We start from the raw sequence: 288,358 nt of genomic DNA, 5'->3' as shown, positions 1-288,358 counted from the left end.
TATGTCATAGCTAAAAAAACCATGCTATTGCAGTATTATTTTATCTCACTGCTAAACTCGTACATATTGTACTTTGTAGTCTGTCTTATGATTGTAGCAATTCATATCTCTTGCATGAGAAATAAGACTGTTCAATAAACCCTTTTATTAAAAAGCCTGTCTCTCTATCTCTGTGCAACTCTGTAGAAACGAAGCATGCACGATTGACTAAGTGAAACTGTTATCTATTTTTTCCACGATTCTGAGACTGTTCCGATTCTGAAAGGAAACAAAGTTGTCATGTTTATGCGGTTGTCAGAGACTAATCCCTTCTTGTATATTTAAGAAGTTTCTAGTGACCTCTGAGTTAGCTGGCACACACAAGTAATTAAGTTTAATATACTCGATAGAGACATATTGACCTTAGTCCTATGTCAAATCTATAGTGTATGTTATTCCAATGTGCAGGGTCTATCAGGGATATAGGACCTACACTACATGGCGCCCAACGGTTTGGTAAGGCACTAATTTAACGCTAGATACTGAAGTAACTCAGTCGTGCTTTTCTCAGAGACCCTCTACTCATAAAACTCCATAAGCCGTCTGGAGTGGGTAGGGATAATATCCGCCATAGCTGAGTAGGACGAAAGTCCTATGTATTAGCTGTTTGGTTTTGTTCAAGGTTGTAGGATACAGTGTTCCAAAATATTGTGCACCTTATCTTTGTTTCCTTGAAACTTGCTCTGCAACTTTCATTAAACAATGTCGGAGAACGACGATGTTATCGTCAACAACAGTCAAGCTGCGGCTGACCTTACAGGTCTTAATGAAGATGACGTGGGTGTTATACACATCCCACCAAATTTAAGGAGAGTCATCACTCTAAAACTTATAAAACATGGTCTGACACCAAGAGGTGGTAGAGCAGTTTTCGTGATAGAGGCACATGAATCTCACCAGACAGAGGTATTCAATTCATGGATAGTATTCCCAGAATCAAATCCAGTAACACATGTGTTTCACTTCTACAGAGAAGATGAACCATCTGAGGAATATATTCCTTTCGAGGATATTGAAATTCCACTCACATACCAGGAGCATCAGCTCTGGTTTAAAAGCGCCTTAAAACATTACAATCACATTACCAGGCTCGGTCCACTAGGTAGACCAGGAGCAACGTGGCCGATTTTAGCCGGCTATACACCTCATCCTGACATTGAAACTATGTCAGACGTAGATTTACTTGCTCAACTCAAAGAGTTAATCAAGATATATAGACAATTGGTTCAATATGTCATGCAAACTTTCACAGTCCAACAACCATTAACAATTCAAAATCCAGCCCCTCATCAGGGGAATACATTAAAAATTACTCCACAGACTTTACACTCAGTCATGGGTAAATTACCCGCAAAACGTAAACAAATTCCATTCTGGTTAGCTCAAAAAATTACTCAAATCGAAGCAGTATTTCCTAATACTACCCCTTTTGAAAAACACAGAATTTTAACAATTTGTTTACCAATGGGGATCACACCACATCTGGAAGACTGCACCTCTTGGGGCACAGTCTTTGCTGCTATCTACACAAAAACACATGGTGTTCCGTCAATGGCGGTAATACCTGATGTCCTGAAACAGATTCAAAACGAATACGGCACAGAGCCTGCTCTGAATTTAGGTATGATGTTACTTAAAAATTTCGACCAGGTGTCAGCAATAATATTATCTAACATTAAAGGAGAAGCAGCATCAGTGGCGATCCGCCAGAAACTAAGGGAATTTGATGTAACAGAACAACCTCAAGAACTAGCCACAATAATTGAAAAATCCTATGAGGAATTAGGCAGAGACAGTCTGGGAGGGAAACCAGTAAAACCACAACTGTCTGAAAGTCCTGATAAGGTCTTTCCTAAAAACACTCCTACCTCTTCTAAAAAGAAGAGGGAAAATAGTAAACAGAATTCCAAAGAGAAGCGTTCTCAATCCCAAGGAAGGTCTCCTCCACAGAAGGAGCCCTATGAAAGGAGGTACAACCTCAGGAATAGGGATAATTTGAGAAAACATGACAGATATCAAGCTAATGATACACGTCCCTCTTGTACCTTTCAGTTATCGTCACAGACATCCGAAAGAAGAGGGCGGTCAGAAAACAAGGAAGAACGCGTGAAGTTCAAAGACGATCAACACGTTCAGAAAAATAAAGCAAAACCTCAAATCTCCAAGAAAAAGGTAGCAGGTTTGAAGATCAGACATGCCGAGAATACTGAGAACCCAACTCAAGAACGTAAATGGGCCCAGACCATGCTTGACAGTGCAGCAGAAGTTACAATAGCTCGCCAGAACCTGAAGGGACTTCTGGAGACAGAGGACTTGAATGAAGACATACAAGTTGAGACTGGAGACACCAGGGTTAGTTCTCCACATAGGTTATATGAAATAACACTCCGGATGGAGGGAGACATACCAAGAAAAGTGAAAGCACTCTTTTGGGAGCATCTTTCAAAGGGTTATGATGTACTTCTAGCAGAACAGGACTGGCCACCAGAATTTTACAGGGAGTGCCCACATGGCGAGGACATCATTATGCCTGCCTTCTCCAACCATGTTCCAGTTCATTTACAATATACATTAGCCAGGAAATGGGCAGTAGCCCAAGCCCCAGCACTGTATAAAAATCATGTAGGATGGGATGAGGACTCACCTCACCATAAAATCCAGTTAAAAAATCAACTGACTGCACTAAGGCAGTACCCAGTTAAGCAAGAAGCTAAAAAACAGGTCAGGGAGATTTTAGATCAACTTGAATATCAGGGGATGATTGAAACATGCACCTCATCAATGAAGAGTCCTTTGTTTCCTGTCTCCAAACCAGACAATACATATCGTCTAGTTTTGGATTACAGACACTTAAATTCTTGTTGCAAATCATTTGCAGTGCAAAATGCACATGGTATAGCATTAATGAATAACATTGTGCGTAAAAAATATAAAACCACATTAGACATTTCAAATTGTTTCTTTTGTCAAAATATTGTACCAGAAAGCAGATATTTGACCGCTTTTTCAATAATGGGGATCCAGCGTCAATTTTGTCGACTGCCCCAGGGATTCAAAAACAGCCCGGGGTTATTCTGAGCAAGGGTAACAGAGTTACTACAAACTTATGATGACGAGGCATTGTCATATGTCGAAGATATATATCTGACAGACGATGACCTGGATAGGCACTTGAACAGGTTGAGCACCATAATATTGGGCTTCGCCTCAGACGGTTAAAAATTAAACTTTAAAAAATCAAGAATTGCCCACCTCAACATCCTTTTCCTAGGATATGAACTATCAAGTGAAGGCAAAAACCTGGCAGCCAACTTTTTAGAAAAGTGTGCGCTGCTCCAACCACCAAAAACGCTGAGAAATTTACAGTCGATTCTAGGTTTCCTGAATTTTGGAAGAACTTACATTTTAAATTACGCAGAAAGGGTTAAACCTCTCTACGAATTAATCAAACCTGATTTTAAAATAACACATTGGACACAAAAACAAACAGAAATTTTGCATTCACTCCAAACAGATATGTTAGCAACGAAATACTTGCAAACATGCGTAAACGTACACAACTTAGTGATCCAAATAATTCCGGGTCAATGCGGATTCACCTACTTAATTTTTAACGAAGGTGAAAAAGTACCAATTGCATACAAATCCCACTTGTATACACAAGCAGAAATGAAATTCACTTCTACAGAAAAAATTCTGACAGCAGTTCAAACCGCTGAAGCAAAAAAAAGAGCCCTAGCACAGGGGAAACGCATTATGGTTGTGACTCCTGTACCAGCCCTAGAGGCAGTTACAAAGGCTAGCTTTCCAAATGCAAAAGCTTTACATCCAAGATGGATACAATGGGTTAATTCTCTTGCTGCAACTGATGTTGAATACGTTTTTGATCCATATTTAAAAACACAAGCATTCCTGCAATATGAACACAAATGTCCTCTGCCTACTGAAATTCTCCCTCTTGACCAGTACGAATTTATAATTTATACTGACGGATCTGCACAGCCCGCTACGGGGAGTAAACAAGCTTACAGTGCAGCGTGTGCTATCGTTAAAGGTCGCATGCGAGATGGCAAATTCAGACCAATGGTCACAAAAACCCAATCTCTAGGAGATTGTACAGCTCTGCGAGCTGAACTACAAGCATTTAAGATGGCACTTGAAAATACTGATCGCGAATTCCCCACACTGATAGTGTGCGATTCTTTTTACTGTGTTCAATCTTACAATTAATATTTACAGAATTGGATTCAAAATGGTTTCAAAGCTGCAAAGGGTGGTACAACCAAGCACACATTGCTTTGGGAACAAGTAGTTCAGTTGCGAAACGGACTACAAAACACTCACGTGATACACACGCTGAGTCACCAACGTGATGGCGTTCACGTTGAAGGGAATTTATTGGCTGATGAAGCCGCGAAAGGGGCTGTGCAAACGACTTCCGTAGCTGCAATCACTCGATCAAAAACAAAAATAGACAGCGAAATAATGCTGGCTGTCAATGCATCAAGCAAAGTCAGCGGTGCGGCATTACCTAAAAAGTTTCCACTCAAATACTCATATATAATTGATGCGAATGGCGTTCCGTTTGCTCGAATCCCTGGAGTGGGGGAAAGAGTGATTCCAAACAGGGAACGTAGAGCAGCTTTGATTTACGAAGCGCATCTGGGAGAGGGTCTGATACATCAGGGGATCTCAAAGACAATTTTAGAGCTAAAAGAGATGTACTGGTGGCCAGGGATGAATACTCTCATTCACATCTTCATTAATAACTGTATATCGTGCAATAGAGATCGCACTACAGAACGCCACCAGACACCTGACTACAATGTAGCCAGCCCAGTTCAGACACCATTGTTAGATAGCATCAGACTAACGATATACATGCGTCCTCATGGATGAATGCAATCCCAGAAACACTAAGTCTAGGTTCCTATGGATGTGGCCTCAGCACTCGGCTGACGCTCGAACTATTATAAAAGATTTACGAGTCTTTATCTGCACATACGCAATAGGCACACTACATTCTGATCAGGGTCCTGCATTAAGCTCTAGGGCTTACAAAGAAGCCATGGCCAGTCTGGGTGTAGCATTGCGGTATTCTTCTCCATTCCATCCTGAGGGAAATTCTGTTGTGGAAAGAAAAAACCGGGACATAAAGCAGTCTATAACAGCTAGGGTATTTGGTTCGGGTGCTGGGTGGGTCAACTATTTATATGGGGTCCAGCGCGCAATAAACAACTTGCCAAGAAGTTCTCTTGGGGGTGTCACTCCATATGAGGTCCTGTTTGGGACTAGAATGTTGGTTCCAGACTTAGATATGAAAGGCACAGTGGTGGAAAACAAACAATTTGATATCAAAGATCGTTTGGCTGTTTTACAGGACTTAAATGAACTAAGAACGCAACAAAGCAACGTGGTCCTGAAGCCAACCACCACTGAGAAACATCCTGCCGTCCCAGCAAGGCCTGTCTGGATCCCAAAGCTTGATGATCTAGTCAGAGAAAAGATCACGGATAAGAAGGAATTTGGGCCTTCATACAGACAACCAGTACCTGTCCTAGCAATCCACGGATCAAGAACAGTACTTTTGGCGCCCCTTGCTGGTAAAAAGGAGAAAAGATTTGTGTCCTTCGACCAGATCAAACCACACTATGTGGCCGATACTGAACAGTAGGCCAAGTGGACTCCGCCAATGTAGGAGACGCACTCCTCTAGCTACAATCCAAGAGGTTCAAACTGAGAGTCTCATCACATTTGAAGATTCAAAAAATGAAATAGAGGACTATGCAACAATGCTATGGACCTTGTACCTCTTGAGACCCAAATAACAGTTCGTCCAGATACACCTGTTTACAACGAAGTAACAAGTGATCAACTGCTTCCAGCAATTTCCTCAAATACGGATGCAATTCCAACCATTGACAGAACTGCTTCTGGCTATTTCATGAACTTTGATACGTTTTCTGAGGATCCCAGTGAGCCTGAAACAACGCCAGTTCAAAGAACTTTAAAAAAAAGCAACAGACTTTTTTCATCTACTGGAAAAAACTTATCTGGTTTCACCATGGATTGAAGTAAGGATTGTTTTGGGAATATTCTTCATTCTACTTTGGTTAGCTCTGGTAATAACTCTGGGTATGCTAATTATTGGAAGATATATTCAAATGGACACAGCAAGTAAAAGAGTGAACTTACTTCTCCAGCCACACAAATCATCTCATCGTGAAGCAAGAGATTTGTCAACAGTGAACATCACAGCGATTCCTATACCTGATGGTATAGTTTGGACAAAACCGAATATGACATATTGGGCCAGTCGGACCTTTTGAAGATTCCACATTTATTTAAAATTTAATTAAGTGACTTTATTACCTCCAGTACCTTTTCTGATGATTGGGACTTCGAGACTGTTAATACTATGATGTCTGATCTAGAGATGTCAACTGCATTCACTAATAATGAATATTTACAAGGTTCATCAGACTATGAACAACTGTATTATAACCACTATGGTCATCATTTCTTGCATAAATCTGCAACACCTAGAAATATATTTATGTATAACCAATTGGAACATTGTCCTACGCCACCAAAGGGTAGCTCAAAAACATTTGCAATGAAATTTCCATATTTTTCAGGGTTTAATATCTCGAATGCAGAGACACTTTACTTTAAGAATGTCAACAAGACAGGAATGAAAAATATGTTAACGAATACCAAACAGAGCTGTAACAAAGCTGTAACCCTGTCTAGACAGTTGGGCATTTATTGCCCAACTGTCTAGACAGGGTTACAGCTTTTGGAAAGACAACATTGAGATGAAAAGTGTCTGGGGTACTAAAGATTGGCAAGTACAGGGAATAGAAGCTTTGTTTAGAGCCTGTATCGTCCCTGAGCAAATTATGTTTTTGAACGACACTGTCCAACAAACATCATGCCTTGGAATAGCCAAGATAAAAGACATGAACACTCCGTTTATACCTGCACCTCCAAGTGAAAGCACTACACAGGGAGAGGTAGACATACATACTATTTTGAATAATAACAGATCAGATCCTGAATGGAAAAAATTGTTGATCTGGCCCATAGACACAAACAACTGTCAAGATAGATTCCTGAACAAAACACAAGGTTTTACCTTTCATAGGCCAGATCCACGTTATCTCCAAAGACAGCATCCGGGGGTAGTAACAACTTACAGTGTAGGGAAACTTTGCCTTGATTGGCTACAGAAAGCTACACTAGAGGATGTAAAACAACACTTAACTTTACTTCAAGAAAGCGCAGACCTAAGGTAATTCTTGCTAGGACCCAGAAAACCGCGTCAAAAACGTTTCATATATGCCGGTATCTACGCTGCTTATAATGAAGCATGGAAGGTCACCCAAGCAGAGGGCTGCAGAACAAATATGAGAAATTGATCGTATTAATTTAGAGAAATCTCTCTCTGTAGTAGACAATGGGTTAACAACTCTGTCGTCCAGGATATATTCTTTGGACAGCATTGTATCCTCTGTCATAGACATCATGCAACAAGACTTGGTCATGTTGTAATATGGTCAGTCACAGCTACGTTCTATAATGCTATTAGGCTGGGCGCTTCAAAACCTGCGTTCTGGCTATGTGCCTTGGCGTTTAATCAATACTACGTCATTGTTTGCAGAATTCAATCTCACTGATAGACAGATCAAACTGGCACAAAGGGGAGCAGACTATACGGTGCTGAGCATTGAATAACTGGAGAAATTACCATTCACAGTGGCAGAAAAACCAGCTACTGAGTGGATCATACATGGTAAGATTACTCTGCCTGTTACGACTTTCCATTTTCAGTATTGCCTAAAAAATATACCAGCAGGCAAATATGAAAGGTTGGGAAAAGAATACATCAAGACATCCTGGGATTTACCTTACACACACAGATGTTGGAGTGGGGGACGTGAAGTGTTTCTTAGCGGTGAAAACTGTGACAAGCACTAAGCAGTTCTCTCCTTTGTCAAGGTATTAATTTACACGGGGCCTGTGACGGTTCCACTACAAACGTATCCTGCCACCTGCACGGTTCACCGGCAGCAGTGATTAATCCAATCTTTGGTCAACTTTCAAATGGGAGTTACCTTATGTTGAATGATCACAGCTGCTGTGGCATGCTGCCAGGTATCCCATATCTAGTAACGGTTACATCCAGGGTCACTTGCTGTATGCAGGTCTTTTTTTCCCCAAATAGACATAGTCAGGGAGTCGCCTTTATGGCCTTCACTGAATATTTCTTCTATACGAGTTGATACTCTAAGCAGAATGAAAGCCATTCTTTTACAAAAAACTGTGCCTTTGACTTCTGCCAAAGAAACCTATGATCTCCAAGTCGCAAGGACTTCTGTAGAGATACATACCCTTTTGTATACAAACTGCCCTGTGCATTTATCAGAAATGTTAGGTCGTATCTTAAACATGTCTGATACGAGCGGTATTGTACATGTATTTAAGAACGTGTGTGCAGGACTGTTAGCACCTTTTCAAGCAGTCCTCAGAATTTTTCCAAACTTCGTGCACTCTGTGTTTGGCGGACTGCCGCTCCTTTTAGCACTGGTTGCAGGGATACTATTTTTGCTCTTACTGCTACAATATGGCAAGCCAAATCACTAGCGATACCCATTTCACCATGGAAAGAACTCTATTGGAGATGAAGTGTCGTGAGCTCATCGTCCAAATTCTGGGTTTACCTCGTCTACGAGAATGAAACACCACTTGGTTTCTGTCATTTAGACCAATCTGGCATGATTGCATCTTACCTGTTCTACGCTGCATGCTATGCGGTGAAGAATGCGTGCTGGACATTTGTCTGACACTCCCATCAGTCATGCCTAAGGATATCGATACTCTGCTGGACCCGATAACGGTCCATGCTATGTGTTGTCCCCAGTGGCTACCAATCCTAATGGCGGCATTCATTGAGATCTCACAGACGCAACATGCTACTGCTAGGTACGAGAGGAAACACCAGGCACGCAGGTAGCATCCAATCCGGACATTGCTGATGCTTCCCATGCTGAAGGCGATAGTTCGCATCTATGTGCTGTTGATCTTCTACAGAAGGTATTCCAACTCTCACCCACAACGGTAGACGACTTGTTGTCTACAGTATCAGAACATTTTATGTTTTCTCCATCCCCACACACTGACTTTTGTTTCAAGCACACAGTGTTCCGGAGAGACTGAATTTGGCCTTCATTCTTTTTCAAACGTGATACTGACTTTTTCTATGATTATATTTTTTTTTTCCTTCCCGTCCTAAAATTTTATTTTTCATTTTTTGGCACAGTAATCTGCTTATAGTAGAACTATTCATAGAGAACAGAATACTTTGATAACAATTCCAGGGACAGTATGCCACCTTGTCATGAATAACATTTTGACTTGTGTAACCTGATATGAAACGGTTTCGGCCCCTTTTTTCTTCTGTATTTACGAGCCATTTCATCACATATGTACAACACTTTATGCATAGCAATGGTTTTGTAATGTATTTTTAGGACATATATTTTAGATAAGTTTTTAGCTTATTTTAGCAAACCCATGCAATACTCTGTTTTAAGATATGTTTAGAACGTTTAGGATTTAGTAACGTTGTTCATACGAAACTGTTGTGTGCAGATTTAGATTCCGTATATAGGTTTCCCGATTTATGCCCTTATATAGGTACAATTCACATTGCCCTTATTTGGACATAGTAGTCCGGCCCTTATTTAGACATTGTCCGTACAAACCAAATACAGGCATGGCTACCTACATCCGTCCATCCACGTCACAACGAATTCTTGGAAAATCAGACCCGTAAGCCTTTAGGAATTTCCATCAGCTTGAATATTGATTTCTCCAATAACTCATTAAGTATGCATGAACATCTATTCCTTAGGGGTTCATTCATGACGTTCCTCTGCCCGACTTTTATGTCAATACTGGCATTCCTAGACACCTTCAAGGTATAAATATACCAGCACTTGCCCTGGCAAATTTCGGTTCCCGGAGGATTCGATGCAACCCAGGCTAAGCGGTTCGCCACAGCAAGTTCGGAAGGAGATGGAGTTCCACCCTGATACACTCACCTGACGCTGCCATCCTCCTCGCAGAGAATCCAGCTCCAGTGCTCTCTGACTTCCCTTGCGGGGGGTTAGACTATCGAGTCCAGAAAAGAGATTCCAACCTCTCTCATTCTAAGGTATGGAGCTGACTAAGAACTTAGAGAAACTTTTGGCAAATCTTGGCTAAACTAAAATATAGCTACCTATACTTTAGAAATGGCACCTACTTCAAACCTCGTACTGCACTTAGGTTAGGTACACTAGGGTAGAACCATTTAGAAGCATCAGATGAGTATCACATTTTAGCTTATGTTATTTATGTATGTATTTTGATTAATAGCTACAAACCATGCTATTGCAGTATTATTTTACCTTACTGCTAACCTCGTACATATTGTACTTTGCAGTCTGTCTTACGATTGTAGCAATTCATATCTCTTGAAGGAGAAATAAGACTGTTCAGTAAACCCTTTATTGAAACGCACGTCTCACTATTTCTGTGCAACTCTGTAGAAACGAAGCATGCACGATTGACTGAGTGAAACTGTTATCTATTGTTTCCACGATTTTGAGACTGTTCCGATTCTGAAAGGAAACAAAGTTGTCATGTTTATGCGGTTGTCAGAGACTAATCCCTTCTTGTATATTCGAGAAGTTTCTAGTGACCTCTGAGTTAGCTGGCACACACAAGTAATTAAGTTTAATATACTCGATAGAGACATACTGACCTTAGTCCTATGTCAAATCTATAGTGTATGTTATTCCAATGCACAGAGCCTATCAGGGATATAGGAACTACATTACAGGGCTTGACAACAACAATATTGTTTTTGCAAAACAGTGTCAGATCACTCTCTCCCACTACACATAATAGTCTGCAACCCCTCGTACTCTGTTTGGAAGCAAAACTGGGGATGGTATATTAATTATTTTGTAGAAAATTAAGCAAGGGTGGACAATACTAGGACACTGATTGTATTGGACTCCTACTCCTTCTCTCTCCCGATGATACTGCTTCCTGCACGCTGAGTCAACCGTCACTGTTGCCGTTGCTACCGTTGCTGTGAGCCGCAGCCCTCACTTCGCGGGTCTCCCGCATCAACTGCGCCGAGCAGAACCAAGCACAGCCTGCCGAGCTCAGCCCACCACCCACCTCCATCCCGCCGAGCCCCGCAGCTGCAACCGCATCACCCACGGGAAACGGGCAGCTGGGTCGGGCGTCACCTGCGCCGAGCCAAGCACAGCCCACCGCCCGCCGATCCTTGGTGTATCTGCCTCACAGCATCCGCACCCGCAGCACCTGTGGATAGCGTGCAGCGGCGGAAGCGGGGAAGCGGGGGAAGCGACCAAGCGGCAAAGCAGGAAAGATCCGGCGAGGCGGGGGGGGCCAGGGGGAGCTCAGCTTCCCTGGACCGGAATTGGACCCCGCCTGGGACAGGTGCAATCAGCCTTAATCCTCCTCAATCCTCCTTAATTCCCCACGCCAGCGCCAGTTCAGGCCCGGTGTTAGCGAATAAAAAAAAGAGCAATCATAATTACAACACCAGACGGAGGCCTGGTGCAACTTGAGTTTCCAGGCACGAGTTTCCCAGCACCAGACCTGCATCAGACCTTCAGAAACAGAGGCCTGGAGCAACGTGAGCAGCGCAAGGCAACAGGCAAGTGGCAAGTGAACAAGTGATTGGTGACAAGAGGGAGTACCTTTGAGCGCGAGAGCGGTCGCCCTTAGTGGCAGCCGCAGAGTGTAGTGCCATGTTGGCCACGACAAAGGACCACGAGAAAAGATGTAAACCAGAATCAACTTACCGTCACGGCTCAGGATGCAATGAAGTTTCTCATATAGGGAACTATGAACCAAAGGCACAAAACAATCTACAAGTTCTCTTGCATCCACCAACGATCAACTCGGAGCACATTCCAGGGGATAAAGTCACTGAAAAGAGCTTAAGTCACGCACCGCAACATGCTCTCACCAAAAATAACAACAAACTGGAGCTCATTCCCCACTATATCTCAAGGGGACTCCACGACATTCTCAACAGAAGTGTGTTACTCAAACTATTCAACGCCCTTCCCTCCCTGAGCCACATCAACTCAAGCAACCTAGAAAGCATAGAGTTCAAACAAAACCCATACCCCGGGGGTCAAGAAATCACCCCAGTTACATCTTTTGACTACTCCTTCATAGGGCAGATCTGGCAGCAGAAGGACTCATTTGCAAAATGGGGTATTGAGTTAAAAAAGGTCACCCCTCCCCCCTATCCAAGCCCGCTGCAACCGCCAAACCACCCAGAGTGCCTATTAAAGGGAGCCAAAGGCCACAGCAAGGAAAATCACCATTACCATTGCTCACCCAAAGACAATCAAGCCTCTGGGTTCTCGACAGTCGAACATAGACGGTACTACCCTTGCAGCATTATGAAGACTTCCACTAACAGCCCCCAAATCATATCGGGGTAGTAACATCTGCTCCTCGAACGTGCATGGCCTTAGCACGAAATTAGAAGAACCAGATTTCATGGAATTCATCATCAAGTATAACATCCTTCTCTTCCAAGAAACATGGCAGAGAAATCCATCACCGATTATAGGTTACAAATAATTTTTTAAGCGATCAACAATACATGGGAGAGCAAAAGGTGGCCTTTCTACTTTTATCTCTACAGACATTCCATGGTAGGCCTCAGCAATAGACCTTGAATCTTCCTGGATGCTATGTTCTAAATTCGAGTATATGTCCACCAACAGCTTGCTAATATTGAATGTCTACATTCATCCAGCCTCCAATCAAAAGAGGTGAAGAATTGAGAAATTAACATCTACATTACTAACACTCAAACTCGCTTACCCAGAGGCCAATATCATACTATAGGGAGATTTTAACATGAATCTACTTCACGACACCAAAGAAAGTACAGCAGGCAATTTATCAGCCCCAAACCGAAGCGACACACATGGCAAGAGATGCTCGGTCCGTCTAGAGGAACTCTCAATGTGCAAGCTTAACGGACGAGGCCAGACTGATCGCCCCGCAGCTTTCACAAGGGTAACTCAAAAAACAAGATCTACTATAGATTACACATTTGCGGATAAGGAACTTATTTCCCACATCTTGAACTTTCAAATAATTGACAGGGCAGAAAGCGATCACCTACCGCAAACCTTCACGCTGCATAGAAACACGGCAACACCAGTTGAAAATAACAAAATGTCCCAATTAACCCAAAGCTCCAATCTTAAGCGGCTAATCTGGAAATGTGAACGCATCAAGGATATCATGTGCACATGTATCAGTCTCTCAAAGAGCATCAAATTAGAATCATCGTGCCCAAGGGCCTGGGAGTCTTTTATTTACGAACTACATAACAAATTCCAGAACCCGACTAATGGCCGCAAAATCGAAAGACAAACAGGGGCAGCTTAGTTTACCAACAACCTGCGGAAACAAAAGCAATGTTTGAATAAATATCGAAGACAATTAAGAAACAGGAGCCCAGAAACCTTCCAGGAAATTCTGTCATTAATATCTAAAACAAGAAAAGACTTAAAACGGGACATCAGGGGGGGGCAAGAAAATGTACAACGAACACACCTGGGTGAAACTCCTCCACGCCAGCAAACAAAGAGATTCAAAACTCTTCTGGGAAACCATCAAACAGCTAATAAATGGCAGACACCAACACCACAACTCGGATATAATGGAGGACACCTGGAGAGCCCACATCAAACTTTTATACAATGAAACTCCATCCCCAGGCACTCCAACCCAAGGAATACTAACAGGGAAGGGGAATTCCAGTGCAGGCCCTATCAATGACATCTCAAGTCTAGATACATCTGATTTCTCCCCGCAGATATCACAAGAGCAAGTCCTTAAAACTATCAACAAGTTAAGAACGGAGGAAGCACCAGGGCCTAATGGCCTGCCAAACGCCCTGTTTCACCACGATCCACCATTCTGGTCTGGTCTCCTGACCCCTCTTTTCACCCATGCCCTGGTGTCCAGTACACTTCCCGACTGTTGGTGAGGTAGCATCCTAAATCCAATCTACAAGTCGGGTGCATGCTCAGATCCAACCAACTATAGGCTAATAGCATTAATCGATGTGGAGGCAAAAATGTACGCTTCGAACCTGTTGATAGACCTAGAGGACTGGGTTCGCCGGACAAACCTTATTCCCACTACGCAAACTGGATTCAGGGCAGGGATGGGCACACTCACAAATATCTCTGCAGTCACGCTCTTAGCCAACAAAGCCATATCAAATTCCAACACCTTGTATGCATGCTTCATAGACCTCAAAGCTGTGTTCGATAAGATATTGACAGCCAAACTATGGGCTAAGATGCAAAGCTGGGGGGTACAAACCAAACTTTTGGCGGCCATCATCAACCTGTACTCAGATACGTGGGTCCAAATAAGGAAAGGAGATGGGTGCAGCATTACTAGTAAGATTGCAACACCCAATGGGCTAAAACGGGTGTGTATTGGCCCCCTGCTTATTCAACATTTACACCGCATACCTAGACAAGCATCTCCAACTTGTTCAGTCTGACCCCTCAAAATTGGGCAAAATTCCAGCACCAAGTTTTCAATACGCGGATGATATTGTTCTATTAGCACAAATCCCAGTAGGTCTGCAATGACTAATCTCCAAACTAGGAGCTTACATCACCTCAGTTCAACTCACAATCAATCATAAAAAAACAAAGGTGATGTGCTTCTCTAAACACCATTCAACAAGTAAAAAAAGTAAATTAATCTGGAAATTAAATGAGAAACCATTGATCAGGGTGGCTTCGTAAAAATACTTAGGCTTCCAACTGGATTACCACCTCAACTTTAAACAACATCTGGACCAAGGCCACACGAAAGCCAAACAACTGCTCTTTGCATTTAAAAGCCTACAGCAAAAGCTTTCAGGTTGCTCAACAGGGCACTTTCTCAAAATAATCACAGTTAAACTTCTACCTTCCATCTCATACGGCTCAGAAATATTGAATACCAAAGATGTTACAGCACTAAACACAGCACAATCCATCCTTTTCAAGTGCTTGTTTTCAATTCCCCAACACATCTCCCAAGCCCAAATCCGACTGGAATATGGATTAAAAAACCAGCAACCAGCCAGACAAGGCGCACTAGTCAAATACTACTGGAGGATGAGAGCTGCCAAAGAGAACACTTTAGCACACCGCTGTTGGGTGGAGATTGAAACCCAAACTAGGCTAAAAACTCCATTAAAACAGTGCTAAAACATTTGCTCCTGGCACTACAGTTAGAGGAGGCATGGCTAACCATCACAACGTTTTCAGGATTCAAAACAGCCGCGAACAACGCGATCAAACGAACATCATTATTAATCGATAAAACAGCTATTAAAAAAAAGCACATTTGGGCAGTGATACAATCATACCAGACTCTAAAACCCCAACACTACCTGTCTGAACACTTCTCATATCATAACAAGCATTGGCATAGCCAATAGGTCTCGCCTTTGGGACCTTATAAGTGTTTAGCCATGCAACAGTTGCATAACTAAATACTTACGAGGTCCCAAAAGGGAGACCTATTGGCTATGCCAAGCGGCCGTGCGGCCGCGAAAGTGAAAGTAATCGCGGTCAAGCACGGTGCGCACGCCCGCGCACATGCACTGTAGCTCTAGGTTGGCCTGGTAGCACTTTTTGGAGCCCTCTCAATAAGTCTCGCCAGACCAGCGCATGCGCTGGGTCAGGCGAGACCTAAAAAGCACTACTTGACGTTGCTGAGGCTGGGGACATACCCCACGAAGAACCTGACCCCCAAATGGAAACACATATGGTCAACTAAAGAATGTCGGCTATGTGGACGAGTCATTATTGCACATCCTATGTATCTTCCCCGCACTATTTGAAATCAGGAAAGCTGTCTTGCGGGAGGCACTAAGAAAAGCAGAAATAAGGACATGCAGAGTGGCAGTTATAAAATGCCTCGGAGGGACATCTATTCAACTGTCCTGCAGAGCCATAAACGGTTGGAAAACGGCAGCAAAAGAACTGGACAAAAATAGCAAATTAAGACAAGCAGCTTGAAAATAATTGTCTACAGCTATTTAATTGCACTGATTACATAATCGTTTTAATGTATTAGCTGCTAATTGCCCAGGACAGCTTCATCACGTTACAAACCTTTGAAAAAATGAGGCAAAATAACTTTTTAAATCCTTAATTATTTATTGCCAGTCGACACGATTTAGCTTCCTTTTCCTTTTGTCTTTTCATTCTCCCACAACTCGTGTTTCTTTTTACATTCCAGTTTTTAAATGTTGATCCACGGTCTTATGAATCATGGTGGTACGCCCACCCTTTTATGATTTTAATGAAATCAAATAAAAGTATTTTTTGATTGATTGATTTATACTAGGACACTGTGGGGAACACTTAATGAAGTGGTGAGAGGAATGTGTCTTTAGATATGCAGTGTCAGACCAGTGTTAAACAGGGGCAGGCAACTATCGGAAGATATGATGAGGGCCAAAGAAAGGCATATGACCACAGACAAGTCATACATTGATGATTTACTCGCCAGTAGAAAACAACATTCTGAAACGCTGGACAGATTAAGGTGCCTGAACGATAGGGAATATAGAAACAGATTATATGTAGAGAAAGACAAAGCCAGCAAATTGCTAGCACAACTAACCAGGTCAGAAACAGACAGCTGCCCAGTGACAGCTCTGACATGACTGGATGGCGAAGGTAAATATGCTCAGACATGAGTGACATTTTTGAAGAATATTCAAATCAGATATATACTTCTGGACTCGTTCAATCGGGATGCAAAATGAAGAACGTCCTGCCGCAGGCCCAACTCCCTCGCCTCAAGCTTTAAGACTTGGATATGTTTGATGCACCCCTGATGACTCCTGACATAAAAAATGCCATGCTTTCCCTGAATTCCAACCTAACACCAGGCACAGGTGGCCTAAGAGGACAATTGTACACCACATATAAGAACCTGTTCACTCCTAGACTGCTAGACCTATAAGAAGACTCAATGACAAAGGGCAGTCTACCCGAGTCCACTAAAGAGGCGTTGCTAGAGGTCCTTCCTATACACTAGACATTAGGTGTGACCTCATATCACCCGCTCTCTATGCTCAGCATGGACAACAAAATCCGGAGTAAGATTGTGGTCTCCAAAGAGTTTAGACTCTTGCCGACCTTTCGGGATTTGGGTATAAACTAAATATATCCCTTAACTTAAAATGGTTGCTTCACATAAGAAGGTGGGAGTAGGTGGCAGTGTCTCTGTTGTTGCATCAATAGACAGAGAGAAAGTATTCAAAACCTATTGGCCGGAACTTCATCTATACCACCCTGACCTACATGCAATATGGGGTGCAATTCTTGAAATGGCCTTTCCTACTGTACAGCAACCCAACAGTAAGGGATCGAACAGGCGCAGTTGTCTGAGATACCAGCCTCTGGAAAGGGATAGTAGGCAAGGATGTCTTCTGTCACCCCTAATCTTCGTGTGTGCAATGGAGCCCTTGGTGTGGCACTTTCAAAAAGTGCTAGAAGGCAAAGGGATTAGAATGTATGAGGAGACACCCAAACATTTACTGTATGCAGACAATATACTCCTGTTCCTCTCAGATCCAGACAGTGAGTTGAAAGCTGCATGACAGGTTTGGTAGGATTTTTGGACTTTGCATAAACAGGGCCAAGTCCTGTCTTTTTCCATTGGTGGATGTGATGGACGCTGATACCGGTCAGGAGAATGGAAGGGGTATTAGCTGGGACTCATATACTTTTGAATATCTGGGTGTCAGAATATTGTCAAGAATTCCTGTCATACATGGGAAACACGCCCTTATGTAAACAGGAGAGCTGTTACATAACTCAAGGGAAACACGCCCTTATGTAAACAGGAGAGCTGTTACATAACTCAAGGGAAACACGCCCTTATGTAAACAGGAGAGCTGTTACATAACTCAAGGGAAACACGCCCTTATGTAAACAGGAGAGCTGTTACATAACTCAAGGGAAACACGCCCTTATGTAAACAGGAGAGCTGTTACATAACTCAAGGAAAACACGCCCTATAAAGGGAGGAACCGGGAGGTACAAGGCTGTCGGATATTGTGTTTACACCGACGTACCTGCTTCGTGAAGAGCAGTGTTCCGGAGTGGTGCTCCAGTAAGGCAAGAACGGAGGTAGGTCGAGTCGTTACTCCCTGGGCCGTGTCTTGCCCCATCGTCACCTGTGAAGGACCCGGAAGCTCTACCGGTCAACCATTGAGCTTCGCTTTTTGACTCGGCTGAGTCCAAGCGCAGTGGCGCTTTTGCTGGTTGGAGTCGTAACTCCCAGCCCGACCAGAGACACAGGGACTGCCAGCTGTAACGCACACCAGGAGGTGTTTGCCGCGTTACAGACTCGGAAGTCCACAGGATCGATCGAGCGGCTGCTCTCGGTTCAGTCTTCTTGCTTGTGATTGGGGTATCGGTGACGCATCACCAGGAGGTGACTCCGCGTCCCGGTGCAGTCTGAGGAAGAGGTTGAGCGGCTGCTCCCTTCAGGTAGAGACCCCGGCTGGGTGTTTCCCTGACTCCTCGATTCTCCCCAACACTCTTCGTGCCCCTCACAGCCTACCGATTGGCATTGTCGGCCATTTCATTTCTGCCCTCTGTTGGCATACGCCGGGATCGGCGTATATGCAGAGGACGGTTAGGACCATCCGTGCTGTGGGCTGGTAACGTACTTAGCCTGGAGGATTCCAGTGACTATAACTTTTGTTTGTTCTTTGTATTTTATTTGCCTTCATTAAAAGAACTAACCCTTCACAAGTGGTTGCGTCCTCATTGTCGTGTCTGTTAAACGATCCTGAGACGTTCAGGGCGTTACAAATATATAGGTCCGAAATAATGTCCTACATGATAAATCAATGCAAAATTTCCATTTTCTGGCCCCAACCACTGATACTGCTAATAGGCTGGGTTGTCATGACAAAATAGTACTCACGAAATTCCAACATTACTTTGCTAATATCCCTATGATTCTACTTATTAAAAGAGTTAATTTATTAGTCAGCATAATGTGGGGTAAGGGAAGGAGAACAGTCGCCCCGTAACAACTGATGATTCCGTTGGTGGAAAGCAGGGGCGTAACTTGGTCAGAAAGATTGGGAGTATGTGAGCTTTAGATTTTCCAACAATGGCACTGGCATATAATGTTAAAATACATTATACGACAAGCAGGGCGCATGAGAGGAGCTAAAGGGGCAATGGAAAGGGAGACAAATGCAGTTTGGTAGGGGTACTAGACACATTATTTTGTGAAGTAACCAACAATGTTGAAGACTTTTAAAACAGAGAGGGAAAAGTGTGTGTGCATTTTTGTCTGTGTGTAGGTAAAATTTGCTGTTGAAATCAGACAGACACCTCACCATACCTGCCTGAAATCACCTCTACCCAACTATTTAGCAGAAAATACATTTATTAGGGGGCTGCAGCACCCCAAAACACCCCACTGAAGCTACGCCCGTGGTGGAAAGAAAATGTTCGTTTCTGACTTAGAAATCTACTACCCGGCGACACCATTTTAGTGGATAGCCAAATGGATGGCACAGTCTAGACTGCCAAAATCTATCACCCTCATAAACATACATACCCATCTCACTCTCCATGGCGGTTTGGAGGACACTTTACAGAAAAAGGAAACTGCGATTGTTGGTAAGACTTGCAAGAGACTGTTACTCTGTGTGTGTTTGAAAAAAAAAGCTGGACAGACCAATATAACAGAAGAAGATTGGGCAGATGGCGACGAGAATAGCTTAGATCGAGAGAAGCATAGCTAATTTTGGCAAGCTATATAAGGCTGGGAAAATGAAGTCATTTAGGGACTTTATAGAAGGATACGGGCTATCAACGTGAGAATTCATCATTTACAATAGGTTAAAGCATGATATATGCCAGAACTGGAACACTGAGTCAGATGAACGCCCAACAGATAAGGCAGAGCAATTGCTGCTCACACTAGGAATGGAATGAAAGCAGTAACTGAAATAGATAAAATGCTTCGGATAGGAATTGAACTGACCACACCAAACCCAGAAGGGAAACACAATTGAATAAGACATTCACAGAAAAAGAATGACAAAGAATCAAATCTTTCCCAAAGATGGCATCTAGGGACAGCAGATTTAGTCAGTCAGTCAGCTATTATTCTTTATTCGGCTGAAACACCATATAATTAATACATCACATAACAAAACATAACCACCAATGTATGAGGGCCAGTATGGTACCAAGGATTACTCCCACTGTGCCATTGCCAGCATGTTACCAGGAATGATCAACACTGTGCCAGGGCCACCATGTTGCCAGGGATTGCCACCATTGTACCAGGCCGATCATGCTGCCAGAGATTACTACCATTGTGCTAGCATTTTACTAGGAATTATTTTTGTTGTGGCAGGGCCATCATACTTCCAGGAATTACCAACATTTTGCCAAGACCAAGATGTTGCCTGGGAATATCTCCATTGTTCCAGGGCCCTCACGTTGGCAGGGATTCTCCGCATTGTGCCAGGGCGAGTACTTTATCAGGAATTACCACTATTATCGCAGGGCCAGCATGTTGCTAGGGATTACCACCATAGTGCCAGGACCAGCATTTTACTAGGAATTATCTTTGTTGTGGCATGGCCACCATGCTTCCAGGAATTACCAAAACATTGTGTCAAGACCAAGATGTTGCCTGGGAATATCACCATTGTTCCAGGGCCATCACGTTGACGGGGATTCTCCGCATTGTGCCAAGGTGAGTACTTTATCAGGAATTACCACTATTATCGCAGGGCCAGCATGTTGCTAGGGATTACCACCATAGTGCCAGGACCAGCATTTTACCAGCAATTATTACCTATGTAATAGGGCCAGCAGCCTTTATTTTGTTTAAATTTGTTTATTGATTTTAGTGTTTAACAGATTTTTCAAACAGGCATGCACACAGGACAAATTTCAAGGTATAACTTTACATTTAGCATTAGCTTGTGAATATTGTAATTGTTAATTGGCAGTTCTTGTGCTACCTGCATGATGTACGGAATTGTGCCATGTAACCGGGGAATTAAGGGGAAAGGGTGTATGAGGTGATGAATAGGGTATGTGTGCTATTGACGCTTGTGCCGTACAGTGTTCCCGACTACTTGTGATCGTGCCACCTTGTCTTCAATTCGTGAGTAATAGGGTTTGCCCGTGTGTTGTCGGTGATGCCTTACATGACAGGAGGATTGCGATATATTCTGGGTGCGCACACGGGGCATGCAGTCTGTAAGGTTTCTTCACGTTTCGTGGTCTTCGGTATGTAATGCTGTTTACTGTGTGGTCTGTTCGCTGTGGGCTCTTATGTTTCGCCCGTGCCTTGGGAGGGATCAGTTGTGCTTGTGTTTGCTTGCCAGGATGTGCGCAGCTCTGCTAGGATGGTGTATTATGCTGCCACCATTGGCAGTTTTTGCAGGCCTAGTGTGTCTTCTCGATGAAGTGCTACGCTTTCCGCCTGGGCCCAGCATACTAGTGATTGGAACCAGGCTTTCTTTTTTTTTTAGTTCAAAATGTTTTATCACATTTTCATAATAATGAACATATACAGACAATACAGAAAAAATTGGCCATAAGCGAAAATGCCTATATAAAATAAGAGATTTCAAAAGCAATAATAAATTATAATAGGTAAAGATGTGCAAATAATCAAGTAAAGGAGGGAAGATAAACGAAAAAGGAAGGGAAGGGAGGGAGCCATGAATAATTACAATGTCAACTATGAGAAAATAGAGCTACATTCATCATATAGGAATTAATTATAATGACTGTAAAACGGTATATCAAGTATAAATATACAATTATAGAGATAAATATACATCTATAGGTAACCAAAAAGAGCGAAACAAATTAGAGTTATGATTAATCCCATTCAGGGATAATTGAGCACCTCTTCTTGTAAAAATGACCCATGACCACCCAGCATGAACCGATAATGACGAAATATCCTTCCAGCAAAATGTAATGGACTTTAAAGCAGCTGATATTAGGAAATTAAACAGTTTACCTTCTAATTCAGTTAAGTTATGCAAAAGACCAACAGATTTACATATTAACATTTTGTAAGAAATAACATCATGGATATGAAATATTTGTTGTACAATATCCCAAACATCAGACCAAAATTTAAAAATTAATGGACAATCAAAAAGCATATGTTGTAATGATCCAGGAAGTAATTTATAATGCCAACAAATGTCGTCTTGCAGCAGTTTAGCACGAAATAAACGTACTGGGGTCCATAAACAATTGAATAAAATATAAGAATTGGTTTGGTAAAGCGAAACAGGCATCCAGCCTGAAATACTATTAAGCCAAATAATCTTCCAAGTATCGTTGGACAAAGAGAGTGAAAGCTCAGCATTCCAAAATGTTGAAATTATATTTAAATTGTTTCCTATAGAATTAGATAATTTTTTATATGAAATAGAAACAGTATGTGATGCTGTAGAGATAGTTCGAATATATATTGCTAAATCTGCTTTAACATTAAACGGAATACCATGAGGGAAGGAATCTAAAATTGAATTACATAAAGACTCAAATTTAATAAAATCAGATTGAGGTAAACTAAATTTCGTTTGTAAAGCTTCAAAAGAAATAAAAACATTGTCGAAATAAATATCGTAAAGATAAAAGATACCAGCTTTAATCCAAGAATTCCCCAAATTTACATTTCTATTCAGTTTAATAACATTACTATGCCATAATGACAAATCTGCAGTATAAACCATAGGGGATAAAAAATTTGAATCCAGGTAACTAAAAATGGGTTTAGTGGATTTGATAATAACCGATTTTTGCAAATATTTTGACCTGTTAGACATTGTTAGCAAGGTGGTCAATGGGAAAGGATCCACAAGAGAATGCTCTATATGAAGCCAAGTAGGATGGTTATTTAAAGAGGAAGGAGTAAACCATATGGAACTTTGTTTCAGTATAAATGCTTTGTGATAGAGAAAAAAGTCAGGCAAGCCAAATCCAGCATTGCATTTGGGTATTTTTAATTTTTTATAACCAATACGAGTTGATTTATTGTTCCAGAGAAATTTGGAGAGAAGTCTATCAATATCTTTATAGAATTGTAATGGAAATTGAATAGGAATCATAGCAAGTGTATAACATTTTTTAGGAGCAATAGTCATTTTAATGGAGTCCATTCTACCCCACCAAGAGAGGTGAAGTGAAGACTATTTAGACGTTTTATCTTTGATATAATTCAGAATAAAGTTACTATTTAATGTTAATGTTGCTTTTATGGAGGCCGAAAATAAAATCCCAAGATATTTTAATTTATCTTTTTGCCAAATAATATCGGTCATGGGTAACAGATCAGGAGTACAAAAGATGTTTAAGGGGAAAAATTCAGTTTTATTAATGTTAAGTTTATAACCAGAAACCATGGAGTATTTTGCAATAATTTCTAATAAGGAAGGCATTGAGGATATAGGATCACTAATAAATAACAACACATCATCAGCATAAGCTAAGGTTTTGATATTAACATCCTTAATCTTAATACCTTTAATATTAACACATTTTCTTATATGAGTATGGAAAGGTTCAATTCCAATTAGAAAAAAAAGTGGAGAGAGGGGACATCCTTGTCTTGTGCCTCTAAAAAGAGAAAACTGATTAGACACTTGGCCATTGATAAATAAACGAGCAGTAGGGGCATAATACAGAGCAGAAATCATACGTATAAACGAAGTACCAAAATTAAATGATAATAAGGTTTGAAATCAAAATTGCCAATGGATTTTATCGAAAGCTTTCTCTGCATCCAAAGCCAAAATTCCTGCGGGGGAAATTAAAGTGGAACTCTGTTCAATAACGTGTAATAAGGTTCTTGTGTTATTTGTAGAATATCTACTCTTCATAAAACCGGATTGATCAAGATGTATAATAGAATCTAATACAGGGGCCAATCTAGAAGCAAGTATTTTAGCATACAATTTACAGTCTTGATTAATTAAAGAAATAGGACGATAATTTGAAACAAGAGTGGGGTCTTTATCTGGTTTGGGAAGTACAATAATTAAAGCATCAGTAAAAGAACCTGAGATCGTTCCTGAAGAACCAAAAAAAGTAAAAAGTTGAAATAAATAAGGCAGAAGTTGGGACTGGAACTCTTTATAAAATTCAGCTGGGATACCATCTGGGCCAGGGGACTTATTTTTTTTAATGGATTTTATGGCAGTTAAGATTTCATCTGCAGTAATGGGTAAATCTAGCCCAAGCCTATCCGATTGGGAAATTTTGGGTAAATCACATGTATTTAAAAAAGAGTCCAGTAAGGAGGGATCATGAATATCAGGCTTATTATATAAAGTAGAGTAAAAATCCCAAAATTCCTTAACAATATCATTATGAGATATTGCAATTTTACCATTAGGGCCATGAATTGAGGTAATTTGCGTTCTATCTTTTTTTATACGTAAATAATTAGCTAAAAGTTTCCCAGATCTGTTGGCATTAAAACGGAATTTAGCCTTAGAATTAGAAATTTGGATGCCAGCTCTTGTACTAAGGATTGAGTTAAATTCATATCTAAGTTTTTGTAGCTTGACTTTGAATTGGGGATCATTTGACGAAATAAAAAGCCTTTCAAATTTCGCAATTTGTTTTTCCAAACTTCTGATATGTGCATTGAATGTTTTATTTTCGTAGGCCATAATAGAAATAGTTACACCCCTAATGTAAGCTTTAAAGGCGTCCCATCTACTGACCATAGAAGTGGATCCTTCAGGGTTGAGTAAAAAATAATCTTGAATGGCATTTAAGATTTTAGGCTTATTATGTTCGTTAAGAACAATTCCAGTATTCATACGCCATCTAGTTTGGTTTGTAAAAGTTGAAGTTAAATTCAAAACAAAAGAAATCAAGGCATGATCTGAGACGTCAATATTACCAATCTTAGGAGTCTTTACAGATTGGACTAGTTGCGTGGAGATTAAGAAATAATCAATTCTAGAATGCGAATTATGTGGATTAGAGAAAAATGTAAAGCATTTCTCTGTAGGACAATGAAAACGCCAAATGTCAACTAACTTGGTGGTATGAATAAATGATTTAAAAGCATGAAAAACCTTAGGAGGGCGAAATTTAGTACTAGATATCCTATCCAATAATGGGTCAGCAATAACATTAAAGTCACCTCCAACAATTAAAGGAACTTTACCCAACTTTAGAACCTCAGTGGTAATATTAGACCAAAAAAGAGGGTCATCTGCAGTAGGACCATAAACATTGAGTAAAAATATGACTGAATCATGAATTTTAATTTTAGCTATAATATATCTTCCATCCGCATCCGAAATTTTACTTAAGACTTGGCAATGCAATTTTTTTGCAACGAAAATAGCCACACCATTTTTTTTTTACCAATAGCAGGTGATGAAACAATAGTATCTACCCATTTCTTCTTCATATAATTTAAGATTTTGTCATCTATATGAGTCTCTTGAACAAAACAAATATCTGCCTTACAACTACCTAAATAATCTAAAATTTTTGTACGATTAACTGGATGACGTAAACCTTTAACATTTAGTGAAACAACTTTAATATTGTGGATATTAGCCATAATGAAGAGTGAAAAAATAAAAAAAAATCAAGAAGAGGAGAAAAAGAATAAGAACAATAATAAGAGAAAATAGTAGCTCCAGAACTAGTAAAAGGACAGGGAAATTTTTTAAAAAGGAGAGAACGACAAACAGGGTACAAAAATATCAAGGATGAAATGCACATACGCTTTACAAGCATGACCAAGCCGTTGATGCCCAATGTAGTAATAAACCATTAATCTGTCAGAAAATACGTAAATTAGCTATAATCAAGTATTAGAGTCATGAGTATCCATGGAATGCTGTGAGCGCTGATCCAAAAACTGACGCAAGTCATCAGGAAAAGATTTTGAAAGATTGTCCTTCCAGATACGCATTGTTGAAGGGTCAAAAAGACCATATTTGAACCCAAGACTTCGCCGTTGAGGGCGAAGAGCAGGAAATTCCTTGCGAATTGAGACTGTTTCCTTAGCCAAGTCTTGATGAATAAAAATTTTATTCCCATTGACCATCAAGGAAGGAATCTCTCGTGCTGCCTTCCGAATCAAAACCAACTGATGATGCCTGAGGACTTTGAAAATCATTTGACGAGGTTTGGTATGTTGAGGATTGCGATGTGAAGGAATTCTATGAGCCTTGTCAATCTCAAATTTTTCTGGAAATTTAATTTGTAGAAGGCCAGGAATCAGATTTTCCAAATACGATCTACAGTTACCACCCTCTACATCCTCTGGTAAATTAAAAATGCGTAAGTTGTATTGTCTGTTACGATTTTCCATCTCTAGAAGTCGGGCAGACAAAGGTGATATTTTCGCTACAAGTGGAGTCAAAGTCGCAAGCTTAGCCTTATTATCTTGTATTTTAATTGCATTATCAGAGATTTTCATTGACAGACTCGCCATTTCCTTTCGAACATTTTTAATCTCTGAGGCAATAGAATCTGTGTTGACACGAAGCGCTTGAATTTCCTCTAAAATTAAGGATAATGAAGGTTCTGCTGACTCTACCGCCTTTGATTTAATTGGCGGAGGTGAAACCTGCTGCTTCCTTTTAGGATGAATATTTTTATTATCCATGTTGTATAATAATAAAAAATAAAATAAAATAAAGAGTTTTGCAAAAATAACAGCAAAAGAGCAAGAAAAAAGAAGAAAAAATAGCTACAGCAGTGAGAAAATCCTTATTAGAGCTGGTGCAGCAGCTATAATGGGCTATGGGAGTGGCTAGGCCCAAGCCAGGCCCTTTCCTGAAGAATTGCTCCGCCCCCTGACAGACAAAGCTGGGAATACCTGAAGGCAGAGCTGGAAGCAGAGGCTGGATACGAAGAAACGCTTCCAACACCATCCAAAACCCCAAGAAAATCACAGCATTCCACAGGTATGGACCCTACAAGCCAAGCGACCTCATTTGCACCGCAAAACTGACAGGAATCGTCGTTTTAAATCGAAAAACGAGCGAAAAAGCGCCAGAGCTGGCTATGCGGCGGCCATCTTGTATCGCGCGCTCGCGCGTCTCCGGAACCAGGCTTTCTTAACAGGTGGTTCTGGAGATTTCCAGTGTCTAGTGATTAAGCGTTTCGCTACTATCAACCCGAGGTCTATGAATCTTGATGTTGCATTGTCTGTTTTTGAATTGTTGGAACAGCCCCAAGAGGCAGACCTCCCAGACCTGCTCCACGGTGCAGCTCATGCATTGCGTTAACTGTGCTGTTACCATGTCCCAGTATGTGGTGAGGGCAGTGCAGGTCCATAACATATGTAGCAGGTCTCCATCTGTCAGCCCGCATCTAGGGCAGGGGGAGTCGGTTCAGACAAAACACTTGTTGATCTTGGCATGCGTCATATAGGCCCTTTGTACTATGAAGTATTGTATTAGGCGGAACCTAGCATTCCTCGGAACGTTTTTTGGTCCCCTGAGTATGGCTGCCCACTCGGTGTCGGTGCTTTGTCTCTGTAAGTCAGTGTCCCAGTGGTGTCTTAGTGGTGCCAGTGTGTGTGCCGCTTGAGTCCTAAGTCAGTCCGCAAGACATTTTGTGAGGTGGTAGATCACACTCTGCTACTAGGGTGTCAAAGGGTATGAGCTGACGGTCATAGTATAGGTCTCCTAGGGTTTATATGTCTGCTTCTTCCCATGAAATAAGTTCTGTGGTGGTGATCGCTGTCTGGGTGCTCCGAGTATTGGTAAAGAAGGTGCGTACAGGACTGTAGTTTTTGTGAGTCGCAGGTTTCGACGAAAGCATTTGGTTGGTGCTGCTCCACTCCTGTTGGGGTGGAACAGTGTTATGATTTGGGGATGTGTGTACCCCGCTGGTGTATAGTAGTGTCAGCTAAGTACATTTAGCTGATCCAGCGGATCACCCACTGCGACTGTGCCACCAGGTATTAGTGCTCCATGTTGGGCACAGCAGTCCTCCTTCTCCTGCGGGTAGATAAAGTTTGGCAAGAGCCACCCCGTTACGCGAACCATGCCATATGAAATGCCGCATATCTTCTTCGAGCGAGCAGAAGACTGAGGGCTTAATATATAAGGGTAAGTTCCTGAAGTGATAAAGCAGTTGTGGGAGTACCACCCTTTTCAGGAGCGAAATTCGAGGGCCAGCAGCATGTTATGCAGGATTACCACCATTGTGCTAGTGACAACACCATACCAGGAATTACCCGTATATTTGATAGGGTTACCGCCAATGCGCCAGGACCAGCAGTTTGCCAGGGGTTATGACTATTGCGGGAACGCCAGCATGGTGCCAGGGATTGTCCAAACGGTGGCAGTACCAATATTTTACCAGTGATTATCACCATTATGGTAGGGCCATCATGTTACCAAGTATTATCACATTGAGCCAGACAAGCATTTTACCCAATATTACTACTATTGTTTCCAAGCCAGCATGTTGCAAGGGATTAGCACTATTGTGCCAGGGTCAGAGGACTGTCAGGGATTGGTACTAGTGTGCTAATGCCTGCATGTTGGCAGGGAATATCACCATGGTGCTATGAGCAGCAGATTACAAAGAATTATCACAAATGTGCCAAGTTTAGCAAGATAGTGGGCAAAATATCCCCCCTAACAAACACACAAATATGGACATTGTACCCAAAATATCAAGAGACAGTAATATTGTGGTTAAATTACTGGGATTTCAAAAGTATCATGGGACAAAATATTGTTTTCATGTTTATAAAAATATCAATGTTTAAAGTATTACATACTTAAATAATGTATACAATTTGATTTTTATATAATTTTGTATTCAAATGTGTAAATGAATATGTGTTAAATTGTTTTTATGTATAAATGTATTTATAATTTTTTAGGGAGTGTGTGGATAATGTAATGTTTATATTTTTTGTATATGTATTCTGTTAGTAATCAAGCAATTTTGGGGGGGGATTTAATTGCTCATTGAATGCATATAAACAATTATTAGTTAATACTTTTGTTACAAGTTGTGGAGTTCCTTCAGTGATTGGGTTAGTAGCGCTGTATAATAATTTGTGTGATCAACTTAATAATAATTACATAATTCTTGAAATATGTTTATTTTTTTTAATGTATTTTAAAAAAAGCACATTTATATTGGACCTCAGATAATTTACATAACTATTGGGTGTAGATGATGATTTACTTAATAATATATTGTGTTATATCTTTTAATTTTTCATTGCAAATTTTAATATTAATTGGGTTCTGAACTGGTATCCTGGTCTGACAGGGACTCGTTAGAACACATTTCGCCATTACAACAGGTAAGCCATTCACTCTCCGTCTGCCTATAGGTGTTAACTTACTATGTTCATTTTACTTCAGACTTTTAACAGTCTCTGAGGACGGGTGTTTAAATAGTTTTGCCTTCTGGGTACCGGGTGCAAACTGTCATTATGGTGCATATTTAGACAAAACCACTGTCAGTTCTAGGCTTTGTAATCAGAGTTTGCAATAGTCAACTTTTGCAACCCCCTGATCTTTTCCTTCTTTTTTTCTCCCTCCAAGTCGGTGGTGCCCTGAACAAACAAATACAAAAAATACCCTGATAAGTGTATGTTAAAGGAAGAAAAATTTATATATATATTTCTTCTACTATAATAGAGTGGTTCATTTATTTATCTCTCTGGTGTCTTTTGACTTCTCACAGGTCTGTATTGACAAAGCATCATAGTAACAAACACAAATGACTCTCCACTGTGTTACTTGTCCGTTTTTCCCAGATACATTCCTCCACCTTCTGTTTTTTGGATATTGGGTTTTTTATTATGCCCTAGAGCACTCCACTAAACTGGTAAATAATAAAGGAGAAAAAACACTTACCTAACTGGATTATTGTGGCTACTTTCCCTTCTGACACATTCATTTATATGGAAAGTGGTCTTCAATCAGTGAAAGCCCTTTCAATGGTTTCCTCTGAGGTTTTGTACCTCCTGCCCATTACCCCCAAACACCCAATATTCTTCTTCTTTTGGAAGTCTGACCTCCAGACAGCATTCCTTTGTTCTTGTGATCTTCTCCTGGCACTGCCACAGCCCTCCTGGACTGTGGCAGGCTTAGGCTTGACCGAAGTGGTGGTGCCTGCAGGTGACACCCACCACTCTTCGATCCAGTTCTCGGCATCCTCCAGGTCCTCGGGATGAGTTGTATGTCTCCTCCTGGCTACAGAAATTGACCCTCTCTTCCTCGCCTCTGGTACTGCTTCTTGCTTTCCTTGATGATTCAACAGTTGTCTCCTTCCTCTGTGTCCTGATCTTTCCCTAAATCTCACGTTCTCCTGACCTGCCTTGGGAAAAGTCCCTTTTATTTCTCCTTCATATTGGTCCTTTTCTGATTGTTCTTTCTGCCTCTCTGCTCAATATTCTTCCTAGTCGTTATTTCAATTTCCTTTCTTACTTTGTCCTTCTTTGGCATGTTGCGGGATCCCTTTGTCAGGTAAGTGAACACAGTTTTGATGTCGCCTTCTCCTTAAATATAGCAGGTACCTAATTCCTCAATATCTCTGAAGCTCTGGTACCACCATCTGAGACGAATCCACCTAGAGGGCGAATACAGTTCTGGTTTTCTCATACTTCTTTCCCTTTTTTCCAGGTTCCGCCAATGGCTCTAGCCGGAAACCGATACCCTGCGCATGGACTTAGGGACATAAGGTCTTGGAGGGCCTGATCTCTTGTACCCTGAAAGTTCTCCAGGCCACATGGACTTGTCCAAAAACCTTCAAGCCATAGCGCCAGTCATTAATACCATTGAGCTGAGTTACATACTGCCAATAAAGGGCTTTTATGTGTAAATCAAATGGTCGCTTTGCAAATTACTACAATCAGCTCTAGTAGGGCAACGGACACTCCCCCTGCTGCAATCAGTTGTAATCTTCCTCAACAGAATCATATGACAGGAATAGGAGTAATAGAAAATACAACTCCCGTAAATTCCTTTCCCATAGAACTTCCAGAGAAGTTTGAGCGAGATTCCTTATGTTTCAACCTTTTTCGCACACTGTCAATTGCACTATTTAACATAACCACAATCCTTTGTTTCAATCCCACATTCTCCCCTTATAGTTTAACCCACTGTCTGTATATAACTCAGAACAGTGGAGTGAGTTAATTGGAAAGGAAAATGGGGGAATTGGGCAAAAGAGAGAGAGACAGAAAGACACTCGTTCCAGCAGGCTGAATGCTTGAAAGACCTGGACTGGACTCTCTGAGTTACTGGATGACCCAGCATCAAAGTAGCAAGTTAAGGAGCACGTCTTATCTGTCAAGGAAGAAAGACAGAATCCAGTATGTACAGGGTGATAAAAGGTTTCTCAGATAATAGAGATTTATCATGAAGCACAGGAACTGTTACCCTTTGAACCGAGGAAGCAGAAGCTCTTCCTCTTCAATGAGAGTAATTTACATAATTCCTGGAAAGCCCATGTCACATGGAAGAATATGCCCGCTAATAATGAAAGAGGATGAGTTGAAATCTCAATATTTGAAGGAAACATTGACAAAGGTTTTATAAGGCTTTCTACATTGCTAGCAGGGGGGGGGGGGTAGGCACAATTTTCTTTATACTGAAATTGAATGGGGAATTCTGACTGTGTATTGACTATCAAGATCTTAGTGCTATCAACTGCCGAAACAAGTACCCTATCGCCCTCATCTCAGCGGTCCTGGACCAGTTTGAAATCTCCAAAGATCGGATCAGTATGGATGCTTCTAAATAAGAGCTGTCCTTGAACGGCCTTCCCCAGGCTCAATTAAAAAAGTACAGTGGTTTCTCAAATATGCCATCTTTATGCAGACTATTCATACAGGATTTTTCAATCCTAATGCTGGCCAAGTAAGGAAAACCATTTCTTTGGGAAAAAGAACATGTTTTTCAGAGGTTGAAGATTGCATTCACTGCAGATTGTGACAGACATCCTAACATTATGTTAGAATTCATAGTCAAGATAGATGCCTCTTCATTTGCCATTGGAGTAGTTTTGTCCAACAGAGATATGGGCAAACTCGAGGATTGTATTTTATGGCCTACGTCAGGATTCTCTCAGAAACAGAACAATATGATCTATGATTGAGAACGAATGCTTATAAAGGCGGCTTTACTTGGAAGGAGCACATTACCAAATCACAATATTGACTGATCACAAGAACCTAGCCCACTTAACATCCATGAAATGTGCAAATGCTTGGCATATTAGATGGTCATTATCCTTCTCTAGGTGTAACTACTCAATCACCTGTTGAACGGGTAACAGTAAAGGCATATGCTCTTTCACATCAGACTGAAGTCCCAGACGTTCCCGTTGCTCCTTTAAACATCCTGTCTGCTACAACAGTGAAAGTTAATGAACTTAATTCCACGCCGAAGTTACCTGAAGCGGTGGAACTAGCTGGGATCTTTTTAGAGTACATCTTCTGTTTACATGGACTTTCTGACACCGTTATATCACACTGGCACATCCATTTTACAGCTTTATTCTTGAATTAAATATTGAACAAAGTAGGTGTAGAAACTGGCTCTTTATATAGTGGACCAAAATTAGGTACACTGTGTAAAGTGTCCAGGCAAACCCCAATTTGCTGACAGAGGCACAAATGATCATCTAAATGCTCTCTTTGGTGGAAGTATGGGCTAGCAGGTATGCTTATTAGAGGGTAGTGCTAAGCATTTATTGCACACACAAAGGCAGTAAGTGAGAAACACACTCAATAATGAAATCCGACACCAATTTATAAAGTTTCAGTTTCAGTTTCATAAAGCTTTATTTCGGTTAAAAACCATAAAAGCACAAATATATAATACAGAAACATATTGATAAAAATTCATAGGGAATACTAGACCATAGTACATTAGATAAAATAGTTACAAAATACTAAAAGAATCAAGTAATGAAACAATCAATGGCCAAAAGTAAGAACAGTAGATCAATAAATAAAACATCATAATACTACACAAGATTTGCCTTAATTATTACATTTCTTATAAACCACATAGAGAGGAGGAATCTTGAAGTGGCAAAGACAAACACAGGGGTCGTATCATGTTTTAATAATCTAAAAACCTCCCTGTAATCCCTAAGACCTCTCAATTTACAAAGGGAGATAATCCATTTACATCGTGCCCTGATATAAGAGGGACAAAAAAGCAAAACGTGCAAGTCTGTCTCCTCTACATGCTCACAACCAGGGCAGGGGCACCACCTAGAAGAAGAGGGCATCCATTTATTTGACAGAGCCCGCACCGGTAGAGAACCGTATCTAAATTGAAGATTACGTTTTTTTGCTAACGGGGGCTGGATGTCATCCAAAAAATTTTCAAAAACATAATGGTCCTTCACCTCCAAAAATTTAAGAGACAACCTGCCCAGGTTGGGGTCCAGATCACGAAGATTCAGGTGGTGCTGTTTTAGAATACCCCCCAACGCCCTCTTACTAATCAGAGGACAGGAAGTTTCAGGCGAAGTCCACATATCTTCCCTGTGTATATCATGGCAGAGTTGTTTAACATGTTTAAGCCACAGAATTTTACCCGGTCCCCTAATAGACAGTAGATCGACCAGCTCTTCCTTATAGCTTGACAACTCAGGAGTAGACCAGAGTCTCCTCCAGTAAAGCAGAGGTCGATGGGAAATAGTCTCCTGGATGGGGAGCAGTCCCAAATCCAGTCTTAAGGGGATCAAAGGAGTACTCTTAGGGAGGTTTAAAAGACGTCTAATGAAATTATTTTCAATGACGGACATGGAGCTCGCGTTAGCATGGCCCCAGAGCTCTACGCCGTATAATGCCGCTCCCCTAGCCTGAGCCCTGTAGATTTCAACTGGGGGACCCAAAGGTTTATAGGAGCATTCATTAAAAACCTTTAAGATTCCACCTGATGTTTGAATCAGCTTGAGATTAGCCTTGACCATATGGGAGTCCCACTCCATCCTATCATTCAGGGTGACTCCCAAATAATCGAATGTAGAAACTTTCTCAAGAGAACATCCCTCCAGATGTGGGTGGGGGTAGGTTGATGGTTTGGAATTAAAAACCATAAATTTGGTTTTAGAAAGGTTTATCTCCCAATTTCTAGAGGAGCAGAAAGAACAAAAGGCCTCCAAAGTTCGCTGGACACCCATTGGAGATTTTGAAAGTAAAAGGGTGTTATCAGCGAACATTAGGGCCGGAATTCTGCGTGCTGCTAGAGTCGGAGAATCAAGATCCTTTACCCCCAAAAGATGTGAGATCAAACCATTGATAAATAGGGTAAATAAGGTACGGGCCAATACACACCCCTGCCTAACACCCCTATCTACCGGGAAGGGCGCAGAGAGCTCGCCATTCAAACCATAGCGAACCCTTGCAAATGTTCCAGAATGGAGACGCTTGAAGAGGTCACAAAGGTATGAGGGAGCACCCATCTCAAGTAAAATTAGCCAGAGCTTATCCCTCTGTACCAGATCAAAAGCGGATCGAAGATCCACAAAGATCAGGTAGAGAGAGCCCCTCCCCAAAAACACCGTTTTCCAGTACACCAACTGCAGCCTAAACAGCTGATCAATTGTGGAGACCCTAGGGCGAAAGCCTGCTTGAAGGGGCGATAGAATATGAAATTCTTCCATCCAACCTTCAAGCCTAGTTAATAGAATTCGCGCAAAGATCTTCTGGAGAACATCGATGAGGCTAATAGGCCGATAATTTGCAGGGTCTAAGGGAGAGGCTTTTTTGTGGATGGGGATGATTTCTGCGCCCTTCCATGTATAAGGGATATCCATACCAAAAAGAATTGCATTATAATATGTCAGTAGGTATGGTACCCAAACCAATGGTTCACTTTTAAATAGATCCCCCGGGATCCTATCTAAACCAGGGGCCTTACCAGAGGAGAGACTCATTAGAGCAGCCTGAATTTCAAAAGAAGTACAGAGTAGCGAATCGGGCACCCCTACTTCAATAGGGACTTGGGGAGATATGTTTGTTATAAATGGTGATAATTCAACCACACTGTCACTTGTCCGGACACTATAAAGAGGCCTGAAGTGTCTCAGCCAAACCTCCTCACTGAGACCAGATGTTATGGCTAAAGATCCCTCACACCTACCACACCTGACTAAGTTCTAGAAAGACCTGGAATCATGGCTGTCCAGGGCGTCCTTTATACTAACCCACCTGGCAGCCTCCCAATCTTTTTTGGATTCAGATGTGACAGATTTATACAAGGATCTAGCTCCTCTAATACTATGAGGAGTTCCATTTTTCACCTCCCACAAGAGTGCCCGTTTAGCATCCCTACATCTAGAATTGTACCAATTGGCTTGTTTCCTCACCCCATTTGGCTTAGAATTTACCGTGTCATAAAAAAAAGTAGCGGCCAGGGAAAAAAGTTTGGTGTGGATAATCTCTAGATCTTCGAAGTATGATAAATCCTGTCTGCCCTCCATGAGAACAGAGACTTCGACTAGGTGAGTAGCCACATGTGAATATAGTGCCGCAATTTTATTTGGGGTAGACAGAAACTTGGCCCACCTAATGCGACGTCCACCAGCCACCGCTATTAGATTAGGTACTGCAGATTGAACCGATGTCCCTGAGGCTTGTGCTGGATCCAAGTGATGCAAAAGTTCCAAACTAAGGAGATTATGATCACTATCAGCCCTGACCACTATGGTAAGAGATTTAAGATGGGACCAAATCTCCACAGTTACCAAGATGTAATCAATGGTTGTGCTTTTACCCAATCTGTTAAAGGTATGCATCCCAGGGGTATCTGGAGCAAGTCTGCCATTACAGGCTCGAAGGGAATGGGATACTACGAGCCTGTTAATTTCAATAGCCAAAGGTGTGAGACGCAGAGCAGGGTACATAAGACAATCTTGGATATTCCAGATTAAATCTACCTCAGAGGTAATAGAGGGTATGCCAACCAGGGGTTCAAAGTGGCAGTTAAAGTCACCCTCGATGATCTTGTAAGTAATTTTGGAAAACAAAATGAAAAGATCGTTTAGGGCATTAAGAATAGTGAGTCCCAGTTGTAAAGGGGTGGGGCGTAGATAGATATTAATTACCAGTATCGAAGTACCATCCCCAAACTTCAGAATAGTACAAAGAATGTCCGAGGAATGCGAATCGATAACACTAACTGTCCACCCCATTTATAAAAAGAACACTTTTTTATATGACTTTATATACCAAGATTATTGGAATCAGGTGAGTACTTTTCGAGTTATTAATTTTTATACATTTCAAAAGCTGACAGTGCAATTTCTGGAGCGGTATGTTATCCTATGGGGGAAAACATATTGCATTCGGGCACTTGTCAGCGACTTACTGGACCCTTCTTCTGGACTTAAGGTGAGTATCAGGCAAGGTCGAAAGCCACACCAACAGGTCACCTGGGGAGGCTCTGGGGCATCCAGGTGCAGAGGTATGTTTTGGCGTCAGGTGCCCTGTTCACTTCAATAGGGAACAGTCCGATAAGAAAGAGGGTACAAGCTCGGACTGGGGGGCCAGTCCGAGTGAACCCACAGAGGGGCTCGAACCTTGAGATACTTGGGCACATAGCAACACCATTGGCCCGCTTCTCCTCGTGCTTTGGGGCTTGGGTGCAGTGGTGTCTTTTGGCGTCGGTCCAAGTGCTGGAATCACTCACGGTTGGAGGAGATCTGCAGAACGAGGCTACAGTAGGTGACTGGAAGTCCAGTCTGGCCAGACCCAAAGTTGGGCTTGACTCTCGTGGGTCTAAGGACCCCGTGGGCACCATTACCTCCTTGGGTGGCAGTGGTCAGCAAGTTGCTCTTTGGCTTGAATTTGAAAAAAAAGGGAAAACAGGGCAGGTCGGCCACTCTCGGTGTGGGTTTCACTGTCTCTGAAGTTCCTCGATGTGCAGGCCAGTTTTCCTCGGCGTTGGTGTCTGTTCTGGACCCAACAAGCCTTGGTTGCTGCAAGGGTTCAGGTATCCCAGGTATTGGTGCTGTGAGGCTCCGGTCGGTCCTGGTGTTCCCATAGTTGGAGGGATGATGTTTCTGACCTGTGGGAACATGGCAACCTCTTTCTGGGTGCCTGCAGTGTCGGTAATCACAGTAAGTGGCAGAATGGTGAACTTGGCCTTGCTTCTTTGATGCCTGCGGCTGCAGGGGAGTAGCTCCTCTACTCCAAGGGAGTTTCTCTGGTGATTGGCAAAGCACTGGCATCCCTCCAGGTTTCTTGGAGTCTGCAGAGTGGCAGGACGAGTCGGTTGCTCTACGAGAGTTGGGTGCAGTAGGCAGGCTGGGAGGGATGGTCCCAAGTCAGTCGTGCTCCTCTGTACTCGGTTCAGCAGTCTTTTTGTCCACTCCTTCTTTGTGTACTTCAAAATCTAAAGTCCTGGCATCATGGTTGCCACCAAAATACTGTATTTAGGGGCATTACAGGCAATGGGCTTCCAACCCATAGGGTGACTACACCCTCTATATGACCACTTCATGTGGGAAGTGGGCATGACCCTGACTCAGAGGACCTAATTCCACCAAAAACCAAGATGGTGCAGTTTTCCTAGTCATGTTCACTTCAGGTAGCCCACCTTACTGGTGGTACTTGCCTGAGAGTGAACACACCTCCTGGCTAGCTATTTGTCCCACCTATCCTGGTGCCAAATAGGTCCTTGGCAGGGAGTGGTATTTCCCCTACCTGAGGAAAGCCAGGGTCACATATCAAAGGCAGTAGAGGCCTTTGAAGCCTCTGACCTTGATATGCTGATTTACTAGCCATCCTTCGTGGAGGGGTGATAACACCTCCTGCCAGAGTAGGCATTGTTTCGGACCTCAGAGAGCATGGGCTCTCACATCCAGAGTGTCAGAAACACGTCAGTGGTGGCAGGCTGAACAGGACCAGTTAGACAATACACTAGTGATCGGTAGGTTTTCATGGGGGGGGGGGGGGGGGGGGAGTACCTCTAAGGAACCCTCTGTGTGCATGTATTAAATAATCCATCACTAGAATCAATGTGGGTTTATTAATACAAGGTGTTGAATACCAAACACCTTAGGTTTCAGTGAAGCCGTTATGTAGCTAGGAAACTCATTTTGACCAGTGCCCAGTAAATACCTTAAGATGGCTTCCGTGTTCACTTGTACTGTGAGTAATTGAACTGGCCAGCACAGGGACATATCTGCTCATGCAGATATATACTCACATGTAATATAATGCACCCTGTTTTAGGGATGGAAGGGCTGCTATAGGGGTGTCTTACAAATATTACATGCAGTGTTAGGGCATATGGCACACATGGTTGTACCATGACGTGTTTTCACCTTTTAGAGCACTGTGTCAAGCAGCCTGCAGTAGCAGCCTGCATGAGTTTGGGGCTGGGTCCCTTAGAGTGGCACAAGATATGCTGCAGCTCTTAGGGACCCTCTTTAGTACCTATGCCCTGGGTACCAGCAGTACCACTTACTAGGGCCTAACAGAGGTGCTAAAGGCCAAGTCAATTGGGGATCCATTGACCAGCTACTTTGTTTTGGGGAAGTAACACAGGCACTGGGCAGCTGGTTAGCAGGTAAACCCAGTGCAGTCTAGTCAGAGTTGCATCAAACACCAGGCAAAAAGTGGGGGGACTACTGCAACAAAAACCCAGTTTACTACAGTAGTCAACACATTTTAAGTCCACCACCTGTCATCTGATGATGGATGGACAGATCAAACGCCTAAATCATCCTATTGAACAGTACTTGAGGTGTGTTCTTAAGAATCATCTGAATGTGTGGGGTAAATTGGTTGTTTTTGCCATGTTTGCCCACACCTATTTGCATGGCTGTTTGGGAAGACCTCCTTTTTACTATAGCTAAGGTTAACATCTATATTTGTTCCTTCAGTCACTTACCTTTTGAAATGCATTTAAACTATTCAAAGAGTGGCTTTCAACATCTGATACAGGTCAAAATACAACATGAACATTTTGCGGACTTCCACTGAAAGACTGGAGTGACTTTTCAAAAAGAGGACAAGGTGTGGCAGTCAACCAAGCACCTAACAATTCCTGGTTCTGATCCCAAGTTTACTCCCAGATTTGTCTGTCCATTCGATATTGTGAGTGAAATAGGGACCTCTGTATCCCATGGAGCACTACACTCACATAGGCACATCCACTATGTTATGTTTCCTTGCTCAAGAAGGCCTCCACCAGTGCTCCTTGCACTCCTGCCCTTTGTTAATAGATGGTTACCCAGAATACGAAATTGAGGCTACAATTGACTCCAGATTATACAGCGGAAGGTTAAAGTACTTTATTGTGTGGAAGGGCTATTATGGTTTGAGAGATCATGGGAATCTGCAGATCATATTCACACTTCCAGATTAGTAAATGAATTGTACAAAGGTTTTCCCACAAAATCGGGCTTAGTAGCTTTTCCCAATGTTAGGGGGCGGGTTTTTGTCAGAATTCGTAAGCCTCCATCACATTGAGTCACCCACAGGGTTGGAAAAGCCTGGAGATTCTGTCGAACAGGTCTTTGGAAATTGGGCTGACACGAACACAGTTCCAAGACACATCCTCACGTCCTGGGTAGTCCAATTACTTCGGGTGGAGGATTCTGTACTTAGGCCTCTTTCAACATAGAGCAGATGCCTGGCAATATGTTGCTTAGTTGCTATGGTTTCCCACTTCATTGTAGTTCACACCCAAACTCGTCCTTGCACCTTTGTTATTTTCTCGATTTCAAATTCCCCATAGTCAAGGTTTCCCCTTAGTCCATTCCTTAGTCCTTTTCTTGAGATGTTTGCCTCCGGGTATGTTCCTCCTGCCTTACGTTTTGCTCCTCAGCTGGTGACATGAGCATCCTTTAGTGCCATCAACTGTTTTCGTATTTATTTGCAAAAAGAAAATGCCGTAGTGTAATTTTATTTTTAAAACTGAAAAAGAAAATGCCCCCCACTCCATGGGTGTCCTCTCCCATGAGAGTGAAGCATTTATCTGTTTTCACTGCCCCTTACTACCAGGGTTTTCCTGATTGTGACGGGTATTGGACACCAACCTCTAATTCCGCCTTTCTAAATTAGGTGGGTAGGATTAGAGGTCTGCCTCTGATGGCCCGTCCTCCACAGATGCCGTCGGAAGGGTTTAGTCGCGGCAGGGACGGAGTATTCTCCACCCTGATTAAACCAAAAATCCACCCGCATCTAAATTCAGCGTTCCATTATGTTAGCAGTAGGCATACTTCATCGCAATTGCAATGGAGTATGCTTACCACCAACATATAAAAATCAAGATCTTAGTTGTACGTTATGTTTGAACTAATTTAAATCATTTTAGACCTTTAAACTAAGATAAAAATATAATTTATTTAAATGTAAGTGTATTATTAAATGTAAAAGAAATAGCATTTATTGTTTATTATACTTTTTGTATTTTATTTACTTAATATATATATTTATAATTGTAAAATGTAAGAATTTATTTAAATTGTGTTACATTATTTCCTACAGGGTGTTAGTATTATATTATGCCTCCCATGTTTTCTTTAGGAGCTTCAGCACCAGTGATTGGCATTGTTTGATGCTTGACTCACTCAAAGGTTGCTCAGGCGTACATTTAACCCTGTTTTGTCACTGTGAGGGCTGTAGTAGAATTGGAAGTGTATTTTGTGAATATCAATTATCTTTAGACATTATGGAACTTACAAATGATATAAATGTGGAAGGTACAGTTTCAATTGCATATATTATCAATAGGGTAAGACTATTTTAAACTGCAATACTTACATTTTATTTGCCTTTTTCAGAAGTTAAATGTTATCTATTGCCATGTTTGGATATTTTCACTACATTTAATGAGGCGTGTTGCAATTTTCTTTTGTAGGCGTCTGCATTGGTAGTATAATATGTATACATAACTATTTATGAATATCTGTATCAATGTACTTCATGTGTTTATTTTACTTTTAAATAATTGTAACGTTTTTCTGCTTAGTGAGATGGGGGTAGAGTGAGGCTCTCCTTTTACCTCAGGCAGCAGTGTAGCAGTTTGGTTGCTGCGTCATCTATTTATACCTATCGTTATTTAGTTGGCATTTTCTGTTTGTTACCTCTTCTGCTTTTGAATTTCATTGGTCAATGTTTTAATTTTTAATGTATTTTTGTGGCTTAACCTTTTATGGTACTACATTAATTAATATAAAATATTAACTTTAATGTAATATAAGCATACGTTTATTATTATGACTTTATGGAATAAAACATTTTGGGTGCATTTTTATTTGTTCATAACTTTTTTGTAAAAAAATTTACCATGTATTATATTGATGATTTTGTTGAGATTATTTTGGCTATTTTGTTTTCAACCTCACATTGTTTCAAATTTCTACACTTTTCACAATATTTTTTATTTCTAGGTTTTTGCAGTTGATATTTTTTTAGCAATAGTGTACATAGCTGCATATGTTGCAACAATATGTTTGCTCCACAATATTTTTCTGGTTAATATTGTGACATACAATCCAGACTGTGTGCAAGAGAATGATGTCCCAAACCGCAGACCACATGGCTCAAACCATTCTATAACTGTCAGAAATAGATGTCGGTGAAGGACCCCCATGATGTGTGCCTTTAGTGTGTGTGCTTGGGACATAACACCAAGTTGTACGAAGAATGTGCCCTCAAGCACAAGAAGGCAATCCAGAACGGTGAAGCGAAGCTGTATGTTGCCGAACACTGAAAAAATCAATAGGTCTCTCATAAGTCCTGCTCCAAGCTGAGGGTGTGGACCTGTTTCCGTTCTCAAGACCGCTCTTGCAATAGGTCTTCTTCGCTGTCGATGTCATTCAGTAAGTCAAAGTTCAAGTCAATACCATCCCATCACTCTCTTCCCAAAGAGAAGTTGGGAGGGTACACAGGTGCCAATAGATCTCACTCCGGATCTCCTATCACAGAGCCTATTCCACAGCTGGTTTCGCTGTGTGCCGAAGTTCCCAGGGGATCAGCAACACCTACAGCAGGTTGTGCCCTTTAAGGTTCCCTCTGGCATGCATTCGGGCTCCAGGGATCCGCAGAAAACATTAGTCAGATTACGGCTGGTGCTGGTGGATTTGTCCTCTGAGCCTCTAGAACCCGTTTCAGGTTCTGCACAGATGCTGGTGACTCCAAGACCTGCACCCTGAACAAGCCTTATCTGAGTCCTTACTTTCATTTAATGAAGGCCTGACGTACACCCTTCTGAAAATTTGAGCTAAGACTGCCTTGCTCTGGCCCATCAGTGAACAACAGCCTACTCCTGACAGTTTGGTGGTCCAGGCTTTCACCAGCAAAGCAAATCCTAATTCATTCCCCATAGCTCCTCCAGACAGTGACTCGAAAAGGATTGAGGCAGTCGGGAAGCAAATGTTCTCTTCAGCCAATGTTACATTGAGGTCAGTCAATGCAGACTGCCTATTTACCATTATATGCATGCACTCTTGGACATGGCCTGCCAGATCTTGCCGGTAGTCCTGGAAGAGTTCAGGACCTCCCTGGCTCAAACTATTCAAGATGACCAGAATGTAGCCAAATACCTAATTTTGACTGGCCCGGAGGCTCCTGTTTGCTTTGGGGGAGCAGTCAGCACTAGTGTGGTGCTCCACTGCCACATGTGGATGCAAACCACACGATTTTCTAGAGTCTTGCAGATATCTCTCATAGATATGCCATTTGATGGATATCTCTTAAAGGATGATTCTGCCCTCAAATACTTTAAGAAAAGCAGGAACACAAAGTGTTCCTTGGGCCTTTTTTTGTATCCATGCCAGACAGTCCCCTCATCCGTTTCGACCCTTTCATGGCTACTCCAAAGCACTGGTGTATAAACAATTCCAAGCCCCATTACCACTACAACAGTCACCCCCAGTCCTTTTGTGATCGGGGACCGGAATTAAGCCGGCATAGATAATTTCACCAGGGATCACGCTCTTAGCAGTTTCCCTCCCCTGCGGCATCTGCCACCAAGCTGCATTATTTTGCTCTTAGATGCACACAACACCCTGCGCAAGGCAGGATCATACATTTCCTCCCTGGGTGGCAGTCCATCATGTCCAACCAATGGGTCCTCCAGATCATCCAGTAGAGTTATGACCTCCTGTTTCTTTCCAATCCCCCACCGCTTTGTTCCACATCCGAGCTACTTTCAGAGGAAGCTCTATCCAGCTTGCTGCAAGAGGTGCAAGCTCCACTGTTCAAAGGTGCCAATGAGAGGGTGTTGGCCTTGGAAGTAGGAACTGGTTGTTACATCTGCTTTTTCCTTGTGCCAAAGAAGTATTGAGGACTTCACCCTATTTCTCCCTTGGAATTCCCTGCTACAGAAGGATAAATTCAAAATGCTTAGACCGGACAAACTTTTGTCTGACCTGGATCCAGGGGAGTGGTGGTAGCCTTGGACTTACAAGAGTCATACTTTCATGTACCGGTCCTGCAGTCCTACACACACTGCCTGTGGTTCAAGGGTGACCAGGAACATTTTCAGTTTGCTGTGCATCCTCCGGCATTACCAATGCTCCTGGAGTATTCACGAAAGTGATTGCGGTGATTGCAGCGCATCTTCAGATGATGTGGATACAGGTTTCCCCTACCTCAACAACTGGCTCTTGAAGTCATGCTCACCACAGTTGGTTGTAGACCTCTTCCAGACCACAGCTAACCTTATGACCTTGTTGGGTTGTGTATCAATGTGCGAAAGTCACCTAACTCCTTTGCAAAAACTACCTTTTATTGGAGCTATCTTTGGACATAGTGCTGCTCAAGGCCTACCCTCCTCCATGACGAGTCCAGGACATTTGAGGTAAAATCCTGATGTTTCAGCCTCATCCTGGATCTTGGTGAGAGCAGCTCTGAGGCTTCTTGGTCTTACGGATACTGCTTCCCCACTTTGCCAGGTGGCATATATGTTCTCTGTAGTGAGATCTGAAGTCTCAGTGGGCCTGGCACCAAGGAAATCTACTGGATATCATACAGGTTTCGGATCAGGCTGCACAGGATCAGCAGTGGTGCCTGCTGAACCGCAACCCAACCTGCCTTCCTCATTAACATCACTTCGGCCTGTCACATTAGTGAGCTTCAGGTTCTTTGTGTGTAGTGCCCTTCATCAATTTTTCCCCCAGACAAACTGATGTCTGTCTTTTTGCTGAAAAGTCATGACACCGTTTCACTCCAGTCCACCAACCCTCCCAATGTTCTTTGCTCCACCTTACTCCTTGAAAGAGGAGGAAAGTTTGCATCGGTAGAACCCCAATGAGCCTTAAGCTTTTATATCGATTTCAGTAAGGTCGGGTGGACACTCAGCTTTTTGTGGGGTTCTCTGGAGTAAAGAAATGTAAAGCTGTGCAGAAAAGGATTTTGTCAAGGTGGATGGTCCTCTTCATTGGAGTCTGCTATGCATTGATCAAGAAGATACATCCAGAAGGACTGAGGGTTCATTCCACCAGGGCCAAGGCTGCTACCACTGCATTGGCACACAGAGTGCCTGTGCTTGACCTCTGCCATGAGTGTTAGATCAAACATTCACAAAGCACTATTGCCTTGACAGCCAGGTCCGATGAGAAAGGCATTCCACCCGTTCAGTCCTGCAGGAATTTTGGTATGAGTCCACTCCACAAACCCTCCACCTTTGAGAAATATCTATTATAAAGAAGAGGAAACTGTGGTTAGAAGTATCCATCATAAGAACAAATTGCTAACCTTCAGTAATGCTCTTTTTGGTGGATACTGTATCTAACCACAGAGTCCTTGCTGCCCTCCTGCCTCCCCATTCTCTGGAATGGCCTCCTCTTTATCATCTAGATAGGTCCCAAATTAGAGATCTGAATGCTGATACAGATCATTAGTTTGTGCTCCTTATCTGGAAAGCGTAAAGAGTCAAGCAAGCAACTGAAGTCTGACGACTGACGGCATACGCTTATAAGCGGCTCCATTCCATCACTTCCAGGGTGGAATGAAGCCAATGCGAAGGCACACACACAACTTGTGGCACACAGGAGCACTACTGTAGAAGCTTCCACATTCACTCTGCCGCCTGGGGGATATTTTAAAAGCAAGGAATTTCTGGTTAGATAGAGTATCCACCAGAAAGAGTGTTACAAAAGCTAAGTAATTTGTTCTTTCAGCCCACACAGCAACAAGCTTTGTGCTATGTGCCAAATGCATGGATGTCATTTAGGGTTCGACTGGGGTTGTGGCTGAGACCCCTGGCTTGCCCCTTGTGAACCCTAGTACTTCATTTGCGACCCCTGGCCTTGGAGGTGGAATGGCAATAAGTGAGCTTGAGTGAGTAAGAGTGAGTGTGGTATGACTGAATGAGAAACTATGAGTTAGTGCAGAGTAAGAGTGATTGAGCATGCATGTGAGCAAGTGAATGAATGCAAGAGAGTAAGTGAGAATGAATAAGTGAGTGTCGGTAAGAATGAATGAGTGAAAAGTAGTGTGAGTGAGTGAATGTAACTGAGTGTAAGTCAGAATGTGGTGTTATGCTGCACGTTTGCTATCAGCCCTGGTATACTGAAGGTAATTCTTGTCTTATAGAGGCACCCAGGGCACAATATTGGTGGTAGTATATTGTAGGTAATCCTTAGCATAATGAGCACCCATGGTAAAATATATATACTCGAATACTAGAGGTAATTCTGGGCGGTGGGGCACCCACGGCAAAATGCTGCCCTGGACATACATAGAAAATGTTTGGCATAAGGATCACCCTTGGTATGTGGACAGCATTAACAGCAACATTCTGGCAGTGGCATATTGTATGTATGCATGTGGGGGCATCTATGATTAAATGCTGGCCCGGGAACAATCAAGGTAAATTTTAACATATGGCGCATCCATAGCACATTATCAAAAAATGGGATCAAGTCCTGGGAAGGGTTAAGTAACAGGTTTCGCTGGCTTGTCATGTCATGAAATAAATTGAATATCTAATATGTTTTCTTTCTGCTAGAGACTTCAAGCCGCAGATTCCTCACCTTTTGAATATTCGCCAAGCATCAGACTTGATCCCGAAATGTTTCTATAGTACCTCTGCATGCCGGAAGGTGGTGTTTTGCGGTTTTCCCCACTGACGTCACTCCACTTCAGAAATGACGTGTGGGTCTATGTAAGCGCCACTCCCGCGTACTGAGGGGTGTTCCTTTCTTTCCGTGCCTCCAGATGCGCATCTGGATATCTGTAAGACCTGGCACCTTGGCGTGAGTTTCCCTTCCACTTTTTGATGGTGTGCCTCGATTGTTTTGCTGGTGTTGTCCGCTCAGGGCACTGCGCCACGGCTAATCCGTGCCGCAGTGCAAGTGCTCCCTAGGTAAAGTGTACCTGTAATTGATGTCCATGATTGGTTTATTGGATTCACTGTCAGTCCCCAGTAAAGTGCACCAGGGGTGCCAGGGCTTGTGAATGCCAATGCTGCTGGTGGGCTTGCAGCGCTGGTTGCGCCACCCACGGAAGCGGCCTTGTAAAGTGTGTCTAGGGTCTGCCACCGCAGACCCTGTGCGCGGTCCGGGACCGTCGCGCTGACTGCGCAAGTGCCCCCACTTGCCAGTCCCTAAACCTTCCCTTACCTACATATTAGCCACCCCTCTGGTAGGCCCAAGGGCAGGGTGCATTGTAGGCATAAGGTAAGACATGCCCTGGTGTGTGTGGCATGTCTTAGTGGTGAATTACAGCCCTTGTCGTTTTTCACTATTGAAGGCTACCTGCTCTCCATAGGCCAGAATGGGCTGCTGGGATCACGCCAACGCTGTGACCCCAGTGGACTCAGAGAGCATGGTAGAGTGTCCAGTTTGGTATGCCTGAACTCAGGATGATAAAATACTTCTTGTAGTCAAGTTTATTTTAATATCCTGGGTTTGTAAATACTACTTTTAGAAAGTTAGTATTTACTGACCTGACCATCTCAGTCCGCCTCTGCTGTGTGTATGTGTTCTGCCGGGCAACAGTAAGGAGCAGGGTTGGGGAATCCCCAGAGACAGGTTGGCTGCCAGGTGGTGGGTAGAGAGATTACACCTGGATGGGTGGGAGGAGTACACCTTGACTCTTGAATAGACCTGTGCTCTGCCACCACAAAGCCGGCGCCACCCCCTGTGGGGCGGCTGATGTCTCTGCCCTGCTGCTGAAAGGAAAGAGCAGGGTCACCATAACAAAGTGCTCCAGAACTGGACTGAGCCAGGCCTAGGCCCCCTGGCGCTAAAGAACAAAAGAATCATGGTATAAAAGTAGGAGCCTGGCTCCTAAGAAATCAGAATCCTGTTTACCACAAAGAACCTCTGCCCGACTAGAAGGAGAAGAAGACGCCGGAGGAGCTGGCCTGCTGCTTGCCTTGCTGAGAGAGGAGAGGAAGAGACTTACTGAAAAGACTTTGCTACTTTGTGCTTGAACATTCTCCAAGGGCTTGATCTGAGCTTGCCCCCTGAACTGAACCCCAGGAACAGTGGGTTCTTTGTGCTTCTTGCTCGTCCTCCAATTCGAGCCGTGTGTGCATCCCGCTGGAAAAGAGACTGCGCCCCTCATCGCCCCTCCTAGGGCCGTGACACCCAGAAGCTCGCCTGCCTCAATCCCGTGAGAGCCCCGCTCCGTCCCGAGCCGCTCTCTGTCCCCGGGCCAGGCCGCCTGCATCCCTGTCACCGCCTGCTACTGGAGCGCGCTGAACGCGCTATCACCCCTCCTGCCGGAAGCCGTCCGACGACTGTGATCTACGCCGGGTCACCCAGCTGCACTGACCGTGCCCTGTGGCCCCGCTTCGCTATCCTCGGACATCTCAGGCCGCGCCGCCCCCGCTGTGGAGACCCTCCTGCACCGCCGTGCTAAAGGGTCGCGGGCCGCGCCTGCCTACTTGCCCACACCTGCTGATTGAGGACCCAAGAACACTCCCAAGCTGAGAGTCGCACCGACCTGTGCCGACTCTCCACATCACGAAAGAAGTTCCAGTATCGGGCTCGGGGCCCGCAACGCCTTATTTCCCCGTTCGCAGGAACCGATCTCTGTGAGTACTGGAACTACAAGTAAAGAGACTACGAACTATCCATTTGAAGCTACGAACCAAGAACATTTGCCTGCTGTATAACCTGGTGGCCTAGCGAAAACGTTATTGGTCTTGTGATAAGTCTGTTGAGATATATATACCTTATTTTTACATAAAGAATCGTATTTTTATATATATCCAAGTCTGGTGTCCGTTTCTGGGGGGATTGATGTATTTACTGTGTGTACGATTGTAAGTGCTTAACCAACAACGCCTGAGGAATCGCCTTGGCTGCTCACGCCACGCACCTAGAGGGTGAGCAAGGGTCATTCGCGAGGGGTTATCCTGCGCCCTGACGTGGAGGAGAGGGTTCCTGCTTGACACAAGGGCAACCTTGCGCCAACCAGAGATCCCCGACTCTAACATTGTTGGCAGCGGTTGGGATTTCGGATTTGCACTTGTAATTTGCATACAGTGAATTATTAATCACCAGATAGTGAGAGCAGACCAAATAACGCAGCCACAGGTTTGTAATTGTTGAACTTTGTTGAGACATCTGCCATTACTGCAACCATGCCTGGCTCGCTCTCTGCTGGAAGAGCGCTCTCCGTGATTTCTGGAATGGATGAGGTGGATTGGGAGAGACTGGAAGGCTACACGATGGAGCAATTGAAAGGCTACAGTGTAAAATTCAGAGTCCCCCATGCTGGATGCAAGAGGAAGCCCCAGTACACCAAGGCGTTGAGAGCCTGGAAGGAGTCACGAGACCTACGGAATGGGGGGGACATCGTTCCACCCGACAACCTTGAGGAGCCCAGCAGAGTCCGGTCGCCAGAGGAGCTGGCAGACAGGGCAGCCGACAGGGCGCATGCAATGGAGATGGCAAAGTTGGCAGGACAAATGGAAATGGAAAAGCAGAAGTTGGCCCTGGAGGCACAACAACGCCAAATGGATCACGATATCAGATTGAAGGAGTTGGAGCTGAAGGCGAAAAGTTTGGACACCGCTCCTTCTGGTGGCAGCACTCCACCAGTGCAGGTAGAGTCCAAGGTGTACATCCCCAAAGATGTAGTAAAGGAGTATTTTAGAAAGGATGACATAGGGCAGTGGTTTAGGGCCTACGAGGTGGCCATGTCCTCACACCGGGTCCCTGAGAAAGACTGGGGAGCGGGGTTGTGGGGAAGGTTCCTTGCTGAAGGGCGTGACACACTGTTAGATTTACCCTTAGATCTCCAAACCTCATACCCCCATATGAAGGAAGCTTTAATGACCAGGTATGGGTTAACTCCGGAGCTATATAGACAGCGGTTCAGGGAGACGAAGAAGATCCCTGAGAGTACGTATGTGGAGTATGTGACCTTTTTCTGCAGAGCGCTGGATGGTTGGGTGAAGGGTAGCAAAGTGAATGATTATCAAGGGCTGCTTGATTTAATTGCATGGGAGCACTTGTCCAGTCAATGTTTTCCTGAGCTACGCCAGCACCTGATAGATAGCAAGCTGTCCAACCCGAGGAAGCTTGCTGAGGAGGCGGACCGCTGGCTCAGCACCAGGGTCCACAAGGGTCAAGTGGGAGACTCCGCCAAAGGTGGGCAGGGTCCCCAGCAGAAGAGTGGGGGGGACAAGGGTAAGCAGAAGGGGTTCCAAAAAGGCCCCCAAAGTAATTCCCAAGGGAACCAGCAGAAGGGTTCTCAGCCTCCCCCAACCCCGCAGCAGAACGGGGCCCCGACAGGTAGACCTGTTCCAAAGGGGCCCTTCAATTGTTATAAGTGTGGTGATCCGGGTCACATTGCCTCTGATCCTAAGTGTCGCCTGTTTGGTAAGACCGCACCCACTGGTGCTCCCCCCCGGCAAGTAGCTAGTGTTAACTTTGGGGAGGAAGTAGCAGTCCAGGAGGGTGGGGGTCCCGGGCAGATGACCCTAGTCTCGCTAGGAGACAGTGAGATGGTCCCTGTAACCTACCTGCCCTCTAACACTAAGAAATATGGGCAGGTGGTGACCATCAATGGAAGGAAGGTTGAGGCTCTTAGAGATACAGGAGCCAGCGTGACCTCGGTGAGGCAACACCTGGTGTCTCAAGAGCAGATTGTACCCCATGCCTACTGTAGGGTTGTCAATGCTGACAACGTAGAGAGTCGTTGTCCAATGGCTCAAGTTCCCTTTGAGTGGGGGGAGGTCTCTGGTACTCTACAAGTCGCTGTGAGAACTGACATGCCTGTAGGCTGTCTGCTAGGGAACGACCTAGAGAGTTCCCCTTGGGAAAAGGTGGAGAAGACCACGCATCTGAGGATGGTGGGTCTACCCGACTGGGCGTGCGTGACCACCCGGTCCATGGCAGCCAGTAGGGGTGTTGAGAGGGTCCTGGAGCCTGAGGGAGAGGTCCAGGAACCGGCCTTAGGGAGAAGGCGCAGGAGGCGCGGGAAACCGGCCCCCGAAGTTCCCACGGCCCAGGAGGAAGTAGACCCTGAGGGGGATACTCTGGAGCCTACCGGGGAACAGATTGCCGAACTGGGAGATCTGCCTGAGCTGACCCATTGGCAGCAAGAAGGAGGTCCCTCCAGGGAGGAATTCTGCAGGGAGCAGAAAGAATGCCCTTCTCTCATGGGTATGCGGCAACAGGCTGCAGACCAGGCCAATGGTGTTCAGGCCAAAACACACTACGTGTACTGGGAGAGTGACCTCCTGTATTCCGAGCCTAAGGCTGCTGAACCTGGGTCAGCCCGTGTGCTGGTGGTACCCCAGAAGTTCAGAACCTTCCTACTGGGGCTGGCTCATGATGTGCCTTTAGCAGGACATTTGGGGATGGACAAGACCTATGACAGGCTTGTCACCCACTTTTACTGGCCCCAAATGCATAAGAATTCAGATTCCTACTGCAGAACCTGTCAGACTTGCCAGGCAAGTGGTAAGAGCGGAGGGAAGCACAAGGCTCCTCTGCAACCTTTCCCTGTGGTCGGTACGCCATTCCAACGAGTGGGTATTGATATTGTGGGGCCTCTGGACCCCAAGACAGCCCTGGGCAACAGGTTCATCCTGGTCTTGGTGGACCATGCCACCCGGTACCCTGAAGCCATCCCTCTGAGGACAGTGACGGCCCCCGTGGTGGGACGGGCACTGATGGGAATTTTCTCCCGAGTGGGATTCCCTCTAGAGGTGGTGAGCGACAGGGGGACCAATTTCATATCCACATATATGAAATCCCTGTGGAAGGAGTGTGGGGTAACGTACAAGTTCACCACTCCTTACCATCCCCAAGGAAATGGGTTGGTTGAGAGATTCAACCGAACCCTCAAAGGCATGATCATGGGCCTGGACGGTCCGATGAGGCGTAAGTGGGACGTCCTCTTGCCATGCCTGCTCTTCGCTTACCGAGAGGTGCCACAGAAGTCTCTAGGATTCAGCCCCTTTGAGCTTCTGTATGGTCACCCGGTAAGAGGACCTCTGAGTTTGGTAAAGGAAGGCTGGGAGCAATCTCCCAGGAAACCTCCCCAGAATGTATATAGTTACATGCTGGCCTTCCGAAACCAGACTCGGCGTTTCAGGCAACTTGCTGAGGCAAATCTGGAAGCCAGCCAGGAGGAGATGAAGCGGTGGTACGACCGGAATGCCACTCTGGTAGAGCTTCAACCTGGACAAAAGGTGTGGGTCTTGGCCCCAGTGGAGCCGTGTGCACTTCAGGATAAGTGGACAGGTCCATTCGAGGTTGTGGAGCGCAAAAGTCCTATCACCTACTTGGTGGACATGCAGACTCCCAGGAACCCTTTGAGGGTCCTACATGTTAACCGCCTTAAGCCCCACTTAGAGAGGACCGAAGTGGGCATGCTGCTGGCCACTGATGATGGAATGGAAGAGGAGACCGAGCCTCTTCCTGACCTCTTAGTGGCCTCTGAGAAAGATGGGTCAGTGGATGGAGTTAACCTCTCACCCACCCTGACGCCCGAACAACAGGAAGATTGCCGCCACTTGCTGGGACAATTTTCCGACCGATTCTCCCTGGTTCCTGGTGTCACAGATTGGTGCGTCCATGATGTGGACACAGGAGACAGCTTACCTGTGAAGCACAAGGCTTACAGGGTGACTGACAGGGTCAGAGCTTGCATTAAGGAGGAGGTCTCCAAAATGCTTGCGCTAGGGGTGGTTGAGTCCTCCAGCAGTCCTTGGTCCAGCCCCGTGGTCTTGGTCCCAAAGGCTGCTGCGCCGGGAGCCACACCTGAACTCCGGTTCTGTGTGGACTACAGAGGACTCAATTCAGTCACGAAGACTGACGCGCACCCCATCCCCAGAGCTGATGAGCTCATTGATCGGCTGGGGGCTGCCCGGTTCCTCAGTTCGTTTGATTTAACGTCTGGGTACTGGCAGATCGCCTTGACCGATGGGGCCAAAGAGAGGTCAGCATTCTCTACACCAGATGGGCACTTCCAGTTCCGAGTCATGCCATTTGGGATGAAGAATGCCCCTGCCACCTTTCAGAGGTTGGTCAACCAGGTACTGGTTGGGCTGGATGCGTTCAGTGCCGCCTACCTGGATGACATCGCAGTGTTCAGTGCCACCTGGCCTGAACACCTGCGCCACCTCTGGGAAGTGTTGATGGCGCTGCGCCGAGCAGGCCTCACGATCAAGGCAAGCAAGTGCCAGATCGGGCAGGGTTCCGTGGTGTACTTGGGACACCAAGTGGGGAGTGGCAAGGTGGCACCCTTGCAACCCAAAATTGAGACCATCCTGGCTTGGGAACCCCCCAAGACGCAGACCGCAGTGAGGGCCTTCCTGGGGCTCACTGGGTACTACAGGAGGTTTGTCAAGGGCTATGGAACGATCGTTGCCCCCTTGACAGAGCTGACTTCGAAGAAGCAGCCCAGGAACGTGATTTGGACTGACACCTGTCAGAAAGCTTTCGACACCTTGAAGACTGCCATGTGCACGGCGCCCGTGCTCTTGGCCCCTGACTTCTCCAAGGAATTCCTAGTCCAGACAGACGCTTCAGAGCATGGTGTGGGGGCTGTTCTTTCACAGATGACTGAGGAGGGCTGGGACCAACCCGTAGCCTTCATCAGTAGGAGGTTACTTCCACGGGAAAGTAGGTGGAGTGCAATTGAGCGAGAAGCGTTTGCTGTGGTCTGGGCGCTGAAGAAGCTAAGACCCTACTTGTTTGGGTCTCACTTCCGGGTTCAGACGGACCACAGGCCCCTCAGATGGTTGATGCAAATGAGGGGTGAAAACCCGAAGCTGTTGAGGTGGTCCATCTCCCTACAGGGTATGGACTTTACGGTGGAACACCGTCCTGGTACAGATCACGCCAACGCTGACGGTCTGTCCAGGTATTTCCGCCTTAGTGACGAGGAACCCCCTGGGCAAGGGTAGTTCTCCCCACATTTCAGCTGGAGGGGACACGTGTTAGACCTGGCACCTTGGCGTGAGTTTCCCTTCCACTTTTTGATGGTGTGCCTCGATTGTTTTGCTGGTGTTGTCCGCTCAGGGCACTGCGCCACGGCTAATCCGTGCCGCAGTGCAAGTGCTCCCTAGGTAAAGTGTACCTGTAATTGATGTCCATGATTGGTTTATTGGATTCACTGTCAGTCCCCAGTAAAGTGCACCAGGGGTGCCAGGGCTTGTGAATGCCAATGCTGCTGGTGGGCTTGCAGCGCTGGTTGCGCCACCCACGGAAGCGGCCTTGTAAAGTGTGTCTAGGGTCTGCCACCGCAGACCCTGTGCGCGGTCCGGGACCGTCGCGCTGACTGCGCAAGTGCCCCCACTTGCCAGTCCCTAAACCTTCCCTTACCTACATATTAGCCACCCCTCTGGTAGGCCCAAGGGCAGGGTGCATTGTAGGCATAAGGTAAGACATGCCCTGGTGTGTGTGGCATGTCTTAGTGGTGAATTACAGCCCTTGTCGTTTTTCACTATTGAAGGCTACCTGCTCTCCATAGGCCAGAATGGGCTGCTGGGATCACGCCAACGCTGTGACCCCAGTGGACTCAGAGAGCATGGTAGAGTGTCCAGTTTGGTATGCCTGAACTCAGGATGATAAAATACTTCTTGTAGTCAAGTTTATTTTAATATCCTGGGTTTGTAAATACTACTTTTAGAAAGTTAGTATTTACTGACCTGACCATCTCAGTCCGCCTCTGCTGTGTGTATGTGTTCTGCCGGGCAACAGTAAGGAGCAGGGTTGGGGAATCCCCAGAGACAGGTTGGCTGCCAGGTGGTGGGTAGAGAGATTACACCTGGATGGGTGGGAGGAGTACACCTTGACTCTTGAATAGACCTGTGCTCTGCCACCACAAAGCCGGCGCCACCCCCTGTGGGGCGGCTGATGTCTCTGCCCTGCTGCTGAAAGGAAAGAGCAGGGTCACCATAACAAAGTGCTCCAGAACTGGACTGAGCCAGGCCTAGGCCCCCTGGCGCTAAAGAACAAAAGAATCATGGTATAAAAGTAGGAGCCTGGCTCCTAAGAAATCAGAATCCTGTTTACCACAAAGAACCTCTGCCCGACTAGAAGGAGAAGAAGACGCCGGAGGAGCTGGCCTGCTGCTTGCCTTGCTGAGAGAGGAGAGGAAGAGACTTACTGAAAAGACTTTGCTACTTTGTGCTTGAACATTCTCCAAGGGCTTGATCTGAGCTTGCCCCCTGAACTGAACCCCAGGAACAGTGGGTTCTTTGTGCTTCTTGCTCGTCCTCCAATTCGAGCCGTGTGTGCATCCCGCTGGAAAAGAGACTGCGCCCCTCATCGCCCCTCCTAGGGCCGTGACACCCAGAAGCTCGCCTGCCTCAATCCCGTGAGAGCCCCGCTCCGTCCCGAGCCGCTCTCTGTCCCCGGGCCAGGCCGCCTGCATCCCTGTCACCGCCTGCTACTGGAGCGCGCTGAACGCGCTATCACCCCTCCTGCCGGAAGCCGTCCGACGACTGTGATCTACGCCGGGTCACCCAGCTGCACTGACCGTGCCCTGTGGCCCCGCTTCGCTATCCTCGGACATCTCAGGCCGCGCCGCCCCCGCTGTGGAGACCCTCCTGCACCGCCGTGCTAAAGGGTCGCGGGCCGCGCCTGCCTACTTGCCCACACCTGCTGATTGAGGACCCAAGAACACTCCCAAGCTGAGAGTCGCACCGACCTGTGCCGACTCTCCACATCACGAAAGAAGTTCCAGTATCGGGCTCGGGGCCCGCAACGCCTTATTTCCCCGTTCGCAGGAACCGATCTCTGTGAGTACTGGAACTACAAGTAAAGAGACTACGAACTATCCATTTGAAGCTACGAACCAAGAACATTTGCCTGCTGTATAACCTGGTGGCCTAGCGAAAACGTTATTGGTCTTGTGATAAGTCTGTTGAGATATATATACCTTATTTTTACATAAAGAATCGTATTTTTATATATATCCAAGTCTGGTGTCCGTTTCTGGGGGGATTGATGTATTTACTGTGTGTACGATTGTAAGTGCTTAACCAACAACGCCTGAGGAATCGCCTTGGCTGCTCACGCCACGCACCTAGAGGGTGAGCAAGGGTCATTCGCGAGGGGTTATCCTGCGCCCTGACGTGGAGGAGAGGGTTCCTGCTTGACACAAGGGCAACCTTGCGCCAACCAGAGATCCCCGACTCTAACAATATCCCTCTCATCTCTCAGGCAGATTTACCTTGTTTTTTCATTTACATTTTTGCATATGCAAGAGATGCAACCCCCTAAAACAACAGGATTTCTAGGCATGAGCATTTGTCCTCTGATCAGGCTGCCACTTAGGGAGGATCTTCTGTTATAGCAGCAGGGCAGGGTTCTGCACTTGACCTGGGCAATCTACACCTCCATGTACGGATACTGAGCGATGGCAGTTGACTGTGTTCTATCTAACACCACAGGTTGTGGATGTCATCCTTGCTGCCAGGTGAATGTCTACCAAGTCTGTTTATGCCAGGTGCTGGGAACAAAGCCCTTCAGGGACTGTTGCAAACAGATGTCTGTGACGGACCCCATCAGGTGTACCTGTGGTACCTGGGGTCGAGCCACTGCTCCAAGGTCTGGAGAGACCCATCAACGAACCCGAAGGCCATCAGGGAATGCAAGGTAAAACTCTATTTTGCCGGCAGACGGCACTCATGTCCCTTAGAGAAGCAGCAATTACTCTTCGTTTCAGATTAATTCAACTAAAATTTTTACACAGGGCATATCTAACCGGGGTCACTCTGGCTAAGATAGGCGCCAGATTAGACGAGATATGTCTCCGAGGCTGCCAGCACACGGCCACCTTTTACCACACAATCTGGGAATGTCCAGAGGTGCAGAGCTTATGGGAGGGAGCCACGACCCATTTTCAGAATGCATTAGGTAAGGATGTTACCCTCACACCGCGCCTGGGTCTTCTTAATATATGGGAGCCGACTGACCTCACGGAAGTGGAACAACAACTAACTACACTGGGTTACACCCTTGTTAAGCGTGAGATTGCGAAGGGATGGGGGGCGGTGCTTGCACCTACTTCTAGACTGTGGGTGAAAGAACTAGATAAATGCATGATTGCTGAAACAGAAGTATTCAAATCACGAGGGTGTCCGAAGAAGTGGGATAGGAAATGGGGCATATGGAATGCTTATCGGGACAACCTATGTATATCTCCAACGGTGGAGCTAGAAATGCAAAGAAGGGACGAATGTGATGATGTGATATAATGTTTGTAACTGTTTTCTACCCGCTTACGACACAGCAGCACTGTATAATCACTTGAACTGTCAACTTGATAATGTATGTGACTTTTATGTTGGAATAATAAAAAGATTTATTTAAAAAAAAAAAAAAACTCTATTTTGCCAGGTATAAGAAGACTCTACAACGGGACCGTTTCAAGTTGTGCTCCATGTCCAAAGTTTGCTCTTGGTCCCGTTCTTGGAGCCGTCTGAGCCACTTCAGAGGTTGGTCTTAATCATGCTCCAAGTCCTCAGGGAAGTGTAAAAAACACAAGAAGTCAAAGCAGTATTTCGCTCCCACAAGCTATTTGCATTCGCCTGAACAGGCGCAGGGATTGCGTCACCGTTCTCAATCTCGCCCCTGAAGTTGTCCGATTACAGAGTCGATTTCGCAGCTGTTTCCAGCACAACCTGAGATTCCTGGGCCTTCAACCATGCCACTTAAGATTGAAGAGTTCAGTGCAGCCGATTGTTGGGATGATACTCCCTCCCTTTGGGATTTGGTGGCACAAGTCCTCTCTGCCGTACCTTCTCAGGCAACCAAGATGGTCATGATGTTTCCAAGTTTGTGATTCGTTGTAGCTTGGACACCACCGATTCCATCAGGCAGGCCACAGGCACCAGTGTTGCCATTCATTGTGATTGACTGGGTTCTCGGATGATGTTCAGTCCACCTTGATAGATATACCCTCTTATGGAACTCGCCTATTCAGGGAAAGAGCTGATTCTGCTCATGAGCGCTTTAAGGATATCTCTGCTCATGAGCGCTTTAAGGATATCAAGGCTACCAGTCGCCTTCTGGGCCTTTCCAGGCAGCATTGCCAACCGCAAGACTTCTACCTTTCCATTTGAGGCTTTCAACGAGGCCCTTTCAACCCACCCATCCAGTCCCCACATGGGAACCCAGTGGTTTATCCATAGTGGCCGTGATGCTTACCACCACAGCAAGCAATGTGAGCGACCCACCAAACCCACCACCTCGCCCCTGAAGCCCAACTGCCAAACCTCTTTAGAATGCCTCTGCAGGGACACAGCCACTTAGTGGAAGGCAGAAATCCACTGATTCTTACTGGGCTGGCAGGCGATCACATGGGAATGGTGGGTTTTACGGATTGTTTGTACAAGGTACAATTTGCCATCTCTCTTTTCTCTGTCACAGCTTCCACTGTTCTCTCAGCGACTGATGGAGGCTACCTCTCCACTTAACAGTAGGAAGTGCAAGCCAATGTATCTGTCAAGAGGGTGCTGATGCCAGAAGTAGGGAGTGGTTGGGATTCTTGTAACTTTCTGGGGCTTAAGAAAGATGGAGTTCTTTGGCCTATTCTAGATCTGGGCCCTCTCATCGCCTTAGTCCAGGAGGAGAAATTCAAAATGCTCACCGTGGCCCAGGTATTTCCTGCCCTCTACAGTGGAGACTGGATGGTAGTGTTGGAGCAGCAGGACACCGATTTCCATATTCCTGTCCTGCCGACCCATGAGTGCTACCTACTGTTTGTGATGGGAGAGGAACCTTATTTAGTTCACTGTGCTCCCCAATAGTGTCACCAGCACCCCTTGAGGGTTCACAAAAGTTATGGCGGGATGGCAGCTCATCTTTGGAGGTCAGTGGGGCCAGTCTTCCCCTTCCTTGATGACTGGCTGTTGAAGCAGGCTAACTGCAGGCAGTCATCAGCCACCTCCAGACTATGGTCAACCTCCTGTCATCTTTGGGGTTAACTATAAACATGCCGAAATCACACCTAACTCCTTCTTAGATACTCCCCTTCATCGTATCCATTCTGTTTCATGCCTTTCCCCCAGGAAAGAGAGTCTAGGTCATTCAGAATGTGATCCTGATCTTTCAGTCTTGGTCCTGGATTTCAGTGAGGGCGGCTCTGACACTGGTTGGACTGATTACTTCCTGCAGCCTGCTGGTCGAGCACACTAGATGGCATATGCAGACTATGCAGTGGGATCTGTGGTCCCAGCATCAAAGGGACCTCTCAAACTACGTTCCCATTTTAGAGGAAACAGCAAAAGATCTGCAGTGGTTACAGGACTACTATTGGATCAGCAACAGGCCTATCTCTGTCCTCCTCCCAGAGTTCACAGTGGTGACCAATGCATCACTTCTGGGCTAGGGCTGCCATCTGGGAGAGGTGGAGATAATGGACGACACCACTGCCACAAATGGTACAGCAAGGAAACGTAGCAGGGTGGGGTAATGGACTCTCTGCCAGGAGGCCTTGCACCTCTGGAAATGGCTGGACTAACAGGGAATTTTCCTGTGGTGAACAACATGGCAGGCTCTTTGAATGCCAAGGCGGACAAACTCAGCTGTTGACACCTAACGGATCATGAACAGCAGCTTCACCCAGAGGTGGCACAAGGTCTCTTCTGTGAATGGGGTGAACCTTGGCTCAATCTTTTTTGTCAGCGCTTCTGTGCGCTGGAGTTTTCAAGGCATCTCTCGCTCAGAGATGCATAGCACCTCGAGTGGAACTCAGGACTCTTGTATGTCTTCTGCCGATACCACTCCTGCCCCAAGTTCTCAAGAAGATGAGGACGGGCCGGGCCCAAATCATCCTAGTGGCTCCAGACTGGGCATAATGAGTATGGTTGGTATCCAAAACTCCTGGTCTTGAGCCTGTCCTTTAATCAGGCTGCTCTTCCCGGAGGACCTACTGTCTCAGCAACAGGGCAGGGTTCTGCACCCGGGCCTTCACAATCTCCACCTTTGTGCTTGAAGATTGAGCAGCGACAGCTGACCACCTTCGACCTTCCTCCGGAGGTGGTTGATGCCATCTTGGCTGCTAGGCATCCCTCAAAGAAGACTGTATACGTCTGTTGTTCAGACAAATTTGTGGCTTGGTGCTGCACACACCAGTTTGAACCCCTCCAGGCCAAGTTATCTCATGTTCTGTTGTTTGTTCTGTCTCTTGCCAGGCAAGTTTTTGCTTTGGGTGCAATTAAGGGTTATCTTTCAGCCATTTCGGGCTTCCTATGGTAGCCAGATACGCCCCTTATTGTTTAAGTCACCAGCTCTGATGTTGTTTTTGAAAGGGCTACAACATGTTTCCCCACTTCTCCCTTTGTCATGAACCAATGGGCCCTTAATCTAGTCCTGACTTATTTGATGGGCACTCCATTCAAGCCACTTCACAGCTGCCCCTTACGGCTCTTCAATATTAAGACTGTGTTCCTCATTGCCATCACTTCAGTGTGTGAGCTTCAGGCTTGTGTGTCAATCCCACCATACACTACCTTCTTTCCAGACAAACTGGGACTTGGGCATTCTTCCTGCCAAACATTGTGATGTCGTTCCATGTTTGTCAAACCATCACCCTGCCGGTGTGCTATACTCTGCCTCAGCCCTCTAAGGAGGAGAAGAGACGTTATCACAGACTCAAAGAGAGAGCTGAGCTTTTAAATAGATCATACCAGAGACCACCAGGTGGCCGATCAGTTCTTTGTGGGCTTCTCTGAAGTGAAAATAGGCAAGGCAGTGCAGAAGAGAACCATTTCCTGCTGGATTGGGCTCTGCATTAATATCTGCTACGGACTGGCCAAAAAGCAGCCTCTTGAAGGACTGTGTGCTCATTGTACCAGGGCCAAAGCTCCTACCACTGCATTGACATGTGAAGTCCCAGTCCTAGAGATTTGCCGGGCTTTCAACATGGGCGTCTCACCATAAGTTCACAAAGCATTATTGCCTGGACTGCCAGGTTCACCAGGAGGGGCATTTTGCCTGCTCGGTCAAGCAGGACTTTCTGGTTTGAGTCCATTGACATACCTGCCTCTGAATAGGTATTGCTTTGGCATCTGTTCAATAAGTGAGTAATCAATGGCTAGAACTCTCTATCAGAAGAACAACTTACTGACCTTCTGTAAAGCTCTTTCTGGTAGACTCTATCTAACCACAGATACCTCACCTCCCATGCTTTCCATTCTGTGATTGGACTCTATCCACTAATAAGATCCAAAGTCTAGGAATATACACACTGTCTACCAATTTGCTTTTAGTGCTCTGTTCCTGGGGGCGCAGGCAGTCTCGAAAGCAGCTGACGTCAGCGCATGAGAGTGGCGCCTATATAGGCTATGTACGTCAATTCCGGAGAGGAACTGCATCTATGCAAAGCCGCAAGGTGCCACCTTCCTGTACAGAAGGTACTTCTGATAAGTTTCTGGATCCAGTTTGATGCCTGAGAAATATTCAGAAGGTGAAGAATCTGTAGCCTGAGAGTCTCTAGCAGAAAGAGTGTTACCAAAAGTAAGTTGCTTGTTCTTCGAGGCTTAGCAAACTGATGTGAAAATTGTACTTTTAATTAGCAAAGTTTGACCCCATTTTTAAAAATAAATACACGGGGCATAACCTCCCAAACACCCCTATAAAAGGATCTGACTCACTCACTTCACTCACTGGCTACAATTCAGGGCAGTATTACACATGAGTGCTTTCAAAGATCTTGCACCCTATTTATAGGTGGTACCTAAAAGAGATATTGGTCTGTGTTGTGTTGTTATATTAATCATGCAGTTATTATGGAACTTCAATGATGTCAATTATGTTGATGTCATTAGGGTAAGGGTCATGTAACGACTTTGTGCAAAGATTCAGGGTGAAAGATCATGATGTCACTTCCTGTAATGTTATTAAGTTCAAAGGGTGTGAGATGACACTGCTGCTAACCATGGCATTTTGATGAATTGACTTCCATGGCTGAATGCCTATTTTCCTCTTCCTCAACAATAGTTTGCACTTCAATTCTCCGCAGCTCCCACAAGTGCTGGAGACTTGCAGTAACAACAGGCTCTAGCAGAAAAAGAGGAAAACAAATCGGAGAAGGATAACCACAAAAAGAAGCATGGCATTGCAAACAGTAACTGATTTTAAGGCACAAGGACCAGGACCGTGGTCTATGAAGAACAAAGTGCTCTTCATTGTCATGTACATTCCTCCAAATGGAAACTAATTAAATCTGGTGTACATTAGATGTCATTATCTGCTAGATGAATATAACTGATAAGATTCTTTCAATTTTTTATGTATGTGTATACAAATTGTATATGGACTAATGATTTAGGTCCCTAGTGTAATAATGGTTTTAACATTATTCATGTTATCTTATGCACTTGGTATTTGTTTATATTCTTAATTTATGAATGTATTTCTGATTGTTGCTTTCCTGTTTATTTTATAGATGTTGTGAAATGTTTTTTATTTGTAAGGAAGATAATTATCTATTGTAGTCCTGAAGAAGGTGAATTTTATAAATTCTCCACTGAAACGCACCGACAAAATATTTCTGACATTATCTACTGCCACTGGCCATTTCCACATGAGAATTAAGTTTCATAAATGCTCAGAGACCGTTAAAGTTGTAGTGTACATGTTAAAAGACACATTGGTCTGAATCAATTGCTCATTTTTCATTCATTTCATATATATATCCTCCATATTCCTTTCTTTCCACGGTTCAATCCTTGGAACCAAAAAAGGCACGAACTCCAATTTATCAGTGCAATTCTTTAGTCTATTTTTGAGTGCATAGCCGCCATGACGCGTTTCAAACCTCCAAGGGTTCTTGATCACATGACACACTACGTTGTTTTTCCCCCGTTTTTTAAGTGACAAGTGGATTTTTTCTTTCTTTCTCAATCATAGTGAAACTGGAAAACAGACTACCCATTTGTTTTCCACATCTGCCTTAACAATTTTCACCTATATTTCCAGTTAATCACTCTGTTTACAACATATAAATATGCATAAATGCAGATCATTATATAAACATTGACATTGTTATTTTGATACTAGTATTAACACTAAGTGCTGTTTAGTACCATTTTGAGCTTTATACATTGTTGCTGCATAGAGCTTATTCAAATTTGCACATAATGCTTACAAATCATGATTAAAAAGTCAAACATCAACACCCTTGTATAAAATGTAGACTTAGTTGCTAAAATAGTATAAATACTTATTTTCTTTTAAAATGAAGTTCTTTCAATATATCAATAATTCATGATTTCATTATCAATGTGCAAAATACGCTATTATATGTAAACATTTCCAATTTCTGTAAACAGTTGATTTCATTTGGTAGGGGAATATCATATATGTGCAAAATGTAAGAAAAGTGCTAGTGCATTTATCTCCACCCTTAACTTGTGCTTATGTGTAACTTGTCGAAAGTGTGTTGTTCACACGAGCCCATGTTTTACAACAACACAAAAAGGGAAATGAGTCAAGGGGGATTTCTGAGGTTCAGCTTATTAAAATCATAGTGCTTAAAAGATGAGTTCCTATGTGTTTCATTTAGGTACCTATTTAAATTTTTAATTACCATCAACTGTCAGTATTGCGATTAAAGCCAGGTATGTAAGTCCTCTGTGGTATTAAGTCCATGAGGGCTTTTACTATCCAGTTCTAAAATGTACTTTGTTTTAAGTCGCCTTAACATGGCCTCCCTGTTCCCTCCTCTTCTTGGGGGAGGCACTCTGTCTATTGCATAATACTTTAAGTGGTCCAAACTACTAGATTGGACCTCCTAAAAGTGGCGGGCCACCGGATAGGTGATATCTTTGTTAGTGATGGCCCGCATGTGCTGGAGTATTCTCTTGTGAACCTGCAATTTTGTGCTTCCCACATACCACAGTCCACAAGAGCACTCCAGCACATACACGGCGAACTCTGATTTGCAGGTCAGAAATGTATTTATGACCATGGGCTTATCTTTAAAATCTGTTAAAAACGACGTTCTACTTTCCCCGTATTTGCAAGCCTTACATGCAAGCCTTACATGCTACACAGCGGACAAACCCTTTTCGGTTAGCCAGCCAATTGGTACACATGGTAACCTCTGGACTGCTGCTAACTAAGTAGTCTCCTGTGCTTTGTGCCTTCCTGTATGTTATCAGGGGAGTAGCTGGCATTTGATCCCCTATAATTGGATCACTTTGCACTAAATGCCAGTTATCCTTGACTATTTTTCTCAGGCTGTCCTTCTGTTTATTGTTTGTAAGTATTAAACGAGGACTGCTTTCTGTGATTGAGCTTTTCATTCGTTTGATCTTACTAGCTGATGGTTTGAAGAGTAAATCTTCCCGTGTTTTGGCTCTAGTTTGTCTTATAGCATCATCAACCATTTTCTCTTTGTATCCTCTTGATAGGAAACGAGTTTTACACTCATTAAACTTTTCAGTTTTAAAAGACATTGGAATCTTTTAAAAATGGACCCAGATTTAGCAACAGCAATTGGTGAAAATCCTGGAATAACTTTTAGGAAGGCACGTTCCATACAAGATTCCTTATGTCATTCCATGATACATTCTGAAAAACCAAGGAGTACTCTAAAAGGCTTTTACAGATGTAATCAGTGCAAGGCCTGTAAATTTAGCAGTAGATGTAAGTCAATTAAACTACCTGCTGACCAACAACCATTTTTGATTGACAAGCATCTTACATGCAATTCTGAGTATGTAATATATGCTCTTCTTTGACCATGTAAACTTGCCTACATAGGCAGCACAATCCATAGGGCGAAGAAGCGTATATTGGAACATATGCGTGCCATTCGGAATTATGACAAGCATTATCCGGTGGCACGTCATTTTAAAACAAATCATACCCAGAACTGCAATTTATTGAAATTTGTTGTACTTGATACCATCCCCAAATGTGAGAGAGGGGGGGATTGGGTCATGGAGTCCAAAATGATAATCAAATACAATACCGTCTATCTGAACGGATTGAATATGGATGAGGAAATGGCTGTACATTTAGGGTGATGATATTTTTCTGCATATTTAACCTCTTCTCTTTTGTATAGGCTGATGCCTTTTTTAAATGTTGTGTGTTGTAAAATTGTGGTTTTAATCAAAGCTTTGTTTTTGTTTGCTTCAGACGGATATTGTTTGAAAGAGCAGAGGAGCTGTTATATCTTTGATTTGGACAGTGTATTTAGGTGGCTTTTTGGCAATGTCGTCTCTGTCCAATATGAAGAACGTGTCTGGGATGCCCACTGGGGCTTTTTGTCAGGATTTGAGGGCCAGGGCGCCTACGAAGTTGCGCGGAGAAATCCAGCGGAACTACATGTCCCAGCAACCCCAGACCAGGGGGAGGGGCGACTGACTTTATTAACACGAACAACGCGTTAGGACATTGTTCGTGATTCTGAATCCTGTGCGCAGCCGTCAGCGTCCGAACGGCAGTGCATTCGAGCAGCTCTTCCGGGTTTGGGAGAGAGCTCCGTGAGCTGAGGATCTTTCCTGGGACGGCCGGAGTCAGAGGAGGGCGTCGCAGGGCTGGTCTTTTGGCAGCGTTTCGTACCGCAGGGCAGAGCAGGCGAGGTGATCCAGGTGCTTCCTTCTCGTGCACCTTAACCCCGCAGCGCGCGCTGCCCGATGCGGACACCAGCACTATCGTGTGGGATAACACGGCAGCCCAGACAGTAGCAGGGGCTTGTGTTTACTTTTGACATAACGTTGTTTTCTTGTTTTTGCTGAAGTACTGTTCACGGCCATCTGGCAGCCATGTGGGTGGAGCAGGCCACGGACTTTGTTTGTTGACTTTGATTCATCGGCCCTCTGGCAGCCAATGTGGTGGAGCCGGGCCCCACGTTAGGGGAGTTCGAGATTTTTCCAAGAAGGAGGAGTACCGTATGTACTATACTATTATAAATGCTATACGAGTCCTTCACTGCCAAGCAGAAGAACCTTGACTGAAAGGGTTCTCTCGTTTTCTTTTCTTTGTTGGGAACTTTTCTTCCTTCTGCAGTTTCTGATTACATGTGAGTGGGGGATAGGAGTGGGTACGTATGTGGACATGGGAGAAAGGAGGTATTTGACATGACGGGTGAGGTTGGCCCGAGTTAACTCTCTTGTACTTGTTGGTTTTGGCATAGGTCCAGGTGCCGCAGTCTCCGAGAGACAACTTGTGTATACTAGAGGAACGATTGACAGGGATACGCCTTGGCAGGTAGGAGGAGGAACTAGTGAGACCACCTGAGAGTAGACAGGGTCTGAGAAGTTATTAATTGCATGTATTTTGTTTTCCAGGTGTCCCTTCCCACGCTGCCCCTACCCTATCCTTCCCTCGCCTGATCGCCGCAACACTCTGTAGATTTAGAATCAGAGTTTGGGGAGGTCGGGAGGGGGACCCCTTTGAGCATCGCCCTGATCCTGAGGAGAACCGGAAGACCGTGACACTTTTATTGTATGAGTCTAGGTTATGGTTGTGACCTCTAGTATACGCTTTGTCCATACACAGGAACAGAAATATTGGATGAGCTCAGGCATCAAATGGTTGTGAAATTGTAATGCCCACATGGGCTGAATTGGTTGCACTGGGCGTCAATAGAATGGTTTGTATATGTGTGTCAATAACTTTACTGTTCAGTTTCTTATGCACAAGATCGATCGGCATGGGTGCGAGAAGCACCGCTATGCTCACTGGGGCTTAACTGTTGTGTTAAAAGAGTTTGATAACATCTATGATTAAATAACTTTATTGACAAACTGCTGCTTTTATTTCGACATAAGCGCGATGGAGCGTGAGTTATTTCTTTCTCCATACGCTATTCGCAGTTGATATGTATAACAGTTGGTGCACATTGATAATGCAAACTTACGTTCTCTAAACTGTGAAAACGAATGTATAAAAAAATCTGTATTGACAACAACAACATATACAAAACGCCACTCATGTGCTAAAATAACAATCATTGTATGCTTTAGAAGGAGACATTATAATGCAATGAATTTACTAATGCCACGATTGAGTCCTTGTAAATAATACAGACTTTGACTGCTTTCATTTGTCGATATGTATCAAACAATGCAAAGTATTTTCTTTATGTTAATGAAACACACATTCTGCCTCTTTAAATGCAGCAGGAAGTAAGCATTTGCCTAAGCCGTGACCTAGGAGTGCGTTAACTCCGAAACGCGTTGGGTGTTATTTTGTTGCCGTGTGTGAATAAACAAAGGCTGGATTGAAATAGAGTGTCAGCTCTGTGATTGATCGTCTCAGGAATACTGGTACTGAGGATTATTAGCAGTGTTCTGTTGGATATTTGAGGCTCGCTACCTCGCCGTACACTCCTCACGTCCAAGAGGCGGGAGCTAACGCGACTTTGTTGGGTGGAATATATATATATATATATATATATATATATATATATATATATATATATATATATATATATATGTTTCTAGCCCTTTGGCATTCAAATGTCCTTCTTTTCTTATTAGGGATTGTATCGTGTGAGTGGAAGTGACAATCACAACATGGTATGTCCAGTTGCGATTTTGATTTTTTGATCCTAGGTTGAGGGGAGATGACAGTGGTCTGGTTTAGATAACCAAGCCCCCTTGATCTGAGGGGCTCCTCTCTATTATTTGGTCATATAAAACATGGCCCAAGCCTTTGTGACCTTGGTACCGAACGCATCAGCTCATCAATACCACTGAAACCTAGGCAATCAATGCTATTTGTCAGTTGCAATCACAGCTTGTTGACCAGCAGAGAAGTAACATGCTAAGCTCCCACATCTATCCCGCCAACATTATCAGCCCCAACCAGTCTCCCTCCTGTCCAGTCCCCTCTACAGATGGCTGGAGTGCCCAGGACATATGCTGATATGCCCCTGCTATGGAAGAGGTAATGATTGAGGAGGCACAGGTTGGGGTTGGTAAGGAGTTGGCAATACATACTCGGAAGTCAGCAATGCCTGAACAGTGACAGTTTGTTTGGACACTGATAACTATCAATTCTGCATGTTGTGTTTGCTGTCTGTCAATTGTTGGGGGATTTATGTCGTCCATTTTGGGATTTCTCACCCTTTCCCGGACTGTGCCTTCAATTGCATTGTGTTTCCTTATTTCGCCTTTTCTCTCATCCGTGTAAGTGCATATCATGGTTCACCGCTCTATGCTTGCCCATTGTGTCTCCAAAATCCTGTATATCTTCCACATTGCATTTCTTTTGCCCTATTTTATGTCGCTTCATCCCATTTTCATGAACACTTGTTTGACCAGATACCGGTGGACGTCTGTTTCTCTGGTCCATGTTGTGATTGTCCTTTATTAGTGGTGGCTGATTGTGCCACTGATCTACATTGGTTCATGGCAGACATCATGTCGTGTTTAATGTGACACTGTTAAGTTTTATGACTGTTTTCTTATGCGCCAGCAGCACCATGGGGCATAGGGGAAAAGAGTGAATTTGGAGTGTGCATTTGAGAAGTAGGGGAAAAATCAAGTACTCTCGCAGCCTCATAAGTCACAGTCTAGTTTCTGTGAGACCACAGGGCATGAGGTTTGAAGGGGTTGTGTGTCCTTCAGACCTGGATGCTGGGTCTGGCCGCGGGGTCTCGTTCTCATCATGTACAGAGGTTCACTAGCCCTTCTTTAGCTAGCCCCCCTTCCACCTTCTGGTTGCTTGCAGGACTCTTGCTCAGCTGAGCCACTCTAAGTAAATTGCACACACATACATACCTTTAAAATATCGTGCCACGTTAAGGACTGTGACCTAAAACGCCATATTTTACCAGTCTGAGGGTTGATCTTATGCCCCTTCAGTGGAGCCTTATAGATTCAGCTGGCTGCACAGTCCCCGTTTAAAATGCTCAGAGTTTCTCATCCTAGCATTTGGTCTCTGTTCCAGGAAAGTCATATATAAGAGCAAGATTTCAACATTTCCTGAACCTGTAATGGTCTTGGGACTGTCTCAGATCAGTGTTCATCTTGTTCCCTGCATCTGAACCTCCTACCCCAAGGTTTTTTGTCTCTTCACTTTTTTGAACCTTGCTGTAGTGACCATGTAGTCCGTTTCCAATCTCAAGTTACATGTTGGTCTATGGTGTAGAAACAGCTTGCTAAAGAATTTAGTGCCCCATTCCGGACATGGTTTGTGAATCACGTGCACATTTTTGAAGGTATTTTTTTCTGTTCCAGTGTCAACCAACAAAAGGTTGTTAATGTGATATGATTTAATCATTTCATATGGAAAACTAGCTGAACTGTGAGGTTTTGCACAATCAAAATGTGTTTCGTTGACTTACCGGGTAGGCACAACTTCATTCAGTTGGAGTTGTGCAAGTGGTACAGCCCAAAGGCTTATGCCAAAACCAACTTGTGCTGAAAGGTGAACTTTTGTGTGATTTTAATGTGCTGCTCGGCAGACGGCACGATCACAAAGAACCGATCCAATCGGCATCTATTCAAATACGTTTCAAGTCAATGGATAAAGTCTTTACCCTAGGACCCTCGTCTTAATTGGGGGGCTACACTCCTCACACAGGATCTGATCTGGGCCTAAGAATTGTTTTTCCCTTTTGCATTTCAAACACCCTATGGTTAATTTGGATACCCGCAAGCCTGTGTTGCATTTTCAATCACACTTAGCACGTCCAGTGGTTGGATTCTTGTGGACTTTTGGCAGTACTGACTTATCGGCCCCCAGGAGCCGGCTGGCCCGGAATGCGAGGTCTTCCACCAGTCTTCGACCAGTGGCTTTTAGGTTGCTCTTTACCCTGTCCTGAAGAAGACCCCCACTTAAGGAGTTAATTGGCCTACCTTCCCCTTGGGGTTGAAACGTCGACACATACCAATTACGATTCTTGTCTTATCTTTGTTCCAAGACATAGGTGCAAAGGAAGACATTGTAAATCAGTAGTACAAGGAAATTCCGGACAGGCCTCCCTTGTATGAATTTGTATATATTGATTTTATGTATAACCTTTGCTTCACTTGATCTTTCTCACGAGCACTCTCTTCAATCACTCTCTTATCCACTTTTGAGCAACTTTATTATAAAATTATAAAAGTAAAAAATGTATCAATGATCAAACTTATGATAAAATTCAAAAACAGTTTCACACTTTCTGAGTGTCTGTTTTCTATGTATTGGGTACTATCAATTTTAAAATAATCCCGTTGTGACCAGTTGTTTCTGTACTATTTCATACCCAGGTCCTTCTGCTTTTTTCTGGGTTTCCCCATTGTTTAGTATTCATATGTAGTGGAAGGCATGCATTCTGGTTACTATAGCCAAACCAATATATATACAATGATCAAGCAGTGTGTTGTCCTGAATGTTTAAGTTCGTATTTGCATAAGGAGGAGGTAGGTTTTATGTGAAAAAGTGGTTTTATTCAGGCGGTGAGTGGTATAGGCAGGGATCGTTGGCACTTGTAGAGTGACAAGTAAAGTTGAAGTTTTGTAGGACTCTGTTATCACCGTTGGTGACAGTGATTAGTAATTTGTAGGTTGTCTGCCACTGGGAATTATACAATACTAAGTGGCCAGACCACTGAGGAATGCAGCTGGGTGAAGGGTGTCATCACCACCTTTTTACTGATGGTGATGGGGATGCTCTTTCAATAAACTTTCCACCCGAATTGAACAAAGAGGATGAGACAGTGTTTGGTTTACCTACAACTACCTCCATGTGCGAAGCAAGAATCCCTACATCTCCACGGTGTCGTGGTGCCGTTCCAGCATCTTTACCCTTGACCTCATATGGTCCTGTGCTGAGCCTCCATGACGGAGTGTAAACCAGCGTGTGGAACATTTTGGGCATCTTTATTCTGCTGTATGTTGTCCTCAGACCTCTTCAGGACCACCAGCAGACTCTAACCCTGCTGCATTTAGAGGTAGGGCCCACTCATTGCAGCTGGCTGACGTTAGGTAGAAATTCTGCTTTCCCACTACACCATTCCCCTGCCACCTAATATGATGCATGTGAGGCCGAGCACTTTTAATGGTGCAGGAGGTCTGCAGCGGTCTTACATTACCCATGGGTAGCAGTGAGGCATGCTACAGGGATCGCCAAGAGATTCTGGCTGGCAGTAGAAGTGTGCTTCATTGGGTTCATGGCACATGTCACACAGGTGTCTGATATGAAACTGACTTTGAAGAGATAAAAGCCAGGGCATGCCGCTTGGACTGGTTGTGTGTCATTCAGACCTGGATGCTGGGTCTTGCCACGGAGTCTCGTTATCATAATCTACAGAGGTTCACTAGCCCTTCTTTAGCCAGCCCCCCTTCCACCTTCTGGTTGCTTGCAGGACTCTTGCCCAGCTGAGCCACTCTAACTAAATTGCACACACATACATACATACCTGGCACATATAGAACTAAATAAACAATCCCACCAAAGATTTACTCAAATTACCATATCACAGTGCCAGCATCGTAGAGCGCAATATGAGGCACTCCTAGGTGGCTCTGAGTTTGTCATGAACCCTCCATTATTGGGTGAGTCTTTCTTTGTCTGGGCCATGCCAATTATTGGCATTGCGTAGAAAGTTTTGCCTTGAGCCTCGCTGTACAGCTTCCATCACCTTTGTCAGCACTGTGTCACCATCAGTGGCTTCTTCTATCTCACGCAGACTTAAAGCTCTTGGGCAAGCCCCTAGGGACACCATGCAGATGTACTCCTCTGTCAGCCCTGTCTCTTCTTCTGCCTCTCCTGTAGCTTGTGGTGGGTGACATGACAGGAAGTCTGCCAGGTTTTTTGACCCTGGTCGGTAAACCCCTTTGAATCGGTAGTGCTGAAGCTGGATAGCCCAGTGTTTGAGTGAAGACATATCCAAAGAACTCTATTGAGGATTGGAAAAAATAGCATTTTTCTTTGTGAATGGTGACGCTGTGTTCCCACAGGCATTTCAGAGTGGCTCGCAGGCGCCTGTGATGTCCCTCTGCAGTTGCTGAATAGATTAGAATATCATCTCTCACATTCAGGATGCCTTGCAACCTTGATAGTGTCTCTCTTATGGCATCCTGAAACACTTTAGCCACTATGGAAATGCCGAAGTTAAGTCGTTTGTATCTATGAACCCCTAAGTGTGTGGAAAACATCATTATGTATCAGGTTTCCTCAGATAGTTGCAGTTGGTGGGAACCTGCGTTGAGATCTAATTTTGAGAACCACCTGGCTCCGTTTAGGTCAGAAATAATATTGTCCGTTGTGGGAATGATGAGCCACTCTCGTTTTATGGCCTTATTCGGGAAAAGCATGTCAATGCACAGATGCACTTTTCCAGGCTTTTTTGGCTTTTCAGCTATAACCCTGGGAGACACCCAGGGCGTTGGTTTGGATACCTTCTTTATTACTCCCATGCTTTCGAGTTTATCTAATTCTTGCTCAACCAGTGGCCTCAATTGGAACGGCACACGTCGGTGGTGGAGGGCTACTGGCTTGACTGATTTGAGCCCGGCGGGGCTTGCAGGCATCCTAGGCCACTGAATAGTTTGTGGAATTGGCTTAACAGTTCATCGACTTGATAGGCTTTGACGTTTCGGGCGAATTACACTAGCCCCACATCCTCTGCGGTGTGACTTCCTAGTAAGGTGTCAGTTTCGCTGTCCAACACATGGAACGTTGTCATGACCTTTTGATCATTGAATCGTATGCATACTGTCATGCGTCCTTTGAGGGGTAGCGGGTACTGTCCTCCATATGTGAACATTTTGGTGTGGGACAGGGATAATGCGGGCTTCGGTCGAAGGCATCGATATTGCTGCATGCCCATCACATTTACTGACACCCCTGTGTCTATGAGGGATTTGACTCCCGATCCAGCAATTTCTACCACACATGTGGGCTGCGGCCTCCTATGTTTCTTCAGGTCGCCTGTGAATGAGATGAGTAAGACTTTTTTTTGTAGTTTTATATAGCATGAACTCAACCCGGGGGTATTAGAGCGTTTTACATGAGCACCAGTTGCATTCAAATGGAAACATTATGTTTTTTGGCCACGGGTAGATTGAGTGATTTGCCCAGAATCCCAGGATGCTTCAGCCTCACACCAGACTTGAACCTGGTTCCCCAGCTTCAAAGTTGGCCGCCCTAGCTGTTAAGCTACTTCCCCTCTGTCCTCTGACAGCGAGTCTTCTAGCCAGTGCCTGCTCTGCTCCGGGTGCCAAGCAGCTCCTTGTGGCTCTGGGCCCGTAGCAACAGCTACCTCACTGCTCTATACGGGTTCTTTCTCCCACGGGTACCTCTTCCTTTTTGATCACCTCGATACTCTGTTGCAAAGTGGTTGATCTTGCCACAGTTTTAGCAGGTGCGTCCTCGGGCTTCTAAGGGGTGTTTGTCGTGGCCACAGTATTTGCAGTGGGTCCCTGGTGGTGGGGGAGCTGGCGATCTGGGCCTGTTTGTCTTCCCTCTCATGTACACTGTGTCAGCGTGTTCAAGCTTCATGTTGGGGGCTTTTCTGGTGTCTGATTTATTGCTATGTTCATTTTGGTGGCCCTGGCCGCGAACAGGTCATGACATTTGGCTATGATGAGGATGTCATCTAGGCTAATGTTTGGTTGTCTAAGGATCAGGCCTTGGAATGTCTTGTTCTGGTACCCCTGGATGATCTGCGCTCTTATCTCTTTTGGCTGGTTGTTTGTTGTGCACATGCTGGCTAATTCCCAGAGGGGTTCATAAAATGCGTGGATGGATTAACCCTCTCTCTTATGAGCTTGGCGGAGTTTAAATATTTAGAAATCCAGATTTAGTTCTGGATCAAAATGCACGTTAAGGACCCTCACCGCAGCATCATTGTCGTTCGCTGGGCCAGTATTGGGGAGGTGTTCAAATAAAGCATATATTTCTTCTGCCACATAGTGCAGCAACAGGGGGCGTTTGACTGCTCCATTATTTTCTCGGTTGGCGAAGAAGTAATTGTCCAGCCTCCCCACCAATGTTTTCTATCGGGTCGCAGCCATGGCAGGATCAACTAGCTCGCTGAAGGCTTGCAACACACCTACCAGTGAGTGCTGTTGTGGTATTTGCCCTTGTTGTGGTCCTTGTGGGGGCGCTGCATTGGGATCATCTGCCAATGTTGTGTCAGAAAGTTGGGTGGCGCTCCACTCCCTAAGGCACTTTGGGTTACATAGATGCACACGCTAGACATTGCAGCTGGGTTTAGGCCAGTGTTTGCTTCCCATTTTCAGACTGTGTAGTCTGGCCAGTGAATTCTTCCCATCCAACATATGTCAGGTGCAAAGAGTGTGATGGACTGGGTCAAATGGTGTGCTACTTTTGGGTATTTTCCTTTAATTCGCCTTTATATTCTGATATTTCTTGTTTGCTCCTGTTCAGAATGGGGCCACTACCATACTCTGGCCCCTCAGCAGCTGCAGTGGTGTGGGGTGACTGGGAGCGCTGGGCCAGTGTACATTGCAGGCCCTCCTACACCTCATCTGGGCCGCTGATCACGTTGCTGGAGGCATTGCCGGGGAAGTGAGGTGTTCAGGCCTCACGCAGTCTGCCACAGCAGTCATGGTGTGGCCGCGCTCCTCAGGGCAAGTCTACACTGTGGCGTGCGGTAGTCAGTGCCAGCATGCGGGTATCAGCGCCGACTGCTGGAGTCCTACAAGCGGGAGGGGAGCACAGCGCCGGTCACCATGCGACTACCGCACCCTGGGGAAGGTGGAGTCGCGTACTTGGCAGTGCTCAGCTGCGGAGGGGGTTGAGGAGGCACCCCTGCCTACTGTTCGTCGACCTCGAAGGGGGAGCACACGTAGTGAGTCCTCGTCGCCATTGTGCGGGGATAACCTAATCACACTCCTGGCTAATGTCGCATGGTGCCTTCGCAGTTAGAATAATCACACCCACACAGTGTAACGGTATGGGCGAAGACCCCGAGTGGTCTACGACCCCTTTATTATATAGCCTCTAACCACTCCTTGGCAGAGGATAGAGAACCTGTACCTTCGGGGTAGTGAGCTACCACAGAGGCAAATGATGGGTAGTGCGCGCTACAACGGTTGGTTGAGATGAAAGTTCAATGTTTATAAAATTTAAATAAAGTTTTTGTGGTGCTCCTAGGGTGACGTATCGGTCACTAAGCGTCGTATGAGATGAAAGCAAAGCTGCACAATCATTGATGAGTGTGTCCCCCTGGGCACTCCGGTGATCTCCGCGGGGAGATGTAATTGTAAAATAAATTTTAATCAGGTGGCATGTGTTTTTTTAAATCAAGGAATTTTATTCATTGCGATTCAAAGTATTCGTTTGTTCCTTTATTTCTTCAAGGATTTCGAATTTCATGAACATCTTTTGAATTTCAAGGGTTTATTGTCCTGTCCAATGCATTTCGGGTTATATTAACCCTTCGTCAGGGACAAGTCTGTAAATGTAAGTATATAATGAGGAGGTAAGCAAATATCATGTTTTAAAGAACAAAATAATTAATTAAAGTGTTAGCTATGATCTCGTCATAATAGCAACATGATCTAGATAAGAGTCGGGTTGTATTTTGGGGAGGATAGTGTGGTTCTGGACAGAAAACTATTGGATCAAAAAAATGGACTCTTTGAAACCATATGGTCTTAATGACAGTATGGAATATCAATGTTATCTATAATACAGTCAAAACATTTGCATCACCTGTGAATATCTTGATATTGTACTGATTTATTTGAAAGCTGTTAATTCATATAGATTTACTCTTAATAATGAATTGTGTATCCCATTCTTAATCATGCACTTAGTTCTAAACTCACATTTCGATATTACACCGATCTATCCGAATACTGCCAATTTATATAGATTCATGTTTTGAATTGTTTATCCAATCCCCACTTTTCTTGTTCTACCCCTTCCCCCTTTTCCCTTCCCCTTTTTTGTCCAATAATCCTTCATCATTGTTGTTTTTTCCCTCACTAATTGCTGCTAAACACCCCACTAACACAAATTGCATTAACACATCTCACTCGTGTTGAAATCCAACATGGCCACTAAGCGCACCCGTTGAAACATCAGGGTAGCGTTGTACTCATCGCTAGCGTTTCGCTCACGTCAGCAAACTAATACACAAGTCCATTATTTATTACTAGCACTTACCAACGCCGTTAACTACACCGACGCACCGAGAAGCTGACACCCGCTAACACGAATATCAAGTAAGTGATTATCCCATCGCCTTGATTTAGTTTTCTGCTGGAAAGCATTTTTCCGGATTAATAATACCCCCCACAGACATTTGTTACGAACTCCATAAGCACGGCGTATGTAAGTTGCCGCATCAACTTATTAGATTGACCAATACCAACAACACTGCCTCACGACAACGCATATGGAAACCCATGTTCACCTGACCACGCGCACTTTGAAAAAACATCGATGTCACCGTATTATCCATTTAAAACATCGGCATGATACTAATACACCATTTTTTATCGAGAACCACACTATCCTCCCCAAAATACAACCCGACTCTTATCTAGATCATTTTGCTATTATGACGAGATCATAGTTGACACTTTAATTAATTATTTTGTTCTTTAAAACAAGATATTTGCTTACCTCCTCATTATATAATTGCATTTACAGACTTGTCCCTGACGAAGGGTTAATATAACCCGAAATGCATTGGACAGGACAATAAACCCTTGAAATTCAAAAGATGTTCATGAAATTCGAAATCCTTGAAGAAATAAAGGAACAAACGAATACTTTGAATCGCAATGAATAAAATTCCTTGATTTACAAAAACACATGCCGCCTGATTAAAATTTGTTTTACAATTACATCTCCCCGCGGAGATCACCGGAGTGCCCAGGGGGACACACTCATCAATGATTGTGCAGCTTTGCTTTCTACCACAGAGGCATACATGTCAACCTCCTAATTCAGGTGGGAGACTACCGATTTCAAGGCTAGTCTCCCGCCTCCCGATTCCTGTATGCCAAAAAACTCGATTCCTCTGCGAGCTTCAGTTGGTATTGTGTTTGTGCTGCCGGTAACCTGCTCATACAGGCAAATGTACAGCACGTGCATCACGCTCCTTCTGCCTGCCATAGCACTTTCTCCGTGCTTCTGACAGGTAAGAGAAAAAAACGTACATTTGCGTTTTTAATATCCGATCGTGCAGCAGCAGACTTGTAAAGGGGGACTTGGGGGGCAGCGGACCGCAGGGAAGTCTGCACCCCAGGGGTGTTTGGGGAAGCGGAGCAGTCAGACGACTGCTAGGGGGTTTGGGCTGGTTTGGGCTACAGATGTAGCCCATTGGGGATTTGGACTTCCTTGGGGCTAGTAAGGCTGGCCTGGGATATAAAACCGGGCTTTTTGTGGTGCCAGCCACCATTTTAGTGGCAACACGGTGGTAGGCAAGTAGGGAATTTTGAATTTCCTGAGTTGGTCAATTTGTGTTGGTGAGGCTAGGGTTACGGTTACCTGCTGGGTATGGCGATGTCCCGCGACAAGATGGTGTCCCAGGCTATGGCATTGTTGGCGGCGGCGGGTCGGCTGGACCTGCTGGCCGAGGGAGCGTCGGTACACGGGGGACGCCCTGCTAGGAAGGCGTCTGAGGGGGTGGCAGCGGCGGTTTTGGCATGCTCACTGCCCCGCCAGGCCCTGGAACGCGGGGGCAGTCAGGTGAGCAAGCGGGGCCGCCCACGACAGCGTAAGGCGGCCCCAGTGCGGGATGAGGGTGGCCAGGGTAAATCTGCGCATGGGGCCTCCCCATTGCAACCGGAGGCCCAACACTCTGGAGAGAGGGGCGGGGCAGCCACTACGAAGCACGCAGCCTCTAGGGATGCGGCCGCAATGATGGTTGGGGGCGGGGTGGATTTGAGCGCGGTTCGCATGTCTACTGGCGGGTCCCGGGGGGCGTCCAATGCTGCGGGAACCCAAGGGGGCATTGGGGAAATGAGCGGTTGGTGCATCGGCGGGCTTGCCACGTGGGCCTCCACCTTGCAGCACGAGTCACAGAGGTGCAAGCAAGGGGGTGGGGCTGCCCAGAGAGGGAGAGTTAAGAGCGCAGAGCCTCCAGCAGCGCTTGGGACCCAGCCGGCAGTGCGCAAGTGGGCACATTCCATGGATAATACCTGGAAAGAGGGAGAGGCATCTGTGCAGGCTGCGGAGGGTGCCAAGGGTCGGGGGGAGATTTGGGTTCCAAGGGAGCAAAGGGGGCTGACGTGGGTGAGGGGCAGGTGGACTTCAGTGAGGTATACGCTGAGTGGCTGTTGGAGCAAGAGGCCCAGGAATGTGAGGGGAGGGGCAGGAGGGGGGATGAGTTGGGGGCATCCAGCTCCAGCTGGAATGTGATAGATTGGGATATAGGTTCTTGGCTGGATAGAGCCCTGGTCTGGGTTCAGTCCTTGTGGCGCGGGAAGGAGCAGGAAGAGAGGGTGGTTGAGTTGCAAGGCAAAAAAGGGGGTAGCGGGGAGGACAGGGAGTGGGGGTGCCCGGGAAGAGCACCCAAGGGGTATTTTGCTCTGAGCTGGCAGCAGCGGAGCTGTGCTGGAGTGAGGACAAGGGAGACGATTTGGGTTGGGTTGGGCTGGTGAAGAGCTCTTGGCACCTCGGGCCAGTGGTAAGGGCAAGGGGCTGGGGGATAGACCCCTGTTGAAGGTATACAGCAGGGTGGCTCGGGCAGGGGGAGGTGGAGTGTAGGAGAGTAGGGTCTGCAATCCTATGATCACCCAGATTTTTTTGCTTTTGCTTCATTGGTTTATGACTTTCCCCGGCTGTGGGCCTGCCAATCAGACCCACAGCCTAGCTGTTCTCTCTCGAAATTAAACACATGTACATTAGGTGCATCCACCAATTGGAACTGGGCCGCCTTGTCAGTCCCTGTCTCAGCATACCACAGGTATCCAGGGCATCGGTGTACCCAGGGCCTACCAGGGGCTGCAGCATGTATTATGCCACCCCTGGAATGGCCGCCCAAATCTGACACAACTGGCTGCACGACAGCTGGGGCAACGTGGTGTAATCACCCGTTGCTGTAGGTGTAGTATTCCTACACCTAACCCTAAAATGGACACATGGATTCCTATCAGTCACTCCTATGGCAGGCCTTATCAATCCTGAAGGCAGAGTGCAGGGAACCATGTGGGACGGTGCTCTGGCGCGAGCTGAGCCCGTCGACGGCTTGCGGAACCAAGTCCTAATAGCCGTTCCATGGTGACGCGGGCCAACTACTTTTAAATGCATTATAATCCTCGCGGTTATTTGCTAACTTTGGCATCGCATCACCTACACATGTCGAGTAAGGTGTCATACGAATTGGAATACGAACCCCTCGCCAGTTCTGGCGACGGGGTTAGCATTCCCCCCTTTTAGAGGGGCACGACATGGAAGTAACCTTGAACCCCGGTTAAAGTTGACTCAAGCCTCAGCATCACAAAATGGATGCTGCCCCCAGACACAAGTCTGACCTCCTGCTGCTGGGAGACCTTCCAGCGAGGGGAGCTTGGACAAAGGGTTTCCTGTCGAGGGCGGTGTTAGCACCATCCCAGACAGGGTTTGTGTATCCCAGGTAGGCAGGGCTGAAAGGAAGGTGATTGCCAGTGGCACCCCGGTGCTCACTGTGCATAGCCCGGCTCAAACCAGTTTCGGGGGCACACCAGCCCCTGAGCTGGGGCGAAGCCGGACAAAGGATAGGGGTGTAACCACCCCCCTCCTGGCTCCACCCATAGGTAGAACCTAGTCACGGGCCAGTCCCTTTTCTTAGAATAAAGGTAGGAGCGAGTCCCCTTCCCAAATTGGATAATCAGATAATCGGATAATTCTGAATCTTGAACTACTTTCCACGAAAGGAACTCTCGACTATTTCTGAAGACTCTCCCTTGTGGCTAAGGAGTAGCCACCCTGCACCAGCAGGCACCACCTAAGCGCTTGCGGTTTGCTGTAAGTCTCTCCTACGGATCAAGACTGCCCAGCTCGACGAGACCCGAGTTCCCTGCCATCTCTGACCTTTTACCTACCTCATCAGCCCAGCTGAGAGTCGTAGGTGCGACGAGACCTGCGGGACCGGCTATCTTCAGAACCTGCACGACGCTTAACTAGCACGCCCACCGAGGGACCCTCGAGTGAGTGCACCTAGGGTTTGAGAAGCCCTAACCCTGAGCAGCTCCAGCATCGAAGTCTGCCTCCCCAGCATCCACGAGATCTGCGTGTGGGCCCTTCCGCTCCTTGCTGTTCACCGCGTTGTCCGACCACTTGCCGACCGGCTTGTGGCCCTCTTCACGACGCACCAAGATTTTCATCACCGGTCTGGTTGCTCCAGACTGGCTCTTGCTCCCCTTCAACAGAGGAGTACCACGGACCCTCCTGGTCCACTCCAGACGCCATCGTGACTCCCCCGCTTGGGTTGCCACTGCCAAGACCCGCTGCCCCATTCCTGGGCCCAGCATCATCGACAGCAGACACCTTCGTGGGACAGCTCGCCCTCCATCCTGGTCGCCGCCGCGCCTCCTGGTCCGAGAAACAGCCGAGTCCGACGTCATCCACTCACCTGGTCGAGGTGACTTCAGCCGGTACCCTCCTGGTACCCACACGATCGCTGGCTAGCGGTTGAGAACTGATTCCCCTCTGCTTTCAGGTTTCCTTCATCACCGATCCAGGCTTGGATCTTGCTGAACATCGTCACTGGTCGCCTGCCAGCAACTTCTTCTTTCAGGCTCCTGAGACTACAACGAGGACTCCCGACATCTTGCCGAACTTCACGCAGCCGCAGCCTCTGGGCTAGGTAACCCGAGCATTTCGGTGCTCCATCGCAGGTTCGCTCTACAAGTGTCCAGTTCCTTTTTCGTTTAGTCCCACTGATCGGAATACTCCGGAATCAGTACCTCCAGACTCTAACCATTCGCATTTCACTGTTAGTGTAGATGGTTTCTCGTGCCCCTCGGGCGTTTGTGTAAATTGTGCAACTGAAGTATTCTCCTAAGAGTTTTGTAGTGTGCTTAGCTCCCTGACTCATAAAGAGCCAGGGTAGTCTTGTTATAAATAAATATCCTTTTATTTTCATAACAACTTGTGTGGTGTCCTTTCACTTGGTGTTCAAGGGGTATATGTGATGGTAAACAGCTGGCTTAACACGCCCTCTAGAGTTTAGCCTAAGACTGCTCGTATCCACGCTACTAGGATAGCTGGTCTATAAGGTTGACTTACAACCAATCATCAATAAGGGTGGTTTGGAATGATACACAGTGATCACTAGAATAGTGAGCACTACATATCAGGCCAACTTCTCACATTGGTGAGCAGCGGTTGGGATTTGAGCTTGCTGTTGTTTTACCACACACGTATCCTAAGAATATCGCAGTGAAAGATCACATAAGTACCCAGGTACATATAATTTAACTTAGAATACTTCGAGTTCTACTGAACCCGCTGTTGTAGTGTAACAGGGCTTAGCACACCCTGACTACAACTCTTAGCAAGGGATCAGTAGGTAAACCCATAGTGTAGGTAGGTGCAACACTTACACCTCACTAGAAAAGCATGTCGGTCCACGGAGAGTCTGCAGGGACTCCCTTAGTGGTCAGTGACCCTCCACAGGTCGTGTCACGATATGCAACTCTTAGCTTCAAGGAGATGAGACAACTGTGTGCCTCCCGGAAGCTAAACCAGGGTTCTAACCCTACCATCGCAATACTGATAGGTCTCTTAGAGGCGTACGATGCTAGGAGGTCCTCTAACACAGGTCCCCCCAGTGCTGATGGGAACATGCCTCCCTTAGAGGGAACCCTCGGTGACCCAGACCTCGACCTCCACACAGAGGAGGAGGACGAGGACGAGTTATCAGGAGACGAGGCAGACAAAGGTCCAGTGGTAGTCGGCAGGCTTACAAGGACCAACTTAAGCAGGCATGAGAATGGAACTGGGGGAGCCCCGGGCCCACGCTCAAGCAGGCCTAACCTTGGGAACGGACGAGCTAGGTCTCTCTCCAGAGGCTCTGGCAGATCGGTTCATACACGTGTCTCTCAGGCATCTTCTCAGAGAGGAATGACGTCCCCTCAGAGAAGGGAGCATGAAGCGAAGATGAGGGAAGTCAATCTGAGGATCGAGCGGGAAGAACTTGCCCTCGCCAAAGAAAGACTTGCCCTGGCCCGAGAGCAGAAATTAAGTGGGTTAGATCCCACTGGTGGCAGCATTCTCAATAGAGAGAAAGACAGGGGTATAGACACTAGACACCTGAGTAAAATAGTGCCCCCCCTTTAAACAAGGGGACGACATCCACAAGTGGATAACTGCCTTGGAGAGGGCCTGCACTGTCCAGTGCGTCCCCCCAAGTCAGTGGGCAGCTATACTGTGGCTTTCCTTTGAAGGTAAAGGAAGGGACAAGCTCCTCACTACAAGAGCTGAGGATGCTAACAACTACCAAGTCCTGAAGAACACACTGATTGATGGGTTCGGCTTAACCACGGAACAGTACCGGGTGCTGTTCCGGGACACCCAGAAAATTCAGTCTCAGGATTGGGCTGACTTTGTCGATTGTGCCACTAAGGCTTTGGAAGGCTGGTTGCTAGGTAGCAAGGTTACTGATTACACAGGATTGTACAATCTTATCATGCGAGAACAGATTTTAAACAACTGTCAGAACCAATTGTTGCATCAGCACCTTGTCGACTCGGATCTGACCTCTCCCCAAGAATTGGGAAAGAAGGCAGACAGATGGGTCAGAACAAGGGTCAAGCAGAACCAGAATCAGAACCAGGGTGGTCAGAAGAAAGCAGACCAGAAGGGTAGTAACAAGAATGAACAAAATGATCAGAAGTCTTCGACAGGTCCCCAACAAACCAAAGAGGGTGGGGGTCAGGCTTCACAGAAGAAGAAGGCTCAAGAAGGCCAGTCAAAAAGGTGGTGCCAATACTGTAAAAGTAAGACTCACTGGTTTAGTGAGTGCACCAAGAAAGGAGGGCAAACTCCTACCACTGCAGCCCCTAAGGCACCTGCACCCCCTAGTACAGTCAGCAGTGGTAGTGCGCCTCCCAAGGCATTAGTTGGGTTAACCTTGGGAACCGAGGAGAGTGACGACTTAGTCGGCACACTCACTCAGGCCGTCCTTGTCTGTACAGGGGATATGGATATGTCCCCTGATGCCAGTCCCAATACTTTGGGCAAATACAGACAGACACCTTTGATTAATGGAAAAGTGGCTCAGGCCTACAGGGACACTTGTGCCAGTGTCACCATGGTGACGCCTAACTTTGTGGACCCTGGACAGATCATGCTAGGTACCAGTTACCTAGTGACCAATGCCAGCAACGTCACTACCAATCACAGTATGGCAGTTGTTGATTTCTCCTGGGGAGGGGTAAGTGGCCCGAAAAAGGTTGTGGTTAGTTCAGACCTCCCCGTAGAATGTCTGTTGGGCAATGATTTGGAAACGTCACAATGGTCAGAAGTGGAGCAGAGGACTCACATGGAGATGTTAGGCTTGCCAGCACATGTCCTTGCTGTGACCAGGTCACAGGCCAAAAGATGCCCCACTGAACAGGTGCTGGATCCTGGAAGAACGGACCAGACACCTTCCAAGAAAAGGAGCAGTAAGGGTAAGGCTTCGCCTTCCCCCTTGCCCCAGGTCGTGGATCAAGTCTCCGAGGAGGCTGACCTTAAAGAACTGAGGGAAGCTGAGCCGCAAGAGCTTGAACCTGGTCAGGTTGAGTTTCTGGGCTCAGGGGGACCCTCCAGGGAAGACCTGGGGAAGGCACAGTTAGACTGCCCCTCACTTGAACCCCTCAGACAGCAGGCTGCTGCTGAGGCTGCAGGGAACGCCACAGGTACCCACAAAGTGTACTGGGACGATGGACTCCTGTACTCCGAGGCAAGAGATTCCAAACCTGGCGCGACCAGGAGGCTGGTCATCCCCTTGTCTCTGAGAGGTTTCCTTCTTACCTTGGCCCACGAGATTCCCCTTGCAGGTCACTTAGGCCAGAATAAGACTTGGGACAGAATTGTTCCACACTTTCACTGGCCCCGCATGTCCGAAGATACGAAGGAGTTTTGCCGCTCCTGTGTCACTTGCCAAGCCAGTGGTAAGTCAGGTGGCACGACAAAGGCCCCCCTCATACCACTACCGGTGGTGGGGGTACCCTTTGAACGAGTGGGGATCGACATTGTCGGACCAATGGAACCCCAGACAGCATCAGGGCACAAGTTTATACTGGTGGTGGTGGTGGACCACGCCACCAGGTATCCTGAAGCTATTCCACTTAGGACCACTACAGCACCTGTGGTGGCACGGGCCCTACTTGGAGTGTTCTCCAGAGTGGGCTTCCCTAAGGAGGTCGTCTCAGACAGAGGTGCAAACTTCATGTCGGGATATCTGACTGCTATGTGGAAGGAGTGTGGTGTCAACTACAAGTTCACCACACCCTATCACCCACAATGCAATGGGCTTGTTGAGAGATTCAACAGGACCCTAAAAGGGATGATTCACGGACTACCTGAAAAGCTTCGGCGGAGATGGGATGTCCTGATACCCTGCCTCTTGTTCGCCTACAGAGAAGTCCCGCAGAAGGGGGTTGGCTACAGCCCTTTTGAGCTTCTGTTCGGACATCCTGTAAGGGGACCCCTTTGTTTGGTAAAGGAAGGATGGGAGAGACCTCTCAGAAAGCCGGCATCAAACATTGTGGACTATGTGCTCGGTCTCCGCTCGCGGATGGCAGAGTACATGGAAAAGGCGTCTAAAAACCTTGAGGCGAGCCAAGAATTACAGAAAGCTTGGCACGACCAAAAGGCTGTCCTGACTGTGTACCAGCCTGGACAGAAGGTGTGGGTGCTGGAGCCAGTGGCCCCGGCAGCACTCAAAGACAAATGGTCTGGGCCCCACACGATCATTGAGCAAAAGGGAGAGGTCACCTACTTGGTAGACCTGGGAACTCCCCGGAGCCCCCACAGGGTGCTCCATATAAACAGGCTCAAGGCATATGTCGACAGGGAGGGCATGGGCTTGCTCATGGCCACAGACGAGGGACAGGAGGAGGGGAGTGACCCTCTCCCGGACCTGCTCTCTCAGAACCCTGACGATGGGTCAGTAGATGGTGTTGTCTTTTGTGGCAGCCTCTCTGGACATCAACAAAAGGATTGTAAACAGGTTCTTCAATCCTTTCGACATATGTTCTCTCTGACACCCAGTCAGACCAAGTGGTGTACCCATGAGGTCGACACTGGGGACAGTCTGCCCGTAAAGAGTAAAATCTATCGGCAACCTGATCATGTCAGAGACTGCATCAAGACAGAGGTGCAGAAAATGTTGGAGCTGGGAGTCATTGAACCCTCGGACAGCCCCTGGGCTAGTCCCGTAGTGCTCGTGCCGAAACCTCACACCCAGGGCGGTAAGAAAGAGATGAGGTTTTGCGTGGACTACAGAGGTCTCAATGCAGTCACTAAGACTGACGCCCACCCAATACCAAGAGCAGACGAACTTATCGACCGGTTGGCTTCGGCCAGCTACTTAAGTACGTTTGACCTGACAGCTGGGTATTGGCAAATCAGGCTAGCTGAGGAGGCCAAGCCCAAAACAGCATTTTCTACCCCGGGTGGGGATTATCAGTTCGTGGTAATGCCCTTTGGTTTGAAAAATGCACCTGCCACCTTCCAAAGGCTGGTGAATCGAGTTCTCACTGGGCTGGACGACTTCTGCGCGGCGTATCTGGATGATATCGCTGTCTTTAGCTCCACCTGGGAGGATCACCTGGTCCACCTGAGGAAAGTGTTAGAGGCCCTGCAAAAGGCAGGCATCACTATCAAGGCCACCAAGTGCCAGATAGGGCAGACACAGGTTGTATACCTGGGCCACCTTGTAGGTGGAGGCCAGTTTCAACCATTGGAGAGCAAAATACAGGCCATCCAGGACTGGGCTCCTCCAACCACCCAGACTCAGGCTCGAGCTTTCTTGGGCCTGACTGGTTATTACCGGAAATTTGTCAGACATTATGGATCCATTGTGACCCCGCTAAACGACCTGACAAGTAAAAAGATGCCAAAAAAAGTTCAGTGGACAGCAAGCTGTCAGAAGGCATTCGATGACCTAAAGCAGGCCATGTGCACAGCACCTATCCTAAAGAGTCCAGACTACTCCAAACCATTCATTGTCCAAACAGACGCTTCGGAACTGGGGGTGGGAGCTGTTCTATCTCAACTGAATTTTGATGGTCATGACCAGCCCATAGCTTTTATTAGCAGGAGGCTGACCCCTAGAGAGAAGAATTGGTCAGCCATTGAGAGGGAGGCCTTTGCTGTGGTTTGGGCCCTGAAGAAGTTGAGGCCATACTTGTTTGGCACTCACTTCAAGATTCAGACCGACCATAAGCCCCTCTTGTGGCTAAATCAAATGAAGGGTGAAAACCCCAAACTACTTAGGTGGTCCATTTCCCTACAGGGGATGGACTTCACAGTGGAGCATAGACCTGGCACTGATCATGGCAATGCAGATGGGCTCTCCAGGTATTTCCACTTAGAGCAAGAAGACTCACCTGGTCAAGGTTAGCTTATTGTCCCAAAGTTTGGGGGGGGGTCATGTAGGAGAGTAGGGTCTGCAATCCTATGATCACCCAGATTTTTTTGCTTTTGCTTCATTGGTTTATGACTTTCCCCGGCTGTGGGCCTGCCAATCAGACCCACAGCCTAGCTGTTCTCTCTCGAAATTAAACACATGTACATTAGGTGCATCCACCAATTGGAACTGGGCCGCCTTGTCAGTCCCTGTCTCAGCATACCACAGGTATCCAGGGCATTGGTGTACCCAGGGCCTAGCAGGGGCTGCAGCATGTATTATGCCACCCCTGGAATGGCCGCCCAAATCTGACACAACTGGCTGCACGACAGCTGGGGCAACGTGGTGTAATCACCCGTTGCTGTAGGTGTAGTATTCCTACACCTAACCCTAAAATGGACACATGGATTCCTATCAGTCACTCCTATGGCAGGCCTTATCAATCCTGAAGGCAGAGTGCAGGGAACCATGTGGGACGGTGCTCTGGCGCGAGCTGAGCCCGTCGACGGCTTGCGGAACCAAGTCCTAATAGCCGTTCCATGGTGACGCGGGCCAACTACTTTTAAATGCATTATAATCCTCGCGGTTATTTGCTAACTTTGGCATCGCATCACCTACACATGTCGAGTAAGGTGTCATACGAATTGGAATACGAACCCCTCGCCAGTTCTGGCGACGGGGTTAGCATTCCCCCCTTTTAGAGGGGCACGACATGGAAGTAACCTTGAACCCCGGTTAAAGTTGACTCAAGCCTCAGCATCACAAAATGGATGCTGCCCCCAGACACAAGTCTGACCTCCTGCTGCTGGGAGACCTTCCAGCAAGGGGAGCTTGGACAAAGGGTTTCCTGTCGAGGGCGGTGTTAGCACCATCCCAGACAGGGTTTGTGTATCCCAGGTAGGCAGGGCTGAAAGGAAGGTGATTGCCAGTGGCACCCCGGTGCTCACTGTGCATAGCCCGGCTCAAACCAGTTTCGGGGGCACACCAGCCCCTGAGCTGGGGCGAAGCCGGACAAAGGATAGGGGTGTAACCACCCCCCTCCTGGCTCCACCCATAGGTAGAACCTAGTCACGGGCCAGCCCCTTTTCTTAGAATAAAGGTAGGAGCGAGTCCCCTTCCCAAATTGGATAATCAGATAATCGGATAATTCTGAATCTTGAACTACTTTCCACGAAAGGAACTCTCGACTATTTCTGAAGACTCTCCCTTGTGGCTAAGGAGTAGCCACCCTGCACCAGCAGGCACCACCTAAGCGCTTGCGGTTTGCTGTAAGTCTCTCCTACGGATCAAGACTGCCCAGCTCGACGAGACCCGAGTTCCCTGCCATCTCTGACCTTTTACCTACCTCATCAGCCCAGCTGAGAGTCGTAGGTGCGACGAGACCTGCGGGACCGGCTATCTTCAGAACCTGCACGACGCTTAACTAGCACGCCCACCGAGGGACCCTCGAGTGAGTGCACCTAGGGTTTGAGAAGCCCTAACCCTGAGCAGCTCCAGCATCGAAGTCTGCCTCCCCAGCATCCACGAGATCTGCGTGTGGGCCCTTCCGCTCCTTGCTGTTCACCGCGTTGTCCGACCACTTGCCGACCGGCTTGTGGCCCTCTTCACGACGCACCAAGATTTTCATCACCGGTCTGGTTGCTCCAGACTGGCTCTTGCTCCCCTTCAACAGAGGAGTACCACGGACCCTCCTGGTCCACTCCAGACGCCATCGTGACTCCCCCGCTTGGGTTGCCACTGCCAAGACCCGCTGCCCCATTCCTGGGCCCAGCATCATCGACAGCAGACACCTTCGTGGGACAGCTCGCCCTCCATCCTGGTCGCCGCCGCGCCTCCTGGTCCGAGAAACAGCCGAGTCCGACGTCATCCACTCACCTGGTCGAGGTGACTTCAGCCGGTACCCTCCTGGTACCCACACGATCGCTGGCTAGCGGTTGAGAACTGATTCCCCTCTGCTTTCAGGTTTCCTTCATCACCGATCCAGGCTTGGATCTTGCTGAACATCGTCACTGGTCGCCTGCCAGCAACTTCTTCTTTCAGGCTCCTGAGACTACAACGAGGACTCCCGACATCTTGCCGAACTTCACGCAGCCGCAGCCTCTGGGCTAGGTAACCCGAGCATTTCGGTGCTCCATCGCAGGTTCGCTCTACAAGTGTCCAGTTCCTTTTTCGTTTAGTCCCACTGATCGGAATACTCCGGAATCAGTACCTCCAGACTCTAACCATTCGCATTTCACTGTTAGTGTAGATGGTTTCTCGTGCCCCTCGGGCGTTTGTGTAAATTGTGCAACTGAAGTATTCTCCTAAGAGTTTTGTAGTGTGCTTAGCTCCCTGACTCATAAAGAGCCAGGGTAGTCTTGTTATAAAGAAATATCCTTTTATTTTCATAACAACTTGTGTGGTGTCCTTTCACTTGGTGTTCAAGGGGTATATGTGATGGTAAACAGCTGGCTTAACACGCCCTCTAGAGTTTAGCCTAAGACTGCTCGTATCCACGCTACTAGGATAGCTGGTCTATAAGGTTGACTTACAACCAATCATCAATAAGGGTCGTTTGGAATGATACACAGTGATCACTAGAATAGTGAGCACTACATATCAGGCCAACTTCTCACATGGAGGATCAGGGGGGTCCGCATGGGAGGGAGTGGGACCGGTATGGGATACGTGCCAGGTGGAGATGGGGGTGTTCACTCATGGGAGCTTGCCAGCACACCGGGCCTTCCTTGTCGTTTGCAGGTAGAACCAGGAAGGGGCGGGCCAGACTCGGGCGAGCATTGTACGGCTCCAGGGCCCCGAGGGGAAGCGAAGACTTGGCTCCGTGCGGCTAGCTGGAGGATGTCGTGGGGCCAAAGCCAAGCGGTACTAGCGAGGTCTGCTGATGTTGCTAAGGAACAGCACACAGGAGCGTGGAGCGCTCCAAGGGTAATGGATACGGTGCAAAGGTGTAGGTCTTGTTCCGCAAACAGGCTGGGAGGGCAGTACTTGGCCCCCCAGCAGAGTTGGTTAGAGGCATCGGACATCATAGTGTTGGATTTTGATGAGGAAAGTTTGGAAGAAGGGGAAGTACGGGATGAGGATGACGCAAACTCGAATGAGAGTGGGGATAGGCTACACCAAGCAGGTGGGTGGGTGTTTCTAATTCCTCTGGTCCTAATTTTTTGCAGGCTACCGGTACCGGGCACGCCCTCGTCTGCAGGATGGGACACAGACGAGACAAGAGATGTCAAGGCAGCAGGCCCCGACGTTGGCGTCAGGTAAGACGGCCCGCGCGGCTGGTTACCCAGTGATGGTGTCAGTGGGTGTGGAGGCTAAAGCGCAGCAGGGTGTGCATGAAGCCCGTTTGAGCAGGGGTCGCTATGTGGCAGATGCAAGCGTAGGCACGCATGACCATACAGGGGATGAAGGGGTAGGGGGTGCGGGGACAACTCACTCGGAGAAAAAAGAAGGAGCAGACACAGTCAAATTGGCGGCAGGGGTTGCTGGAAAGGTAAGCGGCGGGGTTGCAGGGGGGGACCTCACAGGCGGGCAATACAGAAGAGAGGGAGAAGTCAGGTAAACTGGAAAGTAAGGAGGTAAAATTCAAGAGGCTCCCATATATGGGAACCTCCAAACTGTTGGGCGCATCTTATGGCTTTCACCAAGGAAACAATATGGAAGGGCAAATATGTGGAAATGCTGAAGCTGCTGCACAGGGAGTTACAGTCTAAAGAGGGCTCTAAAGAAGAAGAAGTGGAGTTAGCCAAGCAGCCCAGGGTTCCGGTAACCATTAAAAAAACTGGACGGCCGCTTTCCTTATATATGGGAGTGTGTGTTTCGAAAAGTTTCCGGAGAGGTCTGTCGCTATGTTTAAATACATGGATGTGATTAGGAAAACACATCTTAATTACAGTGGGTACGCCTGGGTACAATACGACGAGGAGTTTAGAGCCCGGATGGCTTGTGACGCAGAGGCACAATGGGGCAAGTTAGATATGGATCTCTGGCAACACACTATGGGCCTGGCAAAATTTGGTAAGACCATTTTTACAGCAGCGGCTTGCCAATAGTCTATTAGCCCTTTCATGGTTGCCCCACCCGGGGAGGGGTGGGGGGAGCAGGGAGAGGCCAGACCAATGCGGTGGGCGCATGTTGGGACTTCAATAAAGGCAGTTGCGCCAGGGACTTTTGCAAATTCCGACACACGTGCTCCAAGTGCTCAGGCAAGCACCCGCTGGTCAAATGTAGGGGCGCAAGGGCTGGGCAGGTTTCCAATGGACAGGGGTCTCAGCAGGGCTACGGAGGGGGGCAGCAGGGACAGGCAGGGGGTTTCCGGTCAGGCAGAGTGGACAAGGACCTGCGGGAAAAGACTCACACGCCGATTAGACTGGAAAGACTAGCCTTCTGGCTCTCGTCCTACGACAGGCAGGAGGATGCGCGACTGTTGCTGCAGGGCTTTACTTGGGGCTTCAGGCTGGGATATAGGGGACCACGGGTACGTCGGTGAGCGGACAATCTCAAATCAGCACATACACATAAGCAGGCCGTAAGGGACAAGTTGGAGAAGGAGATCCTGGAGGGTAGGATGGCAGGCCCCTTTGACGACTGACCGATGGCAGACCTGATTGTGTCACCCATTGGGTGGTACCCAAAAAGGAACCAGGGCAGTTTCGGTTGATACAGCATCTGTTATTGCCAGAGGGCCAGTCGGTGAATGATTTTATCCCTGAGGAGTAAGTGGCTGTAACGTACTCCTCGGTGGACGTGGCCTTGGCACTGGTGGAGAAGGTGGGACGAGGGGCACTAATGGCAAAGAGCGACATCAAGTCGGCATTTCGTCTTTTGCCATTACACCCCGCCGACTTTCAATTGCTGGGAATTCAGTTCCCCGGAAAGTGGTATGTAGATAAAGCTCTTCCCAGGGGCTGCTCCATATCCTGCGCTTTGCTTGAATGTTTTAGCATGTTCCTCCAATGGATGTTCACAAAAGCCACGGGTAACGTCAATGTGACGCACTACTTGGACAACTTCTTCTTCGTCTGGAGCCCTGCAAGCGCGGCCTGTCAGGAGGACCTGACAAGGTTCCAGGAACTGATGGGGGACTTAGGTGTGCCCTTGGTCCCTGAGAAAACGGTGGGGCCTACAACGGTGATCTCATTCCTGGGGATCGAAATTGACTCTGTGGCCAAAGGGGCCAGACTGCCCGAGGATAAGAAACGGGCCATGCAAACATTGCTGAATACCATGCTCGGGAAAAGAAAGGTGACAGTTAAGGAGGTGCAGGTCCTTTTAGGGCACTTGAATTTCGCCTGCAGGGTTGTCAGAGTGGGACGGACTTTCTGTAGTAGGCTGGGCTTGGCCTTGTCAGTGCTGTCACTGCCGCACCACCATGTCCGCTTGGTGGCAGGGGTGAAGGAAGATTTGAGGATGTGGGGAATTTTCTTGGAGGCTTTCAATGGTATTCCTCTGGAGGCCCTAACAGACTTTAAATGGACACGCAAATCTTTTTGGACGCATCCAGGGGCGTCGGTTTCAGCATTTTATTGGCAGGAACATTGGTGCGCGGAGGAGTGGCTCCCGGCTTAGAAGCATGCAGGCTGCAGCATCGCGTTTTTGGAGTTATTTCCGCTGCTGGTAGCGCTGGCGCTCTGGGGTGAACAGTTCCAGCATAAGAGAGTGTTTTTTCGGGTAGGCAATATCTTGGTAGTACAGGTCATCAACAGGCAGTCTGCACAGGATGCACAAGTTTTGAAGTTGTTGAGAGCATTTGTGTTGCAATGCTTGCAGCTGGATGTGATTTTTAGAGCTCAACACGTGCCAGGTGTGGACAATGACATCGCGGATGCTTTATATTGTTCAGTGTGGAGGAGGTTCCATGGACTGGCCATGGACGTGGACAGTGTCAGAAGCAGAATGCCGCAAGATCTATGGTCGGTCGGGGAGCCAGGATGCTTCAGCTGGTAGTAAGGTCTCTGGCCGAATCCACCAGGAAACAGTATTCGCAAGGGTGGGCCGAATTTTTGGCAGGGGGGGGGGCGCGTCGGAGATCAGGGGATTGGGCCAGAATTGAAGATGTAGTGCAATTCATTCTTAGTTTGACGGAGAAAGGACAGTTGAGGATGACGATATCGGGTAAATTAGCAGCTATTGCCTTCATGGGCACACTGTTTTGGGGATATGCGCCGTCGGCAGGAGAACTGGGTAGGAGACTCTTAGAGGGTTGGTCGAGGGAGCCGTCTCAGTTAGGGGACAAGCGTAAACCGCTGACTCTGGATGTTTTGGGCAAAATTATGGGGAGCTGCCGGGCATATGTAACTCATAGGAGGAGGTGGTTCTGTTTTCCACACTGATGTCGTGGATGTTCTGTGGAGCGTTTCGGGTCTCGGAGCTGTTGGGCGGCAGGGGGGCCGGGGACTGCTACGGGGAGAGGTGGCTGAAACTGATGGGGGGCTGCGGGTTTGGCTATACAAATCTAAGAAAGACCAGCGCGGCAGTGGGCATAGTGTCCTTTTGCCGGCTTACCCGGGGGAGGTTTTCTGCCCAGTATGTTGGGGCAGGTCCTGGAAACAACTTCCAGGGTAGCAGGCGGGTGTTTCAACATGTAAACAGGGGTCCGGTTTCCTCTTTTCAGCTGCTGGCGATCTTGCGCAAAGCATTAACTCGCTTGGGGCTGGATGCTAGGGGTTTTGGCACTCATTCCTTTCGGATCAGTGCGGCCACTGAAGCAGGCAGGCAACGGTGGAGCAGGGCTAGGGGTAGGGCTTTGGGGCACTGGTCCTCCAATTGCTTCTAGCGTTACGTGTGCGCAGCGGAGGAATGTTGACGAGCGCAGAGTAGCTTGTCATTTTGTGTTTTTGTTTTGCAGGTTCGGTTCCTGGTCCTATGGAGGCTGGCATGCATATTTGGATTGTCGGACATTCTTTCATTAAATGGGCGGCACGGCAGGCCAAGTCGGGTGGTCACGGTGCTAATTTGGGGTTTAATGTTGGGTTGTGCTCTGTCTCATGGCATGGAAAAGGCGGAATGCGCTGGGGTGAGTTGTTGCCCTGCTTGAACAGGCTTATTGTGGATGGTAAGTGTCCCGACATTTTGGTGCTCCATTTGGGGGGAAATGACCTAGTAGTGCGGAAAGACTTGGCTTTGGTGAAAGCTATGAAGGACGATTTGAAGGAGGTGAGTAGGCGTAGGGCTGGGTGCCATATTCTTTGGACCGAGTTCATTCCCCGGAGGATCTGGAGGGGGGCGCACCGCCTGGCAGCTATAGAGAAGGCTAGGGAGAAGATCAATAAGGAGATGCATGCTTTTTGTAGGCAAGCTGGCATCGGCAGGGTGGTACATTCAGATTTTCGTTTTGAGGATTAGGAGTTTTTCCGGGACGACGGAGTCCATTTGTCCTTTATGGGCATGGAATTGTACTTAGTTCAGCTGAAGTTGGAGTTGGCCCGGTGTTTGGGCATATACTAGATAGGCGTTACAGGTGGGGGGGCAGAAAAGGGGGGACATCTCTCCACCTTTCCCCCTCCTCCCTCTCTTTTTCTGGTGGCGGTTGGCAGAGAAGTTGACATTGTTTAAGTAACTTTATTCTTGTTGACAGCGCCAACTCAGGCTTAAAGTGAACAGTTAGTTTAGTTCATGCCTGGAGGTCACAGGAAGTTCAAGGTTATGTAGGAGGTCTACTTGAGTTGGGGTTCCTAGTTGTAGTAAAGGGCGGGGGGAGTTTAAAGGGCACAGTTACATTTAAACAGATATGGAGCGGGTACAATGTTACTGTACAATGTTACTGTATTAAGTTCATGTGGGGGGGAGGGAGAAGTTTAGGGAAGGGGGTAGTTTTAAGATAGCTGATTCAACTGTATAGTAAGGTTTTAGTTTTGTGAGGCAAAGGTTTAGGTTGTGTTGTAAGGTGCACCTGTTTCAATAAAGCGGCCTTTTTCACACAAATCCTGGTGTCAGTGGTCCATGCTGCCCCCTTCTTACCCAAGTGGGACTTAGGGGACAGTGGACCGCAGGGAAGTCTGTCCCCCGGGGGTGTTTAGGGAAGCGGAGCAGTCGGACGACTGCTCGGGGGTTTGGGCTGGTAGCTCAATGGAGATTTGGGCTTCCTTTGGGCTAGTAAGGCTGCCCTGGGACATAAAACTGGACATTTTGTGGTGCCAGCCACCATTTTAGTGGCAACACGGTGGCTGGCATGTAGGGAATTTTGAATTTCCCCACCTTCCTGCCCCCATCAGTCCGTGGTCTAGGGGGCTTTTTGATAGTGCTGGGGCGTGCTTTGTTTGAACAGGTGTGCTAGGGTTGTGATTGTTTGTTTAGGGTTGTCGCTTGAAGCAGGTGCTTAGGGCGGTTGGCAGAGAAGTTGCCATTGTTTAAGGAAGTTTATTCTTGTTGACAGCGCCAACTCAGGCTCAAAGGAAACGGTTAGTTTAGTTCACGTCTGGAGGTCACAAGAAGTTCAAGGTTATGTAGGAGGTCTACTTGAGTAGGGGTTCATAGTTGTAGTAAAGGGCGGGGGGAGTTTAAAGGGCACAGTTACATTTAAACAGATATGGAGCGGATACAATGTTACTGTATCAAGTTCATGTGGGGGAGGGAGAAGTTTAGAGGAGGGGGTAGTTTTAAGATAGCTGATTCAACTGTATAGTGAGGTTTTAGTTTTGTGACGCAAAGGTCTAGGTTGTGTTGTAAGGTGCTCCCCCTGTTTCAATAAAGCGGCCTTTTTCACACAAATCCTGGTGTCAGTGGTCCGTGCTGCCCCCTTTCTTCCCCATGGTACAAAAGGGGGTGGTGATGGACGGAGCATCAGAACCAATCAAACACTCACACCCTGTCAACAGATCTGGGTTTGATCCATCACCGTTCTTTAGCCCACTCTGCCACCCCAGTTCAGACATGGCCATATGCAAATCAGTCTGACCCTGTGCCTCATGGGAACAGTCCAGCCCGAACTGCCAAGCCATGCCTTCCCTGGACCGGAAACAAGCTTCCTAGGACCGGTTTCTGGCATTTCAGCCGTCTTCAGCCAGGCTTGCTTGAATCCAGTGGCAAAGTGAGCAAGGGACTCACGTCTGAGCATACCCTGCCAACTTATCACCACCCCCTTTTGTACCGCTTTGTTCGCCATAAGTTGGCAGGGTATGCTCAGATGTGAGTCCCTTGCTCACTTTGCTACTGGATTCAAGCAAGCCTGGCTGAAGACGGCTGAAATGCCAGAAACCGGTCCTAGGAAGCTTGTTTCCGGTCCAGGGAAGGCATGGCTTGGCAGTTCGCGCTGGACTGTTCCCATGAGGCACAGGGTCAGACTGATTTGCATATGGCCATGTCTGAACTGGGGTGGCAGAGTGGGCTAAAGAACGGTGATGGATCAAACCCAGATCTGTTGACTGGGTGTGAGTGTTTGATTGGTTCTGATGCTCCGTCCATCACCACCTCCTTTTGTACCGCTTTGTTCGCCATAAGTTGGCAGGGTATGCTCAGACGTGAGTCCCTTGCTCACTTTGCTACTGGATTCAAGCAAGCCTGGCTGAAGACGGCTGAAATGCCAGAAACCGGTCCTAGGAAGCTTGTTTCCGGTCCAGGGAAGGCATGGCTTGGCAGTTCGCGCTGGACTGTTCCCATGAGGCACAGGGTCAGACTGATTTGCATATGGCCATGTCTGAACTGGGGTGGCAGAGTGGGCTAAAGAACGGTGATGGATCAAACCCAGATCTGTTGACTGGGTGTGAGTGTTTGATTGGTTCTAATGCTCCGTCCATCACCACCCCCTTTTGTACCCCCTTTCTTCCCCAAGCACATACATGACAGTAACGCGATTCATGCCCCAATAGAAGTCAATGAGGGCAATACATTCTCCAGATTTTTTTTATAGAAATCTCTTAATTTTCTCTTATAAAATGTTGGCATGTATGATTGCAGAGGAGCCCTGGTGGCTCGCTGCAGAAAGGGCCTAGACAGGCTGTAAATACTCTATTGCAGTGCATAAAGTGGGATGAAAAAACTGGGGGAAGTAAGTAGGGCGTGGCTTAAAACACATAAGCTAAAAAATGGTGCTTAGCATAGTGTGCCCCTGGCTGGTATTTTGCTGCTTCTGTCATTGTATCCAGATATATAATACAACAAGTAACATTACACCTACAACAAGCCCGAGCTATTGGCTTTGCAAATGGGTTGTTAGTTGCATAAGCTAAATAGGCACCAACTATGGCTTCCTTGTTGTATAGAATATTGAAAATGCTTCAGTTCTGAAATGCTGAAACTGAGAAAGAACTATAACGAGTCTCTTTAAAGTTACATCAAAGGCAGTGAAATGCGGCACTGGTGCAGAGTTAAGATTTTCTTTCCCGTCCTGTGTGAGGGCAAAAATGGAGAGCCGGATAGGGACCCATCTCAGCACCTGCTTTTTAGGTCTCGCCTTGCTATCGCGTAAGCGATCGCAAAGCGAGACTATAGTAAGGGGCTCCGAAAAGTGCTCCGAAAAACGGATTGCATGGCGAGCACGCGCACAATCACGCCCATCGTGCCGCCATGCAATCCGCTTTTGGGAAGCGCTTCAGCCCACTGGCGCCATCGGCATCAAACTTCAAAGGGTCCGCTCCCCCGCCCCCGCCAAGCGCGCGCGCCACTCCGCCGCATCACAAATTTACTTTCACTTTTGCGGCGGGCGCTCGTTTATTTCAGCAACACAGTTTATTTCAGCAACACAGTATTTTGTGTGCTTTTGATACATGCACAATGGCCACCACTGCCTCATGTAACGTAACTTTTGTTTTAGTGTTTTGAGTATCTGCCATTTATTGAAATTTTTTTACCTCTACGTGTACCCTATATGCTCTTTTAACCTGCACACGTCACTTTTTCCTTTTGTAACGTATCGTTTGCTACCTCTTGTATTTTGTTTGCTCTTGATACTTGCACAATTGTCACTATTGCCTCATGTAACATACCATTTCATTTTGTAACATGCTCACTTGTAATTTTTCTCCTTATGTATCATTACTGCTCCTATTGTGAAGCGCTCTGACACCTTCGGGTAAAGTCTGCGCTATATAAAAACGCATTAATGAAATAAATAAATAAATAAATAAATAAACAGCTTGTGCCAGTTTCCCGCCGGGCGTCCCTTCCCTATCCTATCTCGTATCTCCATCCCACCGCTGGATGCACAGTATACTCGTTTAGGAATGTGGAACCAATTGTGAAAGACAGTAGGGGGCCAGACTACTATGAGAGCAAACTCAGGAACATCTTTTGCAATATTCCCAGTGGCTGCCTCGGTGACCCTTTCTGAAAAGGGTCTTTGCAGTTTGGGTTGTCAGGTTGTACCAAAAGCAGGTTATTCAAGTACAATGGAACGCAGAATAACAGCGCCACTGTGAAGGTTGCCTGAGTCACTTCTTTCCACTACAATCGTGTGAAATTCCACTGTGCTCGCTGTTAAATTCTGATACTGATGCTAGCCATGATTATTTTTTTCCCCACAAAAACAAACCTTGTGCGGTCGAAACAGCCAATGGAGCAGCCCATTAGCAGGGAGACACATCAATACTAACCCACCTACAAAGCTCGTAAGATCTGCTTTTATATTGCAAAATCATTTGCTTAACCAGACACCTGCTAGTCAATTTTTAGGTCTCGCCTGAGCCAGCTCTTTAGCGCTGCTCTCGCGAGAGCTTTTGTAAAAGGGAGATTTGGAAGTGCAAACCAGTGCTTTCAGGCCGCCAACTACAGTGCATGTGCGCACCATTTGGCAGCCTGCGTGATCATTTTGCGGCCGCTTTGATGTTCTCAGTGAGCCGCGCGGCCACTGAGAACATCAAAGCGGCCGCGAAAGTGCACACCATTTGCCACCCCCTCCCTTATCCCACTTCCTGCTTGTTATCACATCCTTGCTGTCTTGCAATCTTCCCCATTATCTCGCTAAGCCAGTTTTGTTTTATGTTCCTGTTTTTCCCGAGCCCAAAACATGACTGCTTTGCAAGACTGTATTGTTCAGCTGGCACAAAAACACATAATCCCCAGTGCACAAGTATTTCAGAGGCGTGCAGCGAGCTGGTTAGACATCATTCCGTTTGTATTTCTGGCATTCAGACAGGAGAAGAGAGCAAAGCAATCATGTCGCTTCCTGAAGTGCCTTAGAAAGTGGAGAGGTTTATTCAAACAGCTGTCTTGTACTCGAGATGCATTTCACCCTCATCTCTTCTTTGATAAAGAGCCTCGCTCTCTGCTCACTGTAATTGGCAGCCCTGCTTTGCAGCACTCACTATCTGCACAGGGTCCGCTTCATTCAGGTGTGCTCGTCCAAGAAATATTCGAAAACTGTATGAACATTTCTTTCAAAACTATGAACATGTCAGGGAGCGGGACATCGTAACCGATATTTTGACACTACTGGAAGTCCCTACATCCTGTATGCACACACTGCCTCTGCAACCCATGCTCAGAAGAGGAAACACAAACACTTAGGTGATGGACTATTCCCTGAGGAAGCCCCCCGCATCTGGAACAATTGAGGGTCAAGACCCCGCCAGTTCTGACCTCCGCTCCCTTCACTTCTCCCATACACGTTTATTGTCAAATACACGAGTTAATGCTATTGGCATTGTAAATGACAATGCCAATAGACATTGTTATTTGCAATGTCAATAGCTCAAGCTCGCGTAAATGCGAGACCTAATGCATTGCAAATGCTTGTTTAGAACTGCCGGTGCTGAGCACCGGTCGGACCCGCCCCACTTCAAGCCCTCCCCTATTATGTGTATCCAGGACAGCTAAAAGAATAACCAGTGGCACATGCTGGTTACTAGCAGACTTCAGAAGTGTTCTATAGTGTCCTCCTAGGAGCAGCCATCGGCATACACTGAATACGAGGTTTTTATTTGAAATAAGGTTGAACTTTTTTCACAAAATAAATATATTGATTCTGAAAGGAAACGCGAGGCACGCCTTAATTTTCCATTGAGTTGTACTGATAAAAAAAACACGTTAGTTATCTTTCCATGAGAAACAAGGATGGGCATATTAACATCTATCCGGGCAGCAGTGGTACCACTAAATGCTAGAGAGCTTTAACGAGTAACTCGGACCCTCTGGTGTAAAATACACTGATGTTTCTTTGCTGCTCTATTTACACACCGCCTCCTCCTTCGCACCGTGTGGCCAGGTTTCCATAGAGATGGTTCACGAGCTCCTCCCTTACTGGTGTGGGAAGCCATCTGTGTGTTACGTCACTTCCGGTGTGGGTGGCAGCGGCACAAGTGCAGAAATTGTTGTGTATAACTCAGGAAGAGTCGAAGGCGGAAGTGCAGGGGCTCCGGATCGACATGAGCTGGTGAGGAGGGAGAACCGCCCCCCTGGGGAAGACTCGCGATCACAGGGAGGGTTTGGTGTAGTTTAATGACAGCCTCCAGTTATCAGCCATAGAAATGCATCTTAATGACCACTCCGTTTCCTCTTTCACGGCCGCCTCTGGCGATAGGCTCCCACTGACTTCCTATAGGCTCCCACTGACTGCCTATCAGTCATCACCACAGTGATCTCTCAGTATTACCCGACCCTCGAGTCACCAGCCCCACGACCCAGTACCTAACAGCCATTTACTCCAAGTTACCAGTACCACTAACAGCCCCCCCCCCCCTCCCCACCTACCTGTGATAAGCCACCCCGATTACCCAGCGATCACTAATACCCTGTCCACTTCACTTCCTGGTCAGCACTACCCGACCCTCGAGTCACCACCCCACTGCCCAGTACCTAACATTCTTTTGTAATCGTAATTGTAACTTGTTGATATGTAAATTCCACACGAGTACCTATAAGACTCTCATTCCTCATGAAACTTTCTTCGTTCTATTGTAAAGCGCTCTGACATCTCTGGGTAAAGTTCGCGCTATATAAAAATGCATACAATAAATAGCCATTTACACCCGATAACTAGTGCCCCTAAACACCTACCCTCCCCCCTCGTCTTCATCCATGGTCAATAAGATTGGGGGGTGGGGAGCTTCAGATTTCTCAACAGTCAATGGCACATTTTTCCAACTAATCCGCATTTTTAAGGCCTTCAAAACAGAGCTAAGAGCAAGTGTGTTTGTGGGCTTGTAGAAATCCCAGGTAAATTATAATATCCACATTTTATAAAGCGCGAACACTCACCCGTAAGGGTCTCTAGGCGCTGGGGGCCGTCTGGCTGATTAAGCAAGCTATTGCCCAGAGTCACATTGTGCTGGGCTAATCTACCGCCGGCGATCGAACCGTGACCCCCAGATTCCGCAGTCAGTCGCCCTGGCCCCGGCGCCACACCTCTTCCCTCTTCCGATAGACACTTCACCATACCCGACTGAAAGCACCTGTTCACAACTATTTACAACAAAATATATTTTTAAGGGGGTGTAACACCCCCATGAGAGTGCCAACGTAAGAGATCGTAGGGCAGTGAAGTCAGGTAAGTGTTGCACCACATAGTGGTACTTTGTATTGACGCAGACTATACTAGTTGTATACAATAATAAAAATAAAGTTTTATTGATTGACTAGTTGTATACAATGCCCTTTTGGTTGCCTGTGGTAAATCTGAATAGTATACTTAAAACTGCACGAAAGTGGCAAAAGGAAACCTGCGCTCACCAATACCTGTGAAAAGTACTTTTGTGTAATTTACTTTTATGTGAGGAGTTGAGATATTGGTACAAACCAATATGTTTTCTTCCGTAGCACACACGGCAATCAGACTTGCTAAAAGGCATTCAAAATAATGTTGACAGTGTATGGACACGAACTGCAGGGACATAGTATTTTGCAAAATCACACATTTTCATAAAGTGTTGAAGCTGGAGTTAACACCTAGAATATATCAATCTCCTGGTTCCAAAGTATGTAAAGTAGACCATATCTCTTTCCCAAGTGAACCACTCTAAGGATTGCTAGTACACAGAGCTTTTAATATTTATATAGCGCTTACTACCCCATGAGGGTTGCTGAAGCATTTGCCTACTTTGGTAGTATGCAGTCCTGTTTTGGGAGTGTGGTTGAAAGGACAAAGTATTTGTTTTGATTCTATGTGTGATTGTTTCAATGTCACTCGAGGTGACCCTCGAGGTGCAGGTATTGTGTTATGGGATGTGACGCTTAGCAGTGTGATGGTGAAGAAGTGTGAGATAGCAGCTTTGGTTATGGTTTTCAGTAAACTAGCAGCTTTGAACAGCTCTGCAGACTCCCTTATGGTATTTCTTATGATCTTAGGACACTTATCTGAATAATGCACTGGATTGTCAATTCTGAAATTCTACTTTAAAGTTTATGGTCCTGAGCAGGCATAGATTTGAGGAAAATATTGTGGGGAGAGCTACTGTGAGGACCTTTAATCATCCTATGTATGATTTTTTTTTATTATGACAGGCGTGTGGAATTTAATATAATATATCTACTTGCCCACAGGTCAGGTTGCTTCACAAATCTACTTGTCCTGTAACAAAATACACTTGTCCCTTTTGTGCCATGTAGTGTGGCAACAAATTATGGCAGCAATCTCATCATATAAGATCTCTGATATAGCCTCTCTGATTATGCCAGCCTCATACCATAGTAGGGTTTGAATACTAGCCATTCCCTTATGTTTGTCACGTTTCCGCAGATCTACGTACTGGGGCTGAAGGTAGTGGTAAGCAATAGTTCCAGGGTTGGAATTCCCTTTTTCAGTCTGTGTAATCCTACTAACTTGCATGTTTAAAGGATTTTCACCAACTCTTCTCAAATCTTTACCCATACTGAGAAAGGTTTGAACTTAACTCTTGACCATGGCAAAAGTGGTTGGAGGGAAAGTGAACTTGCAAACACTCATATTTTCGCATGAGCAAACCTACACATGCACATTTGCTCATGCTAAGATGCAGTTCACAAATATTTTCTTGGATTACTATTTCTTGGCCTACTTCTGTAACTTTTTGTGAATTTGCGAAAGTTGTATATCTGCACTTAATACAAGGACATATACCATGGGTGCACTTTTGAGACTCTTTGATAATTGGGCCCCTAATTAGGTCTGGCGTTAACCATGGCCTTTTGCGTTTATTAAAATTCCGTCTCTCTCTATGAGATGGCTTCACTGTGAGTTACAGCATTCTGCTCTTTCACAAGGAGCATATCTGCGCGCAAAGTAGTTTTGTTCAGTGCCAGGAACTACTGTGGCAATGTGTGCTTTTTGAGGCCAAAAACTATTTTCCTTTTGCCAATGTTTGTTATAATGGTGAGAACCCGGCAGCTCCTACACCAATTTGGTTTTACAAAAACTATGCCAAACCAAGTCAGACATTGACGAAACCAAAACGCTGACCATCGGTTTCAGACCTGCTGGCTTTGCCAATGCATCTTTATTTTTATGTTTCCCACAATTTTATTGAATCTGGTTACACTGATTTTCCATTATGAATATCTTTGGGATATGCCAGCATACATCAACACATTTTACTAAATGATGTTGCAAAGAAATGGTACTTAAAATTGTACAGTAGTTTAGCCAAATGTTTTTTTTTTCCTACTTGCATTTTTTTGTGAACATTTCATTTTGAAAGCAAAGACTCCCCAAGCTTGCTTTCAAGCCTCTGCAAATATTTGCATCCATAGAACATTCTGGGAGCATTATACATAGTCTCACATTGCTAAACTTTGAAAACGCGTGTACACATTTTTATATTGGAACCACTGTCAGTAGTACAGGCCGAGCTTACAACATTTCCTTAAAGCACTCACTCTAATAATAAAGGCTTTGCATTAATGAACCATAAATACAAGTTTGAACAGTATTAAACACAGCCACAAATATTACCACAGCCACAAATATTACCTTAACTGCAGACATTGCTCTTCCCTGATCCATAATGTATTACTGTAAACTGGCAGCCAAAGAGTTTGTGCTTTAAGGGGTTAGGCCTACTTGTCCCAAGGACATATTACACATTAAAACTTGTTGCCCTTGACCCCAAATAATATGGCCTTGGGCTATAGGAATTCCACATCCCTGTTATGATGGGATCCGGAGCGATGGACTAAATTAGAGGCCTCCATTGGCCAGCAGTATGTGGCAGATCTCTTTGGTTATTCCATGCCTGCTCAGCTGGTGATGAGGCATTTATTGCTGTGGACTGGTATAGTACTGGGTTATCGACATAAACCTTATGGGTTCTGTGAGTGTAATGGGGTCAAGCAAGATTAAGAAAATTATTACCTCCTCGTCCAGTCTTCCTCGCCACAGTATTCACATATGAGCCTCCGGCTCCACACAGAACTCCAAGTAAAATTAAAAGAGCAGCGCTCTAGTCTCCCCTCCCTCCTCCAATATGGCCCCCAGTGGCTTCAGCGAATCCCATAAAGGGATACATACCAATCATCTCGACCTGTTCTTTTTTTCTGCACTTCTCCGAGTGCTGTGTTGCCTGTTGATCAGGTGAGTGGGGCTGGGTTCCTGCTTGAGCGGACCCGTTACGCCCTAGGGTATCTAGTTTGGGGGTAGTAGTATGTTTTTTCACTGTTGTTGGTAGTTTAATTCTTTTTAAAATGTTTTTTTACCTCCTACTACTACCTTCGCGCCTCTGGTCCTGCTTCAGCGGACTTTCAGTGGCGTTCGTTTCGATTGTGACAGTGAGTCATACTGTGACTCTGGATTCAGCCTCCTGACTGTTGTCGGTGGTTTGTTTCATTTACCGGCCGCGCGTCCTGCTAAGCGGACGTAGCGCGTCCGGATGCGTTTGATCTGGGGGCCGGAGGCTCCCGGTGGCGTTCTTACCTCCTGACGGGGCCGCGTGTACTTGCTGTGGGGGCGGGTGACTCCCGTACGCTTTTCTTCAGATGCAGGTTCGGTGCACGTTCCTTAAAGTGGTGGGGCGGTGTTCGATCTGTCTCCGACCTCACAAGACGGTCTCTGTGTTGCATCCACTGTCTGTGGGCATGCGCGCGGCTGTTTCGTCCGACATTTATGTTGATTTGTCTGATTGCATGTACTGGCTTGTTAGGTTGCCTAGCAACCCCGGGGCCTTTTATGCCAGGCGTGTTGTCTTCTTCCCTGCCTGTGTTTCACTTCATGCGTTCACTGGTGTATGACTATGATGGAGAGTGGTTCTGTGGCTGATGCTGCTCCTGAGGCTTCTGGTTCTGGTATACAGATCCCCTCTATGGACGTGTTGCAGCAGATGATCAATTCTGCTGTGGCTGCTGCTATGCAAGGTCAGATGCCTGTTCCTCCTGCGAAGCGGGCTAAGGTTGATGGCGCTGCGGCTGCTGATTCTGACATTGAGGAGGGGGTTGATGTCAGAGGTCGTTTTGTGCAGGGTGCCGACCTGAAGGAGGTGCTGGGTCACATTAGAGAGAACTTGGTGTTTCCTGCTTCTGTTGTTCCTCTGGAAGACGATCTATTTGCGCAATACCAGCGTCCTGAACCTGATTCTTTGCCTCTACACTCTTCAGTATTGAGGGTCCTGGAGAATGAATGGAAAGATGTGGACAAGGGTTCCTTTCCACGCTTTTTGAATAAGAGGTACCCGCTACTGGACTTTGATGTGAAATTCCCTTCCTCGGTGAAGGTTGATTCCTTGTTGGCCAGCATGGCGTCTCATGGGACTGTAGTTTCTGAGGATTCTTCTCCTGCTGACCCGGTTGACCGTAAAGTGGATGGTGCGGTGAAGCGCACTTTTGCGGCTGCGAATTTCTCTATCAGGGCGGCTGCCTATGCTTCTTGCACTATACAATCCTTGCTTAAGGATTTTCAGTCTCTGTCTGAATTATTGGATCAGGGGGAGGATGTTTCTTCTACCCTGGCTATGATGGAGCAACAAGTTCGGTTGCTTTCGGATGTCTCCTTTGACTCTTTGGGAGCGGCGGCTTCCGCGGCTGGGTCTTTAGTGGCTGCGAGACGCCAGTTGTGGCTTCGTTCATGGAAGGCTGATGCTGCGCAGAAAAATCTCCTGATGAAGATTCCTTTTTCTGGGGTTAAGCTTTTTGGGTCGCCTCTGGATGACATGGTTAAGAAAACGGCGGAGGACCGTAAACTCCTGGCTCCTGAGAGGGCGGGTCACTTCCGTTCCTTTGGTTCTCAGAGGGCTTTTGGCCCTTCTCGGAGGGGTCGAGCTGGTCAGCCCTTTCGTGGGAGGGGGCGTGGCCGGGGTGCTCCTTCCTTTGGAAAAACCCAGTTCTCCGGTTCTTCTTCCTCCTCCACTCCTGCACCGAAGTCGTGACTGGATCGCTCCTGGTATGGGTCCGGTTGGGGTCGCCTCAGTTTCTTCCTGGAGTCTTGGAGAATGACTATATCGGACAAATGGGTGCTGCAGGTGGTTTCAGAGGGATTGCGTATTGGATTTATCCAGACTCCCCCAGACTGTTTCAGGGTTACTCCTTGTCCCAGAGATCCTGTAAGGAGATTGGCGCTTTTGGAAGGCATCGAATCCCTGGTGGTCAAGGGTGCGGTGATTCCTGTTCCCATCGATCAATTGGGGTTGGTGTGTATTCCATCCTATTCCTGGTGTCAAAGCGCACTGGGGATCTTCGGCCAGTGATGGACCTGAAGTGGGTGAATACTTACATCCCTCACCAGAAGTTCAAGATGGTTTCCCTTCAGTTGATCCTTCCTCTGATATCTCAGGGCGACTTCCTTGCATCGATAGACTTGAGGGATGCTTATCTCCATATCCCTGTTCATCCAGCCTCTCAGAAATTTCTCCGGTTTTGCGTGATGGGTCGGCATTACCAATTCCAGGTAATGCCCTTTGGACTCTGCTCTGCTCCCAGGGTCTTTACTAAGGTTCTGGCTCCTCTTATTGGACTTTTGCATGGGGAGGGCATTAGTGTTTTTCCTTATCTGGACGACATTTTAATTTCTGCTTCTTCTCTTCCTAAGGCGGAGTTGCATGTCCAGAGAGTGTGCCATGTCCTGGAGCATCATGGGTTCCTAGTGAATGTACCGAAGTCCTCCCTGGTTCCTGCACAGGAATTGACTTTCATTGGGGCTCTGTTCAGGACTCGGTTGGGTATGGTGTTCCTGCCACCTCCCAGGATTCTGTCCCTGGTGTCTGCAGTTCGTGCCCTGTTGGTGGGGCATTCTCATCCTGTGAGCCTATGGCTCAGGGTTCAGGGTCTGATGTCGGCATCATTGTTGACGGTGCCGTGGGCTCGACTCCACATGTACCCGGTGGTGTCCCACGTTTTGTCGCATTGGGACCCTGTTCCCTAGATATGACTGTTTTGGTTCCTATGTCGGAAGAAGTTCGGGTAGTCCTGGGTTGGTGGTTGGACTAGGGTCATCTGTCCAGGGGCCGCCCCTTTCTGATAGTTCCCACCCGCGTGGTCACTACCGATGCCAGCCTGCTGGGGTGGGGTGCTACTCTGGGGGATTCGACGACTCGGGGGGTTTGGCCTCAGTCGGTGTTGTCATGTTCCTCCAACTACAAGGAGCTGAAAGCCGTACTTCTGGGTTTGTTGGATTTCTCGGATCTGGTTCAGGGTCACCATGTACAGGTCCGAACGGACAATCAGGTTGTGATGTCGTATGTGAACCATCAAGGAGGGTGCAAGGTTCGATCCCTCAGTTGCCTCAGCCGTCGGATTTGTTGTTGGGCAGAGATACATCTGGAGTCCCTATCTGCCATTTATCTACCTGGCACGGAGAACACTGTGGCGGATTGTCTGAGCCGGGTGTTTCCTTCCATGGGATCTTTGTCCCTGACACATGTGATGTTCAGGAGGTTGCGGCGGATGTTTGGTTATCCGATTGTCGACCTCTTTGCTTCCCAGGACAATTTCAAGATCCGTTGCTTTTGCACAATTATGCCTTGCCGGGATGCATGGAGGGTGGATGGCCTGTCGTTCCCTTGGCCGACGGGTCTCTTGTATGCCTTTCCCCCTGTTCCCCTGATTCCGGCGGTCTTGCAGAAGATCAAGAGGGAGGGATCCTTTGTGCTTCTCATTGCTCCGGGTTGGATGCGTCGCCCTTGGTATCCCCTGATGTTGGAATTGGCTGTGTCTCCGGGGTGGGCCTTGCCATTCAGTCCTTATCCTCTGTTGGGTCCTCTTCTTCCTCTGCCTGTGTTCCGTTCCTTGGGTCTGCGGGCCTGGCTCTTGAGAGGGATTCGTTGATGCGAACTGGCTGTTCATTGGCTGTGGCTGGGGTCATTCAGCAATCCAGGAGACCTTCTACTCTTAAATCCTATGCGAAACACTGGGATAATTTTGTTTCTTGGTGTCTGTGTCGCGATCTGTCGGTGGCTTCTTTGGATCCGGCTCGCATTTTGGATTTTTTGAATGATGGATTTGTGCTGGGCTTGGCCATTTCGACTCTTCGGGCTCAGTGGGCTGCGATTCAGGCGTTCCATGTCCTCCCTTTAATTTCTGTTTCGCCATTGGTTGCTAGACTTTTTAAGTCTCTCTCTTTCCAACGCCCCCGTCCTATCATGTGTCCTCCACCTTGGGACCTGCCTTTGGTATTGCGCTCCTTGCAGTTGGCTCCCTTCGAGCCTTTGGAGTCGGTGGGGTTGAAGTTTTTAACACTCAAGGTGGTGTTTCTTGTGGCGATTGCTTCTGCCAGACGTATGGGTGAGTTGGGTGCCTTCCTTCGTTCTGCTCCTTTTTTGTTGGTTTTGTCGGACCGGGTGGTGTTGCGCCCTCATCCTACGTTCATTCCGAAAGTGGATTCTTATTTTCACAGGTCTTCTGAGGTGGTGCTTCCATGTCTTTGTCCTGATCCTTCCTCGGATGAGGAATCCCTGTTGCACCTCTTAGATGTTCGTCGTGCTTTATTGATATATTTATCACGCACGTCTTCCTTTTGCAAAGTGGACAACTTGTTTGTCAATTATGGTTTGTCGCGTCAGGGACTGAAACCCTCCCTCTCGACGATCAGTCGCTGGATTAAGGAGGCCATTTTGTTGGCGTATGCTTCGGTTTCTGAAGTTCCCTCCCTTCCTGTTCAGGGGCGTTCCACCCGCTCTGTTGCTGTGTCTTGGGCCTCCTTCAAAGGGGTGTCCATGGAGGATGTTTGCCAGGCTGCTACTTGGTCTTCACCTCATACATTCATGTCCCATTACCGCCTCCAGGTTGGGGGTGGGGGTTCTGTTTCATTTGCATCTTCTGTTCTGACTGCGGGGATGCCTTGAGAGGTTGTCTTTTTTTATTGCTGTACCTCTGTATATTAAATCTTGTTTTTCACTGCACTTTGGTGTGGTCTTTTCCTTACATGAAGCTGATTGCTTTGGTATCGGCTCATATGTGAATACTGTGGCGAGGAAGACTGGACGAGGAGGTAATGCCCCGGTTACTTACCGGTAATCTTCATTACTCCGAGTCCTAGTCTTCCTCGCCACAGTATAGTTTCCCTTCCCTCCCGGCCCTGGTGGTGGCTTCATGTCTGCGGCTTTGTTTATCAGGTCGAGATGATTGGTATGTATCCCTTTATGGGATTGGCTGAAGCCACTGGGGGCCATATTGGAGGAGGGAGGGGAGACTAGAGCGCTGCTCTTTTAATTTTACTTGGAGTTCTGTGTGGAGCCGGAGGCTCATATGTGAATACTGTGGCGAGGAAGACTAGGACTCGGAGTAATGAAGATTACCGGTAAGTAACCGGGGCATTATGCAGCCTGTTTGAACTACTTTGTTCGTACCTTCCCTTGATTTTTATTTTCCTCTTGGTAAGTGACTTTGTGAGTCAATTGTTTGGGTTAAAGTCTCTCAGTTAGTGCGTTATTTTTAGGGAAGTTTAGTACAGTTGTGTGATTTAATTGTTGTGGTTAGATTTGTCCTTTGTGTGGTGTTGGTTATTAGATATTGGGGGGTGGATCATTGTGTCTTGTGGAGCAGGCAGTAGGTCAATATGGTTGCTGCTAGCAACAGAATGGTGATGGTGATCTGGGGTGTTTTTTTTTTTTCTTGTGTAATTAGAGGTGGGTTGACCCTCGACTGATTTTCTCATTAGTTGATGTATGTGTTAATTTTGCGAAGCGGCTACTACTTGTTTAGTAGTTAGGTGTGATCAGTGAAGGCCAGAGATGTTCTGTGTGAATTTACTTAATAATTCCCAGGATAGGGCAGAACTTCCAATATTATTTGAAAATAGAAAATTGTGTGCACGTTTGGCTGTTCCATATATTTGGACTGTAGATTGTACATAAAGGAGCAATTATTATTTATGGTTCCATCACACGGTTAAGAGTTGATGTAGTTAACTTAAAAGTAGCCAGGTTTTCACTTCTCTTCTGCAGCGTAAATGCTCCTGAATGCTTTGAAGTTTGACTGAATGTGAATTGCTGAGCATAGAGGCTTGCACTGAGAAAGGGGTGCCTTCTAGGGATTTCTTAAATTTAGATGGTAGGATGGACCTTGGTGCAAGCCTGTAGTGCAGTACCCTATTTTGTTTGCATTGCTTGAATTTAACATTTTAAGTATAATGATCCTTTTTCTTAGGAGGCTCTGTTTATGATGCAGAGTGCCTTGAACTTTACTCTGACTGACTGCTGGTAGGCAGTGCATTGATTGCAGGGCTGGATGGGCGTTCTTTTCGGTGGAGGTGGGGAAGAAGTCTTGTGGAAGCGTTTGGGATTAGCTGTATTTTGTTTATGAGAAAACTGAGAGCACTATAGGCTGTTGACATAGTCTAGCTTAGAGATCACAAGTATGAGAATATCTTGTTGCATTCAGTATCCAAGGTATGGGAAGATGCATCTGTGTTTTCATTGTGTTTCAGTGGGTGGTTACTTCAATGTATTTATGGCGCAAAGGCACTCACCAAATTTTGATTTGTAGAGATTGTCTGGACCACCCATTTTTAGAATGATTTGCATAGGTGTAAGAAGTGAGGTTAATGTATAAGTTGGAAAAAAATTAATTCACAGAAATTGAGCTACTAAAGGCCAAGCTGTTATTATTTATTTGGGGTCACTCACTTTTAATATTCAAATCCTGTAAATTGTGACAGTCCCACAATGGTGAATCTGCAACAATTCTGCAAAAGGTTATTTATATTACATCAGCAAATTTGGTGGTATTTTTTGTATCCTTGATTTGTGAACAATATATATTAGCTGAAAGGCATTTTAAAGGAACCAACAGTATTGTGACATTGCTCTGCTTGCATTTAATAAAGAAGCATCCTTAGTCTGGTGGGCAGCATGCCATGGTAACAATTTATTAATTAAATCACCATTTTCTGCAAATAATGTGTTAAGAATCAATATTAACTGGCTTTTCAGAAAAGTGGAATAGAAAAGCTGGAAAAAGTCCTCAAAAAAGATTTACTTGTTCAATTTGATGTGTGTTCTGTTCTCATAGCTTTGCTATGGTACACCACATAGCAAGTCTTTGGAACCTGAACTCTCCTGGTGATGCCTTTTCAATCCCTCCACCTGTTCCCTGGGCTGACCTGAAGGTTTTCTACTCAATCATTCAGGGTTTGGTAAGCGCAACTACTCACCCAAAAAGGTCTCAGGCGCTAGGGTGGAGGTGGGGGGGGGGGGAGCTCTTGGACATTTACGGTCATTTGTCTACTCAGCATGGGGCCCGCTTGAAAACTTCCATGGTAACCCTGCTGTCAACAACAGACTGTGAATCTGTGACTGCAGAAGTGGTCTACCTGCGGGAAAGGGAGGGCGGGATAGACATTTAAGTAAGGACAAGGCTGTGGAAGAAGAGAGGACATATTGGTTGTGTCCCACTTAACTAGTGGTTGCTCCTCTGCCCCCGAGAGCCCACTGTGCTTAGCCAGCCCCTGATCTTTGGTGCTCACCTTTTCCAGACTTCCCATTGGAGCAGCTACCCCTTTAAACACCACAAATTGGCCTGTCACTTCTCAACACCCTAATTGGTCAGATTCTGCCATCGGTAACATGACAACTGAGCCAGAACAATCAGCCACAGCTTCTCCGCCGTTGATCAGCCAGAGGCACCCATTCATCCCCTATCACTGATAGCTCTTCTTCACTGATCAGTTCAATGCTTCCAAGTGATCGGCCACCTCCTACCCTACGAAGTGGTCAGTTAATATTGCCTCACTGTAGTTATCTGTCATGTTCTGAGCCCCCACTAACCAGCCACCATCTGATCCTCCCAGTGGCCGGACCCTTGCACGTAGACCCCTCCTAGTGATAGAACCTTAAAGGATGCATGTCTCGCCATAAAATAGTCAAAAAGAGTCTTAAGCATCATGCACCTAGCAAGGACCTTGTCCATAAATATTCCATCAAGTATTTATTCACACTTGCTTCATGAAAGATTTTGTCAAGCTGCTTGCCTCTGAAGTAGGCAGATAGATTTGTTGTAACAGCCACAGCAGTTTCAAGTTACATCCATCAAATTTTCCTGACGAGCAGCAATCTGTAATCGGCGCGGTAAAGCTCAGACTAACTTGTGTAGGAAGATAGAGAGTCTCAAAGATATGCCCAGGTGGATTGTGCTACAGTCCTCCAAATTGATCATCGTTTTAGGGTGACCAGCGAAGGTCACAGCATAATAGCTAGTTGGGCTTTAGGCTAAGTTAAAAGTTCTCCTCTTGGCAAGCATTGTTTGGCAGAAGTTTCTATAGAATGCTTTCTTTCGTAGTCTAGTTGTCGAGTTGCTGGATGGCAGTTACAGTATTTTGGGTAGAACACTTGCTCATAGAGCCATTCGGAGGTAGTTCCATCTCATTTCTATCTGTGCTAAAAAGGGATGTGTGTTTATCCTGTAGCCTGTCTTAGTTACAAGTGGATATGCGACCCCTGGTCTTTAACAGAGCAGCAGGCCTTGAGGAGAGGTAGGTTTCCTGGGGTATGTATGTTTTACTGAATGTGTGAAGTGCTTCTTAACCGTATGTGTAGTGCCAAAGCTCTTTTCCACAGGGTTAGCATGCTACACCATGTGGGCGTGAGGTTGGAGGTGTGTTGTCTGTTTGAAGTGTTTCCATGTCATATATGATGACCACCTAGATGTGGTTGAGTTGTGGTACACCCGACTTGGTAGTGTGATGAATGAGGAAGTATGAGAGAAACACACATATTTTTTATAGTTTGTTGTATTCTTGCAGCTCCGATTACCTCTGTGGATCCCTTTTATTGGTTGGTCTTTTTGTTCTTTATCTGATTTCCTATGTTGGATGTGGCAAAAGGTCAACCACTCTGTGATCTCAGGCTCTGCTCTGCTGAGGACCTGCATTGTCACAAGTTTCGAACCCTAGGCCCTCCTTACCAGGCCCAAACAAGCAGCGGCCATAACCGGTCATCATTCACCTGTATTGTAAGTTCATTTATATATTGCTTACTGGCCCTTAAGAGGCATTGAAGCAATTTACGGCAAGTAGCCCACTACTCCAGTACAAATGGTTAGTTGTTCATCCAGTGGGTATCGGTTATTGTTGATTACACCAGTTTTTTCGTGTTAGATCACATTTTATAGGAGTTTGGTCTGATCATTAGCAGACCCATGTAAGTTCATGAAAAGGGTTGATAGTATGAATAGATAGGCTACAAGAGATTGAGTATTGTTAGACAGCAGGGATATGGTTTCTGGACAGAGAGGATTTGATCTCTGAAATCGAGTGTGTGCATTTTGCAGAAATACAGTAATAGAGAATAAGGCAGACAAGCATGCAACATAGGGTAGGCTGTACACCAACAGCTGGATCATCCAGAGGATGCAAGGTAAGGAGAGGGTCATTTGATAGAAAGTAAAGAAAACAATAGTTTTAAGCCAACGTCAATCTTTCATGCAGGTTTTAGAAGATAGTGGGAGAAGGATTTTTAAGAGAGCATGTAATCTGCAGCAGAAAACTGTTGATAGAAACAACATTCTCTGTTTGTGAGATAGTGTATTTTATTGTAACATTTGTATAGTGCTTACTACCATCATGTGGTGCGTTCAGTTGCTTGTCCACCTAGATGGCACTCTACACGTGTGGGTGGAGGTCTGTTGTTTATGCATGGAACATATGTGTGAAGTGTTTTGATATTATGCTTGATGACCCCGGAATGTGATTATTATAATAATATGTGTAATGCTTGCAGCTCTGATTAACTCTGTAGGTTACTTTATGGTGATGGAAATGCTTTTTGTAAGTTCTCAGTCCGAATTCCTGAGTTATATGAGTGAAGTGGTCGTTCACTGCGATATCTTACAGATCTGGGAGAGGTAGCATGTGTAGTGAAAGAGCAAAGGGCTTATGGCAGCAAAAGATTAGTGCCTTTTCAGGAAAGACTTTGCCTTAGCACGCATCTTGTCTCTTTGAACTATTGAATTGTATTGCAGTTGTGCATTTCAGGAAGATGGGGCAGGATTTGTGTCAAGGTATTGTGTTTAGATCACTGGTGTCATGATCTGAAGGCAGTAGATGCTGTGGAGAATCTATGGAGTTCAGTGGAGCTGTGACTCGTTCTCGATAACATTCCGTTTGGCACACTTGTGGAATACAGGCGTATTTATAGGTAACTTATGAACTATGGATGGTTTGAGAGCTGCAAACGAGAGTTTTTTCTGGATGTGTCTTGGCTGAACAGCAGATAAGTGTTAAATAAAAGTGCGTAGAATGCCATCGTTTTCTCCATACCTAAAGTATGCACGGTGCAGCCTCAAGGTTCTAACCACAAACTAGGCCAGAGGATCTTATGCTGAAGAGATTTAAGCCTACATCTTCGGAGGACCACCTTGACTTCAACTTCTACTACCTAAGTGCACCCTGACATAGCAGCCGCCTTCAAATGCAAATATGAATAGAGGGGATATGGGTAGAATCCTTCAGCAGCAAGGGTATGCTGTGCGTGTGCAGACTACCCTATTGCTTCTACGGGAATTGTGGCCCAACTTGATGATAGATCCCCAGAGAAACCCACATTGATTGCGTTTATCAAGTGGTGTAGGGAGAATGGCACTTGTAAAAGCTCACATTCAACAGGACAAAAGACACACCGTGAGCCCAAAATCATACTCGGATGTCACCCAGGTACCCGTTACTTGAAGTCAGAACACGCCACGTGATTGTGCCTGGAGCCTTTTCACATGGCAGACATTTCAACCACCTCTGGCGTCACCCGAGCGGGACAAAGTGCAAGATGAGGGTAGGTAATGGTACAAGAGCCACTGACCAAACGATTGCACTTATAGGGCATAAACAATCTGTGACTTCTCTAGAGCTGTTACACTGCTTCTTTTTTGCTGATTTGGTGGAAGACACTGCCCTATTTATTAAACATTACACTGCTGTGGCTGGATTCTAGTGCCTCGTCCTGATCAGAATTTGTATACCTGTTTTAATTATGCCGTGTTGCTTTCCCAGGCATACAATACATCTAATGTGTTGTAGAGAGCATGGTCTGCATTCAAGAGTCTGGAGCCATTCAAGTAGGAGATATGTACTTGATTACAAGTAAGGCTCACTGTATTCCGTTTTTACTGATTTTTACAGATAAATACAGACACAAAATATTTATTTTCTTGTCTATATTTATTTTTAAATGTGGATAAAAACGGAAATTGGGTGGTTTTTGAGTAATTCTAAATATACTTTGTCATGACTGCCAGGCCAATAACTGTGTAGATTGATAAGTAAGGGGGTTAAAAAAGTAATGCATTTTAGGAAAGAGGCTTAAACAGCAGTAGCTATGCACAAGGCTGATACTGAAATGAGCATATTTTCATGTAAGCCATTGATTTTTCTTCTGCGGGTGTTCATATCACTAAAACTTGGCAGGCATTCAAGCATGACTGCATATTTATTGGTTAAATAAATGTGGAAATATACCAGTTTCAGCTTTACGGTTTTCACAAAACCCATAATAAATATGGATAAATACAGACGGAAATGACAAAAAATAAATACCATAAAACCGGGAGCCCTAATTACAAGTTAGGCCCTAAGGTTACAGCAACAGGTGGTGGATCTTGTCAGGGCTTCATCCTCCCTCAACTGTCCCCATCTCTTCCACTGGAGACCACACCAACATTCTGTTACATCATTCAGTCTCAGCATTCCAGACACCAGCTCAGGCCTTTTTACAAGCAACGAACCGATGTTCCCTTTGAGTGTAAAAGAAAGGGACAATCATTCGCAATTACTCAGTATCAAATATTTCTAGCTTACACATTCCCCAAACAACAACAACCTGTAAACTCTCCAGTACTCATTGCAGACACACAAAGGCAACCAATAGCAATCCCAGAAACTGCAACGGATCAAAACATGAGGCACCCCACGCTTCATGTCAGACTAAGAAAATGAGACAACTAGGTTGTGACTACCACTGCACAATAGTCCATGGTGTGCAAGTCTTGAGACCTCCTTGGGCATGAGACCCAACCACCTTATGCCAGCACATTCATAAAGACACTATACAACATTAGTGCATGGAGGACATATAGTCACAGACTCAGTCATGTGACAGCCAGGGCATGGAACACACTGGCTTCCATTTACAAAGGGTTTCCCTGTCACCCCTTAGTCTACACATTCCAGCTAACAAACAAAACCTAAAACATTTAATCGTGCATCAACATAACCAGTCTCAAAAACAGAAGCTATCATCACAACAACACTCGTACTCAAGGTTCCCAGACTTCCACATCACACTACTAAACTAGGCAGATGACACAAAAACAACACACTCTCACACTTTCTCTAGCGTCAACAAGCAACAGACACATCCACAGAAGGAAAACACACTGCACCATATACTCTGGCTTCTAAAAACTTAAAAAATGATGCTAGACCTGCAGGTCTAGTGACTCATATGATCTACTCGGCCAATCTGTAATTCACTCGGCTCAGGAGATGGTCACAGATTTGCATTTTAAATTAGCTATCCAGCCTTGTCACCGCTAAAATCCGTGAATCATCATACTGCTGCTAAACGGAAAAATGTGAATAGGTCCCTAATGTACCTCCGCGAGAAATGACCCACTTGTTTCAGATGTACAGAGACTTGCCAGATACCAACAACTTAGATACCCACAAAAACCTCAATCACGTGTTGATGAAATAACACCTCCGTGTGTAAATTCAGGCACTTACCTGGTAGTTCTGCTGCTTTTAACAAACTCTGTAAATGAGTATTACGGTTAGCCAATTTAGAACTGAATTTACTGGTTTTTTTTTGTTGTAAAGATGAAAGGCCGAGTCGCCATCTTTGGATTGGAGTATCTTTCGATTACTGCGCGTTATCATCACGGACTATTCATCTCGTTGAAGGACTAAATGATTGTCACAGATCACATAACTGTCTAACAGTTACTTCACACACCCTCGAAACGGAGCAACAAAACAGTAAAAGTAAAGCAAGTGCTAAATTTTGATGCGAAATTGTAACATGACTTAGTCAACACATCTCAGTTGCCTCACTGAGTATCACCCGTGACCAGCCTCCCTCATAGCAAAAGTGTACACATCAGCCAGTCATGTGATCAGCAGGTCAAAATAGTTGTGGGTTGTTATATGATTGATGCACCTCATAAACTGCACAGTGCCTGCCCTGCACAGCTCCTGTAGCACAGTCTTCTTTTCCCCCACCCTCGCACAGCTCAGATTCTGCTTCGCTCACACCTGGCACGAGTCTTGCTGCTTGCACAGCCCATGGCAGGAATGCAAAGCTCAGACTCCTGCCATGTACAACTCATTCAAACTGCACAGTTTACATCCGGGACAGCATTGTCCTCTACAGTGCAGCTCATTTTCTGCATAGTTCACTAATGCACAGCTCCTCCCCCTTCAATGTAGGACATTCCTCGCAGCTGATATTGCCTAGCTCATGTCTATTACTCAGCTCATGTCTATTGCTCAGCTCCTATCCGGAAAATGTTACTGAAGAGCATACTTTGCTTTGTTTTTGAGGCAGACAAGCCAGCAAATTAACAGGGGGCCCTGGGCTAGTGGCCTGGAATGGCTGCGAGGACAAAAGCATTAGCTGAGCCTTTAAGTAATCTGGTATGTAACTTACGTAACAAACAAATATAAAAATGTGATACTTAAAATGTTAGCAAAAGTAATATCTTTAACATTTGAAAGTGTTTGAATGAGGTAATATTCTGTATTAAACTGAGTGAATTAAAATGTTCTAAACATTCATGAAGCTCTTCACCTTGACCTGGATGGCAAGAGTGAACTCAAAAAGTGTGCGCCCTTTAATGTCAAATATTGTCATTATAGACGAAGCAACATTATAGTCTATGTAACCATTTATAAGAGAGATTTTTGTACAGGGCACACCCTGAAGTGAATGACTTAAATGTGCTTTCAATGTGATGCTCAAAAACATAGAGGGAAAGGGAAGTAAAGTGGTTTGCCAAAGATCACACAAGTGATAAGCTAGGTTTAAAACAGTTGAGCCACTTGATCTCTTCTTTTTCTTTCTTTTGTTTAATCCTGTTTAACATTACTGATTTTTGTTCAGTGTTGTCAGGAAATAAATAGTAACCTGTGATCATATTTTAATTCAGGGGTGTCCAAAGTAGGTCCAAGAGGGATGAATCTGTGCTAGATTTTCATAAAACTGTATCCTGCCTTCATAGATACCCTTGTATTAAATCGATCTGACATGTAGTCTTTAAAAATAACCAAAAAGTGCCATTAGGGTAGGGCAGATCACTGTTTAAATGTTAATATTGCTGGTATTTCCTGTCCCAAATAACGACTCGAGATATAATGGAAGGCAAAGGGTAGGGCAGCTCCAGACGTGACAACATAAAAATGTTACCAGGCCTGTAGGTCCTGTGTCTTGAATAATCTACTTGACATACCTGTAATATGTTTGACCTGCAAACTGGTCTCCGGTTATGTGACCCTAGGCAGATATTTTATTTTAGAGTCACCTTTTTCTTCATCATCATATCAGAGCACCTTCAAATATGTGAGCTCAGCAGTTCTGCTCTACAAAAAAACTATTTTGCTTTTGCTCCTTGTATTTTAGTAATCTAGCTCACATCTGGGGTACAAATGCCCCCACTGACTTGCCTCTTACTTCACTAAACAACACTAAGCGGAGATTACAAACACCACAAACTGTGAACGTGTGGTTGAGGGTCTCCAGGACGCTATCCCTGAGACTGGCATTGAGACCTACGTGGTTTCTCCCTTCCTTTTGATTGAAGGCAAACATTTCTTGGAAGCTGAATGAACCTCTGCTTCTTTCTCCCTCCATTGTTTGATTTGAGAGTATACTTTATACATGTGTTCTCACTGATATGCAATAGTTAGGATGACACTGCTCTCATTGTGAGAGTTGGGGGATGAAGAACCATTCTCAATAATACATATTGCAAGACCAATGCCGACTTCATAGGTATCCACAAGTAAACGCGTATCTGCAGTGACCACCGCACTGTACAACAGTAAGACAATAATGACACACAAATGAATCCCTGGACAGATTGGTTTAGGAAGCCAGGCACTCTTTAAACAAAGGAAGAAAGGGAAGAAAGTAAGCGGTGAATAATGGAAAAGAAAGAAAGGAAAATGCATCTAAAGAAAGAAACCGAAGAAGTGAAACTAGATAATGAAAGGGGTAGAAGGAGATGAGAACAAGGAAGAAGCAAGTCGGAAACAAAAATGAGAGAAGTAAAGGGAAAAGGAGAGCAAATAAAGTAAAGCCGAGAAGGAAAGTGAGGAAGTAGAGAGTAAGAAAGAAGTAATCAAAGAAAAGTAAGAAAAAAGATAAAGAAGCCAAAAGCAGGACAGAAAAACCATAAAGAGTGAAAGAGAAAACGGGAAAGAAGGGTAAGGAGAGAAAGGAGGGAATGAAAGCTAAGAAAAAAGTAAGTAAAAAGAAACAGAAAGGAGAGAAAAGTGATGGAAATAGGGTGAAAAAAAGAGCAAAGGCAACAAGTGTAACAGGAAGACAGCAAGAAATTACAAAAGGCAGAATAAAGAAAGACACATCGGAAAATTTGAGAAAGAGATTGAGAATGAAAATACGAAGGAGAGAAACTGGTAAAAAAAGGATAATCGGAGTGAAGGGAAGCAAAAAAAAGAAGGAACTAAGAAATATTTCAAAATTAAAGGCAAAAAAGAAAAAATTGAGGAAACGGCAAACAAGTAGCGATAGAAAGAAAGTGAAAGAAAAGAAACAAAAGCTAGTTTTTCAGAAGAGAGTTGGCTATATGTTGGGGCATTGTCAGATTTCTAGGCCCCACAGAACACATTTCACTGTGTTTAAATTGCTGCCTTAGCATTTGGGCAGCTGGGTATTGTCAGAACAGCTGACTAATATGTGTGAGCTACTCCGAAGCAGCCGAGAGCTACTGGTAGCTTGTGATCGACCTGTTGAAAAACCCCTATTCTAGTGACTGCATTCCCCAGTTTGCAGCAACAAACACACACATACTACACTTGCATCCCTCGCAACAGGGAACTAACTTTCCCCACATCTGCCACACTTAAATATGCACAACCAGCATGTATCTACACAACAAAAAGCAGATGGGTTCTAGGCCCTTTTCCCCTAAACTGCTAACTAAACTCCATACGTAGTTGAAGGTGAATGCTCACACAGTACCCCCAAAATAGCCTCCAGGTGGAGGATTTAAAGTTTCCAAACGTGTCTTGCAGCACTAAGCCTTCGGCGTACCACAACCATTAACGTAAACTGCAATTTCCCAACACAAAAAGTCAACTCATACTAAACTTACTTGCCTGACAAGATGCATTATCAATATGCGGTATATAGTACGTCAAAACTCCAGAATCACCTACCAGCCTGTTCTCCAATCTAATGAACCTCGTAGTTACTGGGAAACAACGCATATTTTTTTAATGAAAGCACATAGATTATTGTGAACTCCATGACTGTTAAATAACCCCACTAATTAATTGACTAAATATCATATTTTAACATCTCAGTTAGACATAAGCCAGGCATTCGTTGTTTTGGCTTCTATGACTTCAGGGCGCACTATACTCTTGAATAACACTCTCGTTTCTATCCCTAATGTCCTTGAAGAAAGTTTTTCTTCTCTTTCTGAATTAATCATGAGGCCTTGGTAGTTTTTCTTCAACCCCTCGAGACCTCTCCCAATCAAACATCAGCTTACTACTTTTCTGTATGATGTCAAAGTCTACATAGTCACCTCTACCACTTCACATCCAGGTCTGGAATTCAAGACATTGGTGAGGCTCTTTCACAAGCCAGTTGTGTTGCTATGCCCCCCAAACACCACACTCTTCTTCCAGTGTCAACTGACGTGTGCCGAAGAGGAAAGTTACCATTTTCTTGGAGTTGCACATTGTCACAAGATCTTTGTCCATGCCTTAATGAAAGTGCTTACCGGAGCCGCATCATCTCTGGTTACTTTGTGCTCGGCGCCTTAAAATGTGCGCAATGCACACAGGACCCTCCAAAGATATGGGGTAGCCTGTATCACAGTCCGCTTCATTAAGAAAGTATATTGCATACTCACCGAGACTGTTCCTTGTGTCACTGTTGAATGTATTACTGCTTGAAGTCCCTTGGGTCATTTCTTAGTGATGCTTACTGTAAAAGAGTTTACCTGCCTCCTCTCACTATCTCCATATCATTTTCCTTAAGCTTAGAACTATTCACTGGGGCACGTTACCTCAGGTTATATATAACTCCTCTCAGCTGGTTCTTCTCCTTACTAGCCTGCCCGCCTTCTCCATTGGGTTCTTCCTGCTCAGCAGCAAGTGCTGACACCAACTGATGATGAACTTGTATGTGGGCAGACCAAGACTAGTCCTCCATCGTCGCATGACCATCTTACTTAACCCAACAGGTCTCATCGTCTGCCACAAATGGCCCCCCACTGCCACCAGAGTCTTGCTGCATTTTTACTTAAGTCCTCTAAGAACTCATTGCTAAAAATGTTGACATTAGAGAGCAGCTTCTTCATACAAGAGTCTGTGGCCATTCAAGTTGGTGGTAAGTTCTCTATTAGAACTTAGGCCCTTAGGTTACAGAAAGAGCAGGTGGGTCCTGCCAGGGCTCCACCTTCCCTTCGACTGTCCGTGTCTCCTAGATACCACTTCACCTCTTAAGTACCACTCCATACTAACATTTTATTACATCATTTACACTCGTCATTCCAGACACCAGCTCGGGTATATGGAGAGTATGTAATAGTAAATAGTAAATATGTTTATTGTACAGTTAATTAAAACCATTACAAAAATTGACCGTCTCTTATTAACATGAAAAATGATTTAAAAAAATAAAATTAAAAAAAAGCTGATAGCCATAATTGAAAACACACGTTTAAAATTGCAGAGAATATCCACTCCCCCTGCCTTGGTAGCCCATAATCTTATTTCTTCATTTCTATTGGGAGTATTGGCAGCAGTTCGTGAGGTAGAGTTACCCCCCTAATCAGAGTCTTAACTGCAGAATGATACCAGGCCGAGGAGTGCAGATCTAAAGTGCATATTTAAAGTGCATAGTGCCACCTCAAGGAGGAAAGATGGCCATTTAATTGACCTTTTAATGATTTTCTTAGGGCATTTACTTGTGCAAAAAAGCTTGAGGTGATGTGCTTAAAACACTGTTGCAGTACACTTATTTTTAAAACGAAGGTCAGCTACAGATAAAAACTTTACTAGGCAACAGCTTAGTTGAATGTCTTCACCAGAGAAGCTTGCAAGCACCGCTTGTCTGCACGACCGTAATTGTTTTTTGTTAAAGATAGGTCTAAGTAGTAACCGGCGTTCTCGCGTTAGCTCACGGCAAATCGTTATGATGTGGACTATGGCCTCCTCTCCTTCACCACAAAGACGGCACATTGCTGGCTTTGGAGGGCGCAGCCAAGGAGGCAGATGGTATGCCGTCGGTAATAGACCTAACCGAAATTTCAAGAACTTTTCTTTAATGGTTCTAGAGAAGTTAGAAAGGAGGTAGGCTTGAGGAGTAGCTTTCCTATAGGTTTGTATCGTAAGCCAGCCATGTGAGCGTTTTATCAAGGTCGTTGTCTTGTAAAATAGACTCTTTTTTGAAAATGTTGTTTATAATTTTCTTGAAGCTAGCCATGGTCCCGGGCGTTGCCCAGAGTTGCCGTAGCCCCAGCTGGTCCAGTGCAGTGTCCAAGTAATATCTGTCTGGGCTTCCTATTGTTTCCACTTCTCTCCACAAGTAAAAATTCAGCGTTCCTGGCTGCCCTTTTTTTTTATCTTGAACCAAGTTTTAACAAAAGCTCCTTTTCTGGCTAGCTCCTGCCCTTGTATCCCAAATTCCAACCTCATTTGCGCCGGAGAGATAAATCCAGGCAGCCCATATATGGAGAATATGGCCACACCATATACTACAAGTGTTATAGTGAAACCATGCCCAACCTCCATCTTTGTCACCAGTTACCTTACAGTACTCCGTCTCAACGTAAAAGTATGGGCCAACGCACCTGTCCCCTCACACCATACATAAGCTATGTCCATGACGTACAAGGTGCACCATTAAAGCTTTGTACTCCTTTTATAGCATGGTACTGACTGGAGCAAAATGCTACGGCTAATTGAGGTACAGTGCATTAAACAGCCATTACCTCCATGTCCCTCTCGCTTCTCTCCATTACGCAATGAGGCCACTGCGCCTCGTAGACACACCACCTACCAAAATAGAAATGCACCGCCCCCTCCACAATACCTGTTCCTTTGTGCCTGTAGACACTGGGAGGTGGGTGCGGTGCGCTCGCTCCTGCAGAGTTTTGTTTTCCTGGTTTTCTTTTTTCTTTCTGTGTTTGGTTTCGGCTGATGGAGTGTCCCGGCGGGTCTTGTGGGCGGGTCTGCCCCTGTCTGTCTGCTTGCTGGGTGGTGGTGCTGGCGGTGTGGGTTCTGCCGCGTTTGCCCCCCCCCCCCACATCCCCCCCCGTCTCAGGCCGGAGTCTGCTGGCGCTTCAGGTGAGTGTGGAGGGTGCCTTGCTGCCTGTGGTGTTTTTTGTTTGTTTTGACGCCCGTTTGGTGGGTACCAAAGGGGAGGGATCAAGGGGGCGTTTTCCGCTCACAAAGAGTGAGTGGGAGGTCCAAACTGGTAAGGTGCCCCGACAATGAAGTTATAAGAAAGAAGGCTACCAGTAGTTCCTAAGGGAGAGGAAAGAGGTGGAGATGAATCAGTAAATTTAGCCTGGAAGGACTACATGTATACTATGTGTAAAGTGGGTAATCCTTTTGTTGGATTTTAATGCCCTCACACACCCTTTCAGGTGTCATGCTTCATCATCTGGGCTGCTCCTCGTCGGGCCGGCGGTGCAATGCCTAACGGGCTCCCTAAAAAGGGGCACTTTATCGGAGTTCTTTTAATCCAACAGCCGTCAGGTGAAGTGCGGGTATGTGGGCCTAAGTGTTGTAGATATAAAGAGTGAATTAAAACAGGGTCGAAAGTACCAGTGTGGAAAAACAATTTATTTTAATGGTCTCCTTCCCTGGTTAAAAAGGTGTATGTAGCACTAGGTAGAGTGTAATGTCTCTAGTTGTAGTGCATGGGATTGGTGGTCAACATGTTTCTCGCAGTGAGCACGTGCGCTCGCGATTCGTCAGGACCTATCAAAAATATATCTACAATGGTAACAGGGGACTATCTAAGGTATAGTACCGTTTGGTGGGGCCTTCTGTGGGCCATGGTTCGGTGCTCCTCCCTCTTGGTGTGTTTTTGCCTTGCCAGAGGTCTAGGAGGCTGGCCTCTGGCCAGTTTGGGGGCATGTGCGGGGTGGCCGATCCAGTTTATTGTGCACTCCCTTCCGGGCCTGCTTTGGGCTTGTTTGGATGCCTGCTCATGTTTCGCCTCAGCCTGCAGTCGGCATTGCTTGCCTCGGGTCGAGTGGGCGTGGCATGCTTTTCGCCGCCGGAGGCATTGCGGTGCCTCTCTCCGGTCGGTGTGCTTGTCGGACGGTTGGGGTGCTGTGCTCCAGACTGCGGGCTGCTTCTTCGTTTCTGTGTTCCTCAGGTGTGTGCTACTCTCGCTCTGGGGGTGCTGTTTCCTGCTGTGTCGGCGGGTGCAGTTTTTGTGTTTGATGGATGGTGAGGTGGGTGTCGGCCTGCTGTGCTGCGGCATCTGGTCGTCATCCCTGCCTCCTGCCGGTACGTCCATTCCGGAGGTCTGCTGTGCTGTCTTCCGGGTGGGTGTGGGGCTTGTCTTGGTTCCTGGGCCGTCTGTGGCTCCTCAACATCCACGGCTGGGGTTTATGCTGCTTTTCAGTGGTGCCGCCTGCGTTTTCTTTTTTACTTGCTTTGCTGCCTGTCCACATTGCTGTACATGTGGGATAGATGCGGCTTGCCTCAGTGGGCCTGGCCGAGTTGCTCTGCGCCTCTCAGTTCCTGTTTGCAATGCTGCAGGTTTTGGTGGTGTGTTTTGAGCTTCCCGGGCTGCTGTGCCCCTCTGGTGGTCGCTCCTGCTGGGATGGTTGTCTAGCCTGCGTGGGGTGTGGTCTGCTGGTCTTTCAGCAGCCTGTGTGCGCCGCTGGGGGTCTTGGCCCGCTGGGTGTGGCGCTTTTTCTTCCTGTGTGGGCCCGCATGGGGCCTACTGCGGTGGCTCTGGGGGTCTGGTGCCTGTCTCTTGCTTGGTCTTGGCGTTCAGGCTAGGGATCCAGGTACTGCCTCGGCGGTTGGTGCGGGCTTGCTCCTGCGCAGGTTGGTGGGCCTCTGGTCTTTGTCTGTGGCCTCTGACTGTGGGTGCCTGGGCCTGTGGCTGGTCCTCCCTGGCTCTCTTTTGTTCTTCGGTGGGGTACCTTTGCTGCTTTGGGCCTTGTGTCTTGCGAGGTCGTCTTTGTGGCTTTCCCTGTGCACCTGGCCTTTTCTTCTGGGTTTCGGTTCTTTCCTTCGTTGTGGGGGCTTGTCCTCTGGTGGTGGCTGCAGAGGCTTCCCTTCGTCCTGGTGGTTCTGTCTACCCGTGTCTGACATTGCTCTGTTCCACATGCAGATTCGGCTCAGCCGTGGCTCCTGGGGCCTCCTTCCCCAGCGGCTGTCCCTGGGCTTATTGCTGAGCTTCGGAGCGGTGCTCTGGCTGACGCGGTGGCTTGTTGGGCCCCTCGGTACGGGTGCTGTTCCCTTTTTTGGCCATTCTGTTTCAGGTGCTGGGCCTCTCGGCCTCTATGGTGGAGATCTGTTGATGGTGGGTGCGGTGCGCCTTTCCCTTTGCTCCTCCGTCCCTCTGAGTTGGACGTCCTTTTTTGTTTTCTGCATTGCGGTGCTGTCTGTTGTTGTTGTGGGGTTGTTTCCTGACAGGTGGACTGTCCTTTTCCCTTTGCTTACGGGTTTTCCTATGTTCTGCCTCTGTGTCTGCATTGCGGTGCTTGCAGACCTGGTGCTGTTTTTGCTGGGGGCTTCCCCCGGCTGGTCGTCCATTTTAGATTCTGGGCGGGCCTTGGGGCCGGCCTTCCCCTGCGTTTCTGGGCTTCATCTGTTTTCAGCTTCCTGTGGGCTGTGGCGATGGGTCCCTTCGGGTTGGGGTGTGCTCCTGTCAGGGTCCCTGTTTTCGGTTTCGATGTCTGGGCTGTTGCTCGTCGCTCTAGGGGTTTCTCTGTGTGCAGTTTCTCCCCCTTGGGTATGGCAATGGTCTTTTCTCTTCGGCTTCCCCTGTGTGCTGTTTGGTGGGGTGCCGTGGTTGCTTCTTCCTGCCTGGTTGTTCCGTCTTGATTCTGCCTGTTGGCTGTGTTTTTGTACTGGGACTCTTTGCCTGCTGTTCCGATGGTTTGCCAGCTTCTGATGGCTTTTCGGTCTGTTGGCTGGCTGCAGGTTTTGGCCTTGCCTGCCTTGTTGTGCCGGTGAGACGTGTGTACCGGTTTCCCTGGTGCTGTTGTCCCGTCCAGTGGTCTTCCAGGGTGTTGCGTCTGCGGTTCTGGTTGGGGGCGTCTGTGTCCTGAGACCTTCGGCCCTGGTGGTTCCTGGTTGTGTGGCTGTCTGGGCTTGCCGGGTGCTGTGGGATTCGCTGCCTCCTCTTCCTCTGGCCCTGCCGCCGTGAGTTGCTGGTTCTCGTCTGCTCCCGGGGGTTAGGCAGGGTCGGCCTGGTTCCTGCCTGGCTGGGTGTGCCTGGGGCTGTTGGCTTGGCTCTCCTGGCCTGTGGTCTGTGTTCAGTGGCTTTCTGTGGTCTGGTTTGGGCTTTGCCCTCTTCGGTTCCGTGGTTGGGCAGTGTTCTCTGGCTCCTGCTTCTCCCGTTTCTGGGTGGTTTGTGGCAGTGTTGTGGCCCTGTGCGTTCTGCTTGGTTTCTTTCTGGCTCCTCTTGTGGCCTCTGCTTCTTTCGCTCCATGGGGCGCCGGTGGCGGCCTCCCCTGCTGTCCTGGGCTGCTGGTTTTTTTTGGTTGCAGGTGGGCTGTTGTGGCTGCCCCTTGTTCCTGCCTGGGTCCCCTGTTTTTTCCGGTGTGCTGTTCCCCTTTCCTCGAGAAAGCAAAAAAGACACAATTGATGGACGGAATGCAGAACAAATCTAAACATTCACCCCCAGTTAAGAGATCTGGGTTAAATCCATCTTTCTTTTGCTCACCATGCCACCCCAGTTTAGACCTGGCCATATACAAATCAGTCTTGACCATGTGCCTCATGGGAACAGTCCAGCCCGAACTGCCAAGCCAGGTCCTCCCTGGACCGTAAACAAGCATCCCCTTTCCTCTTCCTTCTGTGGGCCATTTCGGCCTGGATGGGGTTGGCATATGGTTTCCGCCGTGCGGCAGGTCCCTCATGATGTGCTTCTGGCTTGGATTGTCCTGTGTGCGCCTGTACTGTGGCTGGTTGGTTGGTGTGGTTCTTCCCGGTGCGGTGTTTGCCTTTTGTCTCTGTTGAGTTCTTGCCTGCTTTCTTTTTGCGGGGTGGGTTTCTGCGCGTCCCCGTTTTATCCGTGTCTTCTGCGTTTTTTGGGGGGTTTGTTGTTCTGTCTGGCCCCTTCCAGTTCCTGACTTTTGGGCTCGGTTGTTTGCTGTGGGGCCTGGGCGTGGGTTGCCCTGGTGTCTGTTCAGGGTCCTCCTTCCCCTGCTCCCCGGTTCGGTTTGGAGATGTTGGGGGTGTCGTTTTGGGGTTGGTTCCCCTGCGGTTTTATTGGCCTGCGGGCCTCTTGCTGGTTTTCCTCTGTTGGCCTTGTTCTGAGGTCCTGGTTTGGTGGGTTGGGGGTCTGGTTTTTCTGGGGCCTCCTGCCTGTCCCCTTCCTGTGGTTCCTCTGTTGTTGGAGCTGGTGGTGGTCTGGATTCTCCGGTTCTGTGGTCCTGTGGTTGCGTTTTCTCCTGGTGCCTTCTCGGCAATTTCCGGGGTTGGCATCTTGCGGTTGGGGCTGGGTGGTTGGGGCTGGGTAGCTGTCGCTGCCATGGTCTCTCGGCTTTGGTCGCCTCTCCTTTGCAAGTGCCTTTTGGGGGTCTGCTTGGTCTCCTTTTGCTCTGCATTGGCTCCTGGTTGGGGGCTTGGTGTGCTTGTGCGCACGTGGTTCCCTTTTCTGTTTCTCCCCCTCTGGTGCCCCGGGCTAGTCTTTCTGGGCTTGGCGGTCCAGTTGCTGGGGTCTGTTGGACGGTCTGGTCTCCTGTTTCTTTGTGGGGTGGTCTTTCCCTCGGTGGATGTGTCCCTCATGGGGCTTTCCCTCCTGCTTGGCAGGCTCTCTGGTGTTGCCCTTTTGTCTGTGGGGGGGTTGCGCCTTCTGGCTCTGCTGTTTTTCGTCCTGTTGTGTCAGCTTGCTGGATTGGGGAGTCCTTGGCTCCTTGTTTTATGGGTCTTCTTTCTTGCCCGTGTTTGAGGGCTTGGCTTGCCTCTGGGTTTTGGTTGGCTGTGTGGTGTCTGGCTCGCCTTTCCTGTTTGTTTGCCCTTCTTTGGTGCGTTTTGTTCAGATGTTCTGGTCTTGTACTTGGACAGTTGGCCTGGTTTTTCTTGGCTTGGTATGTCTCATTGCGTAATGGAGAGAAGCGTGAGGGACATGGAGGTAGTGTTTCTATTACTTATCAGTAATCACATTACTCCTAGTCCTACTCTTGCTTCTCTCCATTACTCCCGCCCTCCCTCCCGGTGGCCCGGCCAACTGTGTCTACGGTGGCTTGGTAGTACAGGTATTGCAGAGGGGTGGTGCATTTTTATTCTGATAGGGGGGTGTGTCTACGAGGCACAGGGGCCTCATTGCGTAATGGAGAGCAGCGAGAGTAGGACTAGGAGTAATGTGATTACCGGTAAGTAATAGAAACATTAACGCTTTCTTCGGTTTACATATTTTGTGCCCTTCTCCGTCTGTAAAAACCCGAGCTCTCTCGCCCAGTCATGCCCAGACGGGAGTGCTGACTGTCGGAGCTACCTGCGTGCTATTGAACCTAAACCAGAAAAGTATACTTGGTCGCTGTCGGGCTGCTCTCCTTTCTATGAGAATTAGAAAAGAGAAGTATGTTATTTATTTACCTAGCTTATCAATCAGCTCGGTTGCTGCCAATGTAGTTTGGTTTTTAGAAAACCCGAAAAATTGGAACATTTTGAGCCCATAGAGCATTGCACTTTTAAACCATGAAAGCCTTATAGGCGCGCTCGGAAACAGGCAGCATCTCGTAGTCATGGCAACTAGAATGTATGGAAGGGAATTGATCTAATAAAGTCCTTCGTTGAGACATAAGCCGCCCTGCCACCCCACTAGCGCCTGCTCGCTGCTCGTTTGTGGAGACAACCCCTAGTGCAACCGACTGCAGATGGTGAAACTAAGAAAAACGGTAGTAGTAAACTGAAAGCACGGCCTAGAAATGTGTGCTTTTGGTCTGTCTTATAGTTATAATAACCTGTGATTAGGTGCGTAACTGACCGGCCTTCTGGCAAGCTAAAATTATTGTATCGGAATTTCTGTTTGCTGCGTAGATTGCATAAGAACATTAGAACGAACCGTGCGATCATATACACCATGTCTGTAGCCGAAACAAGATAAGCATTGCCATTGTACACTGAATATACAAGGAGGAAAGCCATGTAAAACATATGGCTGTGCTCGAAAGCAGCAGTACCTCTAGTCCTCAGAACATTTAGCCTTTATAGAAAGCAAACTCTGAAAACAATCAGCCGTGCTTATCAGCTGTAGATTCTCACGTTCATGGCAATGTTAACATGGTACAATTATCGGCTGCTAGCACCCCACATTCAATAATGGGCGCGGCCACGTGCGGACGAATCCAACCCATAAAAGAATGCCGTCTATTAATGGAAAATGTTTGAAAACAATGAAACGTAAAGAAGTTCAGGAATCGTGCAGAAAACAGGGCGTTTTATAGCGTATATTATCCACAAAGCGCTTCGACGCATGGTTTGGGGTAGGGAGCTCTATATAGATTCAATGCAATACAATACAAGACAGGGCCGCCCCCTTAACGCCGTGAAGTGCAGGGCTACTTCGCCACGCCCCTACGAGTGCCGAACTCACCACATCGGCTGTGGTGCGCGAGACTTGAGACCTGCCGGGCACAATGGACTGCCCTCTACGGTCTCGCGGAACTTCCGGTGAGTTCAGTACTGGCTGAAGATATCGCACTTGCAAGTATGAGGAGGAGGGTTGCTGTTTTCCACCTACCCCGTGGGAGTGCAAGCTATGTCTAGGCTCTTATGGGTTTCCAAAAGTGTATGCAATAGCAATGTTCTCATTCTATGCTGCCACGCCTCCTTTGCAGACCCAAGAAGAATGGGGGCGCACTCCTACCAGCAGAGGTGAACTCGGGCCTGGTGCTGGTCCAGAAAATCCTTCCCATGCTTTGTTTGAAAGACCCTGGGGCCGACACCGGTGTTCCGGGGTTTCCACTCCCCTTTGACTTGCCTCCTAGTAGTGAAGAGCTGCAACATTTTGCAACCCCTCACTCCTCTCCGATGTTACTAGTTTATTACTTCAATTTCAAATGTGCTTTTTATTGAGCAAATGACACCGAAAAGACGATGAACCAAAAAGAAAGACGTATCTTTTCTAATATATTTAACATCAGATATTTAGGTACCCAGTAAATAGGTGTATTTGGGAAATCTCGTATAAATGCCCCAATCATATGGCCCCAGGCCTCCCATAGTTCCTCGCTGCACCCTCCAGAGGCCTGCCATAAATTCATTCACAGGCCTGGTGTAAATTCTTAACTGCACCTTCCAAACAATTGCTATTTCGTGATCTTTGGATCCCCATAGGCCTGTCTTCCAGAAACCTGGTGACTTTGAACCTTAGCGAGTGTGTTCCAGAGCACTGCTGCCCGCCCTCCCTAAGCTCTTTTGGGGCCTGCTGCATATCGCTCTCTTCACCCTCCTGGGCCTGCTGTAAGTTCTTCCATGGACCCCTTCAGAGGTCTACTGAAAGCCCCTCTCGGAGGCCTGCTGCGAAATCTCCAAATGCACATTCCAGAGGCCTGGGGAAAATCCGTTGATGTGCCGAAGGGGCCTGCCTTTAATTCCTCACTTGCAAAAAGAACTATTGATGGACAGAATGCAAAACAATGTCATACATTCACCCCAGTACAGAGATCTGGGCCTAAATCCATTTTTTTTTTTGCTCACTATTCCAGTTTGGACCCAGCCATATGCAAATCAGTCTTGACCCTGTGCCCAATGGGAACAGACCAGCCCGAACTGCCAGGCCAGGTCCTCCCTGGACTGGAAACAAGCATCCTAGGACCGGTTTCGGGGTTTCACCCCTCTTCAGCCAGGATAGCTTGATTCCAGTGGCATGGAGAGCAGAATGTAGAACACTGTCATACATTCACCCCAGTACAGAGATCTGGACCTAAATCCATTGTGAAATCCCGAAACCGGTCCTAGGATGCTTGTTTCCAGTCCAGGGAGGACCTGGCCTGGCAGTTCGGGCTGGACTGTTCCCTTTGGGCACAGGGTCAAGACTGATTTGCATATGGCTGGGTCCAAACTAGAATGGCATGGTGAGCAAAAAAACGATGGGTTTAGGCCCAGATCTCTGTACTGGGGTGAATGTATGACATTGTTCTGCATTCTGTCCATCAGTAGTTCTTTTTTGCTTTAATCCCTCACTTGGCACGCTACAGGCTTGTTGTAGGCCCCACCCTAGACCCCTAGAGGTCTGCTATTAGTTCCTCACTGGACCCTGGAAAGACCTGCAGTAAGTCTATTGATGCATGGTCCTGATACTGCTTTAAATTCCTCACATAGCCATTTAGGCCCAGGCCTCCATTAACTGCCTCTCTGCATCATATACGGGTAGCCCCCCCCCCCTCCCCACACTATAATCCTTCCCTGAGTATAGAGAGGTAAATGCCACGAAGCACATTTCAGAGGCCTGCTTTTAATTGCTCATTGCACCATAAAAAGGTCTGGTGGAAAATCATCTCTGTTCACCCAGGAGTCTGCTGACATCCCTCCCTGGATCCTTGAGATCTGCAGTGTGGCTCCACCATTCAAGGACCTGCTGTAACTGTAAGCAGAAGTGGGATTCCTGCAGAACTCTGCTGCAAGGGCCACAGGCTCTCTCCCCCCCCCCTCCTGCCACCTTCCGCTGCCCCTCACCCTCCCCTCAATCGACAGGCTTTTTGGTTAACCAGAAGCAGAGAATCTGAAAGAAACCTTTTCTCGGACTAGGGAGTGCTCAAAGTTTGTGTCGACCCCTAGACTTCATTTGCATGTCATCGTCACGCAGGGCCACCCGATGCCTGTAGGACGCTCCCTGTGCCCCCAGCTCTCACTTCTGGTCATTAATTCAGGGGCTGCCAGCGTAGCTCTGCCGGGCACTATGAATTGTTCCTTTCACACAAGTCCGGAACGAGCATTTTTTTTAAGAGATGGGGCTGGCTCAGAGCGAGGCCGAATCGCCACGTCTGAGGATGCCAAAGGTCGTGCCCAGAGACTGCCCAGCCCATCGTCCAAGGAACCCCTGGAAGGCCCGAAATCAAGACAACTGGGCAAAGTGGATACATTGTTCACAAGTGACCCACGTCAGAGCTGAGGCTATCATCGCATCTTTGAGCCTGGAAGTTCAGAGGGCATATACTGTTCCCAGTGACCGCCAGCGTCATCACCGCGGCTATCGTCATATCTCTGTGTCCGGCCTGCTGCACTGAGGGGGTGCATTGTTCCTGAGTGACTCCCAGCTCACAACTGAGGCTATCACTACATCTCCATGTATGGCGTGGGGTCAGGCCGTAAACATGGTCCACGTGCAATCCCTACGTCAGCATTTAGTTTGTCACATCTCCGTGCCAGGCCGGGCGGGACTGATGGTCCACAGGACCCCTCAATGCCTCCATTGTGAGACTCCATCCTCTCCCTCCCTCCCTCCCTCTCCTTGAGCTCTATACGTGGCTTGGGGGCTCCCATTCCAAGCCACTGTCGGCAAAGCACCTCATCATTTTAGAAGCTGCTGAACTCTGTTTCATTGACCTGTTATCCTTACTCTGGAGTCACTCACGTTGACTCCTCTTACTACTGCCCGTAGTTCAGTTACCGCTGCTGTGTGGCATCTTTGTGCAGTCTTCCAGTTACGCCAGCGTAGCGCCAGATTACTGACTTCATGCTGGCATATAGAATTACTTAAACAACCATCTATTTCTGAGCATGACGCCCATTTCAGGGTACAGCCTTTGCATATCTAGATTAAAACCATTCTTGACCATTTTGCACTATATATTGTAGTCCTGAGCAGTGTTTGCATGTTGTCAGAAATTCTTCCAGTGACCTCTCCTCCAGAGTTAGTACATTCAAACAATATACTTGTTTGGTCTACTCTGTGTTACATTATAGAAAGTTACCAAGAAGTCCTTGCTTTTTAATGCAGCAGTTATTTCTTCCAAAAAGGTTGGAGAGATATCAAAAAGAAATATTGTGGATCGGACCATCTTACAGAAAGGCATATATGTTTAGGACTCAAGAGTGCGATACTGTAAGTATGTGACCCTTTAAGGTTTTTTTTAATCTTAGTACCATGAAGGGATTGTGGTTCGTAAGGCTGATAGATCTGGTCATGAGGCTTTTTTAGGTCGAGCCTGGGCAGCGCATGTTCTGCTCTGCGAGGCATGCTGTATTGGGGTATGCACTTGAAGCTCCGCACACTCTCCGCCCATATTTTGTGAATGCTGGCTTCTGATTCAGTAATCGGCTTGTTAGTATCACCTGGTCTTCATTTGTAACCTCCCATGAGGGCTGGCCCTTTTACTTCTGTTGTTGCAAGGTACGCCTTATTTAGTCTGTAAGCACTATTTCTTTAGTGAGTTTTGTCTTGCTGCAGGCACAACGTGCTTTGCAGCAAAATTCAGCACGCCATGCGCGCTTTCACTTTCCAAGCAGCCGGGACAATGGCGGCCACTTCTTTAGAATGCCATAGGTCTCGCATTTGGATGAGTTTGAGCTAATGGAATTGTAAATGACAATAGCTTAAACTCTTGCAAATTCGATATCTATTGCTTTACAAATATTTTTTGTGTGGATTGTTTACAAGTGCCCCACGCCGCACTTGCACTTAATAGAGGCCACACCCCTTTCGTTATACGCAGCTCGTCTAAAGAAAGGGGCGTGTCCTTCAACTGCAAGTGTGGCATGGGGCACTTGGAAACAAACAATATTTGCAATTCAATAGGTCTCACATTTGCAAGAATTTGAGCTATTGACATTTACAGTTCCAATAGCTCAAAGTCTCGTAAATGCGAGACCTATTGCATTGCAAATGCTTTTTTATGTTTTGCCTACAGCGCGCATGTGCTGTCAGCAAAAGATATTGTAAACTAAAAAAATAAATAAAAACTTTAAAACTGGGCTTTGAGCACACCCCATACTTGCCATTACTGCTCTTACGTCGGTCTAATTTCCTGGCTTCTCACTGGTCAGGCTGCCTGCTGCTTCCACTTTCTCTTCAGTTTTTCTATCATCTGTGGAACTTGGACCAAGTACAATTTCCTGTGTCTACGGTCAGTGTCCATCCAGCGGCCGCTGCTTGTAGAGGTACTTTTTAAATTTTTATTTTTAATCGGGCACTCCTTAGGAGTGCATGTGTTTGCAGACCCGCTCTACCCCTCCCTCCTACCCTTCATGTCCTTGTTGTTTGCCGTGTTTCTCCCACCCCTCCCGCTTCGCTGGTGCAGTCCCTCCCACACCCTCTAGTGTCCCCTTTTGCGCCCCCCAACCCCTTCTCCCCCGGAACAAAAAGCTCTATGACAGCATATCACTTTGTGTTTATTTACTGGGAACCGTCTCTAAAAGCATTAACAAAGCCAAATAGCTTGCGCAGAGCTATTTGGCTTTGTTAATGTTTTTTAAAGATGTTGCACAGCAGGGCAGGCTGCTGTGCAGCATGGCTTAAAGTAAATAAAAACACAGTGGTGTGGCCCGTGCAATGCTGGGCATGCCACACCGCTTTGTTAGGTCTCGCCTGACCCAGCGCATGCGCTGGTCTGGCGAGACTTATTGAGAGGGCTCCAAAAAGTGCTACCAGGCCAGCCTAGAGCTACAGTGCATGTGTGCGGGCGGGCGCGCGCGCGCGCCGCGCTTCACCGCGATTACTTTCACTTTCGCGGCCGCACGGCTGCTTTGATGTTTGATCGTGATCGCAATCGAGATCACTTTCACGGCCGCTTTGCATAGCCAATAGGTCTCGCTTTTGGGACCGTATAAGTATTTAGTTATGCAACTGTTGCATGGCTAAACACTTATAAGGTCCCAAATGCGAGACCTTTTGGCTATGCCAATGCTTGTTTTTTATTTACTTTGAGCCACATTGCACAGCAACTTGCGCTGCTGTGCAATATCTTTAAAACATTGACACCAATAGGTCTCGCGTACGCGAAACCTATTGTTTTATCCAATGCTTATTTCATTTGCGCTTGCTGCAGATCGTATGCCGGGTCTGGTGGCTCAGTAGGTTAATGCACCCACTGCAGGGACCTGTGTTCAACCTCATGGTCACAGGTTCAAATCCTGGCTGGTCCACTCAGCCTTTCATCCTTTCTGAGGTCTATAAAATGATTACCATTGAGTTGGGTACAATAAGCATCTGTTATTCAGCGCCAAGATGCCCCTTTGGGGGTGAACATGTGCTTTAAAAAACACATGTTATGTTATCTGGATGGGTCCTGGGAGTCACTCTGCTAATCCATAACTGTGCGCTCTATTGCTGCGCAAAACCCTATAATTCCAGCACTGATGTGATTACGCTAATTTGAGGTCCAATTAAGAGACGGCAGTAGCTGTCTAGTCAGCCATGTGTAATTGGAAAAAAAATAATTAAAGCAAACACATGTATACATAACTACACATTGTGGTTTAGGGGCATTCATCTTTATCCATTGATCTGTTCAGCTGTTCTTCACATTTTGCTTCTGCCCACCACAGCATAGAGCAAGGGACAATGGCTCAACCCACTTCAGCCATTGAATCTCTTGCACTGTGGGTGCTTTTTTCAAGATGACTTGTACATCTACCTGAAGAGAAATGCATTTCAGTGACACAACTGGGGGAGCAGCACTTTAATTTGGCAGTGCTTTTTTTCTTGTAATTCTTTATCCCTTTTCAACATTTTTTTTTACTCACTTTTATTTTTTTTTGTTTGAAATATTTTTATTGAGCTGTTCACAAACACAAAAGAAACTGAGAAACTCAAAAATCTCAGCTCGTATAAATAGTGTGCAACATGAATGTCTTGTAAGTTCAATACAGACATGTCTGTGAACTCCCCTCCCCCCCCCCCCACAAATTCCAAGGAAGATAGGTGAGTGAAGCAGAGAGTAGTCACATCAGTACCAATGTATAACTGTACTAATCCTAGGTAACCCCTCAACTCCATATGTCCAGAGAGAAAGGCATCCCTCCAGCCCTCAGTGACCCGAGAAGGGCTCAGGTTCCTGCCTTTTCCCCTGCAGTGGTATTTTTCTGTGTTAAAATAAAGGTCTGGCAGCTTATGGTTGTGTGAAGGTATGTGACCTACCTTCACAAAATACTTTGAGTTGTGCAATCTTAAGTATATATCACAGTTCATGGTCAACAGCTCAACTGTAACTCCTTCTTTTTCAAGTCCCGCAGCTTCATTTAGGGAAGAACAGGATCCTGCTACCTCTGAATTGTAGTAATTTGTTTTCTTCGAAGTGTCTCTTGTTTCCACTTTACTTTGGGTCTGATCTCAGGTGTAGCAAGATTGGGCCTCCATCAGGTGCCCTCACTTGGGGCCCTTTTTTAGTAACCAGGTAGCCCTGCAAGTGTCAAGTCCAACCCGTTTTTTGAGCCCCTCTATCTCGGATTTCAAAAACTCAAGCATCAATGTTCCATCATTGTCTGCGGGTACAAATTGGTGGCCCACACCATGTTTTCCCAAAGTTCATCTTGCTGTAACAGATGCAGAATGGTGGGCACTGGACAGTCTTTCATCTTAAACTGGTCTGCCATAGTAGACTTATGTTTTCACCTCCAGCTCATCCACATGTTTTTCCAGACAGGCAACCTTCTTCTTAGTTTCATCCAATCTCCCTTTCATCTACTCCAAAGATTTCTCCATCAATTACACCTTAGGGTCAGTACCCTCTGTGGGGATCATCAAGGTGTTCAGGTGTTCTAATAGCAAGGTCATCCCCTGTGTCAAAGATGTCAAGTGTAGATCCTCCCTGAACTTGTGTTTGGGACCCAAATAGTCCTTTGTGTCCCTTGTCCCCTTTTGTTTACATTCTTTTAGTGGCATAGTGTAATAAAGATCAACCCACACTGAACACATTGAGTTTACCCACGCAAGTATGGTGGATATTATGGGCCCTTCCCTTTGGGTGAGGTCTTGCTGCACTGCAGGAAACAACAGGTCAAAAAATCGTAGCTCTACGCTGGTCCTCCAATCCTCTGTAGTCCTCCCACTGTGCTTCTGCACCACACCAACATGGCCTTGTGAGGTCCAACCCTGCAGCCCAGTTAACCATAAGCGGCATGGTACGTTCTCTACTAGGGACACTATCCGTGGATGGCACAGTGCCGTGCCGCTACCCAACCCTGTTCTCCATGGTGCCATTTTGGTTTCTTGCTTCCAGCGAATGAGGTGTTAAGTCCACCACTTTTTCTGGGCCCAGCCTGTTGCTCCAGACAGAGGAGCCTCAATAGCAGCCACCGGGAAAGGGGATGACCCTGAAATCATCCCCTCCCACATCCAGTCCCAATCGTACCCGAGCCCCACAACAGAAGGGCGTGATCATGACCAGTTCCTTCCTCTCACTTTTTTGTATTTTTAATCTGTCTCATATTGAAATAATTCAGGTACAATTTCTCTGTCAGTAAGAATTCTCTTTTCCTGTGATGTGCATTAAAGCTAAAAAAAATAAAAATTGTTTCTGTAGCCTGCTCCTATTACTACTGCCTGTAGAAATCACCCATAAGTTCTGTTAAAATTATGAGTTTTTTTGGTAATGTAACATTTTATAAAAAGCATATGGCTACCACATTTAAGTGGCAGCAAGTTTTCTGTGTTTTTTGCAGTACATATAGGCAGTATGTCATTTTTAAAATGTATTTTTGTGGCATTTGCTGGCAATAAAACATACTAAAATAACAACTGCACTAGTTTACCAAGATTAGACATAATAGCTTTGCCAGTGCTTGTTTTTGTCTGTGGTTTCCTTCAAGTGACCTGTTCACAAAGATTGGCCTGTAATTTCACTATTCATGTCTCATCTCTTGTCGATTTCTCTACTGAGCGCAGAGAAAGAGGTGGTGGGGACGAGGGTGTGCTGTGGCCCTTTCCTGTTCAATCAAGTTAACTTAAAGGCCCTAAAGCATGAAGTCGTTCACATAAGACGGTGACAATGTGAACACAAATTAATGTAAAAAAATATGTATGGTAAAAAAATATGTATGTGTTGTAAGCAATGATCACTGATAACATTTTGGGAACACTAACCGTTGGAAGAAGATATCCTCAGCTACCAATGGCTTAGAAATCACATTCAATTTCAGCCACACCTCTCTCATTAACACTTCATAATTTTTCACAAAGAGGGAGGGAAAACACTTGTTAACACCCCATAAAGCAAGTGTTTAAGAAGGCATTTTCCAAAAGTAGGATTCCATTTCAAATTCTCACTCAAATCTGTTACAGTAAAATGTAACGCTGTATCTGCTAGTGGATGTAACAGAGAAAAAGTCAATGTCTACAAAGTTTTATCATTGATTATTGTTTTGATAATACACATTTGTGTTACTTTCATTTTTGTTTGCAAAAAGTCACATTCCTCCTAAAAAGAAGCACTTTGTTCTTATGGATCTTCAGGATAAATTTAAATTGCACACCTTTAATGAGCCCCATTTTATAGAACATGACATAGGTGGTTATATACTACTATTCTGAAGAAAACATAATTTTGTGGCGAGACTGTGGTCTTTTCTTTATGCAATTTGTGGCGCCCTCACTTCCCCCATATGAGTAACTCTTGCCTTTTTTTTTTTTTTGCCCATTTTATGCCCACACACTTGAAACTAGAGCCACCATCTTCGCTCACAAAGCATGTAACAAAGTAAGTCCAAATTGAAAATGCAACATTATCGGGCAGGAGAGAAAGAAGTCCACAATGTGATTATGTCATCGGAGTCAAAAAATTAGCAGCTCACACAGAAGGGATACTTCGAGGAGAAAGATAAATGACTTGGAAGCCATCAACAACTGGGTACCCTTGTGAGTGTATCTAGCACATACTCTATCTTCAGAGCAAGGAACCATCTCTGTGGGATCTGCCTCCCCAGAAGCTGACTTCATCCATCCATCCATCCTCCTACGATAGAGGGTTGCCAAGTCCCCACCAAGCTGCAGGAAGGAATCTGTGCAGGGTTCAGGGAGACCAATGAAACCTAGCTTATCAAGTGTACATGTGTCTTGGATGATTCCTTCAGCCAGTGCAAGCTTTACTGAGCAGCAGTGTGTATGCTGGGAAATGTAGATCAACACTTGTTGACCCGTGGGCTGAAGTAGTACATGTTGTAATTGGAATGTGACAGTGTCATGAGTAATTCCTGAACCTCATCCCAAAGATATTGCAGTAAGAGCAAGCAAGCAGATGTCTAAATGTTCTCTCGTCAAAATAATTCATCAGCTTTGCCATATAGAGCTGGTACCTGTGGTAACATCAGTGAGGAGGGTGTCCTGTGAGGATCGGAAGAAAGAAGAGGTTTAATTGTGATTCTATGTAGAGGCCTAGATGATGTTGCTGAGTCCCCAAAGCATCCTTTGCAGACATGGCTCTCAGTCATCAGTTCTCACGTGGTAGCTTGAAGGGCCACAGTGATATCTGAGTTGGTCTTCTCAAATATGGAAATGGCATTGTGGTGCAGAATCACGGTCACTGGTTCTCAGTCGGGAGTGTCACATTCACAGTGGCAGGACATAACCATACACTCTCCTGAGCATATCTTAACTTGCCCTCATTTGAAGGTTGTCACCTCCTCCTTGGAGTCGGTTTTACTGTCCAGACCAGCAAAATGCTTTACCAGCCCTGAAAATCTTCCGAACCCTACCGTTTAAAAAAAAGAAAATCAACATTGAGTTCAATGGGCTCTCCATCTAAAACACTTAATTGGACTGTCCTTTGTGGCTTAATAGGTTGAGAGACATGTCTCCTTGATGTCACTGTCCTCCAAATGCTTTGGGAAGCCTGGGATCAGATGGGCGGTCTGTGCACTTAGCAGGGTGAAAGACTCTGGGTACTCCAAGAGGTGTTGTAGATGTAGAAAGTAAACTGACTTGGATGCACCTGGAATAGGGAAAATAACAGACTGCAAACGTGGAAAACGAAGTGGCCCTGTTGCAAGTTGACTTTCATGAGTCTGAACAAACCTACATCTAAAGTTTCAAGACGTGCCACTAAGTTTATTCATTTCTCTGTAAGATGGACAATGTGTGCATGTAAATTCATGGATCCTTTCATACCACTTCCGAGAGCTCAGGGTTTTGATCCAACATCTTACATTTTAACAGAAAGCAAATTCTTCCCAGGCGCAAGTCTTGGATAAAGTCTGTGTAGCCTTTGTCATTAAGCAACGATAGATACCATAACCAGTGGCGTCTGGCACCTACGGGAAGGGGGAGACAGGCGCGCACACATTTAAAATAAAAAATTAAACGTACTTACCGAACATGTTCTCTGCTCTGGATCTTGGACCTCTTCTTTTTCGACAGCAGTGCGGGCACCAGCAAACTTCCTTGATCAATCTGGGCGCTGATCACATGCTGTTAGTCACGATGAGAGAAGCTCCCTGATTGGAGGGATCGGCCTCTCTTGTCACTCCAGCGCACTCGAGACCTGCACTTGCTCGCAACCCAGCTGTCTAAGACATCTGGGTTCAAAGGTTTAAAGTGTGCCTGCCTGGCTGAGCGTCACAAGACGGCCGGCCATAGAGACATGCGCACTTTAAACAGTGCACAGGCATCCCTCTGCTCACCACTCCTCCCTGCTGCCACTCAGCAGTCCCTGCACCGTTTTCACACTCGGCTCAGGACAGATGATGTAAAACCTGAGTCTTTGGGGGGCATTCAAAGGGGAAGATGCTCCCTCACTGTAACGGAGGAGCCGCCCCTGACCATAGCACTCAAAAATAGAAACCAAAAAATGCAGTGGAAAATCTTTTAAGACCCAGGACAAATTAATAAAGCCATCGAGCAATCGTCCCTCGCTCAAAGAAGGTACAGAAAAGCCAATGGGCCGGGGTTCCACGCACAAAGTCATAAGTTATCACGACATAGCACAACCACTTGAAACCGAGGAGGAAGGCACTAAACCTAAAACACTCACAGAGGAGATAGCAACACAAGTTAACCTGAGGGATGAGTTGGGGGGAAAAAAGCAAAATGAGAAGGCTCTGATCCCTCCCGAAATAGTCGAATATAGGCTGCAGCCCTTTCAAAAAATTGCGAGAGGGGAAGTTCTCTCCTTTTATGCTCCCCCACACAGCCCTAAAGTAAACAGACCAGAAGGCTTAAATCAATCACCCAAGGAAAAGACACCCACCAAGACCCAAGTGGTAAATTTCAAGCAACAGCAGAATAAAATCACATTAAACACCGCAGAATTAACTCAACTGCCCCAAGAAGGCTCCACATTTTTGCGGAACTCAGAGTATGTATACCAAGGGAAATGGGACACCTCAACAGAGGAAATATTCTAAAGTTGTGTCTGCACCTCCCGGGACTATAAAATATAAAAACAACGGATATCGAAAGTGTGGCTTTTGTCGCCCCAGAACAGGGCCAGATGAACGAAGCAACAGTAGTAATCTTTCATAATAAAGACATGGCCTCTGCACTAATGAATAACAAAATTCGATTGAGTGACTGGGGCATTCAGGTCAGTTTTGTCACCAAGGTCAAGTACCCGGCTTTCTTAAAGGATACAGCAGCCAATCTTTCAACGGTCCATAACAACAAAAATGTGCCTAACAATAACATAATTACCCAACAACCTATCTCAGTTTTGTGTGGCTCCTTAGCAGGAACCCAAACAGCATCCTGGAAAGAGAACCCGCTGCAAATAACGGCAATCAGAGCGGGAGGCCCTCGTCAATGTGCTTTCAAATGGCAGACCTCCCAAGATTGGTCCTAGCTCTCCCAGGCCTTAGGGTGAAAAACAGGTCACCTCGATCGAGCAGAAGCCCAATCAGGATGTCGCGAATCACCTGAGAATCTGTTCCTAGAACATCCGCGGGCTAACAAAGGAAAAAAACAGAACGATCAACTACCCGTATCCTGAAGAATCATGACATCATTGCCTTGCAAGAAACCTGGTCTCTGGAAAAAACTGCCAGCGAGGACTTCACCGTCTTCGAATCCCACACAATAGCATCTCAAGTCGGTGGCCACACATCGGGAGGAGTGCTGTTCGCTATGCAGAACAACCTGGTTGAAATTATAAAATCAAAGGATCAAAGACGATTTTGGAGCTGGGTGAATTAGGGTGTTAGATCTGCCCAATCTCCCTCTGTAGCAAACATCTCTCCTGCTGAATGGGAGGCCTACATTGAAGCACTCTTTGTAGAGCCAGCCAGAACCAACTGGCCCAGCCTCTTTAACCCCAACTACACTAACTTGTACCTGGGTTTGGCACCCACTATTAAGATAACTTCAAACCAAGTTTCACTTATAATAAAAAAAATGCGCCCAGGAGGAGCACCAGGCCCAAATGGCATACCAACACAGATATACAAAGTATCCACTCATAAATCGGCCACATTGCTGGCCACCTTATTTGAGGCAACCAGAATGGGTGGGCCCATTCCAGACTCCTGGCGAGGATCTCTTCTCGTCCCCATCCACAAAAAAGGTTTGCGGTCCATCCCTGACAATTACTGGATGATTGCCCTCCTTGATGTGGAAGGGAAGGCATATGCAAGTGTCCTATTGCAAGAACTGACTACCTGGGTGGAAGATCGTAAATTAATACCCTTCACACAAACCGGATTCCAAAAGGGCTGCCACATCGAAGATAATTTGATCTATCTAGTTCACATGATTGAGAGAACGCTCACTACCAAAGGAAAATCGTTATATTTGGGTTTCATTGATTTCCGAAAAGCCTTTGACAGCGTCGTTCGCCCTAAACTATGGGACAAAATTAACAAAATGGGGCATCCCGCAGCCCCTACTGAAGGCTCTCATAGCCCTATATACTGACACCTGGGTAAAAAGTTTCCTCGAGATGGTCAACCACCAATAAAATCATGACTAACAGAGGCTTAAAGCAGGGATGCATATTGGCTCCTCTACTCTTCAACCGGTATCTAGCAGAGCTGCCCGAGTGGCTGGCCCTCTCCTGAGCATTTCCACATCAAATCCACAAAAATTCTATTGATGCAATATGCTGACGACCCAGGTGGGCCTTCAAAGACTCTTCGACTCTCTAGCCCTGTACTGCAAAACAAACTCTTTGGAGATCAACATCACTAAAACTAAGGCGATGATAGTCTCGCGCTCACGAGCCACAAAGCGCTCTTGGTATATTGAAGGGAAGTCTATAGAGATAGTGACTGCATACAAGTATCTGGGTGTCTGGATGGATCACAAAGGGAGTCCGGCGCAGCATATCACTGCAATGCAGGGTGTGGCCCGCAGCTTGGAGGGGGCTTTCGTAAGAACCAAGAAAGCCCCTCATTCTCTGGATTTTTCGCCAATAATCAGAGTGATAGGCGCCAAATTTTTGCCGACAATAGCCTTCGGCGCCATAACCTTTAAAGACAAAATGCTCACCTGGCTTGACAGAGCGCAGTCAATGTGCTTTCGCAGGGTGTTCCACTTACCCAACTCGACCTCTCATGCCCAAATCCGCATGGAGTTTTCCTTGTCCTCTCAACATTGGGTTATGAAAGCAAGATTCATCGCCTACTGTTTAAAAAACCAAAACGGCTCATGACTTTACATTAAAGAGTTGCATATGGTCTCTGTTAAATAACCCTAGCACTTCCTGGAGCCAATTCCTGACATTCTGCCTGGACGCACTAGAGGCTCAAGATATATGGGCAAGCTCGCTGCCCATAGGGTCGTTTGCAAAACTCCTGACCAAACAAGCAAGGATACTGTCACTCGAACATGATGCGCTAATCGTGAAGAATCTCTCTCATGGCAGTTGGGCGTCAAAACTCTATGCACCTAAAACCCTGCCAAACTACTTGTCATCATTCATGAAACCACGTGTGAAACACCACCTAATGAGATTACGTTTTGGCCTAATCCCGTTGATGGTGTATAAGTATGGCCGGAGGTACAAGGAAGATGTGCCCACACAGTGCCGTTTTTGTAACAACGGGGAAGAAAACTTAATCCACGTCCTGTGCATCTGCAGAACCTTACTCCCTTTACGAACTTTTTTGCTGCGCCCAATTTGGCGCATCCTGAATGTCCGGACATGCCACGAAGCTCTAGAGGAGTGCATGAGGGGCGACTCAGCTCAGAGGGCTGCCCGTTTTGTAAAATTCATGTTTGAGATTAATTCCGTGTTACCAGTAGATGACTACCAAGAATTCTTGCCCTGCCAACTATGACCCCTTTGCTTTCATGGACACCTCGTTTCAACTAGAATATGGACAGTATTTTAACTTGTTTTTGAATTAATTGCAATGATTTTAATTAATTGTGCAAATAATATACTTTGATACTTTCATAGCACTCAATAGGAAGTCTGTGATCATTAGAAAGTCCATAAAGTAAGGATTCGTATTGATGATTCAGTTGTATGGTTTATTGAAGAAAAGAGGTTTCTGTAAGTTTCATTACATTCATATTGAAACAGACAATCTTCAGTGTGTTCAATATTGGATAACAGCCTACACGTGTTTCTCACAAAGTGACTTTTTCAAGGCTGACAATAGTTAAGTAAGTAAGGTTGTAAATGTGAAGGCTCCAATGGAAGTCGACCTGTAGTAAGGTGACATGTCTATGATGAGCCAAGCAGAAGATTGTTATTGGTTAAGATGCCCGTCTATGTATATCGAGACACAAGGTAATGACATATGTGGCCCTTAAAGTGGTGCGCCAATCATTAATCAGAGCCTGTAGCTCAAGGTATGTACATGGCAATTATTGAAAATTCCATAAGTAGGTCATCTAGTCTAAGTATTCGGCATTAAGGTAATATTCCCTCTGTCATACAAAAAAATCTTGAAATAGAAAGAGGATGTCTATTAAGGAGCAGTATCTGCCATTAGAAAAGTGAATTGGTGGCCCAGCCAGGTGACGCCATGAGAGTAAAGTAGATGGTACAACACTGGGTAACTAAGGACCGTTCTTTAATGGCAAATGTTCCAGGACGTAATGTGTCTGAATGATGAGGTGGAAACTAGGTATCATCCCTACCCATGAAACCATATAAAGGTATAACAATTGAAGTAACAGTCAATGTTAGGTGGAGCTCATTTCCAGGATGCTGTGTAGTCACATGGAGACACCTCTTAACAGGTTGGAGCTTATTAAGGTCACCACCTAAAATTGATTGATTCTTCACCCGTTACACTCTTATACAGTCTCATGTGTAGGAACGATACCTAATTTCCACCTCCTCATTCAGATACATTACTTCCTTGACCATTTGACTTTAACGTTCTGTCCTTAGTTACATAGCGTTGTACCATCTACTTTACTCTCATGGCGTCACCCAGCTGGGCCCCCATTTCACTTTTCTAATGGCAGATACTGCTCCTTAATAGACATCCTCTTTCAATTCCAAGATTTTTTTGTATGAAAGAGGGAATATTAGCTTACTGCCGAATACTTAGGCTAGATTTCTTACTTTTGGAATTGTCATTAATTGCCATTGACATACCTTGAGCTGCAGACTCTGATTAATGATTGGCACACTACTTTAAGGACCACATATGTCATTATCTTTTGTGTCGATATATATAGACAGGCATCTTAACTAACAACAGTCTTCTGCTTGGCTTATCGTAGAAATGTCACCTTACTACGGGTCGACTTCCATTGAAGCCTGCGGGTTTACAACTTTACTTACCAATTGTTAGCCTTGAGAAAGTCACTTTGTGACGAAACACAATTGGGCTGTTATCCAATATTTAACACACTGAAGATTGGCTGTTTCAATATGAATGTACTGAAGATTACAGAAACCTCTTTTCTTCAATAAACATTCAGTTGAATCACCGATACAAATCCTTACTTAATGGACTTTCTAATGTTCACAGACTTCCTATTGAGTGCTGTGATATCTTTTGTTGTTGTTTAATGTACACTGGATCTTGTGGTCTGGTGTGATCTTGCACGCGTGGTAGTAGGGTGTTGGATACCTATAGAGTACCAACCCAAAATACTTCCAAGTGTTTACTATTATACTATAACCACGTAGACGTGTATTTAGAGGTGCGATTGTAAACCCCTACTACCAAGTTTGTATTGTATAGCTTCAGGCACTAATCCGAATTAAGTTAGCCTTCCAGATGTGAGACTCCATGAACATCTATAGCTCCATTGAGACTGGATGAGAATGAAACTGCTTCGCAATGTGGTTGTGAGACTATGTTCAGCCGAATGGGATCATGAAAGCGAAACGTGAGTGAGACCGTCTTCCAATGTGGGTGCTGAACCACATGACTGTTGGATCATTCAGGTAAACAGATTGTTCTAATGTGTGAGACTCCTTAAAAGTCAAGGAGTCCATAGAAGCTGAACAAGAGGAAAACTAACTTTCAATGTGTGAGATTATTAAAAGTCTTTATACCATAGGAGCTGGAGAGAGTAAAACTAACTTCAAGGAGCTAACACTCTAAGAAGGTGTGTGGGGTTATTTTGGCTATATTCGGTTAAAAACTAACTTTGACCATATGGGACTTAATTGAAACTAATGGGACCATTGGAACTTGTGCTGAAGAGGCGTGAGGTAGTCTTCCAAGGTGTAGCACTTTCTTAAAATGTGTTACATCATAGAGGCTGTGCTTGAGTCAGATCACCCTATACAGTGCGAGACTAGTGATCTCTTTGGGGTCACCCAGGTTGGAGAGGAATGGGGCGTTGTTCCAATCTATAAGGTCATTGAAGCTGGCTAGGAATGGAACTTTTTTCCCAGAAAGTTAAACTTGATTGAATTTTCGTTTTTTTTTATTGTTTTGTTCTTGATGTAGCAGAGGGTGAGGCTATCTTGCAATCAGATGACTTACATGTGTCCATCCATCTTGGCAAGAAGTAAGAGATTTCTTTCCAAGTGATGAGAGCCCATTGACCTGTAAGGGGCATTTGATGCTACAGGGTGACTGGGACACTACATTACATTTTCTATGGGACCCTTTGAATTCGCGCCTCAATTCTAGTGAGCAAGACTTTGTTTCTTTCCTCTGTGTATGGTGTACCTCTGAATCCTCACTGCAGCTCAAGGAACACTAGTCTGGTATATAATAGCATTGTTTTCACATCCAAAATGTCCCTGCCAGATTACCTTTAAAAAGACAAACCACATCCTCTGCACCCTCCCTGTGGCTGCACGTCTGGGCTGGAGGTAACCAAAGCCTGTTATTAGACGCCACAATTACACACTGACCACACACTAACCGCACTTGGTGACTCACGGCTCCTGCGGAAGGGATGTCACCGGTCTCATAATACAACGTTCATCAAGGTCGGGACCACAACAACACACAGGAAGGCCGCATTCAGAGAGGACGCCACCATGGAGCAGTGCAGGGCCAAGACAAGCTCCCCCATGGCTATTATTGGCCACTGATTAGACGCTCACCACTGCACCCCCTTGATGCGGGCAGCACTCTGGGCAGCTGGGTCCTGGGCTGCGGTTTTGGGTCGGCATAAGCTGTCTGCAAGGAGGGAAGGGGCATGTAAGACAGCACCGAAGGGACAAAAAGGGAGGGGTTTGGAGAGTGTGTGTGTGTGTGTGTGTCTGTCTGTCTGTCCCTCTGCTGCTCAGCTGCCTGTGTGTGTGTCTGGCTCTTGGGACTCCCTGCCAGAAAAATCAAGAAGGACATAGTGTTTTTCCAGTGAGACACACGTAGGGCTCATACAATATTGTGAATGAAGTTTGGAGAATATATATGCTACAACCTCCCTGCCACGGAGACCTGATTAAAATCTACTGTTCTACTATGAAACCGTAGGTAATGCTGTGCTCTGCTCTGTGTATCCTCCTGAATGGCAGAATTCAGACAAGCAACTACTCATTCCTTTTCTGGTTGCCTCACATGAAGGAAAGGGGAAAAGGGATTCTTTATTGTGCCGAAATAAGGGTTGTGGGGTTGTCCATGTGCTGCAAGGCAATGCGGTCAACACTCACTAGCTGTAATCGTGCAATCTAGCTTTAATGAGAAACTGGGATAGGCTTGGAATGCAGAGACCAGCTATGGATGCCATGTTTGAGGCATGCGGCATCGTTGACGTCTCCTTCATGCCAAACTGAGGGTGAATGTCCATTCTTGGGTTTACAGTGCCCTGGGCCGAGCCTTCTGTTGTCTATAAAGGCTGTTTGCCCATCCTTATGTGGCTTCCTCCTACCTAAGGCAAAGTATGGAGTTAACTTTTCTACCCTACCTACCACCTACCCACCTGCAGAGTTTCTACTCCATGGCATCATTCTCAGCATGGCCCCACTTGCTTATTCTATGGGACCTCTGTCTGCCTACCAATGTTCCTGGTCATGTCTACCCCTTCATAGAGGGGCAGTTTAATCCCAGTGGTTACCGTTCCGTATACCATAGAAGCCTCCAGGAATCCTATCCCACTCTTGCCCAGCGATTGAACAACACTAAATATGCTCAGGCCGTGCAGAAGGGGCTGCCCACCTCAAGACGAGGGCCGTCAGTGCTGTGGGCTTCTCCTGAACGAATTGAAACCCAACCAATTTAAGGCGCCTCCTATGCATAATGACTTCCAGGCTGACTCTAGCTCCCTCCCTTTGCTCATATCAACCTACCCTTGGAAGTGAAGCCATATCGCAGCAGGAGTTAGATAAGTAGCGCATCTACCCTCCTAAACCGTTGTGCTTCCAGCCTGCAGACAGCATACAGCCTTACTCTCTCAAGCAAAGGCTATGCTGGAGGAGGAGATTTACGTGTGGGATATGAGTTGTAACAACAAGGGAAGAACATGTTGTTCTATATGGCACTACCCTGTGTTATTTTATATGATATTTAATTATTTATTTAGAGCGCTATACAGTCCGTAAGCTGCTTCTAAGCAGGGTTGGCAAGCGAAATGCAAAAGAATGACTAGGGAAGGAGAGTAAAGGAGGAAGCACCCCTAGGATCACATGGTCTTCCCCCAATACCTTAGTATCTCCTAAGGCTCTGCAGTAGCGGGTCATGGCAGGCCGGCTGTATGTGCTTAATCGACCAATAGTGAGCAAGCAGGACAGTCTAGGGAAAGAAGTCAGAGAGGTGGATTAGGGGGTGACTGCGAAGAATCCTGGGTCTGATAGAATCGTAGTCCTTGGAGGCCCAGAACTGTAGGTCAGCTCCCTGCTAGGGGTAGAAAAAGGCAACCTTACTTTCACAGCTCTCCTACGTTGGTGTCTCGAGCTCCAGGCAAATGCCCTTTGAAAGCAGTTAAGTTTGTCGGAGTTAGAGAGAGACGCCAAGGGGCACAATCTTGAACAAGGGAACGGGCCAACTGTGCATGAATTGAAAATGGATATTTCGACTAAAGAAGAAATGAGCTAACCCACAAGGGGTATTGAGTCCCCTGGGGTAATCAAACAATAATAGCAGTAGATGGTAATACAATTTAAAAAAATGTCCATAATCATTTTACGCCCGAGTACTTGGTAGGATACAGGCCCCTTTCTCAGCTTGCATTCTTTGTTTTCCTTTGATGAGGAAGTGCAAGTCTATGTAAAATTGTCTACAGGCCAGCTGAAATATTTCGAATCCACAAATAGAGGGTTTCAAAGGTTCACAAATTCTACCTCATGCTCACCAAATGGTTACCCAGGTGCCGGGGTATTTGTGGAATGAGGATTTGCAGTTAGGCTTGTTTTCTGGAGAAGTGCCCAGCAAGTGGGCTATAGCAATGCAAGTTCTCAAGATGTCTCTGTGGGAGTGGACCATTGAAAGAAGGCTGCCAAAATTAGTAGGGTTTTCTTCAGGGAGCCCAAATGTAGCTCCTCAAACTCTACTCTCTGACAAATAGTGCCACAACTTAATTCATCTCCGAATGAGGCACCACAAATAAATGAGAGCAGGCGCTGGCAGGCAGGACAAGGCCAATTTCTGAGGACCCAGAGCTCATTCTGAGGAAGACTGAAATCTTGGACCGCTCTTGAGATCAATGGACTCCCAAAGGTTTGCGCAGCTGCAGAAGTTAAGCTATAGGAGCTTACTTCACTCATCAGGGAGCAGTTTTGTTGAAACTGAAACTTCAATCCTGTGAACATGAGGAAGTCCTCTTTGACGTTCTTGCAGTGGGCATTTCTTGTAACTATGAGACTCTCAAAATGTTCTTTCAGTCGCCAGCATTCGGTTTACATAGCTTTCTGTAAGCACATATGTTGCCACCCATTTTTATGAGATCTCCTTAAGAAAATTAGTAAAAATTATCATAAAATATGAAACATTGCAAAGCAAAATGTATTCAATATGTTCCATTATAAGAATTGCCCTAATAAAGATGGAAAGAACACGTTTTATAGCAAGTAGGACGTAGATGAGTGAAAAATCCAGTGAATTTATAGTTTTAAAAGGAACATTCTCCCTGGGAATGAGAATGAATCATAAAAAGGTCTGCTTTGTTAGTCGTTGACTTATTAAAGTAATGATGTTCAATAGTATACCCCACTTCTTTCAAAAGGGCATCACTGTATATAATGTAGTACCATCTTCTCTGCCATTAGGATTAAAGTGGATCAGTCGGTGCCAGGCACCTTTTAGACCGGAGAGCTCTGAATACCACTGTTGTCCGCGCAGACAGCGTGCATAACAAAAAGTGAGGATAGTTGATTAATGTTGGAAGAAAGCAAGGAAATATGAAGAACATATTATCTTATCCCCTTACAATTAACCTGTGGTACTTTTACATGTTTGTGTCTTCTCCACATGTTTTTTAGGCTTGTTTCAGTCCCTTCTTTTCTTCCCTTAAGAAGTATTTGTGCATATCGACCTTAAAACCAGTCTAAAAAGCAATCCAATGAGATGGAAGAGAAACACATTCAAAATGTAACCCAAGTCCATTTGGGGCTATATTGTGTTACACATCTGTATGATGATCTGTTGCGCTGATCACCTCTCACACATCCGCATCTATTTGCAAATGGTCAAATCATCGTCTCTACTTTAAGTTCTCTACCAAATGTCGGTGTGCTCTTGTCAAATAAATAAATATCTTCATTAATGAGCAGAGCAGGCCAGGAAAGTCCTGAGACCGAGTCTGGTGAGACAATACGACTGTCACAATTTCACTTGGTGGGTAATGTGAGGGACATACTAAACACAAGTCCTTACTCAGCACACACTGTGGAGGAGGCTGACGGTTTCTCACAATACCTGCCAAAATTGCCTTCAGCAAAAAGCTTCTTTAAAAAAACATAAAAATTGAATGCATTTTCACAGGACAAATATGACATCATGAAAAACATCAACATGTCCACCAACATTGCGTACAATAAAATGAACAGTTTCCGAACAGCTCCACTCCTCTCAATTGTACATAATAAACTGTCGACTGCTACCCAGTGAGATGGCAACGCGATATAGCAATCCTGCCCCAAAAGGCTCTAACCAGTTACCTCATACATTGCTTGTTGCTCCCGCCCTGGGCGGGCTTGGATCACACATAAATCATATGCAGGTTTTCATGTAATGGTCTCTGCTGTGTAAAACTCTGTTCAGTCTCCCAAGTGGACGTCATTTTTCGTTCCTCCAGAAGCCAGCTCAGTCTAGGTTAAGGGATCAATTCCACACTGATCTCTCCTTTCGTACTCAAACCAGAATCTGGGGTATCTTGGAAATCAGCTAACATTGCCACCCACACAGACCAATCATCCATTAGTTTTTCATCTCGCCTCACATGTTTCATTTGCACTTCTTCTGCCACTACCTGTTCTGAAATATTCCACAGCCAAAATACCGTGAGGGAGAGGACTCCAGCCATTTTATGGCGATCCGTCCTTTTGCGAGTAGGATCCCCATTGTCAGTAACTTCCTACTTAGGACCTGGTTTAGATCTTGGCAGACGGGTTACTACATCAAAACGCTGACTAATACCCCATCCGCTGAAATATAAATCCCATTATATCGTATGGAATTTATATTTCGGCGGATGGGATTTTTCACCGATGTGACGGAGTAACCCATCTGCAAAGATCTAAATCAGTCCCTTAGTTTCTTGTTGTTCAGAATGGGGATCAGGCCTAATACAGTGTGGGTTGTAGGGTGTATGTCCCAACCGGTGGCCGCATTAAGACTTGTGACTATATCTTTCCAGTACTGCGCCAATAAGGGGCAGTGCCACACCACATGTCAAAAATCTGACATAGGGTGTCCACAGCGGGGCAGTCGGCCGATCGGGTGGTGTAAAAGTTATGTAAGATTTTTGGGAACAGGTATGCCTGGTGCGTGAAGTTAAATTGGATCAATTTAAACTGTGAGTTTGAGCTAACTGTTTTCACTCCTGTGTGTACTTTTTCCCTTGTCCGAGCAGACATGGGTTCTCCTAGGACTACCTCCCATCTAGTTTGAGCTTTTGGTATGATTTTTGGAAAATCTATCCGAAGAGCTTGTTAGAGCAGTGAAATCGGTCTACGCCCTCATGCCAGTGTTAAGAGTCCACACATATCCATGGTTAAGGCAGTGCATGGTCTAGATGGGCGGACACAGGAAGAGGAAGGATTGCGAGACGTGGACTGGTACATTTTTTGTTGTGGTTTTGGGGTTGTGGGGGGTAATTTTGATGGGTAGGGGTAGTTTTCAGGGCTGGGGGTCAGGTTGTTTTCAGGGCTCGGGGGTAATTAGGGTTGTTTTTAGGGCGGAGGGGTTGTCGGATGTTTTTAGGGTGGGGTTGTTTTTAAGGCTCAAGCAGTCGGGGTTGTGTTTAGGGATCGGGGGGGGGTCTGGTTGTTTTTAGGGCTCAGGGCAGGGGGGCTGGGGTGTGATCTTTACCACACATATCCTTTTACCAGTCATGCCTTTACCACAAGATTGCGTGGTAAAGGCATGTGTAGTAAACAAATGCATTGTTAAGATGCATTCATTGTTTGGACAGCGTTGTAGAGGCACGGACATTACATCCTCAATGTGTGCAAATGGTTTAAGATTCCATAACAGCATATCCCTTGCATCCAGGGTGCAACACACTACACTCTTGACTGTTAGTTCCCATATTCCTCATACCTGTCGTATGATAAAGGGCATATCTGGTGGGACTCGAGCCCTGCTCAGAGTAGAAAGGGAAGCGACTGTCCCCCGTGGGAGTCACTCAGAAGTCTCTTCTCCCAATTATCTGCTGGGTCTAGCTAGTTGATGGCATGTTGTAAGTGAGCTGACAAGTAGTAAAATTCTATTTTAGGTATCTCCATTCCTCCCCATCCCACGTCTGATTAAGCATAGCCAGTCCCACTCGCTTCCTCTTCTGAGCCACAGGAGGTCTACACTCAGGCGGTCAAGTTCGATTAAGTAATGCCAGGGGATGTCATAGAACATGGCCTGTATTGCATACAGACACCTGGGGAGGACCAGCATTTTTACAACTGCAGCCCTGCCCATCAAGGATAGAGGGAGATCTATCCAAAAACCGAACCAAGGCAGTGAGTTCTTCCAATACTCTACCAAAATTAAACTCCAGAAAAGTTTGTTCCATATAGGCTAACCGGACACCCAAATAGCGTATCCCCTCTGTTCCCCATGGGGAGTTTCATCTGAGAAAGACCCACGGTCGGAACGCAGGCCAACCATCCCAACAGGGGGAGCAAGGACTTTTTATTGTTAACATACAGGCCCGAGGTTTCTCCAAACATTTTGTAGGACATTTAGAACTAAAAGAACAGAATATTCCGTGCTCCTCAGAAATACTATGGCATAGTCTGGATATAAGGAGATCACATTGGCTTACTGTACCTGCTTTGTCAACACTACCAGATGCTCCATAACCAGTGCAAATAGGAGGGGTGATAGATGGCAGCTCTGGCGTGTGCCTCTATACAATGGGAATTTGCTGGAGATTATATCCCCCATATTTTCCCTGACTCCCAGATCTGTATAAAGTAGTTAAATCAAGGCTACATATTGGGGGGCCGAGCCCTACTTTAATGAGTACTTGCCATAGGTATTCCCAGTTTACAGAATTGAACGTCTAAAAAAGCCAGAGCATAGTTGCTGTTTTTCTGGTGTGTAACATGGTATGTATGGGACAGGCGCCTAAGGTTGTACATAGTGCTTCTCCATGGTATGAAACCACATTAGTCATCATGGGTGAAGGCTGGGAGGTGTGGTAATAATCGGGCCGCTAAGATGCTGCTTAGGATTGCTACATCAATATTTAAAAGTGAGATCAGCCAGTAGGAGGAGGCGTCCAGTGGGTCCTTTCTCGGCTTGGGGATCAACATTACAAGGGCTTCTCTCAGAGAGAAGCATCCCTTCTGAAGAGCTTCCTGATATACCTCCAGTAGCTTGTACCTGGCCAGGACTTTACATTGTTGATAAAATTGATCCGGGAGGCCATTGCCTCCAGGTGATTTTGCAGTGTTGAGTTTTTTTTAATGGCGGTGAGGATCTCTTTGCAAGTAATGCCCCTCCAATGAGGTTCTATCTGTTTCAGAGAGACATGGAAGGTCTATTCCGTCTAGGAAGGCGACTCCTTGGTCACTTATGTCATCCCCCACGCAATGTATGTTGTGGCAAGATGGGCCCGGAAAACGTAATTAATGGCGAGCTGAGAATTGACTAGGGTACCCCCTTTATTCCGGAGTAACAGGATCCGTTCCCTTTTCTTTTGTTTTAACCAACAGGCCAACAGTGCTCCTGTTTTGTCGCCCACTATGTGCAACCGCTGGCTGTATGCTGTGTGAGTGTTTTCTCCAACCTACACCAGTTGTCTAATAGGTCTTTACGGATTTGTCTCCATTCCTCTAATCTTTGATGGTCGGGTTGAAAGCTACTTTTCTTATTCGGCTAAATAGAATTCCTGGCAGCCTAGGTCTCATTCCAGTTGCCTTTAAACGCAATATGAGGTCTTGAGCCATATACCGCTAATGACTACCTTTATTGCATCCCATTCAAGGGCCCTTCTCTCCGTGCTGCCCCATTTTTAGGTGTCGCCTAGCGTTGCAGTGCATCCGCTGCTCGCTTTGCGAGGCATGCTGTATTAGGGTATTTTTTTTTAGAAGTGTTGTGGAAGCCCCGCCAATATATTTCATTGGCTGACGTCATCGTCCATGATAAATGCTGGCTTCCCACTGAGAATGAGGCTTCTTAGACCCTCCTTGTTACCGCCCAGTCTCCTTTTGTAACGGCCAATCACGACTGGATCTTTTACTTGCGGCGTTACACTGAGTTGGTAAGCACTATAGTTTTTTCACAATGGCAACAGCTTTTTTTTTTATCGTCTCGGTTAACATACAATGCGACGCTCGGGGCAGCAGTGTTGAAAAGCTGTTGCCGACAAGCTATCTCTGCCTGAGGATCGGCTTGTTTTCATTTGCTGGGTGAATGTGAGCGACTTAGTTTTCTCTGAGAGGAGGCAGGCGAGGTTTGTTGCACATGGAAGAGATACTGGTCTCATTTTTCGTATATTGATCATACATTGATGGCGGTGTGATTTTATTGAGGCAAACAAGGTTATGTAAACGCAGCGGAATCCTCTACCTCCCGCACAGGCCCGCCCCGAGCCCCCCAGCTCTCTCTTCTAGCAACAGGTAGGCAGGTACAAACAAGCCTGTGCAAACACGCTCCCTGCTAAGGCCAAACCCACCGCCCACCCCCAGCAGAAGGAAGCCTGGCGCGCCCCCACCTCGCACATGGCCCTGCACTCGCAGATCGCAGAGCTGAGGCTGCGGGGCTCGCTGCTGACTGCTCGCCGTGGCCCTCCAGAATAGTTATCAATCTGGTGCATTTCTCAAGTTCGCTGCACCTGCTCTGAAGCCGGCTTAGAGCACATTCGAACACCGACCGAAGTGAGCTGCTGTCGTGAAAATCACCTGTGTAATGGCCTCCCTGGTGGCAGTGTCCTGTCTCCTCCCCGCCCTGCTGAGCTGTCTGGGACCCTGGGCTGAAGCGAGTGACGGTAAGAGCCAGTGTGTCCTGGGGAGGTGCACAGGGGGTGTGAACGGTGAATCCCCACCTGCTGCTCACTACAGATCCCAGCGTGTGATGTAACACAGAAATGTTCGGTGCCAGTGATTCAGCGTGAAGCACTTTTAATAGTTTTCAACATGTTGCATGTGCTGCTTTGACACTCTGTCAAAGCAGCCCACTTCGTTGCCCTTCCAATCCATCTCCCTTTCACCTACTGCTGCCACACACCAACCCCCCACCCCCTTCCCTCAGCAAACAACATGGCTTCAGGTGAGTTGGGAGGGGGGTTAGGGGGTTCAGAAACCAGTCACTGCTGTATTAAGACAGGGACTGAGCTGCGAACACGAAAGGGGCACATTGCTGCCCCAGCAGCAGCAAGGGCGCCACATATCTTTCTGCCCAGGGCGCTATCCCAGCAAGGGCTGGACCTGCATCCAGGTGATTACAGCTGCCACCACTGAGGTGAGCCAGTGCGAGTTTCTCTCAATGCGTGACAGTCGGGCAAAAAGGTGTTCAGACCACATGGACATCCGATTCATGGCCTCTCTGTAGAGTGCCCAAAGCAATGCCAGTTGCACTTGTGATTCTCTGCAAACTTGTGGGTAAGGTGGCACTCTTTGGAAAGTGTAGTTCACATGTTCAAGCTACGCCCTTAATTATACAGACCACACCCTTTTGAACCCCCACCCCACCCCACCCTTACCTTTTGGTGGGACAGTGATACAGTTGGTAAAGAATGATTTCCGCACAGAAAGATAGATTTCGTGATCACAATATAATTGTCTTGGCAAGACAACGAGAGATGTAGTCCGATAGGTAAACACAGCTACTAAATGTAAGCTCAAGATTCGCCAGACAACTAATATTTATTTTTCCACTAAACAGTTTTGCTTTGTGACTATAGCTCACATCGAAGTTTAGCCTGCTCTCTTCCAGTTAACAATGTGCGTTTTTACATTCACTATTGGTATTACATATACCTCAACCAACCATGAAATAAAGATATAATTCAGGATGATCCATGAGAAAAAAGAAAACTACATCATAGGTATCATGTCCGATTCGGCGCACAATAAATATGCCATCAAATGTGCAGCGTTAATTCACTTGGACCCCAGCTCCAGAGATCTTCAGCGCAGTCGTAGCCTCGTATGAAAGACAAACACTGGGCTGATTGAATTAACTGAATTCCCCTCATTAGCCACACAGTTCATTATCGAGCTGGGTACCTTCGTGTTTGGTTACTATGAACACAAGCATTTGAAATGCAATAGGTCTTGCATTTGCGACATTTTAAGCAATTGCCATTGGAAATGACCATGCCTTTTATTTATCTGTTTTAAAAACCAACATAAATAAAAGGCATTGTAATTTAGAATGCCAGTAGCTCAAACACTCGCAAATGCGAGACCTATTGCATTGCAAATGCTTGTTCAGTAAAGTAGTGAGATAATCCCTCCCTCACCTCTGCTTCGTTAGGGTCCGTGAGGGCTTCTGCCCAGGGCTTTAAGTGGGATGAAAAAACTGTAGGGTCTCTCAAAGGGGCGTGGCCAATGTAATTAAGGGTGTGGCTTAAAAACACATAAACTGAAAATCTGTGCTTGGCCTAGTGGGCCACCAGACTTGTATTTTGCTGTTTCTGTCACTGCATCCAGATATATGATTCAAGTAACATCATACCTACAATAATCAGGACTATTAGCTTTGTCAATGGTTGTTAGTTTCATAAGATAAATAAGCAGCAACTATTGCTTGAAAATAATATTGAAAAAGCTTCCACTCGATGCCCTGGTGACACCACAACAATGTTGCTGCTCCTGAGTTTCAAAAAGAGAAGGGAAATCCAGAGAGAATATGACTCTCTTTAAAGGATTTCCCTTCCCCTACAATGCTCACCTGGCATGACGCTATGCCGTAACTTCTCCACTATTGAGAAATGAGCAGTGTGAGCACGCGCACATCGATGTGCCTGCTGTCACTGCAGTCCGGAAAAAACAGACCGCCTGTGCCAGTGCACAAAACCGAGCCCGATAGAGACCCGTTTTGAGGCCCCCTTAAAAAAACTGCCGGTGGTCCGCGCCGGTGAGACCCGGCCCACTTAAAGCCCTGCCTCTGCCTTAAGATGCCAAAGCGGAACAGCTGGATGGCTACGCCTTTTACCTAGGCACAGTAATAGCAGGGAATGATCAAACAAGTAACGGGCCAAATAGGAAATGTCCTTCACATCTTGAGCTAGCTTGGATGTCAAGAGACAGTAATCTAGTCTACTGTATGTCACAGCCGCAGGTGTATAACAGGAGTACGTGTTGGTGTCAGGATGTCTTTCCCTCCAGACGTCGGAGTCTTCGGCCATGCATCATAGCGGTTAGTGTCTTCGTAATGTGTGGTTTGGTGTGAATCTTTGGTGGTGTTCTGTCAAGTAACCCAATAAGGATGCAATTACAATTCCCTGCCAGTATCATTTCAGTTGCCAGGTATGGTTTTATCGGTGCTATTACAGCTGGGTAATAGGCTGAACAATCAGAATTAGGGGCGTAAACATTTACAAAACACATCTCGTGCTCATCTAGGGTACCAAATAGGATCACCTAGCATCCTTCTTGGTCAATCAGATGTCCTGTACGGCAGAAGGGAATATGAGGTGGTGTGAAGTTGCCCCCTCCATCTTTTCCTGTGACTGGAAATGCGGTAAGCCCAAACATGCGTTCCTTGCAGAAAAACAGTGGAAACATGATAGCACTCTACAGCGTTTTTAGGTCTCGGCCTGGCGAAAGCAGCGCATGCGCTGCTCTCGTCATACGAGGGCTTCTTGGAATCGATACGATTCCAGAAGTTGTGTCGCGGCTCCGCCTCCAATTTTGATTGGTGCTCGTCATTTTGCGTCATGGATGATGCAAAACACAGTGTAATGATTGCACCGGAGGCAATCATTACACTGAGGGTTGCCACCCTGTCTGCTTTTGGCCCCGCCCACCGGGATTTGATCTTTTACTGGCGGCTTTACACACTGTCCTTTAAAAGACAATATGCACTCTTTTCTTTACATTGTCAGGGCCGTCGTCTTTGGCTGCACTTGTTTTTATTTGCATCGGCTCGTGCCCAGCTCGGTCGCGCTTATTTAATGTGCCTTGATTTTTTGTTGTTGTCATTTTTATGTCTCCCGTTCTGTTGACTTGGAATTAGGTGGTGTTGCATTATTGTAAAAAACGCGGTAAGACCTCGTCGTGAGCAGAAATGTCGCAGAGGTTTAAAATCTGCTGCCTGCGAACTGTGGAAACCCCTCCGTATTACCCACACGTGTGGAAATGCTGCTGATCCTGAAGGCAGTCGGGTAATTACCGCATTGTGGCATTGCCCTCATTGAGTTAGCCTGATATTCGAACCGGGGGTCGGTCAACGGCCTGCCTGGCGTTTGCCCTATAGACCCCCCTCCTGCCTTGGGAAGCAGGCATGTGGGGTGTAATGTGTTGTGTTATGGCACAGCTGTGAACAGGACGCGCTCCTCCCTGCACACAGCCTGGCTCAGTGGGTTAATAACTTTCTCCATTCTTCTCTTCACGGGTGACGCGATCTTGACTCTGAGGACATGGCGTGGTGTCGGTGTGCAGTGTGTGCTGCGTTGTAGGTGTTCTAAAGGGGTGGTGGCCGTGCAGGTAGGAGGGCCCTGGGCCTCATCCGGGTCCTGGCGGGCCGAGCTCTTCCGGGGGCACCATGCGCGCTATTTATGACTTGCGGAGCCTCCTGTGTCCGATCGGGTTACTCTGGCACAGACGGTGGCCTGCCCCCAGGCACCCTGGCACAGTGTCCCTCGCTGCTCTTTGGGCGGCGTGCACACAGCGTGCACAGAGCGGGGGGACTAGAGGCACCTGTCCGGTGGGAGCTGCGACTAGACGCCGCTCAGGGACCAGCTAGTTAAAGCTTGCACGTGAGGCCACCCTAGTTCAGAACAGGAGTCGGCACTGATGCTGCGGGGCGTGTGCACGACGGTATGTTAGTGCACACATCCGTCCGGCTGCAAGGGGGAGAGAGGCGCTAAACAAAGGAACAGGCCGTCTTAAAGATGTGTGCGGTGATCGGTGCCACCTGTGAGGTGGTGGCCGTGTGCGGCACACGGCAGAGGTAACAGGCCACGGGTTACAGGTGGTGGCAGGCGTTGCACGGACAAGGAGTGTCCGTGTAGAGCTGGTGTTTCTACTCTGCAGACATGCGGTAAAGTGCCTTCCGAGGCGCACAAGTGTGCATCTGAGATACGAACGTGTCGTGTGCCGAATGTGGAGGGGAGGCGGACACTAACGGAGTCGGTGGCTACGCACAAAGATGCTCACGCGTGTGGGGTGCGGAAAATGAGCCCCGTGCAAACAGTGGGTGAGGACGTGAATGGGGATTATTATTTTTTTGGTTGGAAGTGTGAGTAGTCAAGTGCCCTCGGCAGGGTGCGCGAGGGCTCACGTGCTGGCATTCCGGGGACGAATGATGGTGAAGTATTCTGCGCTGCGCTAGAGCAGAAGTGGTCTGTGCGCTTCTTTTTGCCGTCTTGCACACTCACTAACTGGAAATATTTTCGAGTGATTGCATTTTATTCTGACAACAGAAGTCAGAAACACAGAGACAGTTGCTGCCCCCTGGTTTATCGTGTTTCCCTGCTCTTTTGTCCGGAAAATATGTATTAACTTGAAAAAAATATTTCAATTTACCATATGTGCTCAAGACACCCAAAAGAAGCGCACATACCACCTCTGCACTGGCGCGGCGCAGAAGACGCCACCGGGTGTCATTTGTGGAATTACAGCCAGGACTCCTGTGCAGTGGTGGAGATGAAGGGAGGTGTCGTGTGCGCTTCAGCAGGACATCCACAGAAGTGTGCTGTTCGGTGTGTCACGGCACAACAAAGAGCTGTGTGCTGCGTGTGAAGAAGGTACAGGGGCGTGTTCTATTTCGTAGGTAGAGAGCGCAGGACACAGTTCCGCAGGGAGAGGGCACCTAGGAAGCAGTGAGATAGGTTACTAGCAGGGCACAAGTCCAGACAAGCATTGAAAATGCAATAGGTCTCGCCTTTAAGTTAAAGCCATTTGCTTTGCTAATGGTATTCTATAGCAAAGCAAATGGCTTTAACTTAATGAAAGGCGAGACCTATTGCATTTTTAATGCTTGTTCTAATTGGGGCAGGCCCCTGACATTCCATGTCATGAATTTAAACACATCATCCGCCATTGTCATGCAAAACCAGATCCCGTCATTATTCAGACCCCCAGAACGAGTCGGTGCTTAGCACTCTCAGAGGGCACCGCACAGGGAGATACCAGATCAACATATGAGAACAGTGATTAAGTTCCCGAACATGTGATACCGTAAAAACGCAATTTCCCTCCCACACCCCCCACCCCTTGGGCAGTAGCGCTAACTTGTCTTGCCCAGAACGAGGCAGGTTTTAAACTTTCACCTGTCACCCCTTGCCCAGAAGAATAAAGAATAATCCATGCAAATTCCGTCATGTAAAAACGAAAAACTCCCCTCTCATGCCTTGCTAGGAGGCTGAAGCCCAAAACACACAAGCAGCCCCCTCCCCTGCGCTCGGACCCCTTTTCCGCCCTGCTGCTCCAGCCGGTTGAAGGAACATTCCTTACACAGTAAATCAATACCCATTACACAGTATTATCTACAATCTGTAAAGATAAGATCATCAAAAAGCAATAAAGCAACTGATGGAAATAACATTTATGCAATGCCAGTCCCCCTCCCCCCAAAAATGATTGAATACTAACAGTTCCTGGGAAGTTCAAAGCAGCGAGAGCATCTCCCCTTCATCCTCCAGGCGACCATCCGTGCCCTACTGACACTCTGACAGTACTCACAGTTCCACAAAGGCCTACCAGGAGAAACCCACGATGGTGCTGTAGGTTCCAGTGCCCAGGTCACTCTGACGATGCCGAAACCGGCCACTGGGACTCTGCAGCCCACCCGCATCCTTGAGGGGGCTGTCCGAGCAGACCATACCCTTTCATGTCAGATTTGGGGTCTCATGGTCCCTTGTATGTTTCTTCCATTTTTTCAGCCGGGCTGTGTGTCAAGTGCCATGGCTTCTTATGTTCAGTGAACTGGAAAGATTTTATGTTGATGGCCAACTTGTTTGAGTACTGAACAGAGTTGAGTGCCACCGTCATGTCCAAGTGAGAAGAATCACTGCCAATTTGTCCTCCTATGCTGCACCGCCCGCCCCAATCCTTTTAGGAATTAAAGATCAGAATCATCATGAATTTCAAGTGTTGTTAATGTTGTGGTGCCAGGAACTGAAAATAACTTCTTGCTGTGTGCTGCAGGAGTCATTGGGTGCCACAGGCTCTTATTGTTAACCTGGAATAAAAGGTAAACATTGTCAATAAAATAGTATCCTCCTTTGCTCCTCTACTATGCTCTTTACCGGCTCCAGTTATAGTTCCATCTTGACATGTAGAAGTAAACCTCCGCTGATTGCTGGGAATCCTACCAAGACGGCTTAAAAAAAGGATAAGGGTTGCACTTGTGGATAAGTTAGGCTCTCCCTACAGTGTTCGTCTTAATAGTTCAGAGAAGCTAAAAGAGTGAGACCATTGTGAGTTTTCATTTTTTTCAATTAATATTTTTACCTGAATTTTTTCCCCCTCAGACTACTTGAGGATACACACACATTAATCCCATAAACATTTGCACGAAGTATACTATATTGCATACATGTAACTGAGCACTTTGCATATGTGTAAAACAGTCTCTGCATGTCTAAGCCTAGCCCATAAGCTCAGTTAACTCACTGTCCCTGTAGTAAACAAAAACACGTATTAACCCAGCAGATCAGATTGGTTTCTGTTTGTACAAAGACTGCCTGCCTTTCCCAAATGGAATTTCCCAATCTGCTCCAATCGCTATCTCCGCTGTACCCCTCCCAGTCTTCCATGGAACACTTGCTGTAGAAACCCACCAGTTACATCTATAAGAGACGCTGACTGAATCGTTTCCTGATCAGAAAGTGTTAACCATCTCATTTGAAGACTTAGGTGCTGTGTGGTATTCTTCCATTCGGGTACCTGCTTGCTCCTGACCCCTGTGTAGACCAGAGGGCCCCAGAAACTGGACACACGAGTTATGGAGAACTGGGGTGACCTTAAAACATACAGTATTGAAAGCATTTTGGAGCAGAATCCATGAAGGTGAGCTCCAATCTCCTGTTTACACCGTTATGCTCAGTCTCTCATCTCGGCCAGTATCTGCTTTGGGGGATTGTTTGTTTTGTAAGATCCATTGCACTTATTTATTTAATTTACCACTTGTGTGAAAATTATATTTCTATAAAATGAAATATTATTTATAAATCACATTTAAAAACAATACTTTCTATCCCTTCTTTCTTAGGATTCCGTTTAAGATCGGGCAGCCAAAGAAGCAGATTGTGCCCAAGAATGTAAGTATATCTGTCGTGGCTTGTATCCCTTCTCTGGCTGTTGAGCTTCCTTATGGCGAAGTGTCATTGACCTGCTATGATTTTTTGTGGTTTGTCCTGGGTTTGGCTGTGTTTCTATCTTGGTTTCTGCCCCTACAAGTGGGAAGGTGTCCCTGGTGTGTTGTGTTTTTGGTGAGACAGCCTTGGATAAATTGCATCTCTGCTGGTAGTGCTGCCCCTGTGAGGTGGTGTGCTTGCAAAGGTATTGGACTCAGTTACATCTCTGCTGTTACAGAGTGCCCTTACCTGCTGCTTGTGTGCTTTAATACAACCTGGATTTGAATGTGCCACTGTGATTTTAGGTGGTCCTACAGCTGTCAGGGTGGCCTTTGCTTTCTGTGTGCGTTGCATCTCTGATGTAGACGGACCCTCAAGCATCTAACAGGGTGTCATCTGAGTCCTGTTGTGGGTGGTGCGAGGCTAATTTGAATTCTTGCTCTGATTGCTTCTCCTGCAGCTGGCACCTGAAAATGCTAGATTGTCTTTGACCTTTTGTATGCTGATGAATGGCATGGGATTCTTTAGCACCATACTTTGATTTGACACTGCTGCATCTGCCATCTAATTCTTTGTTTACTGTGGATTTTGCCTCTTCTGTGGGTTGGTCCTCATGCCAGGTGGCAGTGTGTTGTCCTAGATTTGCTTGTCTGCTTGCTCTTGTTGCTCCTCCTGTAGTAGTTCTTGAACAATGCAAGGAGTCGTGGAGTTACTGTATGTGACTGAAGTGGCATGGTCTTGATTATCTTGCACCTGTGCACAGAGTTGCCTATTCACTGGGTTATCAGTAGGGTACAACCCAGGCCTTTTGTGTCTGCTTCCAGTTTCCTGGTCTTCTTTCTTGGAACTGAGATCCCATGGTGAGTGCATGTCGCCGTATTTGTTAGTTTCTTAGTTTTGGCTGTTCTGTTTCTGGTCTAGGTGTTGTTGCTTTATGTCATCCCTTACATGTTTTGTTGTTAGCTGTGCAAAAATGTTTTGCTACCTCTCTCACATGTATTAGCCCTTGTTGTTTCAGAGAATGTTTGCAGGGTCTTTGACTAATAGTTCTACTGGAGCAGGACCAAAACTTACATCCATATGGCTAGTCTCCTATTTAAAGTGGAATAGTGGGCAAAAAAATAGATGGACTGGATTGCATTTTTCGGTGATTGAAAGTAAGACCAGCATTCCGCCCATCACTTTTTACGTCTCTCCTAAGACAGCCCATGTGCTGTCTTTTGCAAGATATTTTGTTTCTATACAGTAGGCTTAGAAGACGCCCATTGCTTACTATTAGTTGGCTTCACTGTCACTCTTATTTGCTTGCTTTTTATTGGTCAGCTGCTGTAGGATGCCTTCCTCTTTGTGTAGTTGTCTCTCCCTTGAAGCATTGATGCATTACGTGTGTCCTTCCATTGCTCTTTTTGTTAAGCACTACTTTTTAATTGGTGTTTAAGTAGAGTACATCTTTTTCAGATGACTGCCTCGTGTACTTCTCCCCCTCCATGCTCCTCCTTCCCTCACACTCGTTTTGCTGCTTCCCTCTCACCCTCCCTCCCCTGTCATGCTGCTTACCCCTCACCCTCCCTCCCTTGTGTTGCTGCTTCCCCCACCCTTCCTCCCTCGTGTTGCTGCTTCCCCCCACTCTCCCTCCCTTGTGTTGCTGCTTCCCGTCTGTGTTGCAGCTTCGCCCCACCCTCCCTCCCTTGTGTTGCAGCTTCTCCCCGCCCTCCCCTGTGTTGCTGCTTCTCCCCGCCCTCCCTCCCCTGTGTTGCTGCTTCTCCCCGCCCTCCCTCCCCTGTGTTGCTGCTTCTCCCCGCTCTCCCTTCCCTGTGTTGCAGATTCTCCCTGCCCTCCCTCCTCTGTGTTGCAGATTCTCCCCGCCCTCCCTCCCCTGTGTTGCAGATTCTCCCCGCCCTCCCTCCCCTGTGTTGCAGCTTCTCCCCATCCTCCCTCCCCTATGTTGCAGCTTCTCCCCTCCCTCTCTCTCCTGTGTTCTTGTTTCTCCTCACCCTCCTTGCCCTGTGTTTTTGCTTCTCGTATGTGTTCCTGCTTCTACCCAACCTCCCTCCCCGTGTTGCTGCTTCTCCCCACCCTCCCTGTGTAACTGCTTGCCCCCGACCCTCCATCCCTCCCTCGTCCGTGTTGCCCCAACCCTCCATCCCTTCCTCGTCCCCTTGCTTCTTGCTTGGCCCCCACCCACCTTACCTCCCTTCCTCTCTCGGCCTTGTTGCTTGCCTCCCACCATCTCTCCATAACAAAAAAAAGCTTTACGATGTGGACACCGCTAGCTGCGTCATAGTCCTTTTTTCTCCATAGCCTCTGTAGTGCATGTTGCCTCCTCCCCTGCCCTCTGTGCTGGACGGGTCATGACGCTTTTTTAATTTTTTGTATTTTTAGTCATGCTTTACAGCAGCCACACTGAAATATGACATGGCTATACATTGACACATTTCTGTTCACACAAATCCTGAGAAGTGTACAAAGGCACTCTCTAGATGGGGTGGGGGGGGAAGAGAGGTTTTTCTAAACCAAGACGGTATCACAGGATACCGTCTCCCTAATCATACACTGCTATCCATAACTACTCGAGTCAGGGTACAGGATACTCATTGGTGAGACGTATTGGATATGCCTGTGCTTGGTTTTTAAGTGGAGCGTACTGAGGCCACCAACCTTAAATGCCGGTGCTGTCAACTGCACTTGGAGCTCCTAGGTGCTATATTACATTGCTAATTTGAATCCCTAAGCACATCACACTGACATCTTTTACCTGGAAAGTACGCCTACATTTCTCTGGTGTGCACAATTGGGTATACACAGAAACCTCTCATTACCCACCTCCTGGTAGTTTCAGGAGAGTATTGGTCCCTGCAGATGTTCTTCGTAGCCAAACTTGAATTTTCAAGGCAATTCTTAAATATTCCGTTCCCAAATACTGGAAAAGTTAGAAAAAATAAGATATTTCCACTTGGGGAAACCCTAACTATGCAAAATTTGTAGTGGTGCCCGATAGCTTTCCAGCCACAGTCTGTGCAGTCGGCAGAATCCCAGCTTAGTGGGTCATAGACAACAACTGTGAGGTCACACACTGACTGCATCTTCCCTTCCTCATTATAGGTGGAGCTGGACTTTGAGCGGGAGTATGGAAAGCTTCAGCAGTAAGTATTATCCCGGGTTTGAGGAAGATGACCTGTTGATTGGCTGGTTGATTGACTACAATATTTCTAAGGCACTCTCTTACCTTGAGGAGTCTTGGCATTAGAACCTAAAGCTGCTTTGCAGATGATTGAGCGAGAAATTATGCTCTCAAAAAATGCAATTGCTTATTTGAGAGCAAGTGATGTGAGCTGCTGTGTAGTGACATACGGAGGTAGTTGCTGTGAGTGACTGCTGTATAGGGAAGGGAGCAGCCACAAATCGAAGATCACACACCCAAGGGACTTATGAAGTGCTCTTAAAAGCACATAGAGGAGCTTGTGAAGGTATATATTGGGAAACAATGACAATAATAGAATTCATTTTACAAACACTGCCCTATGTAGAGAGATTTGAAGAATGTCCTGTGTTGACAAGTAGCCAGTGACTAGAGGCTAGATAGGTGTGGGAAAGATGAGTGATAATGTTCTGAGCACAGGAGCAGGTGAGCTGCCACTTTTTGGGTTTTGAAATTAGAGATAAGATATTTAGGAAACTCAAGATCAATGGTGTTCCGGTAATCCATGCTGGGAGAGATGGCTGCTTGTGTTTATTTCATGCTCGAATGACTGTCAGACCTTGTCAGGTAAGGAGGGGATGCACAGGTCTGACCGGGGCTACTCTGCAACATCCATGGTGGTTGACATAGTTTTGCTCCAGTAACCTGGGTTTCATCCTTCTGTGGCTCTGCAAACTGGGTTGCGTACAACTCTTTCTGCACTTGACTCAAGGCAGCAAGGGTGAGCAGTCACAGGCTTCTCAGGTAGTTAGTGTTGCTGGCAAGAAATAAAAACCCAGCAATCCACAAAAAGGCAAAATAAATTGTGATCCAGCCCAGCGATTGTCTTTTTGGAAAAAGTAGGTACTTTTAATCACAAGGCGGAACTAAATACTACAAAATCCAATGTGTGAATGCAGGGTGGTACCCCTGATCACGATTCCTCTGTGGATGCTACACCCCCACTTCTCTCTGTGCTGTCTCCCACCCCACCTGAGCGATCCTGGTTGTTGTAGTTCAAAAGAAATCTTGGGTAGAGGCATTAATTTAGGTGCAGATAACATTCCCACAAGATCAGTCATGCAATCAGTTCACTTTGTTCTTATCCCATTGTTGTAATGTGCATAAGTAGACTCAAGTTCTTGCGCTTCATTTCATCATGTTCTAGCTAAAACAACCCTAACATTTGAAAATTTGCCCCCCCCCCCAACCCCTCTGATATAGTGAACTGTTCCCTCCTTGCATTTTCTCAGTTCATAGTCTCACCATGGGCAAACTCTGGGGTCTTGCTGTTCATTCTCCTGAACATGGCCATTGATGCTTTTTTTAGTTCTCTTTAGTTCCTACTACCTGTAAGTCTGAGCAGTGGAAGATACTTGTAGCATTTTAATTTTCTGAATTTCTGAGCAAATAATGTAATGTATGGGTCTCACAGTTCCTCAAACCACTTTACTTTGTGATCTAATGCTGATTAGATCTTCTTCCTACACACCCGCTCTTACAGCCTTATTATCAGCTCCAGTGCTCCACCACTTTATCTGTTCTCCACAGTGCTGTAATGGTTTGTTTAGTTGCGCTCAGCATAAGTGAAATAGCTATCTCGCCAGTGAATCACACAGGCTATGTTTCTTTTGTTAGGGAAGCCTAAGATTACATATGCTAGAACTGTGGGATAGTGGTTTCAAACATAGTATTTATATCTTCTAACACTTCTTGCCAGTACCTTTTCAGTTAAGGGCAGTGCCATAAGAAGTGTAGTAAGGTACCTGCACCACCACACTTCCTCTAGCACTCCGCTGTTTTCAAGGGTTCCAATTGTGGATCTGTGCTGTGCCACAGTACTAGTATGATATTGTTTTTAAAGTTGTTTCTCTGCCTGAGATGCTTGTTCGTGATACCTTTATTCCAAAGAATACAATTGCCTATTCCTTAACAGTAAGTTTATGTTCCAGTTCCTCTTCCCAACTCCTCTGTGCTGGTGATTTCTCTGGTTGTACATTATGTGTGATAAACTTTTAGATTTCAGAAAGTAGCCTTTTGTCATCTTTCTTCGTGATTAGCCATTTCTCAAAAGCTGTGAATGATCTACTGGCATGTGGCTTGATAGTTTTCCTGTGTAACACACTGCCTTATATGGAGATATCTCCTCCTTTCCCTTCCTGAGATACCAAAGTAATTTTTTATCTGTTCAGTGGATCAGAGCCCCTTATGATCATAAATGCGTCCCCTATTCTTTTACAACTCGCTTTTTTCCAATCTGCCTACGCCTTCCCTGATAGGGCTGGTGAGAAATCGGAGTTGCCAATAATAGGGGTATGGATCCCACTTTTATATACATTTAGTAGACCATGGGTGCCAAGCCACTGTCTCAAACTTCAGAACTAGTTTGGCATGGTTCCATTTCAAGTGTCCTTCTCCGTTTGCTCTCCAGACTCAGCTTTTGTGTAAAGTGATACTTCTCACTGAAGGTAGCACTGAGGCCTCCTCGATTCTGGAGCACCCAAAACCTAGGCACAATGAAGTGTGAGGTTTCTGCACCTGGTTGTCATTAGCCTTCTTAAGCAGTAATCTGGGACAGATAAAAGGGCAGGCCTGACCAACAAACCTCACCTTGAAGAACAGAAAACTGCAGTCCCATGCTCACTCCTACCTGAGCTGGGATACATTATCCATTAAAAAGGGTGGGCTAAAGCAAGACCATAGTGGAACTCAACATGCAAGAGTATGGAAGGAAGATAGAAAAGGAGGCAGGGAGACAACCTGGGCTCTTAAGATTTGAAAAAAAATGATTGCTTCCAGCACCGGGATAAAGAACCGATTCTCTACTTGCAGAGCCTACTGATTATTGTGGATGGTTGGCCGTGTTAAACGCACCAGACAGATCTAGTAAAAGCAATACTGCAAAACCTCTTCAATCCAAGGTAAATCTCATCCAAGAACTCTGCGTGTACCATTTCAGTGCCATGAGCTGGCCTAAATTTGGAATGACATGACCAAAGTGGATTCAAGAAAGTTGATACTTTGACGGTGGGGTGGTTGGTTATGTATGTTCTGGTCCAAGGAGTTTTGCTCAGTCTGGCATATTGCAGGTAAAGATGTGTTTTGCCTCAGCCTCTTTTTGAGCACTCACAAAAACTAAAGGTGTTGAGAAAATACAGTCTCTGAAAACCATATCCTTGTTTGTTTCCTTAGCTACTCTCTCTTAGAAGTATTTACACTTGTTTCAGCTTCTCCTTTAGCCCCACACTCAATTCCTGTAAAGTCTCTGACCTTTAGTGTTGGCTGATCTCTTTTCAGCTGTCAGTGCTCTCCAGCGTGATCTCGAGCCCCTCAGCAGTAATTGCCCTCCAAATTAAGCCTGTCTCCTCTCATTAAAGCGTTAACTGTGCTCCAGAGTCTGCTTCTCTCTCTGGTGAAGTCACTATCTGCCAGTTTTTACCCTTCCCCATTTATCCATTGCCCACTGTGTTATTCCATCCCTTCTCGGCAGCCAGTGACCTGCAGTGGTTTCGCCTTTCTCCTTGGCAATTGTTGTCTTCCAGTGTCTGTGCTTCTTTCATCAGTCACTGTCTTCCCCTCTTCCCTCAAGAGCCATTGCTCTCCAGTTGGGGACCCTCATTTTATATGTCATTGCCCTATGGAGTTTTACCATCTCTGCTTTTTGCGCTCCAGTTGGGGACCCTCATTTTATGTCATTGCCCTATGGAGTTTTACCATCTCTGCTTTTTGCTCTCCAGTTGGGGACCTTCGTTTTATATGTCATTGCCCTATGGAGTTTTACCATCTCTGCTTTTTGCGCTCCAGTTGGGGACCCTCATTTTATGTCATTGCCCTATGGAGTTTTACCATCTCTGCTTTTTGCTCTCCAGTTGGGGACCTTCGTTTTATATGTCATTGCCCTATGGAGTTTTACCATCTCTGCTTTTTGCGCTCCAGTTGGGGACCCTCATTTTATGTCATTGCCCTATGGAGTTTTACCATCTCTGCTTTTTGCTCTCCAGTTGGGGACCTTCGTTTTATATGTCATTGCCCTATGGAGTTTTACCATCTCTGCTTTTTGCGCTCCAGTTGGGGACCCTCATTTTATGTCATTGCCCTATGGAGTTTTACCATCTCTGCTTTTTGCTCTCCAGTTGGGGACCTTCGTTTTATATGTCATTGCCCTATGGAGTTTTACCATCTCTGCTTTTTGCTCTCCAGTTGGGGATCCTCATTTTAAATGTCATTGCCCTATGGAGTTTTACCATCTCTGCTTTTTGCGCTCCAGTTGGGGACCCTCATTTTATGTCATTGCCCTATGGAGTTTTACCATCTCTGCTTTTTGCTCTCCAGTTGGGGACCTTCGTTTTATATGTCATTGCCCTATGGAGTTTTACCATCTCTGCTTTTTGCGCTCCAGTTGGGGACCCTCATTTTATGTCATTGCCCTATGGAGTTTTACCATCTCTGCTTTTTGCGCTCCAGTTGGGGACCCTCATTTTATGTCATTGCCCTATGGAGTTTTACCATCTCTGCTTTTTGCGCTCCAGTTGGGGACCCTCATTTTATGTCATTGCCCTATGGAGTTTTACCATCTCTGCTTTTTGCTCTCCAGTTGGGGACCTTCGTTTTATATGTCATTGCCCTATGGAGTTTTACCATCTCTGCTTTTTGCTCTCCAGTTGGGGATCCTCATTTTAAATGTCATTGCCCTATGGAGTTTTACCATCTCTGCTTATAGCTGCTGGCCCCATCTTAGGAGCTATCGCCCTTCCTTGTCTCACCCTTTGCCTGCAGGCACTGCCCCACATTCTCTGCACACGTCTCAGTCTTTTCCTGCAGGTGATATTCCAGTTACCCCCTCTCCTTTGTAGGACCTGCCCTCCAGAACCAAACAGTGTGCTACATTTGTGAACATACATCCTTTCATGGCTTGAAAAAGCTGTGCTGACTTGCCCCTTGACCTCTTTGTGGACTGGCCTTTGTTTTTCCTTCGGTTAACATAACAGCCCGTGAGTGCACTGAAGATGCTCCAGTGTTTTTAATTTTGCTCTGGGCCAGCAGAATTTCGAAGCGTACGGGTGGTCACCCCAAAATAAATCCCCAACTTTAGTAAGGGTGGATTCTGTCCCCTCATTCCAGTGTATGAGGTGATAAGCAGTAGTTGCAAAGTGATTCTAATCTGGAGCACAGACTTCTTCATCTGTAACCCTGAGGGAACACTACCTACCAGCTCATCCCTGGACTGGTCCAACCAGTCAACCATTAAGGAAGTCCCTTGCCTATCCTCATATGAGGAACAAATCCAGGGTGGTATTTGTCTGTTGCCAGTGACTAGGATGGACATGGATTTTTACTGCACTGCCCTGTTCTTCAGAATGCCATTTTTCGTGGTTCAGAGTATGTTTTACCTACTCTGGTGAAACTTGCTCTTCTTGCCTTTCCTGTACTTCCAGCTGTCACCAAGTAGTTTTAGTCTTCTCTTGGGTGTTGTCTAATAATAACCAGCATCCACACATTCGCCAGTTTGAACTGGCCTGGCTCTGAGCTCTATAGAGGCCAGTGGAAACCAAAGAATAAAGAAGAAGATGAACTTTGACAAGACTGGCTGCAGTTTGGTTGGCTCCGCATTCCTGCCAGTCCTCCCAAAGTGGAGTCAATACTTAACCTTTAGAACCAGTAATCTCTACATTATTTGAGCATTCTGAGTTATCTGTCCACCAGCTTAGACCAAAAACATTGCCTGACCATGAACCTCTGCTGGGTTACAGTTCTCCTACTCAAGCTGGGGAGAAAACCTGCACTCTTTGACGATGCCAAGCTGCTGTGACCTGTTGATAGAAGAGGATCTGATCTGCAAGGAGAGATGGCGGGCTGACACTGCCAGAATGGAAGCTTTTAATTATGTGGAAAATCTGCATAAGGCCTCTTTAAGTAAGAATCTGACTGGAGGACAACTCCAGGAGTAGATACTACTCATGAGCGAGATGCCTAGTCCAGCAGCAAGGGCCCCCAGTTCTGGGGGTGTCGCTACCACCTGGTAATTTCAACCATTTAGGTTTTAATTCTTACAGAATCACACTGACGATCTCCTGCCAGAACACTGGCAAATGGACATATGTTACTTTGAACTCCTCTATGGAGGAGACAAAAGGCCCCTCTCCTTGGTGCTGAAAGGTTGGCAAGGTAACCTCATGATGTGATGGACATTGTGCTGTGCGACTTAAAAAATGGCACAGGCTACCATGAAAGACTAGGGGTCCTGATCTTAAAGCAAGTCTGACCTCGAGCTTTGGTGTACAGCCGGTGTAGCTTCACACAGTTGTGATTAAAATCGGTGGTGTCAACAGTTGACATATTTGCCACCAGGGAACATCACAGTATGCTACATGAATTTTCTGAACCGTCCTGTCTGGAGTGAGGCACTGGCAGTATTACTTGTAGCCTCAGATATGGTTGAAGATGACTGTGAGCCCTCTCTTTTTAACATTTATCAATTACAAATCTGATGGTCTTACTCTTACATATTTTGCACACTTGTATGGATTCCAGTTAATCCATACTGCCAAATTGCCAGATAGGTAACTGGCAAATGGTGCAATCAGATATAGGACTGGTGGTGAACTTCAACTTACCAAATTAGATCCATTTGTACTGACCAACACTTGCAATAGGTACAGAGTATCTCCTTTTAAGAAGGGACATTTAAAACATATTTGATTTAGATTTTTGATATCGTAACAATACGATGACACCAGGTGATACCGTACATTCTGAAACAATGTGCAGTTGATAAAGTAGTGCAGCGCGTTGATGTATCTACCAAGATCCGTATCAGCAGGATAATGTAGCTGGTTCATAATGTGGATTTACACTTACTAAAATCTCTATGCAATATGCAACGCATTACAGGGTTACAAAACTGGTTCTAACTCTAGTTGTAGCAGGAAGGATCTGATCGGTTCCCAAAAGCCTTGGGATGCGTGAGATCGATGTTCTCACCCATCAGTTCATTACCATCTGTCAAATCCTGCAACCACGTTGTATGTTTGGGTGAGGTAGCACTCATCCAATACATCTCCTCCTGTCTCTTAGCCAGGAGGAGGGACATGGCACACACAAATGTACACACTTTTTTTGGTAAGATCTCAGTGGATCCCAGAACGGCCATCTCAAGAGAAGAAACAATACCAATATCCGCCATTAAGCCAAGGGAGTGAAATATCTTATTCCAAAATTCTAACACGGGGCACCATGCAGTGTGAAGAAAGGCTACATTTGTCATTTTACATTCTTTATTTTCCACAATATCTGGCGGCGAGAACTTAACTGTACATTACACAGTCCAATATAAATGGTCACTAAATTTGAATTTAATTAATTTATGTCTTTAACCTGAGCACAACACTACCTCCAGCATGAGTCCCAATTCAGTCTCCTAGGTATACCTTGCTCCATGCTCTTGGGTTTTCCTATTGCTCGCTATCTTATCGTACATAACGGAGATCGTTTTACCTGCATCACCTACGAAGGCTGTGCCTGCTTTTGCCCAGTTTGCCCATATTCCAGTTGTTTTCTGCTTGCTTTAGTCAACATCTAACTAATTTGGCAAAATACCGCTTGAAAGGTTTCCATGTGTTTTGGCTGGGGCACTGGGTACATCTTTTCACTATAAGTGTCTGCTAAATCACTGCAATGAGCCAGGTATCGCAACTTTCGTTGAGCTGAGGTGGAAGTCTCCTGTACGAACACATAGCCATTCTACTCACCAAAGGCTACTCCTTCGCAATTCACCATCTACAGCTGGTCAGTATCTTGACTACATACCCCAGCGTTGCGAGTGGTTGGATTAAAGGAACTCGCCAACCCATTTATCTTGGGCAAAGAATGAAATTCATACCCCCAGCTACTCTGTATTAACGGGCATAACAATTCAAGATGTTAGAAACCTTCTTGCATCATCCAGTGTGGTCCTCACTCCCCCTTCCTGTGTAAAATCTAAACTGTGATCATTTGTTTACTGTACAGGGATATGTTGTTTACTTGCTTGCGGTAGTTCCATCAATCTGCTGTTAAAGGTTTCCCCTGATCATTTTCCTAGTGTGATGTTGCCAATGATGCTAACTTTGAGCACTCGAGACTTTCAAAAGGAAAGCAGTTTCTTTATCCCTTCTGTAATAAAATGTTCGACAATGCTTGTTACTCTTGGGGTGGGCTCGGTAATGTGGGTTCTAGTGCTTGCATTGTGTGGTGCAACCTGAGGAAGGATTGCTCATGGGTGTCGCCCCCTTAAAATGTAAAGTCTTGCAGGGTTTTGAACCTTTTGTTAAGGGAGCACATCTCCCACGGTTTCTAGTCCCATTGCTGTAAATGTTGATTTCTCAAGTACCAGAGGCATTCTGGGACTGTCTTCCAAGGGGAGCAGTGGCAAATATAGAACATTCAGGCACGCAGATGTGGCCAATTCATGCCAGGACCATCTTGTGGTCGAAGCAGTGTGAATTATGCCAACTGGTCTCACTGGCATCTCACAGAGCGCAGTTCCCAACATGCCCTTTTCCAGACACACTAGCCTCAATTGTTGGTGCTGCTAACCTGCTGCTGGTGTTTGCCAAAATATAGAAAATTGCGATTTGGCTGCCATATCGTGTAGTCATAAAGGAAAGTCATGCGAGTGTAGTTTTCAGCTTAATAAAAATGGATATAGACAGTATATTTGAGGAGAGGGCCATCGGTTTTGGCGGGCCACCATTTTAATAATGGAGATGTACCATAAATTCACAGAAGTAGTTTCAACCACCTGACCACTTGTGATTCAAGTGAGTCCAGTATTGTCTTTTAGTTTTCTGTCACTGACCTCAGTATTTGTGCTAGACTGTATCCCCAAATATCTCACTGAGTCTGTGTAACATGTTAAGGGATAATACTGAGGGAAAATATTCTTCGTCTTGATCGGTGCCAAAAACTCGAATTTATGCCAGTTGATTTTGAGGCTCGACAGACTATCAAATAGGATCACTTCTTGTATTACCAGGCTTAAGTTGGCTTGTGGATGTTGGATTTACAAGATTATATTGTCTGCGCAAAGGGATGTGATTTTCACTGACCCCGGCCTGTGGGGACGAGTGTCGAAGGCCTGCCACTTTAATGAACTGTGCCTACCAATTTCATAAACTGTTCTGGCAAACCACTACAATGAAGACTTTAAAAATGATATTCCATTCTGAAGAATCCAGTGTTGTTTCAGCATATGAAAAAAGTGCTACAGCTGGTAGTAAGGGATCAACAGGATGCATTCGCGCCATTGAAGTGTGCAAATAGTATTGAGTTGATGAAACAGGGGCACACTCTGCTTTAACTGACCAGACCAACAGTGACATTGGTGATGGTAGTCTGTTGGCAAATAATGTGGCTAATATTTTATTGTCCACGTTTTTAGTGACCAGGGGTGATACAATGCAAACTCCCTCCATCTTTATCTGCTTTTAACAGTCGCACAGTCTGCGCCTCTCTCGTGGGCATGAGGAAGCCCCACTTGCTCCACTGCTACTTCGAACACTTCAAGAAAAAATGGGGCCAGCACTTCCCAAATTCTTTATCTAAGTCCCCAGTAAGGCCATCTCACCAACAGTGGTATAGCCTTCCTTACCTCTTCCAGTGTAAGTGGCATATTTACTGACTCCCTGCATTGTCCATTTCTCTACTTCGTTGGTATATGATCTAAATATTGGGAGATCTGATAATTTGGGTTGTGTTTACATTTGTATAATATTCTTTAAAGGCCTGCAAAATGTATCTGTTTTCAAAATGAGAGGTGCCCTTCCAGTCGATTGTACACATAATTGTCCTTTTTCAGCTTGAGTCTTTTATCAGCCATGTGAGAATGTGGCTTAGCTTATCGCCTTCACCTTATTGGTAGGCCAGTATAAGTCTTTGGGAGTTATTAATCTTCCTATCAACTGTTGTAGATTTATTTTATTTGTTTTTTCTCTTGTCCCAGAAATGCCCTTGTTCCCATTCTCAGCATACTCTGTTTCTAGCTTAGTGAGCCCAACTTCCCGCATGTTTAGTTGGTTACACAGGACACAGAGCACTCCTGTTTCATTGGCTAAATCTATTCCCATGATGTAGGTTTTTTTTTTTTTTTTTTTTTTTTTTTTTGAAGACCTTTATTGATAGAAAAAGGGCAAATACAAGTCAACAAGGAGCCCGGGGGGGCTCACACATACGGTACATTACAACTTACTGAAAACACAGAGGATACATTACAGAAGGACTGAGGTCTAGTTTTAAAAGTTTTCCTTGTAGGATAGACATAAGCAGGATATCGTAGCACAACAAGTCAATACTGGTGTTAAACAATCAGGATAGATAATCTTATAGCAGTAAAAAACACCAGAGTCGCTGCGTGGCACCCAGAAAGGAACGTCTGAACCCCAGGGAAGGAGAAAGGACAAAGAATAGAAGGCCCATAGAACAAAAAGGAAAAACAAAAAAGAAAGCAACCCCACCCCCCAAGTGCCCCCCACCCTGCACCCCTGCAGCTGGCTACGGCCTTTCCCCCCCTAGCAGTGTGCCTGTCGCCCAAGAAAAGGAGTCCCGAAATATAGAAAGTAAGAAAAAGAGAGAATCCGAAAACACTCATAAAATTGAGAAAGGTGGGGAGGAGCCCACTATTCGTCCCCCAGCTCCGCCATCTCGCACCCATAATAGCAACAGTAGTCTAACACCCAATAGTAATAACATGCCCGGTATGACGAGTGAACTGGGGTCACATCAGCAGCGCGCAGGGTAAATAAGGCAGCAACACCCAACCGAAACATCAAAAGTATCAACAAGGAATCTTCAAGCCATGATTGATAAGCGTAAGCCCCCTCAATAGTCTTCTAGCACCACCGATACATGTCCCGGTCACTCAGAGAAAACTAGTTCCCCGGCTGCCCCACCCACAGGAACGGTGCAAAACGTTTATCAGCGGAGGAGGGCCAACCCAAGAGAACAAAAGAAAAAAATCAACAGAAGTGTATCCGGCCATCACCTCCCAGACCCCATGCAAACCATACCCAAAGTCCAGCGTTCTCGTCAGTCCAGCACAGTCCCAGGAATGTAGTTACCGGTATCAGGGCAAGAATAAAGAAAAACTCAACCCTGACCCCTACGTGCCAGTGCGCCAGCATAATGCAGTTGCGGCGTAGCCCCGTAGAGTAGGAAGAGCATCCGATGTGAACACCCAGAGAGATGGCAACAGCCAGTAATCGCCATCCAAAGCAGGACAGTGTTATCCCCAAGAGTGCAGTACGGGTAGGCGTACAGTGATAGTCCACCAAAATTGGGCAACTCACTCCCGGGCAACATGTTAAAAGTAAGCAGAGCGATCTTGTCAGCAATACCCGCTGGCGGTGGTAGTCCTGGCATCCGACGGCGAACCTCTAGGTTCCGTCCAAATATAGAATGCACTGTGTCCTCCATAGTTGCGACAGTCCGAGCGGCGGTGATGTTAAGTTCACTCACAATCAGTTCCTCTGCGTCTCCCCGGAGAGGCTGCACACGACTGCCGAGTCCCGGGCTCGGCGATCCGCTCCGCGCACAGCCGCCCGTCCGGTCAGCCAAGGAGAGAACGGGCACAGCGTCGTCCAGCCGGCGCTCCAGGTCACGGGCGTTGGAACAGAAAGCAGCTCGCATAGCGGCCAAAGCTTCCAGGACGTCGCCGATACTCACGGGCATAGCGTGAGAGGAAGAGCTGCCAGCTCCCTGTCCCCGGAATCCGCAGGCGTGTGGCGACCCTCGAGCCCAGTCTTTAGCATACATGTCCAGGCGTCGTTTAGTAGGTCAGCTCCCAGAGAGGCAACGCCAAACCACAGGGACAGGGCAGCAACCTCCAGCCCAGCGCCACGCACAGGGACAGCACAGTGACGGTCCAACCAGGCGCCGTGTATAAGCGCCGATCACTCAATAAAGATGGCCCCTTCCATTACACTTCGTAGCGAGAGATCCAAGAGGAACTTCCAACAGGGGGGGATACATTTGTTGCATCGGTGGTGGTAAAGCAGCGTAGCGGCGAGACCTCAAAAGAAACTGTTGCGCTACTTCTGGGAATCTCGGTGGCCTGTCGCGTCTCGCCGGCGGTTTCAGATTCTCCTGTAATGGCCGCCGTCGCTGCCCTCCAGCCGGACGCCGCCGAGAACAAAGGACCGGACCCACTCCGTAGGCGTCTGCGGGAATTCAGAGCGTTTCTTCACCCCCGGTGCAGGAGGGACGACGGGGAGCCCACCATCGGATGCAGCGTCTCCTCCCCAACCCGTTACCGCACAACAGGCACGATTCAGCAATCAGGAGAGGAAGCGGTACGGGAGGGAAGCGGACGAGTCGGCGGAGCCGAGGGCTCAGGCGGCCATCTCTGTTGCCGGCTAGGCTCCTCAATCCATGATGTAGGTTTTGAATGTCCCTATACTTCCTAAATGTTAAGTGTGGACTCTGCACTGATCTCAATGTATTCGACTCTAGTCTTTCGAATATCTGTGCACGACCGAGCAAAAGAGTCACTAGCTCCCTTGTTTCATAGGAATGCGTCATCAATGTCAACATAATGGGGGGAGATCAAATGGTCTTCTAGGTGGTTTATCTAACTGGTGGACACAATTAAGTGGGGTTCAGTAGTAGATTCTCAAGCTGGGTTGAGAACAGGTGAATAAAATGCTAACTTCCTTTTGTCCAAACATCTACTGGATCATGTGAGCCGTTATCTTTATTAGTGCCTTTGCCGACCTAATGCTTAGGCCCATACACAAGTGCTAATGTAACATCGTTCGCCTGGTCCTGTATCGCTACATAGTGCCCTTCTGTGTCAAAGTGTGATAGCAGCATTTGGAATCCTATTTTTGGTGGATCATTTTAACCACCACTCTTGAATATGGAGCGAAAGAAGAAAAGAGCTGTGTCCCCTGCTTGGGTGAAGAATTGAGTTGCAGGCCCTATAGGTTAGAGGCCGAGCTAATATTGGTCTCCACATATGGAACTACTGGAAGGCCAGGCATCCTTGCGACCCCTCTAACTTGCACAACTAGTATCCTAATTCTACTGCTTTTTGGGCATATGCTTTAGGTGTCTATCAGTGTTTGGCAGAGAAATCCTAAAGTCAGGCAGTACCAATGCATGTTGTTGCCTGGCCATCCCTCCAGGCCTTGATCAGCCTGGAGCAGTACCCTGCAGGATTTCCACCCATATAGCGCCTGCCCAGGCCCAGTTGGTTACTGACTTCTCTGCATGGGTTCCCTGCAGCTCACATTAGTCTCCATCAGTCACTTCTGCTGCAACAGTGCTGCTCAGGTACCACAGCATCTCACTCAGGCGTGCCACAGTCACTGCCTATCTGACTAGTTCTCCGCAGCAGCTGTGCACCGCCCTCCTGACCCTCTAGGCTATTGTTAACCTGGTTGGGCAAGGCAGTCATGATGTTCAGCTTAGGTTTCTCCCTGCTAGAGCGAAACCCACTCCTCATACTCGTTCTCTGTTGCTAATTGTAGCTTAGCAGTGATGACCTGCTCGGAGTTGTATCCAGCCTTGCATTAACTAAATGAGCTTAACCAGGTCTAATTGGTCTGACCTGCACCTCCATATCACAGTGAACTGTCTCCATCCCAGACCTACCTGCCTTGCATGTCCGTGACCAAAAAAAAAATTCTTCTTGCCATTCCGTGATCGGCTGCCAGATCCAGTATTTGGACTCTGTATGTCAGCCCCGAGCAGATACATGATCAGCAACTGTACCTGTCTTGGGTTGCAGTTCTCTTGCCTAGACTGTGTTCAAAGCCTGGACTATTGGAACAATCCTCGCTGCTGTGATCTGAGAAGAGGAGCCTATTTGCCCCTGAAAGGACAGAAGCTCCCCTGATCTTGTGAAGATCTGCAGCAGGCCCGGCTAACTGGAGAGGGCACATCAGGGCAGGGAAACTACGCTGAAGATACTATGTCCCTGTAGTGCAGCTGATCTAGGGAGTAGATATCAAATCCTTGGTGTGTAGTGGAGTCTGTCCCCGACTTATTCGTACCTTGGCAATGTCCAACTCCAGGCCGAGGAAGTCCTGAAGATTCCAGGGTTTCACACACTGGATTGGCTGTATGGATCTGGTACCATACACTGTAGGTGGTTGTCATGAACCATCTATATAGCATATGCGGTTCTTGAATATACCATTTTTAGTTATGGTTGGTCTCTAACCCTTAAATCCAGCTCCCAATAGGACTTGTTGAAGTCTTGAGTACTAGTTCATGCCCCCTGTTCCTTTGGATGTCCTGCCACAGTGGTTTCTGAGATCCAGGTGCCTAGAGATAGGTACCCAGAGAGACTTCAGTCTGGGAGAAGGTATTATGTTATGCCTGGTCCCTTGAAGTTCAAGACTAAAAATCTTATTGGGTCTCATATGATTTGGGAAACACTTGAACTGTCCGGTGAAGAGTAATCAACCCCCAGTCATCCACCCTCCTCCCCACCTTCCCTCCCCCGGTCAATGTTCACTTGGGCTCCAAGACTCTGAATTAACCCTGGACTTCACCATTGACGACATCAGTTAGGATCTTGGTTGGATGGTAGTTTTTTTTGGGGGGGGTGTTCAGTGACGTTTTACTTTTTTTATTTTTTGCTGACTTGAATCTCAAGTGCTGAGGCTTCAGCCTACAGAGTTATGCAGTCTTGCAGTCCGAGGCTTTAAAACTGTGTGACTGTGATATCATAGCAAGGTGACTGTGTTACATCAATTTTATCTGGCACCTGAGTAGATTGACTAAAATGTCGAAAAACTTTTTATGACCTGTAGATGTTCTAGAAAATCTAGCATCTAATGTGTAGATGCTATAGGAACGCACAGAGCAGCGCCTTCTGTATATTTGTTGTATCATATCTTTAGCTGCTGTTTTCCTTACCTGTAAATAAGTCCTAGTCCTATTAGATATGGCTGTACATACCCCTCATTGCAAGTTGGGTAGAACAGAGAGGGATATTTACTACACTTGGTAACTACCATTAACCATGGGGTAGCTTTTACCGCGTGGGACAAATATCTTCTATTCCAAGTTTTCATCTTCAAAGGCATAACACGCAGGATCACTATTTAACACAAGAGTTCCACATGTTTTGTCTTTTTACGGGCCTTTTCCCATTATAATTTTCACCTGCCTTAATTATCGGGGAGAAACTACAAGGGTGCGATAATTATCACGCAACTTGTAATTCCGTCACCTGTAAAACTCATGTTTGCACAAGGATTGACATTTAGTCCTTAGCTTGTAATGAGGACCATTTAGTGGTATATACTGTGATGTGCTGTATCTGAGTTTTTAACTCATACCGCTACCACGAGTCCGCCATAAGTGCTCGACATACCGAAGGAGAGGAGTAGCCGAAACAGAGAAGCTTGATTATCCAATTGGAGTGTATTGGTGCCTCTGTTATATCAGTGACCGATGACAATAGCGGCATAGTCTACTGCCTTGGTCCACTGACTGTCCTCTGTTTGTGCAGGGCTTTGGTTTGACAGGAGATCCAACCGCCTGTGATTGATGTGATCGATGTTGCAAATTTTCTTCACTGGTCAGTAATTCCAGTGGCCCTTTACGATGCTGCTGAATAGCTGCGCACCAGCATGGTTTGATGATTCCTTTGGACCCTTAAGCAGCCTGGCCAAAAATCTCATTCGGTTGAGCTCCTTCCTGGTACGGGTGTAACTTTCGGTGAATAATCCCAGCTTTCATTCTACTGTGGTTGATCAATTACAATAGTAGAAATCTAGTTTGCGGTGTGTGTGTGTTATATAACTGGACAATATTAATCTTTAGCATTAACATTTTTCAGGCTGGAAGATCAGACCAAGAAGCTGCAGAAAGACATGAAGAAGAGCACCGAGGCTGATTTGGGTAGGTGGTGGAGAGTGATGACCCTGATGAAGGGTGGCATGCACCCAGATACTCGGGAATTGTTCCTGAGAATTGAAGCAGACATTTTGTGCTGCGGTAGACACCACTCGTGCAATTCTCATGTGTCTGTCTCACTCCCCCTTGTGTATTCCTCCTGCCACACACCTTGGTCTCATGACAGCACTCTGATCGCTTGTATGTACTGCCGTGACCTCTTGTGTATGTCATTTATTGCTCACTTCCTTGTCCTTCATTTCTCCCTTATGTGCCTCACCCTGCCCCCTTGATTGTCTTCTCCTGTTCCGTTGTAGTATTACTTTATACCTCATTTAGGGGATTTTTCCTGGCACCCTCTTCATTTTTCTGCCCATGATCTCGTGTGATAATGCCTGGATACTCTCTGTGTTCCTGCCTATATCTCTGTGCATGTACCTCTCTCCCTCTACATCAGTATTTTCCCAGCCGAGTGTAGATCATTCTGCACCTCTTGTGCCAATGTGCCTGTGTCACGCAGGCCAACAGTGTGTGTCCCTGCATGTGCCCAGCTGTGTTTCCCTCCATGGCCCAAGTGGATGCTCCTTCCTGCCCCTTCCTTGTGTGTCTTGGTACCCACTTGTGTTCCTTGCTGCTGCCCGTATTCTGCCCTGTCCTCTCCTCCCTTACTGTCCCCTCCCTATCCATCCCATCAGTGTTCCTTCCCACCATTTCTGTCCCATTGCACCCCTTGGGTCTCTTACTCGCTTTGTATCTCATCACACCCTCTTCTTCGATCCTTGTGTCCCTTCCCCATTCAGTCTTCTTGCTCCATCTGTTTTACTTCCTGCCTCACTCCTCCATTCCTCCACCTTTGCATGTCCTTCTGGTTAAATGCATGCCACTCTGTGCCCCCTATGTATGCTTAGGCCATTAAGTGCCCACACCCTCTCTGCCTCTTTAGCGAGTTCCTTGGTGCCCTCATATTCGTGTCCCTCCTTCCTTCCTCGGGGGGGGGGGTCACCCGGTAACGACAGCAGTGTTGACAGCACTTCTGAAACCATTAACAGGGGTACACAACCAGGCACCGCTCAGCAGCGTGTGGAGAGAGCCGCATGAAAGTAAAGTCTGAAAGCTACCAATATTCAATGTAGAGTGATGGAGGAGGAGCTATGAGTCACCAGAAGACAACATATACATTTAGAAAAGCAATAGAGACCCAGCAGCCGTGTAGGAATAGAGGGCGGGCCACTGAACTTAATAGAAGATAAGGATACATTACAAAGAAGCAGGATAAAAGAATATATGTAACTTATAATTCATATATGAAAGCAGGAAAAATAAAATAAAATGCACAAAGTCTTCATGTTGGAAAAATAAATTGTGGAACCATGCGTTGGGGTTACAGTGCTGAAGCCCAATGTCTTTGCCTTTTCCATCATGGGATATTTAGTGATATTCATGAACAATGTCCAGCTCCACCCAAGTGTGGGGCCCGGAACACTTTACAAGTGACGCCATCTTAAAGATAAAGGCCTAGCCAAAGGCATATTTACTTTTCTTTTCTTTTTTAAATACCGATCAAAGACTTACACCTGCAATGTAGAGACGGCATCTTCCAAGCTTCCGTAGAGATCCGTTATTTCAGCCAAAACATTAAGAAAGTGGGGCAAAAAACTGCACTGCACCTGTAAAGCCTCAAGGCCGATTCTCCAGTCCCAGAGGGCATTGTTATTGCAGTTGATTGGCAGGTCAGGCTTTCACTTTACAGTTGGGATGATTGAACACCTAGCTTGCCTTTTGTTTCTTAAATGTATCTACCTTTGGTTCAGTATTGACCGCTATAGTCCGTCTTCGATTACCATTAGCGTAAGCAGGCTTTTGGCTTTCATTCACCACAAGCAGATGCCATGCGTTTGGTGTTTGGCAATTGCCTCTAATTGAGGAAGAACTCAAGAAATGTTCCTCATGCCTTGTGTGTCCCGGGCTTCCCTGACAACCACACTGTTCATGAGTGGCGGATATGTTAGAAAACGTGCTGGAGGACGGCCATGTCAGGGCATGAATTCTGTAATAATGGGGAACATTCCAGACCTTCATCCTTGTGCTCAGCTGGGGCTCTCAGTTAACAAAAACCAGGGTTTCTTTTGCTTACACCTCCGTGTTGTCCAATACCGATTTTTACCCTTCTTGAGGAAAGAGCACAGGAAAGTCAAATTGAACACATCACTCAGTTTCCACTGTTCCCTTTGAATGTCGAATTATGTGAAATAAAAGTTGAAGAAACTGAGAACGCCAGTGTTGCCATCACAGCGCTACATCTGGGCGCTCAAAGTCAGTGCGTCAGATGTTAAAAATTCAGATCCTGTCCCCTTCGGCTTCGAGGCACACACTGATTAAAGACTGATTGAACGGGAGTACACAATTGAGACCGCAGTGTAGAGGGACATGACACGGTCATCTCACTCGGATGGATGTCTGATAGAAACAAGACACCTGTAGAGGATTCCTCCTGCGAAGCACTTGGAACTCCTCCGCATGAAGGCCTCTATCCCCAGATTAACTTAGTTTAGCTGTCAATGTACTAGTCCTCTGTGGTATGTGATCCCAAATCTTTAGTGCTGGTGATCACCTCCACGGCTGCCTTCAAAATGGAAGTAAAACGATTCCTTATGTGCAATTGGGCTCCGATCATTTGCTTGAAGATACTGGACTTACACCCTCATCCATTGTACTGATGTATTATATCCCCTTACATAATCTTTTCTTCCCCTCCCAGTCCCGCTATTTTTTCCTCAACTATTGTGATGCTGTGTTGCACCCTTTGTAACTGTTTCCTTTGATATGTATTTGACGCCTGCCTAACCTTGACCATCCGTAATTGTGAAGCGCTTTGATATCCCTCGGGATCATGTTCACGCTATATAAAACTTTATAAATAAATCGCTTGCTCTATCATTACTAAAATGTAAAGATCTTCGAGCCAGATTTAACGTGTTCTCTGATTTTAAATGCCATCTGATAAGCCCTGTTCGCATCATCGGATATTTATAAGTGGACTCGGAGGTGTTTTTACTTGTATTGGCGGAGGCTCTTTGCCTCCCTTTTACTCCTCTTTTGGAATGGTATGTTTTACGCTGAAGTGTCCCCTGTGTACTGTTCTTGTCTCCTTTAGTATTTGAGTTAGGTTATAGGTTACATTTTTCGAATAGGTCTTCTTAATGCCGTAAATTGGATTAATCTGTAAAAGTAAATATGTGAGAGTAAAATAGGATGAAAATAAATAGATTAAAATTGAGTAAGGACAGGAATGTTCCGTTTTAATTTTATACCAGTTATACCTTCTCAAGATTAAAATGCATGTCACCATTATGCATCTGCTAGATCTGACACGTCCATCATAGGTCCTGGAGGGCTAGCCAGATCTCCAGGAGGATCTCCCCATAAAACACATTCACATAACGTGAATCTTATTGCCGCTCATTATAGCCTCCTGGACTTGAGTTGTAGACCTCAGAACGGTGGAGTTTGTCATCACGTTTCAGCGCTTTTTTGTCAAAGAGATTCAGCGCTTTTGACAGGACTTGGATTGACTTTGATTACCTCGGAGCCTCGTGCCATCAATGCTCTTTACTTGAAAATACAACTATCAGACACATAACATCCACAAGATCTAGACAATTCCACCTCAGACGGCTGAGGAGTAGGCGATTGAACAAGCACCAATATCTCATGCATACTGTTACTCTAGGTTCTTCAGCAGTACAGAAGGGTCCTAGCGCGCAGTTTAGACCCCCTTTTGGGCCTAAAAACTGCAATAGAGCAGTTGAGAAAAGGAGCATTGAGTATGCTGTGTTTTTTCTCTGAGTATTCTTGCAATTTCAACATGGAATTGGATGTGAGCCACAGAGCTATGATAAGTATTTCCCTATCCCTTTCTGCACAGGAATTTTCAAAGATTGACTGTAATGGACCACTTACATTTCAAGGTACTACCTTTCTGCCATGTCTGCTTGAGCGCCTTCTCCAAGTGTGTAATGGTAGTGTCATTCTGTCTTAATCTGCCTTTCAGCTGGATGACTGGTTCCCGATGATAGTTTACAATGCAAAGTCCTTTGTGTTTTTCAAATATCAGCGACAGCTGTGTATATCTCTTCCATCGGTTTCCCACTATGGAAAAGTCACCATCGCAAACCCAACAAAAGTGCATCCTTCAGAAGATATGCAATGATTGCCTTAAAAGGTGTGTAGATCTCTCCATGTAACACTTCATCCAATTATCCCATTTGCATATTTGTAGTCCTGAATTTGACACTTTGTAGGAGACCTCAGGAAACTGGAAAGTCAATGTGATGCTTTTGTTATTAAGTTACCATCTTTCATATATTGGACTGAAGGTGAGAATATGATGAGCAGAGTTCTGTTTTAGCAGCCATTCCCACCTCACACAGGAAACTGATGACTCTCTGCTAGGGTGGGAGCGCACTTCGGTGATCTATGGAATCTCAGGTTGTGGTTGCAAAGTGAGTTGACGCAAATAAACATGCTTCAACTAAGGACTGTTCCTCTCAAAATAAAGTGATTTAGACCAAATTGAAAACTTTATTGCCAATACAAAAGAGCAGAACAGCTGCTACATTCTACCTAGTGACGAGATTAAGAATCTTTTTTTTTTTTGGTGGGTTCATATGGAGCAAACTAGACCCGAAGGTATCGGAGCGCTTTACAGGAGCATCAGTTGCGTTACAGACTGACATATTCATTTTCTTTCATTTTGTTCGGCACGGGGAGATTAAGTGATTTCCCTAGAGTGACAGGATTTTGAGTGTCCGTGCAAAGAATCAAACTCTGTTCCCCAGCTTCGAGGTTGCCCATTCTAGCTGTTAGTGGTGGCAGGATGAACGCTTTCTGCTGAAACTTGGTGATCTACCTGTCACTAAATCAAATCCAAGGCCGAGCTACGCCTCCATTCTTTTGAGTATCTTTCAGTTGAGTACCATTAAATTGGGCAGTAGCAATATCTGTCATTTACAGTGCTTAGGTGTAGAATGACGAAAATAAGTAACAAGGGAAACCCTACTTGTACAAAGCCAGGGTAAGTATTTTATAAACAGAAACAGCGGTTCATGTGGGAAAATGACAAAGGATGTGGTACTAATATGCGCTATCGCAATGTCTAAGGGTTACATCAATGTCCGAAGGAGAAAAAACCATACACACCTCAATGTTCAATAATAGTTATTTATATAGGAATAAATACAATTTTTCAAATGTTTAAAAAAACAGTGATTGAGTGTCCCCAGTGAACATGGAACCTAAAGAAACAGTGGTGACATATTAGTGACATATACAATTGGTTTCCAACATTTGTTAAGTCGACCATTAGAGGAAATCAATGATTACAACAGCGTCCTTTTTAACCCCTTCGCCGCGGGGCAAATTCCGCTGCGGTGTGAGAGGGGGCAGGGTTGGGCGTGGCGCTCCCGTACTCTGAACGGCACTCGGCCGTCATAAATCATGGTGGGCGTGTGCTCATGACGGCCAGGAGCCGTCCGAACTCAGCCCACTGATTAATTCTCGCGCACAGGCGGGGAATTAATACCGCGTGGGCGGAGCGGCAACGTTCGGACGGCTCCTGGCCGTCATGAGCACACGCCTACTGTGACTCATGATGGCCGGGAGCCGTCATGAGCACTCAAGGAGTTAAGTAAAAAGGAGCTGGGAAAAATCGTTCTCTTTGCTTTTGTCGACGGCGTTTCGACCCCTAGTGCAATGAGAGGTCTCTTCAGGACCTATTAAAGTAGGGATATCTATGGAAAAAGAGAAGGATACTATCAGTGTGAGGCTTGTATAGACTAGCATGGCAATATTGGAGAGGTAGGAGCGGCCTGTACCTGAAAGTGTGGATATCCGGTCAGCGTGACGAACGTGCATCTCAGGGAAGTCAGAGTGTGATAAAAGAAGGGTACTTACTCACATGGGACCCTGCCGGGCACTGCACATGTGGAGGGAGGAATTAGAAGACGAATCAGCGTAAGTCACCTCAAGAACTTGTTAATCAGTGTGAAAAACAATAAATATGAACTCACCCCATGGAGGAGAAGGGGGGACTGACACTGGCGGCTGCACAGGTAGCAGAATGTAGTGAAGAAAAAATAATAATTCGGACCACAACAATCCGTGTTGTATAACTTGGCCTCAGGTGTGGAATGAAGCACTATCTTAAAAAAAGTTTGAATGAAAATAACAATTACCATGGCTCTTTAACTGGCAGTCACGTGTTCTAAGACATCTGCAGTGATCTTCCCAACAGATAGCCCATCACAAGTCAATACTATAGATGCACTTTTTTACAAAGTGCACAGATCCACGAGGAATGGATCTTTGATGAACAGGGTGATGACATTCCTTCAGTTTTTTTTAACCAATTTTCCTGATTCAAGCTCATCAAGCTGAACTAGGCCACGAACGGGAGGATCTTATTGTTTCAGTGAGGCTTTGTGGGTGGAAGTTCACACAAGTGCTCACAGGAGACGGTTGTACAGATTGTATCTCCCATGAATGATTCAAGCCTGAATCCTGCACCACAACTTACAATCACTGAACTTAGTGACCTGGCTTCTGATTTCCTCAGTACGGATGTAAGAAACCAGGTAGCTCGGTGCCAGCGTACAATCACTGAACTTAGTGGCCTGGCTTCTGATTTCCTCAGTACGGATGTAAGAAACCAGGTTGCTCGGTGCCAGCGTACAATCACTGAACTTAGTGACCTGGCTTCTGATTTCCCTCAGTACGGATGTAAGAAGCCAGGTAGCTCGGTGCCAGCGTACAATCACTGAACTTAGTGGCCTGGCTTCTGATTTCCTTCAGTACAGATGTAAGAAACCAGGTAGCTCGGTGCCAGCGTACAATCACTGAACTTAGTGGCCTGGCTTCTGATTTCCTTCAGTACGGATGCAAGAAGCCAGGTAGCTCGGTGCCAGCGTACAATCACTGAACTTAGTAACCTGGCTTCTGATTTCCTTCAGTACGAATGTAAGAAGCCAGGTAGCTCGGTGCCAGCATACAATCACTGAACTTAGTGGCCTGGCTTCTGATTTCCTTCAGTACGGATGTAAGAAGCCAGGTAGCTCGGTGCCAGCGTACAATCACTGAACTTAGTAACCTGGCTTCTGATTTCCTTCAGTACGGATGCAAGAAGCCAGGTAGCTCGGTGCCAGCGTACAATCACTGAACTTAGTGGCCTGGCTTCTGATTTCCTTCAGTACGGATGCAAGAAGCCAGGTAGCTCGGTGCCAGCGTACAATCACTGAACTTAGTAACCTGGCTTCTGATTTCCTTCAGTACGGATGTAAGAAGCCAGGTAGCTCGGTGCCAGCGTACAATCACTGAACTTTGTGGCCTGGCTTCTGATTTCCTCAGTACGGATGTAAGAAACCAGGTTGCTTGGTGCCAGCGTACAATCACTTAACTTAGTGGCCTGGCTTCTGATTTCCTTCAGGACGGATGTAAGAAACCAGGTGGCTCGTGCCAGCGTACAATCACTTAACTTAGTGACCTGGCTTCTGATTCCCTTCAGTACAGATGTAAGAAACCAGGTAGCTCGGTGCCAGCGTACAATCACTGAACTTAGTGGCCTGGCTTCTGATTTCCTTCAGTACGGATGTAAGAAGCCAGGTAGCTCGGTGCCAGCGTACAATCACTTAACTTAGTGACCTGGCTTCTGATTCCCTTCAGTACAGATGTAAGAAACCAGGTAGCTCGGTGCCAGCGTACAATCACTGAACTTAGTGGCCTTGCTTCTGATTTCCTTCAGTACGGATGTAAGAAGCCAGGTAGCTCGGTGCCAGCGTACAATCACTTAACTTAGTAACCTGGCTTCTGATTTCCTTCAGTACGAATGTAAGAAGCCAGGTAGCTCGGTGCCAGCATACAATCACTGAACTTAGTGGCCTGGCTTCTGATTTCCTTCAGTACGGATGCAAGAAGCCAGGTAGCTCGGTGCCAGCGTACAATCACTGAACTTAGTAACCTGGCTTCTGATTTCCTTCAGTACGGATGTAAGAAGCCAGGTAGCTCGGTGCCAGCGTACAATCACTGAACTTTGTGGCCTGGCTTCTGATTTCCTCAGTACGGATGTAAGAAACCAGGTTGCTTGGTGCCAGCGTACAATCACTTAACTTAGTGGCCTGGCTTCTGATTTCCTTCAGGACGGATGTAAGAAACCAGGTGGCTCGTGCCAGCGTACAATCACTTAACTTAGTGACCTGGCTTCTGATTCCCTTCAGTACAGATGTAAGAAACCAGGTAGCTCGGTGCCAGCGTACAATCACTGAACTTAGTGGCCTGGCTTCTGATTTCCTTCAGTACGGATGTAAGAAGCCAGGTAGCTCGGTGCCAGCGTACAATCACTTAACTTAGTGACCTGGCTTCTGATTCCCTTCAGTACAGATGTAAGAAACCAGGTAGCTCGGTGCCAGCGTACAATCACTGAACTTAGTGGCCTTGCTTCTGATTTCCTTCAGTACGGATGCAAGAAGCCAGGTAGCTCGGTGCCAGCGTACAATCACTGAACTTAGTGACCTGGCTTCTGATTTCCTTCAGTACGAATGTAAGAAGCCAGGTAGCTCGGTGCCAGCGTACAATCACTGAACTTAGTGACCTGGCTTCTGATTTCCTTCAGTACGCATGCAAGAAGCCAGGTAGCTCGGTGCCAGCGTACAATCACTGAACTTAGTGACCTGGCTTCTGATTTCCTTCAGTACGGATGTAAGAAACCAGGTTGCTTGGTGCCAGCGTACAATCACTTAACTTAGTGACCTGGCTTCTGATTCCCTTCAGTACAGATGTAAGAAACCAGGTAGCTCGGTGCCAGCGTACAATCACTGAACTTAGTGGCCTGGCTTCTGATTTCCTTCAGTACGAATGTAAGAAGCCAGGTAGCTCGGTGCCAGCGTACAATCACTGAACTTAGTGACCTGGCTTCTGATTTCCTTCAGTACGCATGCAAGAAGCCAGGTAGCTCGGTGCCAGCGTACAATCACTGAACTTAGTGACCTGGCTTCTGATTTCCTTCAGTACGGATGTAAGAAACCAGGTTGCTTGGTGCCAGCGTACAATCACTTAACTTAGTGACCTGGCTTCTGATTTCCTTCAGTACGAATGTAAGAAGCCAGGTAGCTCGGTGCCAGCGTACAATCACTGAACTTAGTGACCTGGCTTCTGATTTCCTTCAGTACGCATGCAAGAAGCCAGGTAGCTCGGTGCCAGCGTACAATCACTGAACTTAGTGACCTGGCTTCTGATTTCCTTCAGTACGGATGTAAGAAACCAGGTTGCTTGGTGCCAGCGTACAATCACTTAACTTAGTGACCTGGCTTCTGATTCCCTTCAGTACAGATGTAAGAAACCAGGTAGCTCGGTGCCAGCGTACAATCACTGAACTTAGTGGCCTGGCTTCTGATTTCCTTCAGTACGAATGTAAGAAGCCAGGTAGCTCGGTGCCAGCGTACAATCACTGAACTTAGTGACCTGGCTTCTGATTTCCTTCAGTACGGATGTAAGAAACCAGGTTGCTCAGTGCCAGCGTACAATCACTGAACTTAGTGGCCTGGCTTCTGATTTCCTTCAGTACGGATGTAAGAAGCCAGGTTGCTCGGTGCCAGCGTACAATCACTGAACTTAGTGGCCTGGCTTCTGATTTCTTTCAGGACGGATGTAAGAAACCAGGTTGCTCGGTGCCAGCGTACAATCACTGAACTTAGTGGCCTGGCTTCTGATTTCTTTCAGGACGGATTTAAGAAACCAGGTTGCTCGGTGCCAGCGTACAATCACTGAACTTAGTGGCCTGGCTTCTGATTTCCTTCAGTACGGATGTAAGAAGCCAGGTTGCTCGGTGCCAGCGTACAATCACTGAACTTAGTGGCCTGGCTTCTGATTTCCTTCAGTACAGATGTAAGAAACCAGGTTGCTCGGTGCCAGCGTACAATCACTGAACTTAGTGGCCTGGCTTCTGATTTCCTCAGTACAGATGTCAGAAACCCGGTTGCTTGGTGCTAGTGGAAAAAGTACCAAACACTGTTTGCCTAAAGTATCCTTGTCTACCTCTTAGTATCAGGGAACTAAGAACACTACTACAGCAAATGCACGCTAGTGCTCAGCAGCACCATCACAACACTTGAATCAAGAAATATCTTAGGCTACTAAACCAACTTAGTGAAATGAAGTCCTATTTTATGATTAAAATAAGACAAAAATTACAAAATGGATCAGTTGCTGCAAAGATTTAGCGTTTTTAAGTAGCAGTTACATTCTACACTTCTCCATTCTGCATGGACATTCAATGAAAGTTCCTGCTCTTTCACTTCCTCCTCTGCTAGTAACGCAGCGCAGTGCTCGGCTCCAGGTTGTCTCTTGCCTTCAGCTCCAGGTTGTCTCTTGCCTTCAGTCATGCCAGAGGGGTTTGTTGGGTCTGTCACCTTGTACAGCCATACAAAAGGGGGTGGTGATGGACGGAGCATCAGAACCAATCAAACACTCACACCCAGTCAACAGATCTGGGTTTGATCCATCACCGTTCTTTAGCCCACTCTGCTACCCCAGTTCAGACATGGCCATATGCAAATCAGTCTGACCATGTGCCTCATGGGAACAGTCCAGCCCGAACTGCCAAGCCATGCCTTCCCTGGAACGGAAACAAGCTTCCTAGGACCGGTTTCTGGCATTTCAGCCATCTTCAGCCAGGCTTGCTTGAATCCAGTGGCAAAGTGAGCAAGGGACTCACGTCTGAGCATACCCTGCCAACTTATGGCGAACAAAGCGGTACAAAAGGGGGTGGTGATGGACTGAGCATCAGAACCAATCAAACACTCACACCCAGTCAACAGATCTGGGTTTGATCCATCACCGTTCTTTGGGCCACTCTGCCACCCCAGTTCAGACATGGCCATATGCAAATCAGTCTGACCCTGTGCCTCATGGGAACAGTCCAGCCCGAACTGCCAAGCCATGCCTTCCCTGGACCGGAAACAAGCTTCCTAGGACCGGTTTCTGGCATTTCAGCCGTCTTCAGCCAGGCTTGCTTGAATCCAGTGGCAAAGTGAGCAAGGGACTCACATCTGAGCATACCCTGCCAACTTATGGCGAACAAACCTGTCCTAGGAAGCTTATTTCCGGTCCAGGGAAGGCATGGCTTGGCAGTTCGGGCAGGACTGTTCCCATGAGGCACAGGGTCAGACTGATTTGCATATGGCCATGTCTGAACTGGGGTGGCAGAGTGGGCTAAAGAACGGTGATGGATCAAACCCAGATCTGTTGACTGGGTGTGAGTGTTTGATTGGTTCTGATGCTCCGTCCATCACCACCCCCTTTTGTACCACCTTGTACAGCCAGGCACAGTTCAATTCCTCCAAACTTCACAGAGGTCCTTAGGGTGTCTCTCTGGCTTGCTTCTTCACTCCATGAACTGAGCCTAAAGTTATCGCATTGCACTTGAGAGTTCCCTTCCTGGATACCAGCTTAGAGTGAGTGGGTGTCACTCTCTGTCCAGCTCTAACACAGAATCTTCACAAAGACCAGTTAGGACTGGTCAGCTTATGGTCTTTGCAGGGAGAATCCTTTTCAGGGCCATTTTTGTATCCGATGGGTCACCAGGAGATCCGCTCACTCTGATCATCTGATAGATCATATAGTTCTTGGGTGGGGTAGACACGATTCTCGCTCACAATTCACTAGTCTCTCTGCTTCCAACTTCTCCTCCAATTATGTCCATGGTCTGACTGCCCAATTTGCAGCTATGTTCTGTGTCGTAGGAGCACTCCAAAGGCTTGGCTCCGGAGGCTAACATGCCACACATGGCCTCCACCCTTTCCCTTTGTTTGGGGTTTGATACCAGGACTTCCCCGCTCTTGCCAAGCAGCACACTTCACTACATGAAGTATGCCCCAGCAAATCTAAAGCTTACATTTCAAGCGCCCTAAGATATAGGAATCGCGGTATAGGCGGCTTGATACCCCTAATCTGGTCCTCCAGCCCCATCCACTCCCTACAATACTATAGGGTTTTTTCTAACATTTAACTAATACTCCGTTTAATGAGTGGTCAGTTAGAAGCTTACAAAATGTCCCCACTGTTAACAGTAACATATGCCCACATCTGCCTTAAGCTGCAGGCCTCCGTGGGTTGCATCAGGACCGGCTGTCGTGCATCCACCCCCCGCCCCCATGCAAAGAAGAGGCAAATTGCGCACCTGTGGTTGAGAAACTATATAGCCTTCATTTACATGTAATTGCAATTACTGACATAATGAGTCTTCCTTTTTCTTGTTAGGTTTTAAAGGAAGCAAATGCAGTGAGAAACCAGCTAGTGATTTTGCAATTCCAAGAGTCAAAATATCAGCCGTAACTAGCAGAGAAAAAGGAGAGGAACCTTTTGAAAAGTAGAAAGGCTTGTTCCCAATCAGAAATCCTGCTGCACTCTGGGAACTGTACCTTATATTGCGAAATCTTATGGGTCCTCTGTGTAAAGGGCACACACAAATCCATTTTGAGACACCAGGAAAGACCTTTCCCAGATACCATCGATTTGCAAATAGTGAGATATGGGCTCTAATAAACCTTATATGTTACTCCTTAGGAGCAAAGTTGTTTTAAGAACCCACCGAGTTTTTCTTCTCGACGTCATGTTTGAGTGCCATATGGGTAGGACTTTAGCACTCCCGAGGTTGCTTCAGAATCGTTCCTTTCCAGTAGAAATGTCCACGCACACCTTTGAATTTAAAGTGGATCTCGGATGTTCCCTAGAGAAGGCAGTAGGGATTAGGGAAAAAACATTGTTTGCCAATTACTGTCCGATCTGTGCAGGGCTAGCTTCCGGCAGCAGACTGGCAGTTTCTGAAAGGATTCAACCGCCTCCATCATAAGCCATAACATTGATGTGTAACCCCTGGGTGACCTAGCCCGTTTTGTTGCGTTTTAAAGCACCCTCGGAAGCACAATCAGACGGTATGCCAATTCATGTTAAGAATTGGTTGCCAATGCCCTCATTGCCTCAGCTGTGACTTTTTAAAGCTTTTCAGATACTGTCACAGGGTTACAGAAGAACGAAAGTAAATGCATATCTTAAGTTTTACTACGTGTGACGCAATGAAAGCATGTCAATCTATAACATAGTCCTATTCACCTGTAACACGGTTTTACAGCTTGCCATGTTCATATATTCGCATGCAGCCGTCCCGCCTACCCACATGAAAGATGTGTTGTGACGAGAATCTTTTGTTAAAGTGCGATGACTCATGGACCTCACTTGGAGGCTATTTTTTACATTCTTAAACACTCTTTGTGCACGATGCCACCTAGTGGCCCTTGGTGAAAAAACATACACGCTGGAATTTCTATAAATACGACAAGCTACAGAGCTAGTGTTATAGGCAAGGAGATTTTCCAGTATTGGCCCTTTTATAGATTTACATTTGCATTTTTGACATACCTGTTTGTAAAACGAGAAGATTATATAGAAGTGCATTTAATAACGCATTCATTCATGGTACACCACTGAGTTGGGGCTTTTTTTTTTCTCCTAATGCCCACTGACTGTGGTCTCATTACTGCACCTGTTGGCATTATTTTATCATTGTATGTCCAACCTTATTTTAGCGCGAAGGAGTCTTCAACCAAAGAAAGTGCTTTGTCCAAAGTAAACATCTTGATAAAGTTTTTCACAAACAGAAGGCAAAAAAGTTTCACTGTTTTCAAGAATATTTTTCAGGTTCATAGCATGACCACCGCTGCTCTCCTGAAAGTAGATCGCAACGTAAAGAAAGGCTTCTTTTCAAAGCTTCTTCTGTGGCAGTTAAGGAGCTACATAAGGGACTTACCCATTGCTTGTACCACATATTATAGTACTGTGATAACTGCAGTTGTCGCTCTACTAAGAAAAGGACTTAGAGCGCCATAAACGTTCTGTGCGGAAAACGCGCTTTGTGGACATGCAGAATGAAGATCAAAACTCCAGAGTGCAGGAGATAGGCTTTCCCCGCAGCAAAAAAACTCAGGAAGGCAAAAAAGTTGTTGTACTTCTCCGTGGGGATGAAGTACTTCCGGGTCACAGACTGGCTAGATAGTGACTTAGGGTCAGATGTACGTCCATTTTTTGCGCTGGCAAATGGGAAATCAGCCTGTTTGCGACCGCAAAATAGGTCTGCCCTATTTACAAACACTATTTTGCGAGTCTAACCTATTACCGACTTGCAAAATAGGGTTAGCAACTCGCTATTGGGATAGGATGTGCCAAGGGTGTCCCTTCCTAATAACGACTCGCACTTCAATGTAAGATTGTTAGGAATCCGCAATTGCAGCCTCAAAACACTCTCGGTTTAACACCCATTTCAAATGGGTGGTAACTCACTCGCAAAGGGGAAGGGGTCTCTAGGGGACCCCTTCCTCTTTGCGACTAGCATTAAAAATATTTTTTAAGAGCAGGCAGTGGTCCCCCGGGCCACTGCCTACTCCTAAAAAATGCAACAGTAACGTTTAATTTTTCTTTTTTTTAAATGCATCCTGTTTTCCTTTAAGGAAAACGAGCTGCATTTAAAAACAAAACTGCTTTGTTTAAAAAGCAGTCACCTACATGGCGGTCTGCTGACCCCATTAGGCACCATCCCTGGGAGTGCTAGCCATTCCTAATGGGGTCAGAAATTGCCCCTGCCTCTTGACAGTTTGTGACCCCATTAGGAATCGCAAACAGTGTCTGAGACACTGTTGCACATTCCTATTTGCGAGTCGCAAAACAACGCAATTTGTGACTCGTAAATTGATAGGGTCGTACATCTGGCCCTTAGTGTATAAAGTTCTGTTGGACCAAAGTTGACCTGCTGTTGCCACATCACACATCTTGAAAAGTTTTTTATAACATTCCTATTATACCTGCACCGTTGGCATTGTGCAAGGCACCTATGTGGAAAGCCTTGCTTAAATTCTCAAGACATTGCTGTTTTGAAGTGGACCCCATAGCAGGTACTCAAATCCGCTAAACGGTCGTAAAGAACCTTTTGAATTTGAGATATTATTTCGTTCACCCTCATTATAATAATGCCTATTAACAGATTTAAGTGCTGCGGCAAATACCGCTCAGAGCAAGGTGCATTTGCGCCAGGCTGATAGTAATATTTGCAGCTGATGTACGCCTATATGTAAGAAAATGGTAATTATCATTGTTAAAGGTTGCTTGCGCCCGTTTTAATAATGTTATCACCCCTTGCACCATTTTATGCACCAAGTGGTACCACTAAATAGGACCTGATGGTAAGTGCAGATGCAACACTCCAAAGTGAGCGGCATCTGCACTCTTCTCCTAATGACTGCAAGTGCTAAGTTGGACAGATGCCATTTGTGGTGTCGTTTGGGCCTCAATAACGCTGTTGGTGTTAGATTTAACCAACCATGTCCATGTATAAAAGGTACAGTTCTGTGACTGCAATTCTCCAGCTTTGCTATCTTTTCTGTATGCCCATGTGACTCACCCTTTGTCTCGTGACAAGCTGGAGACTGATTATTAGGTATGTCAGTGTTCAGGATCTGATCTTGAATTGTCTGCATGTAGTGGCGCTACAGTAGAACAGTTAATACGCAGGTTCTTGGTTTAAAAAGCTATTTTAATGTAGAAACTTTGTTAATGATTGGATTGATTATTAGAAATGGGTTTGTGTCTGCAATTATGAAGTACACCCTGCCTGATGATTGGAAATATTAGGTTAAGAATCCAATTAGGTAACCCATTTGGATTCCAATTCTCCGATAGCCACTATCCTCCCTGTTTGTCTCTCCTCCTACATTACATGTCTGCTCTGGCCAGTAGTGGCTCAGAAACACACAATCCTCATTTTTGGCAGGGCCCATGCATTACTCAGCACTCCTCCCACCCACTGAACACCCAAACCCTTTGACCACTCAATAATCACTAGTCCCCTCTTTTGTTTCTGATATGGCTTTGCAGATGAGCTGTCTTTATGCAGTGGTTGTCCCACTGATCCTCTTGCTTTCTTCATGCCCTCCTACAGCTATGTCCAAGTCGGCTGTGAAGATTTCCTCAGACCTGCAGGGAAACCCTCTGTGTGAACAGGACATAGCTTTCCAACAGATGGTGACTGCTCTGGACACTGCAATGAAGAGGATGGATTCCTTCAACCAGGAGAAGGTGGGTGCTGGCCTGCAGTCTTCTGACAGTCTGAGGGCTTGAGGCCCCCTAGTCCGCCATGTTGCTGGGCATTGAGTCTGAGGACGCGCAGGGCAGTGAAGTGATAAAGGTGTCTGAATCAGGTATGGATTGTGTCGGATCCTTTTTAGGAAGTAGGCAGGAATCGAATATGGTAAATGTTTTCAATATCAGTGTTCAACATCTTTCTAAGCTTCTTTGGCAGTGGGTGTCTATTTTTATATTTGCAGTGATGATACTCCAGGAATTGTTAAGCTCAGTGAATTTGCTAGACTGCTAGAACAAACTATAATTCTTTATCGTGAGGCCCTTTCTTGTAGTCGGGGTAAGAGGCAGCTTTTAGTGTGTGTACTAGTATTTACCATTTATTGGCCCATGGCCAACAAGGTTATTAGATTACCCATTTTAGGCCCTTGACTCTCTTGTAGCAGAAAGGAGAGGATTCAAGGCTTAATGTAGGTGGAGACGGGGGTTAGAAACTGAGATTTGAAACTGAGATGCTGCTTGACGTAGTAAATAACACTTAGAGCCAAATTACGACCTTTTTTAGTAGAGCGGTGGTGCAGCGGTGCAAACCGCCGCGCCACCGCTCTGCCAAAGGTCGCTGCCACCTGCCCACCAGATTACTACTTTTCAGTGGTCTGGCGGGTGGACGGCATGGCGGTTCCCCCTGTGGTGCCCTTTCAAAGGCGGTGGTGCCTTTTAAAAAGGCACCACAATGGGAGTGCCTCACAAGGTTCCTGCACAGCATGGACTCCAAAGTCCATGCCGTGCAGGAACCTATGTGCATGCACACAGGGGGGCACATGTTATGCCCCTCTGTGTGCATCCACATAAGTTGAGGCACAGGGGGGCCCTGTAGGGTCCCCTTTGTTTTCACCGCCATGAAAAGCCTGGCAGAGAGGAAACTCGTAATATGTTTGGCAGGACCGTGGCGGTCGCACCAAACATATTGCTGCTGCTGACCACCGCTCCTATGCCAGGGAACGGCAGTTCCCTGGTGGAGCCGGTGGTCCAACTGCCTGAGTCGTAATCGGGTGGTCCGACCACCGGTGCCGCGGTGTCTGGATCCGCCACCTCCGGACCACCACAAGTCTGGCGTTCCTCGGACCGTCAGCCTCGTAATAGGGACCTAATTGTTCTGCCTGTCCTAGGTCTTCAAATAAAGTATTTTTATGTACCAATATTTTATTCATTAATTTTTTTACTTATAATACTTTAAGAAAAACAGAAAGTGGAAACATAAGTCTGGTTCTGAGATATAATTCTAATCACGATACTTGCATGTATGCAGTAGCACGAGATTCTCAATTACCTAGGCCCTTAGACAAACTTATGCTTTGGGACTATGGTTGGGAATTTTGGCACTTGTCTGATCTTTTAGTGAAATCTTTACCAACAGTCTTTGTAAGTCATAGACATTGTGAGACTGGTTCAAGTAAAAAATGATGCAGTCCGGTTGGTGGGGGCGGTAATCGTCCAGGTGTTGCGTTTGTTGCACAAGATGTTGGGTCTTGTGTAAGATTTGTCTTTGTCCTCTTGTGGATGTGACAAACCAGATACCCTTTCCCTCGAGTTCTGCTCCTGAAATTGGTGCTACCATCTCTTACCTAATGCTATTCACTGTGTGGGTGTATCCTTCCTCCTCCACTCCAGTGCTTGCACTGAACTGCACGAGGGACTACATTAACAGCAATAGCCATCTTAATTTGAACTAGAAAAAACCTCCAGAACTGTATCGAAGTCAAGGGGGCCGTCAGTGCAGTTTGTCTCTTCTTGCTTGTGTGGACCCTAATGTGCTTTCTCAGTAGGTCTTCTCACATTAACCTCATACCTACTGGCTTTGCTAATGATTGTTTAAGTCTTATCTCCGTCGTCCCTCTTCTTCCACCAGGGTGATGCCCACTGGGTGTAGAAGTCATCCAGACTGAGTGCTGGGGAGCAGAGGACATGAGGCTGCCAGCCAATGTTGGAGACTTATGAGAATACTAGCCTCCCTTGGTCAAGCAGATGTTTGGAGCCGAGGGGCCCAATCCATTCCTACTTGGCCAGTCTGCTGTTGCTGATGATCTGAGGATAGAAGCCCCGCATGCACTTGCTTGGGGTCTAAGGACGCATGCACTTGGTACTCAGTCGCGCTGCTGTGTGTTGGAGTATGAGGAGGATGTGTATGTCGCGTTCTATGCAAGGCAGTGGGATCTGAGGCTTTTCTACTTCACCAGGTGGCTATGTGAATCCCACTAAGTCCAGAGTGGAATAAAGCTCTCAGACCCCCTTTGTTGCTTCACCTGTAAAAATTATTTCATCCCATAAAGCACTTCTGTAGTAGTAGTAGCAGTATTTTGCATCCCATTGCACCCTCAAATGTTTTTTTTAACACATACATGCCTAGACTGGGCTAGTGTGTTACAATTTTTGGAACATTAAATTGCTGCCCATTTCCCGCCATGCAGCTAGATAAATGCACGTGTTCTTAGATTTCCATTCCTCCATTGTGAGGGTGGATATTCGTAATGTCTAGTAAGACTCCTCCATCACGAGGATTGGTCTGTGGCAATGCCCCAGCGCCAACTTTAAATCATTGTCTCTACCAGGTTGGTCGCATTGGAAAAGATAATGTTTCCGCTGAAACAGGTGACCAAGGTTGTAGACTTAAAACAATGCCGAAGACGCGGGATACCCCTTAGGTTTGCGCTGCATCTCTAATGCACATCAATCAATCCGTTTTCTATTTATTGTGCCTCGGGCTGAATTGAATCTCCGCTTCACCTCTACTTAAAACCTTCACCAGTTCAGATTTGACTTCAGACCGGCCACTGCTTAACTCTACACCTTAGAAACCTCATCACCCCTATACTCCAGATTGAAGGGACATTCTCCTTCCTGGTGACAATGCGACTCTTGCCTAATCCCTCCATTAGGTAACAACTCAGGTCTGTATATGTTTGTCCTGATGATGATCCTATTATGTGAAAAGAATCGGAACACCGTCGACATTCCATACAGTCTCTTCTATGTATACATTTATTGTAATATTGAGAGCTGTATTCGAACTGATTTAACTGTGATACAAACATTGCACCATTAAGTCACATGTATCACTTTTTTGCTGAACACTTCTTCACGTCACCCTCTGCATTTTTATTTTCTAAAAAAATTCTCTTGATGCTTGCATATTAAATCATCGTTTTCAATTTGGAACCTTCATTGTTATTATAATTTAATTTCTGGCCCCATAGAGCCCCAGTTGTCCTTAAAATATGACTTAGCACAGAGAAGCATTGGGTTTTGTAATTAAATTAGGCAAAGGCTACAGAAAAAAACACCATTAAGATTTGCCCAGGTTGCTGCGGTCCGTTTCTGCAGACTGGCAAATGCCAAGTGTGAGAAAGTGGCTCTGTATTTACTGTTCCCAAATAGGTGCAGTGTGTACAGAGTCCACAGTCCCCAGAGGTTTGGCAGAGGCTAAAGTTAGATATAACCTTACTCTCTAAAGTGGTAGCTTGGTCGAGCAGTAAGGCAGTATCAGAGGACAGTGTAAAGCATTTGTTGTACACACTCAGTCAGCAAATGGTCTCACACACTCAATAACTTAACTCTAGGCCAATGGTTTATATACAAAATATGTCTGTTTTATTTTAGAACCAACAATAGGTATTAAAATATACTTTCTCAAGATGAGAGGCTTTAGTTAAATACTTTTGCAATATGCAATTGACTTTTGTAGATAGTTACTGGTTGTTGCAATAAGCAACACAATTTCAAACACAATAATGCATTGAGCTCAATGGAAGTATTAAGTTATTTGCAATAGATTACTTTCAGGATTACTTTTCTAACTCCAGGACTGGATCCTAGATTCAGTCCTGGGACAGTTCTTGGAAACAAGTAAGTAAAGTCGACTTAGTTACTGTTGTGATTTTAGGCAATATTTTGCTGTTTTAAAAGTTGACAGAAGAAATTTCATAGAAAAACAGTCAATGATTCCCTACGGGAGAAAATTCAAGTTACAGGTAAGGTATGTTCTTGTTACTTTTGTAAACCAGTACTGGGCTCCTAGGCTGAGTAATGGGATCTCAATCTAAAACAGGTAAGCAATTACGTTTTCAGAGTTGGTACGATTTTTAAAGAATATTGGTAGTATGCAAAAATCGACAGAAGAAATTTCACAGAAAAACGGTCAATGATTTCCTATGGAAGAAATTTGGGTTAATGGTAAGTACGGTTGTGAGTACTTTTCAGGGTCAGTGCTGGGCACCAAGATTCAGCACTGGGATCTCTCCTAATAGCAGGTGAGTATTTTCGTTTTCGTTACTAGGTTGACTTTAGGTGAATATTTTAAGTTTTAGAAACTCCACACTTAGAAGAAATTTCAGAAGAAACCAGTCAATGTTATCCTATGGAGGAAAATTGGGTTATCGGCTTTCGGGTAAGTACTTGACTGGCAGAGTTAAGGTTGCTGGGCATAGACTCAGGGGTCTCCCAGGGTCAGGTAAGTACAGTTGTTACACCCTCAGCGGTGCAGGGGCAGCCGGGTGCAGAGTGAGTTAGGCCCAGTGTTATCCTATGGGAGGCAGGGGGGCCTTGGTTGGTGGCTGCTGACTAGCAGGCCACGCGGCTTTGGGAGCTGGGCTCCTGGTCACTTGCTCAGGGCAAATGGGGAGGTAGATAGGTGTAGAGGTTACACTGCCAGGGCCACTCGGGCGGCTGGGTGCAGGGTGCTTTTGAGCCTTCGGGCGCTTAATGGATTTCAATGGGAAAGCTCCTGGTTGAACAAAGGCTGCAAGCTCAGGGACGAAGATTCTTCAGCTACCACCACCACTTCGAGAGGTAAGTTGGGTAGTTGGAGGATAGGTAGGTACCCAGGAGTCGGGCACAGGGGGCCGCAGGGCGCCGGGTGCCTTTTGGTGTCGGGAAATCTTACCCTCTGTTGATCGCAGTTGGGGGGGTACCTGGTTCTGAGGCTGCAGGCGTCGTCCGGAGCGTCGAGGTGAGTCCTTGGGTGCCGGATTCGGGGACGTCCCCCGAGCTTGCAGCCTTTGTTCGACCAGGAGCTTTCCCATTGAAATCCATTGAGCGCTCGAAGGCTCAAAAGCACCCTGAACCCAGCCGCCCGAGTGGCCCTGGCAGTGTAACCTCTACACCTATCTATCTCCCCATTTGCCCTGAGCAAGTGACCAGGAGCCCAGCTCCCAAAGCCGCGTGGCCTGCTAGTCAGCAGCCACCAACCAAGGCCCCCCTGCCTCCCATAGGATAACACTGGGCCTAACTCACCCTGCACCCGACTGCCCCTGCACCGCTGAGTGTGTAACAACTGTACTTACCTGACCCTGGGAGACCCCTGAGTCTATGCCCAGCAACCTTAACTCTGCCAGTCGAGTACTTACCCGAAAGCCGATAACCCAATTTTCCTCCATAGGGTAACATTGACTGGTTTCTTCTGAAATTTCTTCTAAGTGTGGGGTTTCTAAACTTTAAAATATTCACCTAAAATCAACCGAGTAACGAAAACGGAAATACTCACCTGCTATTAGGAGAGATCCCAGTGCTGGATCTTGGTGCCCAGCACTGACCCTGAAAAGTACTCCCAACCGTACTTACCACTAACTCAATTTTCTCCCGTAGGAAACCATTGACTGTTTTTCTGTGAAATTTCTTCTAAGTGTCGATTTTTGCAAACTACAAATATTCTTTAAAAATCGTACCAACTGTGAAAACGTAATTACTTACCTGTTTTAGATAGATGTCCCAGTACTGAGCCTAGGAGCCCAGCACTGGATTACAAAAGTAACGAGAACATACTTTAACCGTATCTCGAATTTTCTTCCATCGGAAACCAATGACAGTTTTTCTATGAAAGTGTCAATTTTGCAAACGTATAAATATTCCTTAAAAATCGCCTGTATAACTTAAACGCAGTTTCTCAACTGCTTACCGGTGGTACACTAGTGCTGGATCCAGGATCCAACACTGACCTAGAAAAAGTAACCCTAACCCCACTTACCTGCTAAGTGAATTTCCTTCCATAGGATATCATTGGTAATTTGATCAGAAAAAGTGTCAACTTTTAAAATAGCAAAATATTGCTTAGAAATCACAACAGTAACTAAAAGTATTTACTCACTTGTTTCCAAGAACTGTCCCAGGGCTGAATCTAGGATCCAGTCCTGGAGTTAGAAAGGTAATCCTGAAAGTAATCAATTGCATATAACTTAAAATTCCCATTGAGCTCAATGTATTATTGTGTTTGAAATTGTTTTGCCTATTGCAACAAACTGTAACTATTGCATTCCAAGTCAATTGTCTTTTACAAAGTGTTGGAAAACCACTCCCACACTAGAAGGGGTGGTGGTGGTCTTCCGGACACACTGTGGTAGCTTGGCTCGAGTGGTCAGGAATCAGGCTCCGTGCTAAGCATACGACATACCCAAACAATAACCATGCGTGCATCCGTTCCAAAAACGACTCTACACCGTAAAAATTATGAAAATAACTTTCTTTAGTTGCTGATTGGAGAAAATAAATAACAATCACAATATACAAACTTTTTTAGAAAGTGCAGGACAAATAAATACTGGCTTAATGATTCAATAAATAGGGGTGATCATAAATACTGAAGGCATATATGAAAGTGCAATACAGACAGGCAATTAAATATTCTGAGGCAATAAATACTGTAACCAATAAATATTGTGCATCAATAAATACTGTGGACCAATAAATACAGTGGAACAAGAAATAGGTTAAATACAATAAATACAGTGCCCCTAATAAATACTTAAAAGCTGACAGTGACACTCATGGATTCAGATCACTTCTGAATTCCTAAGGGCTGATTTGGCCCAGGCACAGCTTGTGGGGATGTGGAAGGCTTGGGGGTGTCTACTCCCTGGCTTGGTCAAGGCTGAGGCCTAAACTGAGGTAGATAAAGGGGGGAAATACCAGAGACCTGGCTCTCTCTCTCCACACAACTCCTCTAGATTAGTCCCAGTTCACCCCTGGCACAGTCAGGTTGGTTCCAGCACCTCCCTAGCCCCTTAGAGCAGTCTCTCAGGTCTCCACAGGGCCTTAGGCGCCCTCTACTCCACTTACTGCCCTTTTTCTGATGCTCCGACGCCGCTGGAGTCGGGTCGATGCCGTGAGGCGGTTCCAGCTCGATGTCGGCGGCCTCGGCACAATGTCAGTTCTTTGACGACGCCGGCGGCGGCTCCGGTCTCGACGTCAGCGGCCTCGGTTCGATCTCGGCCTCCAATTCGATGGCGTCGGGCAATCTTACTCGATGTCGACTTCGGGCGGCTCCGGTCCGATGGCGACCTCGGCTTCGATGACGTCGGCTGGCCTTGCCTCGATGTCGACTTCCGGCGGCTCCGGAGTGCGATCCTCACTCCCGACCTCCGGTGCTCCTCACAGGTTTCCGGCGACTCCGGAGTGCGACCTCCACTCCCGACCTCCGGCACGATTCTCACAGGTTCCGGCGACTCCGGAGTGCGATCCTCACTCCCGACCTCCGTTACCCTTCACCTCGGTCTCCGACGACTCCGGAGGGCGGACTTCACTCCTCCGATGACGCCGCTCACTCGACCTCGGGTGACTTCCTCCTCGACCTCTGGTATTCCTCACGACCTCTGACGGCGCCCTCTCTCGACCTCTGGCGGCTCCGGGTACGACGTCTGCTTTTCCAGTCAGCGCCGCTTCTCCACCTCGGGCTCCAGGTCTTAGGCTACTCGACGTCGGACTTCAGGGAAACCAGCTTCCAGGTCAGGATCTTGCTGTTCTCTTGTTTCTAAGGCCTGTTCCTGCTGTCCAGGTCCTCAGGATGGTTTTTCTGACTTCTTTCCACACAGGGCTCTAGGCTGGGCTCCGTCAGTAGGGACTAGTATCAAGGGTGGGTTTATGGACCCCACTCCAGGCACAAGTTTCCACCCCTGCTGCTTCACTCCTTCCTCCTTCACGTTTGTGCTGCTCACTCTTCACCAGTCAGGTGCCAACTGCCAGCTCCAACTGCCAACTCTCTGTCTTAGCTTCCCAACATTCTAAACCGCCTCCAACTGTCACAGGGTTCTGGAATGTTCTGGAAGGTGCTAGCAGGTTCCAGTGGATGCTGGTGATGTCACAGGTGGCCACCATTTTGTGCTTCAGGCCCCCAGACAGAAGTTTCAGGGGTAGCTAAAATGGCTCCCTGAATCTGCAGCAACACGAAAAAGTCTGGTGGTTCCCAAAAAGGAAAAATTCAAACAGGGTTTGAGGCAAAAGTGGGACAAAATAAATAATGATGAGGAGGGACCACCCAAAGGGCTGACAGGTCTAACACAAAGTATTTAACTAAAGCATCTCATTCTGAGAAAGTATATTTTGATACCTCTTGTTAGTTTTAAAATAAAACAACCATATATTTTTATATACAAACTATTGGCCTAGAATTCAGTTCTTGAGTGTGTGAGACCATTTGCTGACTGAGTGTGTACAACAAATGCTTTACACTGTCCTCCGATACTGCCTTACTGCTCGACCAAGCTACCCCTTTAGAGAGTAAGGTTATATCTAACTTTAGCCTCTGCCAAACCTCTGGGGACTGTGGACCCTATACACACTGTACCTATTTGGGAACAGTATATATAGAGCCACTTTCCTACACCAGCTCAAACTAAATTGCTGCAGGTATGATCTCAGACAGCCCAGTTCTAGGAGTGCTTGGCAAAAATCTAAAGAAGTCACCCGAGGAGAACTGAAAAAATAAATTGGTTTTAAAATATTTATTTGGGGTGGTAGTGGAACACAAAATTACTGTATGGCACTGCACAAATACAAGTTCAATCCTCCCCGCTGAACACCAGTGTAGGCATAGGTAATATTGGCTCATACTCAATTGGCATATTTAATTTGCTTAAAAGGTCCCTAGTACAGGGCACTACATTTGCCCAGAGTAAATTACATGCTACTAGTGAGCCTGCTTTTTATACAAAAAAGTACCTAACCACAAATCTACGAAGCTGTTTAAATATTAAACAGACTTAGACCATTTTGTTACTTCATTTGGTCTAAAGTAATTTATTTACTTCTATTTTCATATTTTCTAGCATATTGAAGCATTATTAGATCATGTGCTTCAAAAAGACAGACCACCTACAACATTTAACATTTACACACAAGATTACTCAATTAATAGAACAAACATGTATTACAAAACATACATTAAGTACCGAATGCAACATAAAACAATTTGGATTCTTATTACAGCCAGTCAAAAATAAACAGCCATAAAAATAGTTATTTCCACATCGATATTATTGGAAACCTATGGAGGCTGTTGTCCACTGGATACACATATTGGAGGGTCTTACGGGGCAAACACATTTTTAAACAAATGCTCCAGATAGACAAGTGAAAGTCATTGGTGTGTTATCCCAAGGAAAGTACATGCTGACGAGTTTTGAGCCCCTCTATCACTCACGGGGTTCTCTTCAGGGCATGTGACTGGATGAAATCTGTATTCGTTCTTAGAGGTACCAATTCTTGTTCAATATATGGTTCAACCTACTGCAACTTCAGTGTAATTGATTTTGGACTGAGTTCTTTTATAAATGAAGCCTTGCCAGTGCGTGGTTCGCCTTAGCTGTGTATGATTAGGTAGGTCTTATTTCTCCTTAAAAAGTCAGTTGTTATTGACTTGTTCCTAAAGGGGTTAGGCATTTGTTTGTGGGTTAAACCTCTACAGGCGGTGAGCGTTAATGAACGAGGTGAGTTCCTACATTGCTTGAATTCTGTTAGTTCGATTGCCTTCTCTTTCTGATATTTGATGCGTATTTTTCCACTAACTTGAGAGCCGGGGTTTCCTGCGCTGTTGAAATTCTCTGCAATTGTTTTCGGTTGACTTCTCTCTCTATTGATAAATGCGATTCTTGTTTTTGTTCGAACAGAATTCAAGCAACGTAGGAACTCAACTTGTTCAGTAACGCTCACCGCCAGTGGAAGTGCTTACCGTAACCCTGTAGTAAGTCTGGAGCCAGGGCAGGGAAGGCAGGGCATTGGTGTACTTCAGTTTCTCCCCACTTCAAAGGCACAACTGTGTATAAAAGAAGGACCCCAGACACCACCACTTCAGTACACTTCTGGACCTGTGGATACTCTGCCAGAAAGAAGGACTTCTGTGCTCCTGAAGGACTGCGACTCTGATGTACTCCCGCTTTGGTGTGCTGACATGAAGACTGCTGCCCTCTTGCCTGGGTGAATAGGACTGGACATGCATCTATTGAACCCAGAACCCAGAGTGACTCCATGAACTAGTTGACTAGCCTCCTGATCTGAAGCCTCAGGGATATGACAGGCTTCCAACCACCTTGCACCTATACCTGGACTGTGCCATCTGTGAGTCTACCCTGCCAAGTGGTTCCACCCCAGTCCTGGACCCTTGAAAGTGGACCTAAGGTAATTGCCAGTGGAACTGATGCATCTCTTCTGCTGAGCGACTCATCCCCAAGCAGAACTGACGCATCTCCTTGGCTGAGCGGTGCATCCCGAGCAGAACTGATGCATCACCTCTGCTACATGGATTGGGGCATCACTAAGACCTGCATCTCCCACTGCAGTTCCCAGAACTGATGCATCACCCCGATGGCGTGGTGTATCCATAGCCCAGGTCCTCCTAACCCTCTTGGAGCCACACATCACCAGCTGTGCACCGCATCCCCGATGCTGGATTTCTCATTGCAAGCCCCGTGGCAGGAACCACGAATGCAATGACTCATCCGGACCTTGCACCGTAGCCTCGCCACATGCTGAAGCATTGCTTCAGCTGCGTGGCGCATCATCGACCTGGATCCATGCAATGTTCCGCAACCAGGATTTAAGGTACTCTGTTCAGGTGGCCTAGCTGGGCCCCGGTAGCCGGACCACTCTCCATTGCGGTAGGCCTGAACTTGTGACTTAGTCCCGGTCCAGCTCGACCAGATAGCCCCAATTGGCTCTTGGGCTTCTTGATGCTATTTACACTAAAAACTCAGTTCTGCAAATTAGATTTTTGTCGATTTCGTCTTATTTTATTTATTAAAAATTGCTCTATTTTTCTAAGTCTGTTGTGGGGTCCTTTTGTGGAGTGTTTTCTCTGTTTTACTGTTTGAAGTGTTGCACAAATACTTTACTCATTACTTTACACATTGCTTCTAAGCTAAGCCTGACTGCTCTGTGCCAAGCTACCAAGGGAGAAAGCACAGGTTAATTTGGGGTTTGCTTGTGCCTTACTCTGACAAGGATTGTGGTTGCTTCTTGACTATGGCTCACTCCCCTGTCAACCAACAACCCAATTTCTTACATTTTCTGTATGGGAGGTTCTGTCATTCTGTCCCTATAAGTGCATATTTTGGTTTAGGGCCCTGATAACGAGTTGGGCGGAGCAGAATTCCTGTATGGAATTCTGCTCTTGCTGATCACAACTGACCCGTTCTCCCTGCAGCCAGGTCCCAGATCCTGGTCTCACCCAACCTACCTTTGCCGTCCCTCCCGTACTCCTCCCACCCTCCTACCTCCAAACAGAATTCCATGCACACATTTACCACTTGTTTAGAGCAGGCGGTTAATGTGTGCATTAAACGCCTCGTAATAGAGCTCTGCAGTGCAGAATACCGGTAGGCAGTTCTTTGTCTCCACATTAATTCCCCAATGCAAGGGGTTTAACTCATAATTGCGCGCTGCTGGTGCGTTGTTATTCCACAGTAACAGGCATTGCATGTGCAGAGATTGCATGCTGCCGGTACCGTGCAGCTCGTAATTCCAGCCTAGGTGCCTGCTTTTTGTACTGTCATCCACTGCTGTCCTGGTGTAGTCATCCATTCCATCTGAAGGCAATGTGATTTAACAAGTGCATGCATACCTCAGTTTTAGTTTGATGCTGGCAGTACTATGTTCTATATCTGCACACAGTGCCTAAAGCAGTTATCTTTTTGTACAGGTGAACCAAATCCAGAAAACCGTCTTGGAGCCACTGAAAAAGTAGGTGAAAGTACTTCAAATCCTTTCCCATTGGAAGTATGCGGGCCACTCCCACACGTTGATAGAGAGGGGTCGGAGATCAAGATACTCAGAGTATTTGCAGGGCATGTTAAATATTATATCAGCGAGTTGTATCAACCCTACTATAAGAAGAAAATGAGCATAGGTGCTTTGGTTCAGGTGTTTGTGAATGGGCTTGTATCCCTGCTGCCTGCGTTGTACGCTTTTGTCTGTTTGGGAAGCTATTCCACTAGACTTGTTTTCAGACCCGTGCATGGCTACTGCCCGCTCTTCGCCTGGTGTGTATGTCATGGGTGCTTGCACGATGTACATTGATCATGGTATTCTCTACTGTAGTGGTTCTTAACTTTCTGCCTTCTGTGTGCCCCCACCTAATCATTACAGGAATCTGGGCACCCCCACTGAGTTATTAATGGAAGCCAGAGTGCAGTTTCAGCGATTTTTGATTATTTGAACCTCCGTGCAATAAAGAAAAATACAGAAACAAGCATTATTCAAACAAAAACACAAATGATTAAATATTTTATATGATTCACAAATATAAACAATCAAAATGTTCTTTCTGGTAGGAAGGTCGAATCTTTTCTAAATTAAACTGATGCCACCCATTGTCCATACTGTATTCTGTTTGATCCATTTGCACTATGTCCACGAATCAATCAGAGGGCACCAGATAAATTTTTAGCCCCCAATTTCAAATCCCTTCACACTTACTGAACGATACAAATTTTTCAATTGTACATTTTGAATCTTTATTTATATACACCTTATTATTAATCTTGTCAATATTAATTACATTTCTAGGCAGTTTCAGACCAATTGAGTTGGCGTTGCAGACTGCCAGGGTCCCCGAACCACAGGTTAAGAACCGCTGCTCTACCGCTGCTGGTGGACTGTTCTCTATGTGGATGTATCTTGCAATACTGTCACAACCTCTCTCTAGGCGAGACAGAATAATGCACTGCTGCTGATGCTAGTCGTTTTCTTTTTTTTGTTCTTCCTTTCTTTTTTTCTTTCCCTCTTGTCAGAGTGACATTAGCTTGCACTGCTGCACATTTGTGGTACCTGGTTTGTGTTTGAGAGTTTAACTCTTCTGCTGCACATTACATCTGCTGTGTACAAGAGAGGTTGGCACTGGTTAATCACCTGTGCTGTGTGTGAGGTAAACCTACACTGCTCCATCTGGTGCTGTACTTGTGCTGTGTGTCAGTGTGTTTGCACTGCTGCTTTCTGTAGTATACCTGTTCTGTGTCTGAGGGAATTGTAGCACACTTGAGCTGACCACATTTCCTGCCACCTCCTCATGCTTTGCTCTTTTCTGCTCTGCCAGGTATAGCAGCGTCTTCCCCAGTCTCAACATGGCGGTGAAGAGACGTGAGCAGACTCTGCAGGACTACAAACGCCTTCAATCCAAGGTGGAAAAATATGAAGAAAAGGAAAAGACCGGACCCGTCCTTGCCAAACTTCATCAGGTGTGGAGTCTGCACAATACTTTTTTATATGTTGTGACACACAAGGGTCTGATCATATCTGCAGGATGGCACACCTGGGCATAAGTATTGTTATATTGTGGTAAACCTTGGCCTGAATACTTGTTATTGTGAAATCTTGTGTCCTGACTACCTATATTCAATGGCAGAATCAGTCAAAATCTTGCAGGCAAAGGCTGAAAAACAAAACTGAAAAATGTCAGGATTTGTGCCCCTGTCAAACCAGTTCAGTGGATATATGTAGAATTAAGTTTTTCCTCCCAAACCACTCAGTGTGTGGGAAATTTGCATACACATCTTCATGCGATCTTGTGTTTCTTTTCCTCCTTCTCAACTGGTTGGAAATGGTCTGTGATTTTTCAGAAAATAAAAATGTCACTGTAAAAAAATGTTGGCAGCATCCATGTAATGAATGTAGGAAAGTGCCCCTTTTTGACAAGGTCACCTCCACTTTTTGCCTGGTAATTGATGCAATTTTGACAGAAGCGCACTGTGTTCCTGCTGTCCAGGTCCCCAGTACCAGATCTGTTTCCCTAAAACGGTACAATTATTCCCCCAATTGGCAATTTCTTTAGCACCCCCTGTAAGTCCCTAGTAAATAGTACCCCTGGTACCCAGGGCAGGGGGACAAAAGAGGGTCCCTAAGGGCTGCAGCATGTGTTGTGGCACCCTGAGAGACGCTCCACCCAACTCATGCAAACTACCATTGCATACTGCATAACATGGTCCAGAGAAAAGTAAAGATAAGACATGGCACACCTCCTGTGTGCCACGTCTGCAGACACTGCATGTATTATAAGTAAGTCACCCCTACAAAAGGCCTTAAAGCCCTAAGGCAGGGTGCATTATATTACATGTGAGGACATATCTGCATGAACAGATATGCCCCTGTGATGTTCATGTCGATTCCTGGACATTACCAGTGAACAGGGAAGCCATCTTGAGTATATGTACTGAGCACTGGTGATTGAGTTCCCCAGCTACACAATGGCTTAACTGAAATTAAAGATGTTTGGTATCACACCTCTCGTGTTAATAAGCCCACACTGTTTCCAGTGATGGATTTAGTAATACATGCACCCAGAGGGCACTTTAGAGGTGCACCCTGAAAATCAAGCAATCTCTAGTGTACTGACTGACTGATGTAGACCAGCCTGCCTCCAAAGACAGGTTTCTATCCCCCTGCTAGTGAGAGCTTATACTCTTGAGGGCAGAAACAATGCCTGCTCCGGCCAAAGGTATCCCCTCCTCCGAACAGAAATGGCAAATTGCCAGCCATCTCGCTTGGAGTAGAGGAGCTACTCTACTGCTGTCCACAGGCACAGACGAAGCAGAGTCTGGTTTACTGTGTTATATTTTCCTGGCCAGCCTGAAGAAGCAGCCACCCAGGAAGAGGTAACTGTACTCCTGAAGGTCAGATCTGTCCCATCACTGAGTGAGAGGACACTAGGACCGACCGGAGCTGCACAGCACCAATACCTGGGGTACCGGACCACTTGCAGCAAACAAAACCCATGAGAGTCCAATCTGGACTCCTGCAATGAGACCAAGCAGCCATCGAGGGACATCGGCCCGCAGAAACCCACTTACAGAGTGCTTCAGCTGTCCTGATTTCTGCACCGTCAACCGGCGAGACCAACAACCGTGAGAGCCGTTAAAGCACACAACCCAGCTGACCTATCTACTCTGCACCCGACCGCACCGGCCCAGGTACCTGTGAATCGATTGTGCTTTCTTCCCAGGACTCTGGTGCCCCGAGCCCCCTATTGGGAGCTCCTAGACTTGTCCCCAAGTCCCCTTCTGCAGCCTGTTTCAGGATCACCCTTCTTTCCACAGCCATAGCGAGCAAAGCTACCAACATGACCAGCACTTCTGCACCCGGACGCCTCAGGGCAAGTAACGAGTAACTGCTGGTGGAACCTTGAACCATGGCCCCCTACAACCCTAAGTCCAGAAGGAGACCCCCAGAAACCGACCGTAGATAACAGTATGCACCATATGCCTTTTTCCCCCATAGGAAAGCAGTGCCGCGTAAAGACTCATTTAAGTGAACATTTTACTTTCTTTTAAAAATAGATATTTAAAAAAAGTACTTCCTTGATAACGAAGTTCTTTGTATCAAAATTTACATACAAATATGACTTAGTTTTCTAAATTGGTCTCTGATTTATTGTTGGGTCTCATTTATTGTCTCTGTGAGTATAGCAAATGCTTAGCACTATCTTCTGATCAGCCTAAACTGCTTGCCCACACTACCGCAAAAGAGCGCATTAAGTGATATAATTGTTTCCTCTGTAAACCAATAAGAGTTGCCTGTACTCTCTACACAGTGTACCTCGTTTTGTTCCACTATATAGAGAGCCAGCTTCCTACATTGGAGGTTCAGCGGGGGGATACAAGACTTTGCATTTGCTGGTACCACTTGGTCAATAGGTGACTCCACGATGGATTAAACCTAGATCTGTGACTGGGGTTGAGTGTTTGAAAAGTTTCAACACTGTCCATCATTTTATTTTGTGATGTTGCTATGTGCGCCCTAAGTGGCTAAGAGTATGCGCAGATGTGGGCCCCTTGCTAGCTGCACCATAAAATTCAAGCGAGCCTGGCTGATGAGGGGTGATACCCTGAAACCGGACCCGGGATGCTTGTTTCTGGTCCAGGGAGGACCTGGATTGGCAGTACAGGCTGGACTGTTCCCATGGGAAGCAGGGTAAGACTGATTTGCATATGGCAGGGTCCAAACTGGGGCGACATGGCGAGCAAAATAACAGTGGATGAAACCCAGATCTGTGACACGGGATCAGTGTTTGAAAAGTTCCAACACTCCGTCCATTATTTTATTTTGTTATGCCACTATCTAGTGAGCCAGCTTCCTACATTGGTGGTTCAGCGGTGGGATACACGAGTTTGCATTTGCTGATACCACTTGGTCAACAGGTGACTCCACGAAGTAAAACCACAAATTACTTTAGTTAAAAAATAATTTTATAAATTAGTTTTTTCTTTTTCTAAATTAGCTGTGAGTGTGCCTCTTTTGCATGATTAGTCCCCCCACTTTTCACCTGGGGTTTTGATGTGGTTTCAAATGTCGTGCACAAGGTCCCTGCCAACCAGGTTCCCTGGGCCAGTGCTTCTGCCCACTTTAAATGGTGCCCTAGGTACCTAGGCCCTTTGGGGCTGAAGAGGGTCCCTTTGGACCCCCTCACTGGGAGAATGCCACTGCCCTTGCATGCCCCTGTAAGGCAGAAAACGACAAAAACCTTCCTGGGTGCCATGCCAGCCAGCACTGCCTGAAAGCATAGGTAAGTCACCCCTTTAGCAGGCCTCACAGCCCTAAGGCAGGGTGCACTATTCTACAGATGAGGGCATACATGCATGAGCAGATAGGCCCCTACAATATTGGGCACCATTTCCTATTATTGTAAGTGCCAGTGCAGCCATGTCGATTACATGGGCTAGGAACTCGACAACTCAAGTTCCACAGCACTGTGATGGCTTCACTGAATACAGGAATGTTTGGTACCAAACTACTCCTTTCAATAAATCCCCACATATGCCAGTGTGGGATTTATTGTACCATCTACCCAGATGGCACCTCAGAGATGCCCTCTGAATCCCTACCAACCCTTGTGTGGACCAGCTGTAGGCAGTCAGCCATCACCAGACATGTTTCTGTACCCCTGGGTAGAGAGCCCCTGCTCTCTGGGACCAGAAACAATGCACATCCTGGGCAGAGGTGTCATGCCTCCTCCCCCACGATGGGCCAAAGGTGGCGTTGTGCGGCTCCGCGTCCGTCGTTGGCGTTGTGGTCGCCAAGATGACATTGCAGCAGCTACTTAGACGCCGCCCTCGCGCGCTGATATCAGTTCTTTCTTTTTCTGCGCCAGCAAGCGCAGGTCCTGAGAGAGTAGTACCCCTAGTCATTTTTTGACTGTGTTTTTGAGGCTTTTTGTCTCCATGTTTTTTCAAGTCGATTGACTCCTGGTGTCGTAGGGATGCCCGGTTTCAAGTCGTGCGGGGAGTGTCATTGCATGATGTCCGTGACGGACCCGCATCGTGTGTGTCTCTACTGCCTGGGGCGCCACCGCGACCCCAAGTCGCGCCCGACTGCCGGGCCATGGTACCGAAGACTTTGCGGGAGCGGTCCCGAAAGTTGCTTAAAGTCTGGCAGTCGGCTCCGCGCTGCTCAAGGTCCCGGTCCCGTGGGAGGTCGAGGGACCAGTTGCGGAGCCATCGCCCTTCTAGATCGAAGTCTTCGCATTCGAGGTCACGTAAGACGAAGCACAAGAAGTCGAAGAAGCGTCATTGCTCGACCACTTCCCCTCGCGTGACGCAGCTGAGGGTGGTGCCTCCCCCACGGCTCCGGCGGATCCTACGGTGTCGCCGTCAGCCTACCCGCCCTTCCCGGTTCTGTCGGCGACTCTGGCCCAGCTCCAGGAATTTCTGGCAGCCATGGCCCGCCTCTTTGGGCCGTCTGGCCTCGCCGGCGTGCCTTCGGGCCCCGCCGGCGCGACTGGGGGTCCTTGCCCTTCAGCATCGCTATCGGCTTCGGCCCCGGCGCCGCAGGGCCCCCAAGTTCCCCAAACAGGCACACAGTGGTGACGGACGCGTCCCTCCTGGGATGGGGGGGCCACATGGGAGAGGCGAAGATCAGAGGCCTCTGGTCCCCAGCGGAGTCCAAGCTCCATATCAACCTTCTGGTGCTTCGGGTGATCCGACTTGCACTGAAGGCATTCCTTCCCTCTGTCAAAGGGAAAGTGGTGCAGGTGTTCACAGACAACACCACTGCCATGTGGTAGTGCAACTAACAGGGCAGGTGGGGTCGTGGACCCTATGTCAGGAGGCTCTGCGCCTCTGGACATGGCTGGAACAGCAGGACATTTCCCTGGTGGTTCAACACCTGGCAGGTTCATTGAACGCCATGGCAGACGAACTCAGCCACAGGTGCATGATGGATCACGAATGGCGTCTTCACTCTGACGTGGCGCACGGTCTCTTTCAACAATGGGGAGAGCCTTGGTTAGATCTATTCGCCACCGAAGAGAACGCGCAATGTCAGCAGTTCTGCGCGTTGGAATTTCCAAGGTGGCACTCACTCGGCGACGCTTTTCGTCACAAGTGGAGTTGCGGTCTGTTGTACGCCTTTCCGCCTATACCACTTCTACCCAGAGTGCTGAAGAAGATCAGGCGCGACCGGGCCCAAGTCATTCTTGTGGCTCCGGGCTGGGCTCGAAGAGTATGGTATGCCGAGCTACTCAGTATGACAATCGATTCCCCGATCCGCCTGCCTCTCCGGGAGGATCTTCTGTCGCAGCAGCAGGGAACGGTCCTCCACCCGAACCTGTCCAGCCTCCACCTCTTTGTGTTGATATTGAGCGGCGGCAGTTGACTTGCCTCCCAAAGTCTGTGATGTCATTCTGGCAGCCAGGTATCCCTCAACTAAGTTGGTGTACGTCTGCAGGTGGAACAAATTTGTGGCATGGTGCACAGCTGCGGATCCCCTTTCTGCCCCTCTTTCCGAAGTTCTTCTGTTTCTTCTTTCCTTGGCCCAGCAGGGCTCTGCTGTGGGCACTATCAAGGGCTACCTTTCTGCTAATTCGGCCTTTCTCAGGCTCCCTGATCAGCCCTCTCTTTCCAAGTCCCCTGTTGTAAATAGATTTCTGAAAAGCATTACTCATCTTTTCCCTCCTATTCCTTTCGTAATGCCACAGTGGGACTTGAATCTAGTTCTTACATATCTAATGTGCGCTCCCTTTGAGCCTCTGCACAATTGTCCTCTTCGTCTGCTAACCTTGAAGGCTGCTTTCCTGGTTGCCATCACCTCTGCCAGGAGAGTGAGTGAGCTCCAGGCTCTTTCTTGTAAGCCTCCTTTTCTATCTGTCCATCCGGACAAGGTTGTACTCGGGACACGTCCATCCTTTCTACCAAAGGTTGTCATTGCCTTTCACATCGGGCAGACCATCCCTTTGCCCACCTTCTTTCTACCTCCGCATCCTTCTAGAGAGGAAGAGAGGCTCCACCGTCTGGATCCAAAACATGCGCTCTCCCTTTACTTGAACCGCACACAACAGTTCCGGGTGGATGACCAGCTCTTTGTTGGCTACGTTGGCGCCAAAAAAGGTCAGGCCGTACACAAGCGGACTATCTCCCGATGGGTCGTCTTGTGTATTAAAGCCTGTTATTCTCTGGCTAAAAAGGAAGCTCCGTTGGGGCTGCACACCCATTCCACCAGGGCGACTGCAGCATTGGGACGTGGTGTCCCCCTCCAAGCCATCTGTCAGGCAGCTACGTGGGCCTCGCTGCACACTTTTCTAAGCACTACTGCCTGGACAGCCAAGTCCGGAGAGACGGCTTCTTTGGCTGTTTTGATCTCCGAGACTTCCTGTTGTGATCTTGGTTCGCAGACCCACCACCGGGGTTGATATTGCTGGGGTATCTATTCTAAGGTAAGGAATCTATCACTATGTCATTCTTTCAGATGAACAAGTTACTTACCTTCGGTAATGATATATCTGTAAGAAACATTAGTAGTGATGGATTCCATACCCCGCCCCACCCATCCTCCCCATTCTACGAACTGATTTCTAGGGTTAAGGTCATCCTTTTCAGGACCCTAGTTTCAAGGCACCAGTGGTCAGTATCTTGCAGGGCTCTGCGTTTTCTGGCGCGGAAAGTCGTGTATACAACTGACGTCAGCGCGCGAGGGCGGCGTCTAAGTAGCTGCCGCGACATCATCTCGGCGACCACGACGCCAACAACAGACGCGGAGCACCACAACGCCACCTTCCGACGCGCAGGGGTACTGCTGACGAAAACTTTCCGGATCCAGTCTGACGCCAAGTGGTAATTCTAAGGTAAGGAATCTATCACTACTAATGTTTCTTACAGATATATTGTTACCGAAGTTAAGTAACTTGTTCATTTAGGGGCGTTTCAGGTAGGTACAGGTTGGGATCAATGGGTCCCTTCCTTGGGGTGGGTACACCCCCTATTATGCCACCCTCCAGTGGGAGGGGGCTTAAACCTTTTTCTGGTTGGTCTGGGTCCCGCCCATCTTCAAGATGGCGGGGACTGAGAGTTGTGCTTCGCCTCACCTCCTCCACCTGAGGGGTGGAGTTTGCAAAGGTGGGCACACCTCTCCTCCTATCTTGGTTTTATCTCAGATTCTCCCTCCCAAAGTAGTAGGTTAGAACTGATGGGGGCTAGTTAATGGGAGCAGCAAATGGCTGGGCCAGCTCACAAATGTGGCAAATCATTGAAGCTTCCCCTTCGTGGACTCTGCTCAAACCCCAGAGAGCAGCAGGCTCTCGACCCAGGGGTCCAAAAACATGTCTGGTGGTGGTAGTTGGCGAGCAGGCACTCAGCCAGGACACTAGGGTTAGGTCGTTTTTCAGGGGACATCTCTAAGATGCCCCCTGAGTGCGTTTGTCATTAAATCCCGCACTGGCATCAGTGTGGGTTTAATAGGCTGAGAAGTTTGATACCAAGCGTCCCAAATTCAGTAAAGCCATTATGGTGCTGTGTAGTTTGTAATGACAAACTCCCAGACCATATGCTCTTTATGGCTTTACTGCACTTACAAGGTCTAAGAATGGGCTTAGACACTGTGGGGGTACAGGCCTCATGCACCTGTATCCTCACCAGTGGTATAGCGCACCCAGCAAGAGGGGTGTCTTGCCTATACCATAAATAGTGGGTTGGAGGCATGGCACTCAGGTATTTGTGCCATGTCGACTCTTCACTTTTCCCTGCCCCAGAACACACAGCCTGCAAGGGCAGTGTGTGCGTGTTAAGGTACAGGGCCTCTAAGGGTGGCACAGTATGTGCTTCAGTCCTTCGAGGCCTTCACTGCTCACAGTGCCCTTGGTACCTTTTACAAGAGACATACATGTGGCCAGGGAGGTGCCAATTGGGAGTGCAAAGGTACAGGTTTAGGGAAAGAACACAGGCCCTGGGTACCTGATTAGCAGGAACCCAGTGCACACTTAGTCAAAAAGCATCAAACATCAGGCAAAAAGTGAGGGGCAGCCATGCAAAAAGGGTCACTTTCCTACATGTAGTCACCATTTTATTGTAATTCACATGGGCCTGACCTCTATATCATGACACACCTCATCTCTGTTTTGATGCATTTAGGCCTGATGTACAGTGTGTTGTGACTCACCCTGGCCTAATTACCTCTTGTTAGAAATGGGATTTTTGGTAGGCTAGGGCGTGGGCCAAAGCTAGGCAAAAACCACCACTCTAGTCAGGATAAGGGAGTTACACTTCTAAAATAACCCCTGCTCACCCCCTTTGTAGCTTGGCACGAGCAGCCAGGCGTATCTTAGAGGCAGTGTGTAAAGCATTTGCACATAACCAACAGTAATACAGTGTACGCACTACAAAAGGACACCACACCAGTTTAGAAAAATAGCCAATATTATACTTTAAGACAAGACCAAATACTATAAAAATCTACAATACTATACTTAAAAGTTCACAGTTCCAAAAATACGCTGATCAAAAAGAGTTCCTTGTGTGGATAGCTCCGTCCGGGCTACCACGGCGTCGTGAACAACAAATCCAACAGTTCTGGCTGGTCGCGGGCCAGCTACGGTGTTGGCAAGTCCCGCAAACAGTACCTTTGAGAAATGCAGGGCGCTGAGATCCTTGAAGTCAATCTCGTTGCCGGTCCAGCTCCTCTCTGGTGGAATCAAGAGCGCTGGCACTGGTAGGCGTCGGGTGCTGCGGTGCGAAGTACAGCGGTACGGCGTGTGGTGCCCTCAAGTCGCGGTGCGAGCACCGGCTCGGTTGCGGCGTCAGATGAGACCAGGGTCGCGGTGCGAGATGAAGGCGGGGCTCGCCACGGTGCACGCAGCGGTGTCATCGTTGCTGAAGGGCTGTTGTCAGCTGACGAACTGGAGTCGATGGCGTCGGTAGGCCAAGGCTGCGGTGTGGGATGAGGGTGGTGCGTCGTGTGACTTACGAGCGGTGCCCTCGAACCACGGTGCAAGCAGTGGCGCCAATTTCGGCAGGAAGTGGTGGCAGGCCAAGGCATCCTCGTGAAGCAAGGTGGTGCAGAGTGCGGTGCCCACAGGTCGCGGTGCAAGCAGCGCCTCGGTGGCAGCGTCAACAGGCGTCGTCTATGAGACCAGGGTCGCGGTGCGGTGGTGCTCTCTGGGGTGCAAAAGCTTGGGCGTGAATCGAGGCGGTACGGAGTGCGGTGCCCACAGTTCACGGTGCAAGCAGCGGCTCGGTGGCGGCATCAACCGGCATCGTCAGTGAGACCAGGGTTGCGGTGCGGCATTGTGGTGGTGCCCTCTGCGGTGCCTTCAGGACACGGTGTCGGCAGTGATGTCGTAGACGTCGTCGTGTTGGTGTTCTTCGGGTTGCAGCACAAAACACACAGTCCCCAGTGCTGCGGGTCGAAGAACTTGAAGTCTTTGCTGTTCCTGAGACTTTGTGAACAGGGGGCAAGCTCTACCTCAAGCCCTTGGAGAGACTCACAAGTTATGTTGCAGAAAGTCCAGTCCAGGCCTTTCACTACCCAAGACAGAAGCAGCCACTGCAGGTCAGCCCAGCAAAGCAGTCGTTCCTTTTCACAGCTTCTCCGGCTCTTCTTCTTGGCAATCTTCTTGATCCAGATGAGTTCTAAAGTTCAGTGGTCTGGGGCTCAGTATTTGTATCTAAAAATCCTTTAATCCTTCAGGCAGTGCCTTGCCAGAACCAGTAGGGCCTTCTCTGGTGTGAGGCACACGGGATGACTGAGGAAGAAAATACCCACTTTCTAAAAGTTTTCAAACGCAGAATGTAAAAAGCACCTTCACTAAAAGATGCATCTTTAGATTCTGAGTTCAGGCATACTAAATTTTATTTTCTTACCGAAATCCCTGGGCCAGTTATGTTTATAAACAAACCTCCCATTCTGTCCTATGGGGAACTGGTAGCCTTTCAATAGTGAAAAACGAAATTGGCTGTAATTCACTATTAGGACATGCCACACACACCAGGGCATGTCCTACCTTTCACATACACTGCACCCTGCCCACAGGGGTACCTTGGGCCTACCTTAGAGGTGCCTGACATGTAAGAAAAGGGAAGGTTGGGGACTGGCAAGTGTGTGCACTGGCCAAGTCGACATAACAGTTCCACACTGCGTTCAGACTCTGCAATGGCAGATCTGAGGTACTTTTTCGGGGCTACTCACGTGGGTGGCATAATCAGTGCTGCAGGCCCACGAGTAGCATTTGATTCACAGGCCCTGGCACACTCAGTGCACTTAACTAGGGACTAACAAGTAAATCAAATATCCAATCATGGAAACACCAATCCATAGCACAATTTACACAGAGCACCTGCACTTTACCACTGATCAGCAGTGCAAAAAGTGCACAGAAACATTACGCAAGCAAAAACAGAGTCAAAACTGGGAGGTCAGAAAGCAAAAAAGTCAGGGGAAACCCGCCAAAAGATGCCAAGTCTAACACCTCTTTAACGCAACGTAAACTGGCATTGTTAGTGGTGCAATTTGACACATCTCTGCTTACTTGCCTGTGTTTTGCAACTCTTGTGAGACTGATTACCTATGTGTGATGCCCATTAGGCCTTCTTACCTTGGACATTTGAAACCCGTTTTTTCATAGCTTGACTGATCATTCTGTCTCTTCTTCTCCAGGCTCGGGAAGAATTGAGACCTGTGAAGGAGGACTTCGAAGCCAAAAACAGACAGCTGCTCGATGAGATGCCCAAATTTTATAACAGCCGAACGGATTACTTCAAGCCCAGTTTTGAGGCCTTGATAAGGGCCCAGGTGAGTTTAAATGTGGGAAAAAGACTTGCAACATGCCTGGTTGTGATGGCTCATGCTGATGGTCCTCCTGGTATGCTAAGGAATACTCCTTACTGTAGCTCAAATGTGTGGTATCATTTGTGGCGTTAAGTGCGTTTTTAGACTGACTTAATTTGCTCTTCTGGGGGCATATGTATCAACCGAATTTTTAATCGCAAGCGCTGCGATTTGCAAAAAACAGAGTTTGCGATGAAAAATTTGCAAAACGGGATGTATGAGGCAAATTCTCATCGCAAATTTACGGAATCGCTAATTTAGCGATTTCTTAATTTCGCGTAAGCATTTAAGAAATCGCAAATTGCGATTTCTTAAATGATATGTAACACGCACCAAAGCATTGCGAATTATCCTTAAGAAATCGCAAATTACCACCGACTTCTAGTTGGTGGTAATTTGCGATTTCTGTTAAAAATGCACTTTTTGGAATTTTACAAAGTGCCACGTGGCGCACATACATGCCCTTAGGGCATGTATGTGCGCCATATGCACACACATGCTCATTTCAGGGGTGCATCAGGGTGTCATCATGACACCCTTGCACCTTTGAAATTATTCTCAAATTGCGATTAGCAAATTGCGAATCGCAATTTGAGAATTACTTCCCATTCATTCCTATGGGTCTCCTGGCCCATAGAAATGAATGGGAAGGTATTCCTTAATTGCGATTTCACAATTTGCTAATCGCAATTAAGGAATTTTAAGAAATCGCAAAAGTTTTGCGATTTTTTATTTTTTTTATTTTTTTCTATTTATTTTTTTTTTTTAAATACATCCCGTTTTGCAATTCTCAAATAGCGATTCTTTAAAAATCGCTGTTTGAGGATACATATGCCCCCTGGTAGCTTATGGTGGAGATTTCAGTCTTGTTGTGATAGTTTGTTTTCCATGTTTTTGCTGTTTGTTACAATTGCCCGGTCCCTTCCATCCCTATGTGGAACATCATTCCACCTGTAGGTCTGTGCTGCTTTGCTTGTTCCAAATGTCATTTCTATATGCATTTTAGCTGAGTCAAGCCATTGCTAATAAAGGTTAAAGTCTCCCCATCAGCACCAATTCATATTTACACAACCACATTCCAACCCATCTTCCTTCAAATTTGTTGGACATGTGCCTTTAATGAGCGATAACTGGCACTCATTTGCATAGAGTATAGAAAGATCAGTTTGGATGCATTGGCACTTGCACAATCTCTATGGTTCCTAGACTTCGGCCCTAATGCGTCATACTATGAGTACCACGGGCATAGAGTAATGGAAGATCAGTTTGGATGCATTGGCACTTGCACAATCTCTATGGTTCCTAGACTTCAGCCCTAATGCGTCGTACTATGAGTACCACGGGCATAGAGTAATGGAAGATCAGTTTGGATGCATTGGCACTTGCACAATCTCTATGGTTGCTAAACTTCGGCCCTAATACGCCGTACTATGAGTACCACGGGCATAGAGTAATGGAAGATCAGTTTGGAGGCATTGGCACTTGCACAATCTCTATGGTTCCTAGACTTCGGCCCTAATGCGCCGTACTATGAGTACCACGGGCATAGAGTAATGGAAGATCAGTTTGGATGCATTGGCACTTGCACAATCTCTATGGTTCCTAGACTTCGGCCCTAATGCGCCGTACTATGAGTACCACGGGCATAGAGTAATGGAAGATCAGTTTGGAGGCATTGGCACTTGCACAATCTCTATGGTTCCTAGACTTCGGCCCTAATGCGTCGTACTATGAGTACCACGGGCATAGAGTAATGGAAGATCAGTTTTGATGCATTGGCACTTGCACAATCTCTATGGTTCCTAGACTTCGGCCCTAATGCGCCGTACTATGAGTACCAATGGGCATAGAGGAATGGAAGATCAGTTTGGATGCATTGGCACTTGCACAATCTCTATGGTTCCTAGACTTTGGCCCTAATGCGCCGTACTATGAGTACCAATGGGCATAGAGGAATGGAAGATCAGTTTGGATGCATTGGCACTTGCACAATTTCTACGACTCCTAGACTTGGGCCCTAATGCGCTGAGTGTTCTACTGATCAAGTCCTTTTTTTCCCAGTTCATCTCAGATACTGCTTTTCTACATCTTTTGTGAGTTCCAATGTGCACATCATTTTTCCAGCACAAATGTCCTTTTTGTGCCTAGGAGATTTTCCCACTCATTCTTGAGTTTCCACTCAACTCACCAAGTTAAAAAAAAAAAGGCCAGCCTGCAGTTCAGTGAAGCTCATTCATGCAGGTATATTAATACCCCTTGAGGTGTACTGTTAGGTAAGTAACTCCTTTACTAGCTAAATCTCAACCTACACCCTGCTCACCACCAGGTTTTGAGAGAAGCTTAGCACAGTAGCAAGAAGAAGAACCAGGTGTGTGCCCTCAGAGTTACCACAAAGCTGTCTAGGACTAAGGTGACCAATGCAGCCTGGTCCCCCGGTCACAATTCCCAGATGCGCACTGCAGAACAGCCTTGAGGCTGGGACTTTGCATGGACTTTTTAGTGATCTCAATATAATAACATTTGTTGCCTTTGATATTGAGTAACGCGACTACTTTGTTGAGAGCACCAGTATTTGTCAAATGGGCCCTAATCGATGCTTGAAGCACCTTTAAATACCTAAAGCATCCTTGGTGGACAAGGTAGGCTACAGGTGCAATGAAATGTACTTGAGATGTTGATGATACCATTTTATTTTTCGTGGCCGAGTTAATACTAGTTGAATATGTTCTTATCTTCCAGTCTTTTAGTGTGTGATATGTCACCCTGCTCACACCAGTTTTGGCTCTGGGAATATTTATTAAACAGGCTGTCTAGTAAGGGTTCTGGTGATCCATCTTCTACAGTTAGAATAATCTAAGTCATCCATCCCCATAGAGAGTTTAACTTACAGAAGGCAAGTTAGGGAAACATCACTTGCATGAAACACAGGCTTTGCAGCTTAGTGTTGTAGATTTGCATGACTTGCACTCTCCTGCTGTCTAGTGTTAGCTGCGGAGCATTGGAAATCGTGTTTCTGCGGAGTCTGAATTTTAGCTATATACCTATGACTCATATTGACATTCATGAAATCCATAACACACAGGGAAAAAGACTTCTCCCTAGATTATTTCCCCACCCACAACCCCAAATGGAGAAGCGCAGTGGTTGGGCTCTAGAACCAGTGATTGTAGCATGATAAGTAATAACGGGACTATCCCGGCCTCTCCGCTTTTCATAATAGTATCAAATATTTGGATGTATAGCTTCCATTTTTTTTTTCTCATCTTTTTTTTTTGTGTACAGCGTTTTCTGGTTGTTTTTTTTTATCTTTTCATGCTTTTTGAAATTGTGAGGCATTTATTTTGAGGGATTCTTTCTTAATTTGATCTTATGACCCAATTACCACTTAAGGCAGGAAGTTTTAACTTCTATTCCCCCCCGCCAGTTTGACCTCCTCCATTCTAATGGAAAGTAGGCCTAATTCCTGCAAGTCAGTGTATGGCCTCCCTGGCTGAAAGCAGTGGTTCTCGCTTTCTAGCTTGATTATGGTCACTCTCTCCTTGCCACAGTACTGACAGTTGAGAATGCGGCATCCTGTTTAATTGTTCAACATCCTTGCCACCTACACATGACTGTTAATTTGCTAGATCTTCACTGCTTTGTAATAGCCAAGACATCCATCTTCAAGAGCCTTAGTTTCTTCCGTAGTGTTCTTGCCCAGAAAGTGCATATTTGCCTTCAGTCTAAATTTCATCCTTAATGTCCGTTCAGGTGTCTGCAGTCTTCCACCCCTCAGTTATTAATTGGCCCTTGAATTTGGGAATGCAGAGCGGGTGTTGATCCTTTTCATTTTTTGCTGCCAATTCCTGGAACAAGTTAATACTTAACCTATGTCTTCATGACAACCATCTACTGCTCTGTAGTAGCTCCTTAGCGCCTCTTCTCGTGCCAGCTAGCCTGTTTCCAGTTTGTCATGTTAGACCGGGAAACACCCCATTGGTATTTGTTCCATAAATTCTTAATTACTCAATCATTCATGGGTAAGAAGGTCGGCCAAAACTCCTTCGGCCATCGCCTGTGGGCAAGCGCTGAGTTAAAGCATTGTGGATGCAACCTTAGGATAGGAAAGGAAATACCCAGGCTGTAGGAACTGTAACATTCTCCTTCACAAAGGGAATGTGCTTCGAGGCTTGCATAAGGCAGGCAGCTGTCTGTTTATGCCACCGATAGGATATGGCTGCTAGAGGGGACGGCGTTGGAAGTTACTGTGCACAGGGAGGTCTCGCAGGTTGCTTACTGTGAGTAAGAGGATCAGGAGAAAGTGACCCCCGCGTCAGGAACTTTCTATCAAGGATGCAACCTCTGATGAAATCTTGACTCCATGTAGAGCTACATTTCCCTGCCTTGCCCCTCTCTAGGGCAGTTCAGCATCTGGTGGAACTGAGCACTATTCAACTAGTCCATCAAGTAGAGTTTGAATAAGGTGTGTAAGCACAACGTTTTGCCATGGATAGTAGGACCAGGCATTGCACTGGCATTTAATGCTTTCCCGGGTACGTTTGGGCCAGATCTTATCTGCACTCCATCTGGAGACAGTTATAATGCCATGGACAGCGGGGATGAGTACTTTACTTTGTATGTCTGGCATACATAAAATGTATGGGATTTGTAGTCTGAAACCTTCAGTGCCACTTGAAGGCGCTTTAACTCTGCTTCTTTCCAGCACTTTGTAATTTTTAACAGATTCTGAACATCAGTTTCCAGGTACCATTGTTGCGAAGGGGTGCCCTTGTACCAGAGCCTACATGGCATATGCCCATGCCTAAACGGCATGCCCCCGCCCCTTAAATGATTAATACAAGGGTCGCTTTTCAAAGTGATGAGGCGGTTTTCTAGGAGTTTTTTTAAACAAGCAGCTGCCTTTACCTATCGCAGATCAATGCCCGACATTTAATTGACCAGGACTCGGGACAACCGTGGACTACACCTTCCCCCTGCAATGAAAAACGGACTTTACAGAATGCCTTCTACCTCTTTCTCTTCTTCATCATGGTGATTTCAGAGCGTTCTTGTGGTTATGGCTTCCGGTGTCTCTGTGGGGCTTTCGTCTCCATTTCAGAGACTCACCCAGGTTTAAATATCTAGGATTTAGAAGCCGGAAAGAGGCCGCAATCTGTGCTAGCCCTCACCTCTCAAACACTGGAGGACTGTCAATGATGGCCCTAGACAAACATTTCTTTGGGACATGACTTTGTGTTTTCCGATCTAGAGATTTTCACGCCGACAGACCTGTTTGATGTTCCAGTGTGGATACTGTGTATTCACAGTCTACCGTCAGGACAGTTCGCTTGACATTATGGTGCTGAAGCCGGTCGTCTTGGCATTCAGTCATGTTTTTCAGTTGTTGGGAAAGTGCTGCTTGCAGTGGCAACGCATAAGGAGCATTTTAGTTCAATAAACGGGATATTCACTCTTTCAACTCTGCCTGCTTTCAGTAGGGTGGTGAAGGTTGGTGCTGAACAAAACAATGTATAAGTAAGCAAGTCATGAATCTGCAAGCCAATATACTTAGTAGACTGATACATACCCCTGAGGGAGGGGTGAATGACAATGTTATTCACCTCCTTGGATATAAATTGGTAGATCGATTTGCCTTCATTAAAAACAGAGCTCTTTTCCTTGGGATATTGGATGGGGAATGGATCCCTTTTTCCGAGTACCGCACTCCTTATCAGTTTTGGTCACAATTTTTTCTGTGTGCTCAACTTTTGGCCGTACATGTTGGGCAATCCGGGCGGTAACTCCAAAGTGCCCCACCTGATGTGGTATATTTTAGATCTATCGGAGCTACCTAGGAGACATAAGTTTATTATCTTCTTATAGTGGATCTTCTGACTCTGGAGAACTGTCTAGTTTTTCCCGCTCGCTGAGCTTAGATATAAGGCTCTCAATTTATGAAGAATGGTCCTCTGGTGCAGTTTTTCGTGGCTGTGGAAGTTAAGGCAGCAGAAAACATTTCACTAGATGCCATTTCATAAGCATGTGGCTCCATTCTGTTCTCTTTTTACCTGGTCAGAACATGTATCCAGTTAGTGTGATCAGGTCATTTCTGTCTCGAGCTGGCACCTACAGCAACATGAACAAAGGGTCCTTCTTTCTTCACAACTGTACGGCTAAAATATGTTTTGGACTGTTCTTCCATACACACTTTCATATTGCTTCTTATTTTGTATGTGTGAGGAAATGAGGTGTATTATATGTCATGGTTGTGCAGCCTGTAGGAAGCTTGCTCTTTATATAGTGGATTAAAATGAGGTACGCTGTGTAAAAAGTCCAGGTAACCCTTATTGGTTTACAGAGGTAAAAATGATAACACTGAATGCTCTTTTTTTGTGGTACTGTCGGCGAGCATTTTAGGCTTATCAGAGCGTAGTGCTAAGCATTTGTTGTACTTGCAGAGGCAATAAATGAGACCCACACTTAAGAAAAACCAGAGACAAAGTTAGAAAAGTAATTTGTATTTTTATGTAGATTTTGAATCCAAGAACTTCGATATCAAGTAAGTATTTTCACAAGTAAATAAATGGTTCACTTAAATGCGTCTTTATTTGCGATTGGTTTCTGGGGGTCTCCTTCAGGTCGTAGGGGGCAGAGTCCAAAGTACCACCAGCAGTTACTCATCTGCTCTGGGGCGTCCAGGTGCAGAGGTGCTGGTCGAGTTCATAGTTATGCACGCTATGCCAGTGGAAAGAAAAGGGGGGTCACCTAGAAACAGGTTTCCTACACCCCCTTACCCTCCAAACGAAAGAAAATGAGTCTAACCTTACCCAAGTAAGTCTTCATCATCTAAGTAGAAAAACCTGGAAAGGCCATCTGCATTGGCATGATCAGTTCCTGGTCAGTTCTCCCCTGTAAAGCCCATGCCCTCTAGGGAGATAGAACCCCTCAACATTTTGGGGTTTTCACCTTTCACCTGCATCATCCATCTGAAAGGCCTGTGGTTGTTTTGCACAAGTAAGTGACTACCAAACGGGCATGGTCTCAATGTTTTCAGGGACCAAACCACAGCAAAGGCTTCCCTCTCAAATGCAATCCAACGCTGCTCTCTGGGGAGTAACCTCCTGTTAATGAAAGCAACAGGCTGGTCCATCATTGCTCAGGGAAAGGACCACTCCAATCCCATGTTCAGATACACCAGTCTGCATTATGAACTGCATTGAATAATCTGGCGCATTAAGAATGGGTGCTGAGCACATTGCTTCTTTTAGGGTTTCAAAAGCAGTTTCACAGCTCACTGTCTAGTTGATCATATTTGGCATCCTCGTGGAGGTAAGGTCTGTGAGGGATGCCACAATGGTACCATACCCCTTCACAAACCTCCAGTACCCAGTCAGGCCAAGGAATGTCCTGGCTAGGGTTTGGGTTGTTGGAGCTTCCCAGCATAGATTTGTCTGAATCTTGCTCTGTAAAGGTTGAGCTTTACCTCTACCTACTAGGTTGCCCAAGTATACAACTGTGCCCTGCCCTACCTGGCACATGCTTGCCTTAATAGTGAATCCTGCAGCTTGCAGAGCCTTCAGGACCTTCCCAAGGTGGATCAGGTGATTTTGCCCAGTGGAACTATAGACAGCAGTATTGTCTACATATGCTGTACTAAAAGTTTCCAACCCAGCAAAGACTTTATTCCCCAACTTCTGGAAGGTGACAGGGGCATTCTTTAATCCAAAGGGCATACCATTGAACTGCTGATTGCCCATCTGGGGTTTGAAATGCTGACTTCTCTTTTGCTCTTGGGGTCCGAGCAATCCGTCAGTACCCTGATGTCAAATCAAAGGTACTGAGAAATTTGGCAGCCCCCAACCTGTCAATTAGTTCATCAGCTCTAGGACTTGGGTGTACATCTGTCTTAATTACTACATTGAGGCCTGTTTAGTCCACACAAAACCTCGGCTCTGGTTTTCCACCCCTGGAATGAGGTTTTGGGATTAATACAACTGGGCTGGTCACTGGGCTTTCAGACAGTTCAATGACTCCTAATTCCAGCACCTTGCTGACTTCAGCCCTGATACTCTCCTTAACTTGATCAGACTGTCTATATATTTATTTCACAGGTGCATTGTTTCCAGTGTCCACATCAGGTGGACACTTGGTAGTCTGACCAGGGGTTAGGGAAAAGGGTTTAGCATAATGCTCCAGGACTTGCCTGCAATCAGCTTGCTACTAGGTAGTGATGGTGTCTGAGAAGACAACACCATCAACTGACGCATCTTTTGGGCTGTAGGAGAGGAGGTCAGGGAGAGATTCACTCTCTGCTTCCTAATCCTCATTAGTGACCATGAACATAGTCACATCAGCCCTGTCATAAAAAGGTTTCAGGCGGTTAACATGGATGACCCTGAGAAGGCTCCTGCTAGTGCCTAGGTCTACCAGGTAGGTGACCTCACTTCAACTTTCTTTTCAAGGATAGGATAGGGACCACTCCACTTGTCCTGGAGGGCCCTAGGTGCCACAGGCTCAAAACCCATAATCTCTACCCTTGCTGGATCTCTACCAGTGCAGCCTTTTGGCCATACCAATGCTTCTGGAGCTCTTGGCTGGCCTCATAGTTTTTAGATGCTTTACCCATGTACTCTGCTATCCTTGAACATAGGCTTAGCACATAGTCCACAATGTCTTGTTTCGACACAGTGGTCCCCTTACAGGATGCCCAAACGAACATTTAAAGGGACCTAACCCTACTCCCTTCAGAGGTACTTCTCTATAAGCAAAAAGCAGGGTACCAACCGGCAGGGAGCAGACTGAGTAGGTGCTTCAACGTGGTGGCCCTTCTGATGAATGTGTGACTACGAAGGCCACCACCCCTCCTTCTGACTGAATCTATGGTATCCCCTAAAGTCTAGGGTACATGAGTGGCGCATGAGAGTATCCCAGGTAGGATTCACTTGGGCACACTTTAGGTGTACTCCCCCACTTTAGTTTGTAGGGATATAGGGGACACCGGATACTTTGTTTCAGTAGGGATCCGACAGCCCTGACGAATGCCTAAGACCTCTTTGGTTCTTTGTGTGGTAGGAAACATGTTGGCATTCTGTAAGATGGATTAGAGACATAACACTCTCCAGGGTCCATCCACATATTTGGTTTTAACGTACCTCAGGTCCTCACGAATAAAGGTGATATCCGAGGTACCTGAAGTTATTTTTAATTAAACTGGATCCTGCTTTTGTCCTGTAAGTTTTATGTAGGAACTCCCTCCTCTCGCCAAAGTCTTCGCAGAGGTTGAGTCCGACCTGGTAGCACCATCTTACCAGGGTGGGGAGAGGATGCCTATGATGAAGCATGACACAATATTGTGTGTGAGGCATCCTTTTCTACTAAGGATGGCCTCCTAGACCTACTTAGACTACACACGACTTACAGCAATTAGATCTCCACATTCTACCATGGTTTCCTTGCTTATTACATTGATATTGGCAACCTACTTCTTTTTTGTTTATTATGGCAACAGGACATCCCATCTGAGTTTTTCAGAGGGTCCCATGAGCATACCTTCCATGTTATTATAGAATCTCTCAACTAAACCTTTGGTTTGTGGATGATATGGTGTAGTGAACTTTTAAGTCACACCACATTCATTCCACATCGCATTTAGGTAACCAAACATGATATGACAACCTGTGTCTGACATCACCTCCTTAGGGAAACTTACTCTTATAAAAATACTTAAGAGGGCTCTGGCAACTGCAGGAGCAGTGACAGTCTTAAGGGGCATAGCTTCAGGGTACCTGGTGGCATGATCCACTACCACCAGTATTAATCTGTTCCATGATGCCTTTGGAAGGTCCTGGGGGCCAACAATATCAAACCCTTACCATTTTAAAGGGAACCCCAACCACTGGGAGTGGGATTAAGGGGATTTTACTCATTCGGATCTCGGATTACTAGGTTGCATTGGTGCTGCTGCATACAAGTCAAAGGATTTCTTATTGTATACGGACGTGATAGTATGCTCATTGATGCAGGTATGGAAACTGCAGCTCTTTCCAATTTTATTTTTTAATTTGACAGCCACTTTATGAAATGCATTATTACCAAGACGAACAAGACATTTTAAGCGCAGTACTTCAAGCTTCTTCCATACTCTCCTATTGAGAAGGAAAAGGCCAAATGAAAATATCTTTGCTCAATCGTTGCTCATTGCTCCATGATAGCATTTTGAAGCTAGCCCTCGACGCAAGGCGCATTGCTGAAACTACATTTTAGGCGTTCATCATATGAGTGATCTGTTCGTCAAAGAAGAGTTCTGCTTTACTGTAGCACTTTGTTGAACCGTGAAGTTGGTTGTTTTTCCACCAGGGGGTGCTGTGATACCCTGTCTACAACCATGGCCTCCGACAGAAGTGGCCGCTTATCTTTATGCTCACAAACACTAACGTCGAGAGCCAAAATAGCTTCTGGTCCCTGTAGTGATTCTGGATGGGCCCCACGTGGCATCCAAGCAATAATTAAAAGGACACTCTTATTGCAGCAGTGGCTACTCGAGTGAATATCAACACCCTGCACACTTGGGCTATTTATTTCTTCTGTCTGGCTGTACGCCAGACAATACTATTCTGCCCACGCACATGGGGTTGATCTACACATCAACCCTGCCCGTTTGATGTTACCAGAGTTATCGCAACACTACATTCCTTCCATGCCAAAGAAAACATAACATAAACTTGAAAAAGTATCAAACATTTTAAAACTCAGAATTCTAGTCCGTCATAACAGGACATTCTAAACATTTCGCATTTTATTGTTACTAATGACCGTGGCACCTTCACCTTCCATGAATCCGCTACAGACAAAGTCCTTGTACTTCTTGGATGGCTCTGGGTGTGGTCACAACTGGTACCGTCCTCAACCACCCCTAGGAGGGAATCCGGGCAAAGGTACCACTGGACTCAAAACATCTGCTGGTCAGTGGCGTCCGCCGATCCCGGTCGGGGATGGGCTCTGCATAGGGGATGGTTTCTCTGAGTGGTCCTCGGTCTCTTGGTTTGACATACAGTCTTTTGCTCGATCAGGGCGACCCTCTTCTGCGATGCCTTCTAGCGGATCGATGAATGTTGACCTTGGTGGAACTTTCTTGACCTGAGAGATGTTGTGCATCACCCTCTCTGTGCCCTTCTGGGCTGTCACTTGGTTTCCGTTGATATTGGTAATGACCCATAAGTCAAGTTCAAAAGGCATTCTGAATTTTCCTGCAGGGTGACTATCTTTCACCAGCACCTGGTCGCCCACTCTGAGGGTACTCTCCTTGCCCTCCATTTACGGTATGCGTACTTGTTATTACCAAGTCTCCGGTAAGCAGATTGGTCTGGAGCATGTTCTCCCATGTGGGTTGGTGGGGGATAGTGTCCACCATGGATCTGCAGAAACAAATTTTGCTGGGGGACACGTCAGTTGTAGAATGGGGTGTGAGTGTATTCTCCCAGGAATTGGTATAGGGCATGTTCGATGCTAGTGCTCTCGGCTGTCCCAATTCGAATCACCTTGGTGAGGTTCCTCATCAAACGTTCCACCTCCCCATTGGCTTGAGGCCAGCGAGGGGTGATGCGGCGGTGTTTGATGCTTCGGGAGTTCAGGTATTGAGCCAGCTAGTGAAGGGGGGGCCCATTGTCAGTGCGGATTTCTGCAAATAGCCTGTGAATGGCTATGATTCTTTCCAACTTCGGAATGACTTCGGGAAAGTGCGAATAGTCATCCATGCCCTCCAGCATGTGAGCTCCAATCGGAAGGCTCCCAAATTCCACGCTGACTCTCTGCCATGGGGCCTTCTGGCCAGGCTCAGTGATAACAGGGGGTGGTGGATCAGGCTGGCTTGTCGCAAGGCAAACTGGGCATCCTCACACCACTGCTTCCACTTTCTGGCCTAACCCCAGGAACCAGACTTTGCTCCTCAGTCGATTCTTGGATTTCACAATGCCTTGGTGCACACCGTGCACAAGAAAAACAGCTTTCTGCATCACGATCTCAGGCAGCACTAGGTGCGGACCTCGTAGGAGACATCCCTCACTGGTGACTGGTAGTTCTTTCCGGACGTTGTACAGTGCTCGAAGGACAGACTGGGCTGCTTCTGTCTGGAAGGGCGTCTGGCTCTGAAGCAGTCCCCAGTCGCCGGACACAGTAGCCTCTATGGCTATTTGCAGGCAGTCGTCACACTGAGTGGCGTCCACCACGTCTGCCAAGGACATCGGCAGAGGTCGGGAGCGCTCTACAATGAGCCTGACATATTCTTCGGTTTCTTTGGCTTCAGCTGTCTCGGGAAGGGCGGCTGGCCGAGCGTGTCTGGAATAAGAAATCCGCTGAGTTCCGGGTGCCTAGTTGGTAACTCCCTGTGATCCTGGGTAAAGGGCATGACGAGGAACCCTGGAATAACGGGACCAGGGGCTTGTGGTCCGTGATGACTGAGAATGGGTGCCCCTACAGGTAAATGTAGAAGTGCCTGCAGCCCCATAGGATGGCAATTGCTTCTCGTTGAATTTGGGAGCAGCTCTGCTCCGGTGGTGTAAGCTTGCGGCTGGCATACGCTCCCGGGGCCCACTCACTGCACACCCGTTTCTGTGCCAACACAGCTCACATGACCGGTGGGGCTGGCATCCACTACCAACTGTGACTCTCTACGCAGGTAGAAGTATACCAAGGTGGTGTCTGTGAACAGGACGACCTTCGTCTGACGAAACGCCTCTTCTTGTTCTGTCCCCCAAACCCAAGGGCTGGATTACTTGGTGAGCTCCCGGAGGGGGCTGGTGACGTCTGAAAGATTTTTCATGAATCGTCCGCAGTATGTCACCATTCCAAGGGTGCTGCGGACACCCAACACAGAAAAGGGGGCCGGAGCATATAGTATGTCTTTCACCTTCTCTGTATCGAGACCAATTCCTTTGTCTGAAAAATGGTACCTGAAGAAACTGATGTCTCTGCGCAGAAAGTCGTACTTCTCATAATGGAGCGTCAGTCCGCGCTCTGCCAACCGTGTGAAAATGGCATGGAGGCGAGTCGGGTGTTCCCCCTAAGGTAGCTGAATGAACAAGGATGTCATCGCTCACGTTCAGCACCCCGGGTAGGCCCTGCAGGACTGTCTTTATGATGTTCTGGAACATGCCAAAGTTCAGGCGAGTGTACTGCCACAGGCTGGCATGTGTTGAGGAGGTGATCGGACCAGGGTCCGGATGCAGGGGGATTTGGTGGTAGCCTGACCTGAGGTCCATATTCGAAAACCACTTGGAACATGACAACTCCCCGATAATGTCTTCTATGATCGGTGTCAGATGTCTTTCACGCTTAATCGCCAGGGCTGGTATTCTCATGTCCACGCAGATCCGCACTGCGTCTCGCTGCTTGGGCTTCTTTGCCACCACGATCGGGGACACCTACCTGGTGGGGCCCTTCACCCACTCTATGATGACGGCCTTCTACAAGAGTCTCAGTTCTGCTTCCACCTTGGGCCGGAGGTGGAAGGCTACTTAGCGGGTGCCTGAGGGCGATGGGGACCACAGATTCATTGATGTGAAGACATACGGCTTGGTCGGAGAGGCAGCCAATCCTGTCAAACAGGAGCGGGCAGTCCTGTAGAAGGCGGTCCTGCTTTGTTTATGGACGCTGAGTGCAAATTGTATGAGATTAAGCTTCTTGGGCAGTGCGGCAACTAAGGAAGAATCCTGACCCTTCCTGTGACACGTATACTTTGGCTTTCCGCCGGGTGGACTTATGAGCAAGGGCTGCATGAAACATTCTACAGAGCTGTAGTGGGGAGTGGTTGCGGAAAGCATACTCTTGCATGCTGGTGCACTGGAGGGTCTGGTAGACTGTGGTAGATGTCTTCAGCCATGAGGTTGATCTATGCCCCTGTGCCTATTAGGCCAGATATGTATGGTTCTGCACCTCTACCTGGCACATGGGGCCGACTGACGACTAGCTTGGAAGGTGTCCAGTGTCCTGACAATGTGGACAACGGCTGCGTCGTCCTCATCCATGTCTTTGTCAGGCGGGGTGCCCTGGAGTTGCTCTACTGTGCAGACGGCTTTTTGTGGCGGTTTGGGTCGACGCCCTTGTGAGGATCGGCATACCTTAGTGACCTTAGCTCATGTCCTAGAGAGGTCCTTTGAGCGACCTAGAGTCAGTATGTCCTTCATAGAACTGTTGGGCTCCTGGAGGATTCTTTCTCTAAGCTTGGTGGAAGCACACCCTTAGATGAATTGGGCGCGTACTTCATCGTCTTTGTCTGGGAGGGTACAGGTGCTGGCAAGCTCCCTCAGCCAAGCATAGAAAACATCTACGGATTCCTCAGTAAGCTGCCGGGCTTGGCTTAGGAAAAATTGCTCATATTTGGGATTGGCATATAGGTTCGAATTGGGCAATGATGGTGTCCCGTGTCATTGCGTAGTTTTGTCGGGGTCCAGCTTCCATAACTGACTTGGAAATCTCGTGGATATCGGAACCACCCAGGTCCTAAAGCATCGCCCGCCTGCAGCCTACAAGCATTTTCACAGCCTCGAAATAGTTTTCCAGGCGCTCCACCCACTATTTCCAACGGGCTGCTTGGGAGGGTGGGGGTCTGGTGACATTGAACAGTTCAAGTGCCGAAACTGATGCAATGAGTGTGGGGGCGCGGGACGCTCTTGATGCAGCTTGGGCGAATGGAGGCGCAGCTGGTGAGAAGGCAGATGACCGGCGAAGAGCCCATCCTTAGACCGGCTTGGAGCCTACAGGCTGGGTTTGTTACGAGTGGACATTCCATGCACCAACTGCTTAACTCTGCCCAATATGGTTTCAGAGCAGGCCATTTTACGGAATCCGCTCTGGTAGCGGCAACGGAGGAAGTAAGAATTTAGGTGGACAAAGGCAGCGGAGCAGTGCTAATCCTACTGGATCTCTCCGCAGCCTTTGAAACGGTCCACCATGCACTACTTATTAAGAGTCTGCATGCTTTAGGTTTCAGGGACACAGCACTAACTTTGCTGAGGTCCTTTCTGGCCAACAGAACACAGTGGGTGGAGTTGGGAGACGCAAAGTCTCCTCCTTTCTCGCTCCCCTGTGGGGTGCAGCAGGGCTCGGCCCTCAGTCCCACTCTCTTTAATGTGTATGTTACCCCCTGGTGCAGCTCATCCACAGTTTTGGCCTGACCGTATTGTACTATGCGGACAATACACAGATAGTGGTATCCATTTCATCTCGGGTTGAAAAAGATGCAGACAATTTTTGCAGAAGCATGACGGCGTGTTGGATGCAGAATAACTGCCTTAAGGTAAACTCAGATAAAACTGAGTTATTACTCTTTGGGAAAGAGACCTCCTTTTGGAATGCGTCCTGGTGGCCGGCAGAGCTGGGCAACCTTCTGAAGCATGTGAAGAAGACAAGAAACCTAGGAGTCATTCTCGACACCAAATTGTGATTCTCTGTTTAAATTAATGCAATTACTTCAGTTTTTTAATGCTATGAGTTCTCCAAATAGACCTCCTGTATATTCCATTTGACTTGCAGAAGATTGTGGTGATGTCCCTCATCACTTCAAAAATGGATTACTGTATGTGAGAAGTTGGCCTGGTATATGCTGTCCACTAGTTAAAGTGGGCACCTTGCACCTGTCCAAACGACCCTTATTGATGATTAGGTTAAAGACAACCTTTATTGAAAGCTATCCTAGTGGTAGCTATGGAGAGCAGCCTTCAGGCTAAGTCTCGAAGGAATGTAAAGCAGCTTGGTTTACCAGATTATAACCTCCTGAATGACCAAATGAAAGGAGAACCACACAAGGAATATATAAAATAGATGTATTTATTACTAAACACTCTCTACTAACCTCTTTATGAGATTAGAGAACCACGTACACAATATTAAAATACTAGAACGACAGTAAGAAGCACAATACACAGTGGGCTCCAGGGGGAGACCAAACCATATACTAAGAAAGTGGTATAACAACCACGACTTGACTAGACACAGTGCCTAGAGCACGTAGAATCGCTGGGACCCTAAAGAACCACCCAAGGTAGTGACACAGGGGACCCACGGAGGACGGGTGCAGTGTGAGAACACAGACACGAGCTCCGTACAACTCTATGGGAAAGTTGCCCTTGGAATCTTAAAGATTAAGGACACTTAGGAGAGGACTTAAAGCAAACCCTTAGGAACATAGAAGGTTCTAAGGCCAGCACCCTTGAGAGTACCGAGGTACCCGTGTTACCTATCCCAGGAGAGCCAGGTGCATAGGGGTCAAGTGGTGTCGGAAACGCTCGTTTATTTCAATGGCGTGATGCGAAGAAGTGCTGCTGCCGGGAAGATGAGAATGTCCGGTGTGATCCAAGCCTGGATCGGAGCTGAGAAGAACCTGAAAGCAGAGGGGACAGAGTCTGGGTCACTTCACAGTGACCAGGGGCATGATAGACGAATGCCCACCGATGTCGGGTGTTTCAGGTGAGAAGAGGTGAAGCTTGACTCTGCAGCCACGGGGACCAGGAGGCGACGTCGACGACGACCAAAGTCCGGAGGTGAGCTGTCCCACGAAGGATGTCGAGTGCTTGGGGGGGGTCAGTGTCTGGATTTAACACCAACAATCCTTGGCAACTGCAACCCACGCAAGCAGAGGAAAGATGCTTCGGTGAGGACCAGCAAGGTCCTGGGGACTCTCCAAGTGATGGAGAGTCAGGGCACGTCTGGAGCAACCAGGAAAACCCACTGAAAGTTCAAGTTGCCTTCACAGGGACCCACAGGCCAACGGACTAGGCATCGCGAAGGGACCTCGAGCTGAATCACAAAATACCAGCCCACGGAACACTGTTGAAGTGTAGGCCGGAATTCTTCGGTGGAATTACTGCTCGGGTCAGGACTACAAGTAGCCCAAAGCACAGCCTCGAGGATCGCCGAAAAGCATATGCTGCTGCAAATGGACACGGTGCACAGAGGTACGGGTTGTACGGTTCCCACAAGGGCTGCGGGTCTCAGGATTACTGAGAGCACTAGTCGACCTTGGGGACACTTGGGAACGCACCTCCTGTGTTGCAGAAATCTTCGGAGTCCTCAGGAGCTCGGGAGATGAAAACCGGTCAGATGTGTTTAAGGTGCCGACCTTGCAGGGGAGTAACTCCTTTACACCAAGGGAGATTCTTCAGTCATCCAGCGTAGTGTAGCTAGTAGAAGTACTTGGTTTCTGTAGCAGAGTTTCGTCCAGGTAAATGTAAAGTCCTGTAGTCAGTGGTTCCTACTTTATACCCACAGAAGGGGTGGGACAAACTCTGGGGACCCACCTATGGGAGGGTCAGGACAGAGGGGTGGCTACACCCATGTCCTTTGTCTAGTTTCGCGCCAGAGCAGGAGCAAATGGCTCCTGCTACCCGTTTGAGCTGGACTATGCACAGGGACACCCAATGTGCCCCCAGTGCAGACATCAAAGCACTCTGAGTGCACCCATCCAGCCCCAGTACACTAAAGCCTGTCTGGGAAGTGGTCACACCTCACTGTGACAGGAAACCTATTGTCCAGCCTTCCCCTGCCGGAGTTTCGTCCAGCAGCAGGAGGGCAGACTCGTGTCTGTGGCTGGCAGCATCCATTTTGTGATGCCAGGGTCAAGAAAGCTGGTACCGGGTGTATCGGTGTTGTCATATTTCTCCTTCTAGGAGGGTGGAATCATACCTCCCACACCATTTACTGGTATGGAGGTATGATTCCAAGGTGTTTGACAACAAATATGACATGTTTCCCTGCAGCCGTTTTAAAGTTAGCATTTACCGCAAGGTTATAATGAACTTGTATGTTTGGCTGCATCACAAACAACCCCGAAATATAGGTTCCGAAGGCTGCAGAGGGGCTCTGCTCATGCAGGTGCACCCTCTCACATAAAACCCAGCACCCTGCCTTCAGGATTGATCAGGCCTGCCTTAGGGGCGACTGGTAGGTTTATAGGTGCAGTGCTATGGAGTAGATATAGTGAACCTATATCCAAGTAAGGGGTGCATGCACCACCTTATACAGGCTGCTGTAGCAGACCTGTGGTTTCATTTTGAATGGTCTCCCAGGGGTGGCATAATACATGCTGCAGCCCCTGAGAGGCCTCTGGGGTACCTATGCCCTGGGTACATAGTATACCATGTACTAGGGACTGATAAGGGTACCCCAGAATCCAATCTGGAGTGTTCCTAAAGTACATGCAATCAATTTAGAGGAGAAAGCATCTAGGCTGGGGTCCTGGATAGCAGGATCTTAGCCAGACTAAGTCGAAAACAGTGAAACATCAGAAACCAGCATTGGCATAGCCAAATAGGTCTCGCTTTTGGGACCTTATAAGTATTTAGTTATGCAGCACAATATCCTTGGTGCACCAACATCAACCATTGCATGGCTAAACACTTAAAAGGTCCCTAAGGTGAGACCTATTGGCTATGCCAATGCTTGTTATGCCTCGAAGATAGGGGGTCAGATCACTAACTGGCGACATGAGGAGGTGTGTGAAACAATATAAAAAGGGGCCGGCATATTGACCTGTATTATGGAGAAGGAATCTGAAGTGATGCAAATAGTGACTGGCACTACTGGGTATGGAGAGGGATGCAAGGTAGGATATGAAGATGACACAATCAAAAAAAAAAGAAAGCAGGCACCCCAGTGCAATATGTGGGAGCTGCAGGTCTTCGCAAAATATTTCAAGAAAACATTAGCAAAGATGAAATATGAAAAAAGGGAGCCAACAGTCTGGTAACAGCATGCAGATAACTGCTGGGCCTTGAACAAAAAACAAAACATTGGCAAAGCGAAAAAAATAAATTAAAGCAGAAATGTACCCATTAGCCCAGTCAGCAAAGTGGACTATTTCTTCCGTGGGGGTGCACAACCAAATGCCATCAGTCACAGTGAAGAGAGCCATGGCTGATGTGAACTCTCCCAGTGCTGTATATATTGGGCATAAGGAAAATATAAATACCACAACTACAGACCAATGAATGAAGCGGGCAGGCCGACACCCCCTACAGTAAATATATTGTATATAGAATGTTACTTAAATTAAATGGCCTTGGCTAACTCCAGATCTAAAATGCCTGCTCCACATATTGGACTAAAACAGAGTTAAACCACTGTACAGATCTTTGTTAAGTTAATGTATACTGCATTGTATGCATCCCATGGTCTGCTTCATAGAGTAACGTGGACATTTTTGGAAAATTCGAAAATGTGACGAATTAGTGTTGGAGACAGACAAAAGCCGAAGTTCCATCTTCTGCCCCTCCCTTTACCACGAAATGCTTTCCTAGTTAGCAAAAATTCACAGCCTTTTGAAAGCAAGGTGGTCACCGGTAGCCGCCATGTTCCGTGCCAGGCTGTTCCACTCATGTTTCGAACTTCTTTCAGAATTATCTAATTGTGACTCAGTGCAATTGTTGGCGAAAAACTAATGAAAACACAACACAAACTTTGTGTAATTGGGACATGGTGTCTGCAATAACATGATCAAAGTGTGGCTTAGGCACTTTTTATCACGTCATTGAGAGTAATAATTCGTAGTTAATGACCTTGAGTTACCCCCGTTTTAGTGCATTAGTGTGGGAATTTTCTGCAAGTAGCATCAAGAGGGACACCTAACTGAGACTCTGGATAGGTTGAATAATGCTTGAAAGGTATGAAAGACAATTTATCGTAAACACAAAGTCGAAAACAAGATCGCCCCACACCACGCCATACATGTCATACAAGGGGTGCAAGACTATAGTGACCAATAAACACTGAAGTACTTTAAAACATGCACAATCTAAAACGTGGGGGGGCCACGGGTGAGGGGAGCAATAGGAGAGCGGCGGAAGCAACAGAGGGTAGGGAATGCGTGGGGGGAAGGGGAGCAACACGGTGGGTGGAGTGCTGCTAAACTGCGGATCGCTTAGAAATAAATTGAGACAAGCACGCGAAAATAACAGGTGGCCATTAGAAGCTAACGATCCAATGGCAAGTTGCTGGGCTCTAGTTATGATTCGTGCAGCTGAGGTTCTCCACCGGGTGATTTTCTTCCCAGACCACATTGAGGTGGGGGGGGGCAGTTTTGAAGATGAGAGGTAAGTAAGTTCATGAAAGTGTTCAATAAAGGGGGAAGTAAACTGTAATGTTCCATGTTAACTTGTGTGGGTGTAGACAGCAGTGGGTTGATGCTCGGTGGTTTGCAGGTGAGAACGTATTTGTGAAGCCCTCCACCTAACCCTTGACAGCTATGGCAATGTTGTTCAGTAGGGTAAATGGAACTGGTGCAAGTAGAAACCCAGTAATACTACAAGCTGTCTATCATCCTTCACAAGAGAGTCACATCCTCCGTGAAAATCAATCCAGCCGAGACAACATGTTCCCACCCGGCGGCTTCAAACAGCGCCAAGGTCAAGTTGACACCTTTCTGGCGCTGTCGACCTCTAACTGCTTGCCAACATTCTGCGGTCTGTTATAAGCAAATCGGAGTCAACAGTTACATTGTCAGAGGCCGCATTGTGTGTGGCTTTACCATAAACGACCTGGCACGCAGAAAGTGTAAATGTTATGTCAGTATCAGGCACCGTTTAATCTTGATCGATAGGTTGGCAGCGAGCAGTGATGCAACTGACAAACCCAGAACGATGCCAGCCAGTGATGCAACTGACAAACGCAGAACGATGCCAGCCATTTCTAGTAATGGTCGAGGAGGACTCTGCTTCTTCAAGGCTAATTGCGGCTCCATGCCCGAGTGGCATATAAGAACAAGCATTGGCCGCGCGGCTATGAAAGTGACACGGCCGCTCGGCCCGCGAAAGTGAAAGTGATCTCATCGCAATCAAGCACGGCGGAGGAAAGACACATGGCGGCTGCGCGCGTGCACGCTCACGTGCACGCAAAATTTATGCCACAGGCAGCACTTTGAAAACCCGTACACTAAATGTCTCGGCCAGACCAGCATGCGCTGGATCAGGCGAGACCTAAAAAGTGTGTGTAACTATAAGAAGCAGATCCTACTCTCCAACACTGTAACTCACTTTATCTTGGCACCTCCAAATATCTGTTACAAAGATTGCAGTCTCTTCAGAATGCTGCAGCCCGCACACTTCTGAAAATTCCCAAGTTTAAACTGGCGTCTTATTTACTGCATGAATTGCACTGGTTGCCAGTAGGTCTCTTTTAAGGCACTGTGCCTTATGCACAAGGCTCTTCACAAGACAGACCCGTCTTACTTTCAAGAATGGTTCTCGTGGTACAGGCCTAGCAGAAGTCCTAGATCCAGTTCTGCTTTCATGGTCAGTGTTCCAAAAATCAACAGAGTAAAGGGGGGGAGGGGAGGGGGGAGGGGAGGGGGGGGGCAAATCGCTAGCATGTCAGGGGGTAAAGTTATGGAACTCCCTTCTCCTGGCTCTGCAGCTGTTTAGAAAGCAGCTTAAGACTTGGCTGTTTCCACTTTAAGTAGCATGATTACTCAGGTTCTAGTTCTCTCTAAACCTGTGGTACCTTTCTCTCGGTCTGGATCTGCTTAGCTCTAAAACACCCTCGGGTAATGCGTGCTTTATTATAAAACACCCTCATTCATTCATTCACCAACATACTTTGTGTGATGAAGGCAATGCCTCTCTTTTCTGTGTAATTTATTTTTTTATTGTCGGTGCTTTTAACTTAGTTTTCAGGCTGTCACTGCAAGGAATGGTGCCCGGTGGCACCGGCACCACCTGTAGAGGAGTGAGGGCATGTGTCAGGGGGAGCAGGGCGACAGCTGCCTGCAGGCAGAGCATGGCGTGGAATGGGCTGGCTCAAAGCGGCTGGGGCCACTGACATGAGCCCTTCTCTGGGCTTGAAGAGAAGAGGCCGAGATGTGCAGGGGGCGCCAAGCAGGCGCGGGGCCAGAGAAGGCTCAGACTTAAGGCCGGGCACAGAGGTCAGCTACGGCCAGATGCAGAGTGGAGCTTCACCCCTGACTGCTGTTGAGGGAGAGCAGCGGCGTAGAGGCAGAGTAGGCTGCAGCGTGCACTGTAGCAGTCCCAGCAGGGGAGGAGTTCGGGTAGCTCAGCCAAGGATGCCGGCTCCGTCGTTGTGCCGCTGCCTGGATCCGGGAGGCACTGGGTAAGTGGCCGGATATGCAGTTGACGGGGAAGGCACACGAGGATAAAGTGGGGCCCCTCGTCGCCAGTGTACTGGTTCTGGTTGGATCTCTTGTGGCGCCCGAGCAATAATTAAACACAGGTTCGAGGCATGTGGGCTGCTGAATTCATATCTGTGCATAGATCGCCGCCTAGTGTTGGGTCCGGATGTTTGCACGTTGTTGTCCTGGAAGAGTCTTCGAAGTATCCTGAGATAGGTGACTCCTCCCCTGGACCACAGTGCGCATGGGCATCCTCTCCATCCTCAGATTGTTTTTTTCCGCCATTGGGTTCGGATGTGCTTATCTTGACTCAAGTTAGGAAAATTTAGTTTTCAGGCCAAAAGGCCTTTAGTTTTCGTCGGTACTGTTCCCGATCGGTATCGACAGTTTACTGGTTAGTTTAGCGACTTTACAAACTTTTTCGGATCCATTATATCCGACCATCGACCCTACATCGACGATGGAATCGAGGACCCCATTCAAGCGGTGTCCTGTTTGCCACGCAAAATATCCACATATCGACGTCCACCCGGTGTGCAACAAATGCCTCTCACCGGATCACGACAAAGCGAAATGTATGGCCTGTGCCCGATTCAGATCCAAGAAGACTCTACGGAATCGACGAGCCGCGAGACTTGAAGCGCAGCAAGCGGCACCGGCCCCGACCAACATCTTCAGCACCGAGGACGAAGATGTTGAAAGCGTGGAAAACATACCCTCCAGCCCCGCTTCCGAACACGGTTCCAGATCGGAAGACGTAGATGAAGAGCTTTTTCACAGGGAAGAAGCCGACGATGAGGTAGGAGACTACGATGAGGCCTTAGGGGCCGAAGAAGGTAGCTCTGGTGACAAGCAGGGCCTACCCGTCCAAACAGAAGATATCCCAGTGCGTCAGTCTACGGCTCCGGTCGAGGGATCGCCTTCGGGCCTTACCCAAGACCAATCCCGCAGTTCCTCGGCCCCGCCCTCTGGCCCGGCCTCGGACATACAGCGAGAGCCATTATTACCCAAAAAGACTGGTTTCCCTTCCCCGAAACCAATCGTCGCACCGGTTCAACAGAAACCGAAAGTGAAAATAACACTGGTCGGCTCGAGGACCACCACACCTTCGACGCCAGCCAAACCCGTCGGCTCCGACCGCACCAAAAGGGACTTCGGGGCCGAACTCGCTGCAGCCGATGTCGGCGCCGACCCAAAGAGAAAGGCCATCGGTACCGCCAAAGCGCCTCGGCCCCCGGCACCGAAACAATCGGCACCGACCTCCACGGTTAAAATGGCCGCTGCATCGCAATCCACCTCGAAAGCAGCAACTACGGTCCAATCATCGACGCCGTCGACAGCTACTACCTCTCCTCGACTCGATGACCCTGTGGCTCCAAAGAAGTCCACACCTACCTCTGCGGAACCACTCGGCGCCAAAGAACCGTCGGCGTTCCAGGTGCGGCAAGTTCAAGCGTCCTTGCAACGCATCAGAGAAAAGGCAGCCCTCCAGGCCACGTCGGGCTCCGAGCCGAAAAAGGCTCAAAAGGCACCTTCGGCACCAACCAACATCACCTTTGGTTTGCCGCCGTCCACGGCGCCGAAACTATTCGAGATCAGAACACGTGTCACCCAGACAAGGCCCCCATCTACTGAACACTCTCCTACTGGGACATCACCGTCCCACTTCATCGACGCCGACACCGGCAGGCTCATGCTCCGAAAGCGGAAGATCACTTCCGAGCAGGCTTTGGACTCTTACAGGATCCCGCTAAAGCAAAAACTGCCGGCGGAATCGGAACCCGTTCTTTATGAACACCTCCACACCTCTTACCCAGATCCACAGTCCTTCTCTCCGACGCACTCCGACACGGATGCAGTAGAGGACTACATGTGTGACGACACCACCTACCCCAGGGATATGGACCCTGAAGGCCAGCAGGACCCTGATCAAGTTTGGGATGACCCTGTAGACCCAGGTGCCGCTCTGGATACACAGGACACGCAGCTTTATGGCGCAAAAACGTCTCCCACAGAGGACACTGCTGCATTCAACGCCCTCATTGAACGTGCCGCAGCCAATCATGGAGTGCAACTCCACTCGGACACAATCGAGGACGATTTCTTGGTGGACACTTTCGCATCCTAAGAGAGGACTGTAAATACTCTGCCCATGTTGAAAGGTGTCCTCAAGCCAGCAAAGGACATTTTCAAAGAAACCACCAGGGCACGGGTAATAAACCCCAGGATCGAGAAAAAATACAAGCCTGCACCTGGGGACCCTACGTACATTAGAGGCTAGTTACCTCTGGACTCCATCGTAGTTGCTAATGCTCGCAAACGGGCACACTCGCAGACAACTGGTGATGCTCCTCCCCCGGACAAAGAGTCCAAGGTTCTAGAGACCTCCGGCAAAAGGATTGCAGCCCAGGCGGCAAACATATGGCGCATTGCCAATACACAGGCGCTCCTAGCTCGCTACGATCGCTCACACTATGACACGTTAGAGACCCTACTCCAACACCTACCAGACGAGTACAAAGAGGCAGCGGAGCTCCTCATCAGGCACGGACAACTTCTCACAAACGCATTGTGAGAAAGTGCCATCTTTCTTGCATGGTATGCCCCCACTTTTTGCTAAATTGCTGAATGTACTTCGACTGAGTGTACCCTGGGTTCCTGCCAATCAGGTGCCCAGGGCCTATGTTCCTTCCTTAAACCACACAAACTCCAAATTGGCAAACCCTAGCCACATGTCAGCCCCTAGTAAATGGTACCCTAGGTACCCAGGGCCTTGTGGCCAGGGAAGGCCTCTAAGGGCTGCAGCACTCATTGTGCCACCCTCAGAGGCCCTGTACCCTTACACACACACTGCCCTTGCAGGCTGAGTGTCTGGGTGCAGGACAAAACAAAGAGTCGACATGGCACACATCACTGTGTACCATGCCCATCACCTACACTGCCAAGGCATTTGTCAGCCACCCCTCTAGCTGGGTGCATTACGCCTATGGTGTGGGCACAGGAGCAGGAGCCCTGTGCCCCTACAGTACCCGGGTCCATTCCTGGGCACTGTAAGTGCAGTGCTGTCATTTAAGAGTGCATGGTGCTGAGAGCTTGTCAAACACGAGCTCCACAGCACCATATTGGCAACACTGAAGCCTGGGAAGTTTGGTATCAAACTTCTCAGCACATTAAACCCACACTGATGCCAGTGTAGGATTTAATGTACTAAGCACCCCAGAGGGCATCTTAGAGATGCCCCCTTACAGCTAACTTACAATCCACGTCTGCTCTGAGGCTGCCCAGGCTGCCACACAGCAGACACGTTGCTGGACCCCTGGGTGGGAGAGCCCCTGCTCTCCCGGGCCTGCAACAATGCACATCCTGGGTGAGGTGAGAAATCTCCTCCCCCAGGATGAGCAAAGGGAAGCTTCAAAGGCAGGCCGCCATTTGGAGTTTCCCCAGGCCACTGCAACCCCCCACTCTGGCGGGAAGCTTGGCCGGAAACCCCATACAAGGACAGGGGATGTGCCAGCCTGCCCACCCCACCCCTCAGGTGGGGGAGGCGAGGTGAAGCACATCTCCGGGCTCTCGCCATCTTGAAGATGGGAGGCCCTACCCTATCAGGATTAGGCTACTGCCCCCCTCCCACAGGAGAGAGGCAGGATAGGGGGTGTACCCACCCCAGGACAGGGACCCATTGGTCCCTGGCCTTCACCTACCTGTAACGCCCCTAAATCTAGTATTTAGGGGCCCCCTGAACCTTCCTTCCTTAGATTCCAGATAGAAAACTACAAGAAGAGCAAGAAGAACAAGGACCTGCCCTGCAGCTGCTAAAAAGAGAAGAAGACACCAACTGCTTTGGCCCCAGCCCTACCGGCCTGTCGACTCTCGAACCTGCACCAGCGCGGCATCTCTCGTGGCCAGCAACCTCACCAACCCCGGAGGACCTGGCTACCTTTTAGCTCTAAGCCCCTGGGACTCCCACGAGTAGAGGCTCTACTCAAGAAACCTATTTGCTATCCCTGGCACCAGCCCGGGACCGCGGACCCAACACACTCTGCACCAGCCAAGCCTGGCCAGTGCCGGAGTGGACAAAGACCCTGAGGACGACCCCACGGCGACTGTGACCCAGAGTCCGGCACCCAAGGACCCCCCTCGACATCCCGGAAGAAGCCTGCAGCCTCAGAACCAAGTGCCACCCCAGCCGCGATCAACCAGAGGGTAAGATTCCCGACGTCAAAAAGGCACCCCTGCACCCGGCGCCCTGCGGCCCCCTGTGCCCAATCCCGGGGTACCCCCCTAACCTACAACTACCCAACTTACCTCTCAAAGTGGTGGTGGCACCTGAACCATCCTCGTCCCCGAGCCTGCCGCCTTTTTCCCAAACCGGAACATTCCCATTGATTTCCATTGAGCGCCCGAAGGCTCAAAAGCACCCTGCACCCAGCCGCCCGAGTGGCCCTGGCAGTGCCCTCTCTACACTAACCTACTTCCCCACTTGCCCTGAGTAAGTGACCAGGAGCCCAGCTCCCACAGCCGTGTGGCTTGCCAGACAGCAGCCACCAACCAAGGCCCCCCTATCCCTCATAGGATAACATTGGGCCTAACTCTCTCTGCACCCGGCCGTTCTGAAACCGCTGAGGGTGGACCAACTGTACCTACCTGACACTGGGGGACCCCTGAGTCCATGCCCGGAATTTCAACTCTGCCAGTCGAGTACTTACCCTTAAACCGCTAACTTCATTTTCCTCATAGGGTAACATTGACTGGCTTTTTCTTCAAAAATCTTCTAAGTGTGAACTTTTCAAAACTGCAAAAATTCACCAAAAATCAGCCAAGTGACAAAAACGAATTTACTCACCTGCTCCCAGGTGAGCTCCCAGTGCTGGATCTTGGTGCCCAGCCCTGACCCTGAAAAGTGTTCACAACTATACTTGCCTCTAACTCATTTTTCTCCCATAGGAAACCATTGTCTGCTTTTCTGTGAAATTTCTTCTAAGTGTCTATTTTTGCAAATTTGAAATATTCTTTTAAAATCGTACCATTTCTGCAAACGAAATTACTTACCTGCTTTTGATAAGGACCCCAGTCCTGGGTCTAGGCACCCAGTCCTGGATTACTAAAGTAACGATAAAGTACTCTACCTGCAATGTGAATTTCTTGCCATAGAGATCCATTGAATGTTTTCTTTGAAATATTTTCTAAGTGCTAACTTTTGAAATAGCTAAATATTATTTAAAAATCATTACAGTTATTAAGTCGACTTTCATCACTTGATTCTGAATACTGACCCAAGGCTGGTTCTAGGAGCCAGACCTGGAATTCCAAAAGTAATCTGAAAAGTAATTTATTACAAATAACCTGAATTTACCATTGAGCTCAATGCATTGTTCTGTTTAGGAAATAGGATTGTTTATTGCAACCAACTGTGACTGTTTACACAAATTTATTGCTTAAGACAAAAGTATTTATATTCAACCTCTCATTCTGAGAAAGTATATTTTTACCCCCTTTGTGGTTCTAAAAATAAAACAAGCATATATTTTATATATACAAACCATTGGCATGGAGTTCAGTTATTGAGTGTGTGAAACCATTTGCTGACTGAGTGTGTACAATAAATGCTTTACACTGTCCTCTGGTACTGCCTTACTGCTCGACCAAGCTACCACTTTTGAGAGTAAGGTCATACCTAACTTTGACCTCTATCAGCCTCTGGGGGACTGTGGACTCTGTACACCCTGTACCTATTAGGGAACAGTATATACAGAGCCACTTTCTCACATTGGTGGCAGCGGTGGGATACAAACTTGCATTTGTTGGACTACTTGGTTACCATCTGATCACACGACAGAACTCTTAAAAATTGCCTTTAGAATTCTGATTGGTTTTTCCAAAATTACTAAAAGTCTTGCTAGGGCCTTGCTTAAGTCCCATTAGAATTTTAGAAAAATAAAAGTCACTATAGTCAGGGTAGAGGGTTAGAACTGTCAGGTTAGAATGTCTCAAATAAACCCAGCTATTAGTGATAATAATAACATGGACCTGGTGGAGGAGCTCGACCTCACACCTTACTTACACTTGTCTTTCAAGGAATTGAGGTCCTTATGTAAACTCAAAAATTTACAAATGGGTCTGCATCCAACCAAACAAGGGCTCCAGGAGCTCCTGGCTGAGTATGCTAAAGACCACCCATCTGAACATGGTGATGGCCAGTCAGATGAGGAAAGGGAAACAGGGGTGCTGGACAGCAACCTCCCCATACTATTCCCTAGGGAGGAGATGGCACCCATACCCTCCAACTCAAGACATAGCATCTGGGCACCTAGAGACCACACAGGTGGCTCTGGTCCCAGAGACAACACTGGGGGACCCCCCAGTGAAGAGGACAGCCTTGTGAGGCTGGCCAAAAGAATAGATCTAGAGTCCAGACTCCTGGCCCTAGAAAAGGAAAGGAGAGAGATGGGTTTAGCACCCATCAATGGTGGCAGCAATAATAAAAATAAGGATAGGGGGGAAACTTCTGACCCTAAAATCCCCAAAGGGATTGTCCCTAAATTTGAGGAAGGTGATGATATCACCAAATGGTTCACAGCCTTTGAGAGGGCTTGTGATATCAGGAAAGTAAAGAAACCTCTCTGGGGGGCACTCCTGTGGGAACTGTTCTCTGGTAACTGCAGGGACAGGCTTCTGACTCTCTCTGGGCCAGAAGCAGGATCCTATGACCTCATGAAGAAAGCTCTGATTGAGGGATTTGGATTCACCACTGAGGAGTATAGAATTAGATTCAGGGGGGCTCACAAAACCCAGACCCAGTCCTGGATTGATTTTGTAGATTACTCAGTGAAGACACTGGATGGTTGGTTAGCTGGACATGGTGTGCAGGATTTTACTGGATTGTACAATTTATTCATGAAGGAACATATTTTGAGTAACTGCACAAATGAAAAGTTGCATCAGCATTTGGTAGACCTAGGTCAAATTTCTCCCCAAGAATTGGGGAAGAAGGCGGACCACTGGGTCAAGACTAGGGTGACCAAGACAACCACTGGGGGTGACCAAAAGAAGGTGGTCACAAAACCTCCCCAGGGGAAAGGTGGTGAGAATCCCCAAGATAAAAAGTCTGAGTCTTCCAAAGGGCCCCAAAAACCTGTTCAGGTGGGTGGGACCCAAACTACTCCCTATGTGCCCCAACCATATAGGGGGAAGAACTTTGATCCCTTAAATAATGTCCTATATCTGGGTCTGCCTGAATACCTCCTCCAGCGTTTGCAGGTTACTCAGAACGCTGCTGCTCGTGCAATTTTTGGCCTGCACCGCCGCACCAGTGCCTCCAATCTCCTCGTATCCCTTCACTGGCTTCCGGTGCGGAAGAGGATACTTTTCAAGGCCATGACTCTCGCCCATAAGGCCTTGCATGGCAATGGTGCCAAATATCTTCAGAGGAGGCTGGACTTCTATCGACCTGTACGATCCCTCAGGTCAGAAGCTTTAGCGTTGGCTCGGGTGCCACGCATCAAAAGGGCTCGGCTAGGCGGCCGGTCCTTTAGCTTTCTTGCTGCGCAGCTATGGAATTCCTTACCGGTGTCCTTGCGAAACACCGCTAACCTGCTTGCCTTCAGAAAAGACTTAAAAACCTGGCTGTTCACTGGATAATCTGCCCCCTCTTTAGGCCCCTGCTCTTTTTACTCTTTTTACTATTATGTTTTCCAGCTCTTTCTTTGGTCTGGAGCACAAAAGCGCCGGGACACTCCTTTGGAGTAGCCGTTGCGCTATAAAAGTCCCATCTAACATAACATAACATAACATAACATTAAAGGCCTGGTGTAATACCTGTAAGAAGCAGGGACACCTAACTGTATCTTGCCCCCAAAACAAAGCCCCTAAGGCACCCAGTACAGCCACTCCTGGGGCAGCAAGTATACAAATGGGATCAGAGGTGTACCCTGAGCAAATCTGGGAACACACTGAAGCAAGTTTAGTCTCCTTGGGAGAAGTGGAGTTTGCCACTGTGGCTGTGTGGCCCCCCCATCTTAAAGAAATACTTACAGTACCCCTGGGTAAATGGAACTAGGGTAGAAGCTCTGAGGGATACAGGTGCCAGTGTCACTATGGTGAAAGACACACTGGTTTCCCCTGAGCAATACTTGATTGGGAAGTCTTACCCAGTCACCAACGCTGACAGTGTCACCACTAGTCATCCCATGGCCATGGTAACATTAGGCTGGGGGGGGGGTTACTGGCCTGAAACAGGTAGTGGTCTCTCCAAAGTTGCCAGCTGCATGCCTGCTTGGAAATGATCTGGAAACCTCAGCCTGGGCTGAGGTTGAGTTAAAGGCCCATGCAGCCATGCTGGGCATCCCTGAATTGGTGTGTGTGCAAACCAGAGCACAGAGCAAGAGGAAGGGTGAAAAAGTAGGTTTGGAGCCTGGAATAATGGCCCAACCAACCAAGAGGAAGGACAAGAAGACTGGGGGACCAGCTTCTGTACAGCCAAACCCTCAGAACCCCTCTCCCCCTGGAGAGGATGTAGATACCCCTGAGGGAACTGAGTCCATGGAGCTTGACCCTTACCAGGTTGAACTCTTGGGCCCAGGGGGACCCTCTAGGGAAGAGCTGTGCCAGGGTCAGCGAGACTGTCCCACTCTTGAAAGCCTGAGACAACAAGCTGCTTCAGAAGCCAGGGGAGATGTCAGTGGTACCCACAGAGCTTATTGGGAAGAGGGATTACTGTATGCTGAGGCAAGAGACCCCACTCCTGGAGCCACCAGGAGGGTGGTAGTGCCACAGAAGTACAGGGAGTTCCTCCTAACTTTGGCTCATGACATCCCCCTAGCTGGACATCTGGGGCAATCCAAAACTTGGGAAAGGTTAGTGAGTCACTTTTACTGGCCCCAGATGCACCAAAAGGTGAAGGAGTTTGTCAGCTCCTGTGTTACCTGTCAGGCCAGTGGCAAGACAGGTGGCCACCCAAAGGCCCCCCTCATTCCACTACCAGTGGTCCCTTTGAAAGGGTAGGTGTGGACATTGTGGGTCCACTTGAACCTCCCACAGCCTCAGGGAACAAATTCATTCTAGTAGTAGTGGACCATGCTACTAGGTACCCTGAAGCAATTCCACTTAGGACTACTACAGCTCCTGCAGTAGCCAAGGCCCTCCTGGGTGTCTTCACCAGGGTGGGTTTTCCTAAGGAGGTGGTTTCAGACAGAGGTTCCAACTTCATGTCTGCTTACCTAACACACATGTGGAAAGAGTGTGGAGTGCAGTACAAGTTTACTACACCCTACCACCCACAAACCAATGGCCTTGTTGAGAGGTTCAACAAGACATTGAAAGGTATGATCATGGGACTCCCTGAGAAACTCAAAAGGAGGTTGGATGTCCTGTTACCATGCTTGCTTTTCGCTTACAGGGAAGTGCCACAGAAGGGAGTAGGTTTCTCACCCTTTGAACTTCTGTTTGGTCATCCTGTAAGGGGACCACTGTGTCTTGTAAAAGAGGGCTGGGAGAGGCCTCTTCAAGAACCCAAACAGGACATAGTGGACTATGTGCTTGGCCTAAGGTCCAGAATGGCTGAGTATATGGAAAAGGCATCCAAGAACCTTGAGGCCAGCCAGGAGCTCCAGAAGCACTGGTATGACCAAAAAGCTGCACTGGTTGAATTTCAACCAGGGCAACAGGTGTGGGTTTTGGAGCCAGTGGCACCAAGGGCTCTCCAAGACAAATGGAGTGGCCCTTACCCTATCCTAGAGAGAAAGAGTGAGGTCACCTATCTAGTTGACCTGGGCACTAGCAGGACACCCAAAAGGGTCATCCATGTGAACCGCCTTAAACTCTACAATGATAGGGCTGACATCACCATGCTGATGGTGACTGATGAAGAACAGGAAGCAGAGAGTGAGCCACTCCCTGACCTCCTATCCTACAGCCCAAAAGATGGGTCAGTAGATGGTGTGATTTTTTCAGACACCCTCTCTGCCCAACAGCAGACTGACTGCAAGCAAGTCTTGCAACAATATGCTAGCCTCTTTTCCCTGACCCCTGGTCTGACAAGCTGGTGTACCCATGATGTGGACACTGGTGACAGTGCACCTGTCAAGAACAAAATCTATCGACAGTCAGATCAAGTCAAGGAAAGCATCAAAGCTGAGGTCAGCAAGATGCTGGAGTTAGGGGTCATTGAGCCTTCAGAGAGCCCCTGGGCTAGCCCAGTGGTTCTGGTCCCCAAACCTCATCAACAGGGTGAAAAGAGAGAGATGAGGTTCTGTGTGGACTATAGAGGGCTCAACTCTGTCACCAAGACAGATGCTCACCCTATCCCAAGAGCAGATGAACTGATCGACAAATTGGGGGCTGCCAAATTTCTCAGTACCTTTGACTTAACTGCAGGGTACTGGCAGATTGGCATGGCCCCAGGAGCAAAAGAAAAGACAGCATTCTCCACCCCTGATGGGCATTACCAGTTTACTGTGATGCCCTTTGGGTTAAAGAATGCCCCTGCCACCTTCCAGAGGTTGGTGAACCATGTCCTGGCTGGGTTGGAGTCCTTTAGTGCAGCTTATCTTGATGATATTGCTGTCTTTAGCTCCACCTGGCAGGATCACCTGATCCACCTTGGGAAGGTTTTAGAGGCTCTGCAGAGTGCAGGTCTCACTATCAAGGCGTCCAAATGCCAGATAGGGCAGGGCACTGTGGTGTACTTGGGCCTCCTTGTAGGTGGGGGCCAGGTACAGCCCTTACAACCCAAAATCCAGGCCATCATGGACTGGATAGCTCCAACAACCCAGACCCAAGTCAGGGCATTCCTTGGCTTGACTGGGTACTACAGGAGGTTTGTGAAGGGGTATGGGTCCATTGTGACCCCCCTCACAGAACTCACCTCCAAGAAAATGCCCAAGAAAGTTAACTGGACAGTTAGTTGTCAAAAGGCTTTTGACACCCTAAAAGAAGCAATGTGCTCAGCACCAATTCTAAAAGCTCCAGATTATGCCAAGCAGTTCATAGTGCAGACTGATGCCTCTGAACTAGGGATAGGAGCGGTCCTATCCCAGACCAATGATGAAGGCCAAGACCAACCTGTTGCTTTTATAAGCAGAAGACTACTCCCTAGAGAGCAGCGTTGGAGTGCCATTGAGAGGGAGGCCTTTGCTGTGGTTTGGTCCCTGAAGAAGCTGAGGCCATACTTGTTTGGCACTCACTTCCTAGTTCAAACTGACCACAAACCTCTCAGATGGCTAATGCAGATGAAAGGGGAAAATCCAAAACTACTGAGGTGGTCCATCTCCCTACAGGGAATGGACTTTGAAGTGGAACACAGACCAGGGACTGCCCATGCCAATGCAGATGGACTTTCCAGGTTCTTCCACTTAGACAATGAAGACTCCATAGGACAAGGTTAGTCTCATCACCTTTCGTTTGGGGGGGGGGTTGTGTGAGAAAGTGCCATCTTTCTTGCATGGTATGCCCCCACTTTTTGCTAAATTGCTGAATGTACTTCGACTGAGTGTACCCTGGGTTCCTGCCAATCAGGTGCCCAGGGCCTATGTTCCTTCCTTAAACCACACAAACTCCAAATTGGCAAACCCTAGCCACATGTCAGCCCCTAGTAAATGGTACCCTAGGTACCCAGGGCCTTGTGGCCAGGGAAGGCCTCTAAGGGCTGCAGCACTCATTGTGCCACCCTCAGAGGCCCTGTACCCTTACACACACACTGCCCTTGCAGGCTGAGTGTCTGGGTGCAGGACAAAACAAAGAGTCGACATGGCACACATCACTGTGTACCATGCCCATCACCTACACTGCCAAGGCATTTGTCAGCCACCCCTCTAGCTGGGTGCATTACGCCTATGGTGTGGGCACAGGAGCAGGAGCCCTGTGCCCCTACAGTACCCGGGTCCATTCCTGGGCACTGTAAGTGCAGTGCTGTCATTTAAGAGTGCATGGTGCTGAGAGCTTGTCAAACACGAGCTCCACAGCACCATATTGGCAACACTGAAGCCTGGGAAGTTTGGTATCAAACTTCTCAGCACATTAAACCCACACTGATGCCAGTGTAGGATTTAATGTACTAAGCACCCCAGAGGGCATCTTAGAGATGCTAACTTACAATCCACGTCTGCTCTGAGGCTGCCCAGGCTGCCACACAGCAGACACGTTGCTGGACCCCTGGGTGGGAGAGCCCCTGCTCTCCCGGGCCTGCAACAATGCACATCCTGGGTGAGGTGAGAAATCTCCTCCCCCAGAATGAGCAAAGGGAAGCTTCAAAGGCAGGCCGCCATTTGGAGTTTCCCCAGGCCACTGCAACCCCCCACTCTGGCGGGAAGCTTGGCCGGAAACCCCATACAAGGACAGGGGATGTGCCAGCCTGCCCACCCCACCCCTCAGGGGGGGGAGGCGAGGTGAAGCACATCTCCGGGCTCTCGCCATCTTGAAGATGGGAGGCCCTACCCTATCAGGATTAGGCTACTGCCCCCCTCCCACAGGAGAGAGGCAGGATAAGGGGTGTACCCACCCCAGGACAGGGACCCATTGGTCCCTGGCCTTCACCTACCTGTAACGCCCCTAAATCTAGTATTTAGGGGCCCCCTGAACCTTCCTTCCTTAGATTCCAGATAGAAAACTACAAGAAGAGCAAGAAGAACAAGGACCTGCCCTGCAGCTGCTAAAAAGAGAAGAAGACACCAACTGCTTTGGCCCCAGCCCTACCGGCCTGTCGACTCTCGAACCTGCACCAGCGCGGCATCTCTCGTGGCCTGCAACCTCACCAACCCCGGAGGACCTGGCTACCTTTTAGCTCTAAGCCCCTGGGACTCCCACGAGTAGAGGCTCTACTCAAGAAACCTATTTGCTATCCCTGGCACCAGCCCGGGACCGCGGACCCAACACACTCTGCACCAGCCAAGCCTGGCCAGTGCCGGAGTGGACAAAGACCCTGAGGACGACCCCACGGCGACTGTGACCCAGAGTCCGGCACCCAAGGACCCCCCTCGACATCCCGGAAGAAGCCTGCAGCCTCAGAACCAAGTGCCACCCCAGCCGCGATCAACCAGAGGGTAAGATTCCCGACGTCAAAAGGCACCCCTGCACCCGGCGCCCTGCGGCCCCCTGTGCCCAATCCCGGGGTACCCACCTAACCTACAACTACCCAACTTACCTCTCAAAGTGGTGGTGGCACCTGAACCATCCTCGTCCCCGAGCCTGCAGCCTTTTTCCAAACCGGAACATTCCCATTGATTTCCATTGAGCGCCCGAAGGCTCAAAAGCACCCTGCACCCAGCCGCCCGAGTGGCCCTGGCAGTGCCCTCTCTACACTAACCTACTTCCCCACTTGCCCTGAGTAAGTGACCAGGAGCCCAGCTCCCACAGCCGCGTGGCTTGCCAGACAGCAGCCACCAACCAAGGCCCCCCTATCCCTCATAGGATAACATTGGGCCTAACTCTCTCTGCACCCGGCCGTTCTGAAACCGCTGAGGGTGAACCAACTGTACCTACCTGACACTGGGGGACCCCTGAGTCCATGCCCGGAATTTCAACTCTGCCAGTCGAGTACTTACCCTTAAACCGCTAACTTCATTTTCCTCATAGGGTAACATTGACTGGCTTTTTCTTCAAAAATCTTCTAAGTGTGAACTTTTCAAAACTGCAAAAATTCACCAAAAATCAGCCAAGTGACAAAAACGAATTTACTCACCTGCTCCCAGGTGAGCTCCCAGTGCTGGATCTTGGTGCCCAGCCCTGACCCTGAAAAGTGTTCACAACTATACTTACCTCTAACTCATTTTTCTCCCATAGGAAACCATTGTCTGCTTTTCTGTGAAATTTCTTCTAAGTGTCTATTTTTGCAAATTTGAAATATTCTTTTAAAATCGTACCATTTCTGCAAACGAAATTACTTACCTGCTTTTGATAAGGACCCCAGTCCTGGGTCTAGGCACCCAGTCCTGGATTACTAAAGTAACGATAAAGTACTCTACCTGCAATGTGAATTTCTTGCCATAGAGATCCATTGAATGTTTTCTTTGAAATATTTTCTAAGTGCTAACTTTTGAAATAGCTAAATATTATTTAAAAATCATTACAGTTATTAAGTCGACTTTCATCACTTGATTCTGAATACTGACCCAAGGCTGGTTCTAGGAGCCAGACCTGGAATTCCAAAAGTAATCTGAAAAGTAATTTATTACAAATAACCTGAATTTACCATTGAGCTCAATGCATTGTTCTGTTTAGGAAATAGGATTGTTTATTGCAACCAACTGTGACTGTTTACACAAATTTATTGCTTAAGACAAAAGTATTTATATTCAACCTCTCATTCTGAGAAAGTATATTTTTACCCCCTTTGTGGTTCTAAAAATAAAACAAGCATATATTTTATATATACAAACCATTGGCCTGGAGTTCAGTTATTGAGTGTGTGAAACCATTTGCTGACTGAGTGTGTACAATAAATGCTTTACACTGTCCTCTGGTACTGCCTTACTGCTCGACCAAGCTACCACTTTTGAGAGTAAGGTCATACCTAACTTTGACCTCTATCAGCCTCTGGGGGACTGTGGACTCTGTACACCCTGTACCTATTAGGGAACAGTATATACAGAGCCACTTTCTCACACGCATCCATTAAGTGTGCACTGGATGCCGCCGACACAGCTGCGAGAGCCATAAACACCAGCGTCATGCTACGACGACACGCCTGGTTACGAATCTCCGGATTCAAACCTGAGGTTCAAAATAACATCCTCAATCAGCCTGTCAACCCCGACTACTTATTCGGACCAGAGGTTGACACCACCCTAGAAAAGATAAAAAAAAGACACAGACACTGCGAAATCAATGGGGGCTCTGCAAACGCAAACATTTCGTAGTGGCTCCTTTCGTCGCCCCGGAAATTGAGGAGCGGGTAGAGGACAAGGGTCACAGCAAACCTACAATAAAGGGGGCACACAAAGTACCTATGATAAGAACACACGAGGTGGATATCGTGGCTCCAGCACAAAGGGCAGAGGACGCGGTTACGGCAATACCAGGTCCTCCCCCAAAAACAAACAGTAAATGTAAATGTAAATGTGCAGATATTTATATAGCGCAAATCACCAAGCGGTCTCTAAGCGCTTGCTTAGGGAACCCGTCCTGGTATTCCCCTGTGAGATGACCCAGCAGGGCATCCACAAGGTGAAAGCCAGGCATCCCGCCGCGAGGGGCCATTGTGGAGATTAAGCAAGCTATTGCCCAGAGTCGCAGAGTGTGAACCCATGAATTGAGTATGCACTGGAGTGAGAATTATCAAGTCCATGGACAATTTATGGACTCAAGACCCAGCCGAGCCAGGAATTGAACCCTGGTCCCAGGCTGACCTCTGCTTCCAGGTCTGCCTACTCTAACCAGTGAGCCACACTTCTTTTGTCGCCCCGGGAATAGGGGAGCAGCTAGAGGCCAGGGGTCACAGCAGCAATACACTAAAGGGGGCACACAGAGTACCTACGATAAAACCAACAGAGGTGGATATCGTGGCTCCAGCACCAAGGGCAGAGGACGTGGTTACGGCAACACCAGGTCCTCACCCAAAAACAAACAGTGACGCCCTCTCCCTTCCCCCCGACCATATAACCCCTGTCGGGGGAAGACTCCAGCGGTTCCTGTCCACGTGGAATACCATCACCACGGACAGGTGGGTCAAAGATGTTATCCAACACGGTTACTGCCTCGAATTAACCTCCACTCCACCCACAATACCGCAAAAGCACCGTCCTATGTCCTCAGAGCACTTAGCATTATTACAGCAGGAAGTGCTAAGTATGCTGCAAAAAGGCGCAATAGAGGTCGTGCCCGTCCACCAGCAGGGGACAGGGGTGTACTCTCTGTACTACTTAATACCAAAAAAGGACGGGTCACTCAGACCTATACTAGACCTGAGACCCCTCAACCACTACATTCTCTCAGAGCATTTTCACATGCTCACCCTACAGCAGGTTCTCCCGCTGCTCAGACAGGGAGACTTCCTAGCCACGCTAGACCTCAAAGATGCGTATTTCCACATACCCATACACCCGTCACACAGAAAATATCTCAGGTTCACTATTCAGGGGCAGCACTACCAATTCAAAGTCCTTCCCTTCGGCGTGACAACAGCACCCAGGGTTTTCACAAAGTGCCTAGCTACCGTGGCTGCACATCTACGGAGGCAACACATTCACGTCTACCCTTACCTGGACGACTGGCTTGTTCAGGCAAAGTCAGCCCAGCAATGTGCCAGCCACATGTCCCGCACCATTCACCTTCTTCACAGTCTGGGATTCTCACTAAATTACCCAAAATCACATCTCCAACCCGCACACGTACGACAGTACCTGGGCGCGACCATAAACACTCTGGCAGCCACAGCTCAGCCAAATTTAGTGAGGATAAACAGCATGCAACTGCTGATCTCAAAGTTCAAACCTCAACACTCCCTTCCTGCGCGAGTGTTCATGCAGTTGATAGGCATGATGGCCTCCTGCATTTTCATAGTCCCGCACGCGAGACTACATATGCGCCCGCTTCAGGAGTGCTTGGCACGTCAATGGAATCAGGCTCACGGGCAATTAAAAGACCTAGTGTTGGTGAGCGGTCGGGCATACAACTCTCTGCATTGGTGGAATCCACAAAACCTTTGCAAGGGCCGACCGTTCCACGAGCCTGTTCCACAAATAATACTGACAGCGGACGCGTCTCTCCAGGGATGGGGAGCTCATGTACTCAATTACACAGTGCAGGGACTATGGACAATACAACAAAAGAAGATGCACATCAACGTTCTGGAACTGATGGCAATCTTCCTAGCCATGAAGGCATTCAAAGTACACTTGTGCAACAAAGTCGTGTTGATCCGGACGGACAACATGACTGCCATGTACTACATACAGAAGCAGGGAGGAACGCACTCTCCACAGTTGTCTCATCTGGCTCAGAGCATGTGGAAGTGGGCCATTCAGAGGAACATATTCCTCATGGCGGAACACCTCCCAGGCAAGGACAACCAGATGGCGGATCTGCTCAGCAGACACAGCCACCAGATGCACGAGTGGGAGCTACACCCGTCAGTACTCCAACCGTACTTCCAACAGTGGGGTCATCCAGAGATAGACCTATTCGCCACAAGCGAAAACGCAAAATGCCAAAACTTTGCCGCCAGGTTCCCACATCCACAGTCGCAGGGCAATGCGATATGGATGAACTGGTCCGGCAGATTTGCGTACGCTTTTCCCCCAGCGCCGTTGAATACCGCTGGTGGCACGCAAACTGCGACAACACTCACTGACACTCATCCTGGTCGATCCAACATGGGCACGCCAGCCATGGTACACCACCTTTCTGGAACTTTCCGTGATGCCGCATCAAAGGCTACGGATCAAACCCGCGCATTTGACGCAGAACCATGGAGAAATTCAGCACCCAGATCCGCAACAGCTGAACCTGGCGATCTGGCTCCTGAAGTCATAGAGTTTGGCTACCTAAACCTGCCACCTGACTGTATGGAGATCATTAAGGAAGCTAGGAGACCCACTACCAGAGCTTGCTATGCAGCCAAATGGAAGAGGTTTGTCATTTATTGCAATAACAATGACATTAACCCGCTAGATGCATCCATTCAAAACATAATCTGTTACCTCTTACACCTATACCGATGCAATCTGGCATACACCTCAATACGTATCCATTTAACCGCAATAGCAGCCTATCTCCAAAACAGGCAGCACCTCTCTTTATTTAGAGTGCCTGCCATCAAAGCCTTCTTGGAGGGACTTAAACGAGTAATTCCCCCAAGACACCCACCAGCGCCAGTGTGGAACCTCAACTTGGTCCTCACCCGACTGATGGGTCCACCCTTCGAACCTCTCCACTCATGTGAGATTCAATTCCTCACCTGGAAAGTGGCTTTTCTAGTAGCAATCACTTCATTGAGAAGAGTTAGTGAACTCCAGGCACTAACCATTCAAGAGCCATTCATACAGGTTCACGCAAACAGGGTCGTACTACGTACCAACCCCAAATTCATGCCTAAAGTAATATCCCAGTTCCACATGAATCAAACGATTGAACTGCCCGTTTTCTTTCAGAATCCACAAAATGTCGCTGAAAGAATGCTCCACACACTAGACGTCAAAAGAGCCCTCATGTACTATATAGACAGAACCAAAAGCTTTAGGAAGACAAAACAACTTTTCGTTGCCTTTTCCCCACAACACAAAGGCAACGCCATCTCCAAAGCAGGTATAGCCAGATGGATCGTTAAATGTATTCAAATTTGCTATCAAAAGGCTAAACGCACATTAACGATCCCCCCATGAGCCCACTCAACACGTAAGTTAGGGCCTCCATGGCTTTCCTGGGAAACATTCCTTTACATGATATATGTAGAGCAGCCACATGGTCCACTATACACACATTTACCAAACACTATTGTGTAGATGTACACTCAAAACAGCAGGCAGCTGTAGGACAGGCTGTTCTCAAAACTCTTTTTCAGACCGCTGCAGCTGGCACTGGTAGCCGCCGCTAATGGGAGGTACTGCTATGTATTCTATGCACAGATATGAATTCAGCAGCCCACATGCCTCGAACTGAATATGCTACTTACCAGTATGCATCTGTTCTTGGCATGTAGGGCTGCTGACATTCATATCGCCCACCCTCCTCCCCGGTGCCTGTAGCAGCTGCAGCTCTCAGAATTACTGTATAGCATGGTCATCACTTTCTGTATCTACTCCATCACTGCCACAATGGCGAAAAACAATCTGAGGATGGAGAGGATGCCCATGCGCACTGTGGTCCAGGGGAGGAGTCACCTATCTCAGGATACTTCGAAGACTCTTCCAGGACAACAACGTGCAAACATCCGGACCCAACACTAGGCGGCGATCTATGCACAGATATGAATGTCAGCAGCCCTCCATGCCAAGAACAGATGCATACTGGTAAGTAGCATATTCAATGCCCTTATTGCCGTAGTGGCTACTCGAGTGAATACCACGCCCGGGCTATTTACTTCTTCCGTCTGGCCATACGCCAGATGATTCGATCACGTCCACGCACATGGAGTTGATCCACGCATCACCCCTGCGCATTTGGTGTCGCTGGAGTTTTCGCGCCACTACAGCCTTGTCTTCCGAGGCACACTAAGGGAGTTTTCTGCTCCTGTCCCCAGCAAACATTGATGTTCTTAGTTGCAGAATTTGCTGTTTTCATTCTGGAGACGGGATATTGAATATCATTCATGCCAACCGTCCTGATTCAGGCCGGAGACTACGTATTTCAAGGCGAGTCTCCCGCCTTCCGATTCCTGCATGCAAAAACCCAATTCCTTGGAGGACTTCAGTGACAGGGACTGGTGTTGAGTGACTCTGAGTATGCACTGCCAGTAACCTGGTCCTGCAAGCCAGTGCACACCATTTTTGTCAAGCTCTCTGCTTGCCATAGCACTTTCTCCGTGCTCCTGATACGTAAGAATAAAAAAAGTATATTTGTCTTTCTAATGTCTGATCCTGCAGCAGCACACTTTCAAGTCCTGTACTTAACAATAACCTGATTCAGGCCCCAATAGAAGTTAATAGGGGAACTGCATTCTCCCACTTTTCTCTTCTATAATGTTGGCATGTATGATATTGTAAAGTGAAGATGCGATACATGTAGCCAGGTTTTGACATGATGTCCGCTCACCCCTTGTGCAGCATGGAGTAGTCCGGAGTAGTGAAGTGGGCTGTTTGACTACAGGGTGGGACAGCGGTGTGACAAGCACAGCTAAGAGCAGGAAATGCTTCCATAATGAAAGCAACAGCAGATCGTCACCCCCCTCCTCACTGAATTCCCGCTTGACCAAGTAGATACCTTCATTCTGAGAGGGAGGGATTGGGCACTAGGGTTGTCACTTGTCACCATAGAGGCTATGGGCACTGACTCCCTGCTGCCATTTGCTGACTCAACCCCAGCGGGAGTGGCCCTGCCATTGCCAGCTCCTGGCGAGGTCAGGTTTGGCAGACCCAAAGGGCGAGATATTGTGCTACCAATGAGATTCAAAGTTCTATTGGAAAACGTGGACCGTGAATGTCGCAGAAGACCACCAGCATCCTGTGGTCTCAGGAGATATCCAGCTGACTGCGCGATCTCAGTGCGTCACGTCACTGTGTGACACAGACCTCAAAGCACAACGGGTTTTTTTCCGAGTCAACTTTACTGGATCATTCTCTGTCAAGGGTGGATTTTCCATAACATGCAACTTCTGTCTACACATACGGAGCGGGGGTGAGTGTGGACCCTCACATTTTTAGCAGTTTCTCAGACTCCAGTGGTGTGGTTCCCCCACAAATGGAGTTCTAATTGCTGTGTCATCCAAGGTTGACTGTTAGCCATGAGGTGGTCTGCCTTGGCCTCCACCAGCTCTCCGGTACATCGCCCCACTGCATCAGTTTCTCTCTACATCATCCATATGTGCCTTTGTTCAACCAATATAGAGTTTTCCAGTAACTTTAAAATGTAGACTGTCTGGTCCATGGACTTTCTGTATGTCCTTACTTGATAGCTCCTACATTTTTGAGGTTATTACGTTTTTTAATACTATGTTTATTTAAATTCTGTTTGTTGTAAGGTTTGATAACATGTCAGATTATCTACCATACTGAATTAATTTTAGACGTACAAAGGACAAAACAACCCTTTTGACATTTACTGTCTGAGATATAGTTTTTTTCTTATTAAATGATTGATGGCTCGTCAGACATGCAGAATTGAGGACGGCATGCCTAAAAATAACTTTTGTATTACTTTCTGTAAAATATGGTTTTCGTTTTTCAGTTTCAAATATATTTCAGATAATCTAACATAGAAATATTTATTAGGCCTAAATATCAAAATTCATATTTTTTTAATTATATGCTTAGTAAAAAAGCCATTGCATAAAAATACACTGTTTTAAAGATATATTAAAAAAGGTTGATTAAACCATAAAATTGAAACAATCATATGAATATACATTTGCAGTGCAATGGGCATAAAGTGCATGGTTGCTTATAGAATTTGCTCAAAGAGCAGTCCGTTTAGTACTGATTAGTTAATCTGGGTGGATTCTTTCCTTCAACTGTGTTTTGCACGGAGAGTTATTTGCAATCTGAGACAAAAATGTTATCGTCTGAGCGTTTAAAGTTGTGTTGGCCCCATTAAAACATGCAATTATTGCTTGCCTGCAAGTACATACACCCAGAGTGTTGAAACGTGGGCACAATTTGACCCAGTGCTCATTCTGGAAGGCTGGGCACGTACAGATAATGTGCATGATAGTTTCTTGGGCTAGATTGCGGTCCTAAATGTCGACAACCTTTTTGATGTTTACTTTTTCTAAAATAGGATTTTGTTTTTCGTATTGAAATGTTTTATGTTTCCCTTGCACATTATCACAGCGTTTTGCACATAAGTGTAACACTTTGTACTGATGCCCCTGATAAAAGTTGGAATTTGGTCAGAGAGCCTGGACAGTGGTATCACTGGTAGTCCAAGAGCAGCCATCTACTTGATGTACATCTTTATTAGAACGCACCTGGTCTGTGACAGCATTTGGCGTCGCCTATACACATCTAGAGAACCTATGTGACATCAGAGTATGAATGGCCTAATAGCCAAAGCTCTCAATGTACAACAGGATTGGGACCTTGACTCAAGCCTGCACTGTGACATCATCACCGGAATGCTACCAAAGCTCTTGGTGTACATCTGGATTACAGTAAATTTGGTGGACGGGGACTGTGGCATCGCAGTGCGAATCAGTGCAGAACATTATGCACATGTGGCTTAGAGCACATCCAGAGAGCCAGGGCAGTGCTACTGCACCGGGAATCTGTCGGAAGTTAGCACTTTTCAATGCATCTGAATTAGAGCTTGGACTGTCATCATTGTGTGCATTTGAATGCTGCCAAATCCATGTACATCTGGATGTAACTATCTGAGAACCTGGATTGTTACATCTCTGTGACAAATTGAAAGCAGCTAGCCGTCTCTGAGTGCGTCAGGACTAGAACCAACCCAAAGATCAGTCCTGTGGCATCTCTGTGTGAATTTGAGAGCAGCCATCATGTTTTCTGGACATTTAGACCAGAACACATCTGGAGGCCCGGAGTTGTGACAGAATGTGAATCTGAGAACAGGCAACGCTCTGGTATACATCTAGACCAGAGCACACCCAGAGATCCTGTGCTGTGAAATCAGTGTGAGTCTGTTGAGCAGTCAACGCTTTTGGTGTGCATCTAGATGAAAACAGTGCAGCAAAAAGTGTACTGCAAAATAAGCTTATTAGTTGGCAACCTCAGTGGACAACTGCTTATACTTTTAGTAGCACGCTTGTAGTGCTAGTCACTTTAATCCAGTTCTGCCTAAGAATTATTTTTGTACATTTATGGTTGTACTTTGTTGAGGCTGTCTTGTTTCAGTGTTTATTTTTTGTGGGTACCATTGATGTTTTCTCTGTGTTTTCCAAATCTTTTGAAATCAGTGCTTATCAGTGTTTATTCAGCTGCCTAACCCACAAAATATACAAAAACTGTTTTTTTTACAGAATTTGCAAAACATGTTTTTAGCAGTGAATCTTATAAAGCAATATTTAATTTAAAGAAGTAAAGCAGGGTATGGCAGTGTGTCCAGTCAACTTATGTTTGACTGTTTTAGGTATAGAAAGTCTGAGTATTGAACTGTCACTTAAATCTCCTACCTCTCACACGCACTTTGTCAGGACTCTATCTGGTTTACATGACTATCAATGGATTAAATAAGTAAGTGTGCTATATTCAAATGTTTTAATAAACAAAATCCTGTACATAGTTGCAGGTTGCTCACCTACTCTTTACTGAATATTGTGACATTTATAAGGGGGGTCAACCCTGCCAACAGCATAGCATCTTGTAAAACCTTTAACATTTTAGAAAATACCAGATTAATTTGTAGCCCTGTGTGAGAAAATGGGGTTCTGTTGCAGTACCCTCCCACACACACACTTTTATGCCTGGCTTTTGATGCAACTTGGGCTGTAGAGTAATGGGTCCCTGCTGTCCATGTTCCCAGTGCCAATGTTCTTTCCCTAAAAACATGTCCACAATTGGTACTTCTGCCCCCTGTAAGTTTCTAGTAAGTGGTACCCCGGAAACCCAGGGCCTGGAGGCTGAAGAGGGTCCCCTGGGTTCCTTCCACTAGGACCATCCCACTGCCCCTGGCATGCCCCTGTGAGGTAAAAGAATTACCAAGTCGACATGGCACACTGCCTGTGTGCCATGCCAGCTAGCACTTCCTAAGATATAGGTAAGTCACCTTACCTGGCCTCTGGCAGGGTGCACTATATCCCAGGTGTGGGCATATCTGCGCAGATATGCCCCTACAGTCGTTGGTCTGTTCCCTAATATTGTGAGTGCCAGGGAAGCCATAGAGAGTACATGGGCTAGGAACTTAACAACTCGAGTTCCACAGGTCCATGATGGCTTCACTGACCACAGGAGATGTTGGTACTAAACATCTCCATATAATGAATCCTCACTGATGCCAGTGTGAGATTTATTAAAACATGTACTCACAGGGCACCTCAGAGGTGCTCCCTGAAAACCTACCAACCCTGGTGTGGTTTCTGACCGGCTGTAGGCAGCCAGCCACCACCATACATGTTTCTGGACCCCTGGGTAGAGCTTTTGCTCTCTGGGACCAGAAACAATGCACATCCTGGGCAGGTGTGTCAAAGCCCACCACCCCCTCCCCCCCGGGATGGCCCAGTGCTCAAAGAGGAAAGCTTCAAAGGCCTACTGCCTTTGAAATGCAATATCCAGCCTCTGGTTTACACCCCCACTTTGGGCGGGAACCCCGCGGTAAAACTTAGAAGAATAGGCGGTGTGCCCACCTCTGCTAACTCCACCCTTAAGGAGGTGAGGTGAAGCGAATCTTTCAGTCCCCTCTTCCTGAAGATGAGGGGACCCTCCAGTCTGGGCTAGGTCTATGCCCCGTCCCACAGGAGGGTGGCATAATAGAAGGTATAGCCACCCCAGGTAGGGTGCCCATTGGCCCTCTAAATCCCACCTTCTCATGGCTCCTTCTGATATCCCTCATGCAAACATGGTGCCAAAACTACACCCTCTGATTCCTCGAACTCGTTGTACAGGCAACATCCGACCCGCCCCCCTCAATAAGAAACTACAAAGGTACATATAAAGGAAACCATTCCAAGGGTCGCAGCACGGTGCCTCAACACGCAACGCACCCTCCACCTCAAAGCAGTGACTCTCTTCTCATCCCCCCTGACCATTTAACACCTGTCGAGGGCTGACTGCAACATTTCTTCCCGGCTTTGAAAACTATAACATCAGATCAGTGGGTGTGAGAAAGTGGCTCTGTATATACTGTTCCTTAATAGGTACAGGGTGTACAGAGTCCGCAGTCCCCCAGGGTTTGACAGAGGTTAAAGTTAGATATAACCTTACTCTCTAAAGTGGTAGCTTGGTCGAGCAGTAAGGCAGTATCAGAGGACAGTGTAAAGCATTTGTTGCACACACTCAGTCAGCAAATGGTCTCACACACTCAATAACTGAACTCTAGGCCAATGGTTTATATATAAAAAATATATGCTTGTTTTATTTTAGAACCAACACTTGGATTTAAAATATACGTTCTCAGGATGAGATGTTTCATATAAATACTTTTGCAATATGCAATTGGTTTTTGTAAACAGTTACAAGTGGTTGCAATAGGCAACTCTATTTTAAACACAACAATGCATTGAGCTCAATGATAAATTCAAGTTATTTGTAACAGATTACTTTTTAGATTACTTTTGGAATTCCAGGACTGGATCCTAGATTCAGTCCTGGGTCAGTACTCAGAATCAAGTGATGAAAGTCGACTTAAGAACTGTAATGATTTTTAAACAATATTTAGCTATTTTAAAAGTTGACACTTAAAAAATATTTCAAGGAAAACAGTCAATGATTCCCTACGGAAGAAAATTCAAGTTGCAGGTACAGTATGTTTTAGTTACTTTTGTAATCCAGTACTGGGTGCCTAGACTCAGTACTGGGACCTTTATCTAAAATAGGTAAGTAATTACGTTTTCAGATATTATACGATTTTTGAAGAACATTTAAAGATTGCAGAAATCGACACTTAAAAGAAATTTCACAGAAAAACAGTCAATGGTTTCCTATGGAAGAAAATTGGGTTACAGGTAAGTACAGTTGTAAGTATTTTTCAGAGTCAGTGCTGGGCACCAAGATCCAGCACTGGGAGCTCACCTAAGAGCAGGTGAGTAATTTCGTTTTTGTTACTCGGCTGATTTTTGGTGAATATTTTAAGATTTGAAAAGCCCACACTTAGAAGAAATTTCAGGAAAAAGCCAGTCAATGTTACCCTATGAGGAAAATAGAGTTATCGGTTTCAGGGTAAGTACTCGACTGGCAGAGTTGAGGTTCTGGGCATAGACTCAGGGTCCCCCAGGGTCAGGTAGGTACAGTTGGTTCACCCTCAGCGACTCTAGGGCGGCCGGGTGCAGAGAGAGTTAGGCCCAATGTTATCCTATGAGGGATAGGGGGGCCTTGGTTGGTGGCTGCTGACTGGCAAGCCACACGGCTGTGGGAGCTGGGTTCCTGGTAACTTACTCAGGGCAAGTGGGGAAGTAGGTAGGTGTAGAGTTTTCACTGCCAGGGCCACTCGGGCGGCTGGGTGCAGGGTGCTTTTGAGCCTTCGGGCGCTCAATTGGTTTCAATGGGAAATCTCTGGTTTAGAAAAAGACTGCAAGCTCGGGGACGAGGACTCTTCAGGTGCCACCACCACTTCGAGAGGTAAGTTGGGTAGTTGGAGGATAGGTAGGTACCTCGGGATTGGGCACAGGGGGCCGCGGGGCGCCGCGTGCAGGGGTGCCTTTTGGTGTCGGGAAATCTTACCCTCTGTTGATCGCGGTAGGGGGGGCACCTTGTTCTGAGGCTGCAGGCTTCTTCAGGAGTGTCGAGGGAGGTCCTTGGGGGCCGGACTCGGGGTCACAGTCGCCGTGGGGTCGTCCTCAGGGTCTTTGTTCACTCCGGCACTGGCCAGGCTTGGCTGGTGCAGAGTGTGCTGGGTTCGCGGTTCCGGGCTGCTGCCAGGGATAAGAGGTAGGTTTTGAGTAGAGCCTCTGCTCATGGGAGTCCCAGGGGCTTAGAGCCAAAAGGTAGCCAGGTCCTCCGGGGTTGGTGAGGTTGCTGGCCACAAGAGATGCCGGGTTGGAGCAGGAGCAGGTTCGAGGGTCGACAGGCCAGTAGGGCTGGGGCCAAAGCAGTTGGTGTCTTCCTCTTTTTAGCAGCTGCAGGGCAGGTCTTCTTTCTTCTTGCTCTTCTTTGTAGTTTTGAATCTGGAATCTGGGGAAGGAAGGTTCAGGGTGCCCCTAAATACTAGATTTAGGGGCGTTACAGGTAGGTGAAGGGCAGGGACCAATGGGTCCCTGTCCTGGGGTGGGTACACCCCCTATCCTGCCTCTCTCCTGTGGGAGGGGGGCAGTAGCCTAGTCCTGAAAGGGTAGGGCTCCCCATCTTCAAGATGGCGAGAGCCCGGAGATGTGCTTCACCTCGCCTCCCCCACCTGAGGGGTGGCGTTGGCAGGCTGGCACATCCCCTGTCCTTATTTGGGGTTTCCGGCCAAAGCTTCCCGCCAGAGTGGGGGGTTGCAGTGGTCTGGGGAAGCTCACAGAGGCGGCATGCCTTTGAAGGTTCCCCCTGTCCATCCTGGGGGAGGAGATTTAGCACCTCGCCCAGGATGTGCATTGTTGCAGGCCCTGGAGAGCAGGGGCTCTCCTACCCAGGGGTCCAGCAACATGTCTGCTGGGTGGCAGCCTTGGCAGCCTCAGAGCAGACGTGGATTGTAGGTTAGGTTTAAGGGGGCACCTCTAAGATGCCCTCTGGGGTGCTGGGTACATTAAATCCCACACTGGCATCAGTGTGGGTTTAATGTGCTGAGAAGTTTGATACCAAACTTCTCAGTCTTTAGTGTTGCCATTATGGTGCTGTGGAGCTCGTGTTTGACGAGCTCTCAGCACCATGTACTCTTAAATAGCAGCACTGCACTTACAGTGTTCAGGAATGGACCTGGGCACTGTAGGGGCACAGGGCTCCTGCTCCTGTGCCCACACCATTGGCATAAGGCACCCAGCTAGAGGGGTGGCTGATGTATGCCATGGCAGTGTAGGTGATGGGCATGGCACACAGGGATGTGTGCCATGTCGACTTTGTTTTTGTCTTGCACCCAAACACTCAGCCTGCAAAGGCAGTGTGTGTAAGGGTACAGGGCCCCTATGGGTGGCACAAGGAGTGCTGCAGCCCTTAGAGGCCTTCCCTGGTCACAAGGCCCTGGGTACCTAGGGTACCATTTACCAGGGGCTGACATGTGGCCAGGGTTTGCCAATTTGGGTTTGGTTTATTTTAGGGAAGGAACATAGGCCCTGGGCACCTGATTGGCAGGAGCCCAGGGCACACTCAGTAAAAGTACATTCAGCAATTCAGCAAAAAGTGGGGGCATACCAGGCAAGAAAGATGGCACTTTCTCACAGTGGGTATTGAATATTATCCAACATGGCTATCGTCTGGAGACACACCTCCAAACATTCCACCTTGCAGACACAATCTCTCAATAGAACATCAAAACCTGCTCAAACAAGAAGTGGAGGCTCTGTTGCTTAAAGAAGTCATAGAGCCTGTTCCTCTTCAACATCAAGGTTCGGGAGTGTACTCCTTATAATTTCTGATTCCCAAAAAAGATGGATCACTACAGTCCATCTTAGATCTCAGGTGCCTAAATCATTACATACTATCAGAACACTTCCATATGGTCACTACTCCGGATGTGATCCCAATGCTCCAACAAGGTGACTTTATGTCAGCACTAGACTTAAAGGATGCTTACTTCCACATCTCGATCCATCCAGCTTATCTCAAGTACCTCAGGTTTGTTATAGCTGGAAGGCATTTCCAGGTCAAAGTTCTCCCATTCAGAGTCACTACCGCACCCCATGTGTTCACCAAATTCCTAGCAGTGGTAGCAGCACATCTGCGCAGACAGAACATTCATGTCTTCCGATATCTGGACGACTGGCACATCAAAGCCAGTACACTTCTCAAGCGTCAACAACAAACTCAGACTACTCTCCATCAACTGGGGTTTACTATCAACATACAGAAATCACACCTTCAACCTTTACAAATTCAGCCGTAATTGGGGGCCATGCTCCACACAGTTGGGTTTGGCATACCCCAATGTAGGCAGGATTCAATACATTCAAAGGCTACTGCAGCAGTTTTAATTCAATCAACACGTAATAGTCGAGACAGTTATGCGACTCTTAGGCATGATGGCATCTTGCACCGCAATAGTACCATGTGCTTGATTACATATGCGCCTGCTGCAAGAATGTCTGGCGCGCCAATGGTCTCAATCCCAGGGTCCACTACAAAATCTAGTGTTGGTAGACAGCCGCACTTACTCTCTGCTGTGGTGAAACACGCAAAACCATATGTTTACCCTGTTCCCCAGATCATTCTCACAGCAGATGCATCCCTTACAGGATGGAGTGCTCCCCTAAAGGATCTCACAGTTCAGGCTCTTGGGATACCAAACCCCAGAGTCTCCACATCCACTACCTCAAGCTTCAAGCTGTTCACCTAGCATTGAAAGCATTTCTAACTCACCTAGCAGGCAAGATTGTCTTTGTCCGGACAGACAACATGACAACAATGTACTAATTACAAAAATGGGGGGGGGCATTCTCTACAGTTATCACGCCACTCAGATGATTTGACGTTGGGCAATATGCTACAACATCCACCTGCTAGCGGAGCACCTCCTAGGGATGGACAACCACTTTGCCGACCTCAGCAGGATGCAGCAACAAGTCCACAAGTGAGAACTCCACCCCAAAGTCCTTCTCCCATACTTTCACAAGTGGAGGTTCTATAGATACCACTGTTCGCTACTGCGGACAACGCATAATGTCCAGACTTCGCCTCCAGGTTCCCACACCCACTATTCAAAGGAACTGCTCTATGGATGAACTGGTCAGGAATATTTGCTTATGCTTTTCCACCTCTCCCTCTTATTATGTTTGTGGTTCAGAAGCTCAGGCAAACATGTCTCACCACCGTTCTAGTAGCTCCCACTTGGACTCGCCAGCCATGGTTCACTACACTGCTCAAACTGTCGGTAGTTCCCCACGAGAAGCTTCCCCTCAACCCGGACCTTTTCACTCAGCACCATGGAGAAATCGGGCACCCAAATCTAAAGGAGTTCAACCTTGCGACTTGGCTCCTTAGGTCGTAGAATTTGGTTACCTTAATATCCCACCTGAATGTTTGACCATTCTTAAATAAGCGTGTTGGCCTACAACTAGAGCTTGTTACGCAGCGAAGTGGAAATTATTTGTTATCTAGTGTTGCAGTAAACCAATTAATCCATTTCATGCAACTTTACAAAACATTGTTTGTGACTTTCTTCATTTGCAGACCTCTGGCCTAGCTTATACTCCAATACGTCTACATTTAGCTGCAGTTGTGACCTATCTACAAAACAGGCAACAGTTATCTTTGTTCAAGGTACCAGATATTAAGGCATTTGTGGAAGGCCTTAGAAGTAGTAATTCCACCTGCACCCGCATGGAATCTCGATATTGTACTAACCAGACTTATGGGTCCACCATTTGAACCATTGCTTATTTGTCCCCTCCAATTCCTATTTTGAAAGGTTGCTTTTTTGGTGGCCATTACCTCACTTAGGCGTGTTAGTGACCTGCAGGCATTAACCGTGGAAGAACCTTTCTTCCAGTTACACAGAGATAGGGTGGTCCTTAGAACCTGCCCAAAATTCCTTCCAAAAGTGGTTTCATCTTTTTACCCCAATCAGTCAGTTGAACTACCTGTTTTCTTTCCGCAACTGGATTTAGTTGCAGAAAGGGCTCTTCATACGCTGGATGTCAAAAGAGCTCTAATGTATTATATTGACAAAACTCAAGAGTTCCATAAGACTAAACAAATCTTTGTTGCTTTTTCGCCCCCTCACAAAGGAAAGCCCATATCTAATTAGGCATTTCTAGATGGATAATTAAGATTAAGTGCATTCAGACATGTTATGCCAAAACTAAAAGGACTTTGCCTACACCCCTATACTCTACTCATAAAATAGAAGCTTCCATGGCTTTCCTGGGCAATATTCCAATAGCTGACATTTGTATAATGCAGCTACATAGTCTACTCCACAAACTTTCCCTAAACATTGTGTGGATGTCTTAGCACGACCACAAGCCAATGTAGGAGAGGCAGTGCTACGTACTCTTTCAAACAACTGCAACATCCACAGGCTTTTGGAGAGGGACTGCTTTGCAGTCCATGCAGAACATGTGCATCTACAGCCACACATGCCTCGAACAGAATGTTACTTACCCTGAAAGCATCTGTTCGTGGCATGTAGTGCTTTAGATTCACATATGCCCACCCTCTTACCCGGACACTTGTGGTCGCTGCAGTTCCTTTACACTATTTAATTTGCTTGGACATCTATTTACTGATGCTTATTCTCACTCCCTTCTCACCCGCATGTGGGAAAACAGTCTTAACAATGGAATCAATGCCCATGCACATTATCACCAAGAGGAGGAGTCACTTTGTCTTGTGACTCGAAAGACTTCTTCGAAGAAAAACAACTTGCACACATCTGGACCCAACACTAAATGGGGGAAGTATGCAGAGCGTGTGAATCTACAGCACTACATGCCACAAACAGATTCTTACAGGGTAAGTAACATATTCCTTTTACTCATCAAGAAATCGATGTTATTCCCAGCATTTAAGACAAGAGCATGAAATAGGTTCCTGGACTATCTTATCTTGCGTCCTACCTTCTAAAACTGTGTAACTTACAGATGCATGAGTAAGATGCTCCTCCTTCCCCAGGGCACTTCCAGTCTCATAGACTTTTCTCCACTTTTTTTAGGTCATATACTACACTGAAATGTACAAGATCTTCGGAGACCTGACACAGCAGATTGATGAGCCGGGAATGACAGATGAGGAGAGGGAAAAGGAGAATGAGGCCAAGCTCAGTGAACTGCGATCTCTATCAATTGTGGCTGAGGACTGACATGTGCAACAGGATTTTGCTTACCATGAATGCAGAAGAGCCCTTTGCTTGAAATCAGCACCACTCACTACTAAGGACTCCTGCAACTACCTTCTTCCTTTTCTTCTTCTGCCACCCATCCTTCCACTAAAGCTAAGAACATTGGCCTAGCCTCCTCTTCCCACTCTCCCATGGTAATGCATAGGTCAATGGCCATCTTCTCCCACCTATCCATTTATTGAGACTGAATACGTTGGCCTGTACTGTTCTCCAGCAACCCATGCCTTGTCACTGAAGTCAATGTCATTTATTTTTGCCATCCATCCATTACCCTGAGACTGGGGTCTTGGGGCACCAATTATTAGATTGAGCTGTTGTCATCTTCTCTACTGGTTTATACTCAAGCTGTTGTCCGTGGTTCATCCTCATCCTCTGTAGCTATGTATATACCATGACAGCAGGGCCATTTTTGCAATCTTTGTTCTCCCCTCCATTCTGTGCTCTGGGTACAAGATTGTTAGTATCTCTCAGCATTCCCAACCACTCAACCATTCTTTGTCACTTGGGTTAGTTGGCATCTTCTTTCTTCCTGATCCATTTATGTGGGGACATCTTAGGTCATTGCCTAGTTGCGTTTCTATTGGTGTTTGTGTCTCACGGAAGCATCTTCCCTAGTTGCTACCCAATTTTGAGGAGTATCGATTTTGAGGAACGTTCTTTGAGTCAATACCCCTCTAATATTGAGGACATTGGGTGGGCCTTCTAGGGGCTGTTTACTTGTGGTTAAGCTGACAAGTTTGAGGGTATGAGCTGTCGGGTTGCATTTATTGTTGAAATTCTAGATTTAACAGGAGCAGGGTTTGAGACGGCGACACCAGCAGCATGAAGAGATGATTTGAATTGAAAAGTCAGACCGGATATGATCGATCCATGTTTTAGAACCTGGATTTTATATTGGAAAACTATGATTCCTTCTAGGGATGCAGGACTGGGTTTAGGATTTAGAACCAGGAAGGGTGTGGTGTTTTGAGAAATGAGATCTTAGTTCTTACCAGACAGGGTAAGGTGGTCCCAGAGATGAGGTCCTGTGTTTGAGGCTTTCGCTAACTACATTGCTTCCTGGGCTGGGGTATCCGTTTTGAGTTGTGGCACTAGAGGTAAAGACATGTGCATAGTCTGAAGCTTCCAGTGATATGGTGCTGGTTTTTAGATGGACATTTTGGTAGGAAATGGCATTCCAAGCACTAGGTCCTAGTTTGAAGATGAAAACGAAGGCATGGTGCTCCCAGCTTCTAGAGTCCTGGCTTGGAGATTTAAGCAAGTGTTGTTTTGCTTACTGGGCTGATGTTTAGTGCGAAGGTTCATGACAGGGCATGATTTTCCAAGGCTAGGTTTCTGACTTGAAGGGTGGAAGTTTGAGCAGGGTATCTGTCCATGTCCTGGGTGTCTATATGTGTGCAGGATCGCATTTGAAGCTTTTTCAATTAAATTCCCAGCCTCGCCTTTATGTTTAGTTGCTGTTTAATGAAGACATTTCCCCTCTGCAATTGGCATCACTGTGCATACTTGCTCTTTGCATGCAAAATTGCTTCCCAGGTATCTGTTCTGCTAATATCTGTAAACTACAGAGACATCCTGTAGCAAAGTGGGGAACTCTTTGAATCCACATCCGTCCATGTTTGAAAGATGTGCATTATGCTTCCCGTGGTTTTGTTTGCTGTTTTTTCAGTGCAGCACTGCTTTCCGATTTGTTTCCTTTTCGACTGTTGGCGTTTCCTTTCTTTTCCTGTTGTTTCCATCCATGCCCTTTGCATCCTTATATCTCCTTCTTAACCATTATGGCGATGTCCCTTTGTTCTTACTGTTTGTTCATGATGCAGCATAAGGTGTTCTCAGAGAGTTACTATTTCTTCCTGTGGAGCTCATCTGACCATTCTGTATGTGTTGCAACGATGGTGGTGAGAGCTAAAAGAAATACAGAGAAACAGAGCTTTTCCATTTACCACTTGGCAACGAAAGTAGCCTGCTCTCAGTTCCTGCCTTATTTTTCACACATCAGATTTGGGTTGATTCTGTGTTATGCTGTTTCATCTGCAATGGATGGGAATGACGTTTGCGTGTGGGCAGCAGTACTGCACTAGGGGTGATCATGGTTTTGGTTGTAATGCCACAGTGGCAGTGGCAGTCGCAGACCAGAAACAGTCCCATATCTGATGGCACTGATGAATCTTACACTGCATATGGTCAGGTTCTGTGGCTGTTATTCGTGGGAGGTGGTCTTATGCTTCTGCTTGTGTTGGTCATACAGAAGATCAAGATCCATGGTTAACAGATTATCTGAATGGTTGGAGTCATACTGTAGATGATCACACTCAATAGAGGGATTCTTGCTCTGATGATAATTTTGTATGGGAAGGAGTCTCGTGCTCCTCTCCTTTGTGAATACCTTCAAAGCCCTTCCGCTGATCCTGACCACCCATTTGCTCTTAGCCACCTGGAATCTGACTCAAGTTACCAAAGACGTCAGCTTTAGCATTGCCACTTTGACATCTGCATTTGGCTACAGTTCATCAGCACTTCCTCAGCAAGCTACACTGGATTTTCATCTCTACCTGGTCTTTGCAGCACCGATGCTGGTAGGTTTGAAAAAATAAAGTGGCCAGCAGTGGCACAGTGTTATGTGTGGAGCACTGCTACATATGCCCAAGCAAAGCGCAGCAGCTCCAGTCACTCACCATCTCTGTTATAGGTATAACAGAGATCCCATCATGCACTGACCAATCCTACCTCAGCTTATTATCAACGTGGGCCAGAGAAAACATCTTAGAAGCCTTTGCCATCTCTGTGGGGTTGTTCCTTTATTCGTTTGTGACGGTTGGGCGGCCGTGTGACTGGACCAAAAGGAAATTACTGAAACCCCAGAAGGTGCTTTTATCAATAGTGTTTTAATAAAATAATTTAAATGCCTAAAGTCTCCATGTATTCTGTGAAAAAGAGAGGCCTTAAGTTCCATATTAAGATCATGGGAGGAGAGCAAGGGGGTGTTCCAAGCACTTGAATGTGTGGATGTTAAAGGCCTGTATGGTGCTTTCATATACTTTAAAAAAAAAAAAAAAATTATTAGCATTTTCAAAAACATACAATGCCAGACATGTAATTAACAAACCGGCCGCAGTACAACAACATCCGTCTTCCAGTTCTGTAGCGTTGCAATGTTACCTGAAAACACATAGTCGATAGTGCAGATGTCACACTCAATCAGTCTACTTGATACACTTGTAAATATTGAGTCAAGTATTTCCAATAGTCTCTAGGCTTTCACCCAGTTGGTAATTCTTCCTCATACGTTTGCAGGGTATCCTTACAATACGTTAAATCGTGGATCCAATGCTTAACTTTGGGAGCCTGTCTGCTGCTCCAGCACAATGATATTCTTCTTTTGGTCAGGAGTAATGCAATTACACAAAACTTACGCTTCTGGGCGCGTACCTCAGGTATCAGGCCCAACAGACATGGCGAACAGTGCATTCGATGTTCATGCCCACCATAGTACCCAACATCTGCGTTACTTTTAACCAATACTCTGCAACTGCACCACAAGACCATGCCAGATGTACAAAATCTGCCATTTCTGCATTACAGCGACAACATCTAGAGTCAGTTCGCAGACCATATCTATTAAGCCGGCCGGCATATAGTAAGTCTGGTGAAGGTACTTGTAGTGCAGCATACGCAAATTTCCATTAGGCGTTAACAAACCAGTTAGTGAGCAGGTCATAGCCCATTCTTCCATCGTCAATGGATCGTCTAGGCTACTGTTCCATTTCCCCAGTGCTTTATGTGTAGTGTCCGCTATATCTTCTTGCAGTTTAACATAAAGTTTCGACACCATATGTTTAGCAGTAGGAGAGGTGATCAGCAGCTGTAAAGTGGACAATGTCGGTGGCTCCACCGGGTAAGATGGATACAACTTCTTCAGTGCACCTTGTAATCTGTGATAAGTAAATCTAAATAATAACGTTTGATTGCTAATGAATGAAAGCTCATCCAGTGTTCTAAAAAACCCATTACTGTATAAATCCCCCATAGTATCAAGGCCCACTTGCCTTAGCAGACCCACGCCTACTTCTTCTTGGGTGACAGAAAGCTCCGGATGCCAATGCAGCAGTAGTGCAGGAGCATATAATGGCAGTTTATGTGCCTTTCTACCCATGGTTCGCCACGCCCTATTTGTCGTGTCTATAGTGTTTATATCGCGGTAATGAAGTAGGGGCCTATGATGGGTTATGATAGCGTTTAATGGAACTGGATACGCATTGCCTTCTTCAATTGCAACATGTGTGAGGTAAGGTACCTTGTGATACCAGAAATGCACATATTGTGCTTGCGCACATAGATAATAAAGCAAAAAATCCGGGGCCTTGAACCCTCCCTTAGAATAAGGCAGCGTGAGAGCTCGTAGTTCAATCCTAGCCTGTTTACCCGCCCATATTAGCTGAAGGACCATGGAGGAAATCCGACGAAACACCTCGGCTGGGGGTTGGATCGGTAGGTTATTAAAAAGATACAGTAATTTAGGTAAGATGACCATCTTTACAATGGCTAGGCGATCCGCCAATGATAGCGGTAACTGAATCCAGTGCCTTATTTTCCCTTCCAGCTCATCAATTGCCCTACCATAATTAGTACGGATTACAATTTCGGGGTCATGATGGTACCAAATACCTAGATATTTTACTGGCTCGGATTGCCATTCTAGTGGATAGTCCATGAAGTGCGGGTGAGTAGTGTCCGTCAAGGGTATAATTAAGGATTTAGACCAGTTTATTTTGATGCCTGAATTTTGTTCCAACTTAATATATTCCCTCAGTAAAGGATTCAAATATTTCTCAGGGTCTCGAACATATAGCATCATATCATCTGCATATAACGATATATGTAACGGTCTCTGTGGAAATTGAAGCGCCGAATAGTGATGTCCCTGACGAATTTTACATGCCAACGGCTCAAGTGCTATCGCAAACAACAATGGGGACATTGGGCAGCCTTGCCTTGTCCCCCTCTCAATAGCTATGGGTTCAGATATGTATTTAACTCGTATACACGCCGTTGGCGCAGTATACAGTATTTGTATCCATTGGAGAAAAATAGGAGGAAATCCCATTCTCCACAACACCGTGTGGAGATATGACCATTCAATAGAGTCAAATGCTTTAGCCGCATCTAAGAGTACTGCAGCCGCTTTAGTCGTAGGAGTCAAATAATGCGATAACGCAAAGAGCGTCCTTGTGTTATGAGCCGTTGACCTTGAGGGGATAAAACCTGATTGGTCCGGTAATATTAAATTAGTCATTAATGGTTGTAATCGAGTGGCAAGAAGTTTGGCTAAAATCTTAGTATCCACATTGATTAGGGACAAAGGCCGGTATGAATCACAATATTCTGGATCTTTGTTTGGCTTTAGTAGAGCAATTAATAGAGCTTCTCTCAATGTTGGTGGCAACATCTGTTTTTCATGGGCACTCCCATACATCTCAACCAGATGAGGCGCCAATTGGTCAACAAAAGCTTTATAAAATTCGCACGTGAACCCATCTGGGCCTGGTGCTTTCCCATTGGGCAGGGATTTAACAACTTCTGTTACCTCTTCCACTGTAATGGGCAAGGACAGGTATTCCCGTTGCGTGTCAGACAGCCACGCTATCGCTACGTCAGCTAGGTAATCCATTATTTCATCAGGGGAGGCTGTGTGTTGCGAAGCATACAGTGCCCCGTACGCGGACATAAATTCCCTTAGTATACCCTGTGCACCATATTGCAGTTCCCCATTTCCATTCCGAACCGCCCGGACAGTCTGCGGTGCATGACCAGCGCATATTTTAGCCACCAAACATCTACCGGCCCTACCACCCTCACCATAAGTTCTCGCTATCTGTCGCTTTGCTATATATTTGAGTTCGTCTTTAGCATATGTTTGATATTCGGATAGAACAGCCCTAATGTCCCCCAATATTTTGGTATTTTGTGTACGCTCATATTCACGCTCCAGGGTACGTAGCTTGTCTTCACGCATAACCAGTTGCTGCCGTATATCCCTAAGAATGCCAGCATTAGTACTTATGCAGATTCCTCGAATTGTAGCTTTAAAAGCTTCCCACAGCAGTCCAGGATCTTCCGTTGTGGGTTTATTTTGATCAAAGTACTCCTTGACAGCCTGACCTATGGCAGTTACATACACTGGATCCAGTAAAGCTTTCGCATTGAACCTCCTACTGAAAGGGGGCGGCACATAGAGTGGCTGATCTAAGGAAAGTAACACTGGGCTGTGGTCAGACAATGTCCTGGGCAGATGACTCACAGACCGTGACCATAGTACTTTGTCATCAGAGACTAACCAATAGTCTATTTGGGACCAACTACTGTGTGCAGCTGATGCATGCGTGGCCTCCCTACTCTCCGGGTTTCGGAGTCTCCAAATATCATTAAGACCCTTGTCAATCATAATATCTCTCAATTTACCCAAAGCCCTTTTGTGAGGTTCAACCATTTTACCCGACTTATCAAGGTCATCACGTAGTGCGATATTAAAATCACCTCCCCAAATCAAAGGATGTCTGGCAGATCCCTAAGTTTACACCATAAAGTATGATAGAATTCAGGATCATCAACATTCGGGCCATATGTATTAAGGATAGCGAGTCTCTGTCCCCGTCACGTACCTGATATAAGAACAAAGCGCCCCATATCATCCGTGGCAGTAGTATCTATATCAAACTGCAAACCCTTTTTAATCAGGATAATGACCCCTCTGGAGTATGAGGAGTATGACGAGTGGTGTATTGCCTCCGCCCATCTGCGCCCGATATGACTATGAGATGTCGGCGCAAAATGTGTTTCCTGCAGAAGGGCAATGTCTATGTGCAGCCTATCCAGATACGCAAGTATTTGCCTAATTTTTTTAGGGTTATTTAGCCCCCGAACATTCCACGTTAACAAGTTTAAGTGCTTAGAACGCAACTTCACATCCGCCATCTCCAGCTAGTGACACCCATGCCAGCATAATATAATGTGCACAGTCTGCACCACTTCCAGGTTTTAGGAACGGATTAAGGGTAGTATGCATCTTAACGTAACACTGGATTTCAGCGATGTTTCTCATGTACTTTGGCCAACAACACAATTCCCAACCCTTCCACCCACCTCCCACTTCAGCATCCCAACCATGCCAAAGACAGATCCCAGAATACAAAAACAACATAATCTAACTTAGTTTGGGGAGTACCCGCACAGGGGGTCCACCAAGAACACATAACTCCATCCAACCAAATGGATGTGGTCAGGTATACATTAGTGCTTCAAACTGGTTATTGCCTGCAACATGAAGGTTAGCATATTGGCTGCCGGTCAGCCCCACCTTATCCGCACAGCACACTATCACAAACAGCCCAGCTTTTCACGCGTATCCCCTTCAGTGTACAGCGGTTCCCAATTTAGTGAGTCTGACAGCTAATCGAACTAGAGTTTCTACATCAGGGTGCATGCCACAATCTGAATGCCACCCCCCACCATAGTCACCCCCGATGCTCCACTTACAATTGTCATTTTGGCTGTCAAATATAGCTCAGTAGGGGCAGCCAACGAGGCCATGCACGCACAACCTCATCATCCAGTCCCACTGCCCAAGGCGGAACCATGCTACAGTGCACCAATGCCCCCATCTGGAAGCAGCAGTATCCCCAGCCGCTGCCTTCCTGCCATCAGTAGGGAATGAGACGCATCATCAGTTCTGAGCTCAGAAATAAAGCAGGCCTGGTTATTTATAATTTCAGTCTCCTCTGCTCATTATAGCCCCCGGCCCGCTCTAGCTACTTGAGTCTGCCTACTCACCCAATATAGCTGTGAGTCAATCTTTACCTCAGCACGGACATCAGCCATACCAGTCCATGAGGCCCGTGGTCATAGTCCAAGCCCACCCCATGACTTCACTCAATCCGAATCCCGGCTCTGCTCCGCTCGTTTTTGTTCTTTGCGTTTGGTGCTGATTTTCTTAATTAAGTCTTGCGCTGCTTTCGGCGTCTGGAGAAGTGTAGCGCGACCTTCATAGGTCACCTGCAGTCGCGCGGGATAGAGCATAGCATATTCTATTCCCAGTTCACGCAGCTTCTTTTTTGCCGGGTTGAATTCTTTCCGCGCCAGTTGGACTGACAGTGAAATCTGGGTAAAACTCCAATGCATTGCCCTGGTGGCTTATCTGCCGTTTTTCTCAGGCCAGTCTCAATATGACATCCCGGTCCCTGTAATTGAGGACCCTGGCAACTATAGGTCTGGGAGGCGCGCCGGGCTTCGGCCGCGGTGCCAGAGATTTGTGCGCGTGTTCAATCAAAAATATTGATGAAAGATGTTCAGCTCCAAACACGCTACGAATCAGCTCCTCCACATAAGTTTCCATCCGCCCAGTATTGGTAGATTCCGGAACTCCCATAATTCTGACGTTATTGCATCTAGACCTCGCTTCTAAGTCTTATTTTTGATAACTTCCAGTAGCTTTTCCATTTCCGTACATTTTTGGGCCGTGACTTGCGATTCATCCTCCACCGCACTGATACGAGTCTCAGCCTCCACCAATCGCTCTCCATGCCTATACAGCTTAGCTGCCATATTGTCGACACGCAGCGTGATAGTATCCAATTTCCCGTTTATGTCCTGCAGACTTTGTTGTATGGCCTGCAGGACACCTTCCATTCCAGTAGATGCCGCAGTTGCCGTGTCAGACTCTGTGTCCGAAAACGCCGTTGCGTCTTTTGTTTGCCGTTTTGCCTCAAAGGGGAGTTTTGACTGGTGCTTATCTGGTTTCCTCATTATCACTCACCCAGACACTGCGAGGCCAATACAGAAGGAGTCCGTGAATGACTTGGTACAGAGGCACCAACTTGCAGCCAACAGCCCCAACAGCGACGGGCGTCCTAATGCATGAGCTTTCCCACCATCAGTCAATCACTCCTCCTCCACATATTGCATAACCCCTCCAGGGGCAGAGCAATGCGCCCCAGGAACAGATGTACCACTCTATGACCGGCTCACCGCGTCTGATCGATGGGCCAGGTTGTCAGCTAAGACCGGCACACAGACTCTTCGCAGCATCAAAATACACCTTCCAAGCCCATGGTGTAATCAGCATCGGTCGTCACTCCCAGCATCCACAGGTCGCTGTCTTCATAACACATGGGGAAGCGGACTATAGAAACACTAGCCGACCCAATTCATCCTCCACAACATTTCCACACCCGATGTCACCAAGACGAGATGGGGGGCCGTCTGCAACTGAGTCAATCGCATCAAGCGCTACTGGGGGTCGCACTCAGAAGTACAGCCGTCATATAAGCCGCTTATCCATTCACCACCCCGGGTCGCATGTTATGTTGTACAAACCAGGCTGACGCTGCCCTCTCAGGAGCTGGTAGCATCACGTCGCGCCCGCAGGGAGTATGTATAGCCTCTCATCACAGCTGGGCAATGCTCCGCTGAATCGAGACTACGCCATGCCGATCACCAGTTCGCGCTTACCCCAGCGAGGGCCACCGCCGTTGGTGGCAGCCGCCATTTTGCGCCATCACTCGGGACCCAGCAGTCTCCCTTGTTCAATTCGACGTGAATTGCGCGCAGCTATAGCGCGGAGGAGTCCCGGTCCTCACCTCCACAGCGTGAGCAGGACACCGTCCTACTCCGACCAGGCACTCCTCTGCTCGTTGCTCCGTACCCTCTCCAATACTGTGAGTCTTCAGGACGCCGCCATCTTGTCCCTGGCAGGCCGCGCACCCAGCCTTCTGGCACGATTTAACGATAGTGTAGGCTCGTTACCTGCCCCACACTCCAATCGCTGCATGGACAATTTATTCCGACCTCATGTTCAGCCATTTACAGCCAGTTTCCAGCCCGCATTTCATTCTTGTCACCACATTTTGAGCCTGACCGGCGGAGGTGCCTCAGATGGCAGCCATTCCGCTGTGCGCACTCTAGCGCCCCCCCCCCCGTGCTTTCATATACTTGATTGAAACTAGAGATGGTGGGTGACTACAGTGTTTGACCACATGGGAATTGAAAAATTGAAAGCTGTGTACAAAACGTGCACGCATGTGGAATGCAGTGTACTTGAAAGTTGTGTAGAGTACTTGCTGGTATGCTACAGCCATTTTGACATGTGTACAATATAGGTACCCATGTTAATTCTATAACCCTCCAACTTTCAAACCATTAACAACAACAAATGTGTTTCCTGGGTGAAATGGATTTTCTCAATGGTGAAAATTAAAAATCCGGCCTAATCAATTTTCTTAATTTCGTATGTGTTTAACAGGGTCAGCATCTTCTAGATTGCCATGCTTTACATTATCCCACTATCTAGGGGTTGGGTCTGAAAATATCCTAGGTTATTAAAGGTTTTTCTTTTAGTGGTTAACCATAGGCAAAGTCTTTATGGTCAAGTTTAAGCCCACAAAGTCCCTATGCCTCACCCCATCCTCAGATTGTTTTCAGCTTCTGGGTTTAAAGTGAAATGTCCTGCTGTACACCATGAGTTGAGGATCGATGGAGTAAATCTGGAAAAGGAGGGTTGAAAATGTACTTTTCGGGGGCCTGGTGATATTTGGATCAAATGTGTGCGTTTACTGTGGGGGTATATGAAAAAAACTCCACTTCAGTTTTACCAGCATGGAAATTTGCTCAAACAAATGTAAAATAATCTGTACTCTCTTGCTGAAGGCTGTAAATCATGTGATCACTTTCAGCCAAAGACTTCAGAGAGGAGGGAAACATTGCAGTGAGTGAAGTATGCCATGGCCAACCAAAGCAGCACTGTTTAGCTGAATACGGTTGGAAACTAGAGGGGTACAGAAAAGAAACAAGTATTTGCAATGCAATAGGTCTCGCATTTACGAGTTTGAGCTATAATGACAATGCCTTTTATTTATGTGTTGTTTTTAAAACAGATACATAAAAGACATTTGCCGCTGGTGCTGTTGATTTGGGACCTCCACTCACAACCCTGGTCTCTGCACAGTCACCTCCTGCCCTCACAGTCCAACCAAGGAAACAGGCTACCAGACAGTAGGTGGAAAAAACAGACACTCTCAACAAAGGCTGAACTGTCTAATCCCAAAAACCTGGCAGCAGCAGGATGGGGCCACTCTCTCATGCCAGCTTGCATTGCCTGCTTTACATTTTCAGGCATTAATTGGGGCAAGGAACCGCGGCAGCACTGGCGTGAATGTTAATCAACATTAGCATAACAACGGTCTTCGAGCAAAAACATGGCGACATGTTTGTTAGTGGCAGGTCAAGTATTTGCAGGGAGCAACCAATCCGCTCCCTTTCACTTCATGTTGCCAAAAGATTTTAGGAGGCATTTGCGTGAAAATTAGCAAGGTGAAACAGAAGACTAAACTGGGGATTGCCCCAGGTTACGTTGTTTGTTTTAAAGACCAGCGCTCTGCAAGTAAAACAATGGTAAAAATGCGAGTGAAAGAAAATTGATTATGTAAGACATGGTGCATAATGATCCCTGGTGGGCTGATATTGTCGAGTAAGAGAAAATTCATTATGTACGACATGGTACATAATGATCCCTGGTGGGCTGATATTGTCGAGTGTGCAGAAACAAAATGAGGGTCAGCCTGAGAAGAGTTGTATTATGGGTACGATAGAGTAGAGAGCCAATAAACAAACAGGGCAATGCCTTACAGAATCAGAGGCCGGGGCTGTGGGCCTCTCTGACGCACTGCTGTGCTGGGGCTCGGGGTAAAGCTGGGATGCTGTGAAGTAATTAAATGCAGTGTCTGGGACTGCGACTTATGGAGGGGTGTGGAGTGTTGTGGGGCTAGCTCTCTTGCTGCAGGTGGCCCGGCCTATTAAAAGGTGGCGGCAACACACAATGTGTTTTAACTTACTGCATGCATGGCTGAGACTGGCACTATGATGGGGGCTTCAAATGCTTGGAGTCACAGCCTTCCCTGGTCAATAATTCCAAGGTCAGTTATAGCTGTTAATTGCCCGTTTCATCATTTCACAGCCCAGCCTTCAGCTTGGCCCACAAAGGCACAGTGAGCATTTAACAGCTGTTAATGACCTCAACAGAAGGCAATGATGCTTAAATAAAGACGATAACAGCAGGGAAGAGGTCTGTCCATTATCTCTGGAGCATTCTGTGAACACCAATGTGTCCACCTATTTTCTTAGATGCACCTTCAGCTGCAGAAGTATGAACTGGTTTTATTCATTTTTTGAGTGTTTTGATTTAAAAGACATGGGGGTGTAACAAGGAAAGATTGCACGCCTGTTTCCTATCACCAACATTCTGGTCATTGTACTTTTCTGCTTGCTTCGGGACTCGTGCAACAAATGACTTTACACACAGCACAGAAATAAACAATGACAAAAGTTACCACACAAGTAACACTTATGACTGACAGGGAGGTCAATGGCGTGGTCTCAAGCTTAGTATTCTGTGGTACGACCATGAAAAAGAAGTCCTAACTCGGTTGTGTAGTCAGTGACGTAGCCAATGCGTAGGAGAGTAGGATCTGCACTTATGTTGCCCCCACTTTT

The 288,358-nt window shown here is 46.6% G+C and overlaps 1 protein-coding gene across 8 annotated transcripts; it reads left to right on the top strand.

Annotated features, from left to right (window-relative positions):
• Positions 1-99,239: 99,239 nt before the first annotated feature.
• On the top strand, positions 99,240-278,729 carry BIN3 (bridging integrator 3). 8 transcript variants are annotated; one of them, XR_014970559.1, is made up of 11 exons: positions 99,299-99,349; positions 116,841-116,929; positions 162,908-162,956; positions 166,095-166,135; positions 181,997-182,058; positions 198,086-198,222; positions 210,185-210,225; positions 211,577-211,718; positions 222,394-222,528; positions 275,633-277,612; positions 277,655-278,729. XR_014970559.1 is itself a non-coding variant. In XM_085634004.1 (9 exons), the coding sequence occupies exons 1-9, from the start codon at positions 99,342-99,344 to the stop codon at positions 275,777-275,779; spliced, it is 762 nt and encodes a 253-aa protein (XP_085490130.1). In that variant the 5' UTR covers positions 99,240-99,341; the 3' UTR covers positions 275,780-278,729. The 8 variants fall into 8 exon arrangements, 6 of the variants coding, with proteins under 6 accessions (XP_085490130.1, XP_085490132.1, XP_085490136.1 ...); XR_014970558.1 differs by lacking the exon at positions 116,841-116,929 and having other exon boundaries at positions 99,240-99,349; XM_085634004.1 differs by lacking the exon at positions 116,841-116,929 and having other exon boundaries at positions 99,240-99,349; positions 275,633-278,729.
• Positions 278,730-288,358: the final 9,629 nt, after the last annotated feature.

Source organism: Triturus cristatus, chromosome 11 (assembly GCF_964204655.1).
Source record: "Triturus cristatus chromosome 11, aTriCri1.1, whole genome shotgun sequence".
In the NCBI taxonomy this organism is placed as follows: Eukaryota; Metazoa; Chordata; class Amphibia; order Caudata; family Salamandridae; genus Triturus; species Triturus cristatus.
Note: the sequence above shows the minus strand (reverse complement) of the source record. Positions and strands in the feature narration are given on the sequence as shown.

Coding starts and splice junctions, on each gene's coding strand:
- BIN3 (XM_085634004.1), top strand. Junction 166,136..181,996: donor GAGTATGGAAAGCTTCAGCA/GTAAGTATTATC, acceptor AACATTTTTCAG/GCTGGAAGATCAGACCAAGA. Junction 182,059..198,085: donor GAGCACCGAGGCTGATTTGG/GTAGGTGGTGGA, acceptor GCCCTCCTACAG/CTATGTCCAAGTCGGCTGTG.